Source organism: Spermophilus citellus (assembly GCF_964194105.1).
Source record: "Spermophilus citellus genome assembly, chromosome: 3".
NCBI classification, from domain to species: domain Eukaryota; kingdom Metazoa; phylum Chordata; class Mammalia; order Rodentia; family Sciuridae; genus Spermophilus; species Spermophilus citellus.
Genome location: NC_138184.1, coordinates 14,849,998 through 15,131,832, shown reverse-complemented (window position 1 = coordinate 15,131,832; position 281,835 = coordinate 14,849,998). Strand labels below are relative to the sequence as shown.

Sequence of the window (281,835 nt, the reverse complement as noted above, 5' to 3'; positions counted from 1 at the left end):
AAGACAGGTGATTGGGTATTTCTGCAATGTATCTCCTGCAGATAAAAGTTTATTACCCCCAGTTTGTTACTCACAGTCAACTGTGCTTCAAAAATACTAAATGGAAAATTCCAGAACTAAATATTCATAAGTTTCAAACTGTAACTTGATAAAATCTCACCTGGTCCCACTTGATCTCAACCAGGATGTGAATTATCTCTGCGGCCAGTGTTTCCACCCTATATAGGCTACTTGCCTGGAAAACTATTCTTTGGAAAATGAAGAGATTTAAACATCTTTCAGATTTACTTTTTTTTCACTTTCAATATATATTTTTTTGTCATTGTGAGATTCATACTACAAGTTCTGCACCCCCAGCTGTATCCAGCCTCCATGTTCTGCATCCCCAGCTGTATCCAGCCTCCATGTCACCTCACAAGGGGACCCCGTCCCCATCTGCAGTCCCTCCATCCTTCTGCCTACCCCTGGCAGCTGCAGAGTTGGTTCCTGTCCCTGTTCTGGGCCCCTCATATGATTGCGACTGGACGTGCCATGGCCTTTGGTGTCTGGAGTTTGTCACTAAGCATCATGTTTTCCCATTCATCCACATCACAGCCTGTTTCTGTGATTTGTTCCTTTTTGTGGCTGAGTAATATTCCACCATGTGGCTCCTTGTTTGTCACCTCTCGACAGGCCTTGGTCGTTGCTGCTTTTTTGATGGTCTCTTGTGACCCGGGCTGCCATGAACATCTGCGTGTAAGTGTCCGTCCGGGTCCCTGGGTGCAGTTCGTTGGAGTCTGTCCCTAGGGGTGGGATTGCGGGGGCGTGTGGCAGCTCTGGTCAGATGTGTCTCCAGGTCTCTGTGGGTGAGGGAGCCCCCGTCCACCAGCCCTTGCACTTCCTGCTCTGCCCAGCAGCGGGGCCCCTGGTCGGGAGGAGGCGCCTGGGTCAGCCGGGTGGGGGCAGCAGGAAGGTCGGGCCCTCGGCCTCTTCTGCCTCAGAATCCGCACACCCACTGGGCAAAGAGGGACCCGAGGCCCCGTGAGCTGGGCAGGCCGCGGGGACAGAGGCTCGTCAGGACAGGGCTGGCCTCTGGAGCTGCGAGTTGTGGTGGGGTCGGGGGACCGTCCAGCAGGTGGGCTCCGCCCCGAGTGCTTCTGTGGTTGACTTTGGGGAGAGGGAGGCCTCTGTCGCGGGGACTGTGACTTTGGGGAGGAGGTTTTGCCGACGTGACGGATGTTTAAATGGCAGATCTGGGGGCTGGGGGGAGCCAGCCCATCTTGGATTTAGGGAGGCCCCCAAGTCCGGTGACCGTTGTCCTTACAGGATAATGGGAAATGTCACCCAGAGGAGAAAGGTGGCCCTGGGAAGATGGAGGCAGAGGCTGGAGCGTCACGGCACAAGCCAGGGGGTGGCGGGTGGCAGGTGGCGGGGCCCAGAAGCAGGAGAAGGGCCCGGAGTGACCCCCACTCCCCTCTGAGCCTGGAGCCCCGCAGACGCCCAGAACCACAGAGGACACACCTCCGTCCTGCTCAGCCACTCGCTGTGGCCCTCTGTGGCCACAGGACACCCCGGGGCGGCTGGCTGGGGTGAGTGGGGCTCTGTGTCCCCAGGGCCGCAGGTGGCAGGGGACAGGGCAGGAGCCGGGGTGAGGCCAGCTGCTGCTTCCCCAGGCCCTGCGGGGAGTGGACCTGCCCACAGCAGCCGGGGGCCTGGGGACAGGACTGTCCCTGTCATGACCGTGGGCTCCCGGAGCTCCCTGCTCAGCCCACGGGTTCCACCCCGGCTCTGGGGCTCCCTCCACCCCGGGCCCAGGCCAGAAATGGGGCACTGCCTCACCCTGCGGGGTCCCCAATCCTGTCCTTCCTGGCCTCGAACAGTCACCAGGTCCAGCAGGGTCCCGTCAGAGTGACAGTTCAGGTAGACGAGGTTTTCTGGCTCCTTCTCCATGTTCTCCACATGGCAGCTCCCCGTCCCTCTCCCACCCCCACCTGCTGTCTCCCAGGCTGGCCTCCGACTCCTGCCTCAAGCCGTCCTCCTGCCTCGGCCTCCCCAGTGGCTGGGGGTGGCATAGCCCCTCCCCCTTCTCAGCTGGCAACTTTTTGCCTTTTTTTTTTTTTTTTTTTTTTGACAAAAAGGAGACAGAAGGTCTGTGGCTTTGCAAGTCAAGGAAAGACACAGAGGACTCCCGTCCCAGAGGCTGTGAGGCTGCCCATCCAGGGGGCCCTGGGGGGGGTTGGGAGACTCCGCGGTGGGTGTCGCTCAAGGGCCTGGATGGGGGAGAGAGGTGACCTGCTCCCCTGAGGCAGGGACAGGGCACAGGGAGGGGCAGGGGGAGAGGAAGGGAAGGGACGTGTCCAGAGCACCAAGTGGACACTGTCCATCCTCAGCCCGGGGCGGGGCTCCTTGACCGGCCAGGCCGCCCGCCCGGGAGAGCTGGGAAGGGGCTGCCCTCAGGTCACACCTGGGTGCCAGACAGTGGCTGAAGGCTCCGTCCCTGTCCCCAGTGCTGACCCCGTGACCAGGCGCGGTTTTGAGTAAGAGGAAACAGGTCGACTGCTGCACCCAGGAGGAGCCATCCGCACAGCCGGGGGCAGAGTCACCCCAGGGAGCTCCCGGCTGGCCTCCCCGCCTCCCTGGGGTCAGTGACATCTCCCGACCTCGGACACGGTTCACCCAGCTCCGTGCTGTGTGGGGACTTCCCCCAGCGTCCCCCTTTCTGTTCCAGGATCCTGGGCTACGTTCAGTCTCCAGGCCTCCTGGGTCACCCCCGGGTCACCCCTGGGTCACCTCTGCTCCTGACGGTTTCTCTGTCCTTTGCTTTTTCTCTTTGACACCGGGGATGGAACCCAGGGGCCTTGACCACTGACCCACGTCCCCGGCCCTTTCATTTTTTCATTTTGAGGCAGGTCTCACTGAGTTGCTTAGGGCCTTGATGATGAGGCTGGCCTTGAACTCACGGTCCTCCTGCCTCAGCCTCCCGAGTCGCTGGAGTTCCAGGCGTGTGCCACCTGCCCGACTCTTCCCCTGGTTTCCTGGTTTTTATGACATCGGCCTGAGGAATGCTGGTCAGGTGTCCCCCAGGAAACCCAGTGTCCCCTAAGCTGACATTTTCTTGTGATTCGACAGGGTTCAGGCCTTTTGGAGGGAAGACCACAGAGGGGTACCTCCTCGTCACATCATGCCAGGGTCACCTGATGTCCGCATATGGGTCCCCAGTGACATTCACCCTGAGCTCTACAGCCGGGGACACTGCACGACATTCTCCAAGTATCTTTAGAAGCACTCGTCTAGCTCGTGGGAGGCCCTGGGTCTGATCCTCAGCACCACATAGAAACAAATGAAGATTTTGTGCCCTCCCCCTCCCCTCCCTCCCCCTCCCCCTCCCCTCCCCCCTCCTTCCCCCTCCCATCCCCCCTCCTTCCCCCCTCCCCTCCCCTCCCTCTCCCCTCCCCCTCCCCTCCCTCCCCCTCCCCCCTCCTTCCCCCCTCCCATCCCCCCTCCTTCCCCCCTCCCCTCCCCTCCCTCTCCCCTCCCCCTCCCCTCCCCCTCCCCTATCCTCCCCCTCCCCCTCCCTTTCTTCCCTCACCTCCCCCTCTTCCCTCCCCCTCCCCCTCACCTTCCTGTCCTCCTCCTCCTCCTCCTCCTCCTCCCCCCCCAGGATTGAACCCAGGGGCACTTGACCACTGAGCCACATGCCAGCCCTTTTTATTTTGTATTTTGAGACATGACCTCCCTAAGTTGCTGAGGCTGGCTTTGAACTTGCAATCCTCCTGCCTCAGCCTCCCCAGTTGCTGGGGTTACCTGTGGGTGCCATAGTGTCCGCTAACAAACTTGGCTTTCTATTGCAAGAAGGAGGCCCTGTCCCCGAATGAGGGAGCTGACCGTCAGGGGGAGGCCTGGGGAGGGACCCTCAGCAGGGATTCTCCAGCCTCGCCTCATCAACTTTAGAGTCTGCTCGTTCCTTGGCGGGGGTCCTGAGGGCCTCCCGCAGCCCCTGAATAGCGGACCTGGGGGACCAGGCCGAACCACTGAAGCCCAGCAGCATAGCAGAGCTGTGACTCGCACATCCAGCCGTCGCTGAGCCCTGTGGTGGCCCCTCCCCAGCTCTGGGGAGGCCCTCCCTCGTCACTGGCCGGGCGTGGAGTACGTGGGACATTTGCAGTTTAGTAAGAAAGGCTGAGCTCCGGCCCAGGGGAGCCCGTGGCCCCGCCGTCTGCACTGTTTACCACAAACAATGACTGGACACTGCAGGGCGGGAGCCGCGGAGACTGACCAGGGAGCCCGGCCCAGGGCTGACTTGGCCTGTGGCACCTGCGCCTGGACGACCGCCCGGAGGGGACAGGGGCTCAGCGCGAGCAACTGAGCTCACCCCGAGGGAGGTGCCGCTCACGGTGGGAGGCTGCGTCAGGCCAGCATGGGGCGATGGCTGCAGGTGGCCCTGGAGGAGGAGCGTCCCCGGGGCCCAGGGTCCTGTGCATTTGGGGGGAGGTGGGTACTGGGAACTGAACTCAGAGGCACCAGACCACTGAGCCACGACCCAGCCCTTTTTGTGTTTTATTTAGAGACAGGGCCTCACTGAGTTGCTCAGGGCCTCGCTTTTGCTGAGGCTGGCTTGGAACTCCCGATCCTCCTGCCTCAGCCTCCCGAGCGGCTGGGATCATAAGCACCACCCTGCGGCCAGCGGGGTCTGACCTTTTGAGGAGCCCCCCAGCCTTTCCCCAGCGACTGCACCGGTTCCCATCCCCAGCGGCCCAGTGGACCGGTTCCGATTTCCTCACACTTTGCCAACATTTATTTGTTTATCTGTGGTCCTGGGGTGGCTGGGGCCTCCCGCACGCGGGGCAGGGGTCTGCTACCGGGCCTCACCCCAGCCTCCCTTTTTAAAGAGCCCCCTCACTCCTGGGCAGGAGCACATTTATTTTCAAGCACCCGCTGTGGGCAGGGTCTGTCACGGAGAGGCCGGGCTGGGTCTTGGCCTGGTGGGATCTGCCGCCCAGGAACACAGTCTGGTCTTCTCATGTCAGGAAGGGGGCACCCCCGGTGGACTTCCTGGAGGGGGCAGTGGGCAGGAGTGGGTCAGACCCACGGTCACAAGCCGCAGCCCTGCCCCGGGTGGAGGGCCGGGCCAGCCGTCTCTCTTCACTGCACACCTCCGCCCAGGCTCTCGGCCCCTGCAGATTCAGTGTCTGCTGAGGGCCACTTCCTGGCTTCCTCCAGAGCCTCCTGGATGGTCCTCGCCTGGGCAGGAGGGTCTGGGCATTTTCCCTAAACCTGAGTGTGTTTCAGAATTATCTAAGTCGGGGTTTTTTTGTTTGTTTTTAATTCATGCCAAAATACACATCACATTAAAGTTGCCGTCTGAACCTTTTCACAGTGTGAAACTCAGTGGGACCCAGATCCTCCACACGCTGTGTAGACGTCACCAGTGTTTCTAGGACTTCATCAGCCGAAACTGTCCCCGTTAAACACCAGCTCCTCTTCCCTTTCCTGGGTCTCTTCCTCTTTCTGTCTATGAATCTGCCTAGTCACACACCTCAGACAGGTGGAACCACACAGTGTGTGTCCGTTTGTGACAGCCCATTTTACTCACCATGATGTTCTCAAGGGACATCCATGTAATGGGTCAGAACTTCTTTTTCATGGCTGAGTAATATTCCTCTGGGTAGACATACAGACATCCCCTGATATCTGTGGGGAATTGCTGTCCCTCCCTCAAGGACATCAAAATTCAAAGGTGCTCATTATACACGATGGTGCTGTGTTTGCATAGAAGACTTTGTTTTTTTATGACTTTTGTGGTGCTGGGAGTGGAGCTCGAGGCTTAGCACATGCCAGACAAGTGCTCTATCCCTGAGACACACCCTCAGCCCGGACACCCTTCAGACTTGTCTCCAGATGACTTCTCACACCTGACGTAATCGGAACGGTATGCAGACAGATGTACTGTCGTGCTTTTAAATTTTGTCTTGTTATTTTTTTTTTTACTGTTTTTTCAAAAATCTTCCAGCCTCCGTTGGTTCATTTCATGAATTCTGAACCCCAGGGTATAAGGAGGAAGGCAACTACCACTTTTTGTGTATCTGTCCATCCTTTGATGGACACTTGGCTTGTTTCCACTGTCCAAGAAGCTTCTTTAAATTAAAAAAAAATAATGGGCTGGGGATGTGGCTCAAGCGGTAGCGCTCGCCTGGCATGCGTGTGGCCCGGGATCGATCCTCAGCACCACATACAAAGATGTTGTGTCGGCCGAGAACTAAAAAATAATAAAAATAATAATTAAAAAAATAATAATAAATTATGGTACAATAGACAACAGAAAAGTCACTATTAGACCCACTTTTAAAGCCCTCACCTGATTAGGTCAGGCCTACCTGAACAATCACCCGTTAGATGAACTCACAGTTAAATGGCCCTAAGGATCCTGCAAAGTCCCTTCCCTTTGCCTGGGACAGTAACTAATCGGGGAGTGAGGACTCCCACCTCATGGTCCACCCCCACTTCAGGGGGTAATGCTCCAGTGTGTACACCCTCAGGAACCCCGGAAGCCTCTTGGATCTTGGGGTTCAGCCTGCCCTGAGCCCCACCTGGCCCTGCCATTGTCCGGGAGGCTTGGGGCTGAGAGGAAAGGGCGGCCCAGTGGTCAGTGGGGAGGGCCAGACAGGAGGCGCCTTTTCCCGTCCTGTCTGCAGGGACACCAGCCGCCCCGTGGGGAAGGGGAGAGCCTGTGCCCGGCGGCGGGCGTCTCCGTGGGCAGAGGACGCTCCGGGGGAGCGGAGACCCCTATTGTTCAGGGTCCTGTCTCTGGGCAGAGGGTGTCCTCTCACCTCCGAGGACCTGCAGGGGACTGGCCATCAGCCACTGGGAAAGCTGTCCTCCGGGCAGGTGGGCCACGTGCCTGGACATCATACCGAGATCAGATCCGTGGCCACCAAGGGCCTGGTCCAGGCGGCCTGCTGGCTCTGTCCCTGACTCACCAGTGCCAGGCACGCAGAGGCCGTGGGCCCAGGGCAGGGCCATCCAGGGAGGCCACCTCGATGCTGGCCACTCCTGCCCACCTCGTCCCCAGGGCCACTGGGTCCCGGGAGCCGGCAGCTGCAGAGTCATCGCTGTCCTCGAGGCCTGCCCCTCGGTCCCCAGAGGTCCTCTAGCCTCTTGGTGACCCGTGGACGCTGGCCCTGGCTTGAGCACGTGGGCGACCCACGGGCCTGGGGTCCCACGTTGGGGGGGCCGGGGCTCTGGAAGCCGAGGGGAAGCAGCCGGCCCCGGGGCGCACACACGGATGGCAGCGGCCCTGGGCAGGGCGGGGCCCCGGGGTCGCCCATCGGGGACAGGGCCCTCCGCTGCTGCCCCAGGACCAGACGGAGCCGTCCTGGTCCCTCTCCTGGGAAGCCCTGTCCGCCCTGCGCCCCCGAGTCGGGCGGTGGCTTCTCCTGTGCAGGCGGAGCTCCCTGGGCGCCGGCGGTAGGGTCCCCGAGCCCTGGGGCAGAGTGCGGAGGCGCCAGGTCAGGTGGCCCTCCAGAGAGGTCTGCTTGGGCTTTTCAAATGAGGTGCAGCCGCAGGGTCCCCGCAGGTTACAGGGGACATGTGTCTGTTGACTGCGTCTCATCAGCTCGTGCGGGTTTTGCTCTAGTCATTTCCCCTGAGCAACAGCAGAAGACCGCAGACGGCGTCGACCCCGGGGTTCACGGTCATCTAGAGGTGACCAGGAGGTCGTGTGGCTCCGTGGTGGGGCCTGTGCTTACCATGCCCGAATGCCTGGAGTCCCCTCTCTATTGTGGCAGATCTGTCCCCAGGGATGACTTTTGTCTGCTGTTGACGTCCTCAGCATGGACTCCCTCGGTCCTCTTTCCTTTGTCAGTGTCGTGGTGCTTGTCTCCCGGCTCAGTGTGTAGCAGGCACTTGCTCTTTTCCACGGCTGTATAGTATTCCATGAAATGAATACGTAGTTCTCCCCATGAACACAGGCTGCCCAAGACGGCAGCAGTACCCAACCTGATATGCACAGTTTTCCCCATACCCAGACACCGAGGATAAAGTGTCATTTATAAATCAGTCACAGTAAGGGATCAACAACTTAATAATAGGCCATTGTAACAATGTCCTGTGATAGAAAACATCGATTATTGATTTCTGGGGGTGACTTGGTATTTCTGCACCAGGACCCACCGTGGAAAGCTGGTCCCTGGGAAAGCCGAACCTGGATGGCGGGACTACTGTTCCGGGTACCGCGGTTCATTCACGAGGACCTGGGATTGTTTTCTTGGGTCTTGACCATTGGGGACAAGGTGGCTCTGGACATTCCTGGGTGATCCTCTGGTGTGAACATGAGATTTAAGCCTTTGGGTATGTTCTTGGGAGCTGGTCGCTGGGTCACAGCTTGGACCTTCAAATACTTTCCCGGAGACGCGGTGCCAAGCCACTGACCCGTGTTCCTGGAGACCAGACAGCCCCTGCTTGGGTCAGCCCAGCTCCCTGATGACCAGAGTCGGCGCAGAGGGGACCTTGAACTTGAAGCCTAACTCACTCAGTTGCCTTGGGGACCCGAGTTGGGGACGAGGGCTGGTGGAGTGGGCGACCCCAGGAGCTTTAGGATCGGAGTCTGCGTCTGCCCGGCCACCGTGGTCACCTCGGCTCCTGATGGTAGTGGACGTGGGCAGGAGCTGCCTGGGCCCCTCCATCCCCGCTGGACTCTGGGCCCGGCCCCTCTCCTCTCCGCACCTGGGTCCTGTCTCCCGGGGACCGCGTCCCTGGTGGGTTCCATTCTTGTCGCCAAGGACGCAGCCCGCGGACAGTCGGTCATCAAGAAAAGAGGTTCATCTCAGCCGAGGGGCTTTGGTGACAGCCCCAGCCTTGGTCCCCACTAGTCCCTACCCACGTGGGTGCACAGAGCCTGATCCGCCCTTAGAGGTCCTGCCCAGGGCTGGAGGGGACCTCGTCTGGCGCCTGCGAGACCCTGGGGGGACACGCCGCATTCAGACCATGCAGTGGAGGGGGTTCCAGCCCGGGGACACCAGGGAGGATGAGGGGCCAGGGTGGAGGCCGTGACGGAGTACGCTCCCACCTGTTTGCCCGGCTCTGGGGCCGCGCGTGGCCACCCTCCCGGCCTGTCGCTGGGCGAGGAGCCAGGGCTTCCCGCCAGGTGGCCTCCCCCTCGGCCTCTCCCTTGGCCTCGCCCTCGGCCTCCCGGCTGCCAGCTCAGGTCTGGCTCCGGCGCAGGCAGGGGAGGCGCTGCGTTGCCCGGGGCTCCCAGGACCGAAGGCTGCGCCAGGGGGGTCGGGGCCAGCAGGGCCAGGGACTTAGGACCGACCAGTGGGGGGAGGGGCAGCTGGGGGGGGGGACTGGGGGTGGCCCGGCCGCAGGGAAAGGGATGCGATTTGAGGGAGGAAAAGAAGAGGGAAAATGAAACGGAAAACAACAGCCTGCGGAAGGAGGGGGGGGACTTTATTTTTGCTTAAAAAATACGTGCGCACGCGTATGCGTGTGTGTGCAAGGTGAGCAACACACACGCACGCACTGTGATTGTGCCTACGTGGGGTGCATTGCAACTTTTTTTGGGGGGGTACTGGGGATTGAACTCAGGGGCACTGACTACTGAGCCCCCTCCCCAGCCCTATTTGGCATTTTAATTAGGGACAGGGTCTCACTGAGTTGCTTAGGGCCTCGCTGTGGCTGAGGCTGGCCTTGAACTCGAGATCCTCCTGCCTCAGCCTCCGGAGCGCTGGGATGGCAGGCCTGCGCCCCTCCCCCCCCACTGCCTGGACATTTTAATGCATGGCCACGGCGTGATGATGGGATGGGGCCACTGGCCCCGCCTCCACCTCAGGTGACCATTCTTTCTGCTGGGGACAGGGGGTTTGAAATGCACCGTGGAAGGTGGTCACCCCAGCCTCCTGCAGAGCCTGCCATGGGAGGCGCCCCTTGGCTGACCCCCAGCCCCCTCCTGCGCCCCGCCTGGTGGGAGCGCCCAGCGCGTGGGGTGGTAGGATTTGTGACGCCTTGAGAAGGAATGTTCTGGAATATTTTAGGAGCCTCTGCTCCTGGCAGGCGGACAGCCGTGCCCCTCGCCCCGCCCACCACATGGCCTGTCCCTCGGGAGGGGGCTCAGCGGCCGAGGACAAACGGCCTCTCTTCTCAGGCTCAGGCGTGTGTCCCCAGGCACTTAAAAATAGTCACCGGTCATGGTGGCCCCAGCCCCTGAGGGGGGTCTGCACCCTGGAATCCCGGGAAGGTTCTTGGGTCACCGTGGGCAGCTCGTCGTGTGCCTGAGAGTCGGGGCCACTGGTCGGGGGAGGGGTGGGAGACCTACTGTGTGCAAGGCCCTGCTCGGGACCCTGTGTCCTGGGTCTCTGCCGCAGGAGTGTGCCCCCGGGTTTCAGTGGCCGGGAAACCCAGGCAGGCCCACCCCACGGAGCCCCAGGCCCCTGGTCCAGGTCCAGCCGTGACCCCCCGGGACTGCCCCCTCCCCCCACCCGGATCCCAAACCAAACTGCAAGTAGCTTCCATTATTCATCATAAAAATAACGGTCCCCTCCCCGCTGCCCAGGCTGGCCTGGCTCCTGGGCTCGGCCGTCCTCCTGCGTGAGCTTCCTGAGGGACGGGGACTGGGGGTGACCAGCTACAGTCCAGCATCCGGCATTTCCCTGAATTTAACAGAAACGCCGGCTCTTCCCCAGGCTCCTCAGGTGCCAGCTCTGGGTCACCTGCAGCTGAGGGACTCTGGGTCCTGGAGGAGGTGTCCCAGGGTGGACGCTGGGGACAGCTGTGGTGGCCTGGCTGGTGCCCTGAGCCAGGTCTGGGAAGAAGCCAAGTGGCCCTGAGGGGCGCATCCGGGCTCAGGGATCGGCTTGAATGTGAGGAAGCTGAATCAGCCTGGGCCAGGAGGCAGGGCCACCGGGAGGCAGGGCCACCGGGCAGTCTTTTCACGGGGCCTGGGCTTTTGGCCACCCCTGTGCTCACTGGCTTTCCGGTGGCCTGGGGTTGGGGACGAATTTAGATCGTTTGTCATCTGATCATATGAACCTTCAAAGATTTCCCAGGCTCTGATCAAACTCTTTGTCACCAGACCTTTCTGTCACCAGAACCCAGAGAGAGAACTGGAGACTTTTTTCTCTTTTTAAAATAGAATAATAAATGGTCATTAAGCCAAGCCTGGTGGAGCGCACCTGTAGCCCCAGCCACTCGGGAGGCTGAGGCAGGAGGATCAGTCAGCCCAGGAGTCAGAGACCAGCCTCAAAACAAAACATGTTTAAAATACTGACAGACCACGTCGTGTTCTTGTGGGCAAGCTCTGGGTCACCTGTTTTGATGGCCGTATTCGTGGTGTAATGGTCACGTCCAGCTAGCTGCCTTTCCTCAAATAGTCATTTTTGTGATGAGAATCTAAACTCCTCTGTTGGTATTTTTCAAGCATCAATATGTCACCTTTAACTAGAGTCACCCACGGGACGAGGGGTCTCTTGGGAGGGGTTGGTGTCTCACTGTAATCTTGTATCTTCTGATGAACAACTTCTCACCCACCTCCCTCTTCCTAGCTGACCGCCGTTCTCCTCCACCCACATTTTTTGGACCCGGAGGATGAGCAAGAACTTGCTGTGTGGCTTATTTCACTTAACACAATGTCCTCCAGGTTCGTCTACCCTGCAAATGCAGATTCCAACCTTCTTCACAGCTGGATACTATTCCAGGTGTGTAGGTGCCACGGTTCTGTACCCGTCCCTCCATCCGTGGACCCTAGGTGGGTTCCATGAATCGTGGCTCTTGTGACTAGGGCTGTCCTCAGCCTGGGAGTCTGGCTGTCCCCTGACACACTGATTTCACTTCCCTGGCTCTGTTCCCAGGAGTGGGGTTGCCAGGTTAGAGGGTAGTCATATTCTTAATTTTTTGAGGAACCTGGAAACATGGTCTTGGTGGATCACATCTCTGTGAGGGTTCTGCTGCAGCGGGCGGGGTCACTTGGGGCCTGGAATAACCGGAATGGCCTTTGATCTCTCCCTGGCTGTGCAGACCAGCAGTCCCAAAGCCAGTTGTCACATTTAACCCATATAGTGCAGCATTCCCAGTTGAATTTCAATTTCAGATAAACAAGAATAAATGTTTAGTGTCAGCATGTCCCAAGGAGAGCCTGAGGGGTGTGCCACCCCCAGCCCTCTTGGTTTGTATTTGGAGACAGGGTCTCGCTGAGTGGCTCAGGGCCTCACTCGGTTGCGGAGGCTGGCTTCGACTCGAGATCCTCCTGCCCCAGCCTCCCGGGCCCTGGGATGACCCACCCTTGGGTCAGTGAAGCTCAGAGAGCTCTGGGGGGCCTGGGTCTATTCGTGGGTTCGGATCAGTGTCCACAGAGGTCTGTGATGAAGGTTTGCCCCTGAGCTTGGTGCTGTTGGGATCCCACGATGGGGCCTCGTGGGACTGGGGCATGTCCTCAAAGGAGACAGTAAGGCTCCAGCCTCTCTGGCCTCCCTTGCCCTGAGATGAGCAGCTTCTCCTCAAGCTCCCTCCACGATGTCCCGCCTCACCACAGGCCCCCACCACGAGGCCCACCTGGTCGAGGACTGAAGTCTCCAAACGGGAGAGCCAGATGCACCTTTTCTCTTTATAAGTTAACTATCTCACCCATTTGTTATAGTAACAGAAAGCTGACAGTGTAGGGTCCAAAGAAACACTAAGAGTATGTGATTATCCAGACCCGCACCCAAAAAGTTCACAGCTGCCCAGTTCACACCCGCTAACAGGAGGAGGAAGCCCAGAGGCCCGTCCACACGTGGGAATATTACACACCCACTAAAAGGAACAAAGTGCTAACACAGGCTACAACGTGGTGGCACCTCAAAAACAGGGTGCTGAGTGACAGAGCCAGCTGCTGCAGGCCACATGGGGTACAGTTCCATCGATAGAAAAATATCAGAACGGATAACTACAGAGGCAGGAAGTAGATGGCCAGGGGCTGGGGCAGGGGTGTGGGCGGGCTGCTCAGGGGTCAGGTCTTCCTTTTGGGGTGACGGAATGTTCTGGAATCGGGCCCTGGTGTCCAGCCTGGTGAGCGTACTGACGCCGCGGGCCTGTCGGGGCCAAGACGGCAGAGCTTAGAGATAAGCCGGGCAGGGACTGGGAGGGGGCGCAGGCTGGCACTGGACTCCTGGGACAGCCCCTCGGGAGCGGGGACCCTCTTTGGGGAGGTGGTGGCTGCAGGAGGCGCTGGGTGTGTGTCCTGTGTCAGATCCACGTCTGGCCGTGAAGGACCGGCCGCTCGTGCCTCTTACAGAGGTGGGGACTGAGGCCCTCGAGGCCTGGACGCTTGGCCAGGGGCCAGCCGGGACCCCCGTGTGCTCCCCCCCACAGAGGCCCTTCTAGGGGACAGCCATCCACAGGCAGGGACGCTGGGGTGACAGGTGGGGGCTGCCCTGGAGAGTCACTTGCGACCCCTGCTGGGGGTCTCCATGCAGAGCCCCCGGCCAGCCTGCCCTGTCCACTGTCCCTGGGGGCCCAGGCAGCTCCCCAGAAGCCCAAGTGGGCAATGGCTGGGGTCGGGCCACCCAGGCGGGGACCCTGCACCAGGAGCCCGGCAGGGCCCTGGAAGGGAGTTCAAACAGCCTGAGGAGCCGGGTCCTGGGCCGCAGGGCCACCCTGCTGGGCTCCCTCTGTCCTCGGTGAGAAGGACGGGGCGGTCACCAGCAGGGGCAGCTCCTGTAGGTGGCTGGGGCCTGGTGGAGACCCGGGGGCTCGAGAGTCCAGGGACAGAAGCAGAGGTGGAGACGCAGAGAGGGCCCTCCACGCTGGCTCCTGGGCTGGGCCTCTGATACTGGATGGAGGAGGAAACGGAGGGCCAAGATGGACCCCTTCCACCTCCCTCCCCGTTGCCCAGGGCTCTGGACATGGCTCCAGGCAGAGCCCCCCGCCAGCCGGCCCTGTCCACTGTCCCTGTGTCCCCACGGCAGAGTCGGTGGGGACCTGGGAGCTTCCGAAGGGGCCTCAGAGCCCAGGCAGCCAGCGGCTGCAGGCGGGGCACAGAGGCCTCCTTCAGGAGCAGCCCCCGCAGGTCGGGTTTCTGCCTTCCATCTTCCGGCTCCCGTGGGGCCAGGCCTGGCGGCAGGACGCGGCCCCCTCGGAGGACAGCGAGACCCTGTCGGGGTCCCCGCTGCCCCCGGAGCGGCTCAGGGTGGCCATGGGCAGCCCCGGGTCAGAGGCCTCGGGGGCCACTCCACAAAGCGCCCGATCAGAGCTGGGGGTGCCCCAAAGGCTTCGGGGAAATTCACCAGGGACCCCACGGGGACGGGCGCTTCCTCTGAGGGACAGCGCTCAAGGTCCATGTCCCTTCCTCCTGGAGATGGCGGCCACCCCGGGGTCCGTTCCCTCGTGCCTGTTGGTGGCTCCAGGACGGCGTCCGTGTCATCGGGTCTTGGACCTGACCAGCCGCAGGGGCCTAGAGCCGGCCTCGCCTCCCTGGAGGTGCGGAGTCTGGCAGGTGACACCAGCGTCCCTCTCCAGGTTCTCATCGAATTGTCTTTTGTTCTCTGGGTCGATGGCTCAGCCCAGGACGAGAAGCCCCGGCCCCGGCCCCGACCTCAACGCAGGGTCCTGGCTGGTGGACCCCCCCCCCCCCCCCCGTGCTCTTGCTGTGTGGCCTCGGCCGGCCTCAAGCCCTGGGTGCAGCCGGTCCTCCCGCCTGGGCCTCCCAAGGAGCTGGATGACGGGCACCTGCCGCCACACCCCGTGTCTGCGCTTTCCCCATGTTGGGGTGGCCGACGGATGGCCAGGGAAGCCCTCCTGGGACATCGGCCATCTCCCTGCTCAGAGGATGGACCTCGGCCACCAGCCACACCTCCAGACCTCCACCGTCCCCCGGTCAGCGCGAGAGAAAGGGGGGCGCTTTGCAGACTGGGAGACCCTCCCCCGAATCTCGGGTGACTTGGATCCGGGGACAGGGCAGGGTGAAGTGTCCAGTGTGAGGTGACACTTAGAGCAGGTGGGCAAACCTCCCCGGGGCAACTTGGTCACTGGGTCACTGTGACAGCAGGTGACGCTGGGCCTCACTTGCCGCAGCCGTGAAGTGGGCTGTTTCTGGAGCCTGTTAAATGGGATGTTTTCCGATGCTCCTGGGTTTCACGGTGCCGTGTGTCCCCTAAACTCACTGTGCACTGTCGTCGGTCAGGCTGGACACGGTGGGTGCACCTGGGGAGGCTGAGGCAGGAGGATCCCTGGACCCACAGGTTCAAGGCCAGCCCGGACAACCCAGCCACACCTCGCCTCAGAAACGAGGAGAAAAACTCCACTGAATGTCTGTTGTCACCCACGGGTGCTGGGGGGCCTTGCCTGGGGAAGAAAGGCCCCAGGGTGAAGAGGGGCGACCGCTACTGCCCACAGGGTGGAGGTCACAGCCCCACCTGCATGGCCGGGTCCCCTGTCCCCAACAGCGGCCTCTTGGGTGGAGAAAAGTGATTTCAAACAGAAACAGCGGCCGGTGTCCCTGACTCCGGGCTCTGGACCAGAGGCGAGTCTGGGACCGTGAACTTGGCGGCCGCCCTGGCCCCCCGGAGGCCCGGGGCGGAGGCCGGGCCTTCCTCATGCCCAGCCACCTGCTCGGCCGGCGGGCAGCGGCCTGGAGTGAGGGAGCCGGCGGCCGTCCTTATATACCCGGGTTATTTTTAACCAGCGGCCGCTCCACGGCTTCCTCTCCCAGCGCAGGAAGCCCCGAGTGGCCCCTTTCCTGCCGCGGAGGCCGGAGGCCGAGAGCCGAGAACAACAGCCCGGACTGAGCGGCTCGGGCACAGCCGGGTCCCTCCAGCCCTGAAGGGGCCGGTCACAGCCGTGGCCCCGGGGCCCAGGACGCCCGCCCGTCTCCCAGGCTGGACCCGCACCAGGTCCGTCCCCAGGTGGAAGGAGAAGGGTCCCCTGCCCAAGGAGGACCAGGATGTGTCTGGATTGGGGGGAAAGAAAAGCCTCTTGGTTTTCCTGAGTGTGACCCAGGGCACCGTGAACCCAGGTCAGGTGACGCAGCCCAGTTCCACCCCAGGACGAGACCCTGGTCCTCCCCTCCCCCCGCCCTGGCAGTGGGAGGGGCCCCTCCTGCCAGCATGTCCCTCCAGGGTCCCCCTGGTGTCCCCCGAGGGCCAGGGCTCTCTCTCCCGACAGGGAACCCCCGGTCCCCTCCGCTCTGACGCCCTCGTGGTCCCCAGGACTGCGGAGGGACAACCGAGCTCTCTAACTCCACCCGAGGCCCAGCCGGGGACGTCACTGCCTCCTGGCGGGACGGCGTGGGGCCCACCAGGGAGCACCCTGCCCCTCCGCGGTGGGTGACGGGGCCTTGGGCAAGACTCCCCCCAGATAATGGAGGCCGCCAACCAACGTGGCCAGACGTCCCCTGGGGTGCGGGGCTGTCCCCAGGGGGCGTGCAGGCGGGCGTCTTTGGGGAGTGGACAAGATCCCCCCCCGAGGCCCAAAGGGGACTCGGAGATGGGTGACCCCAGGAGGGGCCACAGCAGCGATCGGAGACGGGGCCTTCGCGGGTCTGTGGCCCAAGAAGGGGACGTGAGGGTCCCCTGTCCTCGGCACAGAAGCGGGGCCCGGCTGGGTCTGTGCCCCGTCGTCTTGAACCGGGGGCTGGGGACAGGTCCTTCCCCCAGCCTCAGTTTCCCCATCTCCTACGGGGACAGGGCCCTGCCATCGGACGTGGGCAGCAGCCCCGGGGGTCTGCCCTTGGTGGCCCCAGGCTGGTCCGTGGGGAGCCATTGGGGACCCGTCCCGAGTTCCCAGGGTCCCCGCTGCTTCCCCGAGGGACACATCAGCGTCCATCCCCAGGGGAAGGGAAGAGGCTGGAGGGAGCCTCCACGGAGGCCAGCCTCCTCCTCCTCCTCCGCCAGGCACAGAAAATACCCACCGCTGTCCTGCCGGTCACACTTCCAGGGGGCAGGGGACGCTCACGGTGACGAAGATGACCTCTCCTTGGCTCGGGAGGTCGCGGGAGGAAGCACCGAGCACCTGTGGGTGGGCTTTCCAGCAGCTCCCAAGGGACAGTGTGACACCTTCGCCGTTTAAGCGCGCGGTGACGCTCGTCTGTCTGCCCTGCGCTCCCCGCTGCCACGGTGGGTTCTAGAACATTTTCATCACCCAAACAGAAAGCCCAGCCCAGCCACCACCCACCACGACGGTGGCGTTCACATTTTTAACAGTTGAAAGATATCAAAGGGAGAATGATCTTTGTCACGTGTGAAGTGTCCCTGAGATTCTGGTCTCAAGGAAGTTTGATCGACACGAGGCCGTTGGTGCGCTCTTGGCTACGGCTGCCCGAGGCTCTGGAGGCACCGTCGAGAGGCCGAGAGGCCGGAGGCTGCGGGGGACTCCTGGGGCGCACAGGCCGCTCCTCCTCACCGTCTGGTCCGAGTCCTGGTCCCGCTGAGCTGTGGGCCTGGCTGGGCTCCCTCCATCCTGCCCGGGGAGGCCGACCCCAGCCTCCACTTCAACTGTCCCCCCTTCTACCCCCAGACACGGCTCCAGCTTGGAGCTTGGGTGTCCCCCGAAGGCCCACGCGCTCGAGGCTGGGTCCCCAGCTGCTGGGAGGTGGAACCTTCAAGGGGTGGGACCCAGCCCCTCCCATCCTCTCTGCTTCCGTGACGTGGTGAGCTGTGGCTTCACGTCACCACCTGCTCCTGCTGCCTCGTCACTGCCCAACGCTACAGACCACAGGTTGGACCCTCAGACTGTGACGCACGAACCTCTCCTGGGTGTAAGCTCCCAGGGCTTTGCACGCGCCAGACCAGCGCTCTGCGCCCGAGCTACTCCCCGGCCCTTTCTATTCTCTATTGGAGACACGGTCTGGCCGAGTGCCCGAGGCTGGCCTCAGACTTGCGATCCTCCTGCCTCAGACTCCTGAGTCACTGGGATGACAGATGAGCGCCACCCACCCGGACAGAGCCACCCCGTTTTATAAAGCAGCTTGATGTCCACTGTCTGGACACCCGCCGCGTCCTGAGCTGCCCACGGCGGCTTCTGGTTTTGTCACGGTGGGGAATCACGCCGTTTAGATCGGCGCATGTGACGTTGGGTCTCACGTCACAAAGTCCCCAGCCCTGGGCTGGACGGTCCCCTGCCGGCTGGGGTGTCCCCTGCAGGAGAGGGGGTTGGGCAGCTTCCCTGGCCCCCACCCCCTCCCCCAGGGCCATGCACCCCCCCAGCACGACGACCAAAGTCTCCGGACCTGGTGGGCGGACAGAGCTCAGAGGTGGCCTGTCCCCTCGGGCCTGTGGTCGGTCCCGGGAGCGGTGACCGTGCACTTCAAAGAGGGGAAGCGGCCTGGTCCCCGAGGTGGGGGACACGCAGACCAGGCCTGGAACAGAAGCCGGGACCCCGGGCTGTCCCTGGCGCTTGGCGGAAGCCCCTGGAGACTGTCAGGGGGACCCTGGGTCGGGGACATCCCTGGGAGCGCTCACCTGCAGGACGAGGCGCAGGCCACTTCCTCCTGGAAGCTTCCAGAATGTGTCCTGTCTGCCCTGCCCGGTCCCCCCAGGGTCCTGGGGTCTGTTGGCTTCTCCTTCTGCTCAGGCGGATGGCGGGTCCAGGGAGCCCTGGGGGTCGGCTGAGAGGAGGGGGACATTGAAGGCAGGCACTCCCAGCTCTGCCTTCACATTTGGGTCCCTTAGGGACATTTTAAGACTCGTGGTGGGCTGGGGTGTAGCTCAGAGGCACGAGGGTGATGAAAGAGACCTGTGGTCACCCCACCTTAAGTGCAGTAGACAACCCCAGCAACTGGATGAACCTGTGTCAGGTGCTTCCCAACATGATGCGCAGGGGACACCTGGCCCTGCCCCTGAGGATCCTGCCCAAGAGTCACCACCTAAGTTTGGTCTCCAGGAGCCAGAGGGGCAGCCAGCGGGGACGTTCTGCAAAACAGCGACTTCACCATCTCCAAAAATGTCAGGGTCACAGAGGACCCAGGAGGGCGGGGGGGCGGGGGTCATTTCTAAGTAAGAGACAGTTAAAACAGTCAGCCAAGGCAGCCCCTGACCTGAGGGGTCTCAAAGGACAGAAGAGAAGGGGCCATAAGCCGGTCAGCTGGGGGGGACGTTGGTCGGTTGTGGGCTGGGGGCAGGGTCTTCTGAGACCTGGGCCCCGCCTCCCGGTTCCGCAGAAGGATGAGGAAATCGGGGCCGAGAGAGGGCAGCAGCCTGTCCAAGGCCACTGCCGGTCAGTGGCAGGCCAGGTAGAGTCCGCCCTGACCTCTGTCCCCACCGCACCCAGGGCACAAAACAAGAAAGAAAGCGAAATCGACGTCACAAAGTGGACCGTCTGGTGTGCTGGTCTCTGTGTGTGGAGCTGGGCCGGCTCCCGGGCCTCAGACACATCAGGAACCTCCACCCCGAGCTGCTGCGTCCCCAGTCCCAGAGTCACCATCTAGGAGTGAGCCTCAGTCGGGGACGGTGGCCCCCGCCTGTCATCCCAGCACTCGGGAGGCTGAGGCAGGAGGATCGCGAGTTCCAGGCCAGCCTCAGCAACAGCGAGGCCCTGAGCGGCTCAGGGAGACCCTGTCTCTAAGGAAAATGCCAGCACCCCCCCGCCCCGGGGCCTCCCCGACCCGGCGGTGACCGAGACCCACCCTGTGCATACAGTGGTGCTCAGAACGCCCTGCAGACAGCACACCTGCAGGTGCATGGGTGCAGAACCCACCCGCGTCCCCGTCCACTGGACCTGAATCCACTTTATTTCTGATCGGGTCCTCGCTACGCGGCCATCCTGAGCCCTGCCTCGTCTCCCGAGTGGCCGGGACCCAGGGGCCCGTCACCACGGCCACATGTGTACAGTCGGGGGACGATGACAGGAGACACTTCCCCCGGGTCGTCTTGACCTGTGGGTGGGCGGATCCTCAGGCCTGGCCGGTGGGCGGCCTGTCCCCCTCGGCATCCGACCTGGGGCACAAATGAAGCTCAGCAGGAGGTGACAGGAGTCACGCCCGGCCGTGTCACCCCCGTCACAGTCACCACAGACCTAGGGTTGGCTGGTTTCTGGAAGGTTCTGTTGGATACTTTCCGACCAGGTGACCTCAGGGAACTGGAATCATGAAACATGAAACCCACGCCCGGGGACGACCGGGCCGCAGGACGTTTTCGTCAGCCCCAAAGGACATCAGGTCACAGGGACCCCAGCCCCTGGGGACCTCTGCTGGGCTCTGTCTCCGTGGGTCGCCTGTTCTGGACTTTTCCCGTTGACAGGATCACACCCCGTGTGGCCTCTCCAGTGGCCTCTGTCACTCCACGTCTCCAGGGCCACCCACACAGAGTCAGGCTCTGCTGATAGCAAATGCTCAATCTGCCAAGCATCAGGCCACGCGGGACTTGTCCTCTGTGTCCCCACCACGAACTCGGGGCCCAGCCGCCAGACATGGCTCCCCCGCCACGCCTCCCTGCAACCCGGGGGCCTGGGGTGAGGGGGCCGGGGCTTCGGCAGCCTCGGTGGGCCCAGTGGGGACACATTTTAATTTAAAAGTGGAAAGTGGCGGGCTCGCCCTGGGGGCTCCAAGCGGCGGAGGCCGAGCCTCGGCAGGGCGCGGGCCCTGCCTGACAGTCCGGGTTGGCCTTCTTGGAGCCCCGGCAGCCGCAGAAGTCCCCAAGCGGAGCCAGGAATAGTTCTGCCTTTTATTTGGAAAAAAAAAATGACAGGGCGAGCCGCCCGGGCCCGCTGCTGGGAGCGTATTTCTGAACAGGACCTGACCGCACGCGGCTGGCCGGGGCCGCGGCTAAACGATGCCAGCTGCCTAAACACTCAGCCGGGACCTAAACACAGGTTCCTTTCTGCTCTGTTTGAAGATCTGTCCGGCTATTTCTGCACAAAAACAGATTGAAAGTCTCGCTCTCAGGAAGTCCCGCAGCCGCCCGCACCGCCCCCTCTTCTCTCCCTCCCCGCGTGGACCTCAGGCCCAAGGAAGAGGAGCTTGTTGTCACAGTGGTTGAGCCGAGATTTGAACCTGGGTCCTGGGTATTTGCAAGGCCCAGGGTTCGAAGGATGGAGCCACGGAGGGTGGGGATGTGGGGTGCAGCTGCTGGTGTTTGGCAACTCCTCGAGAAGTGAGGCCCGGAATTGCCGCAGGCACCATCCGGCCGCTGGAGGTGGGTTCCCCAGGGAACAGAGAACAGGTGTCCACAGGATCTGGAGATTGACAGGAGCAGAGTGCGCGACCCACCCGCGTCCATCGGGGAGGAGGGACACGACGTGCGCTCTGTTCGCACAACGGAAGGCAGTGGAAACCGCCCTTCAACCCTGGGACAGGCTGAGCGCCCATCATCCCAGGTGCTGGGGAGGCTGAGGCCGGAGGATGGTGAGTTCCAGGCCAGCCTCAGCAACAGCGAGGCCCTGAGCAGCTCAGGGAGACCCTGTCCCTAAAGAAAACACGAAAAGGGCTGGGGAGGGGGCTCAGGGGTCGGTGCCCCTGGGCTCTATCCCTGGCGCAGCTGGGATCTGTCCCTGGGGAGCGAGGTGGCTCTGGTCCACCTGCAGGTGCGGGTCAGACCGATCCCCAGAGATGGGAGCCGGCATGGGGAGGGGGGGGGGCTGCCCCGGGGGTCCCCTTTGGGGGACAGACGTCACACTGATGGACTCTGGTTCACTAACAGGCGGCACCGATGAAAAAGAGAACGGTCTTGTGATCTGTGAAGCTCCCCCCGCAGGAAAAGAAATCTCAGCCCTCCCTGGGGTTCGAGGGAAGGAAGTGTCCAGGGCAGGTGGGTGGCTGCGGGGTGGCGGCACCTGTGAGCAGAGCGCGGCTTCGGTTGGTCTGATATGACTCAGCACGTGGAGGGGGGCCGCGGGGTGAGTTTCTGCCACATCAACAGAGGTATGGGGTCCAGAGAGAGGGAGGAGATTTCTGTGTTTCTCAGCCTCGGTCAGACCACAAATGAGGGGCCGAATTCAACCCAGAGGGGGCACGAAGGCAGAGTGGGGGGTCTTGGAGGGGCCAGCGTGTCCGGAAAGTCATGAAAGCCCTTCCGTCCTAGGAGACTGAGCAGCGTGCAGCCCCAACCCTGTGTGGCCCTGGGCCAGACACTGGCCCTCTCTGAGCCTGGTTTTCTCACCCGTGAAACGGGGACGATAGCCCAGGACAGGTCTCCTGTGTCTGCCCTGCTTGGAACCAAAGTGGCTCCAACGGCAGGTCTTTCTGGATCGGGGACATGTGCGTGCTGGGGACAAGCTGTCTGGGGAGGTGACACAGGGGACACAGGAAGTCGGTATGCTTCTCTCCACTTTTGCAGTTGACACGACTCGGCAGCTGAATGGTCCTGTGGCTGAGGGACAGTTAGATCCGCCAGGTGGACGTTGTCCCCTGGTGAGGTCCCGCACGCGCCCAGACAGTCCTGGACGGGGAGCTTTGGGGTCTGGGTTTTGGGGTCAGTGACGCGCAGCCGTCCTGGGCCCACTGCGGGTTGAGACCTTCTGGAAAATTCCCCGGAGGCAGACCCGCCTCCAGGAGCCAGCGCCCAGGGACCCCAGGAACTCGGAGCTCGGACGAGGGAGCGACGGCCAGAGGAGGGCTCGGGCCGAGTTTGTCGGATGTCGGGGTCCCCGTGCGGAAGCCGATCGGGGGACGGAGGCGCGGGCGAAGCTGAGGACCTGGGAGTCCCCAGGCCGGGCTCGGCGTCCAGGGCAGCTGTGGGCAGTGAACAGGGCCGGAGTGTGGAGGCTGCCTCGGGCAGCCTGCTGTGTGACCTCAGGAGAGCATCTGACCTCTCTGTGCCTCGTGGCCTCTGTGGTGTGACCTCTGCTGGGTCCAGGTGGCTGACCGGGCCACCAGCTGGCGAGGTGCGGGTGTCCCCTGAGGACTGGGCAGGGAAGGCGCCCGTGTCCCTCAGCATCTGCCAGTCAGGCCCAGGGACGGGAAGGATCTCTACCGTCCGTGTGTCCTGCTTGGAGATCAAGCCCGGCGGCTCCCACGGTGGCTGGAGGAGGGGCAGGCCACGCGCTCCCTGCCCAGGAAGTCACCGCGGTCTCGGGGCAGCCACAGGACTTCACTCGCCAGTGCCTGTGGCGCAGCCTGGGCCTGTTTCACAGAAGAGGAGGCGGAGGCTCAGAGAGGCAGCGGCTGAGGAAAGGTCACACAGCAGGGGCGGCCGGGTGACGCGGAGCCCAGCCTCTGGAGGGTCCCAGGGTGATTCCCAGAGGACGTGCCCTCTTGGCGGCATGGAGTCTGCCTTTCCCCTCCGGGGCCACCCAGGTGACAGGCAGGTGAGCAGCCCCCATGGCCAGCTGTGGGGCTGGACCGTGGCACCGAGGCCGGGCTTGGGTCGGACCCCTGGTGCAGGCCGTGACCCTGGCCCTCGGTGGCCCAGGGACTCAGTGGCAGGAGTGGGGGGGGCCGGTTCCATCGCAGCCTTGGCCAGCACCAGGCTCCCCAGGGCCACCCTCCTCCTCCCCTGAAGCTCTCTGAGGGGCCTTCTGCGTGGGACGTCTCACTGTGACCACAGACGCGGGTCTTTGAGCCAAATTCTGGGAGGTGAGGCCCAGGCGGAGGGGCAGGGGGCCGCGAGTCTCTCTCTCTGATTGTCGTCATTATTATTGGTCGGTACCAGGGTCGAACCAGGGGCGCTGCACCACTGGGCCACACCCCAGCCCTTTCTGCATTTTATTTAGAGTCAGGGTCTCGCTGTGTTGCTTAGGGCCTCCATCAGTGGCTGAGGCTGGTCTTGAACTCACAATCCTCCTGCCTCAGCCTCCCGAGCCACTGGGATGACAGGCGTGCCCCATCGCACCCGGCTCTCTACCTTTTCCCTAACCGGCCAACACCCAGCATCAGATCCCAGTTCCTGACTCCAGACTCGAGAACCTCCCCCCCACACCCCCCATCCATCCCCCCCAAATAAACCAGCCCAGGCGGCCCCTGGGGCGCAGAGACGCTGCCTCCCAGCTGGGGCAGCCGGGGCCTCCTCTCCCGGCCTCCTCTCCCGGCCTCGCAGGCCCACCCCCGTCGTCCTTTCTGGCCGGGTTAGTGCCACCTTGAATGTCTGTGCCGTGCGTTGGCGCTGTCTGTATGCCACCCCCCAGTGCCCAGGGTCCTGGCTTTCCAAGGACCAGAGGTCAGGGACCCCGCGGCTGGAGGAGCCTCCAGGTAAAAGGCCCCTCAACAGAGAGGAGAGGGGATTGGCTCCTGATGGACCGCAAGGAGAGCCCGGGCCAGGCGCCTCCCCAGGGCAGCAACTCTGGAATCTGTGGCCGACACCCAGACTTGACCGCGTGTGTCTTATACCAAAAATGGACGTTGTATTTTTCTTATGTGCTCACTATTTCACGAACATCACACGCCTGCACCACACCCCCCGTCTCACACCTGATCATGGAGGTGAACACACTCAGACTGTGCACTCACCTGTGTCCATGTGCACGTCTTGCAGACGGACATTTCACAGTGTGATGAACCCCGAGGCCCTCAACTCACACGGGGTCACATACTAACACACCCACTGCAAGTTGAAAATACCAGAGTCAAAATGCATTTAAACCGGGTGTCCTGGCCCACGCCTGATCCCAGCAAATCAGGAGGCTGAGGCAGGAGGATCGGAAGTTGGAGGCCAGCCTCAGCAATGAGCCGGGGAGGTAGCTCGGTGGTGAAGTGTCCCTGGGTTCAATCCCTAGTAACCCCCCCAAAAAAATGCATTTAATAGCCCAACCCTGCCAACCCTCTGTACAGTGCAGTGGCTGCCCTGACAGGATCACCACATGTCACTAGCCTGGGAGGAAATTCAAATTCAGAATTCAAAGTGCGATTTCTACTAAAAGTCACCTTCACATCATTGTGAAACCAAACCTGGGGGCTGGGGATGTGGCTCAAGGGGTAGCGCTCACCTGGCATGCGTGAGGCACTGGGTTCAATCCTCATCACCACATAAAAAAAAAAATAAAATAAAGGTATTGTGTCCACCTAAAACTAAAAAATGAATATTAAGAAAATAGAAACATTATGCATTTTTAGGTGGATGTGTTGGAGTCCAGATCCATGTCTATGCAGCAGTGGCTTAAATGTCTCTGTCTCTTTAACCTGTGGTTTCTCCTCTGTCTTCTTGATTTCTTCTTGCTCTTTATTGGTGGAGGACCCCAGGTCCTTGTCAGTAGTTCCTGGGAGCCTGGGTTTTGCTGCTGGCCTCCCTGGGTGTGGCTCCCGGGGCTCTGCTCCGCCGCAGGGTTGATTCTCCAGCCCGTCCCCTCCAGCAACCCCTGCCACACAGGAGGTGATGCTCAGAAGCCATCGTCCCCTGCACCAGGGGCTGGGCAGTGGTCGCTCTTGGGACCAGACTTCCCACGATTTCAGGCACTGGGCTGGGGACAGTGCGCGCCTCCTGACTCAGACTCATTTTTGCTTAAAATTGAGACATCGGACTCCCCCCCGGGCACTGTGCACCGTCTCGCGCTGGCCTTGGAGGCCAGCCGCGGTGCTCTCTGCACACCTGTTTTGCAGGGGACATCGCTGGCTCTCTGAGACACCCCGTCCCCGCCCAGCCTGGCCTCTGAGCCCCCTCGGGGCTCCCCGCAGGCCGGAGCCGTGCTGGGCTGGGGAGACGGCACTGACCAGCCGCGAAGTCCGCTTTAAGTGCTTCCCCCTGGGACCTACTGTGGCCACCCACTGGCCAGGCAGGGAGCTGAGGCCGGATGACGGGCAGCAGGTCTGGCTTGCTCAAGCAGCCAACAGAGCTCAGCCCTCCACCCAGCTGTCGGCGGCGGCCAGGCCTCACTCTTGACCTGACCTCGATGCTGACCTCGGGGCCGTCCCCAGGCTGCCTCAGCAGGGCCTTGCTGAGCCGTGGCCCTGCGTCCTCCCTGGTCCAGAGTCACTCCCAGAGGTGCAGCCCACGAAGCCCGCAGCGTCCACGGCAGGTGACGGCGAGAGGTCGGGTGGCCTCGGGGTCCTGGGGGGTGGGGCTGCCCCAGCGGGAGCTCCTCTGAGATTCGGTTCATTTTGGAGACTCACCTGCGCGTCCCTGCCCCTCGGGGACGTTGGGGTCCGCGTTGCTGTCAGCCTCGTGCCGCCTCCTACCTGTGTCTGGCACCGTCCCCAGACTCAAGTCCCTGGTCACTTGGTCCCTGAGCCACACCTCACTCAGGGTGGCCAGGAGGAGGGAGGAAGTTTCTGGAAGGGTGTCCCCAGCGCCAAGGCTCCCCGCCTCATGGCGGTCCCTGAGCTTGGCCCAGGGGGACGGTCTCACTGTCCTGGGAGACCCTCCCTCAGGGGAGGTCCCCTCCTGGCTGACCCAGGACAGCTGGGCAGGACGGGCGGGAGGCTGGGCCGCCAGGTGCAGGCGCCGTGGCACCAGGAGGAGGAGGAGGATGTGGCTTTGAAGGTCGACAGGTCCCTCTGCGCGGAAACCCCAGCCGGCGCCGTGTCGTGGGCGCCGAGTCGTGGGCGGGCGGGGGCCCTGCCTGACGCCACATCTGAGGGGTGGCCCCGGCACCTGTCCCGCTGGGAGACGGGGAGGAGCAGGTGGCCGCGGAGTTCCCAGCTCACCTGGTCCTGGCCCGAGTGACAGAGCTCACGCCTCTCTCCTCCGGCTGTCCCCCATGTCTGTCACCAGGACTCGGTCCTGTCCCCGGCTCGGGGAGGGTTACTTCGTTTGCTTTGTTTTTAGTGACTGCAGTGACACGGAGGGCACCTGCCACTCAGCTTCACGTGCCCTTCTCAGAGCGGCTGACAGAGCCGGACCCGGGCCCACACCCAGAATCCCAGAGCTGGGGAGGCCCAGGCAGGAGGATCGCAGGCCGGAGGCCAGCCTCAGCACAGGAGGGAGTCGAAGGGCCGGGTGTGGCCCGCGGTAGAGCAGCCTGGGTTCATCCCAGGGTCCCTCCCGGTGGGTTCTAGAATAGTGACTCGTCCACCTTGGAGCATCCTCACCCCCCCAGGAGGCCCAGGTCCCCGTTCGTGATCCCCACCTGCCCCCATCTCATCTCAAGCCCCAAGCCACACTAACCCGCCCTCTGTCCCTAGAGAAAGGTGGTCCTGTCCTCTGCTCTTGACCAGGTCATCTGGCACCCTCTGGCCTCCTGCTGGGGCCTCTCCTCACTCCCGGTTCACAGAGGGGGAAACCGAGGCTTGAGAGCAGGAGCTGCGCAGCCAGGCTCGGGGGACGAGATCCGCACTCGGCCTCCTGTCCAGGCCTCCGTCCCGACCTTCCCATTTCCCGGCTTTGGCCACAGCTGCCTCGGCCTGGGATAAGCCCAGGAGGGACACAAATTTCCCAGGCCACTGTCCCCTGGCCTTGGCCAGCGCAGGTGCCCCAGACGCCGCCACCCCCTGGCCCGGCCTCCCCCAGACCTGACCCGGCTGCAGCTCGGAGGCCCTGCTGAGAACCTGGCCCTGTCAACAAGTCACCCGCGTGTCAAGGGCCCTAATCGCCGGGGATCGTGATGGGGCTGATAACGGCTGTTTTGCCAGCCACCTCCGATGACAGGGGCTGGCACTTCTCAGAAGCGCTGGGCCCCAAAGCCACCCTCTCCCTCCGCGAGGGCAGATAGCGGCGCCCGGGCTGTGGTTTCCAAAGACACCCGGCTCGCAGCGCCACGTGGGGACGGGGGGGGGGGGGACAAGCCCTTTCCGGCCATGCGTGTGCCACTTGGGGGGACGTGGGCCCCAGGGCCTGTGGCTTCCTAGCAGAGCTCACGGGAGACGGTGACGGGGACATCCAGGTGGCTTCTCAGACATCGGGAGCCGGGAAGCAGGCGGGGCTTCCACAGCGGGGGACACGGAGGCCCCGGAGACCTGGTGACCCTCCCACTTCCCGGCTCTGGCTTGGCCGAGTGGGCGTCCACTGAGGGACGGTCTCAGACACCCTCTGCTTCCTAGACAGGGTGGGGGTACAGGAGGGAGCCCCCAACAGGTTGGCATGGTGCAGAGGGAGGGTGAACAAAGTGGAGTCCTGAGGCAGGGGCAGCGTGTGGGGTTCAGGCTGCAGGGGGGGCAGGGCGGGGGCCCCATCCCTGAGGAGCCTGGCTCAGCTGGACACAAAGCCTCAAGTTCCAGAGCGCACGTGCTGTTCCATGCAGTTTCACACTGATCCAGCTTCCTCAGGGCAGCGCTCAGGGGCCTGGAATTCCTTGCGCCCAGAGGGGGAAGTCTGAGGCCCCGAGGCTCCAAGAGTGGGGCCGGCCTTGGGCACACGCGTCCTCTGTGGGCAGATATTTTTAAGCAACTGTAGAGTGCTGAGCCCTGTCCTGGTGTGGCCCCGTCACACTACGGGCCCCGGGGTCGCCCCCACCTCCAGCCCTCCCACCATCCCCCAGGCACAGACCTGCCCCAGGGCCTTGGCACCAGCTGTTGCGGCTGTGAAAAACGGTCCCCTCTCAACTCTTTCCTTTCCACGTGCTGCTCTTGGCTCGGGCGTCTCCGTCACCTCCCACCTCCGCAGAGACGCTGTCCTCAACCTTCCAGGCTCCGTCACCCCCTCGTCCCGCCCACCTACCTCTCCCGCCCCCTCCTGTGGGCACATCTGCGACTTCTCTTCTGCGCTGCCCACGGCTGCGCCTGGCTCCAGCCCAGTGGGCAGCTGTGGGGCCCGGGGCGTGGGGGGTGCGGACCCGGGATGTCACCGGGGGCGGAGGCTGGGACTCCTTGGCCCTGATTCTTGGCTCCTGCTCAGACCAGCTCCACGGTGGGGTGCTCTCGGTCTGTTTTGGTTGCTTTCCCCGTTTATCTCGAGCATCTGAGCTGGACAGTGGCCTTCCTCAGGGAATCACTCTGGTCTCCAGGGAAGTCGCGGATCCAGGCGGGAGCCTCCGTGGCCTCCCCCGGGGACGGGGACGTGTCCTGACATTTCCACGGTGCAGTTCAAATCCCACGAAGCCCTTGGTGCCCAAGGCCACCGTCACCGTCCCCCTCGTTGGAGTGCGCGGTTTTTCCACCGAGGTCCCTGATCTGTCCCAGGACCGTGTCCAGGGTCCCGCGTGGGGTCCACCCGCTCAGCTCTCCGAGTCGGGCTCTGGTGTTTGGAGAAGGCTCCGACGGGGTCCCCAAGGGGCAGCCCTGGGACGGGCAGGGGCCCGGGGGTGGGGGCCCTGGAGGAGGTGAGCACCCCCAGGGGCAGGCGGGGGTCCTGCTGGGCTCCTGGAGGAGGGTCCACTCTGGCCCCCAGCCCCTGTCCAGGGGGACCGTGGCCCGGGAGGGCTCTGGAGAGCCCCGCCCGCTGCACCGCGACCTGCTCCCGGCCCTCTGCCACCTGCTCCACAGAGCTGAGCCCTGCCAGCAAGTCCCCGTCTCTGAGCCTCCGTCCCCCCTCGGTCGCACAGGGCTCCCCAGTCCTTCCCACTCGGATGGCAGGATCCAAACTCAGAACGTCACAAGTGCCCGCGGGGACGTGGGGAAGCTGCCCGAGAGATGGCAAAATGGGCGGGGCCTGGTGGCGCACGTGGCGCAAGCCTGTCATCCCGGGGGCTGGGAAGGCTGAGGCAGGAGGATTGGGAGTTCAAGGCCAGCCTCAGCAACGGCGAGGCCCTGAGCCACCCCGTGAGACCCTGTCTCTAAAGAAAATAGAAAACCAGGCTGGAGGTGGCTCAGCGTCGAGGGCCCTGGGTTCAATCCCTGGTACCCCGCCCCCCCAAAAAAGTCTGCAGGTTTGTTCTGGAAACAGCTCAGTGGGCTCCAGTGAGGAGACTCGGCCAGGCCAGGCGCTGGGCCTGGGGCCGAGGTCCCCGCTCCTCAGAGGCTGAGGTGGGAGGGTCTCTGGGCCCCAGGAGCTCAAGGCCAGCCCAGGTGACACAAAGAGGCCCCGGCTCAAGAAAAGGAACCTGAGGGGCCAGGGCTGGGCTCAGGGCAGCGCTTGCCTGGCCCGTGGGAGGCCCGGGCTCCACCTCGGCACCACGTAGGTAGTGACCCCTAAACCCAGGGCCACCGGGGACAGCTGGGGACAGCGGGTGCGGGGCTGCGTGGGGCTCCCAGGCCACTGACGGATGTCTACAGACCAGGCTGGGTCACCCTCGGCCGCAGAAAGGGACGAAGCGCCGACCCCGGCTGCCACGTGGCTGAGTGTGACACTGAGTGACAGAGGCCCCATGTGGGAGGCCACCGTGGGCGAGCCCATGGACATAAAGTGTCCATCAGAGGCGCATCCATGGGGACAGGGAGAGGTCAGTGTCTGCAGGCTGGACAAGAGGGACGGGTGACCTCTGACCCGAGAGTGGTTCTGGATCAGCCAGTGTCACAGTCATTGTCCCAAAGACGCCTCTGAACTGTGCTCTTTGATGGTGGAAGTGGTCAGTCCTACAGTTTGTAATTTATTTATTTATTTAGTTTTGCTCCAGGGGCTGGACCCAGGCGCCTGCCCGCTGACCGCCTCTCGGCCCTTTTTATTTTTTATTTGGCTTCAGAGTCTCACTTAATTGCAGAGGCTGGCCTTGAACTCACGATCCTCCTGCCTCAGCCTCCCCAGCCCCCGGGATGGCAGGCCTGGGCCACCGCGCTTTTAAGAGACTCGTGGCCGGCTGTTTGGGCAGGTGCCACCTTGCGGCAGGGGACGTGGAGGCCATACAGGCCCCTGGACCAGGATGGATTTGGGCCCGGATGCTCAGAGCGGTTCTCTGCAGGATGGTGGCTGAGGGCCAGCCTGCTGGGGCAGCCCCGTGTCCAGCGGCCCTCCCGCCTGTGCCCCGGTGACAGCCACCCGGAGCAGAGTGGCAAAGGGGAAGTGGGCCCTTCGTGGTCCCCGGGCCCTGGATTTGCATCAACCACTTTTACATAAAGATCTTTCCAAGCTGCGCCCAGCAGGCCCTGAGGCCGGCCAGCCCCGGGGTCAGGGCACAGGGGACAGCTTTGCGGGTGGCTTCGCAACCCGGGTGCAGCCCTCCGGTTCCTGTTTTGGGGGAATGATATCACGGGACGGCTTCTTAGAAAGAGCCCACAGGGGGAGCGCCCGGTGCCCCTGGTCCCCTGAGGCCACCTTTGCCCTCTCCTGGCCATGAGGAGAGGGACCCCTCCCGCCAGCAGGGCCCCCGGCCCCAGGGAGACCATGGGCCACCCACCCACGGGGGCCCTGGGCTGGCTCTGGGGACCGGGCTGCAGTCGAGAGCCAGAAATAGCACCACTGGGGACAAGTCACCTGGGTCCTGCCCTGCTGGTGGCCAGGGGGACAGGCAGAGAGACAGACAGGGTGACTCCAGGGAGGCTGGTCCCGGTGACAAGGGCTCAGGGGTGGTGGACGGGAGGAGTGTGGGGGAGCCCGGGCCCTGGCCAGCAGAGGCCGCTGAGCCAGGGTGGAGGCCAGTGTCCCCGGCAGAGAGCTGTAGACGGGAGCATCTAGTGGCCGTGTGGGGCGGGAGGGCGGAGGAGGTGGCCGGTGGCTTGGTGTTGGGAAAGCAGGACTTCCTATGGGGCTCGGAGGAGCCGGCGGAGGCCCGGGTGGAGGCCCAGGTGGAGGCCGAGCCTCAGGGAGCGCAGCTGGAGGTGGGGCCGGGGTGACCGCGGGCCCCTGCCCTCCACGAGGCCCGTTCTCTCTGTCCCCGGCCTCAGCTGCCCCCTGAGTCACGTTCCTGGACAGTTATTTGTGAAACTCGCTCCCCCCCCATCTCCCTGAGCGGCGGCAGTCCTGGCTCCCGGCCCCACCAGGATCTCGAGGGAAGGTGGGGGACACCGGCAACCCAGCGCTCAGAGGCCGAGGCAGGAGGATCACACGTTCAAAGCCAGCAACTTAGTGAGGCCCTGAGCCACTGGGCAAGACCTTGTGCCCCCTAAAAAAAGCGTGGGGGTGCGGCTCAGAGGTTCAGCACCCCTGGGTTCAGTCCCCAGTTCAAAAGAGAGAGAGAGAGAGAGAGAGAGAGAGAGAGAGAGAGAGAGAGGGAGGTGTGTGGGCAGGTGACGGCCGTAGGAGACCTTTCTGAGGCTGGGGGACTGAGGTCCAGAGTAGGACAGTAACTTGCCAGCGGTCACTCAGCCTAACCTGGCTTTTCAGGCCCCGGGGCTGGGCTGAGCTTGGCCGGGGGTGGAGATCAGGTCGGGTTCTATCTGGCTGTTCCCTCCCGTTGGCTGCAGCTGCGGGGCGGGGCGCATGCATGCTCCACAGCCCCCTGGCGAGCGCCGGCAGGTGCTGGGGCCACTTTACATGGCCACGCTTGGCCTCCCCCACCGGCCTCGTCCTGCCCCCTCTCCTGTCCCCGAGGACGGCCGAGCCCTGAGCAGGGCTGGGGGCGGGTGAGCTTCTCTCACTTCTGCCTTTCACTTTTACTGGTCGCGGAGGAGGCGCCTGCGGGCCATGGGGACCAGCTCGCCCCAGCCCTGTCGCCGGCTGCCCTGGGACAGCGGGAGCCCCAGGCCGGCTCCCTTGGGCGCTGCCTCCGCCTGCTGTGTGGCCTCAGCGGAGTCCCTTCCCCTCTCTGGGCCTCAACTCCCGTCTCGTTAAGTGGAATAATGGCAGCCCCCTCCCAGGTTGTCAGTCCAACCCCACGAGGAGCGGGGGGTGGGGGGCAGCTGTCTGGGGGGGAGGCGGGTGGGGAGTCCTAGGGGGGCCTGGGGCGCGAGTGGCTGGACGATTTTGAACTTGAGAGATTCAAACTTGTGCCAAGACCTCACCAGGAGCCCGGTGGCCCGTGGGGACCTCAGGAGAGGCTCGGGCCCAGGGGGGTCCACCTGGGACAGGAGCAGAGGAGGGCGGTGGGGGCCTGAGGCCCAGAGAGGCGAGGCCACTGGCCTGGGGTCGCCCAGCAGCCGGAGGGGACCAGGGCGGTGGAGGTTTCTCCTGCTCCAGAGCCTCGCGGCCAGGGTCCCAAGGCCCAGGGAGGACATGGAGTCCCAGCCTCCTCCAGGAGCTGCCCGGGCCCAGCCGGGGCTTATATAGCGGCTCCCAAAATATCTGGCCGCGGATAGGCCGAGCCTGCGCGGGCCCCAGGCCACGGCTTCCTGTCCTGCCAAGATGCTTCCTGCCGATAGCGGCCCGGAGCCCTTATCTGTGACCCGGGGGACACCCAGGGGACAGGCTGTCCTGCAGGGGCTGCGGGGAACCAGCAGGGGTCAGGGCGCAGGTGGTGCGTCCTCCGGGCCTCCCCCACGTGCCCGCGGCTGGTGCGCGTCCAGGAAGGAGCACGTCCCTGGAGTCCGGGCTCCCACGGGGCAGGGGTCCCTCTGACAACTTTATCCCTCCATGTCCCCAGCCTGTCCCTCGAGGAGCCGCCATCTGGAGGAGATGCTGCCGGACACAGATGCCCCCAGCCCTCTGCCACCGGGAGGCCAGGGCTGGAGGCCAGGGCTGGAGGCCAGGGCAGCCGCCAGGGGGAGGGGCCTCTCGACTGGGACTCAGCAGATAATGTAGAAGCTCACCTGGGATGGCCAGGCTGGGGGACAGCGTGTGCAAAGCCAGGAGTCAGAGTGTCCCCGTCCTGGGCCCAGGATGCAGACGGACGGCAGAGCCTGTGGCCGAGGCCCGGGGTGAGTCCCCAGCACAGCACAGCCACAGAGCGTCCCTCTCCCACTTCACAGAAGGAAACCGAGGTTCCTAGAGGGGACACCATGGGGGCTGTGGAACCTGCCCTTGCCCTGCGCTTCGGGGGGAGGACACACCCAGGCCTCCAGGTGCCCTCGGATCGCCCAGGGGCTCGGCCACCGCACCTGTCACCCAGACAATGTGCGGCAAGTCAGAGGGGATGAGGTTCATCTGGGCACAGACGGGACACGTGTTCCTGCCTCCTGGGTTTTACAGTGTCCCCCCGCTGCCCCCCGGCCTTTAAAGTTGATGTGGTGGCCCGGCAGGTCACCCCCCTCGGCCCAGTGACCGGAGGCTGAGGCAGGAGGATAGCGAGTTCAAAGCCAGCCTCCGCAACTCAGCGAGGCCCTGTCTCCAGATAACAACGGGCTGGGGACCGGGCTCCACTCCCCAGAACTCGGGAGAAGGGGACCAGGACCTGCGGAGTCCAGCCGCGTCTGCTCCATGCGCTGATCCCAAGAACGGGTTCCCAGCCGTGGGGCCGGCGAGGTCTTCAGGACCCACCCGCCACCGGGGCCCGCCCGTCGTGTGTGGCTTCTCCGAGGTCCCTGTCCTCTGAGGGTCGCAGGCCTCCCAGGACTGGCCACCCCAGAGGGCCCCGCAGCCTCCCCGCCCGCCCAGCCCTCCCTCCTGGCTCTGGGGGCCTGGCAGAGGTGACGAGCCAGAAGGGAGGGGCCGCGGTCTGGGTCCCTCTTCGATGAGAGCAAAGAGCAGGACTGTGTTCAATCAGCTGCTGCCCCCGGGGCTGAGCCACCTGGGGATCCCGGGCATAGGACCCAAAAAGGGTGGCAGAAATGCTCAACTACCTGTGCCCTGTGGTCACAGCAGCACTAGTCACAACAGCCCCCAATGGAAGCCACCAAATGCCCACCCGTGGGTGACTGAGTGAACACCCTGTGGTCTGCCTGCAAGGTGGAATATTACTCACCTGTGAAGAGGAGTGGAGCCCTGGCCCAGGCCACAACACGGATGAATCTCAAAAGCATGACGCTGAGTGACAAGCCAGACACAAAAGGCCACACGGCGTGTGATGTCATTGACATGAAATGTCACAGGGACAGAAAGCAGATCAGGGGCTGCCAGGGGCTGGGAGCTGGTTGGGTGAGGAGTGACCACTAAGGGGACAGGGTGTCCTCTAGGGGGGATGACAGTATTTTAGAACCAGACGGAGGTGACGCTCATGAGATGTGAATGTACTAAATGCTGTGGAATTGCAGATCTAAAAATGGCTGATTTCACCTCGATTTCAGGAATGTCCTGGGTATGTGGCAGGGTCCGCGGGTGCCACGTGGACGCTCCTCTTCTGATGCTGTGGCTGTGGGCGCTTCCAGAGAGGCCCCAGATGGCAAATGGGGCTCACACCCTCCGTTACCAGCTGGCAAGTGGCTGAGCCCGGGGTGCCCTCAGGCCGGGATTGCCTTCAGGTCCGGCTGGCTCCAGCGCTGCACACGGGGCATCTCCCAGGTCCCTGTGGTGGCCTGGAACCGGCAGGGGCCTGGTGGGGGCTGCCATGTGCCCCGGCCTCCACACCCCCCTCCCGTGGCCGCTGGCTGGGCTGGGCACCCCACCAGGTGCCACCTGTTTCTCTTGGAAGTGGCGGAGCTGGGCGGGATGGAACCGCGACCTGCAGCCAGGCGGGTGGAGAGGGGCTCTGCAGGAACCATGGGGAGGGGACATTGTGGGCTGGGGGTCTTGTGCCTGTCCCACGATGTGACCTCAGATTTCTCTGCGACATGGGCCCCGGAAGACTCACTGCCTCTGGGTCGCGGGAATGACCTGGGGCTCAGCCAAGAGCGAGGCAGGGGCCGCGTGGGAGGGCCGATTCCCCCAGGGGGAGGGGACCTGGACACATAGAGTGACCATGTCAGGGGACAGAGAGGGGATGGTCAGTGCGTCCTGGGAAGGCGGGAACCAGGCAGCAGCTTCAACTGCAAATTTCAAAATTGCCACCAGAGGGGGTTTGGTGCTCCCAGCGCAGACGGTCAGTGCTGGGGGCATGGAGCCTGCGACGGCTCTGACCGCTGACTCTATGTCGCCCGCATGTGTGGGAGAGCCACACTGTGCCCAGAAGTGCGCCCAGTTGTCACGTGTCGACATTTACAGATTTAATTAAAAGGATCACCTTATGACCTAGCAAATTCTGCTTCATGGTTTGTACCCAAAGAACAGCCAGCAGAGTCCTGACCAGGGCAGCCAGGATCACAGCAGCCTGAAGCCACCCAGGCCTGCTGGTGGCCAGCGAGTGACTGAGCCAAGAGATCCTCCCATTCCGGAATAGTAATCAGCCAGGAAAAAGAATGAAGTCCGGTCCACGCTAGGATGCGATGAATCTCAAGAACTTTATACTGAGTGAAAGAGGCCAGTGACCAAAGGACAGACGCTGTGTGACTCTACTTAGGGTCCCTAGATTTGTGAAAACCTTGGAGACAGGAAAAAGAATGGTGGGCCCCGGGGGGCTGGAGGAGGGGCGGAATGAGTGCCAAAGGGGGAAGAGGCGCAGTTGGGCAAGAAGAGTTGTTCTGGAGACAGGTGGTGGCCACGGTGCTCAGCAACGTGACCCTACCTGATGCCGCTGCCCTGAATAATTGGAAACAGGTGACGGTCAATGTCATGTGACGCTTATTTTTTTTAACCACAATTATTTTTTTTAAAAGTAAATAAACGCCCTGACATCCCTTCTTGGGCCTCTGTGGGCTCAGGTGACACTAGTGGAAGGCTTGGGAGTGCGCCTCTGGCTGGAACCCCGCCCCCACGAGCTCCTGTTGGACCTACGAAGCCCGCTCTGACGCCCCTCCTGCAGGCGGCCCTCTCGGATCTCGAGGGGCCCAGCTGGCCACTGCTCCTCCCGGGGCTCCCTTGGCTCCTCAGGTCCCTTGGGTGGGGGTGGCCGAGGCCCCACTGGGAGGGGGAGCCGCGGGCCTGGAGAGTGGGGCACCTCTGGGAGGCTCCTGGGCGGCGCTGCCTCGTGTGCTCAGGACTCTACCCCCGGCCTCCCCGCACCCCCGCACCCCGTGTTGGGGACAGAGCAAGACAAACTCCCGTGGCCAGGGCTGGGCCGGGGGCAGGGCGAGGCCGGGTAGGGGGCGCCCGGGCTGTCCCTGTGCGCCCGGGTCAGTGAGCCCGGGGCTGTCGGCACCGGTCTTAAGGGTCGGAGGTGAGGCAACCGAGGGCCTCCATCCAGTCGGCTGAGTGGCACCTGGAGGCAGTGGGCGTGGCTGGAGGGGGCAGGGGCGTGGCTGGAGGGGCAGGGGCATGGTTGGAGGGACTGGGGGCGTGGCTGGAGGGGATTGGGGGCGTGGTTGGAGGGACTGGGGGCGTGGCTGGAGGGGATTGGGGGCGTGGTTGGAGGGACTGGGGGCGTGGCTGGAGGGGATTGGGGGCGTGGTTGGAGGGACTGGGGGCGTGGCTGGAGGGGATTGGGGGCGTGGTTGGAGGGACTGGGGGCGTGGCTGGAGGGGATTGGGGGCGTGGCTGGAGGGGGCAGGGGCGTGGCGGGAGGGACTGGGGGCGTGGCGGGAGGGACTGGGGGCGTGGCGGGAGGGACTGGGGGCGTGGCTGGAGGGCTGGGGGCGTGGCTTGGGTACATATTTTGGGTCTGGTTCGTGGAGCCTCCCTGCCTCCAGGTCACCACAAGTCACCTCACTCTGCCCTGATGTCCTGCCTCACCCCAGGACGGGGCGGCCTTCTGTGGACTGAGTCGGCCTCTGAAACCGTGAGCCCCTCCCAAACTTTCCCTCCTGTACAGTTGCTCTGGCGGGTCCCCATGTCACAGCAGAGGAAAAGCTGACTAAAGCAGCGGGGTTCTCCCAGCCCCCAAGCAGCCCCGCGTGCCACGTATCGCTCTTGATGTCATCTGTCCCCCCACCTCGCAGCTCCCCAGAGCTGCAGCTTTACCGTGAGGTGCAGTTGCATCCTGTACTGGGAACAGGGCCTGGCGCACAGCAGGCGCTCCATAAATGCCCCAGTGAATGAAGGAGAGGAGGCTGGGGAGGCCGAGACAGCGGCTGGTCGGGCACGCAGTGCGCTGGGCCTGGGGTCCGGAGGCTGCAGGCTGCGCCCGTGGCCGAAGCATCTCTTGGACGTGAGTGGGGCCAAGGGACCCTGGCCGAGAGGGGCTGCGGAGACCTGGATCCCTCGGGCACAGTGACGCTGATGGTGTGGGGCGGAGGGGAGGCCGGAGGGGCTGGAGGCCTTCAGGGCTAACGTGGGCCAGGTGAGCCTCCCTTCCTGTCCGCGCCGTGGTCCCTAAAGCAGGGGGAGCCTCCTGAACCCCTGGTTGGGAGGAGCAGGGGGTGGGGAAGCTGCCAAGGTCCAGGGACCCCCGGACCCTACACTTGCCAGGAATCGGGAGGTACCGGGAGGGTCAGGCTGAAGAATGAGCGGGGAGCGTCCAGCTGCCACAGTGGACATTAAGCCCACAGATGGGCCGGTGACAGGCCGAGGGAGATGTGGCCCGGGCCAGGGAAGAGGGTAGAGGCAGAGGTGGGCTGTGGGGAGCCATTCTGACACGTGATTGGGTGACTCCCGTTAAGGGCCTGAGGCGCTCTGGCTGTGTGGGAGTTATCCCGACCCTTTCCTGATGAGAGAGCCCATCCGTGTGGGGGTGTGCGTGACCACTGACCCTGGAGACCCAATCACTGACCCTGACCTTGGAGTACAGCCCCCCCTCAACCTTCATTGGATGGAATTCTCCCCTGAATCTCTTGTCCCCCCAAATAAAAGGCTACTCCCCGGCGTGTTCGCTCTCTCTCTCCTGCTAGCCCAGAGTAATCCTCGCTGCCCTGCTGAGAGGCTTGAGGAGGGAAACAAAGAGGCGAGCCGTCTTGGACCTAGCATTAAAATAAGGTACTGTCTGTGTGTTTTATTTTGATCTCTTCTAACTAACTGAATGCCAGAACCTCATTAATGAAACCACTGCGCAGGCCGCGTGGTAGAGTGGGCGTGGTCAGAGCCCCCCTGGCTTCCTAGTCCGGGAGGCTGCTGTGGCTCCGGGTCTGGATTGCAGAGGGGTTGGGTCGTGCCTGAGCCCAGCTCCACCAGCGAGACTGGAATTAAAAACTGATCTCAGAAAGTGTGGACAGGCACGTGGAGCCACCGGAACGCTCCCTCTCACCTGTGGGAAGTGAAAGGGTTGGAAAACTGTTGCAGCTGAGCTCAGACCGCCCCTCCCCGGCAAGCAGACATCTGCTCTGGGTATTTACCAGCACTTGCAACAAGACCTGGACAGGCATATCCTGAGCAGCTTTGCTCCTGATGGCCCTGGACACACCCAGATGCCCATCAATAGGAGAACCAAGCAAGCACTTTACATCATTGTATGCTGGAGTAGCATGCAGTGAAGAAAAAGCGGGATGGGGGACCCATGCACACAGTCACATAGAAGGATCATAAAAGTGCGATGTTGAGCAACAGAAGGCAGATCCAAACTGTTCTCTCTTGATTCTGCTTCTGTGAAGTTCAAAAACTGGCAGGTCTTGGGTGAAACTAACCAAGGGTATTAGCTGATGGGATTGTGGTTCCCCCGGGGGCGGCACCAGGGAGTCTGATGGGGGAGGGTGGAGGAGGTTATGTGTTGATCTGAGCATGCGCGGAGGGAAAACCGTGTCCAGCCACACACTAAGGTCGGAGTGTTCTGACTGGGGCGTGGCTCAGTGGTAGAGCCCTGGCCTCTCCTGGGCTGGCCCCGGTCCATCCCCAGCCCTTCAAACAAGCAAAAATCCCATTGTTCTGTGCTACATCTCAACACAAAGCCGATCTAGAGACAAAACGACCCAGGAGCACTTGGGTCACAAAACACCAGTGGCATTGGAACTGTGAGTGGGGACCCTGCTCTGGGCTTGGGGGGCAGGCAGGGCTGGCTGGGTCATGATGGGGGCGGGGTCCGGGAGGCTCCAGCAGGGACAGGCTGCTGCACAAGGATCACATCATACAGAAGGAAGGTGCTCACTGCAGAGAACTTGCTGGGAATTTCTAGGCACTATTTTCCTGGTTTGACCAGGAGCCAGAATTTCAGCTTTATTTTAAAAAATAGTGGAATTCCTCCGAGTTAAATATAGCTTTTCCTTGTGATTCTGCGATTCTACTCCTGGGTACACACTCAAAAGAATTGAAAGCAGGTGTTCAAACAAATATTTACACACTCAAGTTCATGGCAGCACTACTCACAATAGCCAGAAGGGGGAGACAGCCCAAATGGCCCAACAATAGATGGGTAAGCAAGGTGTGTCCTCCCACACTGTGGAGTATTACTCAGCCGTGAACAGGCACGGAGCACCAACAGACTACAGTGTGAGTGGACCTGGAAAACATGACACCAACTGAAGGAAGCCAGACATGAAAGGCCACATGTGTGTGACCCCGTTACAAGGATTGCCCAGAACAGGCAAGTCCACTGACAGAGCAGAGCCATAGGGACAGAAGTACAGCGAGTGACCCCTCATGGGGATGGAGTTTCCTTTGGGGCTGATGGGAATGTTCTGGAACTAGATAGAGATTGTATAATTGTGAATGTCCCGATGCCACAGCATCGGTCACTTTAAAGAGGTTAGGTATTTGTCCTGGACTCTCACTCCAACTGAACGGTTCTCACAGGGCCAACAACAACCTGGGACTTTTCTTCTTCTGGACTCTTGTGGCGAGTTGGCATGTAGAGCCCCATGTGGGCATGAAAAGGGGCCAGAGAGGGTAAGGAGCCTGTTCAAGGTTGCACAGCAAGGATGTTGAGCACAGCTTTGCACCGGGGCTCCCCTGCCCACTCCCAGGGCCAGGCCACTGGACATGTCACCTGTGTGAGGGGCTCTGTTATGAATTTGGGGCTCTCTGCTGAGTCTGCCCCAGGGATAGACCCGTCCTCCACCCGCTGGTAAGAGCTGAAGGCAGTGGGTGGGGGTAGCTGCCAGCTGTCCCCACACTGCCCCCCACCCCCAGGGGACAGCGCCTGTGTGTGGGGTCACCTGCTGAGTCCTGGTGCACGGAGGCCACTCTGCCAGCCTCTGGCCTCCGTTTCCCCAAGTTCACCCCGGGGGCTGGTGGCCGCCTGCTTTGAGCTGGGTTCCCGGAAGCAGGGCGTCGGTGGCCCTGACGGGCCCTGACCTGGGCTTCTTGGTCAGGAGATGTCCAGCCGGGCTCTAGGCTTCACCCGGCCACAGTCCCCGGCACCTCTGTGTAGCGTCCCTGTGGGCGGCAGGGACCACCTGTAGCTGGGCAGCAGGGGGCTTTTCCAAACTGACTTTTCTGAGCCTAGTGTCCCCATCTGTCACCATCAGGCTTCCGTGAGAATCCCCGGGAGAACGTCCAGCAGGGTCTGGGGACCCAGCCTCCTTCCTGCCCCCAGGCGCCCAGCAGCCATTTCTTACCTGTGAGCGCCCCCTGGTGGCCAGAACTGGAGGGGCCCTTTGGGTTGTCTGCAGGGCCCTGTCCCCAGCCCCATCCCAGCCCTGTCCCAGCCCACGCTCTGCAGTGAGGAGGGCAGGAGGGAGGTCACCTCAGGGAAACTTCTAGGAAGATGGGGACACAGGCAAAAGAGGACCAAGTGGCGGCTGTGCGGTGCGGTTGAGTGTGTGGGAGGGCGGTGACGCGAACTGAGCCCTAACACCAAGAGGACTCAGGGGAAGGAGGCTGAGGAGGGGGAGGAGACCTGGGGGGGGGGGCTCTGGGGACAAAGCTGTGCTTTAGAGCAGAGGAGGCACAGGACCTGGGCTGCCTTAGGGCGCCATAAAACACTGGTTTTGTGCCTTCCTGTATGGCCACAGGGGACAGCTAGTCTTGTTTCGTATCCTTTTGAGTTTCCTATATGTAATGGCGACAGTGTCTTTCTGTGATCTACTCTTTTTGTAAATTTAGACTCGTCATTTGTTTGCTTGGCGCTGGGGCCTGAACCCAGGGGCTCCTTCCTGAGGAGCAGCATCCTGACCCTTTTTGTTTTGTTGTTTGAGTTGGAGCCTTGCTCAGCTGCCCAGGCGGCCTTCAACTTGGCCTTGAACCTGCGATCCTCCTGCCTCGGCCTCCGTGGTGCTGGGGCTTTGGAGCCTTAGTGCTCGGAGCCTACGAGCAGGCCCCAGACGAGGGCTGAGCCGGCAGCCCCGGGTGTGCAGGCCGACTGCAGAGCTGCCTGTCATTCTGGAAGGTTCCCGGTGCCCCTCCCTGTCTGAGGCCCCACAGCAGCGGCCCTTCTGGCCTGGGGGGGGGATACCATGGGTGGCTGCTAGGCTGTTGGAAGGGCTTGAGCTTCTGTGGCCGGTGCTGTCCCTGCCTGGGCCCAGCCCCTGGTGGGCACCTTCCTGTCCAGGGACCCTGTGGACACAGGTGGCCCTGCAGGACGGGATGTGGGGTGCGGCAGACACCACTGGGCGCAGCTGGGCGTGGGGCACCGTGTCACTGACCGCCTCCCCACTGGCCAGCGCGGGTGTCTCCCAAGTGCAGCCCTCGTGGCACCGAGCGGTTTGAACCTGTCCTTCTGAGCTCGAGTCAAGGGTGGACGGGACCGAGGTGCCACTCGGGACAGGAGGGAAGGAAAGTGCACCCATCATCACGCCCACCGGCCTCTGCCTCCTGTCTGGCACCTCCTGGCTGGCCGGAGGGCACAGGGTCCTGGTGCCAGGACACCATCTGGCACTCGCCCCACCTGTCTGCACTCCTGGCGAGGGGGGCCGTTTGCCCTTCTGTTCCTCTGTCTTGTTTGAGGAGCTGAGGACGGAACCCTGGGCCTGGCACATCCTGGGCACTGGGAACCTTCCAGAATGATGGGCAGCCCTGCAGTTGGTCTGACACCTGAGGCTGCGGGCTCGGCCCTCATCTGGGGCCTGCCCTGCCACTGAGCCGCTCCCAATCCCCACATTCAATGCGTAAAGTTTGGGGGGTGACATCCCGCTGTAAGGCGCAGAGCATTAGGTTACAGGTCAGCCCACCGTGAAGCGACTGCCACAACTCGGTCAAGAAATAGAACTGGACCAGACTCCGTGGTTCAGCCTGTCTTCCCAGCAGCTCGAGAGGCCAAGGCAGGAGGATCGCAAGTTCAAGGCCAGCCTCAGCAACTCAGAAAGACCCTGTCTCAAAATAAAAAAGGGACTGGAGATTCCACAGAATCCTGACAACAGAGCCGTGGCCAGCCTCAGGGGGCAGCCCCTGTCTGCAGACGGTCACCTGAGGGCTTCTCTCCAGGTGGCAGGAGCTCCCCCCAGAGTGTCCCCCAGGAACACCGTCAAGAGCACACAGACCGCCCAGGCCACTCGGCCTGCGACCCGGTTCAGTTACTGAGCTGCTGCAGCCGGCCCTTCCCAGTCTGTGTCCACCCTCGACCCACAGCACCCGGCCTCGGGGCCAGCGGAAGGTGCCTGGGTACATAGGTCAGATTTCCCCGGATGACAAGGACAGGGAAGAAAGGCACAGTGCCGGTCAGTTCCCTCCAGATGTGCCCCACGTCAGTTATCTGTGTGTGAGGGAAGAAGTGGCCGAGAAGAGAAAGTGTGTGTGACAGAGGCCAGTAAACCCAGGACCAGGGCGGGGCTCAGTGGCAGAGCGCCCACCTGGCCCGTGTGAGGCCCTGGGTTCCATCCTCAGCACCACATAAAAATTAAGGGTATTGTGTCCATCTACAGCTAAAAAAACATTTTAAAAAACCTCATAATCTGTATTAAAGAAAAAAATGGACTGGAAGCTGGGGGTGCTGATACCACGTGCCTTTAATCCCAGCAACTCAGGAGGCCAAGGCAGGAGGCTCACAAGTTCGAAGCCAGCCTCAGCAACTCAGCGAGGCCCTAAGCAACTTAGTGAGACCCTGTCTCAAAAGAAAAAAAAAAGGGGGCTGGGATGCGGCTCGTGGTAGAGGTAGAGTACCCCTGTGTTTAACCTCCGGTACCCGAAGCCCCCATGCCACTTCCTGAATCCCCCGCCCGTTGACCCCGTTGGCTTTCACCTCCTTGGGGCTCCTCCTCAGAGCTTGCCTCCCACCGTGTGAGCACCTCTGGAGGACACAGCTGGGTTGAGCCTGCCTGGACTTCCCCGGCAGGGACATCCTGTGGCTGTCAACTGCGTGTCCGCTGCTCTGGACTAAGGGCATCCAAGTGGCCCCACGCTGTGCCCCCTCAGGACTCTTCATTATTCTGGCCTTGGACTTCCAGGTAGCTCTGAGAAGGACTGGTCAAGGTCCACAGAACGCCCTGGGAGGTGCTACATATGGATTTCCAGTTTTCCCGGCACCATTTGATGAAGAGGCTACCTTTTCTCCAATGTATGTTTTTGGCACCTTTGTCTACCATGAGATGACTGTATTCATGCAGGTTTGTCTCTGTGTCTTCTATTCTGTACCATATGTCTACATGTCTATTTTGGTGCCAATACCATGCTGATTTTGTTACTGCAGCTGTGTGTGTAATTTAAGGTCTGGTATTGTGATGCCTCCTGCTTTACTCTTCTTGATGAGGATTGCTTTCACTATCCCAATGAATTTCATGATTGAGAGAGAGGAGGGAGAGAGAGAGAGAGAATTTTAATATTTATTATATTTTTTTAGTTCTCGGCGGACACAACATCTTTGTTGGTATGTGGTGCTGAGGATCGAACCCGGGCCACACGCATGCCAGGCGAGCGCGCTACTGCTTGAGCCACATCCCCAGCCCCATGTTTTTTTTATTTCTATGAAGAATGTCATTAGGCTTTTAATAGGAATTGCATTAAATTTGTATAACGCTTTGGGTGGTATGGCCATTTTGACAATGCTAATTCTGCCTGTCCAGGAACATGGGAGACCTTACCATCTTCTAAGGTCGTCTTCTATAGTTTTCACTGTAGAGGTCTTTCATTTTTTTTGTTAGATTGATCCCGAATATTTTTTTTGAGGCTATTGTGAATGGGGTAGTTTTCGTAATTTCTCTTTCAGTGGATATATAGGAACACATTTGATTTATGGGTGTTAATTTTTTTATATCCTGCTACTTTGTGGAATTAATTTATTCTAGAATGTTTTGGAAAGATTCTTTTGAATCTTCTAAATATAGAATAATGTCATTGGCAATTTTTCCTATTTGTATCCCTCTAATTTCTTTCTTCTAATTGCTCTGGCTACAGTTTCAAGGATGATATCAAATAAAAATGGTGAAAGAGGGCATCCTTGCCTTGTTCCAGTTCTTAGAGGAAATGCTTTAGATTTTCCTCCATTTAGAATGATGCTGGGGGCTGGGATTGTGGCTCAGTGGTAGAGCACTCACCTAGCATGTGCGAGGCCCTGGGTTCGATCCTCAGCACCACATGAAAATAAATAAACAAAATAAAGGTATGTGTCCAACTACAGCTAAAAAAACAAATTAAAAAAAAGGGGGGGCTGGGCTTGTGGCTCAGTGGTAGCGTGCTCACCTGGCATGCGTGAGACACTGGGTTTGATCCTCAGCACCACATAAATGTAAAATAAAGATATTGTGCCCACCAAAAAAAAAAAAAAAACTAAAAATATTAAAAAAAAAAAAAAAAAAGAATGAGGCTGGGGACGTGGCTCAAGCGGTAGCGCGCTCGCCTGGCATGCGTGCGCCCCGGGTTCGATCCTCAGCACCACATACCAACAAAGATGTTGTGTCCGCCGAGAACTAAAAAATAAATATTAAAATTAAAAAAAAAAAAGAAAGAATGATGTTGGCCTTGGGCTTAGCACAGATCGCGTTTACAATGTTGAGGTATATTCCTACTATCCCTAGTTTTTCTCGTGTTTTGTCAAATGCTTTCTTTGAATCTATTGAGATAATCATATGATTCTGTTGATGTGATGGATAACATTTAGGTGATTTCCTTATGTTGGACCAACCCTGCATCCCTGGGATGAACCCCATTTGATCGTGGTGCACTATCTTTTTTAATGTTTTTTTATGTGATTTGCCAGAATTTTATTGAGAATTTTTGCATCTGTGTTCATCAGGGATATTGGTCTTAAGGTTTCTTTCCTTGATGTGTCCGTGTCTGGTTTTAGGGTCAGAGGGATACTAGCCTCATAGAATGAGTTTGGAAGGTTTCCTCTTTTTCTATTTCATGGTATAATTGTTCTTTGAAGATCTTTGACAGTCTTGATGTATGGTTCCCTTATGCACTATGAAATGTCCTTCTTTGTCCCTTCCGATTATCTTTGGCTTGAAGTCCACTCTATCTGCTTGTTTACACAGTCGATGTGAGTGACATATTTTTTCTCATCCTTTCACTTTCAGCCTGTGGATGTCTTTGCCTGTGAGATGAGTCTGTTGAGACAGCTATTGTTGGGTCTTGTGTTTTAATCCAGTCTGCCAGTCTATCTATGTCTTTTGATTGATGAGTTCAAGACATTAATATTCAAGGTTATTATTGAGATATGATTTGTGTTCCTGGTCGTTTTGGTTTATTTCTAGTTTTTTTTTTAAAGAGAGTGAGAGAAGGAGAGAAAGAATTTTAATATTTAGTTTTTAGTTTTCGGCGGACACAACATCTTTGTTTGTATGTGGTGCTGAGAATCGAACCCGGGCCGCACGCATGCCAGGCGAGCGCGCTACCGCTTGAGCCACATCCCCAGCCCTATTTCTAGTTTTTAATTAATTTTTGTTTTGTTTTGTTTTTTTAGTTGTAGATGGACACAATACCTGTATTTTATTTATTATTTTTACCTGGTGCTGAGGATTAAACCCAGTGCCTCACACGTCAAGCTGACTCTCTACCACTGAGCAACCGCTGCAGCCCCTTATTTCTAGTTTTAATTTGAATTAGTTTCTCCTCTGATCCATCCCTTGACTATCCCATTAGTGAAGTTACTCCCTTCACTGGTTTTTGCTTTTTTTTTCATTTAGTCTTCATGAATATTTTGTTGAATATTCTGAAATGCAGGCTTTCTGGTTGTGAATTCTTTTACCCCGGGACCTCCCAGCTTTGAGAATCTGGGCTGGGAAACCAGCTGGGATCTGTACTGGTCCCCACAGTACGTGATCTGATAATTTTCTCTTGCAGCCTTTAAATTCTATCCTTAATCATCAGGTTGGGCATTTCCATCATCATGTGACCGTGTGTGGGCTGTTGTAATTTTGCACATTTGGGGTCCTGTAAGCCTCTTGAATTTGATTTTCCATTTCATTCTTTAGATTTGGGAAATTTTCTGACATCATTTCACTGAAAAGATTGTGCATTCCTTTGGTCTGTATCTCTGCTCCTTCATCTATCCCAATAAATCTTAAATTTTCATGTTATCCCATAATTCTTGGAACTTCTGTTCATGTTTTTTTAACATCCCTCCATGGTAAACTCTGTTTTCAAGATGATGTATTTTGTCTTCATTGCCTGAGGTTCTATCTGCAAGTCATCTAGTCCATTGTGGTGCTTTCTGTTGAATTTTAAGTTTGGCTTATTGTTTCCTTCATTTCAAGGATTTCTGCTTGTTTTTTCTTTTCTTTTTCTTTCATAATCTCTGCTTCTTTACTACAGTGACCTTTCACCTCCCGTATTTCCTCTCTGATGTCACTCCTTACACCTCCTCCACTTCGCAGGTCAGTTTAACCGGCACGTTCTGAACTCCTTCTCTGACATACCTTCCACTGTGGCGCTGATGGATTCTGTTATTGGAGAATCTTGGTTTGCTGGGGGCGATTTTTCCCTTGCTCTTCGTGTTGTTTGGGTGTCTACCGGTCTGTGGGTGGGTATGGAGCGAAGGCAGTAGAGTCTTTGCCCCGTGGACTAGGGTCCCTGAAGGTTTCCAGGACCTCACTGTTTGCAGGGGACAAATAACAAGAACCAATGCAAAAGCATACAGCATTAAACCAGTAGTTCCCACCACGACGTTGACCATGTTGATTGTCACAGTAGACAGGAATGGATATGGCCAGATATTGCCTACAACAAAACCAGCAAGTTTCCAAAAGGGTTTCCAGAACGGGACGGTTATAGAATGTGATCATTATGAGGGACGAGGAGAGAAGACAGAATAAAAGATTAAAGGAAGAGTGAAAGAATAACAGAGGGGCTGGGGCCGTGGCTCAGAGGCAGAGCACTTGCCTTGGACGTGGGAGCACTGGGTTCGATCCTCGGCACCACATAAATAATACACAAATAAAATAACCCATCTACAACTACAAAATTTTTTTAAAAAAAAAGAACAATAGAGATTGGCTGTTAGAAGAAAAGAGAGAATCAAGGGAAACAGGAGAAAAATATATATAAAGCAATTTTTTAAATTAGAAATAAAAATAAAAGAATAAATCAAAAGTAAAATATACGAATCAAACATCCTAGTTTACAAAAAAAAAAACTAATCCATGTAAAATAACTGGCTTCAAACATGTAGAGATGAGAAGAAAAAATTAAAAAAGGAAACTAGAAATGTCCATGTACCATTAAGGTCACAAATAAAAGTGAAAAAGAAAGAAAAAAAACATGATAAAAGTTAAAGGATTCTTTCTGTTAGAGCTCAAAATTTTCTCAGCTTCTCTTCTCAGCAGTTTTAGGTGGAGCGCAATGCTCTTCCTCTGCTGGCTGCATGGAGGGGGAGAGGTGATCCTGGGGGAGTCCCTGGGGGCTCTGGAGCTATTTAAGCTGCGCCCTTCCTGCACCCATTGCTTGCTGGTCCTTGCAGGAAGACTCTCCCCAGGGACCTCCCCTGGCTTCCCTCATATGGTGGGGAGCCAATTCTTAGTCCCCTCCATCAGCTGCAGACCCCACGTTCCTGGCCTTGGGTTCAGTCTCCAAACAACCTCCTCCCCCCACACCCTTCTGAGTTCCTGGCCAGCTGCGTCTCTCCCAGCTGCCCCTGAGTCAGGCTGGAGGGGGCGGGTGGAGCCAGGTGGGTTCCTGTGACCAGGTGTCCCCTGGGCAAACCCCTGTCCACGTTTGGCTTTCCCTGGTCAGCCAAGCACACTCTGTCGTGCAGCGTGGTTCCTGGGCTTGGATTTGTGGCCAAACTCGGATTTGCCAGGAATCTGCTTCCTCAGCTGCCGGCCCCTGAGCTGCAGCTGAAAACTGTCCCTTCCTTTGTCCTCCACACGCCATTGGAGAGGTGGCAGCTTCTTTCCCCACACTCAGTACCTGGGCTTCCTGCAGCCCGGCCTTGAGCAATGCCCTTGGTCTCTAAATGCTCCTCCCCGACAGGCCTCGGGCCTCTCAAAAATGCACGTTCTGAACGTTCCTTTAATTCCCTTCCCTCCACTGTGCTCCCAGCCCCACGGGGGACTGCTCGGCTGGAGCCTCTGGCCGGGCTGCCGCAGTGGCTGTGTGGCTGGGGAGTTGTATTTTATCCGGCCTCCTGTCCCTGGTCTGCTTTGAATGTCCAGTTGTAGGTTCTAGGAAAGCCTCCCCTTTTTTGCTCACCACCTTGTGGAGAAGCTACCTGTCTGCTTTCTTGACTTCCTGCCCTGGGGCAGCCAGGACCGTCTCCTCCTCTACTCCGCCATCTTGGATCTCCTCCTCTTCCACTTTCAAGAACCAGATCCGACCACCCGGGGTGCTCAGAATCGTCTCCCTGCCCAGGTGTGGATCAGAGGCCAAGACTGTCTGCCCCCTTAATTCCCCTCTGCCACGTATCTTGACATGTACATAGGCTCTGGGCATCAGAAAGTGACATCTCTTCAATACTGAGACTTCGACTCCATGAACATGGTATATCTTTTTCTTCATTTAGGTCTTCCCCTGTGGCTCTCACTAAAGATTCTATGGAGGGCTTGAGTACTTTCTGTTTGATTTAATCCCAGGTACTTTATTTTTTTGGACACTATTGTAAATAATTATAGCTTATTAAGAGTTGTTTATTATTAGTAGTAGTTAGTAGTAGTAGTAGTAGTAGTAGTAGTAGTAGTAGTAGTACTAGGGATAGACCCAGGGTCTCATGCCTACTAAGCAAGTGCTCTACCACTGAGATACATCCACAGCTTTTTATTTTGAGATGGGAACTTGCTAAGTTACCCAAGTTTGGCTTGAACTTGTGATCCTCCTGCCTCAGCCTCTTAAATAACTGGATTGCAGGTGCAGGCCACTATGCAGGGCTCTTTTTCGTTCTTGGGTGTTTGGTAGAGTTTTACCAGCAGAGCCATCCAGACGCAGAATTTTGATTACATTTTGTTTTTGTAGTTATAGGGCTATTCCAATTTTAAATTTAATTTGATCAGTTTTTCCTTCTAGAAATCATACAGGTTAACTAAAAATTTCACATTTGCCAGTGTTAACTGTTTCATAATATCCTTTAATTTAGGTGTCCTCTATTGTATCAAGGGAATTAGAAAAAGACACCCTTCTCTAGAATGAAACTGGGATTGGCAAACAGTGAATGCCCCCCAACCCAGGCATCGTCCCTGCTTGGATCATTTTAATGGGGACAGAACCCAGGGCCTCTTGCATGCTAAACACACGCTCTACCCCTGAGTCACACCGCAGCCTTTTAATGTCTTTAAATCTATAGTGGTAGTGACCTTTTCTCAGATCTGAGTACATCCCCAGCCCTTTTTGAGTCTGGGTCTTGCTAAGTTGCTGATGCTGGCCTCACACTTGCAATCCCCCTGCCTCAGCAGCTGAGATCACTGCCACCTTCTTTCCGTTTTGAACACTCTCCCAAGAAGCTTTTCAATTTCATTCATTTTTCTAAATAAACAACTAACGATTTTGATGATTCTTATTGAAGATTAGTTTTCCATTCCCTTCATATTGGCTATTATTTTCTTCTTTTTGTGCTTTTAGGTTTGTTATATTTCTGTTTTTCTTGTATTTCTTTTTTTAATAATATTTTTTACCTTTTTAATTTATTTTTATGTGGTGCTGAGGATCAAACCCAAGTGCTCCACAGCTGAGCCACAGCCCCAGCCCTTAGTTCATCTTTTAAAAATATTTATTTATTTATTAGTTGTAGTTGGACACAATATCTTTATTTATTTTATTTTTATATGGTGCTGAGGATTGAACCCAGGGCCTCGGATGTACTAGGCAAGCGCTCTACCACTGAGCCACAACCCCAGCCCCCCTTAGTTCATTTTTTAAACCTTTCTATGTTATTCTTTTTGTGTCACCTTTTTTTTTTTTTTTTAATGTTATTTGTGACTTCTAAAAAGCAATCATTGGGGGCTGGGGCTGGGGCTCAGTGGAGCGCACTTGCCCAACGTGTGAGGCACTGAGTTCCATCCTCAGCACCACATAAAAACTAACAAAATAAAGATGTGGCTACCTACAATTAATAATATCAAAAGAACAGCAATCATGGTTTTCCTCTGAACCTTTGGAAGTCACAGTTCTGCTTTGATCATTTTAGTGACTCCCTTACAAGTTTAAATGCATACTTAGCCAATGGGTGGCACCGTCCTGTAACCTCAGCTGCGGGGCAGGCTGAGGCCGGGGATCACAAGTTTGAGGCAACTTGGGCAATTAGCAAGTCCCTGTCTCAAAATACAATAAAAAGGGCTGGGAGTGTAGCTCAGTGGTAAGCATCCCCGAGTTCAGCCCCTGGCCCCCACCCCGACTCACAAGTGCATACTGGAGTGTCGACCAGCTCTCATCCCTGTAACAAACACCCGAGAAGATAAACTTATAAAGAGGAAGAGCATGTTCTGGCTCCTGGCTTCAGTCCACGGTTGCTTGGACACTTCGCCGGGGCCTGCGTGGCCTCTGGTGGGAGTCCATGATGGAGGAGGCCACTCCCCTCACAGCCTCTAGGAAGGAAAGAGGGAGAGAGGGCCTGGTGCCCAAGTGACCACCCCCCCCACTGGGCTCCACTTCCTAAAGGTCCTTCCACCCCCCAGGAGCACCACAGCTGGTGACCAAGATTTCAGCAAGGGGCCTTGGGGACAGTTAAGATGCCAAGTGGGCACACTGACTGAACATAGGGATCTAGTCCTTTCCCTCCCGTCAGCGTTTGGCTGTGAGGCCCCGACAGCTCCTGCGAATGGGGGTACTCGGAGGTGGGGTGATCAGATCCTGAGCCGTGGCCCAGGGGGTCCATCCTGGGGTGAATGGCTGACGGGCGGTAACTGGGGGCAGGGTGTGCGGGGAGGAGGTGGCTCACTGGGAGGTGCCCTGGAGGGCAGTTCTTCCCTTGGGCCTCTCCCTCCTTTCTGCTTCCCGACCCTGCCACGAGGGGGCAGCTGTCCTCCGCTGTCCCTTCCGCCATGACGTCTGCCTCCCCCAGGGCCAGAGCATGGAGTGGCCCTCGGCGGAGGTGACTCTGGGACCATGAGCCCCAAGTAAACACTTTTTTTAGTATTTTTTAGTTGTAGGTGGTCACCATACCTGTATTTTGATTTTATCTTTACGTGGTGCCAGGGATGGAACCCAGGGCCTGGCACACGCCAGGCCACGCCCCACCCCTGAGCCACCCCGGCCCCCTGAACTTTCCCTCCTCTGAGTTTTCCTTGTCGGGTGTTTTGGTCACAGTGATGCAAAGGCCGCCTGGAAGCCCTCCTCCCAGACCAGCTGGGGCCTGGGTCAAGTCCACCCCCTGCTGGCCCTCTCTGGTGCAATCTGATCCCGTCACACTTCCTGGAAACACCCGTCATTTAGGCCCGTTTGCGGGGTCCACTCCTTTGCTTTTTCTTCTTCTGGCATCTTTTCCTTCCACTGGGGTCAGGACTGTCCCTGGTGGAGTCTGGCTGGCAGGCGTGCCTTCTGGGGCTTCTAGTGTAGGTGGCGGCTGCAGTCACTCAGCTGTCTCCTGGCTTCCTTTGAAGAGCCGGGTATGGCCCCACTTCTCCCCGGCTGCCTCAGAGGCCTCCTGCCCTCTAAGTATTTCCCCAGGGCGATACACGCCACCCGCAGTCTGACTGGGCTGCTGTGGCACCGCCATAGACTAGCGACTGGCACAGGACAGAAGTGTATTTTGCTCAGTCCTGGAAGCTAAGAAATGTAAGATCAAGGTGCGGCACCTGCTGCCACCGGGTCTCCCTGCTGTGTCTCACATGGCGGAAGACGGAGGGCAGAACTCCCTCCACCAGCCCTTTATGACCTGAACTCCTCAAGGCCCAACCTCCTTTTGTCTCCCCTCCCAGAACAGGGGATTGAACCCAGAGGCATTTACCATGGAGCCACATTCCCTCACCCCTTTTTGTTTTTTATTTTGGACTTGAATCTGCGATCCTCCGGCCTCGGCCTCTCGGGTAGCTGGGACCACAGGGGTGTGCCTGAGCCCAGCGTAGGGCACGACTTCTAAGGCTGTCACATGGCCATTAAGGCTCGACACCTGAATTTTGGAGGAGACACATGCAAACCCCAGCAGTTTTTCTAATTTTCACTATACTTTCCTCTTCATCACCTGGTAGTTTAGAAGTGTGCTTTTAAAATCTCTTATATTAGGAAATACTTTTTTTTCTTGGTTGAACTCATTTCTGTTGAGAATCCCCTAGAAAGTGTGGATTCTAATAGTTATTAGAAGGTGGGATTACACACCTGTAATCCCAGCAATCTGGGAGGCTGAGGCAGGAGGATTGAAGGTTCAAGGCCAGGCCAGGCACGGTGGTGCTCGCCTGTAATCCCAATGGCTCGGGACACTGACACAGGAGGATGGTGAGTTCAAAGTCAGCCTCAGCAACTGAGCAAGGCCGTAAGCAACTCAGTGAGACCCTGTCTCTAAATAAAATATAAAAAGGGCTGAGGATGTGGCTCAGTGGTTAAGCGCCCCTGGGTTCAACCTCTAGTACCAAAAAAATAAAAAAATAAAGTTCAAGGCCAGCCTCAGCAATTTAATGAGATCCTGTCTTAAAATATAAAAGAAGGCTGAGGGTTTAGCTCAGCAATAAAGCATCCCTGGGTACCTTTCCCCGTTACTGAAAAATAAATAACGCTTGGGGCTTTGTGGGACCTTTGGGGGGTCTGGGACATTGACTGCCCCCACGTAAGTCTATTCTGTCTGATATTCATGTAACTAAAGGCTTTTCTTTTGGTATCTTTTAACGTCTTTATGCTCTTCCTGTCAGTGCTTTCAGGGGTGTCTATAGACAATGCAGCTGGATTCTGAACTTTGTGGCATGAGCCCCTCCCTAGCAGCTCTGACCCTCCTACACTGTCCTCGTGAGTCTCCACACCTGGACTTATTTCTGTGATCTTATTCTGTGCTTCTAATGATGGGGGACAGGGTATCCCAAAGTATTAGCGTAGCTCTTGTTTTCTTGGGGTGCTGGGGACGAAGCCCCCGGCCTTACTGGTGCCGGGGAGCCTCCCCACCCCATTGCGTGGCGTCCCCACCCACTTGGTGCCGTCTGGGGACCACCTATTATTGTGAAAGTGTCATAACACCCCGTGTTTGTTCTCCCAGCACTGTCTGGGGGCTACAGTGAACACGCAGCCCCTTTACACTTTAAATCCCCCTCCTCCCAATCAGCCTTGGAAGGCGCTCAGCAGTCACCTGCCCCTTTCCGAGTGCCTCCACAGTCACTGGGGCCTGACGTCCCTGGGACAGCATCAGTCACTAACGGCTGCTATTCAGCGCTTGACGCGGTCTCACTGCTCCTTCTCTTTAAGGGTCTTTTATGGGGTGAACACTGGGCATGGAGTTCTAGGTTGTTTTTCTCTTGCCAGTTTGAGACGTCTCCTCCCACCTGTGCGCTGTCCTCTCCTGACTTGCGGCTCCTCTGGGGACGTCCGCTTTCTGCCTAAGGGGCAGCCCTGCTGGGGCCTGCTCTGTCTCTCTGCTCTCCGAGATGCAGATGTTCTGCATTTGGACAGTGACTTTTTTTTTCTTTTGGGCACAGTGCGGGGGCTGGCAGCCGGGGCTCTGCACGGGCCAGGCAAATGCTCTGCCGCTGAGCCACAGGGCGGCCCCCGTCCCCTCCCATCACCCATTTCTGCGTCTCTGCAGTGGGGGGGGTTTCAGGTCAATGGAGACTGGAGCCCCACCTGCCCGGCACCATTTCCTGGGCCATGGGGTTCTGCAGAGTGCGGCTGGCAAGAGCCCAAGCTGCAGTTCCGCCCCCCACGGTGGGTGAGAGCAGGGTCCTCTGCAGAGAGGCCCTAGGGTAGCTGCTGTGGGCCTGGGCCTGGGCCTGGGGGGACAGAAGACTCTGCCGCAGGCCCCTTTCCCACTACAAACCAGGCGTAATCCTCAGCCTGCAGTGCCCCTTGGCACCCCTGGCGCTTGGTGAGGTTCCTGGGCCCAGCCCCGGACTCTGCTCTGGCAGGCTGGTGGGCCCCGAGCCTGGTGTCCAGAGGGCGGTGGGGCTGCTGGCCGCTGGCACGAGGACTGCACTCCAAGGCGTCACCAAGGGCGGGGCAGCTTGTGGCCCCTGGAGGCTGAAGGCATCCCTTAAGGGGAGAGGAGAACAGCCTGAAGGCCTCCTGGTGGCCTCGGGCCCAGGGGCAGCCCAGTGTCCAGGGAAGGGGGTCGTCCCGACAGCCTGTTCCTGTTTCTCAGCCGGGGGCTGAGGGGAGGTGCTAGGGGACAGCAGGCCTCATGGGGCCACACAGAAGGTCAGTGACAGCCAGGCGGGCCCCACGCCTGCCGTGGTGGCCACGGAGCAGCGCCTACCCCGCTGCATCCTAGAGAAGGTGGGCAGTGGGTGCAGCGATGGCATTTAATGCAGCTGTGACAAGCATGGTGGGCGGGCAGGGCAGGGCCGGGCGGGGCTGGTGACCGCCCACCCTCTAGGCGTCCTAGAGCGTCCTCCCCTTTGGGGAAACACTGATCCGGCTGAGGGACGGCGCCTTGAGGTCTGGGTGACCCTGGGACGGTGCCACCAGGGAGGCTCTGAGCCCAGGCCAGGGGCCCCCGAGAGGCAGCCGCTGAGGGCAGCAGGCCATCGCCATCGTGGGAGGGGCAGTGGGCGGTGGCGAGGCCGCCCCGAGAGCTGCCCTGAGGAGGACGGCGGGCACAGGAGCAGCAAGAAACGCACGAAGCCGAGCTCCAGGAACAGAGATAAACAACGTCTTCAACAAAACGGCAACGAAACCATGTCCCTGCTGCCGGGCGAGGGCGAGGCGGGCGCTGCCCTGGGAGGCAGGGAGCTGGGCCGCGGGCAGCTGGGGCGGGACAGCACGGAGGCTGTCATGTACCTCTAGCGGGGCGACCTCACGTCCTTCCCTGGACTTCAGGGGACAAAGAGACAGGACTCCTGAGGGGCCAGACTCTTTGGGAAAAGGTCTTCCGAGGTGAGTGTCCATGGCAGAGCAGGTGGCCTGCAGAGGGAGGGAGGTCCCTGGGCAGAGGCCGGGCTGGTGGCCAGGGTCTGGGGGTGGCCCTCCTCATCTGGCGGGCTTGGCAGGTACGACCCGGTGCTCCCACCAGGAACCCCGAGGCCGGCAGGGCTGGGGTGTTGGCTGTGGTGGCCCCTCACTGGGTCCGGAGCTGGTAATCTAGGAGACAAGAGGGAGGCGTCCACCCTCGGCTCCATACCCAGGGCCCCCCCACCCGGGGCTGCCTGGCGACCCCTCGGCACCCCCAGGCAGGGCAGGCTCACCTCCATTCTGGGTGATGTAGCGGACCCAGGGCAGCGCCTGGTAGCCACTCTTCTCGATGATCTTCAGGTAGCGCACCTGGGACACGGGACCAGAGCTGAGTATATGCGTGGCCCTCTCCTCGCGCCCTGACCCTCCTCCCACTGGCGGGGAGGCCGTGAGGGGGGCAACACGGGCCCCAGGAGGCCGAGGTGAGCGTCGGAGCCCTGGGTGCAGGAGGCCCAGAGCCAGGCTGTGCGCCGGGCAGCTGCCTCCTGGACAAGAGGCCACCCAGACGCTCCGTGACCCTCAGCTGCCCGTGCGCTTTCTGAGGGGAGCCTGCCATGCTACGCGCTGCAGGGCGGGGTGCAGGCCTCTCCCTGGTGGGGCTGGGCCCGGGGAGCAGAGCCTCCTGTGCCCGCGGCAGGCTGAGCGGCAGCCCTCTCCCGCTGGTCGTGCCGAGTCCACTGCGTGTGGCCTGCGCTCGCTGACACCCAGTCCCCGCGGCCCCGCTGCGGCCCACGTACCTGGATGCCTGAGGTAGTGAAGTAGGGGATCTCGAACTTGACGCTGATGGGGGGCTTGCCCTCCTTGTCCTCGGCCTCCACGCTGGGCAGGCCGAAGTGGGCCCGCATCAGGTACTCCTTGCCGCCCTGGGCAGGGGGGACAGTCAGCCAGCGCCGTCACAGCAGCCCACGCTGCGCTGGCCCCAGGACCCCGCCTGTCTGCTCGGGTTGCCCAGCGCCCCACTTTCCCTGCCGGCCTGACGTCTGCCCCCACGGGCCCCAGTGGGCAGCCAGAGCCACTCTGAGGAAAGGCAGTGAGTTCTCAGAAGGAAAATGGCTTCAGAAGGTTCAGGAAGAGGAGACGAGTTGCCACGGAGGCCACCAAGACAGCGTGGCCTTGGGGGGAGCAGGGGACTGTGCAGAAGGCACTGGCAGGGGCTGGGGGACAGGCCACCTGCCAGCCTGAGGTCTAAGGGACAGCCACGTGCCCAACGTCAGGGCAGAATGGGAAAGGGACAAGTCAAGAAGCCTGTGGACAGGGAGAGGTGACGAGCAGGACCCCAGGGACAGTGCTGACCGAGGGCTGGCCCAGGTCCTACTCCCCAAGGGTCGGGGGGCAGCAGCCTCAGGCGCAGGAGTGAGCAGCCACTCCAGAGGGGGGCCGGCATGACCCTCTCCTTGCCCTGGCCACACTGGGACACCACAGTCTTGGGTCCCCAGAGGCCTGACCAAGGCTCAGCAGGGGTCGCTGCCTGTTCGGCCCCAGAGGGGGCGCGTCCTCAAGCCTCAGCTCCCTCCTAGACGTCTGCCCGTCCCCCCAGGCCAGGGAGACAGCGGCCCGAGTGCCGAGTGCGGCTAGGAAGCAGGAGGGCAGCTGGACAGCTGCAGCGGACAGCGGCTGCAGGAGAGGAGCCCACCTGTCGCCTGGATGCCACCCGCCCAACCAGACCCACACCCACACTGCGCCCTGGGACCAAAGGGAGCAGGCAGGAAAGGGGACACTGGGAAGGGGCCCCCAAAACGGCGGGTCCCCCACTTCATCCCCCCTCAGTGGGGAGGACTGCAGACTGACTCAAGCCAGAATGAGAAGCCACGAGAGGAAGAGGAGGCCACTGATGTCACAGCAGGGGACCTGGGCAAGAACGCTCCCTGCAGAGGGGGACAGGCCACCACTGCACGGCCCCAGGCCTGGACTCCCAGGGAAGACAAAGCAGTTCCTGCAAACCTAACGGCGAGGCAGCCACTTCCACAGAGCAGAGGGGACGAGACGGGCACCTGCCGCAGGGAGGCACCACCTGGGGCCCCGGCCCTCGTCCAGGTGGACGGCGCTGCGCTGAGGGCTGTGGACGGGGCCCTTTCCTCTTCCCCCAGTCCATAAAGGACAGCACAGGGCTCACTGTGGCGCACCTCCACCTACAGGGCGGGGACACAGGAAGAGAAGCCTCCCTCCGCCTGCGTCAGGAAGTTTAGAAGACAAAACAAAACCACCTCTATCTGAATACATTATTTTAGAAAGTAATGTAAAGTATTACAAGCCAGAATTACAGTGCAGACACCTGTATAAAAACAAGCTTTAAAACAAAAATAAGTGAATTGAACATGTGACTCAGACAAAAAAAGACTCGGGGCTGGGGATGGAGCTCAGTGGGAGAGTGTGGGCCATTCCTGGTACCCCCAGGAATGCAAAAAATGAGATAAAATAAAATTAATTTAAAGACTTAAAAAATAGGAAAGGAAAATAAACAACAAATAAAGTAAAAAACAAATCTGGAAAAAAAAATAAACAGACAAACCACTAGATAACCTTACCCCCACCCCAAAAAAAAGGTAGTCAAAAATACAGAAAACAAGAAATAAAGGAAGCCATGTGCGGTGGCTCACACCTGTAGTCCCAGCAGCTGGGAGGCTGAGGCAGGAGGATTGAGAGTTCAAAGCCAGCCTCAGCAAAATTGAGGCCCTAAGCTACTCAGTGACTCCCTGGCTCTAGATAAAATACAAAATAGGGCTGGGGATGTGGCTCAGTGGCCGAGCGCCCCTGAGTTCAATCCCTGGTATCAAAAACCAAACTAAAACAGGCCCACGTGGCTCGGGGACAGGACAGCTCGGCCTCATCGAGGCGTTACTCTTCCCCATTAACAGCAGCCTCGTGCAGACCCACGGGTTCCAATGCTTGGGAGGAAAAGGAAGCCTGTGAAGGCTGCCGGGAGGTCAGTGGAGGGAAGCGCCCAGGGCGTGGGGCCGTCAGGCGGGCAGTGCGCCAGATGTGAAAACAGAATGAAGCGCTGGTTCAGACAGCGCCTCCCTGCACGGATGGACAGACTAGAGGAAGTTCAGAAATAGACCGACTGCCACGTGAAAATCTGGACTTGGTGAACACGGCATCTCAAACCGTGGGAAGACAGACTCTTTAGTAAATGACTAAAGGAACCTGAATGGACCTCTGGACAGAGAGCGCGGGCTCTGTGTCTCCTCCCGTGTACCTGGCCGAGCTCCCAAGGGACCCAGACATGCCACCGACGGGCTCTGGAGGCAAACGTGGGTGAATTCCTCTGTGTTGGGAACGGGGAGGCTTCCAAAGCATGACTTAAAATCCAGACACAACACAAGGAAAAGACAGACATGTGACGACGTTAAACCACAATGTTAACAATGAAACAAGGACACAATCAGCAGAAGATGCCAGAAACCAAGTCCAAAGTGAACCATACACCACTTACACCAACGAAAAGGTCCCCATCCAGCCTATATGTAAAGAGCACTTGGAAACCAAGAAAAGGACCCAACCTGCCAAAAAAATTGAGCAAGAGACAGCTAGTTTCCAGAAAAAGAAATGCAAATGGCCCTTAGTCACAAGAAAAGCACTGCTGATAACAGGAGAAGAGCAAGTTACAGTGGCACAGCCACAGTCCCCTCTCTCTGCTTAGAAGTCTGAAAGCTTGACAGCAACTCTGCTGCTGCCCTCCCTGGGGAATCGCTGCAGGCTGCGACCCACCTTCCCTGAAGCCACACTCCCAGGACACAGGATGACACAGGCACAAGGTTAACCGCTGAAGTCTCTCTAAAGCCAAAGATTATAAACAACGCAGTGGCCTGCAGTGGGGGATGGTGACTGGTGACCCCAATAAGTAAGTGCAGATACAAAAACTGGGAGCTGAAGGGCAACACCATCTTGAGAGAGGAGGAGGGGCCAGGAGGTACCCTTCCTGTTTCCCGAACGCACTTCCAAGCTGTAGCTGGGCCCCTGGATCCAGAGAGGGGGAGCAGCAACGGACAAAGAGCTGGTGTCACCTAGGACCTTCAACAGCACCAGAGCCACCCTGGCCTTCCTGACCTCCTGGAGGAGGGGCAGGGTGGGCTGGGGGAGGGTACTCACTGGAAAGGACTTGATGGACCACACGATCTCGCTGTTCTCGGGGACCCACTTGACGCTGCCCACTGTGGTCTTGAACTTGGGTGAGTCGGCATCGTTGGGCACGGGGATGTGGATCTCCACGTTGTTGGCAGTGGACCGCCGCTTGAACTGGCTCTTGGCCTGCAGAGGGGGTTGACGTGGCTCAAGGTTTGGGAGGGTGAAGGTGAGATGGCCCAGTTCAGCCACCCAGGGCCACCAGGGCCACCAGGGCCCCAGCCCCTCAGCCTGGCCTGTAGATCTGCTCCCCAACGATGAGCCCTGGCATCTCCAGGCACTTCCCCGCCCTCCCCCACCCTCAACGCCCCCCTGAGCCTGGCTTCTGAAGTCGGGTGTCTCCTGCCTGTCCCCCAAGCCTCCGTGGCTTCCCAGATCTCCCCCTGGCCTGGCCTGGCCTTCTAGGACAATGTCGGTGGCCCCAGCCTGGCGTGGGCTGGAGTGTCATGGAGAGGTGAGTGTCCACCTGGCAGGCAGCCGCTCTGGGGAGCCTCCCTGTGCCTGGCCACAGGCCCCTCCAAGGAAGTGGCACCATCTGAGGGGAGCCCTGGGTGGCGTCTCTTTCCTGTGCCTGGCCACCCCCCCAGCTGAGCCCACACTGAGGCAGAACAGATGGCAGCCCCATGACATCCCGGCCCTCATGGAAGCCAATGCCCGAGGCCACGGATGGGCCAGGGCCACTGGAAGACCCTCAGTGGGTGGCACACCGCTGGCCCTGCCCGGCTCCCGGCTGACCTTGATCATGTACTCGATGCGGCTGTGGGAGTGCTTCTCGATCACAGACTCGATCCAGATCAAGGGCTTGACCTGGGGGGAGGGGACGCACTCGAGTGGGTCCTGTCTCATAAGTGCCTCGGGTGGGGGGGGAGGCCCAGGCCATCTCCAGGGAGGGGTCTCGGTGCCCAGGGCCCTGGGAGGAGTGTTCGGCAGCGCAGGCGCAAGCGGAGTGCTGACTGGAGAAGGGGGCTTCAGGGGCCACACATCTGGCCCGGGGAGGGGCTCCGTCCTGCCTCCTCAGGGAGCTCAGGCCCTAGGACTCGGTCTCCTTGGAGCCGGATGCTGCCCATGGAGTGGGGTGGGGCCAGACACCGTGGCTGTCCTGGGGCCACCTTGTGGAGTGAGACACCCCTGGGGACAGGGGCTGTCTTGCCCTGCTGGGAGGAGCAGGGGGCCTCCCTGGGCCTGCACAGGGCTGGTGGCCGGCACTCACGTGGGTGTTGAGGCGGTAGGACATGAGCTCGAACTCGCCGTCTGGCGGGATGAAGGAGATGGTGCGGTCGTTCTCGAAGCGCGAAAGGCGCACGCACTGGTGGAACTTCACGTCCTCCAGCTCCACAGATTTGCTCTTGCCCCCTGAGGGAGGGAGGGAGGGAAGGAGGTAGGGTGAGCCCTGGGCCCCCCGGCAGAGCAGGGCCCACCAACACCCCTGCTGACCCTCGCCTCCCTGGTGGCACCTGATGCCGAGTGCCTACTGTGGTCCTGGGGACAGGGCTGCGGGGCCTGGTTTATGCTGAGTCCCAGCAGCCAGGGCAGGGCTGGCAGCAGGCTTCTCCGGACACTTGCTAATGATCGGTGGCTCGGCTCCTCAAAGGGCCAGGCCCCACCGTGCCCTCCTGCTGGAACCTGTTTCCCACCTCACTAAGGGGACGGGGGTGGCCCTGCCCAGCCATCCTCCTGGGCTAATAATGCCCGGGAGAGACAATCCTGGGCCACCGTAGGAAGTGCTGCAGGTCACTTCCACTTCCCGTGACTGCCCACGGCCCAGAGGAGAGACCTGGCCTGACGGTGCAGGGGGGCTGAGGCTTCGCGCTGACATTTACAGTGCTCCCTGGGTGGCCTAGGACCTGACTCTGGGATTTCCACTCTGGCGTCTCCTGCGCCATCTTGTGAGCCCTGTGAGATGCCCCAGGCCACGTGCTCGAGCCGGCCTCTCTTCCACGGTGAGCAGCCCCGTGAAGCCTGCCCTGGGTGAGGCCCACAGTCTGCGGGCCCTGGCCGCTCTGGGCCACCGCCGCCCGCCCCCACTGGGCCTGGTACTCACGGCCCGTGTTGTCGAAGAGGACCTTGTCATTGAGGCCCAGGCGCAGCTCCGGCATTCCCGAGAGGAAGACCCGCATCTTGATGGAGCCCACGATCTCGCTGCGCAGGACGTTGCCGTTGGCACTGACCTGGAGACGGCGCTGTGTGAAGGGCCCTGCCTGCCAGTGTCCCCACCACGTGGCAGCCCCCTACGGCTTCCTTCTCGGCGCCCCTCTCGTCTCCACTCTCCCCCTCCTGAGCCCTGGCGGGGGCAAGCCCAGGTGCAGACCCCACTCCCAACCCACGCCGGGCTGAGAGCTTTGGGCTTGAGGGACTCTGTCCAGCCCCCTGCTAGGACCAGGGGGACACACACTGCAGGCCCCACCCACAGGTCTCGGGCCACACTGGGCCTGGTGACGCAGTGCCAGGAACTGACCTAGGGGCTCTCACATGGGAGCCCCTGAGTGACTCCTGAACAGACCGAGCAGCTGGTTCCTGTGAGGCCGCGTCCTCAGCTGACCCGGGGCAGGACCCTGCCAGCCCTGCTCACCTGGTGGCGGGGCGCGGCTCACTTTTCCCCAGGTCTCTATTCTCCACCTGGGCCTCCGGTCCCTCCTCCCCAGGGTGGTCAGAGGTGGAAAATCTGGGTCCTGGCCCTCCCTGTGTCCCAGGGCTGCCCTGAAGTCTGAGAGCCCTCAATCCAAAGTGACGATTAACGAAACACGTCCTGTCACAGCAGCCAGGGCCCCGGAGGACCGCAGCCTCTGTGCCAGGCCCCCTGACACACTCTCGGGGCACCTATGGGGCAAGGACTGTGACTGGAGGGGGCCACTACTCACGGCACTCATAACCCAGGACACACTTGAAAGTGCGGTTACATGCCACCAGGTGACAGCCTGCACCTGCCGCCTGTCCCGGGAGCCCCGTTAGGGAGGAGGACTTTGCAGCACAGAGGGAAGCCCTGGGCCGAGGAGGAGGAGGGAACCACAGCCCTGCCACAGCCCGCGTGGTCACTCTGCACGGGCAAGGCCACGCTGGCAAGCATGCTGAGGGCCGTCAGCTCAGACCCAGGGCCACACGCCAGGGCGCACCCGCCCACAGGGTGCAGGGAGGGCCCAAGGTGGGGTGTCTACAGAGGAGCAGGACATCGCCCCGTCTTTCACACAAACGTCTAAAAAGCACCAGGTGGACAAACGGAAGCCCACCAGGCTGCTGTCACTGAGAGGAGGGGAGAAACAGTGGGGCTAAGGGGACCACCACTCTGAGGAAGGCACAGGAAAGGACAAGGCCCTGCAGGCCGGCCTCCTGCCGCTGTCCCCCTTCCACTCCCACCCCACTGGCCTCCCGTCGCCTTTCCCCAGGCAGCACCCTGGTCTCTCCAGCGCCCCGCCGCCTGCCTACAGCACCCTCCAGTGAGGGAGGCCAGGCCGCTCCCTGCTTAGCCAGCACCAGGCAGGCACCTGGACCCCTGAGCTCCAGGACCCCCTGGGCCCATCCTCTGGGAGCTGCCCCCTTCACCTGAGCAGGTGCCCCGAACCCTGGCTGGCAAGCCCAGGCAGCGCAGCCAGAAGGCCTCCCAGCCCACGAGGCCGGTCTCCGCCTCAGGGCAGCTGTCGGGCCAAGTGCCTTAGCTGAGGCTGCCCAGCCACCCAAAGCCAGTGCCCTCCACAGGGCATGGGTCAGATAGATGTTTGCCAAGGGAGACTGGCTGCAAGGTCCCCTGCTCCATCCACATGACAGGAATCGAGATAAACGCTGACCCAGCAGTCAGACTTAGGAAGGTGACGCTCTCACATGGGCCCCTGTGGTGACCTTTGTGAAGGAATGGGATCCTGGGCAGAGCCACACGCAGCAGTGCACTATGGCTAGGTGCTGTCCCCCTTAGCTCTAAGCTGAACCCCTAGATTTGCTTTTCCACCCCAGAGGACCCCAGAGCCATGTTCTGGGTTCCAACAATTCAGACGAGGGCTCCCAGGCAGAAGGGGACGGTGGTTAACGAGGTCACCGTCTCGGCACACAGGGTCGCAGCGAGAGCTGTGGAACGATCTTCTAGAGGAGCCCCCTCTCGGGCAGCTCCAGGCCTGGAGACCCCACCCTCTGGAAGTCCCGACCCAGTGAGGGAGCTGTCCCAGCACACACCTGCAGATGAGCAAGCGTGGCCCATGCCCTGCTGTGACGGCCAGAGGGACACACTCTGGGCCCATGTGACAGATCAGCAGGCCAGGCCAGGCCAGGCTGGGGGTGCTGCAGGAGGGCGGCAGCTCCCATCAGCCCCGCCAGCCTCACTGCGCACTGACGGCCATGGCCAGCCCTGGACACGAGGCCCTGGAGGAAGTGAGCACTGTGGGCAGACAGCACTGGAGGGCCTCGGCTCACTCGGGGCTGGAAGGGGAACTGGGGAGCTCAGGGGGACAGTTCTGTTCTCTCATGTCCCGGGCCCAGGCCATCCCATGGACGCTGGCTGCTGCTCCAGGAGGATGGGCAACCTGTGCTCTTCCCTGTCCCCACCTGTGTGAGGCCTGCCGGTGAACACCACAGTGGCCAGCTGGAGCCCTGGGCTCGGTCGGGGGAAAGGGAACAGGCTGGATAGAGTGCAGAGAGGGACTCAGGAAAGACACCGGGAAGTCGTGTCTCCAGAGCACGCCGGAGTTTGCATGAGAGTGTGATCCTCGTGCCGTATGACTCGGCCCCCACTCAGAGCCAATCTGACCACCCGGGCCCCAGAATGACCACTGGGCAGTGCACGCTCAGCTAAAAGTGAATGGGCCCGAGGCTTGGGAAACTGAACTGAGACTCAGCTCACAGCACTGGGCTGGAATTTGTGGCCTGGACAAAACCAGATCAACTGTTGGATAAAACAAAAGCACCAACATTTTCCATATTATTTAAATAAGACCTAGAATCTCATCATGTAGTAATTTAGAGTTCAGGATATGATTTATAATTACGCAGCACATGAAGGCCATGACAATTTCAACCTGCGTGGTAAATATACCATCTATGGATGTTACTGCTGACACACAGATGTCAGGATTATCTGACAGGGACTTTAAACAGGCACCTTATAATCATGAACATGCTTGTGACCAATACTGAAATAGGAAGTCTCGGCAAAGAAAAAATGACACGTAGAAAAATTAAATGGTGAAATTTTAGAAGTAAAAACTACACTAACTAAAATAAAAATGAAAAGCAGAAAGGAGACAACACAGGAAAGGGTCAGTGAACTTGTAAACCGGAAGACAGATCAACAGAAATGATCCAGTGGGTACAATGGAGAGAAGATGGGAAGGACAGAGTTTGGGGGACCCACAGGACAGTAACAGAAGTCTGACATTCCCGTGGCACTGGAGTCCAGAAGGAAATGGAGTGAAATAAAAACATACCTGAGGACGTCGTGGCTGAAGACTTCCTGAGCTTGGTGAGAGACTAAACCTACGACTCAGGAGGTGAGTGAAGGGCTGGGCCGAGCGCAGTAGCGGAACACCGGCCGGCACGTGGGGAGGGCCTGGCTTCAGTACCCAGTACCGCGGGGGAAAGACAGGGGAATAAACTCCAAATAGGAATGCACAGACGTCCACACCTGATGTCTGAAGTCTAAATGCGGCAGGCCGCAGACGTGGCTCAACGGTACAGTGCTCGAACAGCATGCAAGAGGCCCTGGATCGCATCACCAGCAGCAGGAAAAGTAAAACCTAACTGTTGAAAACTCAAGTCAAAGAAAGACTGGGAGAGCAGCCAGAGCAAAATGACACATGACCCACAGAGGACAAGGACCTGAGCAACTTGGGACGCCTCACCAGGAACAGGAATGTCGGAGGGCAGCGGCCCAGTATGTTTAAAATGCTAAAAGAAAATTGTTGAGCCAGAGTTGTGTGTCCACTGAAAAGATCCTTCAGGAACAAAGGCAGAATGTGAAGACACTCCCAGATGAAGGAGAAACCAGGGACACTGGTGTCCCACAGACCTGAACTATAAAAATCGCTAAGAGAAACATCTTAGATGGAAGGAAAATGATGCCAGAGGACTGGTGAGCACCTGGGTAACTATGGGGACTGCTCTCCTCTTGGGGTAGCAGTGGGTCTCACAGTTGAGAAAGGAGTTCAGGTGTCTGGTGGGCTTCTCCACACACGCAGACGTAACAGACGGGACGACTCTACCATCCAGGGGTAGCAGTGTTCACACAGACCAAAGGAAGTGTAGGAGGTTGATTCCAAGTAACTCTGAAATCACAAGTACAGTCACACGTGTTTAATGACCAGGCTATGTTCTCATTAGGTGACTTTGTCACTGTGCCAACATCATAAGTACACTCATACGGACCTAGATGCATAGAGGTCACAAGTCAATCACTAGACACGGCCTCTCGGTGCAATCCAGAGACTGTGGTAACACAAGACGTACGAGGCTGCTGCTGCGATCACACAACACAGTTTTATGGCAAAAAAAAAAAAAAAAAAACTAAAAGGAGGACTCTTGGAAAAGGTGATAAATAGTGTGGCATGGTAAATACGTGCACCAATAACCCAGTCATTTATTATCACTAATAAGCATTACACACTGCACACAGCTGTATGTGCTGTACTTTTTTATATGACTGGTACCACAGTAGGTGTGTTTACACCAGCATCACCAATACGTGACATGACAGCTATGACATCACCTGGTCACAGGGAATATTCAGTTCCTTTAAAACCTTATCGGACCACCATCAATATGTAGTCCATCATTGACCAAGATGTCATTATGTGGTGAATGACTATTGTAAACAGAAGAACAGGAAAAAAATGACAAAATGGTAGCCCTCAGTCCAAATTCAGTCACAAAAAGTATGAATGGCCTAAACACATGCAATGAAAAGACACAGACTACAGCTGGGCACGGTGGCACAAGTCTGGAATCCTAACTACTCAGGAAGCTGAGGCAAGAAGATAAAATAAATTCAAGATACCCTGGCAACTAGTTATTTTTATCAAAAAAAAAAAAAAAGATCATCAGATCTTTAAAAATTAATGGTCATTTTGTGTATAAGGCTTAAAGTAAAAGGATGAGAGAAAAAGTAAAAAATGTACACTGTGAAAAAACTAATCACAAGAGCACCAGAGGGGCTGGGGCCTAACCACCTGCCCGGCCACGGGTTCCACTCCCAGCACCTCCAACCAAACAAAGCAAAACCCTGGGGTGACAGTGTTGATAGCAAGGTGGACTTCAGAGCAGAACACTTATCAGAAATGAAGAAGGACGTGGCATAATAATAAAGGGTTCAGTTCATCAAGAAGACATGAGAAGCCTAAATGCGTTGGTGCCCAAGAGCAGGGTGGCAAAGACACACAGCCACCGTAAAGGCAGGCACCCTACCCCCTCTGTCAGTAAAGGGTGACAAGCAGCAGAGCACTGCCAAAACTGCTGGAATAACTGAACAACACCATCGATCAGCTGGATCTAACGGGCCTTCACAGCACACGCCACCCAAGGACAGCAGAGGACACATGACACCCAGCAACAGCAGAGGACACACTCCTTGGCTACACACATGGAGCTCTCACCAGGAGAGAACATTCTTGGGTCCTTAAAACAGACTAACACATTTTAAATAACTGAAATTATTCAAGGAATGTCCTCAGACAACAATGGAGTTAAATATCAAAGACAAAGGATGACAAAAATCTGCAAACCTTCAGAAATTTAAACATAACCCATTGTTAAAAGGAAAGTCTCAAGGAAATTTGAAGGTATTTTCGAACAAAAATAAAACCCCAACATATTGACTGTGAGATGTTTTAAATAACAATGATTTGAAAATTGCAGCATTAAGGGTTTACTTCAGACAGGAAGAAAAGTTTCAAATTCCTATCTACAGCTTTACCTAAGTAACTAGAAAGAGAAACCTTTATCAAGGGGAAGGAAATAGTAGGGACGATGCAAAAATAAAATTGAAAAAAAAAAACAGAAAAATGGGGGGTGGGATCAATGAAATCAAAAGCTGATTCTTTGTAAAGATCAATAAAATAGGTAAACACCTCACAAAACTGATAAAGAAAAAGGAGAGAAAACACAAATGATCAGTACCGGGAATGAAGAGGAAATACCAGCATAGACTTTCAGACATTAAAGACCTAAAGGATTGCTATAAACACCACTCAACAAGTCATGTGACATGGACCAAGCTCTAAAATAGAAAAATAGTAATGAAATAAAAAGTTGAAATTTGTAGTTAAAAACATTCTGAAAAAAATCACTGCTTAGTTTCATAGTTTCACTGGTGAATTTTAACAAATGTTTAAATAATTAGCACCAATTCTATATAATCTCTTTCAGAAAAGAGGAGGAAATACTTCCCAGATCATTTTAAAAGGACATCACTACCTTGATACCAAACCAAACCAAAGTATTACAAAACGAGAAATACAAACCAGACTTTGTTATGAATACAGAGCCCTAATTCTCCATACAATATTAGGCAGATAAATAATAGCACACCAAGACCAACTGGATCTATTCCAGGAATGCAAGCCTGGTTCAATCATCAGAAAGCAGCTGGCAGAAATCACCATGTTAACATCTTGGGTGGGGTAAGGCTGGTGAGAGCCTGCCTAGCTCGGGAGGTCCTAGGCTCTGGCCCTACCATGGCAAAAACCAAGCAAACAAACATCAAACAAAAATCTAAAAAAGGAAACCCCCATGCTTGCAACAATTCACACAGAAAAAGCATTTAACAAACACAACACTTATTCATAATAAAGATCTTGCAGCAAATTAGCAATAAAAGGGAACTTCTAACATGAAAACAGGACATCTACGATAATCCTACAGCTGCCTTCCTAGTTAGCAGTGAAAGACTGAATACTTTCCTTTCAGGAACAGGGAAAGGTCTGCTCTCAACGCTCACAGTCAATACTGCCCTGAAAGTTTTAATGAGGTTAGGTCAAGAAAAGAGATAAAGGGCTGGGGATGTGGCTCAAGCGGTAGCGCGCTCGCCTGGCATGCGTGCGGCCCGGGTTCGATCCTCAGCACCATATACCAACAAAGATGTTGTGTCCGCCGAGAACTAAAAAAAAATAAATATTAAAAATTCTCTATCTCTCTCTCACTCTCTCTCCTCTCTCACTCTCTCTTTAAAAAAAAAAAGAAAAGAGATAAAAGGCATAAAGATTTAAAAGGAAGAAATAAAACTGTCCCTGTCTATGGCCAATACATCTATGTAGAAAGTCCCAAGGAATTCAAAAAGCACTTCAAGAATAAGTGAGTTTAGGGCACTGGGGTTGTGGCTTGTTGGTAAAGCGCTTGCCTCGCATGTGTGAGGCACTGGGTTCGATCCTCAGCACCACATAAATATAAATAAAAGTATTGTGTCCATCTACAACTTAAAAAAAAAAAGAATAAGTGGGTTTATCAAGGTTGCAGGACCTGGTTAGCAAACAAATGTCTCATTCCTAAACCCTGGTGATGTCCAGTTGGAAATTTAAATTAAAATGTATAACTTATAACAGCTTCAAAAGGTGAAATTCTTGCTGATACCTGACATCCTATTCTAATCCACAGATGAAGCTGGGTGCAGTGGCACACACCCATAATCCCAGCGGCAGGGAGGCTAAGGAAGGAGGATGGAGAGTCCAAAGCCAGCCTCCTCAAAAAGCAAGGAGCTAAGCAACTCAGTGAGGCCCTGTCTCTAAATAAAATACGAAATAGGGCTGGATGTGCTCAATGGTCGAGGGCCCTGAGTTCAATCCCTATTACCTACCCCCTCGAACAAAGAAACCAAGATGAATGAAAATAAGGGGACCATAAACTCTCGAGTGCCCGCCCCGCTAAGCCCACACTTGTGAGAGTTCAGGAATCAGGAAAAGTAACGTCCTTCTCACCTACAGAGGGCTTTTATCGTTCACAGTCAATAAATCACTTGAAAAAATGCAATGCTTAGGAATAACTCTAACAATGCAGTCACAGTAAAAACTACACAACATTGATGACAGAAATCCAATCTCTCTTCCTTTCTCACGTGCACACCCACACACTCTCTCTCTCCCTCTCTCCCTCTCTGTTCATGGATTGGGAGACTTAATTTAGTAAATATATCGAATCTCAACAAATTGACCTATAGAGTTAATAAAAGACCAGTCACAACCTCTGCAGAACTTTTGTAGAAATAGATAAGCTGACTGCAAAATTTTATATAAAGGAACTAGAATAAAACATTTTAAAATGAAGAATGTTGTCTCAAAATAAAAAAAATAAATAAAAAGGGCTGGGGATGTGGCTCAGTGGTTAAGCACCCTGGGTTGAATCCCCGGGACACACACACAAAATAATACTATTTTGAATAAATCATAAAATCATACTGATTTTCAGACTTCTTATAAAATTACAACAATCAAAACGGTGTGTTAGTGATGTAGGGATAGAAGGCCACACAGGCCAACGGAAGAGACAGGCACAGTACGGACAGTGGAATATGCAGACACAACAGCTACACAGACACTGGAAGAGAAGACAGGCCACAGAGTGAGGTTGATTTTGACAAAAGTGTGAAAGCAATTCAGTAGAGAAAGGGCACTCTTCTAAAAAAGAAAAACAGTGTTGGAACAACTGCAAAAAATTATTGTATATGCAAAAAGAAACCTGGATATAAAACCTCCCACCTTATATAAAATCCAACTCAAAATGGACTGTGGATCTGAATACAATCTATAGAGCCTTGAGAAGACATGCAGAAGAAGGCTGGCCTGAACTTGGGTTGGCAATGAGTCAGACTCGACACCCAAAGTGCAATAAAAAATGCTTTTGATACTTGGATTTCACCAACATTAAAAACTTTTGCCAAATACTGCTAAGAGAATAAAAAGGCAAGTTATAGACGAGAAGAAAATACTTGCTGATCCGATTACCTGACCAAGACTCGTATCTGGGATATAAAGAACCTGTAAACTCAACAGTAGGAAAACCAGCAATCCCATTGTAAAGTGCTCAGAGACACAGAGAGACATTGCTCCACAGAGGGTTCAGGGGTGAGAAGGAAACACAAAAAGGCATGTTGCGCGTCATGGAGCCCTGGGGAAACACAGACCAGCACTCTGCCAAGAGAACGCTCCCTACGCCCTAGAATGGGGGTGCGCAAAGTAAAAATGACCACGGGGGCGCAGCCACCAGAATCCCACCCATTGCTGGTGAGCGTGCAAAGGGGAGTTCGGTGGTTTATTATAAAGTTAAACGTACACTTACCGTGTGACCCAGCCATCCCACTCCTGGGTATTTACCCTAGAGAAATGAAAACTCATGTCCACACACGACCCCGAACACGACACACAGCAACACTACTCATTTATTGCCAAAAACTGGAAAATGACCCAAATGTCCTTCTATGAATGGAGAATCACACTGTGGTTCATTCAGAATGTAAAACAAAGAGAAGGGCACAGAGAGGAAACATCTGTGGACACACAGAACCTGGACCCCCGAGAGGCACTGCACTGACAACGCGACGTGTGACTCCTCACACCCCCTGACAGCTGCACTGCCGGACAATGCCATCCAGGTGACAATCTCAAAGACCATGCAACAGTAACTGAGCACAGATGGTGGCTGCCTGGGGTTGGGGACGAGGGGAGTGGGCTACAAGGGGGCAACACGAGGGATGGACATTTTGAGGGTCTCCACCCTGGCTGGGGGACGAGTGCACAGGTATGAATGGGGGCTGACATTCACAGGCACAACGAGCAACTTTACTCAATAGCTAAAAAGCAAATTAAAGGAACAAACCAGACGAGCTGGGGTGTGGCTCAGTGGCAGAGCATCAGCCCAGCATGCTCGAGGCCCTGGTCCCCCCAGCGCTGAAAACAAACAAAGCCAGGCACCAGACAGTGGACCAGAACCCAACCCAGACCCTCCAAACCAAGGCAGCACCTGGAGAACCACCCTGCACGCTCTCCACGCCCTGGAAAACAGCACCCTTTGGACATCCAACATGAGGTCCGAGGAGCGACAATGACAGTCCTTCAGGGAGGAGGTCATCCTGATGACAGGAACTTTAGCTTTTTACACTTTCTTTTAAACAACCTGCACGTACTGAGTGTCAGAACAAGCGCTCTCCAGCTAACACGGCCTGTTTCCTGAGCAGCAGACCCAACACTGCTGACTGCCGATTATTGCAACCTCCGTGTTTCTTAGGGCTTTGCCAATATTAAAATTAAAATTAGTTTTTTTCCTATAATGGAGCACTCAACAGCATTTTTTAAAAAGCAAGGAAGAAACCTGGGGTCGTGGCTCAGCGGTAGAGCGCTTGCCTAGCACATGCGAGGCCCTGGGTTCAAGCCTCAGCCCCACATAAAAATAAACACATAAAAATATTGCGTCCAACTAAAAAAAAAAATACTTTAAAAAAAAAAAAGCAAGGAAGAAGGAAGCCTACCAAGAGGTTCACAGACTCGATGACGTCCAAGAACACCTCATTCTTCCGGTACTTGATGCCTTCAGACCGCCAAGACACTGCGTTGGTGACGGTGGCTGGGGGCCGCGGGGCCCCTGTTTCCAGCTTGTGGCCTTCCTGAGTGATGTACCTGTGGGGCCAGAGTCAAGGAGGTGTCACCTGCACTGGCACTGAAGCTTCAGGTGGCCATCTGGGCAGGGCAGGGTGGAAGCAGGAGGTCCTGAGACACATGGAAGCCCCTCCCTGGCGTGGGCTCCAGGACAGGACCCCCTGAGTGCTGTCCAGCAGGCTGACAGAATCCAGAGACAAACAACCAATAGCACTTATTTCGGGGAGCCAAGGAGACAGTGTTTCGGGGATGTGTGTTCAAGTGCATGCATGTGTGACTGACTCAGGGCTGGGGGGCCCATGGCCTGGTGCACGCTGGGCGAGCTCGCTACCACTGAGTTAAGGCCCAGCCCTTTGTAAAAACTTTTTATTTTATTTTGAGACAGGGTCTCGCTAAGGGGCTGAGGCCAGCTTTGAACACACGATCCTTGCACCTCAGCCTCCCGAGTAGCTGGGGTTAGAGGCTTGCCACTGCACCCAGCAGAAGAAGAGCCTATGAGATGGGCACATGAGCAGAACTGAGCCCTGCGGGGGCACCCTGGTGACTGATCCCATCTGGAGAGCAACAGGTGCAGTGGTCGGGAACACAGGCTTCCTATGAAATGAAGACTGGTGCCCGGGACTGTGGACTGAGAGGATGGAAAGTGCTCTCCACAACATCTGGCCCAGTAAGTGCTGAACCCACACTGACTGGTTTTTTGATGGAAAAAACTCCAAAGAAGGAAGACTCTGTCACAGCCTGTTGTGCAAGTGAGACATAAGCCAGCGACTTCCCGAGAGCAAAGGATTCAGGGCATTTATGTGGCTACAACAGGAAATGATGGTCATGTTATGAGGGATGTTGTGGAGAAAGGACCCTAAGCCACCCAGAACAGCTCCATCTAAAACCCATGTCCACACTGGCCGCAGTGGTGCACGCCTGTCATCCCAGCGGCTTGGGAGGCTGAGGCAGGAGGATCCCGAGTTCAAAGCCAGCCTCAGCAAATTAGCGAGGCCCTAAGCAACTCAGTGAGACCCTGTCTCTGAATATAAAATGAAAAGTGCTGGGTATGAGGCTCAGTGTTAAGCACCCTGGGTTCAATCCCTAGTAACAAATAAATAAGGCTCAGGTCCAGCTGGAGATGGGAGGGTGAGGGGGACAGCAGGGATATACATCTGCTTCTCCCACTTGCAAACCTGAGGACAGCATGTCATGACATGGCCCCACCTGACCACGGGGCCCTCCCCACCCACTCACTCCTGCAAGATCTTGCTGTCCGTGGTCTGGGGGTAGCCAAAGTCCATGAGCTCATCCAGCAGCTCGTAGATAATGACGAAGTTGTCCCGGATGCTCTCCTCCTCCAGCTCCTTGAAGTACTCGGAGAACACCTGTGGTGTCGGGGAGGGGGCGGGAGGAGCGCTGGGAGGAGAGACGGGGTGAAGGGGCCACACACTCCTCCACCTCCAGGCAGAGCCAACAGCCCTGCGCACACGTCCCAGGCTTGGTGACGTGCTCTGCAGCACTCGGCCTGGAGAAGGCAGGCAGGACAGCGCTGGCTGTCTGTGAGGGGGACAAGCAGGGGTCGGGCAGACGCCCTCCAACATCTGACCAGAAGCCCTGGACCCCAACCCACAGTTCCATTCTCCTCCCTCCTAGATCCACATCCCCTGCTGGGCCTGTGGCCTCCCCAGAACCTCTCTTTAATTGTGCTGACACCTGGCATGTGTCAGCCACCCCCTCAAGGTGGGCCCCAAGCAACTGGGCCTTGAAGAGTCTAAGCAGAGCCTGGGTCAACCCACCTCCCCAACCTGACTTCCAGCTGGTCCTCCATCATTCCTCTGGGCTCAGGGCTCGCCCCTGCCCCAGCTTCACCTCCTCTGTCCACTTCCTGACCTCACCAGGGGGGAAAGTTACAAAGGCCAGAGAACCCCAAGTGCAAGAAGGCAGGGTGCCCCTTCCAACTTCCAGAGTTCTGGCTTCAGAACTCCCTAGGGATGGCCACAAACGGGGACGCGAGAGCAGAGTCACTCCTCAGCCCCTGAAGGACGCTCACCTGCACCACCTTGTAAAGAAAGGAGAACACCAGAGACACACATGCGTTCTTCTTAGAGGTGGCGACCACTGCATGGAGCCTGGTTAAGGATCCTTCCCAGCGACCCTGCCCACAGGCCCTGCCTCTCACGTCCCGTCACACCACCTGCCATCTACTTGTGGCAAGGGGAGTTAGCAGGCCCGGGGCTCCAGCCAGGCCTGGGACACAGCAGTTACCAGCCCCCAGGGAGCACTTGAGGACACAGAGAATCACAGAGATGACAAGTGGCCTGGGTGAAGTGGCCTGGGGTGGCCTCTTCCAAGAAGAGAAAGCAGGACAGGACTGACCAGTCCTGCTCCTCCAAAGATGGGTCTGGGTTCCCGGCCAGGACCCCTGGGACACGGCTGGGCTAACTCTGCCGCTAGCTCTTGCCGGCTTTGGCAATGGGCGTGGCCCCCCAGGCGGATCTTTTTAACCTCAACGTCCCTCCTGTTTAATGGGGGCCTGAGTGCAGACTTGCTGTGTAAGGTGCCTGGCCCAGATTCCCCTCTTGCAGGAACCAGCCCCTGCCTCCACAGGGCCAGCAGGTGCTGGGCACTTCCTGTTCCTCTTTCCTGAATGGGCCTGGAGCCACCAGGGAGGTTGGTCCCTCTAAGGCCTGCATGTGGCACCACAGAAATCCCTGTCTGTGACATGCCTGAGCTAGGTGGCTGGTGTGCCAAGCACGAGCTCTGGGATGGAGGGAGGGAGGGCAGGGGCCACGTCCCCCTCACTCCCACCCTCCCCGCACAGCACAGAAGTCAGGAAATGGGCGCTGGAGAGAGAGGAGGGCAGGCCCTTCCTGCAGCCCAGCAACAGGCCTCCCGGAGACACAGGGAGGGGGCAGTGGTGACTTTCCTGGCCTTCAGAGTTGGGTTCATTCTGGAAACTGTCACCAGACGATAAAGTTGGGGACCAGGCTAGGGTGGGAGGATGTCCACTCACCCAGAGGGGTGAGCCCTCACTGTCTCTTCCTTAGCTGACCCTGTGTGGAATGTGGGGATCCAGAGGGACACTGGTCTGATGGCTGCTGCTGAGCTCGCATCAGTGCCTGGCCCCTCCCCACACCTGGGTGTGTGTGGCCCAGACCCAGGTGGCTTCAGAGAACGGTCAACTCCCTAAGTTACAGACTGCCCAGAGACTCTCCAGAGCCGTCTTGGCCTGCTGGAGAAGGGCGAAGTCTAAGCAGAGGCCAGAGGAGGGCCACCCCCTCCCACAGCAGGCTGGCCTCCCAGCAGTGCAGAGTGGGAGAAGGCGGCAGGGAGGCCGGAGGCCACGGTCCCAAAGCTCTGGGTGTGCGGTGGCCCATGGAGCGCGCCTGCATGGCAAGTTCCCATGTCCCTGCAAACACAGCGGGAGCCGTATGTGCACCAGCTCACCTGCCCCCGGCCCGGCCCGCAGAGGGGGCTGCTGCTCCCTTGCACTGTGGGAGGAGGGGACGGCCTCTGCCACTTCAGCTGCTGTAGGGGCCCAGACGGGCTGGCTATGGCACAGCTGAGCCTTGCTGCAGCAGTGTGGGTACCAGAGGTGCTTGGAGACCTGGTCCAAGAAGCAGGAGGGCCAGCTGGGCCCCATGGGCAGTCTGGCTTGACCGGAGGGCAGGAAGGAGACTCCATGATCTGAGCAAATCTCTCCCCATCTCTGTCGCTGCTGCCCTCGGTGGTTCAGGCCAACTCCCCTCCCATGTGGACACTGGCCTGGCCTCTTCGACATCATCTCCCCGTGACCACTACTCTTCCCTAAAAGGGTGCACTCAGCAGCCAGAAATGCAGATGTGCCTGAAGCCCTCCCAGGAGTTCCCACCACATTTAGGTGACATTCTTCTAGACCCGACTGCAGAGCCGCTGACCACGCCGGCCTTGCTCCTGCTCTGCACCCCCAGCTCCAGCTGCAGGAGCTTCACCTGGCCCAGTGTTCCTTATGCCCCCTGCCCTGCAGGCTGGCCTTCCTACAGGTCTCTTCTAGGGTGTCACCTCCTTTCCTGGGCCCCCTCCTGCCCTCTCCTCCCCACCCATCACCTGTCATGCTGTGTTCTTAGCCTATCTCCTCGGGCAGCAGGGAGCTCTGGAAGGACAGGGCTGTGTACCCTGCTCGGTACTGGACCAGCCCTGGGGGCACGGTGTGTAGGCGACACACACACTCCCGTGTTCACACAGGAGGACTCCAGGAAAGGGATACGATACAGGTTGTTGTGTTTGATCCACATGAAGCGGACACCCCCGTGGGCCAGGATGGGGGACAGCATGCCCTCCTCCTCCTTCTCCATCAGGATGGGCATGAAGTGCTCCACCTCCGACATGTCCACGTCGCCACGGTAGTTCCGACAGATGAGCACCTGGGGTCGGGGAGGAAGAGGACAGACAGGAGCTTTCACCTGGGGTGCTGCAGTCTGGGCCCTGAGGCAGGGGCGACATGTGCCAGCTGTCCTGTCCTCCTGGGGACAGGAACTAGACCAGAGGCCACTTCCCCCTCCAGGTGAACATGAGGACGCCCCCACTAACGGTGGTTCTTGGCAAGGAGAGGGCTATGGAGGGAAGGCCCAGGTCTGAAGCGCTGGCTCAGAGACACCAGGCCAAGCAGCTCCCTGCATGGGCCCTCGCGGAGGCGTCCCCTGCTAACGCGACCTGCTCTCCTGCCCGTGTCGGGGTCCTGTTCGCTACTGAAGGTTCAGTTTACTAGATCACACCTGCAGCCCGACCAGGAGAGCCCCCTCCTCTCCCACCTGTGGATCAGGACCCTCTGCCCACATGTGGCGGAGCTGAAAAACGGAGCAAGCACGATGGGAAGTCTGACAGTGTCTCGAAAAGTCAAGCCACAGTTACCGCAGGAGCCGCCTTCCGTAGGTGTCCACCCCAGAGAAACGGAACTGTGGGTCGGAGAACACCTGCAGCAGCTCTGCACTAGACAGACCCGACCTGGAGGCTACGGCCACGGCCTTCAGCAGCGGAACAGAGAGAAGACTTGTGCCCATGCACACCACAGACAGCCAGCAGCAACAGAAAGGAACACACCAGTCACCCCCTGTGTCTGCCCCAGGACCTGCCCCACCAGCACACCAGAATCTGCTCCAGCCCCTGGTGTCAAGCGGCCCAGCACCCGCACGGAACCTCCACCCAAGAACCTCCACCCAGCTGCGGTAGACTCCGGCCCGTTTCCTGATGGTCACAACACCTGAGACAACACGCAGGCTACGTAAACGGTTGTCACACCATATAGTTTAGGGAATAATGACAAGAAAAAGTCTGAGAGGGCAGGAGACGGCAGGAGAGGGCGAGGGGTGCCTCTCTGGTCTCTCTTTTGTGGCTTCTGGGGAAAGGCCCTATGGGTGAGCTCATGGGCCCTGACCCGGCCGGGGGACTCCCACCTGTCCTCCTGGCCATCACCCTAAGGCAGGCCCGTGGTCGTCAGAGACGGACGGGATGCCCTTCAGGGTGAAGCTGCCTGCCTGAGGTCACACGGCGAGTGAGGCAGTCAGTGACCTCACCCCAGCCCCAGCGGGCTCCAGGGCCTCCTCTGCTGCTAAAAGCCACTTTCCTGGTTTCTCATGGTCCACTTTCTTCTCCAGGGATCCAGAGTCTGAGGGATGCTGGCCTGGACGAGGGCCTCTAGGTCCCCAGAGTGCTCAAAGGAAAGAGGGGGCACAGTTTGCTTCCCGCCCCCCAGGGCTGCCCAGGTGCTCACGCAGTCAGTAAGCACGTGCTGGCGGGCACCACGGCACACGCCTGTCATCCCAGCTACTTGGGAGGCTGCGGCAGGAGGACAGCAAGTTCGAAGCCAGCCCAGGCAACTTGGGGAGATCCTGCCTCAAACTAACAAAAAGGACTGGGCAGAGTGCCCCTGTTCAATCCCCAGTACCACAGCAAACAAAACCCAAAATTTAAAAAATGTATGCCTTCTGTGCCCCTGTAAGGTGGCACTGTGCTGGGCCTGGGAGCATGGTAGCAGCCAAGGCATGGGTATTTGCTTAGGGCGCACTGGGGGCCTTCCCGAGGGCATGACCTTCAAATCAAGGGCTGAGGGACAGGAGAGATGGGAACCAAGCGTGGCTGAAGTGTGGGGTGGGGGCAGCCCATGGGGGTCTGGGCAGAGTGGGCAGGCCGAGTGACGACTGCCTCGGAGCTGGGGCTGTGGGGCCAGAGGAGAGGTAAAGGCAGGAGGGAGCAACACTTAAGGTGACAGTCCCTCTCCTTGTTGTCACCCTTGTCCCCAACCCAGGTCCTTCCTCACAAAATGTGACAGGCCTCTCCTCAACAGAAGCAGGAGTGAGTCTCTCTTCCTGCTGAAACTGACACCTACCCCAGCCTCCCTGGTACTGAGAACAAAGCCTCCGTCCATCACCACGGGCCACGGTACCTGCGGGTCAGGCTCCTCGCAGCCCCTAACGCCCCACAGTCCCACCCCCGGCTCTCGGAGCGAGGCACATCGGCTCCTCCTCGGGGCCTGTGCACTTGCAGCCCCCTCTACTGAGAAAGGCCTGACCTCCTCTATTCTTAAGCCTCAGCTGGGACGGCATCTCCTCTATGGGTCCTGCCTGCCTGCCCTGGCTGACAGAGCGTGTCCCATCCTCTCCACCCTGGCCCCTCTGTCCTCAGTGCCCATCTTGCACATTGCATCGTATATTTATTTGCACCTTCCTTTAATGTCTGACATTCCCAGAGACCAGGAACCAGTCCTGTCTCCTTCACGGCTGTGTCTCAGCACCCAGGGTCCTGCGTATAGTAGATGCTCAGTAAACATGCATAGAGTCAACATGGGATGAGGAGGGGTCAGAACAATGCCTTTCTAGTGGGGACGACTGGAGGGATAGATGAACGGTTGTGCCGCTTAGTGAGGTGGACCCAGAGCAAATCTGGGAGGTGACAGGATGTTCACTTTGGGAAATGCCCAGTGTGCAGTGGCTGGGATTGCCACGGTGTCCTGGAGGCCAACAGGCCTCAGAGCCAACAGAGATGGACAGTGATGGTCAGAGAGGCAGAGGTGAGTGCAGGACTGCAGTACAACTGAGAGCCACTGGCACTGCCATAAATTAAAGCCCACTTGCCACGAGGGACAGCATGGGGAGCACACTGAGGCCTGAGAGCAGCCAGGGAGGAGCTGTGCAGGAGGGGCGGACAGCAAAAGGAACATCAAGAGTGTGACATCCTTAAAGTTGGGGGAGGTGCTGATGACTGGTGGCTAGTGGCGTCAGCTGCTGCTAAGAAGCAAGAGATGCAGAAGTGTCCAGGGAGGGCTTGCTACCAGCTGATGTGGCCACACTGGTCCCCTCAGGGATCCGAGGTTCTGCTTGGCAGGCAGACACGTGGTCCTGAGCTCCTGGATTATTTCTGATTCAGTGCGGTCTGCTCAGGAGGCCGACTTTTGGAACTGGAGGTCCCCAGGGAGTGGAATAAAGGGCGTCTTGGTTGCAGAGGGAGGGAAAGGGGCATCTTGGTTGCAGAGGGAGGGAGGGGAGCTTCCCAGGGGCAAGTCTGATCATGCTTCTCCTAGGCCACAATCTCCTCATTATGACTCCTTCCTCCTGGAATTGAAGGGGTCCCTTCAGTTCCCTTCTCCAATCGGGACATTCTCAACACCTGGTGCCATCCTCCAGGCTCTGGCATTAACCAAGACTTGTGATTTGCCAGCCCACGTGGGCTGCCCGTCACCTTCTGTACTCACTGGGACGCCTCTTCTCCACCTGACCACTAGTTGGTCACCTCAAAACCAGCTCCGGCGCTAACTTCTGCCAGGGAGCCTTTTGTAACTCCTCTGACAGCCAAATACCAGGTTGAGCAACTGCATCACCCGGGGCCTTGTTCCTGCCTGTAGCTGCCTGGATCCGACTGCTCAGTAACCTCTTTGCTTCCACACGCCTTCCCTGCTAGAGCCGAGGGCCTGTGGAGCCTAATGCAAACTGTGGACCACAGCAGGGCCAAGCTTCCCACATTTCCACACAATAACCCCATAAAGGCCTCTTCCAACCAGTGAGGAACTGAGGCCCAGAGAAGATAATGTATTTGTCAGAAGTCACACAGCTGCGACGCCGAGATGGGTTTTGCACTCAGCCTAGTTCCACAGAGTTGGCACAGGACTGGGTGCATGCCAGGCACTCAGGAAAGGTTTGCTGAAGAAACAAGCAAGCTGAGACAGGCCTTCTGCGGCATCTCTGGAGATGTGGTGGCCAGGATGGAAGAACATGTGCCCCCAGGACTAGGGAGCACTGTACCCACCCACTCGCTGGTGCACCCCTAAGAAGGGCATCCTCCCTGTTTCTGAGAAGGCTGGGGGAAGAAGCACTGGGACTCACCAGTTGTTGACTTTGGTGGCACCCAAGGCAGGCACTCACTCAAGGGACTTGAGGAAAGTTCTGGGAGTGGGGCAGGAAGGGGCAGCCACCTCACCTCTTCAGCCTCAACTTCTGAGCCAACTCCCGTCCACCTCGCCTAGGACCCAACACCCACGCTTCTGTCACCCATGAATTCGGGGCTTGTTTAACACTGCTGGGCCAGCTCCTGCTGCTCCCACATGCAAGAGGCCGGGTGTCCCTGTCTTCCACCTGGGGTGGGCTTGGAGGGCAACAGCCCACTTCTGAAGGCCTGAACATTTTTTTCTGTAAGAGGTTCTCTTGTCTGACAACCCTAGGGAAGATGCCTGTCCTACTTATGCCAACTCCCTCAGACTCAGTCCCCTTTGCAGTCTCCTTTGTCACTCCCCCAGGGATGCTCATTGCTCCCCCACTGTGATCGACATTTACTTGTGCTTATTTGTATTTGGAGATTGATGTCCATCTCCCCCACCAGACTGTCAGTTCATGGGACAGGGACTGACTGATTGTGCTCCCCCCAAAATAGCCCACCACTTAGAAGCATGCCTGGAGCTTAGTAGACTCTCTGCAAATATCACTGAATGACAGTTGACTCCAAGTGGAACTCGGAGACCTGCAACTTCTCTGTGACCGGTTTGACCTTGGGCAGGCTGCTTCACCTCTTTGTGCCTCAGTTTTTCCTTCTAAAATGCCGCTCCCCCCACTCACCTCCCTAACCCTCGTAATTAAATGTCACGATGAACAGAGAGAAACTGCTACAGGGAGAACACGAAGTTAAACAGAAGCTGCTGCGCCCACAGAAGGCGGGATTGGCCCGAGGGCACAGAGTCCCCGCCACGCCCAGTTACCTCGGTCAAGGGTCGCACCGCCCCTCGGCGCTAGGCCGGACTCTGAGGGCGGCTGCAGCCCGTCCTCCCCAAATTGGGGTTGGGGGTTCCCAAGGAGGCCAAAGCTCGGGACTCAGGACTGATCGGAAGGGGATGAGGCCACCGGTTACCTGGCAACGGCGGCGGTGGCAGCCCACCGCGTTACCTAGCAACAGACCAGTGATTGCGGAGTGAAGACCACCGCCCGGTTACCTAGCAACAGGGTGGGGCCCTTCAGGTGAGGCCTATCGACCTCCACGCTTAATGCCAGGGTGGGGCTCACTGGCCGGTTACCTAGCAACAGGGTGGGTCCCCCGAGGGACGAGGGCCCCACTGGTTGCCTGGCAACGGGGAGGGTGGGGAGCCTTCAGTACCTTGCCCTTCAAGTCCAGCACGTAGACGGCGCTGGCGGACATGGCTACTGCGGGAAGCCTCGGCAGCGCCGAGGACGGCTGCAACGGCAGAGACTGCCGGGCGTTGAGTCAGGCCAGACGCGCCCCGCGACAGTTCCTCTCCACTTCCGGTTCGGAGAGCCGCGCGCGGACCGTTATATCCGGTCGGGAGGAGGTACCAGGATGCGCAGGCGCGGGACAGAGTTTGCGCAGACGCAGTACATCCTATACGACCTTATTTCTCGCCCCCGTCTCAAACACGCCGGAAGCAAATGGCAGGGGGCGGGGCCAAGGAGGGCTGACTAAACCTGAGCCCTCGGGTAGCCCAGCTGCCGGGAACACCGGGCAGCTGGAAACCCCGTGCTGGGGTCCAAATTAGGCGACAGAGGCTAGTGATGGAACCAACGTGGGGCCAGCCTTAGAGAGCCTGCAGTCTGATCGGGAAGTCAGGGAAACAAATATAGTAATGGACTGCGATAAGCCCTAAGGGGAGGGGCGGTGATGACATGGAAGTCAAATAAACTCTCTGAATGGCAATTAAATATTACAGTTATTGCGTGTCACCTGTCAGTGTCAACCTTTATCAGTGAAGAAGCGTGCCAGTTTATTGCCTGGAATGCTCTCGTGAAAACCACGCCCCACTTAGCGTGGGCAAAAAGCAAGGTTGATTTTTGTAGTTGAGTCGTTGTGGATCATGCAAATTGTGGCTAATTATTCGATTGGATTATATGTAGTTAACTTTTTTTTTTCTGGCAGTGCTGGGATGGAACGAAGGTCTTAAGGCATGCTAGGCAAAAGCTCCACCACTGAGCCAAGTTTGCTTTTATGAACGCTTGGCCTGTGGAGAAATTCCTGCATTCTGTCCCATTGAACCATCACCACACTTAGGGCATCCCAAAAGGGCTATCACAGCATTTACTCAGTCTGCCTATCTCTCACATATCTCTATCTTGCCTCTTATCTGTTTAGCATTTGGAAAGAGGGTTTTGGCAACTCTGTGATTATATAACTTCTACTTAGGATAGAGATATAATTGCAGAATATAATTGAGAAATATGGGGCTGGGGATGTGGCTCAAGTGGTAGCGCGCTCGTGCGTGCAGCCCGGGTTCGATCCTCAGCACCACATACAAACAACGATGTTGTGTCCGCCGATAACTAAAAAAAAAAAAGTAAATATTAAAAATTCTCTCTCTCCCCCTCCCTCTATTACTCTCTCTTTAAAAAGAAAAAAAAGAGAAATATGGAATATTCGAAGGCTACTAAGTGAATCCTAGGTTGGAAGCTTTTTTGCGGTGCCCTGGAAGCATTCTTGCACAAAACACAGAGCAAGCAGCCAAGAAGGGCTTCTTTTATTTATTTATTTATTTTTTTGTACTGGGGATTGAACTCAGGGGCACTGGACCACTGAGCCACCTCCCCAGCCCTATTTTGTATTTTATTTAGAGACAGGGTCTCACTTAGTTGCTTAGCGCCTCCCTAAATTGCTGAGGCTGGCTTTGAACTCACCATCTTCCTGCCTCAGCCTCCCAAGCTGCTGGGATTACAGGCATGCGCCACCAAGGTCGGCCAAGAAGAGCTTTTGAAACCAATTGTCGGATGGACACACTCTAGATGGACTGTGATCACACATCAGGTTGGTGACTACTACTGAAGAAGAAATCCATCGTTCAGAAAGAAGTACCTGTGACTGATGCCATGTATAAGAAACCCTGTACATAGCTTCATACTATGTCCAAATTATTGCATTTAGAAAACATGTGTATTTTCAGATTACTTACTTACAGTTTTGACATGTTCACTTAAGAAAAAGAAATGTCAAAACTAAGTAAGGCAAGGGGGGCTGGGGATGGGGCTCAAGCGGTAGCGCGCTTGCCTGGCATGCGCGTGGTGCTGGGTTTGATCCTCGGCACCACATACAAATAAAGATGTATGTCTGCTGAAAACTAAAAAATAAATATTATAAAGTTCTCTCTCTCTTAAAAAAAAAAACTGTAAGGCAAGGGCTGGGGATGTGGCTCAAGCGGTAGCGTGCTCGCCTGGCATGCACAGGGCGCTGGGTTCAATCCTCAGCACCACATAAAAATAAAGATGTTGTGTCCACTGAAAACTAAAAAATATTTAAAAATTCCCTCTCTCTCTCTTAAAAAAAAAAAAAAAAAAAAAAACTAAGGCAAGAAGAAAACCAGCAAGGGAGGCGAGGTCTCACTCAATGGAACATTTCTGGCTCGCTGAAGGTATTCTGAGTTAAAAACACTGTTTTTACACATAAACTATTAGTAACCCTTTTCTCTACATGGGGGAATTCAGGTCACATCTGAATTTCAACCTTGGCTTTTACATTTATTATATATGCCAGATATGATCTCAGCAGTATCAGGAAAGACCATACCTATCCTGTAGACCAGTGTTTCTCAAACTTTGCTGCATATTGGGGTCACCCGGGGAGCTCTGAAAAATTCATGACCTAACCCCACCCCAGACCATGGCTTCTGACATTTGTGGTTCTTGATGCTCCCCAGGATGTCCATCACCACACTCAGGGCAACGCTAACGTGCAGAATTTGAGAACCACTGGGATGGACTGTGACAACAAACCAGACCTCCTGGTGCTCAGGTTCTCGGTGAGCTCCCTCCCAGACCCTGCATTTGGCTACAACTTGCTAATAGCTTGCATGGAGAAATACCCTGGAGGACGACAAGCCTTCCAGGACTTGCCGGCCCTCGGGCTAGCCAGTGCAGCCATACCAGTGAAATAAACCACAAGAACCATCCAACCGAGCTGTCCACCCACAGAACTGAGATCACGAATGTTTTAAGCCACTGTTTTGCAGGAGCTCAATGTGCGGATAATTACAAGATTCATCTTACCACCTCATGGACAAAGGTTTTCACAGCACACAACGGACCCAGGCTAACGGGCAAGGCCTGAGACTGACTCTTCTCCAGGCATTGTGAGTCACTGATGAAAGGAGCCAGTCAGTGCTAATGGGACTCCAGGCTGCACACCCTTAGTTCAGATGCTCTAAAATACAAAACTCTTGTCAGCTCTGACATCAAGTGGAAAATTCCACACCATGAAACTGTTTCATGCACAAAATTGTTAGAAATAGGGCTGGGGTTGCAGCTCAGTTGCAGAGCGCTTGCTTCACACATGAGGCACTATTGGATCGTCAGCACCACATAAAAAATGAAATATGTTGTGTCCATGTAAAACTAAAAAAAATTTTTTTAAATTGTTAGAAATATTTAAAATTACCCTTAGGCTACACGTATAGGGTGTATATGAAACAATGAATTGTATTAGATACTGCAAGATACTTTATTATGTTTATGCAAATATTCCCAAATCCCAAAAATTCTGGCCCCAGGCATTTGGGATAAGGGACACCCAACCTGCATGTCCTCTTTCTTAGATACAAACCACAGGTAGAAACCAATGTGTGTTCTACTTTTTTCCATTGAGAGAGAGTTTGCACCACGCACATCCTTCAGGTGCGGCGCTTCTGTGGTAACAGATCTATAATTGAGACCCTCAGACTTCCATTTTAATAGCGGTTCTGCTTTATTCTGTAGTTTACATGCTGCCATTTGATCCTCCTGTGGTGCCTGGAGCTCTTCAGCCTTCGGACCTGGGCCCTGCTGCTCCTCTGCACCTGTCTCTCTGGGCTGGGCTCTGCCCTGGTTGGATGAGGGTCCAAGGTCAGGAACCAGAGGCTCCATGTGACATGCCGCCTTTGAATACACACATGGAGCTCCGGGATGAGGGCTGTGTGCAAGACTGTGCCCGGATTCCATTAGAGAGAGCGCTGCAGCCAATCAGCAACGTCTGCCAAGGCAACACCATCAGATGTGTCCAGAAAGCATTCACTGGGGGGAGAGACTGAAAATAGGCCACCGGCTTAAAAGGGGGCAAGGCACACATTCATGTCCATCCCTGCCCTGGGTGGCTGCTCGCTACCGGGCTGCATGGCATCAGGTGGCTGGGGAGGCATCCTGAAGGCCACAAGGCTGCACAGGGCTCCTCAGTGCCTGGGCGGGAGAATGTAAGTCCCCAGTCAGAGCAGCCCAGGTGGGTCTGCAGGGTCTGCGTGGTGCGGGCCAGGCCAGGTCAGCTTCTCGTCCTCTGCAGTCCAGCTCATCCAGGCAAAGACAGCTGGCTGGCCTCAGAGTGTCAGATGCCACTCTCAAAACTTTAACACGACAATCATACAGTGAGTCTTAGGTTAGCATCTCCAGAACTTTCCAATTCAAACTAAAAAGGGTTACCGTCAATGTGCTACCAAAAAGACCAAAATTAAATAAAAGGGCAGTCTTACTTTAATCAAGTTCTAGATTGAGGGGACAGAGTTTTGAAAAGCACTGTGTCAGCAGAAGAGGCATGGGTATAAAAGAATGTTTCCGGAAAATACCAAAGCAACCAAACAATCCTGACTTTGTCTTCTGCTCTCCCTCGATGCTCCTCCACAGCCAGGGCCAGGATCTACTTGGTCCAGCTGACTTTGGGGATATCATAATGCTCTGTGAGGGTGTCCAGGTGCCTGTTGAAGTCCTAGGAAGCGAAGGAGAAGGTCTGCATCAGCACAGGCCCAGCCAGGGCACTAGGGACTCATGGCACTGCCCAGCCCCACCTCTCCCATGTCCTGTCTCTGCCCAGCAAGCCCCTCCTCACACCCACCCTGCAGGCCTTACACCCCTGAACACTGGGCTCTCTCTAAAGGAGCCATGGGAGGTGCCATTCTTGTTGAGTAAACCTCTCCCCCACCAGCATTCCAATAGCTCCCACAGACTCTGGGCCAAGCTGGGACCCTAAACGGCTCAGTCTCCCCACACCGGGCACCTGACTCACCTCCACTCTCTGCTTATGGGTTTTAGATGCTTTTTTCAGGATCCTCTCCATTTGCTGGAAGAGAAGAGACAGGGAGGTGACTCTGCCTGCCCAACACGGCCCAGCCAGCCTGGTTTCCCTTCTAGAACAGCCAGAGGCCTCAGGATGCACACCCTGTCCCTCCCCTCAATCCACTCAGGCTAGTCCAACAGAGAACCTGGCTCAGTCACCTTTGGTCCTAGCTTCCTGAGTGGGAGGAAATGAACCAGCACCAACTGAGCATGAGCAGATTCTGCTGAAAGCTGGACATGTGCTTCCTGCACCCTTGGGCAGTGGACAGCACTGCAGCTTGCAGAAGAGCAAGTCCCACATGGGGTTACAGGAAGGATGGGAGAGAGGAAGGTAAAGGGCCCATCCTGAGTTCCAGCTGGAGTGCCGAGGGCTACAGGATCTGGGTCACAGACACATACAACATGTCCTCACTCATCTGTGGAAGCTACAGGGGCGCCAGGTGATGTGCCAATGCTGGACATATATACCCGGGGCCCAGGACTGAGGGTTGTGAGGACCGTGCCAGCATTCATTATAAAGAATGCTAAAATCAATGAGCAATGTCTGCCATGGCGATGCCCATCAGATGTGTCTGGAAAAGCAGTTCTAAGAGGAAGGACGGCGTGCTTCTTGATGACAAATATCCGCCTTCCTTCTCCATTCTAAATGCCAACTAAGGGCTCTCAGTAGTCACCCGAGGGTTGCACTAGCCTCCCTTCCTGACTCCAGCCACAAAATCTCAGCCCTGCTTGCAACTACAACCACAGGTTACAGATTGGGGACAGACCTGCACTCACCAAAACCCTACACGGAAGACTTTAGCCCTATTTAAGTGGATGGACACTTGACTTTTTTAAGTTATAGATGGACACGATGCCTTTATTTTGTTTATATATTTTTATGCGGTGCTGAGGGTCAAATCCAGTGCCACACAAGTGCTAGGCAAGTGCTGTACCACTGAGCCACAACCCCAGCCTGCCACATATTTTTTGTATGGACCAAATTCTTTCCAAGGGTAATCAGTTAACTCTCACCAGTGTCACTGTTTAGGTTCACACAGACCATGGATAGGACTTCCCAGCCTCAGCACTAATTTGTTTTTCTTTTTGATACTACTGCCGACTGAACCCCGGGCCTCATGCATGCCAGGCAAGCACTCTACCACTGAGCCACATCCTTAGCCCTTTCCTATATTTTATTTTGGACAGGGCGTCTCAAAGTTGCCCAGGCTAGCCTTGAATTGGTGATCCTTCTGCTCAGTCTCCCGATTACACGCAGCACCCCTGAACCTGGCTCATACTCAGAACCATTGGCATTTGAGGACAAATCATTTCGCAGTGGGCAGGGGGCACCTTTCTGTGACTGTAGGAAGAGCGGTGGCCTCGCTGGTCCCCACCCACTGGATGTCCATAGCACTCCCTCGGCAGACCCGTGCTGGGGGAGAGAACCACTAGGAGCACTAACCCACACGGTTATTCCCTCTGCGGCATGATCCGCTAAGCCTGTCTGTCTTGCCTTGACCTCTCCTTTCCCTCGCCGCCCAGATTCACTCAGGGTTTAATACCAACAGAAACGACACACAGGGCCTTGTAATACAGAAAATCCGATTCTGCCCAACAAGGGCGTCATAGAAACGGGCCGTGGGGGCTCGGAGCTGAGCACAGCCAACAACCAACAGCTGACACCCAGTGAGCGCCCAGGGCCAGACCTAGTGCCAACGTCCCCGGGCCCTCAGGACAAAGTGCTGTGCTGACACCTACTGATGGGGCTGGGGCAGAGGCGCAAGGCAAGCGAGTCACAGTGTGGCAAAGCCCGGCCCACGCCCTGCCCGGGGCGAGGGGAACCGCCTCCCGGGCCCTGAGTCCCCTCCGACCCTCGCCCCGAGCAGCTTCCAGCCCCCGAACCGCCCGAGCACCCGCCCCGGGGGCCGCCGCCCAGCGCGGCGCCTCACCCGCTTCTCCTGCATCTTCTCGAAGGCCGCCTGGGCCGGCGTCCGCTTGTCCAGGCAGCGCCGCTTCTCCTCTTCGTTCTTCTTGCTTGTTCCCATGGCTTCCAGAAGTTTCGCCTTGTCCTTGTCCTTCTTTTTCTTCTTCCTGGGAGGGGAGACGGGAGGGAGACAGTGAGGACGGGGGCCCCGGGAATACTCTAGCGGAACAGAGGAACGGGTGCCACGGGCCTCACCGTTTGTTCACGCCGAGCTCTGCGACGCCTTTCAGCTTCAAGGGCCCCTTCTGGACCTGTTCGTAGGCCTCCATGGCTCCCGCTGGCAGTTCGGTGGGGAGACTGCCACACTTCCTGTTTGTAAATGTTATTTCCGTCCCAACGCCCGCCTCACTTCTTCTTGATTGGCTGACGCGGTAGGCTCGCGGGCGTCCTTGGCATGCAGACTGAGCCACATTTCCGGTCGCGGGCAAGGCGGAGAGTTAGGCGCGTGCCCGAGCCTCTCAGCTGCCACACTTCCGGTTTTGACGCCTACTTCCGCTTTCTCAGCCTGTAGCCCAGGTGTTCAAAACCCAATGCTTTGTCGTTTGCTTGACGTTTGGATGCGTTTTCGCTCCCTGCCGTGTGTGGAGCGTTTGAAAGACCCTGGACCTGATTTTGTAACCTGATCAGTTCTCATTCATTTCCAAGCGTTTGATAAATAAAATAATAAACGAATTTTGAGTCATCAATATGTACGTTTAAAAATGCCTTTAGAATCCTTCATTTATTCTTCAAGTGACAAAAAAATGCACATATTTATCGTGCACAACGTGATGTTTGGAAATTCACATACATTTGGAATGACTCAATCGAGTTCACTAATGTGCAATCTCATTATTTTGGGGGGAGAACACTTACAATCTACTCTGAGAAAATTCCAAGAACTAATTATATTGCTGTTAACAATGTTCAATATGTTACATGCCAGATCTCTTGAACTTATTCCTCCTAACTGAAATTTTTAATCTTTTGACCAACTTCACAACCTCTCCCTCCTCCCGTGGTAACCACCGGTTCTACTTTCTGCTTCTATAAGTTTATCTTTTCTTATTCTGAGATAAATGGGTGCACAAACTGATTAAGAAACAGTTATTTGGGCTGCTCAGAGTTGCAGCTCAGGAGACACAAATTTCAGACAGGCTGAAGCAAGGTTTAAAGGCAAAAGCCCCAGGTGGGGAGGGAAGTTACTTCTGCCATTTGTCAAGAATTCAGATGGGTGCAGGCAGGTAGCAAGCCTTGTAAGAAAGAGACTGGCTAATTTAATTTAAAGAATGTCCGTAAAGCAGTTTTCAGAAGGTGAAAAGGAGAAGGCAAGAATGAAAAAATAATGTAAGAAAGGGAGACCACCTGGTGGCTGTCTGTCGGACTAGAATGTTCCACTCCATTAGAATCAGCCATAGGTGTTCTTTTGAGCTGGGATTCTTGCGGCATGATGCGTTTTGAGATTCCTCTGCGGTTGGGCCGAACAATTGTCCATTCATTTTTATTGCTGAGGCTTCTCCCACTGTGCAAATATTTTCCATCTGTTTATCCACTCACCTGTTGATGGATTCCTGGGTTGTTTCCAGTTTGCAGCGATAATGAGAAGAACTGCTGGGAACATCAACGTGGGCCTTTGTATGGACATAAGCTTTGCAGCTCATGGGTTCATTCTTGAAGCAGAATTGCAGCAGGGTTTGGATTTCTCCAGAATAAGAGGTTTGATCTCAGCCACTCCGGCCCTGAGGCCTTAAGCATAGAAAAGAGTCACAGAGAATGCTAAAAAAAAAAAAAAAAAGAAAGAAAGAAAGAAAGAAAAATCTACGGTGCCATGACACTTGGGGACCCAGCAGTTGGTTTTTGTTTCCCAGTACCATGAGTCATTTGAGTAACAGAACTGCTATCATTACCCAGACACGATTCTATTTTCGTTTCCTTCCATCCTTTCAAGCCCTTTTTAAAACATGCGAGTCATCTTCTGGTCCTGGATAACATGCTATCAGGTCCCAAGACTCTGCTCTTATTTTGACGTTATGTTGAGCAGTGAATAGGCCCTTGAATAACTGGAGCGTCCAGAACTTGATGCAGAGAACAGCGACCTCTCCCTCTGCAGGACCTGCCGCACTAGGGAAAGGGACTGGGAAGCGCATGAGCTGCTCCTGTCCCCTCTCTCACTATTAGCTGCTGTTTGTGTCCCTGGGGGTGTTTGAGGAAGGTGGAGGAGGAAGAAGTAAAAGAGTAAGACAGTTCATGGTGTTGGGTGCAGAGCAGGCTGAACTGTGTTGTCTGCAGGGCAGGCTGAACAGATGTTGGCTGCAAGACAGCCCACGCACTCAAACCCCCCTCTATCTGGTCCTTTATCACCTGTTTGTGTCAAGTCCCGCTCAAGGCTGAGCACTCAACCCCACTTGGGCCAACAAGGCAGCTTGCAGACCCAGAGGCCCCATTAGATTTGGGCTATAAAAACTCCCTCCTGCCAGGCCCCTCTCTCTCTTGCTCTTTCTCTCTTGCTCTCTCTCTCTTGCTCTCTCTCTCTCTCTCTTGCTCCCTCTCTCTTGCTATCTCTCTTGCTTTCTCTGTCTCTCTCCTGCATGCGCTCCCCCCCCCCTCTCCCTCTCCCTCTCTCTCTCTCTTTCCTTCTTTCTTTTCTCTTTGTTGCACTGCTGCAATAAAGATCTTTTGGTTGCTCCGAGTGTTGTGGTCACTTTCCTTTCATCTGGGATTCCTTGGCTATAGGTAGCTGCCTCCTTCCCTGTGGGTGCTTTTCTACCTGCTTTCTAGCACTTTCCTTGTTTGCATCTTGAATGTCCCTCAAAGGTCTTTGTGTAAAGTCCTGGTACCTGGGGTGGCACAATTGATGGGTTGTGAAACCTTGGAGAGGTGGGGACTTGTGGGAGGTTTTAGGTCATTGGGAAAATGTCCCTGCAGGGGATTATGGGACCCCAGACTCTCTTGTTGCTTTCTAGCCGTGTGGTTTGGCTCTGCCATGTGCTCCCATGACGATGTGCTGCCTTGCTGCAGGCCCAAAATAATGGGTCAGTTGACCATAAACTGTATAACTCTAAAACTGAGCCCAAATCAACCTTTTCTCTTTATAAATTGACTCTCTCAGGCATTTTATCACAGTGACAGAAAACTGACTAACAAACTCCCTCTCCCCTGAAAACTTGACCCTGGAGTATGCATCTTAATTTGTAGTGGTCCCTGACAGCTTCTCCCTCAGCCTCTGGGCAGCCAGCAGGCTCCACCAGCTTTGTTCTCTTGAGGTTTCCTCACCTTGCTGGGCAGTCATGTTGAGTGGGATCCAAGATGATGTCACACCAGCTCTGTCTCACTCGACTCCCATCTGGTGCTTGGGAAATTCTCACACAGGCTGGTCCCAACATGCCTGCAGCCACCTGGCTCTGCCATCACACCCAGGTCCTGCCCTCCAGACAGCCCTTTCACCCTCTCAAGCGTGGCTCTGACTGGATTCTCCAAGAATCAGGCCGTCTCAAAGCCGTCTTTGCTGGGCTTGGTGGTGGAAGGTAGCATCCTGCCCCTTATGCCCCAAGAACAGGGAGGAACTTACAACATGGCCACTTCACCCTCCAAGTGTCCCCCGATCTCTCTACCAGAGCTTCTGTCCTGGTCTCTGACCTCCATTTGGAAGCTTGCTCTGGCCGAGGGAACAAGAGCTGGAGGTGAGCTCTGGGACTCACACCCTTTGTGAATCTGCATGGGAAGTCCCTCCTCCCGCCTTGAGATCCCGGGTGCCAGGGGCTGAACATGGTAGTTTCCTGCAAAGGTCCACATGTTCCAAACTTTGTCCCTGGGAGGCAGCACTGGGAGGAGCTACGGGCCTTTGGAGGTGGGACCTCATGGGAGGTTTTTAGGTCATTGGGAACATACCCTGGAAGGGGATCGTGGGTCCCTGGCCTCTCAGCTTCTCCCTGCTTCTGTCCCTTGCTTGAAATGTGAGCACTTTCCCTGACCTGTGCTCTCACCACGCTGTGCCACCTTCACCAGAGGCCCAAGCTAACAGGACCTGCTGGTCTTGGACTTGAACCTGTCTTTCCTGCATAAGTAGACTGTGTCGGGGGTGCTTTGTTATAGTGACGTGAAGCTGACTGATACACTGTGGGATGGGGGAGTCTCTTTCTAACATCTCACACTTGGCCTTCCTTCCATCTTTCCTTCCCATTACTTCTATTGTGCACATGAAATTCACATTGCAACCACTTTAAAGTGGTCCACTTTTAAGTAAGCCCACAGTGTCATGTCTTACTTTTTTTTTTTTTTTGTATCATTACAAAGGGTATACAAACATTTACTGTGGGATATATAATTGGAAAAATGCAGAGAAGCCCAAAAAGACAGAAAAAAATCATTCTCAACCAGAAATAATCTCTTTTGTTTTGTTTGCAGTGCTGGGGACCAAATCCAGGGCCTCACACATATTAGAGAGGCACCTGACCACGGAGCCATACCTTCAATCCTCTTATTTATTTATTTATTTTGGAACTGTGGACTGAACCCAGTCTCACTGGATTGCCCAGGCTGGCCTCGAACTTGCAATCCTCCTGCCTCAGCCTCCCAAGTCTCTGGAATTACAGGTGTGCGCCAGCTGTATCCTGCTGTTATTGTCTTGATTCCTCTATTTCTAGTCTCTCAACAAGAATAATTTAAAAAATGCAAGTGGGATCTCACTCTAGTACTTTCTTGGTCAATAGACTTTTCTCCTATCAGAATATTTTGTGACTGCTTTCATGTGTTAGGTTCTTTAAAAATCAATCACTGGATTTTTAATACAGAGGGAAAGAGGGAAGAAATTAAAATTCTCCCACGTGTTCTGCTGACCTTTAAACACGCTCCACACTCCCAGGTAAGGAAACCACTCATGGCAGAACTAAAAGAAGGACGAAGAAAGGGAGGGGAAACCACAGCAAGGGCAGAAAAAGTGGAGCCCTCCCTTCCCGCTGCACAACAGTCCCCATCCGTGATGCCCGCGCGCCCCCACATCTGGGCTGACTGGAGTGACCCGAGCCACAGCGGGAGCCCTGCTGGTCTAAGGCGCCTGCGTGGTGTGCCGCCTGCGGTCCTCGCTCGCGCTAGGCCACCAGCCCTGCGCATTTTACTTCTGACCGTGGTCAAAATCATGCCCTGGACAAGCGCTCGCCTGGCACGTGGGAGGCCCTGGGTTCCAGCCTCGGCCCCTCGTAAAAATAAACAAGATACTGTGTCCATGCACAGCTAAAAAATCCTGAAATATTATGCTCTGGAGGGTTTTTTTTTTTCTTTTTCGTGGGTGGGTGGGGGGGTGGAAGGAGCAGAGGTTGGAGGAGAGGGAAGCAGCAACTCTGTGTCCCCAAATCCGCACCAGGACAGAGGACCAGGAGGGCGCGGTGGCCGCCGTTCCCAGTCCCGCCTGCAGGGGGCAGCCGCCGCCCGACGCCGGCGCCGCGATGGGCGGCCTGGACCCCGGCGCTGCCCCCTCCCCCGAGGAGGCGCCCTCACGGGTGGCACCGTCTGTGACAGACTCCAACCCAGCAGCCCGGCCGTGGAGGCCTTGGAGCTGGCCCCTGGCCCGAAGCCACTGTCGCCGCGTTCAGCTTCCCGCCCTAAAGTGGACGGAAGGGAACTGGGCGCTCCCCTCCTCGCCCACCCGGCCCCGGGCTCAGGCGCCGCCTCCCCCCAGCCCCAGCCCCAGCCCCAGCCCCGCCCCGAACTGGAGCTCAGCGAGGTTTCCGCGACAGAATCCCGGCAGGGCTTGATTTTGCACTTGTGCCCCCGACCCCCACCCCGTGGTCTGTGACCATCTAAGACGCGCGTCGGGGGCTCAGGCCTCGGCTCTGGTGGGACTTGAAATTTCTTTATGGCTTTTTTGTTAATTCGGATATAATGAAATTGAAATTCGCTGCAGTGAAGAAAAAATATTGATGAAACCATAATGTTCAAAAGACAAGGGACTGTCCAGGAGGAGGGGGAGGAGGAGGGAGGGAGGGGGAGGGGGGAGGAGGGGGAGGAGGAAGAGGAGGGAAGGAGGAGGGGGAGGAGGGAGGAGGAGGGGAGGAGGAAGAGGAGGGAGGAGGAGGAAGAGGAGGGAGGGGGCGTAGGAGGGAGGAGGAGGGAGGGAGGGGGAGGAGGAAGAGGAGGGAAGGAGGAGGGGAAGGAGGAAGAGGAGGGAGGGAGGGGGAGGGGAGAGGGAGGAGGAGGAGGGAGGGAGGGGGAGGGGAGAGGGAGGAGGAGAAGGGAGAGGGAGGGAGGAGGAGGAGGAGGAGGGAGGGAGGAGGAGGGAGGAGGAGGAAGGGCTCCCATAGACTACCTTTTCTCCAAAGGGCAAAGCGGTTTCATTGAGAAATAAAGGCAAATGAATCGACTTTGGGCTTAGATTGACTAAGTCTCACGTTGATGAGTTAGTAAAGTTCACATCAAGGGAAATGAGTCACCAGAGGAAAAAAAGAAAACAGATGGAATGTGCCGGTGTCCTCCAGAGGTAGCATGTTGCAGAGTATCACAACCAGGACGCTGACTGCACTGGCCGCCAGGTACGGAAAGTCCATCACAGCCAGATCCCCCCCCCTGGGGCGGGTTGGCAACCAGCCTCCTGTCTCTTCTTGACGTGTCCGGTTTTAAGAATGTGAATGATTCACATGTAACCTTTGGGGATGGGCTTTTCTTACTCAGCATAACCCCCTGAGATTCACCCAAGCCTGTGGCTGTCTTTGTTTCTTTTTCTTTTCTTTCTCTTTTTCCCCCCTTTCCTTTTAAAGCACTGACGATTGAACCCAGGAGAAGTGAACGGCTGAGCCACATCCTCAGCCCTTTTTATTTTCAGACGACAGGGTCTCACTAAGTTGCTGAGGAGCACAAGGTCTTTGCCAGAAGGGGAGCAGATGCCAGCTCCATGCTCCAGAGCTGAAATAAACCTCTTTTTAAAGAATATAAATGATCCAGTCTCTGGTATTCTGTTATCACAACAGAAAATGGACTAAGACACCATCATTGGAGATAGGATGTCTTAGAAGCAGCCTCTGGTCATTGTGGACACTAGCTGAGTGCTCACAGAGCCTCTGGGAAGCAGGGGCTGCCTTCCTAGTCCTCAAGCTTGCCACAACCACAGGGCATTTGCACGAGCTGTGCCCACTGCCAGAAACTCTCTTCCCATGTAACCTGTCCCTTCACTTCCTTCAGGTCATTTACTCAAATGCCACCCATCAGAGGAATCTTCCCCTCCCAATCCATGTGGCCCACCTTCCTCTCCCTCCCAGCCTTGTTATTTCATTTTGGAATTTAGCACTCCTGACTAGTTATGTACTTACGACGCCCCAGAATGTGAGCTCCATGACAGCACATGTGTGGCTTTGCTCATGGATGTATCAGCAAGACCTGGAGGAAGAGGAGGGTACACAGAGAGTGCTCATACTAATTAATAATTAATTGTCAGTCGTGGGGGCACAGAACCAGATCACCAAGCGTCTGATGAGGCAAGGAATGTGGACTGCAATCACGAGGTGACAGGAGTAAGGAAGTCTTGTTTTGTTATTGTCTTCATTTAAAAATATTTATTTACATGCAAAAAAATCACCCCTTTTGGAGTAATTCTATGAGTTTTGTCAAAAGAATACAGGCAATGTATTCTTGTTCAATTAAATTTGGCCTAATGCAGCTTCTGAATCTTGAGTCCCTACCTAGCCAACTGCAACCTAACTTAGTATGTAAACAAACCACAACCTAAAAAAGAGTATGTTCTTGCAACAAAGAGCTGAGTCTCAACCAATCATAGCAGCCAAGCTTCCATCAATCACAAATTTCCAACCAATAAGCAAATGCCCAGCCATTACCCATCAAGCTGTTTCTGTGTATAAATACTGCCTGCCCAAGTGGCTGGGTGGAGCTCTCTGAACCTCTTTTGGTTCTGAGGGCTGATTCGCCCACCATTCTTTGCTCAGGTAATTGTGATGAAGTTAATTTGCCTAAACTTTTAACATATCCAACACTACAGTAAAGATAGAGAACAGTTCTATCACCTGCCCCCCCCAAAATTCCTTCATTCCCCTAACCCCATGAGAACAGAAAACAGATTCCGGACATTTCATATAAATGAAATCATTCAATATGTGGCCATTTGGGTCTGGATTCTTTTGCTGAGCATACATAATTTTTTTACTTGGGTTGTGCATGTCTTTTTATTGTTGATTTGTAGGAGTTCTTTATGTATTAGGAATACTAGTCCCTCATCAGATTTATGATTTGAAAATATTTTCTCCCATTCTGTGGGTATTACATGTTTTTGTGTGGACAGAATTTCCAAAATATTTGATTAGATTTTTAAAAAGAGCAATTTTAATTCATAGCAAGATTGAGTAGAATGTACGCAGATTTCCATTTCCCATATGTTCCCTGTTCCTACACCTACATAGACTCCCATTATCAACATCCCCTTTGCAAGAAAGTATTGTACATCTGTTATAATTGATGAACCTACATCGACATGTCATTGTCCCCCAAAGTCCGTAGTTTGCATTAAGTTTCACTCTTGGTTGATCATAGGTTTTCACGTTCCCTAGGTAACTACCCAGGAATGTGATTGCAGAGTCATGTGCAAATATGCTGAACTCTATTTAAAAAAAAAGAAAGAAAAAGAAAAGAATCAACCTGCCAGCCCATTTTCTAAAGCCTCCGCAGCCACAGTGTATGAGAGTTCCAGTTGCTCCACATCCTCATCAACGTTTGGTATTGTCAGTTTTTTGTTTTTATTTTTAAGGTGCCCTTGGAAGGTCTTTAAAGCTTGATCAGAGCCATAGTTGACACATGACTGTGCAGAGTTGGGTAGGAAAGAGCTGGTGAGGTTGGGGCAGGGAAGCCTGCTGGGAGGACTTGCAATGGTCCAGGGAAGACAGGGAGAGGGAAGACCCAAGAGTGTTCCCGGGGACTTGGAGTGTGGCACAGCCAAACACTGAGCAGGAGGGGGAAGTGGAAAGACAGGTGGTGCCCAGAGGGAGAAGGGGATGGAGGGCCCGCCAGGGACCTGAGACCCTCAGATTCTCTGCCCAGGAGGACCCCGCTCATGTATTTATTTTGCAGTGCTGGGATGGAAACCAGGGTTGTGCACCTGCCAGGCCAGGGCTGTGCCACTGAGCTCCACCCCAGCTCCTCCGGGGTCCCACTCAGGCCAGCAGCTGTTACACTGCATCTTCTCCCTGCAGGTGCATGGTGCCCATTAGAATGTCAAAGGCCCAGATAAATCCAACAACAGAGAACCCAATCTGGTGTGATTTAACCCTCTGCTTCTCAAGCTTTGACCTTGGATCACTTTCCTCAAGTCATAACACAACACTTAATCATCATCATCATCATCATCCTGGTGCACACCTCAGAACCTCATCTAGCTTGTTCACCATTATATTCCCAGTGCCTGGAACTGGCTGATACCCAGCCCTCAATCACCTATTTAAATCCACAGTGTGACCCAATGATGGAGGTACTAATATAATTTCTATTTCTGCCCAGAGAAGTCAGGTGACTTACCCAAGGCTACACAGCGAGTGAGCAAAAGCTGGGATTTGAGCTGGGTGTGCCCACAGCCTTCCTACCCCCTTGCCTGGTTCCCGATGGTGCCCTAAACCCCTGGCCACCCCCGGTGGTGGCGGGCATGGAGGGCTGCTCTGTGACCTCTTGCCCGAGGATGCATGGGTGGTTGCCCAGAGAGCTTGGCTGTAACTTGAGTCTCACAGGCTGGGGGTGATGGGGCGGGTGGGCAGGTGACAGCCAGGGCAGGAAGATTTGCCCGGACACCAGCCTGCAGCAGTCTGGTGACCCGCGTGGCCCCGGGGAGTCTGTCCTGGAGTCCGTCCTTCCGTCTCGCCATATGGGCAACAAACAGACCATCTTCACCCACGAGCAGCTGGAAGCCTACCAGGTGGGTGACCAGCGGGGGGCCTGGGGGCCATGGCTTGGGTTCCTGGCCTGGGGATGGCGCGGCTCCCCTTCATCTGGGCTGCAGTCAGCAAGGCTCCTCCAAAGCTCTGGATGGCATCGGCCATCGGTGTGGCTTTGGGGTGGCCCTAGGGGGCGGGGGAAGGAGGCCCCAGGGGCAGGGTCTGGTCAAGCCGACACCTCTCCCCGCAGGACTGCACCTTCTTCACCAGGAAGGAGATCATGAGGTCAGTGCTGCAGGAAGTGCCGGGAGACCGCCATCCCCTGCCGTCGGACGCCCTCGATCATCAGTGTGGCTGATGTGGGGGGAGGTTCAGTCAGGGTCGGAGGATGGAGGACCAGGCAGGAAGCTCAGGAGTCATATCCTGTCCTTTGTCACAGTCTCTATGCTAATGAGTTTAGGTTTTGTCCCAAAGGTGGCGGGGAGCCCTGGAGGGTGTGAGCAGGGAGGGGTGGGTCCCATGTGGAGTCATCTCCCCCGGGGCCAGTGTGTGGAGGCTGGGACTGGAGGCTGGAAGACCAGGGGCAGAATCCAGAGCCAGCTTTGGACTTGGTGGTAGCAAAGTGAGGGTGTGTGGAGGTGACCCGGAGCTATTGCAGGTCCCTGGCGTGAGCCCCACGCGATGGGCACAGATGAGTGGCCCACGTCATCACTCAGCCTGTGGGGCCATTGTCCGGGGGCCCCGGCCCATGAACTTGGAGCTGTGAAACCCAAGCTGGCTGGGGTTCAGCTGCAGAGCGATCATGGCCAACGCCCCAGCTGTGTGGGCACGGGGCATCCATTATTAATGGGCACACTCCTCACCAGTGAGCCCCATTGTCTGAGTGAGGACAGCTGGCGAGGTCACCTTGGCCATCACGATCAGGTTACTGCTGGGGAAACTGAGGTTCAGACAGGGCTGGGCTGATCTCAGGCCCCAAGGAGTTTGAAGGCCGCAGGGCTCTGTCCCAACCTTCTAAAGTGTCCCACGGAACAACGGAGGCTCAGAGTGGGAGGGGGACCAGAGACCCAAACTCAGGATGTTGCCTAAGGGCACCTGCCAGGGGCTGGCCTTGGGGACTGAAGTTCCAGGTGCCTGTGTCAAGTTTCTAGCCATCAGGCAGCCCAGGGGTTCCTGGCCTCCTCAGAGAAAGTCCCTAACAGCTTGGGGACCTCAGGGTCATCAAAGATGGTCTCTGCAAGGCTGCCTCTCACACGCACCAAGGAAGGTATAGTGTCACCAGGTGAGGGTGGCTGGCGGAGCAGAGAGCTGGCTTTATGGCCCGGGCAGTGGTGGTGGCATTCAGGGCTTTGCAAAATGCCTTTCATTTGTCCTTTCAAAAGATCGGAGTACTCTCTGTCGCCTCAGCCCTGCCCCATTATGGAGAGAGGGAAACTGTGAGAACCTGGGGAAGGGGTCAGTAGGCAGGGTCTTGCCAACAACGTAACCATGTCCAGAAACGCAGAGCTTAACCGAGGAGTCTCCGGAGGCTTGTTGTGAAATGATCAGCCATCAGCACCTCCCTTTTCCTAAATCTGTCTTCCTGGCAAACTCCTATGCATACTTCTAAGCCCCACACCAAAGGCCCCTCCTCCAGTAAGTCCTTCCTTCTCTCTAGCTTGCTTTCCTCTTTCTAGTCTTCCCCAGCCTTGGGTCTTCTCAGCATCTTGGCCTTGTCCACAGGTTGGGGGTCGAAGTGCCCGAGGCCAGCTCTGCGTGAGGGTCAGACTTAGGACTGAGGGATCCTCAGGACCCTTCTTCTGGGTCCCCCTCCCTTCTGGGTGGGGTGAACTGCTGCATGTGTAAGAGAAGAGGGACAGGTCACCCCTCCCTCCTGGCTCCAGTTTTTCCTGACTTTTCCTCCCCACCCCAGGCTCTTCTATCGCTACCAGGACCTGGCCCCCCAGCTCGTGCCCTTGGACTATACCAGCTGCCCAGATGTGAAGGTGCCCTATGAGCTCATTGGCAGCATGCCAGAGCTGAAGGTATGCCTGGGCCTTGGGCAGGAAGGGGAAACCGAGTAGCAGCATCTCCTGTTGCACACCTACCAGTGAAGCTACAAGCACCCCCATTTTACAGATAGAAAAACTGAGGCTTAGAGAGGTCAGAGAACTTGTTCGTGTCACACAGCTGCAACGTAAAAGCATCGGAGAGTTGTAGAGCAGGCGATGAGTGTCACAGTCCGGCTGCAGCAAAATAACCGGGGGGGGGGGGGGGGGGGGGGGTGACGAATCGATACAGCAGGAGTGGGAGCCCTTTATTGTAGGACAACAGTGGTATTTATACATTCCACACAGCTTATCTTAATTAACATAAACTAGATACATCAGTCAACCAATAAGAAATCTCCACACTTAATGGCTCGCTGGTGTTACTTCACAAGCCACTCCCTCTGGCAAAATGCCAGGCGCCATCCTGACTTGTTTACAGACTCTAACAGACGAGCTGACACAGGGGAAGGGCCAGTGAGAGCTGGGGGAGTGGAGGTTCCATAACAGAAGCTGCTAGGTCTTCTTGGCTGGTTGTTTGACACATGGGTTCTGCTTTTGAAGGGAACCTGAGAGAGCATGGCTGGCTGAGGGTAAGGACTGCAGCGCCCCCTTGGTATCCACAGGGAATTCTAGTTCCAGGCCACGCCCTGGGGAATCTCAATCTTCAGATGCTCAAATCCTTCAAAGTGGCACAGTTTTTGCATAGAACCCATTGTGGTGCCCTCTGTACCTCGGAATCCTCTCTAGATGACGGGACACCCATGAACTCAGTTGTACACTGTGCCACTTAGGAGGAAATGGCAGGAGAAAGAAAATTGGCACAGATTTGGTTCAGATACGTTTTCTGAACATTTTCAATCTGTGGACTCTGGGTATAGAAATGGCAGACAGGAGACTGTTTCACTGCAAGCAGGACAGACACCGCCTGTCGGAACAGAATGAAGTGGATCAGCAGAAAAAGGCTAGCATCAGGTCTGGCTAGAAGCAGGACCTCTGATGACAAGCTTGGGAACAACCCCTCCACCCCTCCTCCTCTCAGGAAGAGGCTCAATCCCAGGTGGCCTCTCCTCAAAGTAGCGGAAGGAACCCCCACCACCTGCTTTAGCTTCTGCAGCTCTGCCAGCAGCAGAAAGCAAGTCCCTCGCCCAATTTTTCAAAAAATATTCCAGGGCAGCCTCTGAATGGCTAGGTGGAGTCACATGCCCATGCCAGAGCCAATCACGGTTGTAGGACGAATAGAAGTCTCTGGCCTCTGATTGGCTAGGTTGAGTCACATGCCCATGCCAGAGCCAATCATGGTTGTAGGACGAATAGAAGTCTCTGGTTTCTGATTGGCTAGGTTGAGTCACATGCCCTTGCCAGAGCCAATCACGTTGTAGGAGGAATAGAAATCTCTGGCCTCTGATTGGCTAGGTGGAGTCACATGCTCATGCCGGAGCCAATCAAGGCTGTAGGAGGAACAGAAATCTCTGATTGGCCTTCCCCGGGCCTCGTGGCTTCCCCTGGAGCGGGAAGCGGGTCCACAGCACTGGGGCGGAGTGGACTTGCCTGAGGTGCTGTCCAGGGACACAGGAAGGGAGCAGAGGGCACAGGAGGCAGGTGCAGAGGGTTGGACCACGTGGACCCTCCGAGGTCCCGCTCAGGAGGTGGCCTCCGTGTCCTTCCTGTGCCAGGACAACCCCTTCCGCCAGAGGATCGCCCAGGTCTTCTCCGAGGCCGGGGATGGCCACATGACCTTGCACGACTTCCTGGACATGTTCTCCGTGATGAGCGAGATGGCTCCCCGCGACCTCAAGGCCTACTACGCTTTTAAAATCTACGGTGAGTGCGCGACCTCGGTGGGGCAGCCAACCCGATGGCGCCCGTCACCGCCGTGTCCCCAGGTCTTCAAGGCCTCCTGGCCCTGCCCGCGCCCGCCCAGAACCCCCAGCCCTTCCCCTTGCGCACTCTGAGCCAGCCACGCAGCCACCCAGCCTTGACCTCCACCTGCAACACCCTCCCCTGGCCCTTTCTTACCCTCCAGGTCCAGATGGGTGAAAAGCAGGCCCTGTCCCTGGCTCCCAGTTCCACGATCTTTTGTGTCACCCAACACCAGGCAACGCTGGCTCTCATTCATTCCTCTGTTTACTTCTTGTTTGCTCTCCAGGGATACCCAGGGGTGGTGACAATGTCTGTTTAAGGCACCATCTGTCTCCTATGCCTGGCACATACTAGCTGTTCAGTTCATATTTGTTGAAATGAATCACTCAGTGAAAGTAAAGCAGGTCCTCAGAACCCAACACCTAGTTGGCACTCAGTAAATGCTGGTGAGTGAATGAATGAAAAACAGTTATCCTAGTGCCCAACACGTAGTAGGTGTTCACTAAATACTGGTTGAGTGAATAAAATAAAAGTTATCACGGTGCCTGACATAGAGTAGGCCCTCAATATGTACTTTTGGGGTGAATCAATGAAAAAAATAACTATTTTTCATTGATTCAGATGTGCCTGGCACACAGTAGGCACTCAATTCTTGTTCAGTGAGTAAATAAAGGAGAATGTTATCATGGAGTCTGGCACACAGTGCACACGGTATTTGTTGAATGAATGAATGAACTCTCAGCAGCCCCAGCCCAACTCCAAAGCACGACCCAGATCCCAGCCTGAGGGTCCGGGTGGTCTCCCGGTGCCTGGGTTTCCTTCCTGTAACACCGGGACAGATGTGCTGACAGGTAGCCCAGCCTGCCTGTCCCCTGGGTCCCATCCCACACTCCCCACCTCTGCGCCACAGACTTTAACAACGATGACTACATCTGTGCCTGGGATCTGGAACAGACCGTGACCAAGCTGACGCGGGGGGAGCTGAGCGCGGAGGAGGTGAGCATGGTGTGCGAGAAGGTGCTGGATGAAGCTGACGGGGACCACGACGGGCGGCTGTCCCTGGAAGACTTCCAGAACATGATTCTGCGGGCTCCTGATTTCCTCAGGTGATGTCCCCAGCACCCCATTCTGCCCACTTCCATGCGCACAAGGGGCCCTTACGGAGACCGATCACGTACTCCGTTTTTCCAGATTCCTTTGTGGATTCATTTGTGACCTTGGGAAACTTTCTCAATTTCCCTAGTCTCAGTCCTTGCATCTGTACAATGGGGACCATTAGGAACCCCACGGGCACCTCTGGTGGGTGGATGTGGCTCTTTGGTCAAGTGCCACACAGCTGGACTTGGGTCTGCATTGCCTGAATAGTTTTGCAATGAACAGACTGTGCAACTGGACTTGGCAGCCTGTGGGGAGACTCAGAGCCCCAGCCACGGGGCTGACACGGAGGCTGAGTGAGTCCACACAGGGCTGACCAACGTCCACCCTGTTTGTGTACTTTCTGTGAGCTAAGGTTGTTTTTTTGTTGTTGTTGTTGTTTTTTGTTTGTTTTTTACATTTTCCAGTGATGACATTCCATGACAGGGAAAATGGTAGGAAATCCAGAATTCTGCGGCCACAAAGAAGGTTTTCTTGGCCCACGCCACGCCCATGCATGGACATATGGCCCATGAGTGCTTTTGTGCAGTTGATTTGCTGCACAAATATCAACTGTTTGTTCTTTGCAGAATAAGGCTGTGGGCCCTGTGTTAACATATAGGGAGGATTTAGGGTGGCGTCTGGCACACAGTAGGTGATCAGTAAGACCTGCTGTCCTGCTGTTCTTGCCGTTATTATCCATTATGTCCTTCAGTGCTCAAAAAGACCTCCTCTACCTGACCCAGCAGGACAGGTCTCCTGGCAAACAGAGATTAAAAAATGAAAACTGGGAGGACCCACTGGCCGGGCTCTGTGCCCCCACACCTCAGCCCGGTCACCCTCACTCTAGTCCCACTGAGGAACAGCCTTTGACCCCATTTTACAGAGGGCTACACTGAGTCCCTGGCAAGTCTAGGGTGGAGCTGGGATGTAAACCCTGGTCCAACAGCAGAGCACGGTGGTGCAGCCGGTGAACCCGGCAATTCTGGAGGCCAAGGCAGAAGGATCACAGTTTGGAGGCCAGCCTCAGCAACTTAGTGCGACCCTGTCTCAAAATAAAAATTAAAAAGACCAAATAAAAAAATAAATAGATAAAAAGGATCAAGGGCTGGGGTTGCAGCTCAGTGGCAAAGCACTTACCTAGCACATGTGAGGCCCTGGGTTCGACCCTCAGCACCACATAAAACAAATAAAATAAAGGCACCGTGTCCACCTACAACTACGAAAAAAGGACCCAGGGTGCAGCTCAGGGGTAAGGTGCCCCTGGGTGGCTCGATCCCAAGGACAAGAAAAAAAATTGCTTGAGAGGGTCCTTCAATTGCTTGAGAGGTCCTGCCCCCCGGACTCAGGGGCCGGGTGGCCTTGTCCTTGAGGCTGACTCCTTTTCTCTCTGCACACAGCACCTTCCATATCCGCATCTGAGAGCACCGCCCAGAAGGATCGGCCAAGGAGGGCAGGGGAGCCCCCACCCCACTGTGGACTCTGGCCTCCCCGGGCGGGCACTGGAAATAAACATGAGGCACTGAGTCACCCTTGCTGGGGGACACACTTTCCATCTTCAACCTGGCAGGGGAGAGGGACAGGCTTGGAATCTTGTCTCTACCCTTTGCTGGGTGATCTTGGGTGTGGCTCGCCCTCTCTGGGCCACACATCTCCTGTTGGTTCAAGGGATGAGCTGGCTTCTAGATCTCTCCACGGTGAAGGCCAGGAGGGCGTGTTGTGGGTCTCCACAGGCAAAACTGAGGCAGGGAGAGGAGGTGCACCCCGTCCTACCCGTGGTCCTTGAGCAGAATCCACCACAGACTGCTCAGTCATCTGTCCCTGTACCCCAGGTCCATCGAAGGGACTGAGACTCTGATGACTCATCAGCACTGCCGTGGGGACGCCTCTGAGGGGGAGGGATTAGGAGTGGCATTCACTAAGGTGGGCAAGGTACTTCACAGTTTGCATGTGGAGGAAGACCAAGGCACACAGTGAGTCATTTGCAGTGGCTGGCTCGTGCCCAGGAGCGCCTCACTCCACACCTCCTTATCTTGAGAACTCAGGGAGCATCATGCCACCCCACCTGGGGTTGCCCCAGGACCTTCTTCCACAGCCCCAGTCTATCCAAGGGGCTTGCCCCTAACGCCAGGTCAGGGACCATCCCGGACACCTCCACTGTGCCTCCTTTCTAGAGAGCTTACCCCGACCTTGACTCCTAAAGATCAAGCACCCCTGTGCCAATACTCCAGGTTTTGTCCACATCTTGCAGTTCCTCCTGAGGAGTGACGGCTCTTCTTCCCATTTTCCAGGCCCAGAGAGGTCTCGATTGCCAAAAGTCACACAGCTCATTGACCTAAGATTCCCTCCAGAGCCCATCCTCAACCACAAGCCCGGGCCACCTCCTCCTTTTCCTTTTTTGGTGGTCCTGGAGGTGGAACCCAGGGGCTTGTGGACACTACATCTGCGGTGCTTTTAAAATTTTATTTTGAGACAGGGACTCACTAAGTTGCTGAAGGCCTTGCTGAGTTGCTGAGGCTGGCCTCGAACTTGTGATCCTCCTGCCTCAGCCTCCCAAGTAACTAGGATTATGGGCGTGAGCCATTGTGCTCACCAGCTCATTCCTTTTTGAAAAGAAGGGCTCACATTGCATATCATGATGCTGCTGCAGATGAAGTCCTACTGTGCACCAAGCTCAGGAGGGAGGAGGGTGTGAGTAGCCGCGCTTGCCACCACCACTTGCATGAGAACATACTTGGAACTGAGTCGGCAAATCCCAGCTCTGTGGTGGCGGAGGTTCCTGCTGGGTGGTTTCAGGCGGTGCAAAATGGCTCAGCTTTCAATCCCGATGCTCACACCCTGCTGCCTCTTCTCTCTGAACCTCAGTCTCTTCTTCAGAATGTGGAGAGTGGCCCTACGGCATAGGCTTGCTCAGGAACATGTCCAGTGGTCTCCTGGTATCCTCAGAGATTGGTTCCAGGACCTCCCTTGCATACCCAAATCCACAGATGCTCAAGTCACTTATAGCAAATGACACCGTGTTTGCATATAACCTGTGCATGGACACACAGGACTTTAAACATCTCTAGATGATTTCTAATATATAATAAGGTGCAGACACTGTGGACATAGCTATTAAAACTGTATTTTTTAGGGAATAATGGCAAGAAAAGAAGTCCATACATGTCAGGATAGGTAGCATTTTGTCTTTAATATTTTTTATCTGTGATTGGTTGAACTGGAGGTATGGACCTCAGAGGAGGGTCTGGCACACAGTAGGCATCTCAAGCCACCCCATGACTATTATTATTACTGTTGCTGTTGGTCGTATCGGGACTGAACCGGGGGGCTGCTACCTCTGAGCTGCACCCCCAGACCTTTGTATATTTTTGAGCCAGGGCCTTGCTGGGTTGTTGAGGCTGGTTTTGAATTCACGTCCTCCTGCCTCAGCCTCCGGCCTGCTGGGATTCCAGGCATGCGCCCTGGCCCCGCTGCACCTGCGATTACTATTACTCGGCAGGCTGTCCTGATGGCAGTTGCAGGACTGGGTCCCCCAAGCTCCCGAGGACCAGCAGCGCAGGACGGTGGCAAAGGGAGGCCCCCCGGGAGCCGCGGCCCCTGGCCATGGTCCTGGAGCTGGAGAGCGCCCCTAGCAGTACCCGGGGGCGAAGGGCGGCGGTGGCAGGTACTCCTCAGGCAGCAGGTCCTCCACGGGCTCGGCCACGTCGTCGGGCCCCGGCGTGGCCTCCCGGGAAGACAGGGCCCTCGCCACCAATGGGTGCCAGCCCCTAGCCGCCGGGGTGGCCCCGCTCCAGCTCACGGGCCTGGCGGCCTTCCTGGCGGAGGCGTCCCTGTGTCTTGGGGCCTGGGGCTGCGAGGGGTCAGAGGGTGTGGCCACACACGGGTCCCCGGAGACACTGTCCTTCCAGGCCGCCTCGCCTGAGTGCTTCCTGCTGTCCGCCCGGGGCCTGGGGCCGGAGGTCCCCCGGGCCGGCCTGGCCTCCTGGAGCGATGACCTCAGGGCCGCCAGGGCGGAGCGGAACTGGGGCTGCGCCATGCGGCCCGACGCGGGCAGCGCCTTGAGGCTGCTCCAGAGCCTCTGCCCGGCCTCCCTGAAGGGCCTCGCGGGGCAGGAGGAAGCGGCTTCCCCGGGGGGCGCCCTGCCCGGCTCTGCAAAGGGCTTCCTCGCCGTCGTGGGGTGGGGTAGGGCTGGCCTCAAGGGGACCTGCAAAGGAGAGACGGCGACACCCGGGACAGGTCACCCACCAGAGCTCTGAATCGGGGCCTGCCCCCCCCCAGGAGGCTCAGAAACATCCGTGTGAACCCCAGCCCCTGCCCTCCCTGTCTCAGGACGTGGCTCCCCGTGTCCCAAGGGGCTGGGCCAGCTGAGCCGCTGTCCCCCAGCCCCACGTGCGCGGGTGTAGAGCAGTGACCGTGAGCACAGGGCCACCAGGTGTCCTACAGTGCCCGACGATGCCACTTCTTCCTCTGCTGGTGGTGTTCACTCCCAGGGCCTCCAGCGGGGCAGGTAGCACCACCCACTGTGTCCCAGGGGAGCTTTGCTTTTGGTGACAGGCAGCGCAGCAGGTGTGGCCGACGGTACTGCACACTAGCCACCCACCGGGCACCGGGTCACCGAGCCACAGGGAGTTTCATTTCCGTGATGATCTCAGGGGACCATCCCACCTGTGGCCCAGTGTCAGCCTACATGTCACAGGGCCGTCACAGGCCCATATTGAGGTCTGCCAAGCTGCAGGCACAGCCACGTGCTGAGCTCCTGCGGCTCCACAAAGCCTTGTTTAGGGACACGGGATCCAGGGGCCACCTGCCTATGAAATGCGACGTTTACTGGTCATTTCTTAAACAATTTAAAACCTTTTTTAAAAGCCATGCTTAGTTCCCGGGCGGACAGAAACAGAAGGGAATCGGATGTGGCTGAGGGACGTTTGCAAAGCCCTGGTCCACCCAGGGATCAGGATGCCATCTGTGCCAGCGGTGCCCGGCCCCCCTGCACACCTCCAGCCCCAAGCACTTCCAGCCCCAGCCCCGCTCCCACGCGGCTTCTCACCTGGGAGTCTCCAGGGGAAACGGAGCCCGAGGGTCTCCTAACGGCAGGTGGAGGACCAAAGCCCAGCTCCCTTCCCGGTGGGACAGCTGAGGCCCATCCCGGGCACCCTGGGCCCCACCAGCCACTAGAGTAACCTGCTGGGCCAGGTGCCCGCCATCCCCATCCCTCTCTCCTGCCACCCCCTAGCTTCCAGACTGTCAGCTCCCAAACAAGGAGAACCAAGGGACCTGCCCCACCACTGTGTCCCTCTCCCCCCACCCCTCCAGGCCAGCAGCAAGCTTCCTTCTAAAATGTCACCACTATTCACACTGTTCCTGCCCCAGGGCACCGGGCTGGGGCCTCACAGAGCCTCCACCCTGCTTCCCCACAGCTCCCTCTGGAGCCAGCAATGTCATCACGCTGGCGCTCTGCTGGGGCTTCCCCACACATCTGGAACAGAGGCCCCTGTCACCCTGTGCTCCACCTTCTGACAACTCCCCTCTCACTACCTGCACACCCATCCACAAACCGCACTTTTTATTGGTTTTGACACACTGAGCTCCAGGACCTTTGCATGTGCTGTCCCCTCTGCCTGGGTGCCAGCCCTGATCATTCCTCCTTGACCTCCACAGCCCAGCTGTACGCAGCCTCTTCCAGGAAGCCTTCCCGACTCCCTCGGCCTGCACCCCCGCTGATGTCCAGCACGCTAGCTGTCAGAATGGGCCTGGAGGGAGGTTAGGCCTCCACCTAGGGGCACCTGAAGGTCCACGCTGCCCCAGAAGCTGGGACACACGCGTTCATTTATTCATTCATTTGTCTCCTCTACAGATTCATCAGTTGAGCTCCTTCAATATGCCAGGACTTCTTTGGGGGGTGGGGTGAGAAAAGCAGTGGAGAACATGCTAGGAGGACTCCCCAGCCTCCCGGAGAAGCCCACAGGAAACAAACCCAGAAATAAACAAGGGCTTTTTAAGCCACAAGGAGTTCTTTGCAAGGAATGAAGAGGGTAATGGGTGGGTCTGCTGGAGGTCCACAGAGGGGATGGAGACACTTGAAGGAGAATTAAAAGAAGCCAGACATGGAAATCTGGGGGAGGAGAACAGAGCACGTGCCAAGGCCCTGAGGTGGGGCCAGTTCAGGGAAAGGCCCAGAGGAAGAACCAGCATGTGAAAGATCCCGAGGGTAGCTGGTGCATCAAACAACAAAAGGAATGCCAAGGGGCTGGAGCAGAGCTGAGGCTGCGTTTGGATTGTAATCTCAGAGCCTTCCCTTGGACAGCTTTTAGACACCTAGTTATAGGATCAAATCCTCTTTTTAGAGTCTCTCTGGCAGCCATTGGTCGTTCTCTACTCCTGCCTCTCCCACGGATCAAACGTGTCCTTTTCCCATCACATACCTTCTCAGGTGCAGCCACTGAGCGGGAGGAAGGTCTCTGATGTTCCCCGAGGCCAGGGACAGGCCTGGTGGCCTCCTCTGCCAGTGCACTGGAGTAAAGGAAGAGATCCTCATAATCCACGTTTGCTGGATCCTTCTGCAGGGCCAAGGGACCTATGTTTAGTTTCTTGGAAGGGGAAAGACTGAGGTCCTGGACACACCCTGGAAAGCGGGTCCCAGACTGTCCTTCTCTAGTAGTTTTAGGACATAGGCTACGCCCAGGTCCCACTAAGGAAACATGCCCCACCCACAGCTGCTACTCAGGCCCAGGGCGACGCCCACCGAGCCTTAGAAGGAGCTGCATCCTGCCCTCCCCAGAGCCTGGGCCCTGGGCCACGCCCACGAGCCTTAGAAGGAGCTGCATCCTGGCCTTGAAGGCAATGTCATCCCTACAGATCAGCCACGTGCACCCCCCCACACACAGGCGCTCCGGTGACCTCAGCGTGAAACCATATGCGCGAGGACAGGGACGGCGAGGGCAGCGGCGACAGGGGCGGCCCACTGCGGGAGTGGCAGCAGCAGAAGCAGGAGAGGGGACTGACCCCGAGGTCCTGACCCCGGAGGGCACCGTGGCCCTCGGGATCCCACCCTCACCTGCCCGCAGGGCTGGGTCAGCAGCTCCTCGTGGGGCCAGATCGGCTTCTGCTGGTGGAAGGTGACCAGGGCGTCCAGCGAGGCGTGTGCCGCCTTCTCCCCAGGGATCACGAGGCTCCCGTCGTCCAAGAGCTTCACCATGAAGTGGCGGCAGCAGTTCGGGGCCCTGCAGAGACGCTGCGGGGTGACGGCTCGTCCTTCCACTCACCCCCCTGAGCCGGCAGCCCCCCAGCCGCCGCCCACTTCCACTCCAAGCCCTTCCTAACCGGCCGTGCCTCAGTGTCCCCGTTTATGACAAGAGGTGACCAAGGCTGGCCTCAGGAATTCTCGCGAGAGTGAAACAAGCGTTACAGGCCAAAGCTGAACGCAGTACCTGGCTGGGGATAGAGAATGGCTAGAACCCGGAACAATGGAAATTTCAGGCTCCATCCAGTCCAAGGCTGTGTGCCTAGCACACAATAGGTGCTCAATAAATGCTCAGTTAATCAAATGAATTAGTATTCCTTTATTACAGACGATGATTTTGCAGGAGGCTCAGAGAGGCTGAGTAACATGTCCAAAGTCCTACACTTGTAATGGCAAGTACCTAACTCGGGCCTGAGTTTTTCCCATTGAAACTCTTTCATGGGACACTTCGATTTTTAACCTTTGACCTAGAATCCTTTGGATTTGCCTGTTGAAAAGTGGTTTCATGCTTCTGAATCCTCTGAGATGCCAATCAGGACTGAAGTCTTACGGAGTTGGGCTGCCCTAGGTTTCCTTAAGGAGGAGTCAGAGAATCACTAATTAGATGGTGAAGGTGGAGGGATGGCAGTAGCCACTTTCAGAATCCCCAGAAGCTCCTGGCCTCAAGTCACCACCATGCCTTGGATTCAGCTATGTCTGCTGGATACAGCTAGACCTGCAGCCATGACCTCCAGCCAAATTGGCTGGATCTGCACATTGTCTGCTCCCTAGGAAGCTGTGGTGTGCAGCACCCCTTGCCCTCTCAAAGAAGCCCAGGGCCCGCCTACCCCCCCCCCCTTCAGCCCAAGCCTTACCTGTAGGAAAGAGTGTAGCCCACGTGGCTGTGACTGACCCTGATGAGAAAGGACCCCAGTGGTTCTGATGCCAGCAGGTCCTCAGCAGCCCTGGAAATGTACACACAGGAGGGACATGGCCATGGCACAACTTCCCAGCACACTGTGGCCACACAGCCATGGTGGCCAGTTCTTCTGGTTTTCAAACTAAACCCAACTTTTCTCCCAGTTTTTTTTTTCTACTGGGAATTGAACCCAGGGGCACTTTACCACTGAGCTACATACCCATCCCTTTTTGAGACAGGGTCTTTTTTTTTTTTTTTTAGAGAGAGAGAGAGAGAATTTTAATATTTATTTTTTAGTTCTCGGCAGACACAACATCTTTGTTGGTATGTGGTGCTGAGGATCGAACCCAGGCCGCACGCATGCCAGGCGAGCGCGCTACCGCTTGAGCCACATCCCCAGCCCTCTCCCAGTTGTTTTAAATCTTGGGATAGTCAGGGACAGAGGCAAAGAGGCAGTCAACCTCTGGTGACAATGACCCCCGGGGCTGATCTCCCATCAAAGCACCTTTGGGTGAACTGAGAGCCCCAGGTAATGGAGCAGGAGCTGTGGCAGGTGCACTTCAAGTCCAAACTCAGCTCAGCCGCTCACTGGCTGTGTGACCTCAGGCAGGTGTCTTTCCCTTTCTGACCCTCAGCTAAGGGGAAAGTAAGCCTCGTTCCCAGGGCTGGTGTGAAGGACCTGCTCCCTCCCAGGTGCTGCCCACATGTTCACCGTGGCTGCTGCTTTCTCCCTTCTCCCCTCCTCTTGGCTTTCTGAATGTGCACAGGTTTTAGGCAATTGCTATGCCATTTGATAGAGGGACTTGGGCATCTAGGGATTTGGGTGTCCGAGGGAGGCCCTGGAACCCACCCCCGTGGACACAGAGGGACGGCTGCACATTGGCTGGATCCTGAAGGTTGAGGGCCACTGGTTGGGGACCGTGTTAAGAAGGATTCTGAGGCTGCATCCTGCTATCACTGGTTGGTGCCACCCACCTGGGTAAGGTGGCAGGTGCTGCCAGGTGCCTGGGGGAGCTGGCCTGGTGGCAGAGAAAAGGTGAGACCCAGAGAGGGGAAGTGACCTGCCAAGGTCACACACAGGCCCACGGAGGAAGCAGGACTCCAGCCTGAGGCCCCAGAGCCCCTTCACCCTGTGTCACGTTGAGCTGAGCGGAGCCAGGATTTTGCAGGGACATCTGCTGGGGGAGGAGGGTAGAAAGAGGCAGCGGGGGAGGGCAGGGTGTGTCCTCACTCTCGTGAGATGGCCCCGTGGAACCACTCGGGGACACTGCCTTGGGCCAGCTGGCCCATCTGTGTGTGCACAAACCAGTCCAGTCGCGGGGGCAGCGGCGGCGGCAGCCTCTCGGCCTCGGCCATGGCTCCCGGGGTCGGGCGGCCACCTGGGGGTGAGAGGGGGAGGGTCAGGGTGGTTCCTCCCCATCCCTGCTCCCTGCTCAGGAAGCCTCTGCTGGCCTCCGCTGGCCGGGGTCAGCCGGCTCCAGCCCTGGGCTTACCGAGACCCACCGGGTGCCATTCATTCATTGACTGCTCCCAAGTCTCCAAGGACCTTTCCTTTGACTTCAGTCTTATCAGGTCACTGCCAGGGGGACCTGGGAGTCCCCTTTATGAATAACTGCCTCCGGTGCAGTGCAGGGGCGCCGCTCAGGGGCAGCGTGGTCGCCCAGCGGGTGCGGCTCCCTCCGCAGCATCGGAAAATGGAACAAACCCAAGGCGCGCGCACAGAGCAGGTGGCTTTGCTTGGTTTCGTTTTTGCTTTTGCGGGGCTGGGGACGGAAGCCTGGGCCCCTTCCCCTGAGCCCTCCCCCAGCCCTCTTTATTTTTTATTTTGAGACAGAGCCTGGCTAAGTTGCTGAGGCTGGCCTCAAACGTGCGATCCTCCTGCCTCAGCCTCCTGAGTCACTGGGATCGCAGCTGTGCACCACCGCGCATGGCGGCATGTAAACATCAAGTCCGTGTCAACATCCCCAGAGGGCTGAGGAGGTGATGGAATGATGAGTGCTGAAGGAGATGGTGGCCAACAGCCCGTTGCCATGGTTTCACTGAACACCAGGGGCCATGTGGCCTGCAGTGGCTCCTGCCACCAGTGCTGCTGAAGGTGGCGGCCACGTCAGCGCCCCTGCCGCGTGCCAGCGACAACATTCCCACAACTTCAAGTTCAACTACTCTGGGTTGGAGAGTCCCTGACGGGAGGTGACGGGGACAGAGCACTGATTTGCCAGACTCCCTGCAGGAGTCCCCGGTGCCCCCGGGTTTCTGTCCCCAACCTGGAGCTCCGCCCATCGGGTTCTCAGGGTCAGGAAGGCTTGCAGCTGGGCTGTTCCCAAGGGAGGGCCCTGGACCCCAGCAGCCACTGTTGACTTTCTCAGGTGACAGGCACAGCCCTGGGGTGTGGCCCAGGGAACTCTGAGCAGGCGGAGGGTAAATAACTGTGTCCTGCAGTCAGTGCGAAGCCCGCCCTCCGCACCGCCCACCGCCCGCCATAGCCTCGGGCAGTTGGAAGGTTCTGGTCTGGCTCTGTCTCTGGGGGCTCCCAAGGACAGGGCCGGGTGACAAGCAGTAAGGAGCCTGGAATTCCCCAACAAGATCCTACAGAACAAGAAGCAAAGCCAAGGGTCAGCCACGGGGTGGAGTCCAACTAGAGCTTCTTGGAAGCAAAGGAAACAATCAAGAATGTGAAGGCAGCCCACAGGGAGGGAGGGTCCCCACCGTCCCTCAGTAGAGCTGGACTCCACAACTCAACACCCAGGAACAGCTGGAGCGGGCCAAGAAAGACACACGGTCAACAATATGTGGAAGAATGTTCACCGTCTCTGGCAGTCAGAGAGATGCAAACAGACTCACTGAGATTCCACCTCACTCCAGTCAAATGGCCATCATCAAGAGTACAAGCAACATTAAGTGTTGGCGAGGATGTGGGGAAAGGCACACTCAGACACTGCTGGTGGGACTGCAAATTGGTGCAACCACTCTGGAAAGCAGTATGGAGACTTCTCAGAAAACCTGGAATGGAACCACCATTTGATCCAGCTATCCTACTCCTCAGGCTATACCCAAAGGATTTAAAAACAGCAGACTACAGGGACACAGCCACATCAATGTTTATAGCAGCTCGATTCACAATAACTAACTGTGCTATATATACACAGTGGAATATTACTCAGCCAGAAAGAAGAATGAAATTAAGGCATTTGTCACTAAATGGATGGAACTGGACACTATCATGCTAAGTGAAACAAGCCAATCCCCAAAACCAAAGGCCAGATGTTCTGATATGTGGATACTCACACCCAATAAGTGGGGGTGGGGGAGAAGAATAGAAGTTCACTGGATTAGAGGAAGGGGATGAAGGGAGGGGAGGGGGATGGGAATTGGAGAAACAGTCGAATGAATGGGATGTGACTTTGCTGTGTTCATATAGGATCCGGGGCCAGAGCAGCCCTGCAGCATGAGCAATCTTGGGGTGGGAGGTCAGACTCCGTGTATGTGTGACAAGTCGGAGACACTGCACTGTCATGAGAATCAAAAGGAACAAATTAAACGAATAAATAAATAAATAAAAAGAGAACAGGGAGTCTGGAGTTGGAGGCCGATGATCTGAGTAGGGTTCTAGTTTAGCTCACCCCTCGGCCGCTGTGTGACAGGCCACCTGACCTCCCTGTGCCTGTATTTTCGGGGATATCTGGGCATAATATTCACCTGCTCAGGTGCCGCTGGGGCCGGGGGCATGTGCTGCGAGATGACGTGATTCCGGGGTGACAGGGCTGTGGGTCCCACGGATCACGGCAGCTGAGTAACTCCTGGGCCTGGGGCCCTCCCTGGGCCTTCTCTGTTCACCCTGTTTAGATCCCCGAGTCCCTGAGCTGGTGTCACCGTGGCCTGCGCAGGTGACAGAGCTGCTAAGTGACACCTCCTCTGGACGCAGCCCCCTGGTTAAGGAACACGCGACTCTGTCTGCATGAAGCAGCCCGGCTCAGCCCAGGACCTTTTTTTCCCCCTTGGAGGCCAGGGCGGCCTCCCTGCCTCCTCGGGCCTCCTCCCCGGGGCTCCTCCTCCCCTCTCCCTCGCTGCGCTCCCCCAGAAGCTGGGGCTGTTTCTGTCTCCACCTCCACTGACGGGGCTTCCTGACCACCAGGCCCACGGCTGCTGTGGCTGCTGTTCCGTCTGTCCCCTCGGACCCCGCATCGCCCGGCCCCAGCAGGGCACCGGGACATGTGCTCATGGGGAGCCGGGGCTGCTGAGGCTCCAGCGCACCCAGCCGCACCCCTGCGAGGGGCCCTCGTCCCAGACTCCCCACCCGCCGCCTTCTTGTGCACCCCCCCAGCCGGGGACTTGAACCCAGGGCCGAGCAGGCCAGGCAGGTGCTGCCTCTGAGCTGCTCCGGGTCTCCCGATTTCCACTGTGAGGGAGGGTGTCACTGCGCTGCCCAGGCTGGCCTTGGGGCTGGGTGACAGGAGGGCGGGAGCCCGGCTTCCTGCACTCCTTTGCTGGAGCCCCAGCCCCTGCCAGGACAGCGCCTCCCAGCTCCAGGGCCAGTCCTGGTGCCCCTTCCTCCAGGAAGCCCTCCTCCCAGCTCTGCAGAAAATCCTCCTGCCTCCGGGGACCTGGGGACCTGGCCCCCCTGTCCCTGCTGCTGGCCCAGCCCCCCCCATTCCCCGCCTGCAGGGACCCCTGCGGGGGCTGAGGGTGGGGACAGGTACCTGAGACCCCTGGGTGCCGGCCCAGCCTGGTTTCGCTCCGGGCGGTGCGTGGGCAGGGCGCACCGCCCTCGGTTCCTGCTTCCTCCAGCCGTGAGCCCCGGGGCGGGGCACCACCCAGCCAACCAAGGCCCAGGTGGAGGGAGGTGACTCCTACCCCAGGCCTGGCAAGCCTTCACTGAGTACCTACTGTGTGCCAGCCCCTGGGGGCCACAGGGAGGACCCAGGGCAGGGCAGACCCCACCCTCTGGTGACTGTATTCCACCAAGAATGAAGACGGCCCAAGTCTCTAAGGTCCTCACTGCCAGCTGGAAGCCAGTCAGGAAGGGCTGGTGGCCGTCCCAGAGGAGCCCAGGGGACCTGGAGCAAGGGGCACAGGACGGCCAGAGGAAGCCAACCCGACTGGGGGGGAGGGCAGAAAGGGGGCAGGAGGTGGCCCGCAGCACGTGCAAGGCCCGCAGCTGGACCCAGCCTGGACCTCGGCTGAGGTCTCACCCCTGGCACAGGGTCCCCTCAGACTGTCTCTGGGGAAATGCTCTTGACCTTGTGTCTCAGGATCGTGTTGGTGTCCAGGCCCAGGAGTCCAGGGCTGGATTCCCAGAGTCTGCTCACTCTCGGGTGTTCAGCTGTTTCTTCTGATTTTATTTTATTTATTTATTTATTTTTGAGAGAGAGAGAGAGAGAGAGAGATTTTTAATATTTATTTTTTAGTTCTCGGCGGACACAACATCTTTGTTTGTATGTGGTGCTGAGGATCGAACCCGGGCCGCACGCATGCCAGGCGAGCGCGCTGCCGCTTGAGCCACATCCCCAGCCCTCTTCTGATTTTAAAATAACCCAGAGCACATGAGGGCTCCGACTCGCTCCACACTGAGGGCCAGGGAGCAGGCCTGAGGGACAGCTGGGACCCGCTGTGTGTGGCTACCCGCCCTCAGCCCCCTGAGTGCACAGGCAAAACCACTTCCTCCTCGTGGGGCAGAAACGGCCAGTCCTCGTCCTCGTGGCTGGCCTATCAGCCTGGCCCAGCTGGCCTCCCAGACCCCACTGTGGGATCCAGCTGGCGCCTCCCCTCCAGCTCTCCCTCACTGAAGTGGGTTGGGGGAGGGTCTGGAGTCTGTGGGTCAACGACTCAAGCAAGAGACACCGGGGACCCCAGCTTTTCACTCACTGCTGTGTGGCCTTGCATGAGTCACTCAGCCTCTCTGGGCTTCGGTTTCTGCAGCTGTGAACTGAGCAGGATCACATCCTCTTAGTCACATAAAGATGAAGGAGGGAAGCCTCGAGCAGGGACATGGGCTCAGTTAGCAACGGCATCAGTTCTCTGTGTGGTGACTTGGTCCACTGTCTTTGGACTTGGCTGGGGTTGACGCAGGCTCCGGCTCCGGACCTCCCAGGCTGGGCCACCTTGGGCAACTCGCTCTACTTCTCTGATCCTCCACGCCCTCCCTAGCTCATGGGCTGGCTCCTTGAAGGTGTGGGGCAGACTGTTGGGAAGAGGATAGGAGGGGCCTGTGGGACTTTGTCACTTGGAAAGCCTGGCCACCGAGGGTCTCATTTGCATGGGGAGGGTCTCTGGGTTTCTTGACCCAGACCCTGAGACCCCACTCACTCCCCTGACCACTTAGGGACGTGGGCCTCCACACACTGGCGTCCTCAAGATGTCACCGCAGAGTCCCCCCCTCCATGTCTGCAGTCCACCCATGAACACGCAGCCCCCAGGGGAAGCGGGTGTCACCGCGGTGGGGACGGCCGGGCTGGGACTCCAGGGCCCTCCTCCTCTCAGCAGCCTTTCCAGGGGACGATCTGGAGGCCTCAGCGGGCGGTGGGACATTTGCAGCCCCCGTGGGTGGTCACCGGGCAGGCGGGCAGGGCACATAAAGGTACCAGCACAACACTGCCACACTGGGACCAATTTTGGGCACAGGAACCTTTTGAGGGATACACTCAAGCCATAGCCAAACCTTAGCACGACACAATGGAATATTACTGTGCCATGAAAAGGAATGGGACCCTCACCTGTGCCACAGCATGGATGAACCTTGAAAACACCATGCAGAGTGACAAATGCCTGGGGGTTCCTTTGAGAGGAAATGTCCCAAACAGGTGAATTCACAGAGCCGGGAAGCAGATGGGTGGTGGCTCGGAATAACCAGTGGGACAGGGTGACAAAGACGTCCTAAAACTCCTTGTGGGCGTGGCGGCACGGTTCTGTGAACACTAACAAGCCCCCGAATTGCAGGTCTTGGTGGGAGAGCTGTATGATGTGAGGACATCTCAATACAGCTGTTCCTCAAACAAAATTCCAGATGTGAGTTCTCAAGGGGACACTAGCAACGAAGCCACCCCCAGGCCTGCCCCATCATCTCAGTTCCTGGGAATAAGGCAAATCGACTCCTAAAAAGAAAAGAAAAAACCCTTTGTGCTGGGAGCAGTGGCACACGCCTGTCACCCCAGCAGCTCGGGAGGCTGAGGCAGGAGGATGGCGAGTTCAAAGCCAGCCTCAGCCACTCAGAGAGACCCTGTCTCAAAATACAATATAAAAAGGGCTGAGGCTGTGGCTCAGTGGTAAAGCACCCCTGGGTTCCATCTCTAGTACCGGAGGAGGAGGAGGAGGAGGAGGAGGAGGAGGAGGAGGAGGAGGAGGAGGAGAAAAGTAGAGCTCTGAAAGAAAGAAATCTATTGTCAATCTAGTGACATGCTGCATGAGTGGTCAGGTATAAGGGAGGACTGAGGGAGTCAAGGAATCCCATGACCTCACTGGGGGGGGGGGATTTGAGGCTGTGGGGGCAAACACAGAAGGTCCCTGACTCAGATGGTTCCAGTTTACCATTACGTGAAGGGTGACGCCAACAACCCTCTGCTCTTCCCGTTCAGCGTAGTATTTAATGAAGCGCTAGCGCAGTCCAGCTGCAGTGTGGGCCAGGCTCTGTGTTAGACGCTTGGCCACCCACCATAGGCTAAGGCAGGGTCCTGAGCACGCTCAAGGAGGGCGAGGCTGGGCCGGGGTGTTGGGTAGAGTGGCCGATTCTATGCATTTGCAATTTAGGATATTTTCCCAGGCTGGGTAGTGCACGCCTGTAATCCCAGCTACTTGGGAGGCTGAGGCAGGAGGATGGCAAGTTTGAAGCCAGCCTGGACAACTTAGTGAGATCCTGTCTCAAAAAAGAAAGAAAAAGGGTCAGGAGTGTGGCTCAGTGGTGGATGCCCTTCCCGGCTTTGCCCTCCAGGGCCGGGGGAAACCTCCCCAAACCTCCAGGTTGTTCCACTTGACACCAGGTTTGTGGACGCAGCCCCTGTTAGGCCCAGTGACAGCCAACAACAGCCAACAGCAGCTACTCCGCTGCTGGTTCCCTTGTTAGGTGGGAAGGGAAGCGGTTCTGCCTGGGGCACAGACGGCCATGGCACAGCTCAGTGTCTGATGTCCTGTGCGCCTGTCCCTGTCTGGGACCTGCCACCTCCCTGGCTGTCCACAGCCATCCTGAGGCGGGAACCGTGATCACCCCCATTTCAGAGATGGGGGCGCCGAGGCTGAGCTGGTGAGGCTGAGCACATGCCCGGGGCTGTGCCCAGGCTGTGCCCAGGTCTGGGCTGCGCTGGGATCTGAGCCCAGGCCACCCGATTTCCCACGGCCTCTAGAGGGCTCAGCAGGAAGGGCCGTCAAGCCAGTGCTGGGGACGCAGGGACAATAGCAACTCTTCTCCAGAAGAGTTGTGCAATATCAGGGCACCACCAGCCTAGGGTGAGGCAAGTGCCAAGGCCCTGGGGCAGCGACTACCAGGGGAGACTGCAGTCATGAGAGGAGTGAGGATCGTGTCCCTGAATGCCAGTGGGGACCGGGAGGCTTTTAAACAAGAGGCAGAGGGTGTCCACGTGATCAGCCCCAGAGAGCTTGGGCACCGAGTGTACCAAGCTTCTGTGATGAGCATGTTGCACACGCGTTGTCGGTCACACGTGTGACTCCATGGTGGGGGGATTCTGGAAGCTTCTGCCTGGTTTTCCCTGCACATATCCTTGATTTGCTGATGTTGCTCTTTAGCCCTTGGCTGTGAGCCGCCTTTGCCTTGAGCACAGGCCGTGGTTCGGATGTGATCTGTCCCCAGAGTTCGTGTTTGGAAACTTGTCCTCAGTGTGGCCCTGTTACGGGAGGGGCCTAGAGGGAGTCAACTGACCGTCAACGGGGCCCTGCCCTCCAAAGGGACTATAGGACCCTGGCTGTTGTCTGGCTTCCTGTCTTGCCATGTGACATCTTTCTCCAGCACACAATGCTGCCATCTGCCAGGGGCTGGACCAATGGGCGGCCTGACCTTGGACTTTCAGCCTCTCACAGGGTGAGCTACAGAAACCTCTTTTTTTAGTAAAGCAGGCTGCCTTGGGGGCTTCGTTACAGCAATGAAATCCACTAATGCCATACACCAGATGTTGAGCACTGGTGAGCAAGCACAGGAGTGACCCTGGGGACCCTCAAAGGGGCAGAAGGCCATGGAATCTGGATTAGAGGATGGGCTCTGGGAGGGGCCACCAGGGGATGTGGTGGTTGAGTGAACAGGCCGTGCAGAGCCAAGGTGAGGCGGCTCTCGGGAGGAGGGAGCTCGGGTGGGGAGGGTCTGGAGCCAGTGCTCAACCTGGCCATGTCACCAGGGATCAGGACGAGAGAGTCTTGGGGGCCGGCGGGAAGGCTGCGGTGTGCACACAGTGGAACTGTAGGGGGGGCGTCAGGGCCAGGTCATTGACAACAGTGTCACCTCCCTGGAAGTCCTTCAGCTGTAACTGAGGGGAGCCCCCTGCTCCCCCAACCTGGGCTCTTTATTACTTTTTCCTTCAGTGTTTTTGAGATGGGGTCTTGCTGTTTCCCCTCTGGTTTTGAACTCCAGGGCTCCCCCAGTCCTCCTCCCTCAGCCTCCCAAGGAGCGCAGACTCCAGGCCCCGGACATCAAGTTACACCCAGCTCCAAAATCTTTTTAAAAATTGCTTTGTGCAGTGGCGGGATGCAGCCCAGGTACTTCTCTTATTTGAACGCAACTGGAAACCAGTCAAAAAGGTTGGAGCCACAGAGTCCCGGGACTGGAATTCCAGGGGGGCTGCAGCTCGGTGGCAGAGGGTGCTTGGTGTGAGCGGGGCCTGGGTCCCAGCCCAGTGCCAGATACATGCACAGGAACTCTGGGTGGGGAAGACGCAGGTGACAGGGGACGGAAGCAGGGGGAGACCCAAGGATGGAGGGGAAAACACAAAAAAATACACAAGACACCGAGAGGGATGGAAACGTGACCCAGGAGTGGGCAGGGCCAGGTGGGGAGAGGACTCAGGACATCCCGGGCCCACTGCACCCCCCTGGCAGCCTCGCCTCTGGGCAGCACGTGAACATGAAGCCCGGGAACTTTAGAATGAGCTTTAATTGGTCTGTTTTCCTTAAGTGCATTTATGATGTAAACAGAGCAGGTTAGAGACCCCAGGGGAGAGCAGACATTGCTGGTATGTTCGTTTTAATTCAAAAAAGGAGAAAGGTGATGTCAATGACTTGGATTGATGGGGGAGGGGGGGGCGGGAGGAGAGTCAAAGAAACGGTGGGGGTGGGGCACCTTCCGCCTGGACATGTGGTCCCAAATCGCAGTCTCTCTGGGAGGACAAAGCTATCAAAACAGAACCGAATAATGACAGTAAAAAAGCCGACCCAGGCTGCCATGCGGCCAGCCTGTCCCTGGAATGCCTGTGCCCCGGCCGTGCCAGGGCCCCTGTGTGGACGGTGCTGCCGGGCCCCTGGCCACCTCTGGCCAGGGTGCTGCACGAGCTTCCCGTCACCTGGGTCTGCCCCTGGAAATCAAAGACGGGATCACTTCATGGCACTACAAATCTGGAAAAATAAAAAAATCTCAGCTAGAAAGAATGTCCGATTTGGAGATGGCGAGAGGACAGGGTGGGGGCCGTTTGGTACCGCTGAGGGGGGAGCCCCAGCCGTGAGGCCCTGATGCTGGGGTCACCTGTGCGGGCACAGCATCCCCCCTGCTCCAGTGGGGTGCTCAGAGGCCCGCTGGGCCACAGACCAAGACCTGGCTGCGGTCGGAGCGCCCCGTCCTCCTCCCTCCTGGCGCTCCGCGCAGGGCGTCTTGGATTTGTGCTTCCCTTTGGTTTAACAGTGAAAGAGACGGGAGGGAAATGGTTTTTGTCACTTGTCCAAAACTGAGAGGAGGCTGATGTGGGCGGCAGACCTGTCGGGTGAATGCGCCCAGCCCTGGCCATCGGTCACTTGCTCGGTGCAGAGCGGACGTGCCTGGCACCACCGGCGGCGGGACAGGCTTTCTGTGGGGCGCTGCGGTGACACCAGGATCAGAGGCCCTGAGACGGGGTCTGCCTGCGGCGGCTGCTTATCACCAGGACCCCATCTTTCTCTCTGGTAGATGGACAGGTGGGCCGTCCTGGTGGGCGTTAGAGGAAAATAGCGAATTCTTCTTCCATCTCCAAAGTTGAAAAAGAGCAGACAGTTACTAAAATAATTTCTCAATTATGTTCTGGTGGCCGAGGGCCCGGTGGCCGTGGCGGGCGAGGTGTTGGAGCAGGAGGGCCCCCGCGAGCCAGGCTCGCTGGGGACAGGCACAGTCAGCTGGGCCGGGCGCGCCCAGGTAAGGCGGCTCCTCACGCCAGCGCGCAGCGGAAGAAGCTGCTCCTCTTCTGCTGGTCCGGGGTGATCTTGACGCCTTGGCTGCTGCCCTGGGGGCTGTTGCCTTCCTGAGGTCACAAGGGGTTGTCTCGAGTTACTCCTGAGCAGGGCACTGCCTGGCCACCTGCCTCGCCCCGCCTCGCCCCACCCACACCCGCAGCCCGCCCTCCTGCTCCCACCCCCACTCCGTCCCCACCGCCCAAGGGGGTCAGTCTATGATGTCCATCCACCGACCCCTGACAAACCACTCACCCTTCCACCCCTACACCCGTTTCCAATCACCTGCCAGTTCTCTCCTGTGTGCCAGCCGGTCCCCCACAGTCCGCACCCCAGCTCCCCTCGCCGTCCCCCTCCCCCGGGGCCCCTCCCACCTGGCGCTCCTCCCTCCCTTCCTCTTCCCGGTCCCCTGCCCCTCCTCCCTCCTCTCCCCCACTCTGTACCGAGCACCAATCTGGGAGGCAGTGGAAGCGCAGAGCGACTGTCCCCGGGGATCTGGAGGCTGGGTTCAGGGTGCCCCGCCCTGTGCCGGGCTGCCCTCCCCACTGCCCGCTGACCTGCCTTCCACCTGCTGCCAGGGGCGGAAAAGCTGGACGCTGACCTTCTCAACCCCCTCTCCCCAGAGCACGTCAGTGCCCTCCCAGAGCGCCGGACATTCTGAGCCCTGTCACCTGGCCCACCAGCCCCAGGAACTCCTCAAACCCTGTTTTCCCCACCTCCCCGTTTGGGAGCCCCCCACCCTCTCCACCAACTCCTCCATCTCAGCTCTCAGGCAAAACCTGCCTCCCCTGCAGGAACCCAGCCGGGGTGCGCTGGGTGCGTGTCTGGGCACCCGGCATTGGCAGAGAGGGCAGAGGCCCTGCACAGGGAGCGCTTGCTGTGGGAGAGACCGAGACCTTGGGGAGACACAGAGTGAGGTTCCAACAGCGGAGGGGGGGGGGATGGGAATATGCATTTGGCCACGTCTAACCACGGACTTTCTGAAGGGGGTGGCTGGGTGGGGGCAACAAAGAGTGGCTCCTGCAGAAGTCCCCACCTAGCACCACACACTGACAACACTGTATGCTGGAAACTGTTGCAGCAGTACCCAGAGGGAGCAAAGTGCAGATGCACACAGCCATGGAGATGCTGTCAGGGCCGTATCAGGGCCACCAACGACAAACAGGGAAGGCAGAGGCAGCACACAGCTGCACCTCAAAATACACCACCAGCAGCAGGGGCGGGACTCAGCTCCTGACCCAAGTTCAGAGAAAGAAGCCACGTGTGGTGAGGCTCACCCGCAATCCCAGCGGCTTGGGAGGCTGAGGCAGGAGGATGGCGAGATCAAAGCCAGCCTCAGCAACTCAGGGACCCTAAGCAACTCAGGGAGACCCTGTCTCTAAATAAAATACAGAAAGGGCTGGGGAGGGGCTCAGCGGTCGATGTCCCAGAGTTTAATGGCTGGTACCAAAAAAAGAAGAAAAAGGAAGAGCGAGGGCCAGGCCCGTACCACACCCGCTCCATGCGCTGGGGCACTGGCTGGCTCTCCAGGTACCAACAGGCCGGCGCTCAAAGCACCAGGCTCCATGGGCAAAAGGGGTGAGAGGGGTTGGGAAGGTGTGAACTTTGACCTTTACAGTGAAGAAAAGAGGAATGGCGAGGAAATCCTGCCGCTGTGGGCAGCGTGCTGTCCCCAGGCTGCTCTGACCAGGCCTCGCCGTCACCCCAGCTCCCGGGACAGCGGGGCTGCTGCAGACCAGAGGGCACCACGCGAGGCCTGTTCCTGAGCACCCTGTGAGGCCAGGCTTCACCCAGAGGCTGCCCCCGCTCTCCGCTCAGACAGCACAAGTGCTCAGTCAAGAGGGGGCAGCGCTGGAACTAAGGCCCCTGTCCCGAGGGACAGCCTTGCCCACGCCGAGTGCTGTGGGCCACGAAATCGCAGAGAACAGAAGCAGGGGACACACAGAGGCCCCGAGAACCTGACACCCACTGAAGGTCACAGAGCTGTCACATGTGCAGAGCTTGGGGCTGCAAGAGGCTGTCACCCTGTTGCCTGCTGAGATGGCGAGCCAGCGCCTGCTGGACCCCTGCCCAGCCTCGCCCCAGGACCTGGGGGGACGCTCTTTCCATGCATATGATGTCATCTGTGAGACCCTTGTGCCACATCTGGGTGTGCCCCCCAGCACTCACGTGCTGGGAACTCAACCCCCAATCGCTCGTGGTATTTGGAACTGGAGCCTTGGGAGGTGATTCAGCCAGATGAGGGCAGAGGGGGGCCTCCAGGATGGCATGAGTTGGGCTTCAAAAGAGGAGGCAGGAAGCTCCGAGCAGACACGCCTGCCGTCTCACCACATCGTGCCCTCTGCCACCTGACGATCTAGCCAGAAGGGCCAGCAACCAGCACCAGACTCTCGGGCTTCCCAGCCTCCAGAACCCTGAGCTCTCAGTCTTAATCTTTATAACCCTTATTCTTTATAAGTCATCTAGTCTCAAGCATTTTGTCATAGCAACAGAAAACAGGCTAAGACCCCTTCTCAGGAGGGATGGAGGAGCTGTGTCCCGTGCTAGCCCAGGGCTGGGTGGGCAGAGCTGGCACTGATGTTCCAACTGCCCTTGCAAGCCCCTCCTCCTCTCCTGGCTAGGGGCTGCTGGCTCTGGCTGGGCCTGAGAAGCCGGGCCTGGCCTGGAAGGCTACAGGCCGCTGTGCCGAGGGTGGCCAGATCCAGTGAGGCCCGGGCAGGGAGCCAGCAAGGCACATACTCACCAATTTTTTGTCCATTTTTGCTTTGATGTCTCTGGCGAGGGTGAAAAATGCCTGTGGAAAGACCAAGTTGTCAGTGCCCCTCACATGACAGGTCTCCAAGTCCCAGGTCACTTGCATGGAGTGGGTGTGACAGGCCAGTAAACAGCGTCCCATGTGTGGTTTCCCTTCTGGCCCCAGCTCTGCCTGCCCACCGGGACCGTCCAACGTCACATCTACTTCTGCCTGAAGGCCCCAGCTGGCCCTTCTCCGTCACCTCTGAACGTCCTCCCAGCCCCCATCTGCTCTTCTGACAAACAGCCCCCCCCCACCGCCACACACACTCCCTGCCCTCGGAGGGCCCTAAGGGGGGCCGCACTAGTGCGGGGCCCGTGGGCCCTCGAGGGCTTTGGCAGGAGAGGCCAGACCTGGGCACAGGCCCCGTGACGTGGGAGGGCCTGCGTGGAGGGGGCTTGGTGAGGGGTGGGCAGGCTTCCTCGTGTGGACCAGAACCCCGAGGAGGCCTGGAAAGGGGGAGATGGGGTTCAGGGAGAGGAAGCACCAAAGGCTAAGAGTGCGGCCCAGGTGGCTGCGGGTGGAGGTGGTGGGTCAGGGCCAGGGAGGGAGGGGCCTGGCCTTTGCCCTTGTCACTGTAGGGAGTCTGGGGCAGTGTGATGTGGAGGTCCCTCTGGGAGCTGTCCCTAGGGTGGGGAGTGGAGAGGGTGACGGGGCGGGCTCCATCAGGGCTCCCTACTCTCTTGCCTTCAGCCGGTGGGACTCTGGGCCTGCTCCCCAGGTGCCCGAGAGCCAGTGAGAGGACACGAGCTGGCTACCTGGCGGGGCCTTTGCCCTCATGGCAGCCAGGGACTTCCACGGGCTGCTGGCCCCGCATGCTGAGGGGAGCGACGCAGGGAGAGCCCCCAGGAAGAGCCCCGAGAACAGCTGGCACTCTGCAGACGGGGCCGGTCCCTCCGGCAGCACCCCCTCAGCCCGCAGGGGCCAGTCCCAACAGGGCCCCAGACTCACGTTCTCCACATTGATGTTGGCCTTGGCGCTGGTCTCCATGAACTTGATTCCATAGTCAAGGGCCAGCTGTGAGGGAGACAGTGTGCCCACGTCAGCCCGACCCGGGGGGTGTGCCAGGCCCTGGGTGGGCAGTGCCGAGAGGTCCGGGCCGCAGGCTCGCCCTGTGCTAGTGGACTGAGGAGGCAGTGGGGGACCCCCGAGCTCTAGAGGGGAGCAGGCCACAGCACCCCTCAGTGGTGCTATGGATGCAGCCGAGACCAGGAGGGCAGACAGGGGCCTGGGTGAAGCCACAGCCCTACCCCGCGCTCTTTGTGGCCTTGGCAGCTGACAGGTCAGGATGAGTTCCCATGTGGCGCTGGACGGGGGTATGCAAAGCACCCCAGGAGGCCGAGCCTCCCTGTGTGGCCGTCACCAGGAGGCCCGGCTGGTGCGCTCTTCCTGCCATCCGGCCGAGGCATGTGCCCCGCTGGACGACCAACTCCCACTGGAGCCCCTCAAGCAAACCGGGATGGCAGGTCACTTTGTGCTCATAAAAACCATGAAGGGGACAGCCAGGCATGGTGGCACATGAGGCTGAGGCAGGAGGATAGCCAAGTTGGAGGCTAGCCTGGTAAAGCTCACGAGACCCTGTCTCACGAGTTCAGTGGTAGAGCAGCCCTAGACTCAGTCCCAGCATATCTCTCTCACACACACACACACACACACACACACACACACACACACGGAGGGCCGTAGCTGGGTGTGGTCAGTGGCAGAGACCTGCCCGGCATGCACAAGGCCTGGGCTTCACCCAGCACCGTAAAAAACAAGGATCGTGAAGGGTCCCCCCAAAGCCCCGACTCGATGTTGGTCAGCCCTCAGGGCGGCCCTCTGCGGCGAGAAGACCCTCTGCCCCTCGGTGCCCAGGTGGGCCATCATACCCACCTTCTCTCCCCGTTCCCTGGACACCTGTCTCTTGTCGTTCACATCACACTTGTTCCCAAGTATCATCTTCTCCACGTCTGCAGAGGCGTGCTGCAGGGAGGGGACAGGGGTCAGACTGGATTGTGGGCAGGTGCCTTGGCCTGCATGCGGCCCGTTCCTCAAAATCAGAGTGCTGAGGTCAGGTCCACGGGCACATTCTGGTGCAGACGACAAGCGGAGGCTCAGAGAGGCTGAGCAGCAGGCCTCACGTCGCCCAGACAGTGCCAGGGTGGCAGCTTCTGACTGATCCCAGGGCTGCAGCTGCCACTCAGGCGTACACTGTCTAAGACCCTCCTCGTTGCTGAGAACAGCTTCTCTTTGGGCTGTGTCAACCAGACCCGGGGTCTGGCGGGAGGCGGGGGGTGAGGCGTGCCCACCTTCTCCTCCTCCACGGGACACCCTGGCTGCTGTCTCGGACCCTCTCTCTCCTTCTCCGGGCCATGCTGAGTCACTGAGGCTCCCCACTGTCCCCAGCCATGCCTCGCTCCTGCGCGCTCTTTCACAAACCCTTGCTTAGGCCCTGAAGGGTGCCCTCATGGGGTCCACCGCAGGGTCAGCCTGGCTCCCACTCTGTCCCCACCTTTGGGGCTCTGTACTTCTAGCGCTCTCTGGGGACACCAGGAGGCGCCTTCTCCTCACCAGCTCCATTCTGAGTGTGACCGTGCTGCTCCCTGCCCTAACTTCCTGTTCACCTGCTGCCCACGGCCAGACCCGGAGGGCAGCCACATCAGCGTGGCCGCCTCCCCTCCCACCAAGATGCCCCCCCAGCCCGGGCGCCGGCTCCAGCAGGCGAGCTCCCGGGTGCTGAGCCAGGCGGTGCGACTGCTCATGAAGCGCCTGCTCCTGGCTGGCCCAGGGCTCCGGGACCCCGGGAGGATAGTGACCCTGCTTGTGCTGTGGCCTCTGGACAGGTGGAGCTCTCTGCTGGGGTCTCAGGCCCAAAGCCCCGGCGGGTCAGTCCTCAGGGCACCGCCCCCAGGGAGCTCTGGGGCAGGTCAATGTTCTGGGGACAGGAAGAGTCGAGGTGGGGCTGCCCTCCTCCGCCCTGTCCCTCCATGGTTCAGGGTCCCCTTTCACAGCCAGCTGCTGCCTGAACACAGGTGGCCTGCACCCACTCACGCCCTGCTCTACCGTAGCTCAAAGTGCAACGTGACATGCCATCTTACCACACCCTCCAACACAAGGGTCACACTGCTTCTAGGGCCTTCTCTATGGAAAGCACCAAATGCTGATGGTGACCCAGAGCCCAGACAGCTTGACTCGTGGCTGAGACTGGTCACACCCAACTGCCCAGCCCGAGCTCTCAGGCTGGTGTGTGGTCTCTGGGGTCCACCGCAGGGTCAGCCGGGCTCCCACTCTGTCCCCCACTCTGTCCCCACCTTCGGGGCTCTGTACTTCTAGCTCTCTCTGGGCCTTGTGCTCACCTCCTCAATGTTCCGAATCCAGTTCCGGATATTGTCGAAGGACTTCTCGTTGGTGATGTCGTAGACCAGCATGATACCCTGAGCAGGGGGGACAGGGACAGAGGCTCTCAACAAGCTGCAGGCCCTCTACACAGAGAGCCCCAGCGGGGTGGGGGCCACGTGTGCCTTTGTGGTGGTGACAATGTGACATGCTCCCTGTCAGCACAGAGAGCAGCGGCCCTCAGGTCAGGCTCAGGGGCAGGAAGCCAGCCCCTCTCTCCATCCCTGGGCTCCTTCTTTCCAAGGGACTCTAGCACCGGCTGCCCTGTTCTCCCAGGCCAGCCTTGGCCACCAAGGTGACCTTTCTGCCCCCAGGCCAAACCCTGCCACACCTTGCTCACAAGTCTTGCTGGCTCCAGTCAGCAGGCCAGGCTTGGGCCATGTGCCCAACAGCCGAGCGCCCTCGGCCTTCACCCTGCGAGCCCTGCTCCAGGGCCCTGCAGCCCGCCCTGCTCTCCTCAGGCCGACCCTCCGCTGCTACTGGCCTCCCCCCCACCCCACTCACCCTCCCTAGATCGCCTCCAAGGCTCAGCTGGGGCCTGTCTGGGGCCAAGGCAGTGGCATGGCAGTGGGTCTTGCTACAGCCACCTGTGCCCTGGCAGCAGGAAATCTGAGGTGGACTGTGCTCCAAGCCCGTCTAGTTTCATGGGAGGGAGGGAATGAATGCAGAGCTAGGTCCCCAGGGAAGCCTGACGCTGATGCCCAGGTGCCCTCTGTGAACGCTCAGAGCAGAGGCCAGCGCCAAACACTGGGCTGAGCGGCACCGCGGCCCTTCTGTTCCCCAGCCAATGCGCAGAGGCAGCTGGGAGCCAGGCCCCGGGTCCTGAGTGCGGAGCGGCCCCTCCACTGCTGTCTGCTACAGGGGACCGAGGCTCCGGGAGGGGCACCTCTAGGCTTCCATCCCCGGGGGGCCAGCTCTGACAGAGGTGATGACCCTGCTCCTGTTAGACCCCCTTCTCAGCACCAAAATAAAGCACGGGGCCCTTCACCAGACCTCGTGCTGCCCTGGGTGTCACCTGTGGAGGGCCAGCCTGCAAGGCCAGCACAGTCCCCTTTTGGGGCTGAGCACCGGGCTCTGGGGCAAATGGCCAGCTCATGCCCCGGCCTGACTCACTCCCTTACTCCAAGCCACTTGCTCCCCGGGATGAGCCCTGTGCCTGGGGCACCTCAGGGGGCACTGACCTCTGGTGCTGGCCAGGACATTTCTGAGGCCACCCAAGTTTGCAGAGAAAGAATGAGCTGGGCAGCCCCAGTCAGCAGCTGTGCCAGACAGAGCCTCTGCCCCGTCACTGCCGACCCCAAGACGCAGTGAGGGCTGAGGCTCCTCAAAGGTGCCACCCGGGACCCTCATTCAGGAGTCCCTAGGGGACACTTAACAAAGACTGCTACGGGCAGGCTGGGGAGGTGAGGGAGGCCTGATGCTGGCCATGCCCCAGCCCACAGCCAGGGCAGAAGACCTGCACGTGCTCTGCCCTCAGGGGCGAGACCCCGAGAAGCACAAAGCCCTCTTGGCCATTATCCAAGGACCGTCTCCTAGGAGGCCCAGGATTCCTGCTGCCACCAATAAGTTGGCGCCACTGTCCAAGACTCTAAGTTCCTGGATATTTACCTATCGTGTGGGGAGGAAGGGGATCATCTGGGGACAAAACACTGGGCTGTCACCTGTCCCAGGTTTTCTTGGAAACTCCCTTCAGTGGGTATTTCTGGTTCCCACACAGGGAACACCCTCTGTCTGGAGGCTTCCGATGGGACACCAGATACCCAGGGCTTGCCAAACCTGGGGTTTCTAGGGCCATGCTGAAGCACAGGCAGAGCCGCTGCAGGGATGGTGACTTTCTCTGCTGTCACTGGCCATACTCGGCTCAGGGCACCTGAAATGTGCTGGTTTGGAGGGGCTGGGTTTCAACTTCCACTGATTGAGGGTGGCTAGCGCCTGCTGTGGGCGGGACTGGCCAGGCGGGGAGGGCTGAGAGCCACCGGCGCCTCCTGCTGGCCCAGCACATGGGCCCCGGCCCGCCCCCTGTGTGACCAGCCCCGGCTCCTGGTTATCAAGCAGGGATAGCGATGCCACCTGCGCGTGGAGGATCCTGGCCAGGCTGCAGGGAGGTCACTCAAGCCAACATGGCGCTACTGTCTGAAGCACGGGTGGGCTCAGGGGACCACGCGGACTGGCTATTTTAGCCCAGAGACGAAAAGAACCTGCCTGAGCCCGCACAGCCCTCTTCAGGGGGCAGAAGGTCCCTGGGACCCCAGTGGCCAGGGGCCCCGCTCCACCACCCTCCACCAGAGCACAGCAAGGCGAGGGGAAAATAAGCGATTAATTTTGATGAACAACACTAAGGTTACGAGCCTCCGATTGAGTTTCCGTTGTTTCGACTCTGAGTGGGACGCTCTAAATACTTCATGCCTTCCTTCATCGCTACGCACGAACGCACGCACGCACGCCTCCCTGCGCTCCTCCTGCAGACCCACGGTTCCCAGACACTGAGCATGCGCGGTGTCTGAGGCGGGGCACTGCCCTCACCGAGCTTCTGGTCTAGTGGGGGAATCAGGAACCTATGCACCCAAATGTTGGGGTGCACATGGAGGGGGTGCTGGGAATGAAGGGACGGTCACTCATCCTCACAGCAGCCGGAGGCACACTCCTGCTCCCTGTTCCATTTTCCAAGTAGGAAACAGCTCAGAGGGTGGCCCCGATCCTAGGCAGGACCAGGGGGTCCGCTTCCTACTCCCACTGGGCCCTGGATCCCCTGCCTCGTCCACTCCTCCCGTGAGCAGGACCTGGCAGGCAGCACCGGCTCTTCCCCTCCCCTCTAGCTCTGAGCGGGCCCCGAGCAGGCGCTGGTGAATGAGGGAAGGTGAACAGCCTTCCTGCAGCTCAGCCTGCAGCAGGCCTGGGCGACGGGTGAAGCACCAGTTATTAGCCCCAAACAAGTCAGCGCCTGGAAGGTCTTCAAATGTGGGTAGCAAATTCCACAGGGGCTGATGTGGGCCATGTGACCCCTCTAGGTGTTGGGGCACGCCACTCTTAATTTCAGTGACCTCACCTGGAAGAACCTGGAAGCCGGTTCTTCCAGGGCTTCTAGGTCTTCCTTGAATGACTCTTCACTTTATGTAAACCCTGCATTGTCTCTGAAGCCAGGGGGCATGCGGGCACACGGGAGGGGAGGGGGCGGGAGGGGCGCACTGTCTCTTCCTGAAACTAACACAAGACGCACCCGCAGCCCAAGGAATCAGACACAGGCTGCACAGAACCACCAGGCTTTGGCGTGGGTGGCGCACGGATGCCCACTTGACTTCAAAAAAGACAAAACGAAAAATCCATACCATGGCTCCCCGGTAGTAGGCCGTCGTGATCGTCCGGAACCGTTCCTGGCCGGCTGTGTCCCTGACATGAGGAGGATCAGGCACATTAGCGATAACACAGGCAAGACTGTCCCCAACAGAGAGCAGCAAGCATTTACTGAGGACGCGGCTCTTGCCGGGGCCTCTGCTCTCCCTGGGACCACAGAAAAGGGAACTCTGGCTTGAGAAGTTGAAGACCTCGGGCGTCTTCTAGCTGGGGATGTGGCAGGGCCAGGATCTCTTCATTGGCCCCTGTCCCCTCTCTTCTGTGCAGCTGCTTCCAGTGAACTCTGCCTGGGGTTTCTACGTCACAGAAGAGCCAGACTGAACACTAGTGACTGACACCCAGGGCCACTCAAGGAGAAGGCTGGTGGTCCCGTGGGCCACAACCACAGCCCTGGCCGTTGGGGAGCGCAGCTGCAGCTCGTCCACTTGGTTTGGGGGGCGGGGAGCCCTCCTCACTTCTCTGTGATGGGGAGTGTTCCGATGGTCCAGGGAGGGGACGCCTGGGCCAGAGGCAGCCACGCCCAGCCCTGCTCTTGGCCAGGAGGATGGTGTTTGGTTTAAAGGTCGCCTAACTAACTGATGGGTGGCAGGGCCCGGACAGTAAGCAGCAGCCTGGGACGCCTTCTGTCCCTGGCCCGTTCCTCCTGCGGAGGCCCCACGTGTCTGGCCTGTAGAAACTGCTCACTCCGTGCCGGGTTCACTTTCTACCTTTTGTGGTGTTTCTGGGGTGCTGGGGTGGAACCAGGGCCACACCCAGACCTCCGAGCTGCACCCTGGCCCCAAAGCTACCAGTGCTTTTTTTTTAAGTGCGAGGGGGACGGTGGGCTGGTTAGGGCAGTCACTTTACTCCGGTCCTCTCAGAAGCGTTCCAGTTCACTCCTCCATCAAGGCTGCTAAGAGCAGAAGCAGGAGGAGAGGAGGGAGGGAAAGCGTGACTTCTGCTTGCTGCTACAGGGTCCCTCAGACTTGGGCACAAGGCTGCAGTGGGGCCACCGTGTGGGAGGTAGAGGACCTTTTTTTTTTATGGCTTGTAACTTACAAGGTGGCCAGAGACTGAATGGCTACCAAGCTCTGCGGGTTGACAAGGAATGACACCTCATCCAGTTTGGGGTCTGAAATCAGATTAAGGGACGAGCATCGCTGGAGTGGAGGACACCTCGAGGCTCTGAGCTCACTCAAGACAGAGTCAGGGAGGGCAGTGTCAGGGCCCATCTCAGGACCCCACCAGGACGACCCGCTGCCACCCAAAGGTGCCTGACTGGCGTGGGGGTGACCCACTCGGCAGCGTGACTCCTCCCTACGCGTGGTGAGGGTGCGGCGGGGCTGCCCTCTAGCCGACCACCTGGACCCGGCCGCCCAGCTGCACAGAGTCAGTGCCATGGTGGGGACTTGGCAGCTCGCAACTTCCCCAATTTAACGTGGCAAGGGAAGTCGCCCTTGGGTCTGAGGACAGGTCCCACCACTGGGCCTGGCCTCCTCTGAAGGCTTAATTCCAGTTTGGGGGTTTCGGTCCGCACGCCAGAAGGGAGGCCCGGGAGAGAAAAGAGGAAGTGATATCAGACCTTGACCCCCAGTGAGCTGACGGCTCAAAAGGAAACTCCCGGCCAGGCGACCTGCTGTCCTCGTGCCGTCCTCACTACCTCACCCACCCGCCAGGCACAGAGACTCCCAGCCCAAGGGCGAGCTGCCTGGACCTGGGCCTGGGCTGGCGGGTACTGGAGCACTGGAATGCTAAGCTAACGGACAGGGAGTTCTGCCCCACAGGCGCAGACACGAGGCTGAGCAACCAGCAGAACCCAGCTCCCTGGGCGGGTGTGAGCTCCAGGGGCTCTGAAAAGCGTAGTCAGGGCTGGATGGGAGAGGGCAGGGGTCACGGGGACGGCACCCGGGTGGGCACCCGGGGCTCTGGCCTGAGCGTGGCTGAGTAGAGGGCCCGACCAGCGACAACTCTCACCATATCTGCAGTTTGATTCTCTTGCCATCGAGCTCTATGGTCCTGATTTTAAAGTCAATTCCTGAAAGAAAAAAAGCAAAGGGATGTCATTGCCAGCCCCTTCCTAGCTGCGTGGGAGACAGGCGCGGCCACCGAGCAGGTCACAGCCATGACAGCATGTGGAGCGCCTGCCTGGCGCTGGGCCTGGGGATCTCAGAATCCACATCTAGTCTGGAAGCATCTGGAAATGCTTTTCCGTCTCCAGAAGGAACCTGGGGCTTTGGGGGCTGCTGGGAGCTCCCGGGGAGGAGCCAGGGCAGGGCTGAGGGCAGACCCTCAGGCCCAGGTCTCATGCCCTCAATGCCCGCTGAACACGCCCCTGCCCAGGGCAGCCTCCCACAGCTGGCCTCCAAGGGCCCTCCCCACCGCCCGGCACACCAGAGCTCCTGCTGCCGGCCTTTCTCTGCAGGTGGCCTATGCCCTGCCTGCCTATCCAAGACCTGCTCAAAGGTCACCAAGAAGCCTTCCTGACCCTACTCTCCTCCCTTCCCACCTGCTACTTTTAATTCCCTTTGCCCAGGCTAACCCCAAGCTCTCCAGGCTGCCAGGGCTCCCCCTTGGGCCCTCTCCAGCCTTCAAAAATACAACTATGTCAAAAGCTAATTTCTGCTCCAGACTTTCCAGTGTGGCCATAAACCAGATGTGGAATATTATTCAGCCTTGAAAAGGAACAAAGCACTGCCACAGCTACCATGTGGACAAAACTCAGAAACACAATGCTGAGTGACAGAAGCCAAATGCGAAAGGACACAGACTACGATTCCATCAATGTGAAATGTCCAGAAGAGGCCAATCCATACAGACAAGGAGTATACTCACAATTGCCGGTGGAGGAGAACGGGAAGATTAAGAGGGCTGGCTTAGGAGTCCAGGGGCTTCTTTATGGAGCAATGAAAATGTTCTAAAACTGATTGCTGAATGGATGCCCCATTGTGAACGTACTAAAAGCCACCAAATCACACATCCCAATGGGCAGATGTAGCATATGAGTTCCACCTCAAAAGAGTTGTTTAAAGAGTATCAACCCAGGCCTGGAGATGCAGCTTGGAGGCTTACCCAAGTAACCCAAGGGTCCTTACCCAGCACACTTGAGGCCCTGGGTTCGATGCCCAGCACCACAACAAGAACAACCAACGCAAATCATCAAGCCACATGCACACCTTCCGGAGGCTGTCCTCCTCCTCCCAGTCAAACTGAAAAAGCTGCCCCGGTGTCTCAAGGGCCTGCCTGACCGCGTCACCTCGTGGCACCCACTGGTCAAGACCCTCTTTCTGGCAACACTGACCCGGTGGCTCTTTCCGAAACCCCCCCAGCACGCGCCTGTCCCTGGCTTTCCCATCGCTCTTCCCTCTCTGGAACGCTGTCTCCCTCCACAGCCTCTGGGTCCCATTTGCTCAGGTCCATGTTCAAGTGGCCTCAGGGGAGCCTTCCAGCCCATCGTCACCTCCTCTCCCCTGGCCTGTCCTTTCCTCTTCACCAACTTTTACCAACATTGGATCCGGTCGTCCTTCGGTATCCGACCAGGACTGGTTGCACAACCCCCTGAAGATACCAAAATCTGAGGATGCTCTCGCCCCTTCTTTAAGATGCGGTGTTTCACTGGATCCCTCCACATCCTCCCAGACTCGAAATCGAGACTCAAATCGTCCCTAGGTGACCTCTAACACCGGATACAATGCAAATGTTTTGTAAACAGTTGTTACATTGTCTTGTTAAGGAAGAATGACAAGAAAAGTTTTGTACATGTTCAGTACTGATGTAACTTAAAGAAAGCCCAATTCACGGTTGAATCCATGGGTCAGACCCTGCGCACACTGAAAGTCAAACTGCTCAGGGGAGCCCTGGGTAAAACCTGCCCGTGAATGGACTCTGTGGAGAGAAGAGCCAGACCCAACCTTTGTCCCTCAGGCTGTTCTAAACTCTGCTGGAGAAGACGGGAGGCCTAGGTCTGGCCTGACCTCTCAGAACCCATGCTGGGGACATTAACTTGGTCCCTGCCAGCCTCCGAGTTGTCCTGGGGACCAATGGGAATACAAGTCTGCACCTGCACTTCACCCACTAGAACATAAGCCCCCTGAGGGCAAGGCTTGATGCGTCTTCCTGCTGTTACCTCCAGTGACTGAACACGGCGGGGCTGGCATGCGGATGTGCCAGACCTCAGTCCCCAGACACCTCGGCTTCAGGCCTCACTACATTTATGCTTCCCTTGGATTCACCTGAGTCCTTTCAGTGGCCCCAGCACCAAGGCTGACATCAGGCACTGCTTCAAGGTGGCCGAATGAAAAATTAGAAGCAGCCGGGTCAGCGTGGTGCTGTATGGCTTAGGAAGCACTTTCCGAATGTCATCCTTCTTGATGAAGCAATGAATGGGCCCCTGAGGAGCTGCGCTGGTGAGAACCAATTCCAGAGAGCCACAGGGCCAAGTTCATACCACAAGTCATCAATGGAGCTGAGGAGAATGGGCTCTGGCAAAATCATAAGAAGGGCAGAAATGAATAGCTCCTCAATCCCTGATCTATAAAGAAAACCCAGAGCTAAACTCAGTGCCAACAGACAGCTACCTCCGTGGATTCAGCGTATTCAGGGCAAGCAGTCCAGGGTCCTCGGATCCAAAAACACTCCCCACCTCTTGTCAGAGATGCTCAGAGATATACAAAATCAAGAAGCACTGTTCACCAGCCAAGCCCATCACTTTGTCTATGCTCCTCCTGGGTTTTATTAACACTCCAAATTTAATTAGGAAGTATAAACTTTACGAGGCCTAAGAATTATGAGGCCATAACTTCAAGGTCATGGCAAATTAAACCTTCCTAGAAGACAGGAGGCCCATAGGAAAGCTACAAATGTAGTGTGAAGAACACTAGAGGTGGGGCTGGGGATGTGGCTCAAGCAGTAGCACGCTCGCCTGGCATGCGTGCGGCCCGGGTTCGATCCTCAGCACCACATACAAACAAAGATGTTGTGTCCGCCAAATACTAAAAAAATAAATAATAAAATTCTCTCTCTCTCTCTCTCTCTCTCTCTCTCTCACACACACTCCCTAAGTGACCTCCACTTCCCTAAGTGACCTTGACCAAGTCACATCTTCATCTGCAAATGAGAAGGCCAGCCTTCTTGGAGCTCAGAAGTGCTAGAGAGGGTCCTGGTTAAGAATTAAAACCCAGCAAAACAACCCGAGTTGATCTCAACAGTGCTTGCACTGAGCAGGAAGTACCTGAGGCTGAGCACCTGAGCTATGGGATGAGAGTGAGCCACTGTCTTGACAGGAGTCAACACCACTTCCTGGCTGTTTGGGACTCAAGGGCTACCAAAGTTTGACCTTGAACGAGAGAGGGGGAGAGAGTTCAGAAACACCTGTGCCTCAAGGTGATGCTGTAGGAGCCGCTCTGTTTGCCCTGGACGGCCTCTGGCAATGGTAATAAGCCTTTATTCTTGGTCTACTTCTGAGCCTCAGCCACCCAGGGCACTGGCCAAGGCAGATGGCATCTGGAAATCGGGCATGATTTCCAATCCAATCCCTTCTGCATGTAATTGTTTTACAAAGTGCAGGTCCTGGAGCAGGGCAAGGATGGAGTTAGCACATCACGGTGGGATTCAGGGAGATAAAATGACTTGGTTGACGTTACACAGGGGTAAAGCAAAGCTCATCCCCTAGGTTTCTAGTTTGGGACAAAATTTCTGGGCTTGGTGACCATCTCCCCTCCTGAGCAGGACTAGGTAGCTCCCAGGCCACTCTGATCCAGAATGGTCAAACCTTTTCACTGTGGGCAATGACGGTTTTTGTGGCAAGGAGAAAAGTCAGCTCCACCTCTGTGGATGACAGAACTGAGATGCGACAAGCCAATTCTGTTCAACCACAATGCGGGCTGGCCCTGCAGGAAAAGCTGTACTGCAAAGTGAATCCTAGGCCCTGTGATAGGGAAGTCAAGGTTTTCTGTGGCAGTGGCTGATTTCAGTTTCTCACCGAGGCTTTATCTTGCATCTCCTTGGGGATGACGGGTCCCAGGGCAGGCAGCTGTCACTTGCCATTGCTGTCACCATTCCCTCTAGAAGAAAGTCACTCTTGGGAGTTGAGAGGAGAAATGGCTCAACTCCTGAATATTCCAGAGTAAAGAGTGGGCTCCCCTGCTCTTTATGGATTGGAGTCCTAGCTCCAAGGTGGATAAGCTATGCCTGTTCTAGGGGGTGCATGGTGGCATCATTCTGGGGTGGCTAAGCCTCAAGTTTCAGGGTCTGATCCACCCAAGTTCGAATCTTATTCTTGCTACAATAACCTTCGGTGAGTCCCAAGCCCTCCCTGAGCCTCCAAATTCTCATTTGTAAGATGAGCTTATACACAGTACCTAACATAGGATACCGAAGAGTGTGATAATGCACAGAAAAAAAAATGCTCAATAAGGTCAGGTGTCACTATCCCTTTTCCATGCCAACTCCCCATGTCTCAGTTTCCACCTCTGTAAGAAGGACCTCTAAAGAACCGTTTGGAGGGCTGCTTCGAGGACAGAAAGAGATGACAGGCGTGATGACCCCAGTTCAGGACATAAACTTCCTAACAGGCTGGGGATCAGAGAATCTGTGTCCCCTTCTGCACAACAATGGGCATTAGTCCCACCACCAGGACTCGGGAAACCCAGAATGGAGGTGGAGAGGGCTGCTCTTCTCCCATCAGATCCCCTCGACCCTCTCGGAGCCCTGGACCCGTCCAGCCGGGTCGACCCCTCTGCCCCAGCAGCTCCGGGGCGCGCCAGGCCCAGGCCTCCAGTGCCCCCGACCGCCCCCCGGCCCCGCTACCTATGGTGGAGATGAAAGTGGAGTTGAAGGCGTCCTCGGAGAAGCGGAACAGGACACAGGTCTTCCCCACCCCCGAGTCCCCGATCAGCAGCAGCTTGAACAGGTAATCGTAGGTCTTCGCCATATTACACTCTCTCCCGGACGGGAAGTGCGGACAGCGCCTCGCCACTGGCCGCAGGCCACGTCCATCAGTGCCGAACCCGCCCCCCATTGGCTCCCGGCCCGCCGCGCGTCACCGCGGCCGACGCCCGCCCCAGAGCCCCGCCCTTCGCGGGGGGACCCGGGGAAGGGGCGAACTGGGTCCGGAGCCGGAAGCAGCCCGAGTGCACCGCCCATTGGCCCGCTCTTGGAACAGGGCTGGCTGCGATTGGCCAACGGTGAAGAGTCAGGGGCTTCAAATGGGACCAGAGAGGGGGCCTGGCATTCCGAGTCCCCGCCTTATTCTCCCCAATCTGAGCGGCTCCGCCCCGCCTCCCGAAGGGAGGGGGAGAGCGGAGCACGCCTCCAACGGCTCCGCGCGCCCGCAGCTCGGGGGCGGGGCCTGGCGCATGTGCGCACGCGCACTGGGAAGACCGTTGGTCTCCAGCAGAGGGCGCAAGCGCGTGGAGGGAGCGCTAAGGCCCGACCCAAGGCGCGCAGCCGCAGTAGGTGTCGAGGCTAGCGCGGGAAGGATGGGTGATGGTGCTGGCACGGTCAACTGCAGGTTTATGTGCCAACCCCGGGAGGGCGCAGGTTGTACTCGTAAAGCAGCCCCTTGAGCCGTGCCCCCGGATCGTGGTGCTGTCCAGTGGGCCTACCTAGAAGACCTCCGCGGGCTGCGCCCTGGGGCGCGCTGGGACCCCGCAGGATCCGTCCTCCGACCTAATTAGGCCGTCCCGGCCCACCGGCCCCCAGGGCCTCCCCCGAGCCTCGTCTGGCCCGCGCCGGTCCAGCCCGCAGGCACGCCTGGCGGTCTCGCACCTGCTGGGGCAGTCAGGACAGTGACAATTCTAGGTAGCATTTAGGAGCGTTGGTTCTGCGCCTGAAGGTGCTCTGCACACTTGTAAAAGCAAAAAAATACTGAATCCCCACACCAGCCCAGCCAGGTAGGTATTACTTTCTAGTTTTATGGTGAGCAAAAACTGAGGTCAAAGGAGGTTAAGTGACTTTCCCAGGCTCCGAAGTGGGAAATTGCATTTGAACTCAGATCGTCACGCTTCACAGGCCAGTTTGGGCCCCAGAGCTTCCTGCTTGTCACACGTGTCCCAGTCTCTTGTGGATCACTCTGGGACTCACCTAAGGATATGCTGACAGCTGGCCACAGCCTGTCCTCCTGCCCCCTTCAGCTCATCTACCTAGGTTGGGGGAAAAGTTCCAACCAGAGCCATTGACCACTTTCTGGGCCTCCGTCTCCGTGGTGTTACTCTTGTTCTCTGGGATATTTTTTCTTGGTGCTCTCCCCATTTTGCCGGCTTCTACCACTCCCCCTTCTCTGGACACTGCTCATCAAGCCCACTACAGCCTTTTGGTCGGGGGGTGGAGGGGATTTCTGTTTATTCTCTAGGTGTTGTTCTTCATGGATCTGTTTTTACTCACCTTCTGGGTGATCTCGTTTGCTCCTGTGGCTTTTAATATCTCCACGCCAACAACTTTGTTGGTGACCCATAGCCAGCCAGCCCATGTTTATAGCAATCCCTCCATATTTAACTGCTTTCTGGTCATCTGCCTTTGGATTTGTTAAAGGTACTTCAAATGCAGTTATGTCCACCACTGAACTCATCTATCCAGAGTAGCTTGGCCTGAGTGAGACCTCAGTCATCTTTCTTTGATCTCTCACATCAAGGTTCTTAGGAAGGTTCAGAACAGCGTTTGAATCTTGCTCTCCCATTTCCACTGTCACAGGTCATCACATTTCTCCACTGGCCTCACTGGCCACTCCTCTAACCTAGATACACCCTGCAGTGTGCTCATTTTAAAACACTTATCTAATATCCATCTGTTGTCTCTCAGCTGGGTAAAACAAAAACAAAACAAAAAAAAAACCCTTCACCCTAGTGTATGCCGCCCTTCACAGGTCCTCAGCTCGCCTTGTATTCCACCCACTTGATGGCATTGGGAACTCCCCAAGAGCTGGGCCACGTCAGTTAAGGAACACTGGACCCTTAAATGCTGAGGTGCAAAGATGATTAAAACAGGATCCTGAAGTTAGATTACAACCCAACAGGGTGGGGAGGGAGAAAAGAGGTACTTAAAGGAGGAACTTCCATATAGTATCGGTGGGTGGTGGCTTAGAGGAGAGAAGTATACTGTATTCAACCTCCCCCACACCTGCCATCTACATTACATTTACATTTTAAAGGCTTTCATTTCTCTTTGATTCCTTACCTCCCCTCCCCAAGCCAAGATCTTGAGTAAACTAAGAGAGCAATTCAGGTAGTGAAACAGTAGTGACTTGACACTCTTTTCTAAATTCCCTGCCACCCACTTGGCTAAAGTTTAAATTACTTTCTTCTGATTACTTCTTCCCTCTTATTTCATGGAAGGCACTACTGTGGATTATTGATTTTCCCAACTTGGTTTTCCCTCGAGTCTGCTCCCCCGAGTCCTTCCTCATAATGCATGCAGAGTGGAATTCCCTCGTTTTGCTCTGATCTGCTTACTTCAGTCTTCAGTGCTTCTCCACTCCTAACCATACTAAGTTCAAGTTCTCATCAGTGTGGACCCAGCCTACCTTCCAACTGTACACGTGCTTCCCTTTAATTGTGAAGCATACAGAAACCTTACTCAGGCAGTAGAAACCACCTTCCATGTTCTCACATCTATTAAAATCCTACTTCGGGGCTGGGGATGTGGCTCAAGCGGTAGCGCGCTCGCCTGGCATGCGTGCGGCCCGGGTTCGATCCTCAGCACCACATACAAACAAAGATGTTGTGTCCGCCGATAACTAAAAAATAAAATATTAAAAATTCTAAAAAAATAAAATAAAATCCTGCTTATTCTTCACAACCTGGCTTAGGCAGGACTGAGGATCACAGGACAGGAGCTTCTGAGTAACTGAGGCTAAGCACACACTCTGCAATATGGAGATCATAATCTATCATTAAGTCATGGTATAACGAAAAAGTTCTTGGCACAATTACCTTCTCTTTCTACCCAATTTACATTTGTTAAACCAAAATGCTGTTATGTCCCCACCCATTTTGAAATTCACACAAATTGTCATTTATGTAAAAATTTATTTGACCAAAATGTAGAAAAAGTGATACTATTACATATGATACAGTCGCAAGAATCTAAAGAAAAGTGTGGATTTTATTCAGCTGCACAATTTGCTAGTGTATCTCCTGGGTAGTGTGATGCTTAATAAATAGGAGTGAGGGGCAGGGGATTTGGATAAGCTGGAAGCGGGGTGAATTTAGTCAGAATTGTAAACTCAAGTTGGTCCCCACACTGTTGGGGAAATGTGGAATGTTTCAGCTCTGAGATGTTAACCGAGAAAGCAAAAATACAACAAAGCCAAAATGTGCAGCCCCTGCCTCAAAGTTCTCCATATCCAGTTTCATCAGGAGTTTCTTGGTCTTTTATTAACTTGGTCCCAAAGAAGGAATTCAAATCTTGGATAATTTGCCATTCCTTGAAGGATGGAGATGACGTCAGGCCAATTACTTTTCTATATCTACTTTGCTGCCAGAGAGACCCCTTCTGCCCAACATGTTTCTTGACGGGAAAAAAACAAAACAAAACAACTCTTCTGTGTAATTTATGGATGGCTAGCAGTCTTTTTGATATGGCTGACCCTAACAGGACTGTACTGCACAGTATTCCTGCTCAGGTGTGGCCCTAAGAGCCAACAAGCTTGGGTCATTATTAGAATAAGACACATGCTCAATCAGAGGACAACTTTAGAATGAAAGAAAAATGTAGAACATAGCATCAAGGATTTTCCAGGCAATTCCTGGGTAAATATTATGACTATTTCCCAAGCACTGTCAAGCTGACTGCTCCAAGGATATGTATTCTGCACAGTGGAGTGTGGAGAAGGGCGGGACGACTAGGTTTATCTATGGTTCATGGTTTCCCACGCTGGCTCTTTTTTTTTTTTTTTTTTTTTTGCTCTGGATGGGAAATCCCCACCCATTTTATTGTGATGGTCCCTAGCCTCCTGTAACTTGGCCAACAGTGACACAGAACCGTTACACCCGTTAGCATCTTAAATCAACCCATGACTAGACATCGGAGCCTATTCTTGAAAGTGTGGGGTTGACTATATTCCCAGGAACCAAAAGCCCTCCATCTGAAGGGAGTGTGCTCAGTATGGAACGCCCTGCCTACCTTAGGAATAAATGCAACTTAAGGATAAAAGTAGAGCCGAGAAAGCTGGTGCCATTTGGAAATTAAAAAAAAAAAAAGGGGGGGGGAGGAATTAGATTTAACTGGTGCCCAAAGCTTCTTTGATACAAAATATTTGGTCACATAATCATAATTTGCTTGAAATCCCAGCAAAGCGAAGATGCAATAACAAAAGAAACTTCTTACAAAAGAAGAGAAAGACATGGAGCTCTAGGTTTTCTGTTGGAACAAGACTCTTCCGGTTCTGGTTATATACAGTTAAGTTCATTTAGTGTCTGATCCAGTGTCTGATGTAGGCCCACGTTCTCTTCTTTGGCCTGGGCAAGTTTTTCTGGTGGAATCAAGAGGGGAGGGAAAAATGAATTAACAAGCATCTTTGTTAAAGGGGAAACAAACAGAAGTCTCTAAACCTCAAACTACCAAAGGGCAAATCAGAGCAGAGAAAATACTCTTATTTTAATTAGAGCAGAATACCACAGAATAACAGGGACCGAGAACCCGATTTTGAAGTCAAGTTTGCAAGATAAAATACAAGGTGCAAAGTGTAAACTGAGTGTAAACTGAGTTTCATACAAAGAACAAATAATGAATCCCTAACATTGCATGAAATATACTGAGGCCAAAAATATTACTGCTTTGCCTGTCTGAAATTCAAATTTAACTCAGTGTCCTTATTTTTATTTGATAAGTCTGGCAACTCCAGAGTCAGAGCACCTGGACTTAAGCTCTGGTTGCACCACTGAGGCAAGCGAGTTAGCTCTCCAGGTCTGCTTCCCCGGATGTCAAACTGGGAAATGACCTCAGCGTGTGACATGGGGAATAAATGAGAGATCCTTCAGAACTTATGGAATGCTATACAAACTTAAGATATCAGTTCTAGGGCTGGGGATGTGGCTCAAGCGGTAGCGCGCTCGCCTGGCATGCGTGCGGCCCGGGTTCGATCCTCAGCACCACATACCAACAAAGATGTTGTGTCCGCCGAGAACTAAAAAATAAATATTAAAAATTCAAAAAAAAAAAAAAGATATCAGTTCTAGTTTTGGGTGCTTATAAGTTCCCCCCCTGATGCCAGTTAATGAGTGGCTGACTCAGGGTAGGAAAATGTGACCCTGTAACCCCTCTTTCCTGTGGAGCCTCTGGGAATGGCTGTCTAAATTCCAGGCATAATTATGTCATTGTGTCTGTGTACCCAGAGCAATGGAGCCAACCCCCTGGTAAATGCAACCCTCAGGTAAAGTCAAATTTCATAACTGAAATTTAAGCCAGACGACAGGAATGTTACTGAGTAATTGAACTGATACAGGGAAAAAAAATGGTGGGGCACATTCCAGTGGCTTGGGAGGCTGAGGCAGGAGGATCAGGAGTTCAAAGCCATCCTCAGCAAAAGTAAGGTGCTAAGCAACTCAGTGAGACCCTGTCTTTAAATAAAATACAAAACAGGGCTGGGGATGCGACTCAGTGGTTGGGTGCCCCTGAGTTCAGTCCCCAGTACCGCCCCACCCCACCCCCAAAAAAAAGAAAGGAAAAAAAATCCCACTAAGAATGACAGAGCTCGAGGACTGGTTTGCAATTGAACAATGGCTGATAAGGGACCAGGCTTGAGTCATTAAAATACTGAAGAAAAAGCAAAATACCTCCTAAAATGTGAGATGACCGACATGGAAATTTTCAGAAAGAAAAAAAAATAATGGGACTGCAAAAGAGGGCAGCTTTGCTACGGCACCTTTCCTTCCATAAGGGACTTAAGGGAAAGAAGTGACTGCGACCTGGGGTGACTCAGACAGGGCGACCTGGGCCTATCCAGTCTGGACTAAAGGATGTTGATTAAATGCCAACTCTGAGCCAGGGTCTCCATTGTCTCATTTAACCCTCACAGTAACTGAGCCAGCACCTTTATTCTGCAGAAAAGCTACGTGGCTTGTTCAAGAGTGCACAGCTGAAGTGACGGGCGAGGGTTCCAACACACATCTCACTGCAAACCCTGAAGCCACTTCACCCTGGCACCTGGATTCCCCGGCTTCTGTTTTTATTATATTAGGTATGAGATGAAATGGCCTTCCCTTCAAGTGTTAATTGTCCTTTAGAATTGTGACAAGGCTCACAGCCGATCAACTACCATAGCACTGATCTCTGGGAATGAAGCTCCACCCAGGTGCGGGTTGGTAGAGACTGGACAGGCAGGGTGGGTGGTTATTTCAAAGGGTGGAGGCTACCCATGTCTGGAGAAATCCCAGCAATGAATGGAGCAAACACAAACCACCCCCTGGCGTCTAATCTTTCAAGGGCACAGGTGAGGCGAGTGGCAGCTGATGGTTTGCGACTGGTTCAGGATAAAGGGAAGGAGGACAGAGGCTGGAGGGAAGGACATGGGCCACTGGGGGATGAGTACAAGGAATCAGGACAGAAGTTCCCATCTGACTTTAAAACCAGAGGATGAGGAACAAGCTATAGTGACCCCAAACTGATGCTCTAATTGGAGATTTTCATGCCATCTCCAGGTTCAAAGGACAGCCAGGGAGGTGTGGCCTGGACAAAGTGCCAGTGTTTCTGGGATACTCTGAGGTGGTATCAGGAGATGGTATGCAGGAGAGAACAACTATTTGAAATTTGAGCCTTGGGCAATCTGAGTTCTGGTCACTTTAAGCATGAACTTTTAATCCCACAGGCCATCTTCACAGCCTAACCAGAGTTAAGGTTAAGTAGAAAGGAAGGGACAGATCTTAGGATCTCGGGCACCTTGCCTGGAGTCAGGAGATGATAATCTCACTTGTATTCCTGTGTGTGTGTGTGCGCCCGCACGCGTGCACAGAGACCCTGGACCTAGGGCTTTGGGCATGCTCTGCCCTTCTTTTTGAGACAGGGCCTCACTGAATTGCTAAGGCTGGCCTTGAACTTTCACTCCTCCTTCCTCAGCCTCCCAAGTTGTCTGGATTACAGGCTTGAGCCACAGTACCTGGCTGACTCCCCAGCCCCCCCCCCTTTTTTTGAAATGGTCTCACTCAGTTGCCCAGGCTGACCTTGAATTTGTAATCCTCCTGCCTCAGCCCCCAAGTAGCCGGGATTAACTGGCTTGTGCCCCATCAACCCGTGGGATGTTCATTTTTTTGTGGGGGGCTGGGAACAGAACCTGGGGTCTCACACATGCTAAACCAGCGGCTCTACCCCTGCGCCACACTCCCGCCCCCCAGGGCGCTCTTCAGTCCCCCTGTGAGTCAGCTTTCTAAGGGCAGCGTGTAGAGGTGGACTTTGCTGGTGAACTTGCTCCCGAGGGCGAGAGCTGGATGAGTGTCCCGTGGACAGTGGAGACATGAGGAAGACCGGTCAAGAGTATAACAGACAGAACAAATGAGAAGAGGAGGGACCGGAGACAGGACGCCACTGCCGCTGTTTGAATGCGTAGCTCGCACCCCATCAAGGGTGGCCCCGTTTTGGTCACAGGCCTGCGTTTCCGCAGGTTCTGCCGACTCTGTTAAGATGCCCAAGAGGCTTGGAGAGAGGAGTCTCCATTCAAAACAATTTCTATTTAAGGCGAAATGACTGGCATTCAGATGCACTTGGCTCACGCCACATCGGAGGGCTCGGCCAGGCTGGCTTTTGTTTTCGCATCTTCAGAAAAGAATCACGTGGGCCTGATTTTCCCTCTTGTAATGAGCTCCTCCATGGTGAGTAAGAGCCCCCACCCACTGCCTGTCCCAGCAGGTCACAGGCACACAGCTACGACTCAAAGGTGGCAGAGAAAATGCAAAGGAGAGGGAGGAAGACGAGGGTGGCCTGTCTTTATTCACTCAGAGTCACAGACACGTCAGAAGAAGCCGTGAAAGATCAGACCAGGAGACAGGAGCCCCCGAAAGCGCAGGCCCCACAGAGGGAGGGCGGACTTCGGCATTGCTAGGGCTCAGAGAGAGGTCATGTCGTTGAGAGCATGGTCCAGCTCCTCGCTGATGGCCTTGTACTTGAGCTTCTGGGCATATAGCTCATCTAGAGGGCGAAGGTCCCCAGGGAGAGAGTCAGAAGGAGAGGTTCAGGGAACAGACGCGACGGTGGGAATGGAGGGCCACAGGTGAACAGCAAGAGGAAGGAAAGAAGTGAGAAAAGAGCATGAACAGGAGAAGCCAACCAGCGCGGGGATTCATGGGTGGTTTGAGGCTCTGCAGGGAACGAGCCTCAATGAACCTGAAGAGAAGGTGACTAGGAGTGGACAGAGCTGCCCCCACAGCTGCAGGCCCCAGGTCATGTCTGATTTCTAAGGATGTCACCCAGCCCACGGCTTACACTGGGAACCGCCATTCTCCCTTCCATGGAAATCTCGCTTCCCAAAGCAAACACAGGGACACACAGTCTGGAGAACGGCTCTGCCCCCTTGCTGGGGGAATGGCAGTCTGGGAGATTTTGTTTTAACCCCATTTCTGGAATTCCGGGCTATTTCATGAAGAACAGGGGACTGAACTTAACATTAGAACCCTTCAACAGGCAGGGTTACGTGGGGCACCAGCCAGACTGGCAGACCAGGGTCTGCTGACGGGGGTCCCTAGTCCTCTGAATTTCCTTTCTTTACATTGAGATACGCTTCAAGCTCTCTGGGAGAGAGTCCGTAAAAAATGCAAAGCATTTCCAAAAAATGCCAGGCATCTCTGTGAAATGAGCAAGTTGAGGAAATTCCAAAGACTCCCTCCCTCTGCACTTCACCGACACAAAGCCCAGCTCAGCCCCCGCGGAATCACCCCCGCTGTCCACCAACTGTCCCTGCATATGTCACGCAGGGGGAGCAGGACAAATACTCTTAGATGCCAGTTTCATACCTTCCAGGTCGTCGATCGTCTTTTCCAGTTTGGCCACTGTTCTCTCTGCAAATTCAGCGCGGGTCTCGGCCTGGAGGAGAGGAGAGTCAGACCAGGACCAGGGCTCGGGGGAGCCCAGGGGACAGAGCTGGGGGGCCGCACCACACTCACCTCCTTCAGCTTGTCAGACAGAAGTTTAATTTCTTCTTCATATTTATCCTCCTTTTCAGAGTACTGCGGGAGACACCAAAACATGGCTTTGTAAAAAAGAGGGGCACAGGCAGAGAGGAACGCAGGTCCCCCGTTCTTTGGAGAAGACTGAGTGCCTGACGCACGAGAGCATGCTCAGGAGCCAAGCCCAGGCCGCGTCTTTCAGGAGGAGGGAGGTGGCCCTGAGCCCCAGGGAGTGGGGTGCACGGGCCTCTGGGAGTGCATGCCCCTAAGTCTGTCCACCAGCTCCCCCAAGGCAGAGCCTGCAGAGTCGGTTCTGTGTACTCATCTCCCAGTGCTTGTCCCTGACTGTGTCCCCAGCTTGACATGCTCCTTTCCCCATGGCTACCTGTCAATCATCTCAGGTTAATATCACTAACATTTAAGAACTGCCTGCCATGCTCCTGCCACCGTCCATCACGGCTAGATATCCTCAGTCCCATTTTCCAGATGACGAAAGGGCCATGGAAAGGTAAGTATTTGTTTAGGGTCACATAGCTAGGAAGTGACAAAGCCAGGAGTTGAGACCAACTTTGGAATTTGTGTTTCTGGCCGGAATCACAGGGGTACCCTTGTTTTTCCCCTCTTCCATGCTGGGGATGGAACCCGGGGCCTCATTTACTCTAGGCAGGAGCTCCACCACTGAGCCACACCCCAGCCATGCCTTTTTTAATGTCACCTCAGTGACACTTTTCCTAAATTTCTAAGGTCTGTTGAATTTTCAAAGAACTAAAACTTTATTTATTTTTTTGGTACCGGAGGACTGAACTCAGGGGCACTTAACCACTGAGGCACATCCCCAGCCCGTTTTTTATTTTGAGACGGGGTCTTGCTAAGTTGCTGAGGCTGAACTCGCCATCCTCCTGGCTCAGCCTCCCAGGCCTCTGGGATTACAGGCGTGTGCCACCATGGTGTCAAGAACTACAACTTTATCAGTCTTTCACTTTACTACATTGTGAGCTCTTCCAGAGCAGAAACCATACATGTGATCACTGCGACAGCTCTGTCCCTGGCTAAGGCCACATCTGGCTTGCACACTGAACTGCATTTATTCACTACATATGCTGGGATCAAACATCCACCAGTCACATGCTGGTATGGGAGACCCTGCCCTAAAAAAGATAGATGTCGTCCCTTCTTAAAACTTAGAGCCCAGCAAGGAAAGCATACATCAATTGGGTCATTATAATAAATGTGACAGGGCTGGGGTGAGGCTCAGCAGTGGAGTGTTTGCTGAGCACACACAAGGCCCTGGGTTCCGTCCCCAGCACCGCAAATAAATGACTAAGTAAAATAAATGACTAAGTAAACGTGATAAGCCTAACACCAGGGATAGAAGCAGGTGGGGCTCCACAGCAGGGAACCCTGCTGAGAAATCAGGGAAAGCGTCTTTGAAGGGGCGAAGTGTAAGCAGAGATCTAAAGGATGAACGGGGTTATCAGGCAAAGGGGACAAGGAGGCCACCACAGGCTGCGGGAACAGCTGCTTCAAAGAACTGGAGGGGACGCAAGAACAAGGAATGTCCATGAAGCTGAGGTTCTGTGCATCTGGAAGGTGGCAGGAGGGAGCCTGCGGAAGAGATGAGGCTGGGAGCTCATCAGGCTGGGCCACCAAAAAGGGTGGACAACGCTCCTCATGGGGTCTGCTCTGCAGTGACTGCTCTGGGCACTTTCAACCTAAAAAGCCAATTCCACCTACATCATGGATACCTGGAGGACCCGGAGGACGCAGGCAAGAGCGAGGCCTGGTGCGGCTCTCCATTTATCTGGTTTTGCTCGGATCCTCCTAAGAGGATCCTTACCACGATATGGAAATCAAAGATGGTGCTAAGACCCCCACAGAAGAGGACCCAAGACCTGTCAGGAGAAATCCAGCCACTGGACAGCTCGTTCTGGAGAGGACCACCCTGGCTGCTGGACACCCAAGGTACTATTAACAAGTAAAGGTCAGATTCCTGACCCCCTGGCATGTTCCTGAAGAGACAAAGTTCACCCCTGTCACCCTCCAGCTCGAGCCAGCCACCAACCTTTTCAGATGCGGCCTCGAGCGATTTCAGATTATTAGTGACATTCTTGAGTTCTTCTTCCAGGTCCCCACATTTTCTACAATGAGACAAAGAACGTGTGGGTTTGATCTTCCCGAGCTGCCGGCAATTCCTTTAAAAGAAACTTTCAAAAGGAGCAATCCACGCTGCCCAGGGCCCCCAGAAGGAATGTGGGAAAAATGTGAATGGAATTTTCTAGATGTGATGCTGTGTACTTATCAAAACCCCATCATACCGGGCAGAGGCAAGGCGGGCCAGGAGCTCTTGGAGGTTTGTAAAGCACTCCTGGACTTCCGCCAAGGGCAAGGCAACAGGACTGTGAAACTGGTGATGACCGAGGCTGACTCCGGAAGGTGGAAGAATGAGATGGAGTGTGGGGGCTGGGGGGGCAGCGAGCAGAGCTTACACGGGGCACTCCAGGAAGCAAGCTTGGAGTGGGTTTGAGAAACCAGATCTCTCTCAGCTCTGCAGGACGCTCTCTGGAGCTGGATTCCTCATCCAAGGCCAAGGGAGGAAGTGTTTTGATTGTTGCAACTTGTGAGATTCTGGTCAAGCTTCTCACCTCCCCGCCAGGAACGTGTCAGGGGCCCAACACTGACGTCAGGAGCAGAGCCCTGAAGCGCTAACGCGCAGCCTGCTCTCTACACTCTCAGCCCCTGAGCTGGCCTCGCTGGGAAAACGGGACTTCTGCGCTACCACCCGTCTCACTGCTCTTCCCCAGTACCTTCCTGGGAAGAGAAGATGTGGGCAATGCTTCCGGGGCATTAAGACAAGACATTATGGATGCAAAAGGAGGGAGGAGGGCTGGGCTGTCGCTGAATTGGTGGAGCGCTTGCCTCATATGCACAAGGCCCTGGGTTCCACCCCCAGCACCACCAAAAGAAAAAAAAAAAGGAGGGATGAGCCAGGAGTCCAGGTGCCCGCCCACTGGCACAGAGGCCCAGCCAGTGTCAACGCCCAGCACAGCCACCTCCCTCGGGTTCCACCCAGGGAGCCAGCGGGCCACGCAGTCCCGTTCTGCCACTCACAGTTCAGACACCTCCGCCCGCTCCTCTGCCCTCTCCAGTTCGCCCTCCAGGATGACCAGCTTCCGAGCCACCTGCAGAGACAGGAGGGCCCCTCTGAGACCCATCCCCACCGCTCCGCTCCCCACCGTCCAGTCGGAAGCGCTCTCCCCAGTAGGTGGCCAGGCCACGCAGGCCATGCGCACCAAGGGGCCTTCTGCTGGCCCCCCTCACATCATGGTGGACCCGGAGGGAACCGCGACCCTCGCACAGGCCCCAGGGGTGAGGCAGACGAGGAGGGGGAGAGAGCTGGACCAGGGGGAGGAGAGAGGGACCGCAGGGACACAGCTGGGGCCACAATCTGCAGCTTTTGCCAAACTGTGCCAGAACATCGGACCCACGTGAGGGAGTCGATCCCTTGGCTTCTCCAGCCAAGTTGGACAAGTGACCTCAGGACTTCTTGGCGTCGTGCAAGATACAGTTTCCTAGCCAAGGGGCTGTCACTGCAAAAACAGATGTGCACCCAGAGGCCGGCGGTCCTAACCCGGGGCTTCCTCCGGCCCGCAGTCCTCGCTATCGGCAGCGCCATTTCCTCCCGCTTCCTGCCCCCGTGGGACCCGCTCACCTCCTCATACTTGCGGTCGGCCTCCTCGGCGATGTGCTTGGCCTCTTTGAGCTGCATCTCCTGAATCTCCATCTTCTCCTCGTCCTTCATGGCGCGGTTTTCTATCACCTTCATTCCCCTGCAAGGAGCGAGCTCAGGATGAGCTATGCGCTCTCCACCCTGCCCCGGGCTCTCCTGCTCTGCGGTCACCGGGCACCACCGGTCACGGAGCTGCAGAGATGAAGCCGGCCGCCGGCCGCCAAGCTCACGGCCACAGCCCCTCTGCTGACTGCCTTGACCTGTAACCGCCCCCGCGAAGTGGCTCCATCACCCCCATTTCACAGAGGTCACGTGACTCCATCACCCCAGGCCCAGAGGTCACGTGACTCGCAGAAGGTCACAGAGCCAGTCAGTGGCAAAGCTGGGACCGAACCCGGCTGTCTGTGCGCTCCTTCTAGACTCTTCTCAGGAACGTAAGGAGGCATGTGGTCACCACATGACAGCTGTCACTACGGCGCGACCAGAGGGCCCTGCCAGTGGCTGTGGGAAGCTGAGTAGGAGCCACGGACAGTGCTGTGGTCGGCCACAAAAGGCTTTCCAGGAGGGGACGTGGCTGTTGGGGTCAGAGCGTAGGTAAGAAGAGAGGCCACAGTGAACATGAGGGAAAGGGAGCCCGCGTGGGGGACTGTGCCAGAAGGCCCCGAGGATGGGCAATGTGGGAACCTGGCGGTCAGGGGGCTGCCTGAGTGACAAGCTGAGGTGTTTATGCAGAGGGGACATGGGACCGAGGGTTTCAAGACAGGATATAATAAAATGACAGCCGGACTGCCTGGGAAAGCCAGTGAGAGGCAGGCCCACGAGCCCCCGCTGGAAAAGCCCCAGTCCAGCGAGCTTCAGAGGCCAACAGGAGGCCACAAGTGGAGAATGCCGCCCTGAGCTCCTGGCCAAGGTCACAGTGCGGGGCACTGAAACACCGTCAAGTAACCTTCAGGCTGTGCGCCGGCTGTCACCCTAAGGTGGCTCGTCACTGTGTACACCCCATATCCCCAACCCGAAAAGTCTGAAATCCCAAACACCCTGGTCCCCTCATTTGGGACAAGGGACACTCAACCTGCACCAATCAGGTGAGGATGAAGGGGTCTGAATGACAGGGATGCACTTAGAAGGACGCATCCTGGGGACAGCTGATCCTTCCTGCGACTCGGCTGACCAGGAAGTCGGGGAGGAAGAGATAAGTGACAACTCCGGAGAGGAGGCCCACCAGGACTACGTGTCATTGATGTGTGTCATTCGTGCCACTCCCCTCCGTCCAGGAAGCACTTCTCTGGCCTTCGCCACAGTCTCAGCCATCAAAACGCCTGCGCGGGTACAGGGCCTGGCCCCGGCCCGTGGGGGGCTCGCTGGAATGTTTGTTGAGGGAAGACCCCTTGTGACCCTGAGATGGGAGTGACTTGCTCAAGGCCCTGTGGTAAGGGGCAGGGGAAGGACCTCCAGCTCCAAGAGTAGAATCCTTTTAACCAAAGCAGCAGCGTCCCCCAAGGGTGACACTCAAGGCCTCTCTGGTGACGTGCTGCAGACAAACAAGCGGCCTTCCCAGGCTCAGTGTGGCGTTCAGAGGCCCTCTGCGTAAGATGTCCAGCAGGTGTGACCATGAGCTCGTGCAGAGGCCAGTCCAGGCCCCGGGCACCACCGAAAGGGCCTCTCCATTAGATCCTGGTCACTCTGTGGCTGCCTGAGCCGCCACCCTGTCCACCTAAGGCATGGCGAGCAGGGGCTGCGGCGGCCTGTTCCCTCCCCTGGCTGTGCCACGGCCAGGGAAGAAGCGTCCGCCTGGGAAACCTGCAGTCAGCCTCCCGGGTCCCCAGATGGAACCTGCTGGTTCATGACCAGGAGCCCCATCAGAAACGAACCCTGCGGGGAGCTTACACTGGGAGGCCCTCTTGGTGGACAGGTCAAGTGAGGATTCTGGTGACTGTGTGGCAGAGACGCAGTGACCACTGGCCCGGCCCACACCACCGCCACACAAGGAGCCCATTTACCACCGCACAGAGGCCGCTGCCTCCCAGAGCCGCACAATCTGCCCTCAGTCCTCCGAGCCAAGGCGTGCCAGAGGACGGTCCTGCTCCCAGGACACAGCGCCCTGTGGAGGCCCGGATGCTGCAAATGCTATGGGGGCGGCCCCATCCGTTGTAAGGACATCAGTGGCGCTGGTCCCTGAGACACAGCTGGCACCGCCCCGTTAACATCTGCAGATGGCCTTTACAGTTCTCATTTCCCGTTTTCTTTTTGCACAGCATTAGGGGATGAAACCCAGAGCCTTGGACATGCTGGGCAAGTCTCTACCCTGAGCTAGGCCCAGCCCCTTTTATCTTTTTATTTTGAGACAGGGCCTTACTGAGTTGCTGAGGCTGGCCTCAAACTTGCCATCCTCCTGCCTCAGCCTCCTGAGTAGCTGGGATTACAGGTGTGAGCCACCACACCCAGTTCTCCCTCTTTTCACACTGCCCTGAAAACCCATGTCGCAGGAACACTGAAGAGAGGTACCATGGCTTTCTAAGGAAGTATCCCTCTGCAAACTGAACGCTGCTCTTTTTGCTTTTCTCTGGGAGGTCAGCAGTGTGATCCCCAGTTCACGGAGGCCACCAGCCCAGTGTCCTCACCTCTCGCTCTCATCCGCAGCCTTTTCTGCCTCCTCCAGCTTCTGCAGGGCAGTGGCCAGCCGTTCCTGGGCCCTGTCCAGCTCCTCCTCCACCAGCTGGATGCGTCGGTTGAGAGCTGCCACATCACCTTCGGCCTGGGGAGGTCACAGGTGCGGGCAGGTTAAGAAGCAGCCACCCGGCAAGAGCTCCCACCTCCCCTCCGCTGACCGAGTCCCAAAGGCCACCCCAAACCCCCCCAGAAGGAATCCATCCTCTCTTGTCCCGGAGAATGTAAAATGACACATCTTCCCTAAAAACATCAGGAGACAGCCACCCCTCAATCAGGGGACGGCCAGTCAATACCGAAGAGGGACGATAGGTGCGAGATCAGGCATCAATGAAAATAATAATGACAGGGACAATAAGAGGTGCACACCGGGGACCTGGGACCCCGGGTGGGCCTTTCAGGCAGCTCACAACAGAGCCACCATCAGGGTGTGGCTCTCCTCTGAAAAAGACACTGAGTGTGTCACCAGGGCCGACCACAGGACTCCCAGGAGGCAAGGCCCTCGGTGACCTGGTTTACCACGTCCCACCAAGCCCTGCCGCCACACACCCGAACGCAAGACTCGTGCATACACGGAAGGAAGCCCGACGTGCCAGCAAGGTGGTGGCAGTGGGCAGCACAGCTGGAAATGTCCTGGACGGTGTCTGGACGCTGCCACTGCCCGGCCTTCCAGGGTGTTTTCACCCGTCAAGGAGGAAGCTTGGCCAAGGGCATAAAAGCAGGAACTCTGGGTCAAAAAGCGCCAGGTCGTGCAGCCAGGTGGCCTAGGGCAGGTTGCGTCACCTCTCTGAGCCTCTCTCCCGCAGAGCCTGATGACCTCACAGGACTGCCATGAGGGCTGTCACTGCAGGGCATGGCCGGCTCAGCCCCGACACGTGGGAAGGGCCACGCAGCCCTTAGAGTCTCACAGCTCACCCATTTCACAGATGGGGGCACCGAGGGCCCTGCGAGGGGAAGTGGTTCTGTTCAGTGACTCAGAGCAGGTCAGGGATGGAGGCCCTGGAGCCCTGACCTTCCCAGCCCCACATCCCTTAGTCCTTTGGGGAGGGGGACTTCCGCCAGGCCAGTGGGGCGGGCATGGCCACCCTTGGAAAGGAATGCTGAGACAGTCAAGCACGGCCAACCAAGGGGCGAAGCACATACCTTCTTCCTATCTAGACAAGAAATCTCTCAAGTGGGAAAGACTATAAAAATGACTGGGAACCACGCCCTGCCCAGCCGAGTCTATACGTCAGAAAAGAGGAGTCACTGAACCAGGAAGGTCTGCGGCCAGATCCCCCCCCCCAGCAAGGACACACCCACGGGGGCTTCTGACGGATGCGCCCCTGAACCAGCAATGTGGAGAGCCGGTTAAGACCGCTGAGGGACATCTTTAGAAATACCACCTTTTGGGCTGGGGTGGTGGCTCAGCGGTAGAGCGCTTGCCTTGCATGTGCAAGGCCCTAGGTTCGATCCACAGCACCACATAAAAATAAATAAGTTATTCTGTACAACTACAAAAAAAATTAATTAAAAAAAAGGAAAGAAATACCACCCTTTGGGGTGGGGCTATCGCTCAGTTGGCAGAGCTGGCTTCGCATGCACAAGGCCCAGGGTCCAATCTCCAGCATTGCCACCAAAAACAAAAACAAAAACAAAATCATCTTTCAATGAGGAGGGGGTCTTTTTTTTTTTTTTTTTGGATGCTGGGGAGGGAACCCAGGGCCTCTCACATGCTAGGCAAACACTATCGCGGAGCCCCACGCCAAGCCCGGGCATCTCTCTTAACTGCACGACTCTTAAGTCTGCCCAGCACCATCGGCAACTCGGGGAGGTATCTGGGGTTTGTTTGTTTTCCTTCAGTGGTTTTCAGGTGTGCAATCAACACAGCTAATTCCAGAACTTTCCCTCCAAAAGAAACCTATCCTGAAGACACAGGAATTGATTTTTAGGATCACACAGAGGTACCTGATTCACAAATTGTCTAAAAAATTAACTAGTGAGCAGCCACGCTCTGAAATCAAGAGCCCTGAGCTGCGCACACGTAGGTGCTGCCTGCACAGGCGTATATATGGATTTTTGAAAAACTGCTAGTCACTGCTAGTCATCCTGGGCTCCACCCCTTCCTGCAATCAAAGCCTTCCACACTCTACAAAGGATTTTCCTTATAAGGTAAAAGAGGCTTGCTAGATACATGTGGCAAAGAAACAGGAAGATGTCGGTTAATCACACAAAAATCTAAATGAAACCAGCTGTTGGGAGGCAGGCCCAGAATCCTGCCACACGCCGGCTCCTGGCTTTCTCTACAAGAGACTCGGGGTTTTTTTTCCTTTTTCCTCTCTCTCCCAGTTCTTTTCCCTGAATCACCAATCACCTTCAGGCTTCCCCTCTCCAGACCTAGAGAAGCAGCTCTGTAGAGTGAACTTTAAAGAAGCCCCAAACTTTCCAAAAATATCCACCCTCCCCACCGGACTGTCTCACTCCTAAGTCTTGGCTCAGGGCTGAGGGCCATTTTGGAGCAGAAGTAATTGTCCTCCTGTGAGATGCCTTGGGGTGAGATCAGAGGAAGGGTTAGGACGCTTTGGTGTGTGAAAGAGGCCAGAGCAGCTACTGTTTGGGGGCTGACACGGTTTCCAATGTCTCTTCCAGCCAGAGAGCCCTTACAGGATTAGAGGCTGCAAGCCAGGCCAACACAGAAGGGCCTGGGAAGGGGACCAGCCCCAGCCTGGACTCGCCCCAGGACTGCCATGCAACCACCTGGCCAGGATCTTTCCTTTTCTGGGATCTCCACCCTGAGCCCCGAGTCCCAGTCCCCCAGCTCTGAGGTCCCGGGGCTTCCACTGCCCCTGCCCCACACACCCCTTGTCTAAGTCCCAACAAACTCTAGACCCAGCCTCCCAGCCTGGCCCGGCCCAGGAGCCCCCTGGAATGGTAACCACACTTCGGTTTGTTCCTCTAAAAGACCGTGAACTCTTCCAGGGCTGGAGGGAGGGGAGAAAAACGAGTTGAGCACCTACTATGGGCCAGAGCCACACACAGCTGGTAAGTACTTTGAGATGGGATTAAGATCCAGATCTGTCCCCAAGTCCCAAGTGTTGCCACCCTCTCTCCCCAGGGGCAGTCAGGGATGGAGAAGGGGTGCTGCGGCTCCCTTCTCTTTCAGACCTGTCCTCCCTCTAGCTCCCTCCCGCCAACGTGCAGCGGAGGCATACAGTAGGTGCTCAAAGGATCACAGGTGGAGGGCCCCTCGCGAACATTCCAAGGGCCTTCTGGAGGAAGGCGGGGTCCCGCGGCCCGGGCTGCCCCAGGGACCAGCTGGAGAGAAAGGCCGGCGGCTCAGGGCTGCACTTCCGCCCCCTGCCTGGAGCAGACACGTCGCCGCCGCGCCCCTGGGAACGGCTGGGAAAGTTCAGCGGGAGCCGGGAAGCCACCGGGGAAGCGAGAAAGCGCGCCGCCCCCGCCCCCCGCCCAAGTCCAGCCGGCCGGCCCAGCCCCAGACAATGGGAGCCGGCCTTGCCACCCCCGCGCCCCGCCGCCCGGTCCAGTAGCGGAGCCCCTCGGCCGGGGACTCCGCGCCTGTCCGGACCCGGAGCCCAGCGCCGCGCACCCCCTCCTCCACCTCCCCAGCGGGGGCTGCGCACCCCTCCGCCCCATCCCCCCATTTCCCGCCCGGCCGGCCTCGCCCGCCCCGGATGCAGCGCCCCCTCCGCGGCCCCAGCCCGGGAGGGAGGATGGCGGCGGAAGACAGGGGGATTCGGCGGGCGGCGGCCGGGGAGCTGACGCGGGGCCGCGATCGGCGAGCGGCAGGCCGGAGGGCGCCAAGGCGGGCTCCGGGCAGTGACGGCTGCAGCCGGGCGCGCGGGAGCTGGAGAGAAAGGAGAGCGCGCGGCTGGGGGTGCGGGCGCGGGGCGCGCGGGGCTCTCACTTTTTCGCGCCGCTCGCGCTCGCCGTCCAGCTCCCGCTGCAGGCCCTGAGCGCGGTCCTCCGCCTCGTCCGCCTGCTGCTGCAGGGCCTGGATCTTGCGTTTCACCGCCTCCAGGGAGTTGAGGCCAGCCATGGCGCGGAGGCGCGGGGGCGCACGCAGCGGGCGATCGGCTGGGCTCGGCTCGGCTCCGGAGAGAGCTACAGCAGCCTCGCCCCGGCCCCCCAGCCTTTGCCTGCGCCGGGCCGCCCCCGCCTCTCCCCGCCCCCCGGCCCCGCTGCCGTCGAGGCGATGAGGTCACCGGGGCCGGCCGCCGACGTCAGCACCGCTGGGGGAGGGCCTGACGTCGGCACCGCTGGCCGCAGCTGCAGGAAAGTGCCCCTTTTCGGGACTTATTTGGAGAAAGCGCCGGGAGGCACCGCCTTCTCCAACTGGTTCTCCTCCTCTTCCTCCAGCGCTGCCGGCTCGGCCAGCCCTGGGGCTCCTGCCGCGGGCACCCCCAGCACTGAGCACTTACGTCGGAGGCTTTCTTCTCCGTCAGCTCCAGCTTCTCCTGCGCGTCCTTCAGGTCCTCCGAGTATTTGTCCAGCTCATCCTCTGTCCCTTTCAGTTTCTTCTGGAGGTGCGTCAGCTCCTCCTCCACCTGGGGACAGATAGGGGGACGCATCAGCCTGGGGTGCCACCGTGCCCCTGCGGTACAGGGTTGGCCCCCATATCCACAAAAGTCCTCTGGCTCTCCTCCTCTCTGGGCATGGGTTTCCTCATCTGTAAAACAGGGATAACAATAGTACGCACCATTCAAGAAATGCGACCTGCCCAGGGGTTTCCGCATCCCTCCCTTGTCCTGGGGACTAAATGTTCTTAACCTCACTGGGGTCCCTAGTCCTGCTGGGGACTCGATCACAGCTTTGGGGTAATTGGTGTTCCCACAGGTTTTGCAGAAACACTGCTCATTCAGTTTTGCATGACTATTTCAGGCTTTTGCAAAACCCCCTAGTGATGTGGGTTAAGCAGGAAGGGGAACCTCATACTCTGGATCTGGACCCCTCCTCTTTCTCCTCAGTCTACCTTTCTCTAGGTCTGTACCCCTCATTGGCAGCCAGGGAAACTTTCCAAAGAGTATGGCTGCCCTTTCCCTGCCCAGAACCTTCCATGGCTCCCCATTGCCTGTTGCCCTTAGCCATGCCCAAGGCAGTGGATCTCAAGACTGTCTCCCAAAATTCTCCAAAGGGCTCCGACCCTGCACCCCAACTTCTAAACTTTGGGGACCTGGCTAGAAGAAACCAACCCATCAAAAATCATTATCTTTGAAGGCTCAGGTTAAATCTTTTCCAATGTTGCATATTTGGTGTATGTTTATCTTAATTAAAATGTCCAAATTTTTAGTCCTTTCTCTTTATCTTGAGAGTCTTCCCTGGCTCCTGGTTTGAGGAGCTCCTGAGTCTGGGGGATACAAACCACAGGCCCCATCACCTCCATCCCCATTATCTCCACCACGCCCTCAAATCAACTCGGACCCCAAACTGCACCACCCTCCAGACTGGGGTGGCCACATCCACCCCCTGGGCTGATCTGACCGCTGTCTCTGCTGGTCCAACCCCTGCTGTTGTCCATGCTCCTAGGGGGAGCAGGCAGCCCAAGACCCTGCTTCATTGTCCTCCTTCCAGGAGGAGGCCCAGAAAGGTGAGGTGGCTTTTCCTAGGTCACACAGTACAGAATTGGAACCCAGTTCCTCTGAACATAAGCCACTATGAACTATATACTTGTGTCCCCCCCACCCCAAACCTGTATTTTGGACCCCAATCTGGAAGGGATGGTATTTGGAGGTGGGCGCCTTTGGGATTGGATTAGGGTGAGGTGAGGTCTGGAGGGTAGAGTCCCCATCACGGGATCAGGGGCCTCAGAAGAAGAGGAAGGGACCAGTGTTCCCTCGTCCTCTCTATGTGAGGACACAGCAGGAAGGTGGCTGTCAAGGAGCCAGAAGAGCCTTCCCAACAGCACACCTGCACCTTGACCTTGGACTCCCAGCCTCCAGACTGGGAGGAAGCATGGCCTTGGCTCTGCTTAGAGCTCCCAGGGCGGAGGCCCAGCTGCTGTCCTGTCCCCCACGCCAGCCGGGCTGTCCTCTCTTCCTCCCCAACTGGCTCCTCTCCCGTCCCCCAAAGGATGGATCATAAAGGCTCCTGTGCTTGAGACTTCTGGAGCCGGCTGATCCCACTCTCCCCCAAGAGGTAAGGTGCCGTGTGGGTGTGAGCATGTGCGTGAGTGAGTGTGCGCACACTAGCATGAATGCTTATAAGGTCCAGACTCGCGGATCCTGAGTCCTGCTGCTGGGGCTTCAGCTCAGGTCACTGAAGTGCCCCGTGAGGGTCTCTAGCTGAGGTGCTGCCCAGAGCAGGGACGGATGGGTCTGCTTAAGTCACCAGGGACCCCCCGACTCCCGCAAAAAAATTCAGTCACAGGAAGGTGACAGGGCCCAACCCAGTGCCAGCAGCAACTCAGACCAAAGTCAGGGTCTGCAGGTTTTGGCCTTTAACTCCAGGTAAGGACTGACTCCAAGTCCCAGCTATGTGACCCCTGTCCCCTTTTCTGACCTCACTTTTCCTCTCTGACCTGGTGGCCTCTCACCACCCTGGCTTTTGAACTTCTGCCTTCATGGAGAAAACAAGACAATTTTCTTTTTAATCTTTTTAGTTGCACAGGGACACAGCACTTTTGTTTTGTGTATTTAAGGTTTTTTGTGTGGAGCTGAGGATCAAACCCAGTGTCTCCCGCGTGCCAGGCCAGCGCTCTGCCCCTGAGCCCGGGCCCAGCCCCAGTCCTAAGCCAGTTTCCTCTAAGACACTTCACAGGGGCTGGGGATGTGGCTCAAGCGGTAGCACGCTCGCCTGGTATGCCTGTGGCCTGGGTTCGATCCTCAGCACCACATACAAACAAAGATGTTGTGTCCGCCGAGAACTAAAAAATAAATATTAAAAAAAAATTCTCTCTCTCTCTCACTCTCTCTTAAAAAAAAAAAAAAAAAGAAAAAGAGTAAAAAAAAATTCTCTCTCTCTCTCTCTCTCTCCTCTCTCACTCTTTCTTTAAAAAAAAAAAAAAAAAGACACTTCACAGATCAGTCCTGACCCAGCAACCCCTGTCTCCCTTCTGGATCACAGCATTTACTGGGCACCGACTATGTGCCTGGCCGGTGTGGGGGAGGGGTTCAAACATGGGTTCAAACAAGGCACACTGGGTTCCTGGGGTGTGAAGATGGCTTGGCTCTGAGGACATTTGGACAAGAACTGGTGGGACTAGCCGAGGGTGGGTAGGAGGCTACTGAGCATCTCAGAGTGTCCCAGGCGTGTTACAAATGCCATCTCCCTCGAGTCCCCCTTCTAGAAGGACAAGTCGGGTCTGAAAGGGGAATGAGGGTGTCCAGCAGTGGGGGATGGGAGTCCCACTCTGTTAAGTAACTCGGGGGCTGGGGCCCAGGGGCAGGGCGCCTGCCTGGCATGTGTGAGGACCTGGGTTCGATTCTCACCTCCACATGCAAGTAATAAAATAAAGGTCCATTGACAACTAAAAAAAAATATTAAAAAACAACAGCAAAACTATCTGCTTGTTGGACTGCTGGCCGAGCTCTGCCCACGGCTCCCCACCTTCTGCCGGGGGGACTCCTGCCCTACCCCCCGTCCCCCAGCCTAGGGCTCCCTGGAACCACCTCCCCAGACCACTGTAGGAGAGTTGTTGAATGACCCAGTGAAAGGAACCAGCCCCCCAGGGGCGGGCGGTGGATAAGGAGACCCACGCTGTGGACGGGCCCTTCCTTCTGACCCAGTTCCACCCACGGAACACGTGCTGGGACGTGCAGTCCTGCCTGGCAAGTCGCTGACCTTCCCTGGGCCTCAGTTTTCCAGCCTGTGAAATGGCCCGGAGGGTCATGGAGCCACTTTAGTCCATGTAAATGGGCCTGAGGGCCAGGCTGAGGCAGGATGTGGGGTCAAAGGCCAATGGTGGCGGATGTCACTGCCCTGGGAGGGGAGTGGGCAGGAAGCAGGCAGGCTGGCCTTCCGTGTCCTGTTCCCACTGGACCAGCAGGGATGGGAATCGGGACTTTGCTCCTTGTCCCTGAGGGTTGGGTTGGCCCCAGGTCACTTTCTCTCTGGCTTCCTGGAGCAGAGGGCAGGCTAGGCAAGGTGACCCCTCGCCACCCCCTCGTGCCCAGGCAGGGTAGACCACCGGTCCTGTGGGGCTCTGGCTTCCGCCTTGGGGCTCTGGGACCTTGGATTCCATGCCTGGCCATCGGAAAACTCATCTGCCACCGGGAGAATCCCAGCGGCTCCAGAGGCTGAGGCAGGATCCCGAGTTCAAAGCCAGCCTCGGCAACTTAGCGAGGCCCTAAGCAACTCAGTGAGACCCTGTCTCAAAACAAAAGGAGGGCGGGGGATGTGGCTCAGTGGTCAAGCACCCCTGAGTTCAACCCCCTGTACAAAATACTACTACTACTATTACTACTAATAATAATAACAAAAGAAAGAATAAAATCCAGCCAGAGACTGGAGCACCGTGTCTACCTCCAGGGTCAGACAGCGGGCTAGAGGCTTAGAGGACCTTCCCTTCTAGCGGCTGCCTCTCTATCAATCACCCACACCTTAGTGAGAATTGGAGCCACAGGCTTTGCGCTGCTCCCTGGCTACGCCGCCCATGACGGGGCTAAAGGTTGATGGAGGGCAGCCGGCAGGCCAGGGCCCAGGCAGGACGGGTCTGTGTTTGCCAGGGAGGGGCCCCGGGAAGAGGGAAAGGAGTGTGGCCGGGAACCCTGGGGTGGAGTTGGCCCACATGGATGTGTCACTCAGGGCTGCCCTAGGAACTGGGGGATGGGAGGGCCAAAGAGGAAGCAGGGCGGGGCAGGAAATAATCCCATGTGCATCGAGCCCTTCCTCAGCTCCAGGCGCCCGGCCAAGGCCTCCACCTGCACAGTCACCTCTGATCCTCCCATGCAGCCAGGAAGGCCCCAGTGACGTCCCCACCTCACACAGGTGCCACCTAGGCACTGGGAGGTGAGGGCACCCAGTGACCAAACTGATGACATGAACCGGGCCTGGCTTGGGTCGGCCTGGGCACCTGGTGTGGCCGTCCTCGGGGGACTACGGGCGCTTATCCGAAGCCCTGCACCATCTCAAGGGCCCAGCAGGTGGCCCGGGATGGCGCAGCCCTGAGGAAGGGCATCCCGGGAGGGCACAAGCCCCTTCCTTCCTTCTGCCATTCCCGCTGTCCAGACGGGACCAGTGACTCTTGCTCCACCCCAAGCCCCAGCCCTGGCTCAACCCGGCCTGTCCACTGAACCTCCATGAGCTCCCCGTGACCCCCGTCCTGAGGGTCTCCTGGGGTCTCCTCCCTGGAGCTCCGGCTCTGCGTGGGCTCCTGGGCTGCTGGGGTGGGAAGCGGCCTCCCTCCTGCCTCGAGCCATCACCTCCTGTCCCTGGGACGCCAGGACACGCTGGGATACACAGCCAGGCGGGGCTCCTCAGCTCTCGGGCCCTGGCCCAGGGTCCCCATGTCACGCACTGCTCAGCCATCCCCTCCTCTCCACGCACACGCGCGCACACACGCACAGAGACATCTCAGGGGCTGGGTGGTGGCTCAGGGGCAGAGTGCCTGCCTGTCACAGAGAGGCACCGGGCCCATCCTCAGCACCACGTAAAAATGAATAAAAGAACAATAAAAAGACAAAGGAAAAGACACACATGTCGACACCTCATCCTCCCGAAAACCAGTCACCCAGACACATTCCGACAGAAGCTCAGTCAGCCCCCGCGTGTACACACACACACACACACACACACAGTCACCTCCACGCCCACACACCCTGCCTCCCACTGTCCACAGCCCCACACCACACACCACAGGCCACACACTGACCGGTCCTCACACACACCTCCACCTGCCCACAGTCCCCACGGGAACACACACACACCCCAAAATGCTCACATGCAAACACACAACAGAGAAACATACGTGAATACAGAAAAGTCCCCACGGGCACACACTAGCACACACACACAGAGATGCTCGCCCACGCACAAATATGCACAGGCACACAGAGGTGTTCGAGTGCACACACTCACACACACACTCACACACACACACACTCACACACACTCACTCACACACACACACTCACACACTCACACACTCACACACACACACTCACACACACACACACACTCACACACACACACTCACACACACACACTCACACTCACACACACACACACACACCCAGCCTCCCCCTGGGGCACACAGCCCCTGCCCTACAGCACCTTCCCTCTCCAGCTCCCTGGGCTCCCGCTGACCCTGTTGAGGCCATGTCTGGTCACTCCTGATTCCCAGCCCAGGGACACCCTCCCAGGGAAGACAGTGGTCCCCTCTGTCTCTGCTAGAGCATCAGCCCTGGCCCCACCCCGGCACTCAGGTACCAAAATTTCTGTGACCTCCACCCTCTGCCCCAGCACCTACCCCACTAGGACTGCAGAGTGGGCACAGAGAGGGCGCTGGGCAGCCCGGTGCAGCCCAGCCAGCCTAGGCCACTCACCTGCTTACACTTGTCCTCGGCGGCTTTCTTGTCCGCCTCGGCCTGCTCGGCCCTATCAATGGCATTCTCCTTGTCCAGCTTCAGCATCTGCATCTTCTTCTTGATGGCCTCCATGGTTGGGCTGCGGGGGCGCGGGCCCGGGAGCTGCGGCGGGCTGCGGTCTGGAGGGTGAGTGAGCAGCAGGGTGCAGGAGAGGGCCTTATAGGATCGGGGTGCGCCCGCCCTCCTGCAGGGCGAGTCTTGGAGGAGGCCCAAGCCCGGCCGGCCGGGCCAGCCGCCACTCGCTTGTCGGGAGGACTTGGCCAGCTCACCCGGCGCCCGCAGCCCTCGCCTTATTTGGGCCTAGGATTTTCTCAAAGGAGGGAGAAAGAAGAGGCCCGGGCAGTTTCCATTTTTAACCTGGTGACCCAGGTCCTGGTCCCGCATGGGCATGAGGGCACCGTGTGGGCCCAGAGGACCTGTGGCGGCAGGGCCTGGGGTGGGGGTGCACCGGGTGGCCCCAGTGTCCCTGGCTGTCCCTGGGAAAAGTGAGGCGGGTGTGTGGGTGGGTGCCCAGTCCTGGGCCCAGACGTGGGAGTCCTGTTTGTCCTTTCTGGGTCCCGTCTCTGGGTTTTAGGGTCAGGCCTCTGTCCCATTCCTAGCCACCACCCTGGGAAGCCCTCCCGCATTGCCCCCACCTCTCTGGTCCCTCTCTCTCATCACCTCCGCCTTTCAGTGACCCTCCATCTCTCTCCATCTCCCCTCCCTCTCCTCCTCCGTCTCTGTCTCTCTGTCTTCATCCCTCTTGCCCACGGTGTTCTACTGCACCCAGCTCACCAGGGGAGACCGCCAGCCAATCAGTTGATCAATCAGTTCTTGGAAACTCTTGGAGCCTGGGCAGGCTCCTTAGATCCCATGCCCTCTCTCCCCTGCTCAGAACCTGCTGTGGCTCCCCAGTGCCCATGGAACAGCAAATGGCCTTAGCTCCTGTACTTTCCACTTAAGTGCCTCTCACGTGCTGAACAATAACAGAGTAAGCTCAGAATGCAGGCCTGTGGCTGAGTCCTGTTCAAGGTCCCCTGAGGTCCCCAGAGGGTGGGAAAGTGCTTGTTAAATCAAGTGAGCAATTCCTCCTGCACGCGCGCGCACGCACACACACACACACACACACACACACCTCTGCCTATGAAACTCCTGTTCATCCATCAAGACCCCACGTAGACGACTCCTCCAGGAAGCTTTCCTGATACCCGAGCAGAGCCCTGGACTCCCGGCCTGGCATCAGGACTCTTTGTGGGGTGGATGCAGGTTGGGAGAATTTCCTGCCCTGAGCCTCAGAAGGAGCAGGATAAAGGGAGCGACTGGGAAGGGGCCGGCACTGCTGGGGAACATGGGAGTCATGGCAAGATATGGAATTCGCAGCTCTCCTCTGCTCATGCCTGGCAATGTCACTGTCCCTTAAGCCAGCTTCTTCCTCTTTGTCACGGTGAGGACTACACCCTTATTGGCATGGAGGTGCAGGAGGTGGGCAGTTAGCAAACAGAAGTTTCTGGAACCTCTTTCATGTCCTAAGCATGTTGGTTTCATCCCATGTTTGGGAGCTGAGGAGGCTCAGCCCAGAGCCCTCCCCAGCTCCGCCCTCGGGCTCCTCCCGGATCTCTCCCGGTCCCCTCGGTGCAGACTCGGTTTCCCTTTGTGGTAAAGCAGTCTTGACCTCATGTCCAAGGATGTCAACATGGCGAAAGACACAGGCAGATAAGGGCCTATCAAGAAGCCACACGCTGGGCGCACAGCCTCCCACTTGAGTCTGCAACCCCAGCAGCTGGAGACATCTTATTCTCGGACTGGAGATAGGAGGCCAGGCTCTCCCTCAAGGCCACGCAGCAGTGAGGTGGCTCCAGCTGAGGCTCCTTTGTCTCTAGAACCAACTCGAGAAATTGGTTGGGGGGTTGGGGACATGAGGCCCAAAGTGGCCCCCTATGGTCCCCCAGATTGTCGGTGACCCCCAGACGCTAGCCCAGAGCTGGTGCTATGTCCTGAGCCCCCCATTTCTTCCTGCCCACCCACCATTCATGTGCTGACTACCCCAGGCCGAGTCACCAGCGGTCATCTGGCTGCCTCCCTGCTGTCCCTGGAGACCCCTGGACCGGCCTGGTTGCAGGTGGTGTGGCTAATTCCAGGCCTGACTCCACCTGCTCTGGAAAGGGATCCCTCCCGCAGGACACGGCTGCCCGCTGCAGGGCCTTGTAGGGCAGACCCCTGTCCTTGGAACGCTGTCTTGCCCAGGGAGTTCCCAGAGGTGGAACCTGATGCCGGGAGGGCAGGAGGGGGCTAGGAATGGCCTCAGGGCCAAGCTGTGTCCTCCCCACCCCAATCGGGTCCTCTCCAGTCCCTGCCCTGCAGCCTCAGGGCTACACTTGCACCCTGTCTGTGTATCTGCCCCAGGAACACCTCAGGAGCCCTGGCCAAGAGTGGAGGGGTCATTTGGAGTTCCTGGACCCTGGGGACCCTGGCCCAGCTGTCCAGGCTGTGTGGCCTGGGACATGAGGTGGTTGAAAGTTGCCATTTATAGTTCAAGAGGAGTGAGCTCCCCCTCCCCCTCCTAAGCCTCCCACTGGGGCTTCTGAGGACAGGGAGGGGAGGCACATCCCTGTCACCATCCCAGACACGAGGTCACTTATGGAGCATCTACTTCCAGCCACTGCAGTTCCGCTCTGCAGGTTTTAGGGGCACGGTGGCGGGCACGGTGGCGGACACGCCTCACCCTGGCCGGGTAGAGGGACAATTACTGCAGACAATGGGGCCATTACCTTCAACAGGGCCGACAGCTGTCCCCGGAAGAATCTGAGAGCAAGTAGTTTATTTGGGAGTTGACCCAAGGAGACGGGAGGAGGGTGTGGGGATGCCAGACAGGGAGGCGTGACATCCCGGGGCGGTTACCGAGCCAGGGACCACCGCGGGCAGCCGGGCGCAGTCCCGCCGCCGACCTCCCGGGGGCAGCAGAGAGCAGCCTAAATTGACGGCCACGAAGCGGCGCCGCAGGGGAGCTCCCCGCCCGCGGGTGCCGGGGAAGGGGCGCCTGGTCGGGCGGACCCCGGGAGCCCGGGAGACGCGGACAGAGAGCGGGGGCTGAAAATGCTCAAGGATGGGTAAGGCGGGCACCTGATTCGCCTCCATGGACGTCAGGCAAGGCTTCCTGCCCGGAGGAGGCGGCCTCCGAGGTGGGGTTTGGGGGTGGGCGTGGAGCGTGACCAGAGGTGACAGGTGGGAGGGACGCACTGGGCAGGTGAACGTGTCCCCCTGAGTGCAGAGGTGGGGATGGCGCCTGAATAACCGAGGACACTGGGATACCCCTCCCCACCCTGGAATCAAGCTTGCAGAGAGACCTGAGGGGACAGAGTGGGTTCACTGAGGACCAACAGGGGACAGCGGGGATGTCTTCAGTCACGAGGCTTAATCACTGAATAATAAAATAACAAGGATCAGAGCAAAAATTGCCCCCATGGGGGTGACCCAGACGTGCCCGCAGCGGCCCTGCGCCCAGCAAGTTGCCTGAGGTGTGGGGGGCGTGGGGGGCTCCGGGCTTCACCCGGAACCCGGCCATGTCCTCGGGGCCACCCCCAGCAAAACCGCTCCCTCGGGGTCCCACAGTTGGCGTGTGGCCAAGCCAGGATTTGACCCTGAGGGGGTCTGATTCCTGGGGACTCTGGAACAGCACCACCCCCACGGTCTTGCTGACCGATCTGGGAAGGGGTGACCGGCTGCTGGAGGGGAGCACAGGCCTGAGCCCCACTCCCCAGTCTCTGGGACACACTCAGAGGGAACTGTGTGGGTTAAAGGGCCTGCCCACAAATGCCGCAAAACAGGCACCACCACAAGTTTGGCAGCATCGTCATGATAATTAGTGATAATGACAGTTGACAGACATGGCTGAGGGTGCCCGGGCGCTGTTCCGAGAGCCTTCTGTTCAGAAGCCCACTTTGCTTTCACAGAATCCCCTGAGATGGGAGCTGTGGCGGGTCCCATTTACAGAAGGGGAAACCGAGTCAGAGAGCGGAAAGGTCACTTGCTCGAGCAGAGGCAGGGTTGGCATTGGACCTGGGGACAGGTCCAGAGTCCACTGCTGACCTACTAAACTGTACCCTCGACAGCTTCTCCTGTTCCACTCCCCGTCCAAGTTGTGCCACAGAAGACAGCCACTGGGTGTCACTGATGCTAATGGGGGACAATTATCCATGGGTCTCTAATATCTGCACATCTCACAAGCAGGGTGTGGACGGCTTTGGCTCCAGCTGTCCTTTCAAGGATGTTTGTAGAGCAAACAGCACTGAAGGATAGACAGAGGTTCTTCCTGTGGAGCAGAGAGGTTTGTTTGCTCTCCGTAGAATCAAGGTGAGTCTCCCTCTCATAGGGGTAGGGCAGGTTGGTTTGGGTCCACTATAAAAATTGGGATTTCTAAGCTTGAAGCTTTTGGCTGTGGAACAAACCCGTTTGAGTCTTTGGAAGCACCAGTTTAAACACAAAACTCTCACTGCTTTCTGTGCCTCAGTTATAAAGTCCCTTTTTCTCTGACCCTGGTGTCCCCTGCTTTCTGCCAGCATGAAATTGTAGGGTTTAAACTGTCAGCTTACAAGTAGGGTAAAATCTCAAACTGTGGGGGTCCACTTCCACTACTATAACAAAACACCCAAGGCTGGGTAACTTTATGAGGAAAGAAGGTTTATTTAGCTCACAGTGCTGGAAGTAAAAGGCATTAGCTCAGCTCTAGTGAGGACTTACGGAGGATGATGTTACAAAGGCAGGGAGGGGCACACGCCAAGAATAAGAGGTCACACAGCCCCAGATGGAAAGCAGCCAGTGATTCAGGGCTCAGGCTCATTCTTAAGACAAACTTCTCTTGGGAGAACTGACTCTAGGTTCCAGAAGAAACACCCTAGGCCCCAGCAACCTGAAGTCCTCCCACTAAGGCCCAGCACCACGCTGGGGACTGGGGACGTGAGCCCCAGGGAGACAAACCACACCCCAATCACAGCATAGACCTTTCACAGTTCTGGGATGCCAGCTGCCACCAAGTTGTCACTACTGGGACAGTGGATTTGGTCTGTTTTGGTCCCATCTTTGCTGCTAAGCTACAGGTACGGAGTGGGGCAGCAAAGAGTTAGCAGTGCCTAGGTTGAAATATCAGCCTTAGCCGGGTGTGGTGGCACTTGCTTGTAATCCCAGCGGCTCGGGAGGCTGAGACAGGAGGATTGTGAGTTCCAAGCCAGCCTCAGTAAAAGCGAGGCCCTAAGCAACTCAGTGAGACCCTGTCTCTAAGTAAAATACAAAATAGGGCTGGGGTGTGGCTCAGTGGTTGAGTGCCCCTGAGTTCAATCCCTGGTACCCCCCTTAAAAATGATTAAAATGGTTAACTGTATAAAGTATAAATAAAATGTGTATATTTATGTATTTTATAATGTAAAAAAGTAGCAAAAATACAACTAAAAGCATTTGTTGAACATTCACTCTATGCTAGGCACCGAGTGTTTTAGAAGCACTGTCTCGGGGTTTACAAATGTTGGCTGTTCCCACATCACCTCCGACTTTTGTCCATGTCTTACTTTGGGTTTCCCCAAAACAAAGGAAGTGGTCCCAGAAAGAATGGTGAGGGCCTAGGGAAAGGGGGCGGGAGGGGAGACACATTCATGAAGGGAAACCGGCACTTGGCCTCCTGTGGAATCTTCTGAGCAACTGATGCAGGATTCCTCAAAGTCATCCCACTGAAGTGTTTAGGGGACTGGAAGGAATTGTCCACCAATTTTTTAAAATTAATTAATTTATTTTTAGTTTTCGGTGGACACATCTTTATTTTATTTGTATGTGGTGCTGAGGATTGAACCTAGCGTCCCGCGCATGCCAGGCGAGCACGCTACTGCTTGAGCCACATCCCCAGCCCTGCCCACAAATTCTTGGCCTTCAGTGGTTGACAGTTGTGCCTTAACCTATTTTCTGTTCCTGTAAGGATCTTACTGGATAATTAATAAAGGAAAGAGGCTTCCTTTGCCTTGTGGTCCCAAGGAGGGGAAGTCCAACAGGGTGCAGTCAGTTTTCCATCACTATAACAAAGTACCAGAGATAGCGAATTTTATAAAGAGAAAAGGTTATTTGGGCTAACAGTTTGGAGGTTCCAGTAATGATCCATTGATCCCATTGTTTGGGGCCTGTGGCAAGGCAGCACATCATGGTGGCAGCATGTGGCCGAGCAAAATCCCTCACCTCATCAGCCAGGAAGCCAAAAGGAGGAAGGAGAAGGGGCTGGGTCCCTCGGTTCCTCTTGAGGGACTGGCACTGCTTCGCTCATGGTGGAGCGTGGAAGGGCGCTGGCACGTGGTGTGCAGAAGAGACAACGCGAAGAGACAACGCGACAGGTGGCTCGCTTCCTAACAGCCCGATCCTGCAGTCCCTGATCCAGCCTGGCGCTCGAGGTCCCCAGCGGCCTGTGCTGAGGCTGTATCTGTCTGTCTGCCAAAGCTACCATCACTTACTCAATGTTTTTTTTTTCCCTTTAAATATATCATTTTTTAAAAAATGTAAAATAGGGCTGGGGTTGTAGCTCGGTGGCAGAGTGCCTGCCTGGCACTCCTAGCCTTGGGTTCCATCCCAGCCCTGCAAAAATAGACATGAACGTGTGACTCTGTAGCTACGTTATATTCTCCTTCAGTCTCCCTTGAGGTGAGACAGTGTTGGTGACTAAGTTTTCACCTGTGGAGGGTGAATGTGGGGGAGACTTAGCTCCTCCTGCTCCTATTTCCCCCTAAAGTTGACACCCTTGTCCTTGGGTGATACGGTCTAAGAAATCCCTGCTCCCGTGGATTCTGGAAGCCACCGATAGTACTGGGCCTTCTGTATCCTATGTTTTCCCTACACATACCTAATTATTATTTTTTTTAAAAAGAGAGAGTGAGAGAGGAGAGAGAGTGAGAGAGAGAGAGAGAATTTTTAATATTTATTTTTTAGTTCTCGGCGGACACAACATCTTTGTTGGTATGTGGTGCTGAGGATCGAACCCGGGCCGCACGCATGCCAGGCGAGCACGCTACCGCTTGAGCCACATCCCCAGCCCCACATACCTAATTATGATAAAGTTTAATTTATACATTAAGCATGAGAATAACAATAACTAATGATAAAATAGAATAATTATAACAATATCCTGTAGAAAAAGTTATATGAATGTGGCCTCTCTCAAAATATCCTGTTATGCTGTACTCACCCTTCTTGGGATGATGTGACAATGTGTACATGGTGATGTGAAATAAGGCAAATGACACAGGCATTATGACATGTGTTTGGGGAGGTGGGGCCTAATGAGAGGCAATTAGATCACAAAGGTGGAGCGAATAAGTGAATGCCGTTATTGCAGGAGTGGCTTTATCATTGTGAGAGTGGATTTATTACAAAGAGGAGTTCAGTTCCCTTTTATTCTCTCTCCCTTTTACCCTTTCTCCTCCACAGGATGAGGCATTGAGGGGGCCCTTGTCCTGGACTTCCCAGCCTCCAGAATGACAAGGATATACATTTTGTTATAGCAGCCCTGGCAAACTGATACGGCAAGAAGGCCATTCATTCTAACTGGTACAGAGGTTGGTACCAGAAGTGGGGTGTTTGCCTTATGAAAATGGTTGCATTAGCTTAGTGGCCAGGAGGCAAAGACAACAGCATTGCAGACTGTTGAGCTGGGGACCCTTGCCACACCAAAGAACATTTGGTAAGACCATCACCTGCGAATAGCTGTAGGGCTGGACATGTGTCCTCCTAGTCTGTGCTTCTAGAATGATTAGAAAGAAAAAGGGACGTCACTTTATATTGGCTGCTTTTTTCTGCTTTTGGAAAACCATGACAAGAAATAGAGAGTCTTAGCAAGAACTGGCCACCTCTCAGAGTCGTAAAATCACAGGATTGGATGAGCCAAAGGGTTTCTGCCTCCCAGGCAGTAACAGCGGGGCTCTTGCCATCTTCCCAAGGCTATTGATTCCGAGAACCTCAAGTAGCATCTGTCTCCTGAGAGTGACAAAGGAGTGGTAGTTCAAGGAATTAAACAGACTCAGGACTCAGCTGGCAAAGAGCAAAGAGCACCCGCTGTGTTCCCGGCAGTGGGTGGACCAGAAGCAGCGGGACCAGAGTTCTGCTCAGGTTTTTCAAGGATCTATGTTGCTATAGAAACAGAATCCAGAGCAGGACTTGAATCCTGGCCTCTCTGGTTTCCGGGTTCATTTAAAACCCCCTAGGGCTGGGGATGTGGCTCAAGCGGTAGCGCGCTCGCCTGGCATGCGTGCGGCCCCGGTTCGATCCTCAGCACCACATACCAACAAAGATGTTGTGCCCGCCGAGAACTAAAATAAATAAATAAATTCTCTCTCTCTCTCTCTCTCTCTCTCTCTCTCTCTCTCTCTCCCCCTCTCCTCTCTCTTTAAAAAAAAATAAATAAAAATAAATAAAACCCTGTGCGTTCTCCAGGCTGGAGTGTAGACTCCAGGGTCAGGGATTTGTTCATTTCTCCTGCATCCTCATCCCATGACAGAGCATCTAGAGCAGAATAGATGCTCTGTAAGCAGGTGTTGGAAGAATAAAAAATAATAATAATAGTAGAAAGCAATGGGAAGGCAACATTTAAGATTGGGAGGTTTAGGACAGGGGGCATCATATGTGGCTCCTGGACCTCCCAACCCTCCAGTCACTTAATAAAACCCGGCTTCCTGCTGATGAGGGCCCCCAAGGCTCTCTTCATGTCGCTGTTGCGCAGGCTGTAGATGAAGGGGTTCAGCATGGGGGTGACCACGGTGTACATCACTGCAGCGGCCGTGTCCTTCTGGGCCGTGTGGGAGGACATGGGGCTGAAGTAAACCCCAATGAGTGTCCCGTAGAACAGGGACACCACGGACAGATGCGAGCCACAGGTGGAGAAAGCCTTGCGTTTTCCGCCCGCCGACGGGATCCTCAGCACTGCCGCTGCGATGCGCGTGTAGGAGACCAGGATGCCCGCGAAGGGCACGATGATGGGCAGGGCGCCCACCGTGTCCACCAGCACCTTGTTGAGGAAGGTGTCGGAGCAGGCCAGCTTCAGCAGGGGGCTGAGGTCGCAGAAGAAATGGGGGACCTGGTTGTGGGTGCAGAAAGAGAGGCGGGTCAGGAGGACAGTGTGGGTCAGGGCGTTCCCGAAGGCGGCTGTCCAAGACATGGCCACCAGGAGGCCGCAGAGCCGGGGCGTGACGGTCGTGGCGTAATGCAGAGGGTGACAGATGGCCGCGTAGCGGTCATAGGCCATGACGGTCAGCAGGAAGCTGTCGATGCCGGCGAACCAGATGAAGAAGAACATCTGGGTCAGGCAGCCGGAGTAGGGGATCCCCCTGCGTCCTGACGCGTGGTTGGCCAGCATCTGGGGGACGGTGGTGGAGGTGAAGCAGACGTCCACGGAGGCCAGGTTGGCCAGGAAGAAGTACATGGGCGTGTGCAGCCGGGGGTCGGCGACGATGGCCAGGATGATGAGCAGGTTCCCCAGCCCCGTGACCAGGTACATGGACAGGAAGGCGATGAACAGGAGCCGCCGCTGCCTGGGGTCCTCCGAGAGGCCCAGGAGCAGGAACTCGGAGACCCGGGTGAGGTTGGCTCCTTCCATGATGCCCCTGGACGATCAGCAAGGGAGGGGAGCTGTCCGTGGTGCCGACCCGGGTCAGCCCCTTCCCCTCCCCCGGTGTCCCCCCCGCCCCAGGTCCCGTCCCTCTGGTGGGTGCAGATCCCTCCGCCACCCCCGCAGCAGATCCCCCTCCCCCGCCCGCCTGCTCCATCCTCGGCAGAAAACACCGGGGTGGACACTGTTCATCCCAGCGCCCGCTCACGGGATGTCGCCTACAGCTTGGGGGACAACTCCATGCAACTGACCATTTCTTACGGCCACCACCTCCCCCTCGGTGCTCAAGGCTCCATCTGGCCGCAGGGGCAGGCTGAGCCTGTGTCCACCCTAAAGTGGAAGTCCTGGGACCAGACACCCCCAGGAGTGTCGCTCCGCTGGTGAGGGACAGAGCTCAGGGTTGAATCCCGTTTCCTCATTTCTGAGGGTTCGCGGTAGAACCTGGGTCGCCGGCGGGATCACCCCCCTCTTGCCCCAGGGGAGCCTCCTGGGCCCCACCCACCGTGTCAGCCCGATTGCGGCTGCTGGAGGAGACACTTGAAGCTGTAATGAGGGGGAGGGGGTTATTAGCTCAAGGTGCCAGCACTGCTCGGCTCTGGGGGGGACCTCATGGGAGATGGCATCACATGGTGGGAGCACTGTGAGGGAGTCCCCAGTGGAGGGTGGCCGGCCAGGGCCCGGTGAGAACTCCCCTCCTCCCCTCCAAGGTCAGCACCCTAAGGTGACCTGAACGCCCCCCAGGAGGCCCCACCTCTAAAGGCTCCGCCCCTCCGACGTCTCCACACTGGGGGCCTGGCTGCCCCCCATGAACCTTTAGGGGACACTCAACCATATCCAAACCACAGCCCCCTTCCTCCCATTCTTCCCCTGGGTACTCACTGGGCCTTCTGGAAGTGTCCATGAAATGAACTACTCACCCTCCAACCCTGACTCCGAACCTGCCTTGGGAAGTGCTCCAGCTAGGGCACAGAGAGGTGAAACTCCCTGTCTTGGCGCTGGCAGCTACCCCTCCCTCTGCTGCCCGGGACCTCAACCCTCCTCAAACACATGGCCCATCAAGGGCCACCAGATAGCCTATTGCTGATCCAGGATTGATAGCGGGCCAGCGAGGACGGTCATCCTGTGGCTAAATCCAGAAGTCTTCATCACTGGCTGATAAATACCATCGTAGGACCTCAGAGGACAGGGAGAATCTCACAGTAAAAATCAAGAGGTAGACCCCTCATTCCAGGCTGCAGCTGTTGAGTGGTGCAGTGGTCTTGGCCAAGTGGGCACCTGGAAAGAGCCACCTTGGCCCGGGTCGGTGGCTGTGTTTGTGAAATCCTCTGCACACCAGGGAAGGGACCCCTTTATCATTATCCTTAAATTTCAAGGTCGGTTTTGGTGTTGAAAAGTTAAGATTTACTTTGGTTTTTGTTGTTTTGTTTTGCAATTTTTTTGTATAAGTCAAAAGTATGTGACTTTGGGCTGGGGATGTGGCTCAAGCGGTAGCGCGCTCGCCTGGCATGCGTGCGGCCCAGGTTCGATCCTCAGCACCACATACCAACAAAGATGTTGTGTCCGCCGAGAACTAAAAAATAAATATTAAAAATTCTCTCTCTCTCTCCCTCTCTCTCTCTCTCTCTCTCTCTCTCTCTCTCTCCTCTCTCACTCTCTCTTTAAAAAAAAAAAAAAGTATGTGACTTTTTTTTTTTTTTTGGTACTGGGGATTTAACCCAGGGGCATTTTACCACTGAGCTACATACATCCCCAGTCCTTATTTTTATTAGTTGTTGATGGACCTTTTTTTTATGTATTTACATGTGGTGCTGAGGATCAAACCCAGGGCCTCACACATGCTAGGCGAGCGCTCTACCGCTGAGCCCCAACCCAAGCTCCTGCTGGGATTAATCTTTAAAAATCTTTTAAGGGGCTGGGGTTGTGGTTCAGCGGTAGAGTGCTCACCTAGCATGTGTGAGGCCCTGGGTTTGATCCTCAGCACCACATAAAAATAAATAAAGGTATTGTGACCATCTACAGCTAAATTTTTAAAAAAATCTTTAAAAAATTTTTAAAAAACAGACAGGCATGATGGTGCATGCTAGTTATCCCAGCAGCTCAGGAAGCTGAGACAGGAGGATCGCAAGTTCAAAGCCAGCCTCAGCAACTTAGCAAGGCGCTAAGCAACTTAACAAGACCCTGTCTAAATAAATAAATAAATAAAAGACCCCTGTAATTGACACTTAATGATCGTTCATATTTCAGGGTCCAATGCGATCGATCAGTACATGAATACGATGCTTGATGGTTGGCTGTAAGAGCCGGTGACTCGAGCCTGGACTCCATCCCAGGGAACGTCAGCTCCATCCCTCTGGGTGGTTCACACCCCCAAATCTTGGAGTCACCGCCAACTGCCTTTCTCTGCACCCACCCCAGAGCCTTTGACAGAACCTGTCGGCTGCGCCCTCCACCCCCCACCCAGCACCTGAGCAGTCTCACACTCTCCCTCCCACTGCGTCACCACTGGGATCTGGGATTGTCATCTAACTGGTTTGTCCTCTTGCACTCCTGCCCCATGGTCTTGTGTCCACATGACCGTCAGGGAAATCCTTCTGGATCTGTTTCCTCAGCTGGTGGTCTAGAGCCACCATTGGAGAAAACCCACAGCCGCTCAGTTGCCTGAAGACCCTGTTGGCTGTGCCCGACCCGTCACCTCTGGGTGCCTCCTCTCCGTCCTGCTGGTTTGGGTGCCTTGGTGCTCCTTGGACCCGGGCACGCTCCTGCCTCAGGGCTTTGTGCCCCCCTTCTCTCTGCTTAGAATGATTCTCCCCCCGCTGAGCTCTTCTTTCTCTCCCTGGCCTCTACGATAAAATCCCCATCGAGCAGGTGGAAGAACTTTCACAGAAGTAAGTTAGATCTGGTCCTCCACAAATTCTGTCCCCATGCAGTTAGAACCTGCACCTTCCGCCCCCGGCTGACCTCCCCCATTTCAAGTCAGGCCCCTGCCCCCAGCCACAGGGGTCTCTTGGTCCAAGAATGGTCCTGCCTCAGGACCTTGACACCTGCTAGGGACAGCTCTTCCCTGAGGACTTCTCTCCAGTCTTTAAGGTCAACTCCAAGTGCCTCCTTTGCCTGTAGCTCAGCCATGGCTGCCCGGCCTTCCCTTGTCTTATGAGTTGTGGGTCTGGACTGGAGAGGGGTCTCCCTGGACCAGTCACCTGCTGCCATCTCCCTCCCCCCTTGGACAGGAAGTCTACACATCCTTGTTACTGTGTCCACTACTTAAGGAACATCTTCAGGGAACAGGAATTCTGAGACCATGGCCAAGACCCGGCTCCCCACCCCATCCCAGCAGCAGCAGCAGGAGATATGACCGAGCAGGTCACAGGAGAGGTGGCCCGTGCCTCTTACGGCCAAGCAGCAAATAAAACAGGCTCAACCTCGCCAGTAGCCGGGAACCAGAAGTCACACCCTGTCCACCTCGTCAAGAGCAAAGCCCCTGACATTGTCTAGCCTTGGCCTGGTCACAGGCAGAGGGACGCTCAGTCACGACAGGGAGCCCCACCAGGTGGTGGGACTACAGTGGAGAGGGACTGAGGAACATGAGGAAGTCGAAGCCGTGGTGCTCTGGGACCCAGCGCTTCCAGCAACAGCAGTCCTCCCGGGGGTAGAGGGTGTCAAGTGTGGCCCCCACTCAGGGCGCCTAGAGCCCCAGAAATGGGAACAGTTGCACCAAGCTGCACGAATGTCATAACATAACGCAGGGCAGGAAAAAATGTCCTAGAGGGACACACACAGAACGGTGTCACTTACAGGAAGCCTGAAAACCTACAGCACAACTCTCCATGGAGGCAGGTGGTGGAGGCCATGGAGGCTCAGCCCCTTCTAAGCTGCACCTGCCGCTTCTCCTGTTGCTTAAGTCCCCTCCACGGGGCTCATATGCCCACTCCAGTGTGAAAGCTACGCAAATACAACACTGTGTTGACCAGGAGACGAGGACGAGAGGAGGTCGGCACGTGTCCAGCACAGAGGCGATTTCTTTTTCTTTCTTTTTTTGTGGAGGGTACCAGGATGGAACCCAGGGGCGCTTAATCACTGAACCACGTCCCCAGCCCTTTTTTATATATTTTTTTTTATCTAGAGACAGGGCCTCGCTGAGTTGCTTAGTGTCTCGCTAAGTTGCCGAGGCTGGCTTTGAACTCACGATCCTCCTGCCTCAGCCTCCTGAGCTGCTGGGATTCCAGGTGTGCCCCACCGCGCCTGGCCAGGTGTAATTTTTTAAAATACTTTTGATCCATGGGTGACCGAATCCATGGACGTGGGACCCAGTGATGTGGAGGGCCGCTGTGGCATTCATGGGCACATTCTACAGTGTCAAGAAATAATGGAGACTAGATGATCCAGGATGTTGATTATGTCTGAAAGACACAGATGGAGATGGTAGATACAGAAAGATAAGTAGGTGATAGATCAGTGGATTAATAGGAAGACAGGTTATAGAAGATAGATAAAAAGACAGATGGTTAATCAGTGGATAGGCAGAAAGGTAGATAGAGACAGCAGAGATGGCCGACGAGGGGTGCAAAACTATCATCCCAGAAGCTGGGGAGGCCGAGGCAGGAGGATTGTGAGTTCAAAGCCAGCCTCAGCAACAGCGAGGCCCTAAGCAGCTCAGTGAGCCCCTGTCTCTAAATAAAATACAGAAAGGGCTGGGGATGGGGCTCAGTGGTCGAGTGCCCCTGAGTTCAATCCCCAGTAACGAACCCTCCCCAAAAAGGTACCAGAGAAGATAGATCTGCATAGGAGACAGAGGCTGGGCAGACAGGCGGCGAACAAGAGAGACGGTGGTGAGGGATAGATGGATGGACGGCAGCTAGAGGGATGGACGCTGGGTAGGGAGAGAGAAAGGGAGGGCGAGAACCACAGCGGAGGTTCATGGGGGGTGACAGTGGGTGGGGGCCTTCTTTCTACCCGAGACATTCCCCTTCCTAACGTGGTGATGACCGGAAGCCGGGCCCACCTGGGTTTTATGGTGTTCCTTTTAGCTGTGGGGGACAGACGCCTTCACTTTACCTGACGTGGCTCTGGGGATGGAGCCCAGGGCCTCCCGCGTTAGGCGGGCGCTCCCTCTGAGCCCAGCCCCGGCCCCCGGCTTGGACCTTCCGCTGTCCCTTTTCAATGCCCGAGGACACGCGGGTGCGCACACCGTGGTCCCCAACTTCAAGGGCGGTGGGTGGCGGTGGGTGACTTACTCTCCAGTCCACCCTCCCCAATGGCCGCCACCCAGGTAAAAGACCTGCCTCTCTTTTGCTTAAAATCTTGCACTGGCTCCGCGTGTCCCTGCTGTAGAGGGCTAAGGTTCATGATGCTCTTCTTGGACCCCAGGCACCGGGGCCAGGAATTCAACAAGCTCCACCGTACCAAACCCTCCCAGGTAGGGACTCTCACCTCCTCATATAGAATGAGGAAGTTCAAAGAGAATAATTAACCACTCAGGATTTTATAGTCTCATTCCAAAGCTCTTAAAATTGCCACGCAGAACTCAGAGGGGGAGCCTCTTAGCAGGACTTCCCGAGTCGTTCTACTCTCCCTACACAGACAAGTGAGCCCAGAGAGGCAAAGCCACTTCCCCAAGGTCACACAGTAGGCTTGGCTGCAGACTCCACTGCACGCTGCTTGCTGAGGCCCCTCTCCTTCCACTGCCTGGCCCTCTCTGTCCCCACTCACCTGTGGGAGGTGTCGCTCTGGCTTTGGAGATGTGTGGCAGGAGGGGAGCCAGCCCTGCCTGGAAGATGTCCTGAGCTGGGTGTGACATAGGAGGCAGACCTCGGCCCCAGCTGGGGAGCGCAGGACCTGGCAGAGCACATGGCCCCCTCCATCTCACCCCTGGGCTCAGTCCCTGGTGTCTCATTAGGACACCTGCTAATTGTCTGCTCTGTTCGCTGTCCCTGCTGGGCCGGCCTCTTAGGGAAGGAGGGCCTCCCTGGCCCATTCCGGACTTTTCCCTCCACACCTGCTGAGCAGGGCGGCGGGGTGCTGGGCCTCTTTGGGGGACCTCCCTGCAGAGCACAGGTTCTGAGTGTTCCCTCAGCGCCCCGGCACCTGGCCAAGCCCTGGGGCACATCTCTGGCTGTCCATAGCCGGAAGCAACAACTTCTTAACATTTATCTATTTGTTATTGATTTAAAATTTTTTTAAAATTATTTTATTAACTTATTTTTATTGGTGCTGAGAATGGAACCAGGGCCTCACACATGCCAGGCCAGCGCTCTGCCCCTGGGCCCCATCCCCAGCCCTGTTTTGTATTTAGAGACAGGGTCTCACTGAGTTGCTTAGCGCCTCACTGATGCTGAGGCTGGCTTTGAACTCGAGATTCTCCTGCCTCAACCTCCTGAGCTGCTGGGATCACAGGCATGCACCACCGCACCCAGCCTCTATAACTATTTCTTTTTCTTTCTTTTTTTTTTTAAAGAATTTTTAATATTTATTTTAATATTTATATATTTTATTTAATATTTATATATCTTTGTTGGTATGTGGTGCTGAGGATCGAACCCAGGCCGCACGCATGCCAGGCGAGCGCGCTACCGCTTGAGCCACATCCCCAGCCCCATATAACTATTTCTTATCCTTCATTCTATTCTAGAAAAAGCTTTCTCAAGCCTCAGGGCCTTTGCACATGTGGTCCGACCACTTAGAACACCCCTATCCCTCCTGACAGATGAGCCCAAGCCCGCCGCGGTGCATTCCTGCCACTGTTCTGCACCTGCAGGACCCCTGCTCTGGCCCATTCTGACATTCTGACTGTCACCCCCAGCCTGGGGTTTCTCAAGGGCAGGGCCTGAGGCTGAGCTTCCTCTGTGTCCCCCAAAGCCCCCCAGCAGGGCCCTGGAAGGCTCTTTTGGCAATGGGCTCTTGCCCACTCAGGTGGACGGTGCTGTGGCTTGGATGCGGTCTGTCTCCTCCGGACTCAGGTTGGAACGCGATGCCCTCAACAGGCGCTAAGAGGTGGCCCGGGGACTCTGAGAAGCCATTAGGGCTCTGCCTTCACGGATGCATCAACCCCTCTGTGACTGATGGGGTAGGGTCCTCTTGAAGGGGGGCTGCTGTAAAGGGCAGTCTGCGAGGTCTCTGGCTCTCCCTGTCCCCCCATGTGTGACGCCCTGAGCCACCAGATTTGGCCCTTTGACCGAGGACCAGCGCCATGAGCCCAGGGAAGCCTCTTTCCTTTGTAATTGACCCAGCGCGGGGCGGGGTGTTGTGTCATCAGCAACAGAAAACGGACTGAGATCGAGAAGTCCCCAGGAGGGCCACGCTGTTGTTCCCGTGTGGGTCCTGGGTTCACTCACGTGGACACCCACGTGCTCTGAGCCCCAGGAGTTCCTTACCCTGAATGCGGTTCCCAGTGAGAAAGAGAAATCGGGAGCCCCTCACCCACACGACTAGGCTGTGGTCACAATGTGACCAAGGCTGCCAGAGATCGGGAAGTGGGTCCCCTTAGGGTCAGGGAAGGCTCCTCCTGGAGGAGGTGACGTTGACCTGAGAAACGGTTGGTGAACAGAGGGGAGTTGGCCAAAGTGTGGGGGGAGGGTGATGGGCCTCCCTGAGGGAGGGCTGGAGGCCCAGCCTGGGCTCCCAGCCTGGTGGGGGTGGGCCCTGCTCCGCCTCCCAGCAAACACACTATCAGGACCTCGAGTGAAATGTATTTCTAACTTTGTTAAAAATAGAAGGTAGAAGCCAGGCGTGGTGTACATTCCTGTAATCCCAGCAACTGGGGAGGCCGAGGCAGGAGGATCTCAAGTTTGAGGCCAACCTGGGCAACTTAGCCAGCCCCTGTCTTGGGGGAAAAAAAACTGGGGTGGGGGACTGGAGATGGAGTTCAGTGGTAAAGTGCCCTTTGGGTTCAATCCCCCAGATCAGTCAATCAAAGTAGAAAGGATCGTTGTATTTTTGATTTCGAAATTATTTAGGTGTCATGAAAACTCGTTTACTTATTGCGCCTTTTACAGGACTTGCTGCAGAGACCAGCTGTCACTTTTCAGTGTCACAGCCTTGGGGCGATTTCTGTTAATTTAGTCAAGCTAATGAATAGTTGGTACCTTCCTCAGGCCGAGTAGACATTCCATTCCATTTATTGATCATGATCTTGGAGCTATGCTTTGATGCTTTGAAAACGTGTGGTTTAAAACTTTTCCCTGTGTGTCCTGAACGTTTTCTGGGACTTCTGAGAGCCCCCAGGAGCCACCCTGGGGCTCGGAGTGTGCTGTAGGCAGAGGGCGATTTTGCAGCCTGGAGAAATGAGCGTGCGGCTCACGGAGCACTGGCGCCCCCTAGCGCCTTTCCTGGGAAACGCACCCTGTGAGGGTTGAGGACCAACTTCGGTTTGGGGCTGCAGAAGTCCACCTATGTCGGCCGCCCAGCTCCAACTAGAAGGCGGTGTCCTTTACCCGTGACAACCTTCCCTTCCCACCTGCCTCCCCCTTGCCATTCCCTCTTCAATCTTTTATTTCTTTTCTTTTCCTATTTTGGGGGGGCTGCTGGGGATGGAACCCAGGGTCTTGCGCATGCTATGCAAGTTCTCTACCACAGAGCTACATTCCCCGGTCGCATTTAATTTATTTCTAGACCATCCTAAGGTTTGATGGATATACACTAAAAGCACATATTTAGCATGCACGTTTGATAGGTTTTGACATACTCTCAGAAAACACCTTGATGATGTCACTATCACTTTAATTTTTTTAAGTCATGAAATATTTCAAACTGGGAGAAGAGTTTCAAGGTACAAATAACTCCTCTCAGGCTCTTCAGTTGCCACCGCCCCCCATTTATTTTCTTGCTCCATCTCTATATACAATATATTTCTTTTTCCTGAGCCATTGGAGGGGAGGATGCAGGGTGATAGCTGGATGAGTCAGCTCAGGAGGCCTGTCTCAGTCCCCTTGTGCTGCTATAACAAAACACCAGAGACTGGGCAATTTATAAAGAAGAGAAATTTGTTTCTCACAGTTCTGGAGGCTGGGGAGTCCCAGTTCAGGGTGCCATCAGGTCAATGCCATCTGGCAGTGTCCTTACATGGCAAAAGAAAATTTTCTTTGAAACAGGTCTCCATGTTGCCCCAGGCTGGTCTCAAACTTGTGGACTCCAGTGATCCTCCTGCCTCCACCTCCTGCGCTGCTGGGAGGAGGAACACGAGTCATCACATAGCAGAGGAGCAGAAGAGTGTGCACCCATCATCACCAGCCCCTTTCATAACCGTCCTAATTCACTCATAAAGACAGCCCCCATGACTCAGTCACCTCCCCGCGGCCCACCTCTGAAGCCTCCCCAGAGCAAAGGTCAAGTCTCAACATGCACCACCCCATGGCGCTGCCATGACAAAACACCACGGACCAGGTGGCTTCAGCCACAGAAATGTATTGTCTTGGAATCTGGAGCCTCGGAGTCCAAAACCAAGGTGTGGGCAGGGCAGGCGTCTGGCAAGGGCTCCCTCTCGGGCTTGTGGGCGGCTGGCTGCCTTCTTGCTGGGTCCTCCCTTGGCCTTTCCCCAGTTTCTGTCTGTCCCTCTCTTCTGAGCACACCAGTCCTACTGGTTTGGGCTCCTCCTTCAAGACCCAATTTAAGTATCTCCATAAAGGTACTGTCTCTCAAGACAGTCACATCGGATCTTAAGGCCTCAATTTGTAAATTTTGCAGAAACACAAATGAGGCCATAGCAATGTCCCTTTGCCCCAAATACTCATTGCCTGGGTATTGAAGATGGGCATTTCTTATTTATTGATTTATTTATAGACACTGGGGATTGAACCCAGGGGCACTACCATTGAGCTACAACCCCATTTCTCCTTTTTTTCTGAGACAAGTTCTCACTAAGTTGCCCAGGCTGGCCTCAAACTCGAAATCCTCCTGCCTCAGCCTCCTGAATCCAAGGGCATTCTCTTATATAACTGCAGTAAATTTATCAAAGTCAAGAAGTTCAGCAGGACACTGTGTTATTGTCTAATATGGAGTACGGATCAAACATCTGTGAGTATTGAAAATGTCCATAATTCACAGCAGGCTTCCCTGCCTCTGGTCTAAGACCCACACCAGGATCAGGTCTATCTAATTGCCACGTCTCTTGTTCACCTGAACCAGTTCCTATGCTTTCCTTGGTCATCACATGGAATATTTTTAAATTAAATTAAATTTTTAAATTTGAAACTGATGGCACAATCCCTGGGAACATTTTTACAATGGACCCTACTGGCTTCCCCATCCAGGCTGAACCAGTGTTCAGGGTTGAACACCGACAGGGCTGAAGAATCCAGGCCAGCTGTGGAATGGGACGTCTCTCACTGTGGCTGACCATCAGACACTTCCTCATCCCAGATCGAATTGCCTCGTATTTCAGGAACCACAGAAGAGGCATCCTGTCCTCCTGGGCACTCATGTCAGGAGGCACACGACGATATCTCTCCCCGCCTCCCTGGACCTGGAGTCTCCTGCTCAGACATCTCTGGGGAGACCAAGGAATTTGGGGGGCAGGATGCATGAGGAAGAGCCGGTGAACATTGTTTGGGAAAGTGCTTTTGGGGGTAGAGGGCACTGGGACTAGAGAGAACTGCTTCTTTCTGGGGCCCGAGCAGGGACATTCTCATTCCGTTCTCACATCTCACTGTTTCTCTGAGTTAATGTCGTCTCAGCTGCCAGCTGATTTCCACTTCATCGCTGTCTCGGTGGGGGCCTGGGGGGGCAGGGTGACAGGCGGGAGGAAGCCTGTTGGGTGCAGCGCTGCTCACGAGAGCCACCGAGGGGTCTGTGGGTGGACGAATGGGTGAAGAACAGATGGCACGCGCACAGCGGAACACTAGTCAGCCAGAAAAATATGGAGGGCCTGTCCTTTGCAACAGCAGGATAGACCTGGAGGAACGTAGGTTAATAACCAAGCACATCAAGACAAGCACATGTCCCCGCTCAGGGTGAGGGCTGAGACAGTTGACCTCTAACTCTGGTAGAAGAGAGGGGACGAGGGAGTGAGGACAGATGACAGAGGTGCCCAAATACGGCTGGGCAGGAGGAGTGAGATCTAGGTCTCCACAGCAGAGGTGGGAGACTCAGTTTACAGCAAGGTGTCTATGTTTTAGGAAGAACTAGAGGGGAGGAGCTTGTGGGCTCTTGACACCAAGAAATGACCACCGCTTAGGAGATGGGAATGTCCCTCACCCTCGTCTGCTCCTAACACGTCGTATATGTGTCCACACATGGGTGCGATTCTTATGTGTCCGTTACAAAGAAAGAAGGGACGAAGGTAGAAGCAGGGACAGATGACTGTGATCGTGTCTGGTGGCATCTCCAGCAGGAGATAGGAGTGACTGTGTGGAGGTGGCTGAGGCTGTGACGGCCATGGTGGCAGTGACAGAGAAAAGCGGGGTCTTGCGGCAGTGTGAGGGCAGACAAGCGTGGGCAGAAGAGTCCAGGTCCTGCTCTTGGCACTCCTGACCAGCAGGGACTCAGGTGTCCCTATGGACTTGGCATGGGGGCCTGGGGACAGACTTCGGTGGTTTCTTGCTGAAGGAGCAAGAACAGCCATTATGTCGCCCCACGCTGTCTCTAAGCTCTGGGAAATTTTATCTCCTTCCTGCAAAGTCTCTCTACCCTGAGCAGTCCGACGCCTCGAGCTGGCCACTCTGCCAGGCCCAGGTGTGACAGTGGCCGCATCTTTGCTTGGCTGGGAAGGAATCAACCTCTGTGAAATATAAATCATTTAGACTTCTTTGCATCCATTCTCTTCGACAAATTTAAATCAAATGAGGATTTTTAGCTCGTGTGCTTTTCCATTAGAGCACAGGCTGCCCAGAAATCCTTATTTAAATAAGAAAGTGGAAACAATAGAGGACAATGGTGAATTATAGAGTTTTCTTCAAAAGAACAAATTATGGGAGGAGAGGTCACAGGAGAAACATAAGTGCTGGTTACTGTGCCATCCAGAGGCCTCCACCTTTGCCCAGGATGGAAGCCTAGAGCCCTCACTGCAGAAAGGCACACGAATGAGCCAGGCACAGTGGTGCCCGCCTGTAATACCATGGCTCGGGAGGCTGAGGCAGGAGGATCTCGAATTCAAGGCCAGCCTCAGCAAGAGCAAGGTGCTAAGCAACTCAGTGACACCCTGTCCCTAAATAAAATACAAAACAGGGCTGGGGATGTGGCTCAGGGGTCGAGTTCCCCAGAGTTCAATCCCTGGTATAAGAATGGGGTGTGTGGTGGACACTGACAGGTGGCTCCCTTAGTCCATTTTCTGTCCCTAATAGTACAGTACCACAGACTCATAAGTTAGAAGAGATTTATTTTGGCCCACAATCCGAGGCTCAAGGTCAAGGGGCCACATCTGGCGATGATGGCCTTCTTTCTGGCAGAGTTCCAAGGTGGCACAGGGCAGGCAGCACATGTGTGTGTGTGTCCTGTGTCTCTCCCTTTTCCTCCAGAGCCACCAGGATCCCATCAGGGGCTAATGACCTTATCTATCCTAACCAGTCCCGAGGGCCCCCCTGGAACACCATGGCTGGGGTGGGTGACCATTTTTGCTTCCTATGAACCCCCCCCACCCATACAACTGAAGTCTGAGAGGGGAAGGGGGCACGTCTTGACCCCGGGGCCTGCAAACAGAGGACAGGCCTCAGCTACAGGGAGGGTCCCTAGGAGAGCAGGGACCACGAGGTCATCTCCGTGACCTGGAGCCGCCCCTGCCCATGACCTTCACCAAGGCCAGGCGAACCTCCCTGTTCCTCAGGCTGTAGATGAGGGGGTTGAGGGTGGGGGTGACGAGGCTGCAGAAGAGGGACACCACGCTGTCCCGGCGGGGGCCGTACGTGAACACGGCTGCCCCGTGGAAGAGCCCCACCACGAGGACGTGCGAGGAGCCCGTGGCCAGGGCCGGCGGCGGGCCGCGGCGGAGCGCATGCGCAGGACGCCCCCAGCGCTGGCCGTAGAAGGCGCCGAGCGGCGCGAGGGGCAGCAGCAGGACCGGCGCCCGGGACCCGGACAGCGCCCGTTGGTGGCCTCGTGGCCCACGGCGCGCGAGGCGCAGCAGGGCAGGCGCAGGGCCACGCAGGTCTGGAGGGAGGACACCGGCACGCCCGAGAGCCAGGACGTCCCCGCCAGGAGCAGGCAGACCTGTCGCCTCCTGAGCACACAGCCACGTAGCGGTCATAGGACCTGAGGGACAGCAGCACGCCCTCAGAGACGCCCAGGAGCCTCAGGAAGAACATCTGAGCGGCGCACCCCGCGGAGGAGATGGAGCTGTCTCCCCGCAGGAAGCCAGCCACCATCGTGGGGACGGTGACCAGCGGAAATCCAATGTCCAGCAGAGCCAGCTGGCTGAGCAGGAAGTACCTGGGCACGTGGAGCCTGGAGTCCGCGTGGATCAGCCAGAGCCGGGTGGTGTTGCCCAGGAGGCCCAGGACGAACAGGGTGACCACGAGGGACAGGAGGACCAGGTGTGGCCCCGTGTGGCTGAAGAGTCCCACCAGAATGAAATCCGAGGTCACGGACTGATGGGATGCCCCCAGCCTCCAGGAGGCTTCATCCACCTGCAGAAAGAGCAGGGAGTTTGACAAAGGGTCTGGGGGGGGGGGAGGTAGGGGGCGGTTTTGTCTTTCAGGTCAACTGCGGTTGTTGGGTAGCTGCCTCCTGGAGGCTCATGGGAGAGGTATTGAGCAGAAGGAGAAGGGCTGCGCGGGGCTGGGGGCTGATCAAGGGGTACCGGCATTCCGTTGTGAGTAGGTCTGGAGTTTTAGTGCACAGCACGGGTGATGGTGGAGGGGTTGATCAAATTTACTGTGAAAATCATTACACAGTGTGTATGTGAGTCACAGCATGAAGCTGCACACCTAGAAGATCTGCAAGCCCTTCCTTCCTTCCTTCCTTCCTTCCTTCCTTCCTTCCAGACCCAGGGGTGCTTTACCACTGAGCCACGTTCCCAGCCCTTTTTATATTTTATTTAGAGACAGGGTCTTGCTAAGTTGCTTACGGCCTCACTAAGTTGCCCAGGCTGGCCTCAAACTTGCCATCCTCTTGCCTCACCCTCCTGGGTCTCTGGGATTACAGGTGTGTGCCCCTGCACCCAGCAAGCTTTTTCTTTTGCTCGCTAAATATATTTTTAAAAAAAAAAATAAAATCTAAAACGGCATGTGAGCTTCGTGATTGAAGCAATATCTGATTCATTCACTCTTTGAATGATGCAGGGACTGGAAATGTGAAGGCCCTCTAGCGCTGCCCTCAAGGACTCAGAGTTTGGTGGAGGTGCCGGTGGGTGAGCAAGTCACCTCAGGACAGTGAGCAGAGAGGCCAAGCGCAAGAGCGCTCTGCTTTGCCTGGTGGGGAGGGGCTCAGGAAAGCTCCGCGGGAGGGGAGATGAGGAAGAGGAGCAGAATCGGGCTGGGTTTCTCCTGCTGCACGCACAACGCAGGTCACTGTGGACACACACTGCGTGAACGGGGCAGCTGCGGACACCACTTGGGCATCGGCTCATCCACTTCTGCCCTGCTGCTCTCTATCTAGAGGCAGTGTCCTCTCTGACAAGCAGAGGGCTCCGTCCCCAAGACTGTCCCCTCCGCTTCCACGGCCAATCCCAAGCCCCAGTTTCCTCTGTGCTTCTGAGGGACATCAGGGTTCCCTGGATTTGCCAGAGCAGATCACAGAACCACGGGAACACCACGTTACCAGTTTCTTATAAGGGACATTTCAACGAACTCAAGTAAGCAGCCAGAGGAAGAGGGGGGTGCAGACGGTGAGGTCCCCAAAACAAGCGCTTCTCTCTGCATGGAGTGGGGGCGCCCTCGCCTGGCTCCGGTGTTCAGCCTTCTGGAAGCTCTGGGAACCCTGTGTTTGGGGTGTTTTAAGGAAACGTCATTGACAGGTGCCACTGAAGCACAGGCAGTCGTGCAGACATGATGGGGACGAAAAGGACAGATGGAAAGCCAACCCAGCAGGGGGGACCCCCGGGGCCAGCCGTCCAGATTCTCCTCGCCCCTCCAGGGCCGCCTCTTCCTCCCGGGTGTGGGGCAGGGCCCTTCTGAATCTCAGGACGTTCAATCCAAGGAAACCAGAGAATTCTTTAGGACCAGCTCCCAGACAGACAGGGAGGGGGACCGGAGCCCTCTGACCTGCCTCGGAGAAGAGAAATCTAGTGTCATGGCAGCCGTGGGAGGGAGCTGTAGGTCAGGAGCCATGGACGGAAGAAAGCCCAAATACACGTGGATAGTATAACGTCCAGGGAGAACCTGAGTGTGCGATCGGTTCTGGGAAGGTGTGTGCGGATTGTCACAGAGTTAGGGGACTACACCCAGAGCTCAGAGCGGGATCCCAGCACCACCTCAGCCACGTCCTGGCCTATGGCTGGGGCCAGTTCTCTGACCTTTGTGGGACTCAAGGTGGCTATCAGCCTGTGGGGAGAAATGACCTTCCTGACGGCAGCTGGGGATTAAGTGAACCCAGGAGTTTAGCTCTACAGCCGCCATGGAGCAGGGACTTGGTTGCGACTGTCATTCACATCGTGAAGGGGACTCAAGGGGACCAAGGCTGGGGTGCAGCTCACTGGCAGAGCACTTGCCTGGTGTGTGCAAGGCTCTGGGTTCCATCGCTAGCATCCCCCAGCACTGCAGAAAGGAGGAAAAGAAAGAGGAGGAAGAGGAGGAGGAGAAAAAGGAAGAGGAGGAGGAGGAGAGGAAGAGGAAGAGAAGGTTGAATAATTTTTAAATCCGTTCCTAGCCCATCGCACACTGTTGGGTGTGAAGAGCCGGGCGTGCTACTGGCACTGATTGATGGAGTGATTTCTTGTTGTCATGGCAACAGGTCACCCTGCTCAGCATCAGGGCACAGGACAGTCCCCATCACAAAGAATAAACTGATCCCAAAGTCCATAGTCCTTCTGCTGACCATCTCTGACCTCGGGTGGAGTCTCTGGGACCGTCAGGGGTCCAGAGTCGCAGCAGCCCAGCAGAGAGCTCACTGCTTCCCATCCTGCGCAAGCCTGGAGATTTTGCTGTGAAATTGCATTTTCAGCTCCATTTTATAGGAAATTTTAATAAACATCAGTTCCCGCTTACTCCCAGGAGAGTTCCGCTGTTTGCACATCTCTGCCTATAGAAGAGTCTTTAATCTTGTCCTTTGGGGCCAACTCATAGCCTAACCGTCCCCGAGGACCGTGTCAAAGGACATTCCAGTGGGTGACGTATCTGGTTCTGTCTTCACACACGGACCCTCCGCCCTGTCTAAAGGGCAGGGCAGGGCGCTGCGTCCTGCCGCACACCAGGTGCCAGCTAAGGCCAGCAGGGCTGACGACTGTCCCTTGAAACACGTCTTGACCCTCACACTGCTGACATCTGGGCTGGGTGATCCCGTGTATTTTACAGGCATTTTCCTGCTTAATTCCCGGGAGTAGGGGTTACTATCTGCATCGTCGGGGTGAGAGGACAGAGATTCCGAGAAGTACAGTCATCCATCCTGTATGTCCCCACCCCCATCAAATTTGTGTCCACTTGGCACCTCAAAATCTGACCTCAGGGCTGGGGGTGGAACTCAGTGGTAGAGCGTTAGCCTGGCCCGCATGAGGCCCTGGGTTCCATCCTCAGCACCAGTAAAAATAAATAAATAAAATAAGGGTATAGTGTCCATCTACAATTTTATATATATATATATATATATATATATATATTTTTTTTTTAATCTGACTTTGTTAGGAAACAGTCTTTGAGCTGTGATTAGCTGGGATCTCAAGATGAATTCATCCTGGATTCTGGGGGTACCCTAAATCCAGTGACTTGTGTCCTCACATGAAGAGGAGGGGACACAGAGAAAGAACAGGGACCTGTGTAAAGACAGAGTCAAAGATGGGGACAATATGTGTGGCCAGGAACCCTTCGAGCCACCAGCATCTGGGAGAGAAGGGAGCTGAGAGGCCCAGGAGGGAACCCACCAGCCGGTGCCGTGACTTAGGACTTCCGGCTTCCAGAACCGTGAGACAGGCCACTCCTGCTGTCCCAAGCCCCCGCCCCACTGTGGTGCTCTGCAGTGGCCCTGCCAGGACAATAACGCAGCAGCCAAGGTCACCTGGCAAGTGGTGGTGGAGTCCATCTCTAGACCACAGCCCACATGGCTCCTGCTTGTCCCTTCACGTCACCACTTTCTGCCACCAGGACCCAAGTGCGTCCTTGGCTCTCCTGCCGGTCACCTGTACTTCCTGTCCTGGGGCAGAAGCCACCTCCCCTGTCTGGGGTTCGCGGTGCCCTTGGCTGTCCCACCCTGGCACTCCCGAGCACTCACCTGGCTCTGGCATGGCGGGCCTTCGGGCTGCTGGCCACGCTGACCCATCCACACCCTCGGCCTCTGTCTGGAGGCGATGCCCAGCGGGTGAGGCCGGTCTCGTGCAGGAAGCCTGCCGGTGCCAGCTCAGCGCTCCTGCCTCCGGGCGCTGGCCTCCTGCCTTTGAAGACCGTCTGGGGTCTCCTCGGTGCCTTCTCAGTGACGGGTCCATTTCCTTCCCTCAAACACTCCATCTGTGTTCCCTGGATCTCATTTTTCCTTCCAGAGTTTTGGGGTGCTCCGTTTATTCATGATGGATCTATAAACCAGCACGTCGTTCCCCATGAGCTCTGGGACCTCCTGCCAGCGGCTTCCCCCACAGGATCCTGTCTCCTCCTGTTAGTTACGCCCACACATTTTTCCTTCAGGACATTTAGGGACAGGGACTCCCTCCCCAGCCAGCCAGGCAGGGCTGGACGGAGGCAGCTTTGGGTTCAGGCTGAACCCCATGGCTGACCTCCTTGTTCTAAATCAAATGGTTCCTTAGGATGAAGAGCAGCCGGGCTTCCTGAGGGGACTCTGACAGCCTACCCTTGTCATGTTTTCAGGCCCCTGGCCACCAAACACAGGGGACGCGGGCCCACAGAAGCATTTCCATTTCTTTCAAATCCAGATGAAAAAAGTTGAAGCCATCTATCCAAGTCGGAGTATAAATGTCTTTAAACAAATAGACATCCATAAAATGTCACTTTAAGTAGTTTTGCATTGGAGGACAAACAACAGTGAGACAGGTGACTCCTGTTGGGATCGACAGAGGCCAAAGTGCCCCCCACCCTGTGCATGCAAGTCACCCTGGAGCCTGGCCTCAGCCTTGTGGCTAGTTTTGTAATAAAAAGAGAGCTATTTGACCGTCACCCCCAGCCACACAACTCCAGATGAGTGACAAGCCCTCTGTAAGCATTTGCCAAATGAGTAAACTCTATGAGGGGACATGGCTAAGGTGACAAGGGACTGGCAGGAACTTCCCTGTGACTGAGTCCAAGTCCCCTATTCTGTGTCCCCTATTCTGTCAGTGCAACCGACTTTGGCTCCTTGGTCCTGTCTCTCCAAGGTTCACTGTTTTTATCTCTGAAAACTGCTTCAGAGTGTCATTATTTTACTGTCCCCCAAAGGGGAGATGAAGCGGTCCCTGGTCTAAGCTCCGGACAACTGTCAGGAGCTCTGGTGTCCCCACGTAGCAGCCTCTGGGAAAGTTCACCTTGAACTTCAGAAACTCAACCTCCCGAGGGCTGCGGTGGGCAGGCTCTCAGCAGGGACCAGGCAGCAGCTGGGGTCAAGAGGGCCCTAGGGGAGGAGGGTGGCGCCCCTTCCCTCTGCCTCCCAATGTGGGCCATAAACTCAGTCTGATCGCAAACGTGAACATAAAGCCGTCAGCTCCTTTCTGATCACACCTAGAGCCCGGCAGCAGGCCCTGGAATCCCTGGCCCTCGGCCCCCTTTTCAGGGTCCGAGAGAGACCCCGCTGCACCCCACGTGCACCTGGTCTCTCCACGTCCCAGGGTGTCTTCAGGCTGAACCTCCTTGGAAACCAGCCCCTCTGATAAATGAATCCTTGGCCCACGGAGTCACCGAAAAACCTCTCTGAGGACAGAGTCCCTGAGGAACAGGGTTTCATAAAATCTCGTGAAGCTGCTCATTATGTCCTTTTTTCTTTTGTCAGAGAGAAAATTAAAAGCCATGGGAGTTGGAGCCCCGAGGCTGGAATTATTCCTGGAAGATGGTGGAAAGCAATTTTCAACTTTCAGAAACATCAATTTCCTCGAGCTGGGGGTGAGGCTCGGTGGTACAGCCCTGGCTCGCTCGCACCTCCGGCACATGAATACAGGAAAAAAATATGCGATTTCTGGTCTTCAGAGAATCTCTTCAGAAGGAAATAATGGAGCATGATGTTGGAGATTCAGCCAGGAACTAGCCAGCTTCTCTGGTCTCCTCTCTTAGAGTCGTTCCCCTCTCTAGTCCATATTCTCTGTGGTGCTCTATGAACTCACAATCCCAAGAAAAAATAAATGCTGCAGGTACTGATGCTCATGAGGACCTTGGCAAAGTCACTGGGAAAATGGGAAAGGCAATAGTGGGCGTGTGGTAATGTGGCCAAAATCAGGTGACAAAATGGTATAGGCACCAGGGTATTGAACCAGGATGCAGAACTAACTGAGAGTCGTAAGTCATAAGAGTCATAACATGAGAGTCGTAAATCATTGGAGGCAAGACCAGTGACCCCAAATAAGTCAGATAGGAGAATGAATAGCTGATCATCCCTGCTAGAACCATTGCAAAAGATTTCCTGGTGAGTGGTGCACATACACAACGGAATATTACTCAGTCATAAAGAAGAATGAAATCATGGCATTTGCCAGTAAATGGATGGAACTGGAAGCCATCATGCTAAGTGAATAAGCTAATTCCAAAAAAAAAAAAAAAAAAAAAAAACAAAGGCCAACTGTTCTCTCTGATATGCAGATGCTGACTCACAATAGACAGGGGTGGGGTGTGGGGGTAGAGTGGAGGTTCACCAGATTGGGACGGGGAAATGAGGGGAAGGGAATGGGAAAGACAGTACAGTAGAATGAATTGGATATAACTTTCCTATGTTTCTATGTTCACATATGAATGCACGACCTTTGTAAATCCACATCAAGTACAACCGCAAGAATGGGAAGTTAGCCAGGTGCTGTGGCACATTCCTGTAATCCCAGCAGCTCAGGAGGCTAAGGCAGGAGGATGGAGAGTTCAAAGCTTCAGCAACTTAGTGAGGTCCTAAGCAATTCAGCAAGACCCTGTCTCTAAATAAAATATAAAAAAGGGCTGGGGGTGTGGCTCAGTGGTAAAGCACCTCTCGGTTCCATCCCCAGTTAGGAAGAAAGGGCTTGCAGATCTTCTGTCATGTACAACTAATAAGAGCAACAACAAAAGATTTCCTGGGCTGGGGCTCGGCGGCAGAGCACTTGCCTACCATGCGTGAGGCACTGGGTTCCATCCTCAGCACCACATATACATTAATAAAATAAAGGTCCACTGACAACTAAAAACAAAAAAACCAAAAAACGCCCTGTGTGTAAGTGACTGAACTGCTCCTTTCTGGATGACAGATGGCATTTGGTGGAGGTGAAGAGATGCCCACGAAGGAGACTTAGGAGAAGATGAAGCCTGAGGTCGGAGGTGGAGGCCAGAGATGAGGAGAAGCAGGCCTCGCCCTGAGAACCAAGTTGACTTCAAAGACAGGCGTAGGCAGGGATCCCAGGCTGGTTTTCTGGGAATCACAGAGGAATGATTCCCTCGTGACTGGTCCTGTGGCTTTGCTCTTGCCTCACCAGAGAGACTGCTGGGAGTCACATACCATGGTAGACCCTAACTGGCCTCTTCTTACTGTAAAGATAATCCAAATTGCAATTCCTGAAGTGTGACCTATGTTTATAGACAGCAAACCCTAGTGCTCAAGGGGAGGCTGGAGAATGTGGAGATGCTCCCCAAAGTCCAAGTGTGAACTAGAGAGTCTCTCTCCTTTGAGATACCAAACCTTGGCAAGGTTCAGACAGGTGGGAGAGGGGGCACCTTGACCGTTAAATGGATACCTGACTGGCAAACGGGAGAGAGATGAGATGATCCGTGAGCAACTGGTTTCCTTGTGCGATGGTGTCTGCACAGGAACAGGTGAGAAGCAGGGATTCTCTGACGGGGTAAGTGGACTGTAGAAGTTTGATGGAATATAAAAACAAATTTGCAAAAAGGCAATAGCATCCAACAAGTCCATATTTCAATACTTGAAAGTGTTAATAAGATGTATGTACCCCGGGCCAAACTGATGCATAAAAATGGAGACTGTTATGGTTTAGATGTGGTGTCCCCCAAAAGCTCATGCGTGAGGTAATACAAGAAGGTGCAGATGAGAAGCGATTAGGTTGTAAGACTCTTAACCCAATCTCTGAGCTTCCTATAAAAGTCCTGTACCACTGAGCTATTCCCTGTGTACTGTTTCTTTTTCTTTTTTAAATAATACTTGGAAAAGTAGTTCAAATTCTAATATTAAAATGTAAAGCTCTGTAAATGTTTGTTTTCCTCTAATGGGTTTATTTAGTATTTTAAAAATAAATAATATTTAATATTTTACAAAAGTGTTTTATATTTAATTACTTTTCCTATGAAACCTATGTTGGTATCTTTTTCTCTAAAGGGCTCATTATCCCAAAAGAATATTTTTTTTATGTGTCTTATGACTTTAAATACTAGTAGCTTCCCAATTAGCTAAATTTATTTACACAGTTGGGTTTATTTCTGGATTATTTTCGGTTCCATTTATTTCTGAGGTCATAAATAAGCACCAAGAAGTCTTTGTAATTATATTTGATAAAGTTGTTATTATATTTGATTAAAAATATATTTGATAAAGTTGGTCTTGTCTCATTGCTTTAATAATTTCTTCTTGAGTCTTTAAGTTTTGCACTTGAACTCCATGATCAGGTTGACTCGTTTGAAGAAATGCTCTTGAAATATTGTTAGTTCTTGAGGTGGGTCTCATTGTGTTGCCCGGGTTGGCCTCGAACTCTTGGGTTCAAGTGATCTTCCTGCCTCAGCCCAAAGTCCAAGTGTGAGCTGGTGAACTAGAGTCACCAACTCTAGTAGTACAGCTCTAGTAGTACAGCTGTAGCCCCAGCTGTTCATTACTACCGCACCTGGTAAACATGTTAATTCATTCATTTTCTTTTGAAACTCGGGTGACAAGGGTTGAGTTAACCATGCTCCTCAATTCCTGACTGATCCCATCATTTTTCCACACATTTACTTACTCATTCCCAATTCTCTTCTTCCAACTCTCCACCCATATGGCTCTAGAGAGCCTGATCCTTTAATTTGCAAAATTTGTTACTGGGGTGGATATATGTTAACAATCACAAATATGTTGCTGTTTCACAGTTCTCATGCTGATTCTTATCTTTTTCAAAAACCAGAGCCATGATTCGCTGTTAAGCCACGGTTTAAGGACATTCAGCCAGCTGCATTGAACCATCAAGCGGTATTTCCCTCTGCAATTCCCTAGTGCTGGATACCCGGGCTGCTCTAGGGCAGGGAGCATGTCTCCGTCTGCCTGTCTGAGGGTCTCTCCAGGATCTAGAGCTGGGAGCGTCTGCAGGGTTGTAAACCCACATCATCGTTCCTTGGCCACACACTGACAGCCCACACCCCACCCTCAGCAGAGATCCCTCCACCCCCCACACCTCAGCTGACCCTAAACACTCCTGGCCTTGTTGATTCTTGCCTGAGATAGATGTGAAGTGTCATCTCATTGTTAAAATTTTCCATTTCTCTAATAAACCATGACTTTGGGCATCTCTTCTTCAATCTCTTATGTTTATAAGTTTATTTAAATACATAAGATCCTCTGGGAAACCTCTGGGAATTCCTATGGTAACTCCCTTGTCTACTTGTCTCTTGGGTCGCCTGCCATTTCACTTGTTAATTCGCAGGAATTCCTTGGATAGTCAAAATATTGTTCTAGATCAATATGTTGATTGTAGACATTTTCACCGAATCATCTGAATGTGAATTTGGTCTATGATTGCGGGTTTTTTTGTCTTCCAGTTTATAATTTGGAGCTTTTACGAATTCCTGTTGCTAAGTCACAAAAATGCAATGTTATCTTCTTGGAACTTCATCAGGCTAGGAAGGGGTGAGGAGTAGAAAGAGTTGATAAGCAGGTACAAAGTCACAGTGAGAGGGAACAATCCAGTGTTCTCCTTCCACTACCAATTGCGGTTGACAATAGCAGGCTGTTTACTTCACAAGAGCTAGGAGAGAGGACTTTGAATAATTTCACTGCAAAGAAATGCTAAAGGTCAGCACCCATGGGTACGCTGATTAACTTTACAGTTTCACCTCTCACAGGGAGAGAGACTTGCTCTCTGCACGCAGTGGATAAGGATTTGGTTCTTTGGGTTCACATCACGGGGTCTGCGTAACCTCCTTCATCAGATGCTAAGTTTCACCTATTCTCGAGTCTGACTTGACACTCTGCTTAATGAGTCTGTTTTCCTATTCTTGCTGCAGTGCTGCAGTTTTAAAATTTCTCATTTCATTTCATTACTATGCTTTATATATATATATATATATATATATATATATATATATATATATATATAAAACTTTTTGTTTATTTATTTTTCAGTTTTCAGTGGACACAATATTTTTATTTTATTTTATGTGGTGCAGAGGATTGAACCCAGTGCCCTGCGCATGCCAGGCCAGCGCGTTACTGCTTGAGCCACATCCCAGCCCTCATTACTATGCTTTTGTAACAGGTTTTCCTATCTGCCACGTTGAGTTCTCCATTTTTATTCTTCTACACACACACACACACACACACACACACACACACATTTAAACTGAGGACTGAACCGAGGGGCACTTAACATTGAGCCATATTCCCAGCCCTTTTAGATTTTTATTTTGAGACAGGGTCTTGTTAAATTGCTTAGGGCTTAGGGCCTCTCTAAGTTGCTGAGACTGGACTCAAACTTAGGATCCTCCTTTTCTCTTGAGATCCTCAGCCTCCCAAGCAGCTGGGATTAAAAGCACGCACCACCATGCCCAGTAGTTACTTTTATATTAAATTAGTGCTTGACCAACTTGAACTCTTCCAATTAGAATTAGATTATCAATTCTTAAAAAAAAATTAGGGTAGATTTTTTATTGGATTGTATTGAATATATTGATTAATTTAGAAAAACATGATACTTTATAGTATTGTCATTCCACCCTAGAGTGTTGAGTGGATCTTATTTATTCAAATAAACTTATAAGCACTTATAAGCATAGGATTTTCAGCTTTTGTTAGCTCATTATACATGTTTTAAAATTTTTCATGTAAATGTATCAGCACTTCTACACCCTTTGAATGTTGTGTTTTGCTGATAAATGCTTCTAAATATACCAGATCAAGTTTTTGTGACTTTGATTTTCTAATGTTTAAATCTTTGATCTATCTGGGATTAGGACAGAGGGTCAGAGGGCAGCAGCAAGAGGGTCTCATGGGGCGGCAGTGAGGCTGGGGTAGTCTTTCTGTTTGCTCCCTGGATAACTGTTTGGGGGTGCAGTTCCTTAGGGACATCCCAGCCCAGTTGCCCTTCCTGACCACGAGCATCAAGAAGAGTCTTCAGGCTGGGGATGTAGTGTAGTGGCACCCCTCTGCCACAGAAAACCTTAACTAAGCTTCTCCAGAAATCTTCACCATAACTGATTTTAGGACTATCAGCAAAAGAATCTCTGCAAAAGAGTTCAATGTAGTTAAACTTTCTATTTGCCTGTTGCTCTATTTTACTTGGCCACTGGCCTGGGAGAGATCAGCCACTTCAGGTGCTGAACACCCCTTTATTGGTTTTTCACAAACATTTATCCAGTATAATAATATGTAGAAGTGTGTTTGCAAATGCAAAATGTGATTAAAATTTTTTTTAAAAAAAAGACTGATCCTTTAACAAGGCCCCTGGCCTTGACTGGGCTTCACAGAGATGTCTACATTCCTAAGATAGAGAAGTTACCAGTTGGGCTCCATGGTAACAGCTGGGAGGGGGAGGGAAGAAAGGGAAGAAGCTCTCCCCTCTCAGGTGTTGTCCTTGAAGGGTTAACTTGCCCAGAACAGTGAAAGGAAAAGCTGCTTTTCTGTGAATTTCTGCAGACTGTGAACTTCTGAGCCCCTCCCCTCACATGCTGGGAATAATGTTCTGAAACTGCCTGAATTTGGGGGTACAGGGGGATTGATTGATTACAGCGAAAGCTGTGCCCTCTGAACCTGGTATAGCTAAATAAACCTGATTCCTATTCCTATTTCTCGTCTTGCCTCTTTGTCCCCGGCAACAATAGCTCAGTTGGGAGCGTCCTTGCCTCCCATGCACAAAGCCCTGGGTTCCATCCCCAGCACCCCCCCCCCAAGAAAGGAGAGTCTGCGGTTGCACCCCCCAGTCACAATCATCTCCCGCTGCTGAACCCAGGATGTTGCCCTCCCCGACGGCCGGGTCATCCCCAAAGGTGCCCACAACAGCAGGGGGAGGAGGAGGCTCCTGGGCACAGTGGTGGTCTCATGGGGCAGCACGGACCTCATCCTGATTGTCCCCTCTTTCCCTACAGGGAACGTCTGTGCCATCAGCATCTTTGGGATCCATCACAATCCGTCGGTCTGGCCAGACCCTGAGGTGCTGCTCCTCCTCCCCATTCCTGGGGCCTGGTGATGGGGCGTGGACCCGACCTGGGACACCAGACTCTGTCCCTCTACTGCACCTGCACGACTTCCCCCGGGGTGGCTGGTGTGCCTGCCGAGAGACCCCTCCCAGCAGCCCTCTCTTGCCCTGTCCCCAGGTCTATGACCCCTCGCGCTTCGACCCAGAAAACCCCCAGAAGAGGTCGCCTCTGGCTTTTATTCCCTTCTCGGCGGGGCCCAGGTGAGGGCAGCGGGCATGGAGGCGGGATGGGTGAGGGTGTGCAGAGGGGCCTGGTCCGAACGCCCCATGCCTGATTGTGGGGCGCGTGCGTCACGGGCTCGAGGTTCGGAACGGGATCCCAGGAAAGGGGTGTGTGTGGCAGAGTCCCCCCCCCCCCCCCGCTGCTAGTGCGAGCTGGGGCAGGAGTCTGGGCCAGGCCCCGGGACATGGGGACGCCCACAGTGGTCCAGGCGCGTCAGCGCCCCTCGCTGCCCCTCAGCCCGATCAGGGTCGGAGGGGGGATCCCAGGTCAGGTTGCGTGGGGATGGCCCTGAATGGGGGTCCCCGACACAGTGAGAGTCCCCTCCCCGCCCGCAGGAACTGCACGGGGCAGACGTTCGCCCTGAGCGAGATGAAGGTGGGGCTGGCGCTGACGCTGCTGTGCATCCTTGTCCTGTCCGGGGACACCGGGGACACCGAGCCGCGCAGGAAGCCCGGGCTGATCTGCGCGCAGGGGACGGGCTCTGGCCGCAGGTGAAGCAGCTGAGCGCAGTGACCCGCCGGGGTCTGACCTGGGACCCACCTGGCCCCACCCTCCTACCTTTGCAGGTTCCCAGGAATAAACCATTGTCACTGGCGCTGGAGGCTCACCGAGCGCCAGCAGGGGGCGCGGGGCGGGGGACAGCGGGGACCAGGGGTTGCCTGTGAGTGGCGAGGCGGGGCTGGGGTCTTGGAAGCCGAGATGGTGGACTGTCCCAGAGCCCAGGCTGGAAGTTTATTCTGCGGCCATGGCTCATAGGGAGGGGGCTGAGCGGGAAAGGACCAGGGTTCAGGACGAATTTAAGGGGCAAGATTGAAGCTTTATGGAGCCCCTAAAAGTAGATCCCTTCCTCTGGGGTGCCCGGGCCCCCAATACAGAGGTCCTTGGCCAGCTTCTCTCTTTCGGGGGATGAATATTCGTGGGTGGTGGCGGATATTCACGGGATTCTCACAGGATTCGGGAAACGCACTCGGTTCCATTCGCTTGTGGTCACGCAGCTCAGGGCTGTGTGGGTGCAGATGGCAGCCCGCCTTAGTGAGCCAAAAAGCAACCCTGAGGGCAGAAGCGTCACACGGGTCGCAGGACACACGGCTACATCCGCAGGGACAGTGGCCCTGGGTAGGTGGAATGCCGTTTTATCCAGTCTGTAGCGGGACCTCTGTGTGAGGCAGAGCAGCTGCTTCCTGTCCCCTATCTCAGTCCCATCGCAACCCCCTCCTCTGCCTTCAGGAAGACCCCCTCTTCCTCTTCTGGGCTCCAGGCGCCCAGCCCTCACTGTGTGCAGGGTGCCCCCGCAGGAGGAGGGCTCATCCCTCTCCCCCTTTAACTCCAGGTTCCTCCTTCATTCCCATCCCAGACATTGGAAGTTCTTTTGTGACAAAAATCACCCCCAAGAGCATGGGACACAAAGCCAAACTGCTTGGGCTCAAGTCTGAGCTCTGCTGGGTGACTTGGGCAAGTTGATTCCCCTCTCTGTGCTTCAACCATGTAATGGGGGACAGCAACACCACCTGAGCTGCCCCAAGGAGTAAAAGAGCAAATGCTAGGGACCTAGAGAAGGCCTGGCACATAGTAAATGCTCAATAAACAGGGCCATTATTACTTCTTCCAGAAAGTTTGGCTCTGGCAAATCAAAAGCATGCCTTTCAAGACCTATGTCTGTGTCCTAAACCCAAACATTTTAATATTTGGGCTCCCCAAATCAGCTTTCCCCACTTTAATAGTTCTGCATACAGGAGGCAATTTTTTCTTAGTGCAAGGAAGTGAAAAAATGAGAGGACCCTCACTGGTTAATGTGCCAAAAGGACATCTGGCCACAGAATCCATCTCTCGCCCTAGGCCCTAGTCTGGGGGTCTCTACCTGCAGAGCCTCGCTGACCCCTCCTCTCCAGCCCACCTTCCTCCCCCATGCACTGGATTCTGATCTCTGGGGTTGTTCTTCTCCCACTCTTTGGTGAGGATTCAGGGATTGGCTGAGGTGTCACCTGGTCACAGAGGGTCTCCCTCTACTGTGTAGATGGACCTTAATTTGATTTGCTTATATGTGGTGCTGAGACTCAAACCCAGTGCCTCACAAGTGCTCTACCACGGAGCCCCAGCCCCAGCCCTTCTTCCCTACTGTTTAAATAGTTGTAGCCACAACTAGGGAGCGCCTCCCCTATCCTTTGGAGCATCAGTATTTCAATCTTTGCAAACTTGACTTCCCACTGCAGGTATCTCTACCAAAAGCTTCCGGTGGCTGCATCTCACCTGCCCTCAGAGGAAGCAGAAGTGTGGGAGGAGGACTGGGCGTAGGTGTGAACACTACCTGGCCACGCCCTCTGCGGGAACTCTCACATGCATTACCAACACTGTCCTCCAGGGGTCTCTTTCTCCTTTCTTTCTTTTTTTTTTTTTTTTTTTTTTTTAAAGAGAGAGTGAGAGAGGAGAGAGAGAGAATTTTTTTTTTTTAATATTTATTTTTTAGTTCTCGGCGGACACAACATCTTTGTTTGTATGTGGTGCTGAGGATCGAACCCGGGCCGCACGCATGCCAGGCGAGCGCGCTACCGCTTGAGCCACATCCCCAGCCCCTCTTTCTCCTTTCTATTGGGGATCATGGCCTCAAGATACTGGTATCTCGAGTATTCCACGGTGCATACCCACATTAAAAAAAAAAAAAATCCGTCCACTGATTGACAGATACTTATATCGATCCCACATCTTGTCCACGGTGAGCAATATTTCAGTAGACACCGGTGTGTCCTTATGTCTTGACACAATGATTTCAAGTCCTTTGGATTGGGATTGCTGGATCAGTTAATTACTTTTAGTTTTTAAAGAAATTCCATATTATTTTCCATGTGCCTATATTAATTTACGTCATCACCAACAACCTTTTGTGGTTCCATTTTCTCCACATTTTTTTAACACTTGCTTTCTTTTTTATAATAGCCATTTTCAAGTGTTAGGTGAAATCTCATTGTGGTTTTGATTTGTATTGCCTTGATGATGCAGAGCTTTTTGCCATATATTTGTTTGACATTTTTATTTCTCCATTTGAAAATGTTTATTCATGTCCTTTGACTATACTTTTTTCTTCCTTTCTTTTTATTGAGATATGTCTTGCTCTGTTGCTATGGTGTCAGAATCCTGTGCTTCCAACACCATAGAACACGGTGACTACAGTGAATAGCGAAGTCTTGCATACATACCCTGTAATCCCAGAGGTTTGGGAGGCTGAGCCAGGAGGATCACAAGTTCAAAGCCACCCTCAGCAACTTAGAGAGGCCCTAAATAATTTAGCAAGTTCCTGTCTCAAAATAAAAAATAAAAAGGCTGGGGATGTGGCTTGATGGTTACACATCCCTGGGTTCAATCTCCAAAGCCAAAAAATAAAATAAAATAAAATTCTAGATTCAAGTAATCTCGTGCCTTAGCCTCCTAAGTAGCTGGGACTATAGGCACGCACCAGTCTGTCCCGTTTAAGCAATTTAAAAATCAAGTTGTTTTCTTGGTATCAAGTTGTTTGAGTTCCTCATATATTTTGGGTATGAACCCTTGTCATGGATGGTTTGCCAATAGTTTCTTCTATTCCATAAGTTATTTGTTTCCTTTTCTTTCCAGAATCTTTTAATTTGATATAATCCCATCATTTTTTATTTCCTGAGATTTGGGGGTCAAACCCAAACAAGAAGGAGTGGGTGAGGGGCATGTGGCATACATGCACATGGAACACTGCACCATCTTTTTCCTAATGCTTGTTGTGGTTTAGATGGGAATAATCCCTTTATTTTATTTATGTGGTGCCGAGGATGGAACCTGGTGCCTCCCATGGGCTAGGCTGCGCTCTGCCACTGAGCCCCAGCCCCAGCCCTAGTCCACCTTTAAAAAGAAGGGAAGTCTGTCACTTTGCAACCATGTGGATGAACCTGGAGGACATTATGTTAGGAGATATAAATCAGCCACAGAAAGACTGCATGGTCTCACTTTTATGTGGAAACTCAACCACGGAGCGTGGACGAGCCGAGGGTAAAATGGTGGCTGAGGGGTGGGTTCTGGGGAGAGGTCCGTCGCAGGATACAAAGTTCCAGTTAGACAGGAGGAAGACGCTCAGGAGCCCCTTGTGCAACACCGTAGCTGTAGTTAGTAGCAATGTCCTGCATACAGCCTCCCTCTGGAGCTGTGGAGAGTTGGTTCCAGGGCCTCCTGAAGATGCCTAAATCTGAAGGTGCTCAAGTCCCTGGTGTAAAATGGCCTAGTGTTTGCAAAGGACCTACATGCCAAGCTACTCAGTGGGACCCTGTCTCTAATAAAACACAAAATAGGGCTGAGATGTGGCTCAGTGGTTGAGTACCCCTGAGTTCAATCCCCCATGTCCCCTTAAAATATTTTAAATATAATTAACAAATAATAATTGCATTCCTTCATGGGATACAATGTCACGTCTTGATATCTGCATTCATTGTGGAGTGAATGATTACATCAGGCTGATTATCGGCTCACCTCGCATATTATTTTGTGCTGAGAACATTTAGAATCTACTTTCAGGAATTTTGAAGTATACTAGATGTGCTCATTGACCATGGTCAGGATGGAGTGCCACAGGTCATTCCTCCGGCCCCAGTGAAACTTTGTACCCTCTGACCAACAGCTGCCCACCCCGGCCCTCCTCCTAGAGTCTGGCAACCTGGGTCCCGTCCTCTGCTTCTGAGTTGGACTTGGGAGAAGACATGGTGCCTTTCTGGGCCTGGCTTCTTTTCTCACCCTAATGTTACCACATGAGCTACCGCCCAGCACGGAGGAGCCCGTCCACCGCCCGCAGTCCACACAGTTGCTGTCACCCTGTGGTCAGTACCCACCCTGGCTCCCGGGTTCCTGCGGGTCAGCTGGGGGCAGCTCTGGTGGCATTTGGTCCCACCGTAACAAACTTATTTTGGCTGCTTCTCTGCCCAGTGCAGATCGTCAGCTCGCGACCTCTGCCTCGGGCCAGCAGCACTGTCCCCCACGCAGGGACACGCGCAGTTCCTCCCCAGGGCGCGCACAGCCGTCCCCGTGTTGGGGACACTCAGGAGCACTTAGCGCCGTCCCCGCTCTCAACAGAAGTCGCCAGCTGAAAGCACAGAGATGTGGAAAATGTGGCACAAAAAGGACCCTCACAGGTGGGCGGACGGCGAGGAGGTGGAGCGTCCCGCCCCCCCACACCGTGAGCCCACCCGGGGGACACCCCAGCGGGTGTCGGGGCCGCAGGTACCGTGTAACCACCGGGCGGATTCGCAGATGGGGAGCTGGGGGTGACCGGAGGGTGTCCCCGCGGGCAGAGGGACCCGGCGCCACTGCCCTGCACCCCTGGCCGCTCCCTGCCTGGTTCCCGCACAACCTCCGCGACCTTGAGGTCCCCTGCCCCTTTCGGAGCCCCATTTCTCAAACTTGGCACCGCGGGTCTAGGGGGCCGCTCATTCTAGGTAGGGGCATGGGGCGGGGAAAATGTCCCCAGATGTCCCCTGAGGGCAAAATCACCCCTGATTGAGAACCACTGCTCCCGAGTTTATTTAACCCAACTAGGAACGTCACGGACTTTGAGTCACGTGTCCCAACTTACTGGAGGGTGGCGGCAGTTCCCTCGGTGGCTCTGATGTGGTCCAGTCACAGGGAACACGGGCCGGTCTGGGTCGAAGAGTGAGTCCCTGTGGTCGGTGGAGTCAAGTGCAGGCCGTTGGGAATGTGATCAGGTGGTGGGTGACAATCCCACTCTGCTGGTGGCTCCATCCTGCAGGCCCCTGCCTGTCCTGCCTGCAGGAAGGAAGGCCTTTCCTGCCTCCTGCTTCAGCTTCTCCTCAGTGGCCTCACCTGGACCCAGGCCCCTGAGTCTTGTGCACAGAAGCAAGCTCACCTGGTCATCATCACAGCAGGGCACAGGTGGGGAAGGGGTGGTAGGGGACAGACAGGTAGGGCACGGAGGACAGCAGGAAACAGTTGTATGTGGCTGCAGCCAGGCTCAGAGGGGGCAGCTTTTGCTGTAATCAATCAATCCCCTGAACCCCAAGTTCAGGCAGTTTCAGAGTTTTATACCCAGCATGTCAGGGGAGGGGCTCAGAGGTTCACAGTCTGCAGAAGTTCACAGAAAAGCAGCTTTTTCTGTCACTGTTCTGGGCAAGTTAACTCTTCAAGGACAACACCTGAGAAGGGAGAGCTTCTTGTCCCCTTTCTCCTCCCCCTGCCAGCTGTTACCATGGAGCCCATTTGTTAACTTTTCTTATCTCGGAAATGTAGACATCTCTGTGAAGCCCAGCTCAGGGCCAGAGGCCTTGTTAAAGGATCTCTCTCTCCCTCTCTCTCTCTCTCTCTCTCTCTCTCTCTCTCTCTCTTAATCACATTTTGCATTTGCAAACACACTTCTACACAGTACTATAATGGATAAATGTTTGTGAAAAACTATTAAAGAGGCGTTCAGCACCTGGAGTGATGATTTCTGCCAGGCCAGTGGCCAAATAAAATAGAGCTACAGGCAAATAGGAAGTTTACCTATGTTGAACTCTCTTGTAGAGGCTCTTTTGCTGACAGTCCTAAAATCAGCTATGGTGAACATTTCTGGAGAAGCTTAGTTAATATTTTCTGTGGAGAAGCGGGTACAAGGGTGCTTAACCACTGAGTCACCCTTTTTATTTTGAGACAGGGTCTCACTAAGTTGCTTAGAACCTTGCTATGTTGCTGAGGCTGGCCTTGAACTTGTGATCCTCCTGTCTCAGCCTCCCAAGTCTCTTCTCTGGGATTACAGGCGAGCACCACCATGCCCTGCTAACAACTGTCATTTCAAATTAGGCCAAATGGAACTTGGTTTGGTCCCTGCTCTTGCCCTGAACTTGAGGGCTGAAACTGCGAAGATAAAGCTCTTGTCTGCTCTGCCCTCTGCAGAGAGGAGAAACAACAGGTTTCTGTCCCCCCCCCCCCCCCCCCCCCGCCCAGGATCATGGAGTTGAGTATCAGGAATTAGAAGTCACCTTTTGCTCTTGGTCCAGAAACTTTAGCTTCAGGCCAGTGCTATGGGCCAAATGTGTGCTTCCCCTACTGCCCACCTGTTCATGTACCGACCCCCTAGCTCCCAGGTACACTCAGCCCTCGATATCTGCAGGTTCTGCTTTCACTGATTCAACCAACTTTCGATAAAAAAGATTTTTAAAATTGCATCTGTCCTGAACACGAAGAGACTGTTTTCTTGCCGTGATTCCCCAGATGATACAGTAAATCAAGGCGTAGCAGGGTTTGCATTGCATTAGCTATTCTAAGTCATCTAGAGAGACTCACAGTCCACAGGAGGCTGGGTGTGGGTTCTCTGTGAATACTGTGCCATTTTACATAAGACACTTGAGCATCCAAGGATTTTGGTATCTGCGGGGGTCCTGGAACCAACCTCCAGTGGAAACTGAGGGACAACGACATTTGGAAATGGGGCTTTGGGGAGGTTATTAGGTTGAGATAAAGTCTTGCAGGTAGGGCCCTCAAGATGGCATTAGTGTGCTCACAAGAGGAGCCCTCAGTCAACCATGTGAGCTCACATGAGCAGGCAGGGGGCCGTCTGCAAGCCAGGAAGAGAGCCCTCACGAAGGACCCTCCCCAGCTGGCACCCTGATGGAGGCCAGTTTCTAAACTGTGACAAAGAAATGTGTGTTTTAAGTCACCCAGACTCTGGTGCTTTCTTATGGCAGCATAAGCTAAGAAGCTACAACTGGAAAACTCTAGGTCGACCAGCTGTCCTGCCATGATTTAGCAATGGAGGCCAAACCTATGCTTTCTCTGGATGTACTTTATGATCAGTTTATTCAGTAAATATTCACATGTACTGTGGCACGCCAGACACAGTGGTAAAGAGCCAAGGGGACTGTCACCTGCTGCCCTCCAGGGGCTTTGTAGTCTGCCAATGCGGGGCGGGGGGGGGGGGGGCTAACCAAACACTGGATATACAACAGTGGTGTTGGATCCTCATGGGAGACAGGGCCGGGCCCCAGAAAGTCTCTTAGTTACAGTCACTGTGACCGCCATCTGCTGCCATTTATTTATTGACTCTGATCCTAAATTTGGCCCAATAACCACAACCACAAATCCATCTTCTTAAAATTAATATTCTGTATACTGATTCATTAACTCATATTTTGAGTTTTCTCCCCATGAGAAGGTGAGTACCAAGAAGCCGAAGAACCTCATCTTATTGCCCTTGTGTTTGAATTCCTAGAGCCCAGAACACAGAAGGGTTTGATAAGTGTTTGATGAATGAATGGATGGATTGTAAAGGTGGGGGTAAAGTCGATGAAGCCATTATCTGGCTCAAGTCAACTATACCCAAACATCTACCGGACTCCACTGAAGGACGGCATGATACAGTCCAGCGTTTACCAGCTGTTGGCAAGTTTACAATCAGCGCTGTGATATGATTAGTTTCCCTGTTTGCAGACAGGCTCAGAGAGGTCAATTCACTTCATTAAGTTCTCACAGCCAGAAAATGACTGGCCAGGATTTGAATCCCAGTTGGTCTGAGGTGTGGCAGTGCCCCAAGACACAAAGGCATCCAGGCTACTGTGCAAGTCTCCCCTGCCTATTAATGTGTGTTGAGGATCAATTAATCTGTGTTTTTAACACAAAGAGAGATAAATTGCACCCCAAGTGGGTTTTGTTTTTTTAAAGAGAACAGGGCTGGTGGGGGGTAGCTCCGTGTGGGACCACTTGAGGCCCTGGGCTCTACCCTCAGCAAGAGAAAGGAAGAGGAGCAGAGCACAGGAGAGGGAGAGAGGACCGAGAGAAAAGAGAAAGGAAAACAAGACACGTGGGTCACCCGGGGTGGTGCCAGGGTTCTCTGTGCCAGGCAGTGGGTAAGGTTCACCTGCGCTGCCACCCCGGTTCCTTTCCACGGCTCTCGGTGCCCATCTTCAAGTCCCCTCAGCCTCCTTCCTGGAGGACATGGGAGCTGAACAACACTAAGAGCCCCGACTGCCATTAAAGGGCCTCCTGAGTCACCTGCAGGCACGACCCGCCAAACTGCCGCCCTAACAATCCCAGGAAGCCAATTCCGTTTTGATAGTGAACAGCCACAGGATTCCCGGTGACACCCGGGGCCTCATTAAAAGTCACATGATTTCAGTCCCTGCTTCATTTGTGCAAATGAAGTCCCGGAGGCACAGCCTCAGAGCGAGGCTGACACCCACCGCGCGGCCTGGGGACCCCTCTTAGATCTGATGAGGAGTTAGAGGTGGCTTCCCCGCCCGCCCGGGCACAGGATCCCTAGCTCTGGTCGGCGGAAGCTGCAGCAGGCACCACGGCCTTCAGCGGCACCCAAGCAAAGCGCTGGAGTCCAGCAGGGCCCCTCTGCCCGTCCAAGCTGTGCACACCAACAGCGTCCCCAGGGCAGCGGAGGCGTCCCCTGGCCTTGTGGTCTGCCCGGCTGCCCGGCCGGCTATCTGGTCAACATCTTCCCTCCTCCCTGAGAGGCAGGGTGCCGTGGAGGCGAGGGGCTGGGGCTCTTTCTGGTGAGGTCTGACCACCCTCTCTACCTGCAGCCCTGAGTGCAGGTTCTGTGCACAGCAAGGGCTGCTGTACCTATAGGGAGTGAGAAGACTTGAACTTAAGTTTATTGTTTATCCTCTGGGTCGGACCCAGTGCAGAGACCCAGAATATTCACGGGCAAACTGAGCATGCTGCACGGCTGTGGGTCAGAGAGATTTTGCTTATTCACCATTGTTTCTCCAGTGGTTGGACAAACAACTGCTTGGCATGTAGTAGATGCTCAAGAAATATTTGTGGGTGGGGCTCCCTTGATGTGGCTCAAGCGGTAGCGAGCTCGCCCGGCATGCGTGCGGCCGGGGTTCGATCCTCAGCACCACATACCAACAACGATGTTGTGTCCGCCGAGAACTAAAAAATAAATATTAAAATTCTCTCTCTTTCTTTAAAAAAAAAAAAGAAATATTTGTGGGATGAATGAAAGAACAGTGTCCACAATTAAAGAAAAATTTGAAATGGAATAGGAAAGGCTCTCACTCTACTTGAGTGTCTACTCTGTGCCAGGTTCCTTACAACTAATGTGTGGCATAAGAATAATTCAGTCCCATTATTTGTGCATGGTACTGGCCATTGAACTCAGGGCCTTGCCCATGCTAGTCAAGTGCTTTACCACTGAGCCACACACCCAGCTCTCCTTGAAATTTTTGAGACAGGGTCTACTAAGTTTCCCTGACTGACCTTGAACTTGCAAGCCTCCTATCAGCCTTCCCAATAGATGAGATTATAAGCATGTGCCACCCTACCAGCTCAGCCCAATTTTCCTTTATTCTTTCTTTTGAATTGAGGATTGAACCCAGGGGTCTCTGTCACTGGCTACACTCCCAGCTCTTTTTATTTTTTATTTTCAGACAGGATCTCACTAAGTTGCCAAGGACCACCTTGAATTTGTGATCCTCCTACCTCAGCTTCCCAAGCGTGTCATCAGCCAATTTTTTAAAGAGAAAATGAGGCTCAGAAAGGCCAATCCACTGGCCCCCAGCCACAGCACTCCACCAGGAAGGGCCAAGATGCAGCTGCACTGAGATCCCGGTCCCCCCACTCCACTCCTTGGCTGTCCTGTGTGACTCAGCCCTGTGTCCTCGTATCTCTGGGCTCATAGAAGCAGCAACAAAAACATCCTCTCCTAAATCCTGGCTCCATTTCTTGGCTGATTGTTCCTTTAACTTCCCTTCCTGGTGTGGACTGTTGAGAAGTGCCTCATAGGAGAATATCTGGGGCCCAGCCCAATCCCTCCAAATCCTTCTGGGTCTTCTGCTGTCCAGGGCTAGAGCTTAGAGGAAAGTGTTGGCGGGCACTGCCCCTGCCAGGTTGGGAGTCCAGCTGCTTCCGGTCCTCTTTTCCAGTGGGCCCTCTCTCCTTGCCCACGCAGCACCAGAGCAGGGTTCCCTGACTCCAGCCCTTCGCAGTCGGGTCTCCTAGTTTCCCCCAGCCTACTCCAGGGCTCCTGCGTGGCTCTGTCATGCTGGTTCCTCTGCTTGGGCTACTGTGTTAGTCGATTTTCCAGACAAAATGCCTGAGATAATTCACTGATAAAGAGAAAACATTTATTTTATTATTATTTTTTTTTATGGTACTAGGGATGAACCCAGGGCCTCATACATGCTAGACAAGTGCTCTGCCACGGAGCCACATCCCTATCCCTAACTGGAGCACAATTGGAGGTTCCAGCAAAGGCAGGGAGCACACAGAGTAGAAAACTACTCACCCCATGGTCAGGAAGCAAGACAGAAAAAGACTGGATGGACCAGGGTCCCCAAATCCTCTTGGGGACACATTCCAATGATCTGAGAACCTCCAACAAGGCCTTACCTCCTGGAGGCGCCACCATCTCCCATCCTGGCACTGTCCTGGGTCCGAGCCTTTACACCTGGGCCTGGAGGGGACACGTTCACACCTTAGAAGAGGCCCCAGGGCACCGTGCACTTCGGACCTCCTGCCGACCTTTCGAAGCTCATCAGAGCACCTCCTTCCCCTCTGCCCCTGACCAGGGGGGTCTCACAGCCTGCACACCCTCCCCCCCCATTATTTTCCAAACTGTTTGCTGAATATATACCATAGGTAAGGAAACTGTAGGTGCTGTGAACACAACAGGGACCCCAGGGGATGCTGAGAGATAAAGATCGTTACTCCATTCTTCAGGTGAGCAGGGAGCATCAAGGAGGGCAAGCAACCGTCCTGGGCCTTGCACTATGAGTGCTGGTGTTGAGAATTAAACAGTGTTCTGAGGTGAGATGTGAGTGATCCCCCAAAAGCTTATGTGTGAGACATGCAAGAATTTTCAGAGATGAGATGATCAGCTTATGAGAGGTGTAAACTGATCAGTGGATTAATCCACCAATGTGGATTCATTGTGTGGTAACTGTAGACAGGTAGGTATGGCTGAAGGTAGTAGGTCACTGGGGGTGTGCCTTTGGGTTTATATCCAGGGTGAGACCACGTGTGATTTCTCCCTTCAAACTCCAAAGAAAGTAGGAATGTCTTAAACTTTCTTATTGAAACACTGAGGTGAGAACAGACAAAGCTCATGTGTTTCAGTTAGATAGTAATTTAGTGGGAAAGGGGGTATATTCAGTAGTCACAAGATGGGGACTTTATTTTTTGGTTAATACTTTTTAATTACATGATTGTAATTGTACAATTTCCACTATTCAGTGTTTTGGACAAATCCAGTTACAATACACAGGATTTTGGAATGCAGTAATATGTATCCAATTACTTATGTGTGCAAAGCTTCTAGGCCATATGCAGCTCTGACCTAAAAATACCTTCAGGAAAATAAGTATTCAACCAGTTCTCCCAGCTTTAAAGAATATTAGAAATGTACATTCTAATAAAAAAAATCAACACAAAGATGGACTAAATATTGATTAATCAATTACATTTTGAAACATTTAATCATCTGTATGTGAATGCATGTCAGCTAAGTCTGCAAATTATTAGTATAAAGCTGCAGCGTGGCCTGGGGCTGTGGCTCAGTGGTTGAGCACTTGCCTCGCATGCGTGAGGCACTGGGTTTGATCCTTGGCACCACATAAATAAATAAATAAATAAATAAATAAAATAAAGATACTGTGTTCATCTACAACTAAAATATATATATATATATATATATATATATATATATATATATATATTTAAAAAAAGGCTGCAGCACTCTATCCCACAGCTCTGCTGGGTGATAGGAGTTAGTTTCCTACACAGTATAGGAAAGTCCTAGACACATCCGTGTAAGGGTGTGGGGAAATCCCAATGTCTTTTGGAAGCGCAGCTGGAAGACTGTTTCGGTGACCCACAAAGCCCCAAAGTCCATTTTGCTGTCCTCAAGTCTCACTTGTACATGCTCAGACTTCAGCACCTGTTAAGGTAGAGAGGAAATGTAGAGGTTTGTGTCTTAAGAACAAAGTGTGACAGTCAAGCCAACCAAGGTGACTCCATTTTGCTTAGTGACTCCATCCTGTAAAACAGCCATGCCAGGTAGACCATGACTGGGGCAAGATGTTCTTTCCTATTGCTATAGAAACCCTTAAGAACGCGGAACTGCCTAATGGGGCATTGTTTCTGTAACTAGGGTAACGGGCCTGTGTTTCTGGAACTGGGGTGACTGGGCTAACTGTGATTGGCTAAGCGTCCCTCCTCCTGACTACACTCTCCCGATTCTGTAACCTGGCTGGCTGGCATTGGCTGGACTCCAAATGTCCCTTTTGTGGTTTTCAGGCTTATAAGGAGCGCCCTGGCCATTGTTCGGGTCTGATCGGGGGAACAGCTTGATGTTCTGGTCAGCCACCACCCGCGTGCTTCAATAAGGGCTTGATTCGATTATACGTGAGTGGCCTGGAAGTCAGTTTATGAAACCCCGGGACGAAGCTTTAACTATGACAAAAGCAAATGTTTCGTCCGTGTCCTCGGGCATGAGCGATTCTCTTCACAGTGTAGGTGTGATTCCATGACTGTCAGCTTCTCTTTAATCATCCTTCACCTTCTCCCCAAAATTTCCTTCTAAAGAAAGTGAGGCACAGGGACCACAGGGCCTTCCTACACCCACACACTTCACAGTGATGGACTCTCTGTGTGATATGCAAATGTGTCACCAGTGTCCTTGGCATTGTAACAAGTACAAGTTAGTGTTTTCATGCAGTTTTAGAAAAGTGGCAGCCATTTGTCAGATTTTCATATCACACCATCAACTACTATTGGGAGCACTGAGGCAAGGATAGTATTCTTATAATTTAAGAAAATACCTCGTGGGAGACTGATGCAGGAGGATCTTGAGTTCAAAGCCAGCCTCAGCAATAACAAGCAACTCAGTGAGCCCCGTCTCTAAATAAAATATAAAATATGGCTGGGGATGGGGCTCAGTGGTTGAGGGCCCCCGAGTTTAATCCCTGGAACCAAAAAAAAAAAAAAAAAAAAAAGTCCTGATTTAGGATGATTCGACTTAATGGTTTTTTGATTTTATGTTGATGTGGAAAAGCGATAAACATTTAATAAAAACAATATTCTTAAATTTTTTTCCTCCTTCAAATTTTCAAACCCCCCCCCCCGCACCCTAAGTCACACACGCCAGTGTCTCCCACTCACATTGCCCGACCCACCTCTGACGGGTTACCTTGACCTTCTTTATTCCCAGCTCTAGTCTTGGCGCTGAAGGTCCCCTCCTCCTGGATGCTCTCTCCATGACCAGCTTCTTTGCCTTCTTAGCCCACAGCTCCAAGTCCCCAAGGTCCCCACCCTGAATCCCTCTGTAACACACCTCCTAGCCCCACCCATCAGTCTCCTTCATTGTCACACCTGTTCCTCTCTGAAGTTCTATTATGTGACTTGCTTATTAGTACTTTTTGTGTCCCTGGCTCACCAGCTTCCCCTCTGGAATGTCCACTCCCTGGTACCTGGACAATTCTTTTGTTCTTGGCCCCATCCCCATGCCCTGGCGCATACCTCCTGAATGGCTACTGGAGATTCCCAGGATGAGACCCTGGTGGGCTTCCTGGGAAGAGACCTGCAGAAGCCTCAGGCCCCAAGGAGATACTGGGGGGATCTTCAGTCTCTCAGCCCAGAGAGACGTCCCACTGGCAGGGTGGAGTACCAGAATGTTGAATTTGGGTCTTTTCCTGAATTATCATGCAGTATGACATTCTTCCCAGTCAGCATTGTGATCAGGAAATGGTGAATAACTGATGAGTCTGTGCTTACTATACTCAGTAAATTACATGACATTCTCAACACTTCTGTAGAAATCAGGCCTTGTTCGATCATTGTCCCCAGGTGAGGCTAATGGAAGTGCTCTGAGCACGTTCAATGCAGGGCTAAGCTGTGCTGTCCAGTAGATGAGGTGTGTTAAATGCATTTTTTTAAAAAAATTTTTAAATATTTATTTTTTAACATCTTTGTTTGTATGTGGTGCTGAGGATTGAACTCGGGCCGCACGCATGCCAGGCGAGCGCACTACCGCTTGAGCCACATCCCCAGCCCCATTAAATGCATTTTTAACATGATGATGGGTTTACAGGGGTGTGACCTGGTCCTACGGGAAGGAACTTCTGTCAACCTGTTACTCAGTCTTAATGACGTGGTGATCAGCACAGTGCCAATCTCAAGAGATTGTTTCATGAGTTCCACACAAAGTTTCTATAGAACAACCCCCAGAGTAGAGTGAATGATCAGTAAACAGTGGTGCTCTTGATGTCAGAGTGCAGCTCGGAGCGGGGGGTTGGGTTCTGTGTCTCAAGAATTAGAAGAATGAAATCCATGGACACAATGGTGTGCACAAAGTAACAGGATTTATTAGAGCAATAGAAAGCAACCAAGCAGAGCTCCCTAAGGCGGAGGGATCCCCCAGAGTGGCTGCTGTCTGGGGGCTTCCATGGATCTACAGGGTTAAGGAAGCCAGCCCCCGGCCCAACCCTGGGTAAGGCACTCAGTGTCCACAAGTTCTTTGGTCCAAAGAGGTTTACTGTGCCCCCTTTTGATGGGGGTCCACGGTACCAGACCACAGAAGTCTCACTGTCAGTTTCTCCCCTTACAGGAGCAGTCTGACCTTGATGAGGCCGGCTGGTGTCTGTCTCAGCTGCTGGACAGAAGCCTAACTTGAAGGAGCCCGAGTTTCCTGCCTGTCCACTTGAACTCTTTTTCCTGCTTCAGAAGGAAATTAAAAGTTCTTTTGAAACAAACAAAAATGGAGACACTACATAGCAAACCTCCAGGACACAGCAAAAACAGTACCAAGCGGGAGGTTTATACAGTGAAAGCCCAAATCAAAAATGGAGGGAGAACTCAGATGAACACCTATTACTGCACCTTGAGGAAGTGGAAAAACTGAAGAATACAAAAACTCACTGAAACAAAGAGATGGTTCTTCACCAAGGACTGACAGAAAAGACACACCTTTAGTCGGTTTAAAAAACTAAGAATAGGAGAAACGCCAATGAAACCAGAGATGAAAAGGGAAACATGACGATTGACACCACAGAAACACAGGACATTAGAGACGTTATAAAATACTACAAACCTGACGACCTAGAAAACACAGACAGATTCCTAGACACAACACCTTGCCCAGAATGAATCAGGAAGAACCAGGAAGAACTCAGAAAGAGCAAAAACAAGTAACGAGATTGACGGCGGGGTGCAGCTCAGTGGTAATGCATTAGCCTGACGTGAGCGAGGCCCTGCGTTCAGTCCCTGGCTGCGGGAAAACAACGCAAACAAGATCCAATCAACAACCAAAAGCCTGAACTCAACAGTCCAGGACCAGAGGGGCCGCACTGCTGGGCTCCACCAAATACGTGGGGGACTCTACCAAGTCTCCTAAGTTACTCCAAAAAATAAAATAGAATCCTTCCAAAGACTTTTTGTGAGGCCAACTTTATCCTGATTCCTAAACAAAAGAAGGAGAAGGACACAATGAAGAAAACAAAAAATCTACAGGCTGGTGTCCTTAAGAACACAAATGTAAAGATCCTCCACAAAACACCAGCACATTGAATCCGACTGCACACTCCTTCATCACAAAAAATGCTGAACAAATTAGGCAGAAAGTACATGTCTCAACATAATAAAAACCATTTCAAATAAACTGATAGCTAACATTATACTGAATGGTGAAAAGCTGAAAATTGCCTAAACTCTGAAACAGGTCAAGGATGCCCAGTTTCACTTTTATTCAACATACTGCAGGAAGTCCTAGCCAGAGTCCTTAGGGAAGACAAAGATAAAGTGCATCCAATTTAGAAAAAAAAAAAAAAAAAAAAAAAAAAAAACCACACCAAAATGTCACTTTGCAGATGACACATAGAAAACCCAAAAGTAGCTGTTCATGGTGATAAACACCTGTAATCCCAGTGATTCAGGAGGCTGAGGCAGAAGGATCACAAGTTCAAGCCCCACCTTACCAATTTAGCAAAGCTCTAAGCAATTTAGTGACACTCTGTCTCATTATATAAAATAAAAATGGATGCTCACAGTAAAGCATCTATAGGTATAAAAAAAGAAGAAACAAAAACCCCAAACCACATATACACAAAAGACTACAACTAATAAATGAATTGAGCAAACATGCAGGATTCAAGATCAATACACAAAAACCATTTGGATTTCTGTATACTAATAGTAAATTATCTGAAATAAAAATTAAGAAAGCCATTTTATTAACAATATCTACAAGAAAATAAAGAACATATATCTAGGAATAATTTTCCAAAATGAAAATTTTAAAACACTGATGAAAGAAATTGGGGAAGATACCAAAAAGTGAAAAGACATCTTGTGTCATCTTGAATCAGAAAAATCAATATTGTTTAAAAGTCCATGTTACTGGAAATGATTTACAAATTCAATGCTATTCAGATCAAAAGTCAATGGCATTTTTCACAGATCTAGAAAAAAACAATTTTATTATGTTTATGGTACCAGAAATAACATGAATAGCTAGGGACATTTTGAGCAAAAAGTACAAAGCAGGAAGAGTAATGCTACCTCACTTCAAAACATACTAGAAAGCTATAGTAATCAAAAGAGCACGGCAGTGGCGTACAGAGACACACAGACCAATGAAAATCAACAGCCAACTGATTTATGAGGAAGGTGCTGAGAATCTGTACTGGAAATAGGCTGTCTTTTCAGCGCAGGTTAGTGGGAAAATTTGGATTTTCAATTCAAAATGAAGCTAGACCCCTTTTTCTCACAGTTATAAACATCAACTCAAAATGGAGTAAAGACTTAAATGTTAAGAGCTGGATCTAAGGCGTGAAAATGGGCTGGGTCATATGTCTGTGATCCCAGTGGCTCAGGAGGCTGAGGCAGGAGGATCATGAGTTCAAAGCCAGCCTCAGCAATTTAGCGAGGCCCCAAGCAACTCAGTGAGGCCCTGTCTCTAAATAAAATCCAAAAAAGGGCTGAAGACATGGTTCTGTGGCTAAGTGCCCCTGAGTTCAATTCCCAGTACAAAAAAAGAAGGGGTGGCGTGGAGTGAAAATCCAAGGAAAAATGCTTCAGGACACTGGAGGGGGCAAACATTTTTTGGACAAAGAACCCAAAACACAGGAAATGAAGGTAAAAATAGAAAAATGGGATTGGTTAAAATTAAAAGCCTTTGTACAACAAATAAAACACTCAACATAGAGAATGTGAGAAAATACTGGTAATACACACACCTGGCAGGGAGATGAGATAAAGAATACCCAAGGAACTCCAAAACTCGATAGGCAAAAATAAACCCAATAAAAATGTGGTCAATACATCTAAGTAGCCATTTCTCAAAAGCTGACCCACACGTGGCCAAGGGTACATGAAAAAGTGTTCCATGTTACCAGTCGTCACAGAACTTCAGGTCCCCCTAGTAAGAATGGCTAATATAAAAAAGACAAGAGAGTAGGTGCTGGCAAGAATGTGGAGAACTGAGATCGTTCTAAACTTTTGGTAAGAAAGTAAATTGGCAAAGTCATTATGGGAAAAAGGGTGGAGGTGTTTCAAAAACTGAAAATAGAGAACTACCTATATACCAGCAACCCCACTACTGCCTCCATATCCAAATGAAATGAGAATTCAGAAGACATTTCTACTACCATATTCCTCACAGCACTAGTCACAACAGCAAAGATATAGAAACAACAGATGAGTGGTAAGGCACATGTGGTACATGTTTGCAATGGCAGACTATTCAGCCATTAAAGGAATGAAATCAGTGTTAGGGGATGCAGTTCAGTGATAAAGCACTTGCTTAGCATGCAGGAGGTGCTGGGGAAAGAAGGAAAGACAGGAGAGAGAAGGAAGATAGAAAAAGAGAAAGGAAGAAATTCATTCTGTCATTTCTAACAACATGGATTGAAATGGAGATTATGACACTGGGTGAAACAGGCAGGCACACTCAAGTGCTGCACAATGTTACTCATAAATGGATTCTAAAAAAGCTGATCTTGGGCTGGGGCTGGGGTTCAGGGGTAGAGCGCTTGCTTAGCATGTGTGAGGCACTGGATTTGATTCTCAGCACCACACGCAAATTAAAAAAAATAAAAATCCATTGACAACTAAACAATATTAAAAAAAAAAAGATGATCTCATAGAAGTTGACACGAAAGTGGAGGCCACCAAAGGTTGGGGATGTTAGTGGGCATGGGGAGAGACTGACCAACAGGCACTAAGGCAGAGATGAGCAAGAAGCCTTAGGGATGCTGTATGCACAGTATAGTAATTACTGAAAATGATCACACACTGTACATTTCAAAAATCTAGAAGTAAGGATACTGAAAGGTTTCACCACAAACATAAAAACCTGTAAGGGGAGAACATGTTTTAACCTGATTTTAATATGATACAGTGTGTACACATTGGGTGATTACATTCCCCCATTCATGTATATAATTTTTATGGTTTTGTGCACCCCACATAAAATTTAAAAAAGCAAAAGCAAAATACATTTGAAACAAGCCAAAAAAGAAAAAAATAAATTTTAAAAGATATCATCCTGAAGATGCTGAAGTCTCTTTGGCTTAGTGAAACCAATAGTGTAAGTCATCTTAACTGGCTTTTCATATATAAATAGGACTTTACATAGTTTAAAAAAGGTTTAACTCTCTTATGTTTGATTCTAATACTGTGGTCTTACTTGGAACTAAATAATTTTATTTTGGTATGCAATAACTAAATGTAAGTTCTTTAAAAAATATTAGTTGTAGATGGACACAAAATATATGTATGTTTAACAACTAAACAATATTTAAAAAAATTACTTTTATGTGGTGCTGAGGACTGAACCCAGTACCTCACACATGTGAGGCAAGTGCTTCACCACTTACAGCCCCAGCCACAGCTCTAAACATAGGTTCTCTCTTTTCATTTCTGCTAAATAATTATAATCAATCACCAAGCAAATGGACACCTTTGGTGCACCAACATGAAGGTCAAATAAAATGGAATTTGAAATTAAAAAAGCTATGTAAATCAGCAAAAAGTTACAAGTCTGATAGTCCTGGTCTTTGCTACTTGTTTTTTAACTCTTCCATGGCCTCACTAAAAGTCTCTTAGTCATCAAACTGTGGTCTGCAGGCCAAATCTAGACATCTGATTTTGCAAGGCTCTTGAAGAAATAATTTTTTTTTCCTGGTTACTGGGGATTGAACTCAGGGGCACTGGACCACTGAGCCACATCCCCAGCCCTATTTTGTATTTTATTTAGAGATAGGGTCTCACTGAGTTGCTTCGTGCCTGGCTTTTTGCTGAGGCTGGCTTTGAACTTGCAACCCTCCTGTCTCAGCCTCCAGAGCCACTGGGATTACAGGTGTGCACCTCCGTGCCTGGCAATATTTCTTTCTTTTCTTGATGGAGATGTGGATCAAACCCAAGGCCTCATACATGCTAGGAAAGTGCACTATCACTGAGCCACATCCCCAGCCCAAAGGTGATATTTTTCAATCTATAAGTTGTTTGAAACACTGAGGAAACTCTAAAAATCATGTATAGAAATCATGTCGAGGAAACTGGACATCAAAAAGTGAAAAATTTATAAGCTGGTGTGGAGGCAAACACTCAGCTGCTTGGGACACTTGAACCAGGAGGATCTCAAGTTCAAAGCCAGCCTCAGCAACTTATTGAGGCCCTAAGCAACTTGGTGAGACCCCGTCTCAAAATAAAAAGGTCTGGGTATGTGCCTCAATGGTTAAACATCCCTGGGGGTTCAGTTTTTGGTACCAAAAAAAAGTGAAAAATACAAAATTGATGTAAAAAGTCTTTTGTCCCCCCCAAACAAATGTGTATATATGTATATACATATATATTTGTGTGTGTGTGTGTGTGTGTGTGTGTGTATATATATATATATATATATATATATATATATGTAAAAACCTGTTACATGAGACCAATAGGAAAATCCCAACAATAAAAACTAATTTTTCATTGGTCTACTAACCATAGTTTTTTTAAAACTACATAGAATTTAAAATTCATCCATTATTACCTAAATAAAACTTGCATAAGTATGTCACCACAAACTTTATTTTCATGAATAAAAATTAGACAAACATAGTGTGGAGATCTACATTAAGAATGAGCTTGGGGCTGGGATTGTGGCTCAGCAGTAGAGCGCTTACCTAGCACGGGCGGGACCCGGGTTGGATCCTCAACACCATTGTGTTGTGTCCATCTACACCTAAAAAATAAATGTTAAAAAAAAAGAGAGCTATTGGTTGCAATGGCTCATGTCTGTAATCCCAACGATTTGGGAGGCCACGGCAGGAGGAGCACAAGTTCAAGGCTAGCCAGCCCAGCCTCAGCAACTTGGTGAAGCCCTAAGAAACTTAGCAACACCCTGTCTCAAAATAAGGGTTACGGGCTGGGGTTGTAGCTCACCGGTAGAGCTCTTGTCTACCATACGTGAGGCATTGGGTTCAATCCTTAGTACCACATAAAAATAAATAAAGATATTTTATCTATCTACAACAACAATAACAACAACAACAACAAGAACAACAAAAAACGGTTAAAAATGGCTGGGGATGGTAAAGCATCCCTGGACCCAATTTCCAGGAACACTACCCCTGCTACCACCAACCACAACAAAAAAGAAGAGTGAGCCTCCTTTTAGGCCACACTACCAGGGATGACCAGGGCCTTCTGTGGTCTTCACAATTTGCCTCAGGTTTCCAAAGCCTGGGGCAGAGCGGGCATTCTTCCAGAGGCCTGGGAGTCAGGAACTCCCTGGGAGTCAGGTCCTAGCTATGTGGTCAGGCCCTCGGACAGGAAACCACCTCCTGGCTTGGGATCCTGCTCCAAAGTCATGTGCTCACCTATGGAAGCCCGAGCACCAGCCACAGTGTGGTGAACTGCTGCCTGTGAAGTATCTGGGGTGCTGAACTCTGGAAGAAACCTTTCCTCAGTCATTCAGGACTCCCTACCCTTCAGGTGAGCTCAGCAGCTCCAATCACCATCTCTTCAAGACACAGAATGCTCTGCAATCAACCCACTTTGTTCACATCAGATCCCTGTGTGGGAGGACGCACAGCCCAGACGGAGGCAGAGGCCCTCAGGGGCACCTCTGCTTTCATCAGTGCATGAGCCAGGGAAGAAACTGCAGGGCCAGTTTATCAGGGCACCAGGACCCTTTTCTTCTTCTTCTTCTTCTTCTTTTTTTTAATTTTAATATTTATTTTTTAGTTCTCGGCGGACACAACATCTTTGTTGGTATGTGGTGCTGAGGATCGAACCCGGGCCGCACGCATGCCAGGCGAGCGCGCTACCACTTGAGCCACATCCCCAGCCCCCCCTTTTCTTCTTGAGGAGTGACGTGGCCACACAGGTTTCCCAGGGCCATGGGCACTATGCCAGTGTCTGTGTCAAATCTGAGTTTTTTGCAGCCTCCTGTTGCCACAGTGGCACAACAGAGTTCAGAGATGACAGCTATAACCTCCCCTAGAGCTTGGTCTCCTATGGCCATGCTAAGGGCAGCCCCACAGTCCACAAGGTAACGAGGATGAATAGACCTTCAAAATGTCCAGCAATGCCTCTAGCTGGGATATCAAGATCTCCTGGTGGACAATATGGATATTCTGGTTGCCTGACTCTCACCTGTCATATCCCCAAGACACACACACTAGACAAGAGTCACACCACCACAGCAGTGGCCACTCTAGGGAACTCAGCTGTGGCTCCCCCATGCCAGCACCACAATCCATGTCAGGGAGAAACACCACAATGAAGCTGCTCCCAGCAGACATGGGAACAGTGGAAAGGGCCGCTCAGCCTCTGGCTCTCACCATTCCAGAGGCAGCACCCTCTCTGCAGTGGAGAACAGCCAACTTCACCCAGGTCAGTGTCAGCCTAAGCTAGAGCCAAAGAAAGAGGGCGGGAGCATAGGGTCCTCACAGTTGGTTGGCCCTCATCACCTGGGCCCAAGGGAACCCTCAACCACCTGTAGTCACTGACACTCAGAATGTGGCCTCTTCTACCTTACCCTCAGTTGGTTCGTGGAGAAGTCCACACTCATTAAAGGAGACACAGTCTCCTGGTTAGCCAGAGTACAGTGTGTTGTGTGTTCTAACCCACAGTTGAAGCTCTTTGGTTAAAGGCTGAACGTCCATTTGGAGTCCACAAGTTGCACCGTCACCCCTTTTCCACTAAGAGCATTCCAACTCTGTATGGAACCACCGCCTCCTGATGGAAACAGAACAATATCAACTCCTCTCATTTTGCATCTAGCCTCACAACCCCCAGAGCTTTCTTATTCACCTTGTTGTTTAAGAGAGTTTGGTGGGACAAAGACTCACCTCTATTTCATGTGAGGCCAAAGGTAGTTAATAGACTCCTGGATGCTGCAGTCGGGAGAGACGACTCAGACCAGCGTCCCAGCGCCTGGTTCAGAGCTATACACTCTCATCCCTCCAGAGTGAGCAGGCTTTGGAACTGAGGTGGCCTTCACAGCTTACATTCAGTCGAGAAAATAAACCCTACCCTTATAAATCAGAAAGGCTGAGCACCTGATGAGCCCACATATTTATAATTAGCACATTTCCTTCAGTTAGTGCATTTTCTCAAGTATTCCAAACAAATTATTTTGCATCAAGATCTTTATATGAAATACTATATTAAATTCTATAGATTTCAGTAATAAGGACTTTTCAGAAGATTTTAAAAACATTTTTTATAAATGACAAATTTCTTATATTTTTCACATGCACAAGCTTTTGATTCAGTGCAAATACTTATACATGAGTCTACTGAAGGCTACTATACATCTTTTCTATTCCAGGTTTCTCTCCATTCCATGTTCATTTATATGTGCATACTGAACCAAGATGACCGAAGGCATTCCCATATGCTATCCTTTAATACAAGTTCTCTCCAGTGTCCACTCTCATGATTGACAGAAAGTTCACGTGCTAATGAAGTCTTTCTACATTCCTTAGTCAGGGTTACTTTCCAATGAATGTTTAACTGGAAGAAATAAAGGCTTTTTCATTTTTTTCTTTCTTTCTTCTTTTTTTTGGGGGTGCAGTGGGTCAAATCCAGGGGCACATTACCACTGAGCCACATTCCCAGCCCTTTTGATTTTTTCTTTTGAAATGGGGTCTTGCTAAGTTGCTTAGGGCCTTGCTAAATTGCTGAGGCTGGCTCTGAACTAGTGATCCTCCTGCCTCAGCCTCCCAAGTCACTGGAATTATAGGCATGCCTGACTTCATATTCCCTACACAGAGAGTGTTTCTTTCCAGTGTGAGTTCTTTGATGTCTGAGAACATGACTGGATTGACTGAAGGGTTCTCCATATTCATACATATATAGGGTTCTTTGATGATTTGAAGGGAAAAGGAAAAACTGAAGGCCTTCCCATGTTGCATAAAAACAGAGGGCTTCTCTCCAATGTGAGTTCCTCCATGGTTTCAAAAGGAACTTCAAACTAAAACTAAACACACTGCTTATAAATATAGGGTTTGTCTAGTGTGAGTGCTTGCATGGTATTAAAAGGAACTGGAACGACTAAAGGCTCTTCTGTACTGCATCCATTCATAGGGTTTCTCTGAGGTATGAATTCTTTCATGCTGTTGAAGGGAACTGAGACAAGTGCGTGTTTTCCCACCGTTCACAGTGTTTTTATCCAGTGTGAATTCTTTTATGAATTTTAAGGTAACTGAAGGTTCTGAATGCTTTGCCACAATATTCACATCCATATGGCCTCTCTCCAGTGTGAGTCCTTTTATGTCTGTGACAGGAACTAGAAGTAGCAAAAGCTTTCCCACAATCCTTACAGACATAGGGTTTCTCTCCACTATGAGTTCTTTTATGTCTGAGACAGGAACTAGGGTCACTGAAGGCTCTCCCACATTCCTTACATACATATGGTTTCTCTCCAGTGTGTGTTCTTTTATGTCTGCGACAGGAACTAGGGTCATTGAAGGATTTCCCACAATCCTTACATACATACGGCTTCTCTCCGGTGTGAGTTCTTTGATGTGTAAGAATATGATTGGATTGACGAAATTCTTTCCCACATTCCTTGCACACATAGGGCTTGTCTCCGTTGTATGCTCCTTCATGAACTTCAACGCAACAGGAAGAACTTAAGGCTTCTCCATACTCCTTGCCTACTGAGGGTTTCTCTCTAGTGTGAAATCTTTTATGATTTTGAAAGGAACTAGAAATATTAAAGGTTTTCCCACACTGTTTACACACATAAAGTTTCTGTCTACGGTGAGTTTGTTCATGTCTTCGCAAGTATTTTAAAGAAAAGAAGGCTTTTCCACATTGCTTACATACATAGGGTTTCTTTCCACTATGAGCTTGCTCATGTCTTTCAAAGCTCCTGAAACAACTGAAGCCTTTCCCACATTGCTTGCATCCAAAGCGTTTTCTGCCACCACGAATCCCTTCATGGTGTGGAGGGCTACTGTGATCAGTGAAAGATTTACCACATTGCATAGATGCATATTCTTTTTCTTCATTCTGGATTTTTTCACATATTCGAAGGGAACTAGAACGAGTTAAGATCCTCCCATGTTGCTTGTGTTCTACAATGTGGGACGTTCCATGCTTCTGATGATAACTGATGGCTTTGCCAGGATTCTGACACCTGTACTGTTTCTCTCCATGTTCCTGATACTCATATGGTTTGTGTCCAGCACGAGATCTGATTAGCACATTTTGTGATGAATCACCAATAAGGACTTCTCTACATTCATAGCTTTCACTTGGTTTTACTTTAGAAAGAGCTGCACTGTTCTCAATACAGTCTGGAGTTTGACTCAAGATTTCTTCATATCCACTACCTTCTTTACATTCACTAAGTCTCCTTAACACTTGACTTCTGGAAAAAAATGAGAAGCATATTATTAAGGTTTTAATCCTTTTTTTTAATATATTTTTTTAGGTGTAGATGGACACAACACAATGCCTTTATTTTTATGTGGTACTGAGGATCGAACCCGGGTCCTGCCCACGCTAGGCGAGCGCTCTACTTCTGAGCCACAATCCCAGCCCCAAGGTTTTAATTCTTAATGACTTACAAAGAGAAACACTGGTTTTTATGGCTTATACGAATTTTTGAACATGAAATGATTTTATGCTCTGCAGGATGGATCAAAGACAGATATTATCAAGACAGTGTTTCTGTGTTTGTTTTGCTTTGGATACTATGGATTGAACCCAGGAGCTCTTTATCACTGAGCTACATCCCCAGACTTTTTTATTTCTTATTTTGAGACACAGTCTAAGTTGCTGAGGGCTTCACTAAATTGCTGAGGCTGCCCTCAAACTTGTGATCATCCCATCTCATTCCCCCAAGTAGCTGGAATTATCACTATGCCTGGCAAAACAATGATACTATTATCAAAATATTAATATTGTTTCCAACTACACTATTTGACAAATACTGAATATAGTATTATATGTACAATGTGATATACAATAGTATATTCAATTTAAGTACAGTTGAATACTCCTATGTGAGAGGATAGGGATCAAAAGCATTTAGATTTTGAAATATTTTCATATATATAATGAGATAGCCTGGGTGTTAGTCTAAACACAAAACTCAATTTTATATCATAAACACCTTATTTCCAAACCCTAAATTTTTTAAATTACATTTTTGATAATTTTGTGCACTGAACAGTCTCTCTGTGTGTAGCTATCAGAAAAGTGCCACATAAGACATTATATTAGTGATCAAGATGTTTTCATTTTTGGAACACTTTGGATTTCTGATATTCTGATTAAGGTCGTTAATCTTTTCAAGTTTAGAGAAAATTTCCTTAGATCAGATTAACTTGAAGCTGGGTTTATTTGCATTGTTTGCTTGTTTTAAAAATTTCCTGTCGTCCCAAAATTCTTGAGTGACATGGCTTTCTCCTTTGAGTATAGATTACCTTAGATTTCTGCTTAGATTTTTGTACACACCTTCCTTGGTCTGGTTGTCACTTCCTTTTCCTAAAATGCAGACCCAGAAAATCAGTATGAATAATTAAACAATATAGAAAAATTACTGCATTCTAGCTAGGTTCCTGGTGTTTCGTGATCATGCTTGGTATAATCACCAAACATTCCCTTTCCATATTTCATGTATAGAGGAAACATTATGAGGAAGAAACTTTTTTTCTTGATTAAATAAATAAGGGAAATGATGTCATTCTTACCTAGAAAGGCCAGGCTCCTGAAGGTTTCCAACATCACTTCTTTGTAGAGCTTCTTCTGGGAAAGATCCAGCAAAGCCCACTCATCCAGGGTGAAGCTCACAGCCACATCCTCAAAGGTCACCGACTCCTAAATTATCCCACATATATTTCCAAGAGGAAGAGTAAGACTCAGTACCAGAGATGGGAAATCATTTCATTAAAAGCCAACACAATGCTGTGTGCCTCCACACTCACTCCATGTTTTGTCATCACCTTGAATGTCCCGTTCACACTCACATCCTCTTACTGCAGTTCTGATGCTAGTCTGGAACTGTTTACACAACAGCAGAACAGTAACATACATGGTGCTCCTGGGTCACACCAACATCTTGCTGTGCAGTAGGGTTTGTAATGCCTCTCAGAACAAAGTCTTAATATTGAGTACACCCAAGACAGTAAGTACCACCTGTTTTGAGACAAATCTAACTTACGCTGGTTCTCAGAACTGCTCCTGGATGAACCTCACCAGCCTAACTGGAGAGAGGGGCTTAGGGTTTCCAAAGATTGTGCTCTTAGTTCATAATGCTCTTAGTTCATTCTCCCTGAATGTTTACAATATTCTGAATGGTCATCAGCCCCCAAAATACACTCTGGATAATGAATCTCTAATGAGCTGCTCTGACAGACACAATTTAATATCACTTGTCACAACTTGTTTCTTTGGGAATGGAGCACATCCTCTCCTACTACATTAAGAGACAATATTTGCAAGCTTGCACTTTTTTTTCACAGACCAAACTTAAACAAATACTAAATAAAATTCATGAATAGGGAAAGAGCACAATGTCACCTCTCACACATATCAAATATACAACTAAAATGACAAGACAGAAAAGATGGGAAGCTTATACAAAAACCCAGAAAAACAAAAATGTTACAAATATGGTATTTATTCATCCAAATATTATCAAATCATTTTTAATGTAAATAATCTGCATACATCACTTGGAAGACTGTGTAGAGAAAAAAGGGAGACTTAACTTTGCGTTCTCTCCAAGAAAAACTATTACATAGATAAACATAGAGAGTGGGGAAATTGGGGGAAATATTGTTCAAGATTATAAAATTTAATTAAATAGGATAAATTATTTCACAACCTCTATTAAATAATGTAGTTATAGTAAGTAACATTGTATTATGCCAGCCTGTAAACCCAGTGGCTCAGGAGGCTGAGGCAGGTGGATATGAGTTCAAAGTCAGCCTCAGCAACTTATCAAGGCCCTAAGCAAATCAGTGAGATCCTGACCCTAAATAAAATACAAAAAAGGGCTGGGGATGTGGCTTAGTGGTTAAGTGTTCAGAGCTGCTGGGATTAAGGTGTGCCCCCACACCCAACTCACTGCTTTGTTCTGTTTTTGCAGGACTGGGGATTGAACCCGTGGCATGCTACCTTCAGCTATGTCCCCAGCCCCCCTCCCTTTTTTAAAATATTGAGACTGGCCTAGACTTGTGATCTTCTGGCTTCAGCCTCCTGAGTTGCTTGGGTTGCAGGCATGCACCAACACACCCAGCTCCAAAGCTATTTTGTAGAAACAAGAATCTACAAACGAAACAAAAGAGAAGCAGCTCAGGGAAGTAAACTGCTTCACCCACAGTTCCCAAGGAGATCTTTACTCAGAGGTCAAACACATCCCTAAGCTTACAGAACACTGTCACTTTTCAGATGCAGCCCAGGTGTTCACAGGCAGGAAGTGAGGAAGAGAAATCTGAATAGCCAGAAAACTAAATCCTGGGACCTCCACACACCTGACTTTCCACTCTTCCCACTATGGAAAGGATCCCTTGTGCACAGGCTCAATTCTACTGAGCACTTATCCAGAGTCATTTGAAGGTTGTGATCTGTAGTATCTTTTTCTGAAATTATCTGACACTAAATCTGTGGTGTTTGCTGAACACCACCCAATTTTTCAGTACCAACTGGGTGTCAAACAATTCTTATACCACCTAGACTTAGAGTCCCTGCACGTTCAGGCGTCAGTCCCAGCACACTGACTCCCCAGCAGATATGAATACAAAGCAGGTGTTTGCTTTGTGTGATCAACAGTCTCTATTTTGAACTGATAGAGTAGCCTGAGTCAACTCCTGGGCACAAATTCAAGTACTACCTAAAAGAGGTTGAGGATAAGCACCCAGAGATTCTCCTACTGCTCACGAAATTCCAAGGGTTTTAGGTTCTCTGTGCCAGAATTATGGACAAAGACCAATTTTTTAAAAAAATTTGACCATACATCCAAATAAACTGTGGAATTCATAAACCCTAAAACACATAAAACTTTTCTCCAGCAGGAAGAACTCAAAGATATCTTCCAGACCGCCTCTGTCAGAAATTATACTATGACAAGACCAACTATGTAGTTGCAAAGGTTCAATTTCATGTAATCCTAGAAATCAGTGGTGATTAACAAACTCCAGCAGCCTAGTGCAATCAACGTCCTACTCATTGCACTAACCTGATGCTCCCTTTAGGTTACCTATGACAAAGGTGACCACACAGATTCCAAATTCCCACTTTTTGCCTCAAAAATGATCAGCTCAAGTGATCAGTAAAAATCAGCAAACTTTCCCTAAAATTTCTCATTCCTCCAGGCCTGAAATCTTTGACCAACCATAAACCTGACCCAGCACAAAATCTCTCCTTTATAATCACCCAAAGAACAGGGGAACCTGAGGGGAAAAGGTTGCTTCTAGAAGCAACCCTCCACCCTCCCTTCCTCACCCACCTGGTTTCTACTCCCACAGGCTTCTCAAGGTTCTTTTCTTCCTAACCCTTAAGACTGCTTACCATCTTACAGTTGGTTTCCCCTACTGCAAACTCCTTTCAAATGAAGTCATGTCCCACTGTCACAAGCGGAGTAGTGTCAGGTGGATTCTGTGTCTCCCGAGTTCAAAGAATGAAATCCACGGACAATCGGAGAGTAGCAAGATTTATGTAAAGCAAAAAAGGCTGGCCTGTCTTCTAGGGGTTTTTATGGGCTTGATCTGTCCCTATAGGAATCCGGTGGGATGACATGTAAATATAGGATTTAGAAAGAGGGCAATCATTTCTATTTTGTCTTCTTTGGACAAAACTGGGGAGAGTAGTTTTCAAGCCTTTCTTTACGTAAGGAGGGCTGAGGTTTGTTGCCTCAGGTGCTTCAGAGATTGTGCGGCTGATGGCTAGGAGTAGTTAAGGCGCTGTCCATGAGGCCAGGACGAGCTGGGGTCAGCAGCTGGATTTCCCAGTCCCCTCCTCCTCCTCCCGTTCCCGGACCTGCCCAGCTGCCTGTGGACGGACTAACTTTTTGTCAACTTCAGTCAGCGTTTCCCTTTAAAAACGTCTGGAACCGTCTATAACAACGACACGGGGGAACTCCCTTCCTAGCCAGTCCGCGGGACACCCTCGCCACCGAGCTTAGAACGTGGGGAGTCCCAGGAGACGTGGGAGTCCCCGCCGGGTCCCCGACCCCCGCCGTCACCTCACAGCCTGGGGAGACGGGCCTGCGCCCCGCAGAGGGCTCAGGACCAGGTAAAGGTGCTGCGCAGGGCCGAGCGGACGCAGGTCCCCGCCCCGCGGGACAGAAGGGACCAGCGGACCGAGGGCCGGGCGCGGTTCCAGGCACCTACGGAGCAGAGCGGGTTTCGCTGGGCCCCCGTCAGAGCCAGGCCCTGTGCCCACGTCTGGGACGCCTGGGCCCCGCACACTCACCATCTCCCTGCTTCTGGGTGTCCTGCTGTCCACCTCACGGCCGCCGAAGTCAAAGGAGGTCACAAGGCCAAACAGGAAGAGCAACCTCGGGAGCCCACAGAGTCTCAAAGATGGCGGAGCCAGAACGGAAGGTCCCGCGGTTCGGAGCGGACCCGCCTCCCGCCGGCGCTCCTGATTGGCCCGCTCTGCAACTCCGTCCTGCCCCCGAAGTCGACTGTCAGTCAAAGACCCGCCCGGAGCGCGCCGCCTGAACCGAGCCGCGATCCCGTCCCCTCTCTGCCTGGAACGTCTGTGAGTTCCAACCAGAGCTCTCCCCAGGCCACCCTTCTCCCAGGCCGCGACCAGCAGCAGCCCCAAGACGGTGCACAGAAGCACAACTTGCTCCTGGCTTTCCACGGCGGCTCTGGCTGCTTCTTCAGTGGGCCCTTCTTGTTCCTCCTGGAAATAGGGCCACAGGTGTGCTCAGGGGATTCCAAACTCAGTGTCCCATGCAGACAACCCTGTTCTCAAGAAGGAGGGGTGCCTAGGACAGGCCAGGACAGGCCTCACTGGAACCGAAGGAAGGGCCTGTTGTCACACCAGAGGATCCTGGGATAAGACAACTGACTTCATGGTCAAGGCTTTCTCACTCCTATTTTCAGTCAAGAAAATAAGATGCCAATAAGAGAATAGCATCATTAAACGGGAGGGGGGCGGGTGAGGAGTGTCCTGGAACCATATGGCAGCAATATTCTACGAAGAAATCAAGATGAAAGTGAAGGAAACATTTGGAGTGCCTCAGGCAAGAACACTGCTTTGTCTGGGGTCACAAGGAGAACCTGAACTCATAAAGTTAAACATATCCCCATATTTCAGAGCCATAATGGAACACCACTTGGTGTTGAGGAAGGTACACCTAAGGATTAAACTCTGGGAATTTAATGCCCTGATATCTCCTATTGCCAGTATGGAAACCTTTGTACTTCAACACCTTGATATTCACCAGACAGGAGCTATCACCTGGTGCCAGCAAGATGTCAAATTCATAAACTCTGTCTCCGGGAGACTGCCTAAATGAGTCTTTCTCTAAGCCTGACTTGCACAGATTTTACTTATATGTAGAAATTACAGGTTGAGTACAGCAATCCTCTACAGCATCCCAAAACCAAAACATTCTTCATAAAACAGCTGCCTAACAACCAGACTTACCAACCTCTAAAAGGACAGTATCCCCAAATTCATCTGCATGTGGGTCTCCTGCTTTCCAGTGCTCTGCAGCTGCTCACTGTTGACACTAATTCTGCAGCTGTTCTAGTTATTGGGTGGTACTGAGAAACTGATGTGACTCCATTTTTGAGAAACCAGCCTCTACCTCAGAGCAAAGCCTGTCCAAGGAAGGGGGCGTGACCTTTGTCCTTGGAAAAATCCACAGAGCACTCCTAGGCATATACCCACCCTGTTGAGTTGTTTATCTACAAATAACAAGAGAGATCAGTGGCACCAGGTGTCCCTGACTCAGTCAGGCTAGGTAAGGACCCATAGCAACCCCCTAGCAACCACCAATCAGCATGAAACATGGAAAATACCTGGGATGCCAGATGACCCTCCCAGTAGTTTATGGTGGTTGACAACATGTTGGGAAACCATGCAGTTCAGCACGAACACCCCTCGTGGCTTAAACCAATCAGTTCAAAGGAATCCCCCTCTTGTACTAACCAATCACCCTTACCCAACTTGTTCCCGCCAGTGAATGTGCTAATCATGTTTTAGAGTTGTTTTATGATTTTCCCGCAGTGCGTGATGATTTGCTAAGAGATGCTATGCTATATGTGGGGTCCCTGCCCTCCCCAAAGAGTGTATAAAACTGCTGCAAACCCTGGGCTCAGGGGCCTCTCAGCATCACCAGTTGCTGTGTGCGCGGAGGACTGAGCTAGCTCGCAATAAACGTCTCTTTGCTGCTTACGTCGATCTTGGTCTCTGGTGGTCACCTGGGGGTCCTGAACTCGAGCATAACAGTACAAGATCCTACCTGGGAAGAAAAGAGGCTTGGACATAATGCTCTCTGTTCCAGAAAAATTCAGAGTCAAATTGGTATGAAAAGAGGTCTTATTCAAAGTCAGCTTTGAAGGAAAATGAAAGGCTCTTCATTGTTTTGAAAGTTTCATCTCCCAAAAGCTCTGAGGAGGAAAGCTTTTAAAAAGAGGAAGTGTGCATTAGGACAAAAGTTCACAGGTTTCCCTTCATAGTCATTAAAGTCCAAAAGAATTTCACGGGTTGTGACTCCTTTGTATCCAGGAACCATCCTTATCACATCAAAAGGAGCTGGCACTTCCTGGGGCTAGCATGTGTATCTCCCCTAACATGGAGAAGGGAAGGTGCTTCAAAATACAGTGTATTTCATACTGAGCACAAGGAGATTGGTCAGGAATAGTGGAAGGCAGCTACCCAGTGGCACTAAGGGGAACTTTACTGCTCTCCCTTGGCAGGCTAAAGTCTGACCTCAGCTTGGAATCCTTAGGAGGCAAGTAGAACACTAAGGTACTTCATACACAGTTATAAACTTTCTCTGAGAAAGCAAAGATGCCCGCCAACTTATTTTCATGTGAACAAACATGGAACCAATCAATCAAAGTGTATAGCCCCTTTTGCATCTATTCCAGCATTTCCCATGTACTCTCATTCCCTTGTGCAACCTGGTAATCAGTGCCTGGGGACTGACATGTGCTGTTTACAGTTTTGAAGCTGTCTCCAGACCCTATCCTCACTAAGCCATGCACTCCACTCCACAGCTACACCTTAAGCATGCCAGGAACACATTTCCCTTCAAGAGTTTTATCTGGCTCCAGGTTGCACCCTCCTAAGTCCCTCTCACACCTCTCCATTTAGTTATCCATTTTAAGACCTAAGGAAAGGGCCAAGGATGTGGTTCAGGGATAGAGCGCTTGCCTAGCATGAATGAGGCACTGGGTTTGATCCCTGGCACCACATAAAAATAAACAAATAAAATAAAGGTATTGTGTCCATCTACAACTAAAATAAATAAATAAAATAAATAGTTAAAAAAAGAGAGAGCTAAGGAAAATATTAAAGGTCTTCCCTGTCCGTTTGCCTGCCTGACCTCAGGCATCCTTAATTGAACATCTAAGGAATGCTGACTTCTCATGGGCTTGGCTCACTCACAAGAATTTAAGAGTCATTCACCTATCTCAAGTCTCCCACTTCCTTCCTTTGGAAATCTGGCCAGTCCTTGTGGGGGTTAAAGTGTCCTTGAGGGGATCACTAGGTCATGCAGGTTGTTAGAATGGAGGTTTCTTTGTTCTAACTTGCATTTAAGGAGTCCCACTGGGCATGAGACTTTGGAATCTCACCTGTGGAGAGGACACTCTGCCTGGGACTTCCCAGTTGGGACCCTGAAAGGCTGCCCCAGGACTCCCCACCTACATGACTGGGGAGTTACATGATATTGAAGCTGATACCAGTCTCAGAGATCAGGAACAGGTCCTTGTTCCCCGGTGTTGAAAAATAAATACCTGGGCTGGGGATGTGACACAAGTGGTAGCGCACTCACCTGGCATGCGCGGGGTTCAATCCTCAGCACCACATAAAAATAAAATAAAGATATTGTGTCCACCTAAAATTAAAAAATAAATATTAAAAAAAAGGAAATTAAATACTTGAGAAATGCCCAGGCAAGTGTAGAAAGCAAATTTTATTTAAGAAATAGCAACAAACTCCTCCAAAGAGAAGGGGCCCTGAGCTGGGAATGTGCAGGAGTGGGAGTGGGTATGCCTTGCTCTTTTATAGACCCCAGAATCATTCACCTTCTCTTTCTTCTCCACATGAGTGCCCAAGGGCAGGAAGGAGCAGGAGTATATTGTGCAGGAAGTGCAAACCCAAAACCATCCTGAAGGTTAGCTGTCAGCAACTCACTGCCTTCTGTTTGCTAACCAGTAATCATCCGCCATCATTCATTATCTCCACTGACTGCCAGACCTTTGCCCTCCGCCTCAGTTTGTTGAGGAATGTGACATATCCTGTCCTTGGACTGGGCAGGGCTGCAGGCAGATTGCTATTTGGCAAAGAAAGCATGTGGGGAGTCAGTATAGTGGGCTCATTTTATAGAATTAACCTTGTGTTCTCACCATCCTCACCTATTTGTCCCTTTATAGTGTTTTCCCCAATCTGGTGATGTATTTTCTTCTCTTTCTCTCCTGCCTATCACTTTGGCTTTTGCTTCCATATTTTTACTGAAATAAATGCTATCTAGTATTGTATAAAGAGTGTCTTTATTGTCTGTTGAACCCAACCTACCAAATCCAGCAGCCGCACACATGTAACACTTTAATGGTCTCACAGAATTAGATGGTGATATTTTGAGTGAGTACTAATGACATTTTGTGTCTTGTGATTTTTCATAACCTGCCCAGTCACCTTTTTATTGAAGGCATATGGAAAACTACATTCTTGGGGTAGTCTAGGGTATCTGACCCCAAAGCTTCTAAGACTCTTAGAATCTTTGAAATGAAAATACTTTCTTTTGCATGCGACAGAGAGGCCATGTGAATGACTCCAGGCTGTCTTCGTTCAGAGTCATCAAGGAACAGATTTTCTTAACAACAGCATGGAGAAATCGGGCTGGCTATTTATCCAATCATATCATTCTTTTGTGTCATCTGTTTTGAGCCTGTTGATGTCTGGAACATCTATCAGTGTGTTGCTAGGAAGAGGATCAATGTTTGTATTCTCACCAGATCAGTTTCAGAGACTGCTTAAAATTAATCCAGACTGGAAAACCCACAGACTTCTTGATTTAGGTGCTGGAGATGGAGAAGTCACAGAAATCATGAGCCCTCATTTTGAAGAAATCTATGCCACTGAACTCCCTGGAACTATGATATGGCAACTTCAGGAGAAGAAATACAGAGTGCTTGGAATCAATGAATCAATCAATCAATGAACAGGGGGTTTCAGTATGATGTCACCAGCTGCTGGAATTGCTGGACTGCTGTGATCAGCCCCTGACTTTGTTAGAAGGTATCAGAAGTGTCTTGGAGCCAACTAGAGGCAGAGTCATTCTTGCCCTTGTCCTTCCTTTTCATCCCTATGTGGAAAATGGTGGCAAGTGGGAGAAACCATCAAAAATTTTGGAAATCAAGGGACAGAATTGGAAAGAACAAGTGAATAGCCTGCCTGAGGTGTTCAGAAAAGCTGGTTTTGTTATCAAAGCTTTCACCAGACTGCCATACCTGTGCAAAGGTGACATGTATAACAACTACTATGTTCTGGATGACTACTTAGTTCTCAAACCAGTACAGACTGGTGGAGGCCAGAGTCTGCAGAATCTGCCCCAGGATCTATCCTTCAGAAGAGGGTTCACAGTTATGTGATGGGAGGACCTGTGGGGAAAGCCATTCTAAACAGTATGTAGGAATTTAAAAAGACAAAATACTAATTATTTCTTTGTAGTGTGTAAAACGGATGTTTTTAAACAACAAAAACCCAACTCTGGATTTTTATCAACTCTTTACTCAGTTAGAGCTGTTCTCCAATGCAGGTCACACTCCAGTTATGATGGAAGATATCTTTTATACTTAATTGCAGTTGGGACTCACTCCCAGACAAAGCAATAGTCATGACTTCATGGAGCCAATAAATGGATTGTTTTTAATAAAATGAAGACTGGTAATAAAGTTGTCCATTGAATTCCAAATATTACTTGTAAGGTATAGCCACTGATATTCTTTCATGTTTAGAAACTGTTATTCAAGAAAATGTTTTTAATTGCTGAGAGCCATAGCCAAGTAGGAATGACTCATGGCAATTTCCTTGTCAGCCTACCCAGCGCCCGCTCCTTGAGTTCCAGTTGAGTTCTCGTGGTATTCAGAGGGTTTTTGGTATGCAGAGCCCGGTGGAGGGTGTGGATTTTCCCAGAACGTGCGTAAAGAGTGCCGGTGAGAGAATAAAGAATTGCTGTTTGAATCTACAAGGCTGTGAGTGGCTCGTGATTTTGTGCCCAGCCAGACTGCGGCATTTAATCATGCTTATAAACTTTTTTTTTTTGGAGATAAAGAAAAAGAATATAAAGCACAAGATCGTGAAACTGACAAGGATCACAGAAGAAGTGGCATTTTCCCTAGACGATTTTGAAGGACAAAGAGATTCCCAGGCAGGTTTTCTTTTTTCTTCTTCTTTTTAGAACCCAGAGACACTTTACCATTGAGATTCTTTTTAGACAGAATCTCACTAAGTTACTTAGGGCCTTATAAGTTGCTGAGACTGACCCTGAACTTGGGATCCTACTGCCTCAGCATCCTGAGTTGCTGGGATTACAGGTGTGTACCACCACAACCACCCCAAGCAGTGTTAGAACAGCATTCTTGCAGAGGAAACAAAGGCACAGGATGTACTAAGCATGGAGAAAGGGAAATCTGGAAATTCGGCTCTTTATGTATTCATGTGCTATAGTTCCTCATATTTCACTGTCCTTGTACTTAAACCAACTTAGACTCTTTATCAAAATAAAATAAATGGAGCTGGGGATACAGCACAACAGTAGAGCACTTACCTAGAAAGTGTGAGGCTCCGGGTTCAATGCCCAGAACTGTAAAAGAAAGGAAAAGGTCTCTTTTTGAGTCCTGAACTAGTCTGCAGGCCTGACACAGCAATTTGATTTTCTTGGATTTAGCTGTAAGAAATGTTGTAGAGGGCTGGGGTCGTGGCTCAGCAGCAGAGTGCTCGCTTAGCACATTCGAGGCCCTGGGTTCCATACTCAGTACCACATAAAAACAAATAAATGAAATAGAGATATGTCTAAAATTAAAAAATAAATATAAAAAAAAGAAATGTGGGCTGGGATTGTGGCTCAGCGGTAGAGCATTCGCCTAGCACGGGCGGGACCTGGGTTCGATCCTCAGCACCACATAACAATAAAGGCATTGTGTTGTGTCTATCTACACCTAAAAAATAAATATTTTTAAAAAATGTTGTAGAGATGATAACTGTAATTAATTTGATAGGGAAGTCTAGCGTGAATTTCCAATTACAGAGAATCGCTATCCCACTGAAAAAGAATTTCATTCTTCTCAGTTGCTAATCTGTATTACAAAAACATGTACTCATCACAATATTTTCAGTGTTTCCAATAAAAATTTTTAAAAGAAAAAGCTAATGTGTTAATCTATAATTTGTTTGAAACATTTAACAAACACTAAAAATGTATGCACAGAAATCTGATTTGAAAATATACATCTACTGCCATATCATGGGCATGTACAAATATGTAAAAATGAATTTCACCATTATGTGTAATTATGATGCAGCAATAAGATGGAAAAATATGCCATCACACTGTGAAAAATATAAAATCCATGTAAAAATGTCATTTTTTCCCTGAAAAGAAACATACACATGTATACATGTACACGTATGTGTATGTATAGATATAAATAAAGGGGTACGCATAACCCATCATGTGAGGTCAGTAGGATGTTGGCAACAATGAACAAAGACTCATTCTTCAGTGGCCTGTTAGCCACAAATATTGAAAAACAACATACAAACTAAGACTAATTGCATATTGGAAATAAAACTCAATTTGCTTTTGATTCAACATGGTTCAAAGTGTTAGAGGGCTCACTACCTGATTTGATTAATACACTACCTAGGAAATTCAGATAGTACAGCCTAAACAAAACTTGCACAAGTGTTTCACCTCAATCTTTATTTTGAAGAATACAAATCAGAAACACACAATGCAGAGATCTACTTTAAAAATGAATACACACACACACACACACACACACACACACAGGGTTTCTCTCCAGTGTGCATTCTGTCATGTATTTTAAGGGTGGAGGAATAACTGGAGGCTTTCCCGAACTGCTCACATGCATGTTTTCATGTCACTGTGAATTCTTCGATGTTGTCTAAGGGTATGGGGATCACTGTAGGATTTGCCACATTGCTTGCACACGTAGGGTCTTTCTGCAGTGTGAATTACTTCATGTCTTCTGACTAAATAGGAGTGAATGAAAGCTTTCCCACAATGTTTGCAGGCATAGATTTTCTCTCCAGTATGAATTCGCTCATGTATTCTAACGGAGCTGGAAGAACTAAAGCCTTTTCCACATTGCTTACATATGTAAGGTTTGTCTCTAGTGTGAATTTTTTCATGTTTTCTCATTGCGTTGGAATGACTGAAAGCTTTCCCACATTGTTCACATGTATAAGGTTTCTCTCCACTGTGAATTCGCTCATGTATTCTAACAGAGCTGGAAGAACTAAAGGCTTTTCCACATTGTTCACAAGCATAGGGCTTCTCTCCACTGTGAATTCGTTCATGTATTCTAACGGAGCTGGAAGAACTAAAGCCTTTTCCACAGTGCTTACATACAAAGGGTTTTTCTCCAGTGTGAGTTTTTTCATGTCTTCTGATGGCATAGGAATGAGTGAAAGCTTTCCCACATTGTTCACAGGTATAGGGCTTCTCTCCACTGTGAATTAGTTCATGCATGTGAAGGGAACTGAGAAATGGAAAACCTTTCCCACACTGATTACACGTATAGGGTTTCTCTTCACTGTGATTTCGTTCATGTTTGATAACGGAGCTGGAAGAAAGAAAGCCTTTTCCACATTGCTTACATACATAGGGTTTCTGTCCATTGTGTGTTATCTCATGTATTTGAAGGGATCTATGTAAATGAAAAGCTTTCCCACATTGTTTACATGTATAGGGTTTCTCTCCACTGTGAATTAGTTCATGTCTTTTCATGTATCTAGAAGTACTAAAGCCTTTCCCACATTGCTTACACACATAGGATTTTTCTCTGTTGTGAATTTGTTCATGTACTTTCATGCGGCTAGAAGAACTAAAGCCTTTTCCGCATTGCTTACACACATAGGGTTTCTTTCCACTGTGATTTCGTTCATGAATTTGAAGGTCATAGTAAAAACGATAGGCTTTTCCACACTGTTTGCAATTGTATGGTTTCTCTCCACTGTGAATTCGTTCATGAATTTTAATGTAGCTGGAAGAACGAAAGGCTTTTCCACAGTGCTTACACACATGGGGTTTCTCACTTATGTGATTTCTTTCATGTCTTTTAAGAGATTTGAGACAACGCAAGGCTTTTCCACAGTGCTTACACACATTGGGATTCTCTCCTGTGTGAGTTCTTTCATGCTTCTGAAAATGCTGGGGATCATGCAAGGCTTTCCCATCTTCCTTATATTCATATGGCTTCTCTCCATGTTCCTGATACTCATGTTCTCTGTGTCCAGTGTGAGCTGTCAGGGGCACAACTAGGGATGGATCAGCAATGGTGACTTCTCCACACACACGATGTTCACTTGGTTTTACTCCAGAAGAACGTATCTTGTTTTCAAGAGGCTCTATGATGTGGCTGAGGACCTCTCCACATTGACCATCTTTTTTCTGTTCATAGAATCTCTCTAAAACTTGAATTCTGCAAAGAATGAAAATGACATTACTAAGGATTTATTTATTAATAATTTAGCAGAAGAATTGGCTTTGTGCTGTGTAAGCTTTACTACTGAGCTACATCTCAGTCCTTTGAAAAAAATTTTTTTTTAAAATATTTTTTTTGAGAGAGAGAGAGAGAGAGAGAGGAGAGAGAGTGAGAGAGAAAGAATTTTTAATATTTATTTTTTAGTTCTCGGCGGACACAACATCTTTGTTGGTATGTGGTGCTGAGGATCGAACCCTGGCCGCACGCATGCGAGGCGAGCGCGCTACCGCTTGAGCCACATCCCCAGCCCTGAAAAAAATTTTTTTTTGAGACAGCCTCTTAGTAAGTTGCTCAGAGCCTCACTAAAGTGCTGAGGGTAGCCTTCCACTTGTGATCCTTCTCCCTCAGCCTTCCAAGTTGTTGGGATTAGAGGTATGCACCACCACCAAGTTCAGGTTTCTAAATAATCCTGTCAAGTTAAGATTTTATTAACCCTGAAGATGTTTATCACTTGTGAATATAACTGATCACTACTTATGTGAAAAGCATGGGACAAAACTCAGATTGGATTTGTGATATTTGCATATACACAGTAAAATATTTTCAAAATGGGTCCTACCTGAAGGTAATTTCATACATTTCTAATAAATTGTGTATGGAAAACAGTCTGTGTACGATAAACTACCAGAAAGTGTCACTTATGACATCAAGTCTGTTCCAGATGCTGCCTGCACTGGAACATTTTGGATTTTTAACATTCCAATTATGCATGCTCAACCTATATGGACTGTTGTAAGAAAATGGAGATTAAATTAATTTGAACCTTGGCATGTATCATTTCCTTCTTTTTATGATTTTTTATAAGTTACTCCCAGATTTGTGAGGAACATTGCCTTCACTTGTGAGTTCAATTACCTTAGATTTCCCTTGGAACTGTAGTGATCATCGTTGGCCTGATTTTTCCATTGTTTTCCTAAAATGCAGACCCAGAAACATTATGACTTATTTCAACATTACAGAAAAAACTATCGGAGTCTTGCAGATCTGTTATGTAATGTCACCATGCCAGTATAGCATGTGGGTTTTCCATATTCCAGATCATGGAACGGAACTCATAAGCAAGTAATAACAGTTCTCTGATTGACAAAGTGAGGGGAAAAATGTCACCCTTACCTATAGTGGTCAGGTTCCAGAAGGTTTCCTGCATCACATCTCTGAAGAGCATCTTCTGGGAAGGATCCAGCAGAGCCCACTCCTCCAGGGTGAAGTTCACAGCCACATCCTCAAAGGTCACTGACTCCTAAAACATCCCAGATATTCCCAGGAGGAAGGTGAGACACACAGCACTGGAGACCTGCACTCACTGTGTGAGAATTTCACATGATATTATATCCTCCCAATACTCCATCACCTGGTGTCACTCTTACTCTCCAGCCAGGCTCACATAGCAATTCTGGTGCTGAATTGCACCTACCGGTAGAGAAACAGGGAGAACAGGAACACTGGCTGTGCTGCTGGGTCTCTCCAATTCTCTTTGTACCATGGTCTCCAGTACCTCTCACATCAAAGTCCAACATGTACTGCACATAATAACAGTAGCTGTCCTGAGACAGCATATTCTTAGAAATACTTGGGAACAAACTTTGATCTATGTTGCTCTCTGGGAACTACTGTTGGGATGGACTTCACCAGCTTAACTGCAAGAGGGGTTTGGGGTTCCCAAGCAGGTTGTCCCAACAAAATGCAGCCTGTAAGTCCTGTTGGTCCTCTACATGTTTTCAATATTCTGTATGCTTGACAGAGGTTGTCCATCTCATCAGTCCTCAAAACACAATCTGGATGATGAATCTCTAGTGGACTGGTATGTCAGATCGAATTTGAAACCTCTTTTTACAACTCATTATTTAGGGAATCCAGTACATCCTTGGGATTGTACAAAGGGACCACAACTGGAAGCCTGTACCTTAGGTTCTGTATGTCAATCAGAATTAAATAGTAAATAAGACTCATGAATTATAATTCAGTAGACTAATAGGTAATCATTAAAGGTTTGGTTGGAGAATGTCAGAGCAGAATAAAATAAGGGGAAAAGTGTACATGTTCTTAGAAAGATTTCACTGTCACCAAGATGTAACTGGTAAATGAATGTATAAAATTGCAAAATGTCAATAACAAGACTTTTACTAGGACAACCAAAAACAGTTCATGCCTGCTGCAGTGGCATACATGTATAATCCCAGCAACTTGGACTTACCAAGACCCTGTCTTAAATAATTAAAAATAAATGAAATGAATAGATTTTTTTTCAAAGGGTAAGGATATTGCTCAGTGCTTTAGGGCCTGTAGCAATCATTACCCAAACCAAAGGAAAAAAAAAAGTGGAAAGAAAACAGGAAAAAAACCAGCTTATCAAATCCTCTAGGTGTACTTAATGTCTAACAACATTTAAACTCATTAGAATAAGAAATTGATCATTTGGCTAATATACATAAAACATTTTGAAGCCACACAATTTGGAAGACTACACTATTAACAGAAAGATTACCTAACAGATCTTGAAAAAGAAAAGAACAGTCAGTCATCCCACATGTGGACAGAGAACTGATTCATGACACAGCAGGCGTTGCACAACAGTGGCAGACACCCCATTCTCTCTATAGTTGAGAGAGGGATAAAAAGTTATCTGGACAGGCATGTGTTCCCCTCTACTCCAAGGATGAAACACAGATTACACAGTAAAACCAGAAAAACAATACTGGAATAGTTTGAGAAGCCACAAGTATCTTTTAAACATAGAAAATAGTGTTTCCAAATTTAAAAAGTAATATTTCCTAAAAAATAAGTGGAACAATTTACATCTACGAAAATAGAGGAAGGTAAAAGACAACAACGTACAAAAATTTTTGCAATACATGGCATGAAAAAGGACAGCGTGCTCCAAGGCTTTGTGGCACACACCTGTAATCACAGCTACTTGGGAGGCTGAGGCAAGAGGAGCCCAAATTCCAGAGAAGCCTGGGCACATAGGGAGACCCTGTTTCAAAATTAATATGAAAGCGGGCAAGAACAGTCACACAAATCTGTAATCCCAGCGGCTTGGGAGGCTGAGGCAGGAGGATCGCTAGTTCAAAGCCAGCCTCAGCAACTCAGCGAGGCCCTAAGTAACTCAGTGAGACCCTGTCTCTAAATAAAATATAAAATAGGGCTGGGGATGTGGCTCAGTAGTTGACTGCCCCTGAGTTCAATCCCTGATATCCCCACCCCAAAAGAAAAAGGGCTGGAGACGTTATGTTAGGCCAGTGTGAGAGCAGTTGCCTAGCATGTGAAAAGCCTTGGGTTCAGTCCCCACTAACACCATGAACATAGACATAAGATTGATATGCAGAACAAAAATAAATGAATACATTTATTTTGTTTACATACAGTAAACATTTTAACTCAATATAAAACACCAAAAAGAGAGCTGTGTCCTTGTTTGAGGAAAAAGCCAAATACATATAAATATTGAAGATCATAGCAAAACAACCGAGGTTTATACATAAATGGAGGATAAATTGATGCATATCACTGACACTGTAATTTCAAGTTTCAAAGCCATACAATTTGGAAGACAAAGACATTCACTGGGCAAGTGGTGCACTCCTGTAATCCCACTGAGTCAGCAGACTAAGGCAAAAGGAACATAAATTCAAGGCCAGCCTTGGCAACTCAGCAACACTGAAACTCTAAACAAAACATGAAGAAGGGCTGGGGGTATAGCTCTATGATGAAGCTTCAATCCTCAGTCCCACCAAACAAAAAAGCAACCAACCAAACAAAAAAGACCATAGAGTAAATTGCAGGTTCCAATTAAAACAATTATATGAAACCATCATTATAGGTGTTCCATGGCATACTGGAGCAAAGAGAACAAAGAATCAGTTAAGATGAAGTTAAATGATTGAAATTATGCAGTCTGAAGAAGGAAAAGAACAAGAAAAAAATTTAGAGACTGTTTCACCAGTTTATCTCCTTGTCTACCTTTTGGAAAGAAGTTCTTTAGGGAGAAGCAAAAAGATGTAGGAACAGAGATGTAAAACGAACAGAAAGTAGTTTACAAATATGGTATATATTAATCCAACCATATCAATAATCACTTTAAATGTGAATGCTCTACAGACAGAATGGTAGAAAACAAGATCCACCCTTGTGCACTTTATGAAAAAAAAAGTTTTAACTATCAAGACATCAGGTCAAGAGTCAAAACTTTTCTTATATATGAGAAATAAATTCAAGAAATCTAGTACTGTGAGAAATCATTAGAGAAGTATGTTTACAGTTCCCTCATCCCCACCCCACAAAAAAAAAATGTATGTGAAGCAATGTATTTGGTAATTAGCTCAATTTAGCCATTGAACAATGGTTAAAGGCTGGGGATATAGGTCAGTTGCTGGAGTGCTTGCTTCACATGCACAAGGCCCCAGGTTCAATGCCTACCATCTCACACATGCACAAAAAAGGCTACATTGTGTGTGTGTGTGTGTGTTTGTGTGTGTGTGTGTTAGAGAGAGAGATGGAGGAAGGTGGGGAGGGAGAGAGAAAGAGAGGCTGGGGGAGAGGTGTTTACATGGGTTGAAACCAGGAACATTCAGTTGTAAGTTACATCCCCAAGCCATTTTTAAATTTTTATTCTGAGACAGGGTCTAAGGTGTATAGGTTGGTCTTGGATTTGCTATCTTCCTCCTAAGCCATTCAAGTGGATGGATTACAGGTATGCCCCATGACGTCTGATTGAAAGCACCATGTTCGAAATTACAAATAAATTCCATTTTTATCTATTAACAATATATAGATATTTTCAAAATAGATCAATATGAAAACATAGATGAATTAATTATAAAGTTATGCCCATTCTTGTATTGATCCAAAAATAACTTTAAAAGTTCTCTTAATGCTGTACTAATCAAGCTGTATCTCAAACAAAATAAGGAATAAAGGGATTAAATAATGATAGAACAGTTGATTCTCTAAGAAAACGTAACAATCCTTAATATATACACTCCTAAACAGAGCATCAAATCACATGAGGCAAAACATGGAACTGAAGGGAAAATCACAGATCACAATTATACCTTCAGATTTCAACTCATCTCTATCAGCAAGGGACAGATCAAGAAGTCAGAAAATCAGTACTGGAATAGTTGAAATCAACAGCATCAGGCATCAACTAGAGACATCTGCTCAGGTAGAACCACTATGGAGTGCACGTTCTTCTGCCTGTTCCTTTTGTAGTGTTGGAGATTGAATCCAAGGCTTTGCAAATACTAGCTATGTGTGTCTACCACCACGCCACATCCCAAGCCTCAGTACAAATTCTTGTCAAGATCACACTATAGCGGGAAATGAGGTTCAGGACACTGAGATCTGGAAGCAATACATTGTTCCTGTTGCCACAGCCCAGAGGGATAATTCCCAAAGTCTGAACCCTGAGCACAGCAGGGCTTTTGCTTTTTACATAAGTACATTTGGGGCACATTAAGGCAAGGGATTTGGTGCAATCCTACTGGAAGGTGCATTCTACATTTTTTATATGGATGCAAGCTTGTCAATATCCCAGGGACTCTCAGCTCTTACTGCTTAGGGACTTTTACTGCATTAAACCTAAAATAGGATTGTTCTGTCCCTGTTGCTTGGTTTACTGCTTCAGTTACTGCAGTTATGATTTACAGGTACCTGTTAGCCACCTCAAGCCTCTAGGTTTAAATGTCAGTAAGACAGTTTCTGTGTGTCCACAGGCAAAACCACAGCCTGTCAGCTCCTAAACTGCCAAAGTTCCCATTTTGCTCCACCACAATACAGAATCTTTACCAACATGGACCATGTTACAAGACATACCTTAACAAACCAAAGGAACACAAATTGTGGAGAATGGCCAAGCCCCGGTCATTTCTTATCCTGTGTGGTTGGCAAAAGCCAAGCCTGGGAAACATTCCTTGCCAAAACGCATGGATGTGAACAGCCTTGAAACTTGGCTCTGATGCTAACAGTTATCAAATGTTCCAGTACAGTGCGTTTTCTGGGCACAGCAGGATAGCTGCAAAGAGTTTCTAGCTTATAACTTTATAGTGCACAAAGAAGCCTCTTAATAACTCATAAGCCTTGAACAATTTACAGTGCCCTGATAGCTAAACTTCCTGATTAGAAAACCCTACATAATCAACTTGCCAAGCTACTTCTGGATCACTGTTCCACTATCAGAGGGCAGTGTCCAACCTGGCCCCAGCTGTGCTTAAAAATGTCTCTGTTCTCTTTGTCTCTGTGTTTTTCTCCATCTCCCATTGCCAACTTGAGATCCTTTGTTGATGCTGCATGGGTCTCAGCAAGAAATCAGTTGCTCACTTTCAGACCATACAAGAAACCAGCCAACAATAGCATAAAATAGCTAGAAAATGTCCAAAAATCACACAATACATAGCTGAATAGTACACACATCAAAGGAATTTAAGTATTTCAAAATATGTGAAAATGAACAAACATGTCTCTTGTGAGACACAGAAAAAGCAGTGCATAGGGAGAAATTTGCAACAATGCTTATATTAGAAAATAAAAAAGACCTCAACTAAACAGTCTGGTGTACTACATTGGATAACTGGCAGAACAAGAGCAAGATAATTTTAAATAAAGCATAGAAAAATAACTTGGAAGAAGTCAAACAATTTCTGGAAAGAAACAATCCAGAAAAACTCACATGAGAAAAGATAAACAATGTAAATAAGGCTCTATGCATTACACAAATTGAAACAATAGCAACTCAAAAACAGGGAGAATCAGGTCCACCTTGTCTTTTGGGCTTATTCTAACATTTAAGAACACCAATCATTACAATGTCTTCCAGGTAAGAGATGCAAAAGTACTACTTCATAATGTATGAGGTCCACAGTGCCAAGAAACAAAATGAGACAGACATTATAAGAAACAACAAAAATAAATGAATAAAGAAAAGGAGCATAGTTCAGTGAGAGTGCCCTGAGTTTCAATCCCAATACAGAGTAGGGGGAGAGAAGACAAACTGCTTCTAAGAATAAAGATGAAAGAATCTTCAAGCTCAGTGGTATAGCATCTTCTTAGCATGTGTGAGGCTCTGGCTTTGATCCCCAGCACTGCAAAAATAAATAAATAAATAAGAAAAAAGAAAAAATATTGAACAAATAATGGCAAATTACATCTATCCTTTAATAAACAGAATGATCCAATAAAACCAAGTAGGAATTATAAGTAGTTTTTAAAAAATATTTAGTTATTGGGCTAGGATTGTAGCTCACCTGGTAGAGTGCTTGCCTTGCATAAGGGCATGTGTTCAATCCCCGGAACCCCCCTCCAAAAAATAATTTAGTTGTTGACGGACCTTTATTTTATTTATTGAAAGGCAGTGGTGAGAATCAAACCCAGTGCTTCAAATATCCTAGGCAAGCATCTACATTTGATCCACAACCTATAAGTATTTAAAAACGACCAAACATTTAAAAGTCAACTCATGTAATTGATCACCTCAACCGGCTAAACAACAAAATCCTAAGATCAAATCAATGGGTACAGAGAAAGCATAAGAAATAATAATGATAGGCATTCAGACTGAGAAAAATGGTCTGAATGCCTATCATAAAAAACGACTCTTCATACATGCCATTATGGCCTACCTACAAAATCCCAAAGAACCAACAAAAACTCTGGGAATTAATACTGGAATGTAGCAACACACACATGAGCTTAATATGCAAAAATCCATTATTTTTCTATATATCAAGTATAAAAAAATCAATTTTAAATTTAAAACAATACTATTTATACAGAACAAGAAGTTGGACAAAGAGATAAACAGTTTCACAAAAATGAAGGACACTAAGAAAAAATGCTCGAGGCCAGAGTTAATTAATAAAAGCAAGATATATAGTAATGGCTCAAAAGGCTGAGGCAGGAGCATCTCAAGTTCAAAGCCAACCTCAGCAACTTAGTGAGAACCTGTCTCAAAATAAAAACAAAAGGGCTGGGGATGCAGCTCAGTGGTGAAGCACCCCTAGGTTCGTCCCCAATACAAAAAAAAAAGAAGAAGAAGGTTTGTTGCTGGGGATATGGCTCAGTGCTTCATGACGTTGCCAGTATCAAACAAGACAAACAAACAACAACAAGATAACAAAGAAGGCTGACAGAAGGGTGAACCATTCTCAGATGTATAATTAGGTTGCCACCCTCCATCCTCCCTTAATCTAGGGAAACAGGCCAGAGACCTCCCATCCAGGAAACCCTTACCATAATTAAGCAGAAACCCCCACCATATATACAACATATGATTCCTATTCTTCTCAGAAAGCCTTTCACACAGGATGTCAGCAAAAACAAACAACAACAACAAACAAACAAACCCACACAAAACAAACAAAAACAAAAAAACTTCTGCATAGAGGCATAGAGCAGCACTGTGGTGGTAGTTTCCTCTTTTTGGAAACTGTAGGTTTGCAAATTAAAAAAAAATTTTGTAAAACTTCTAGTCTCAAAAAATGGAACAAAAGAGCACTTGTCCTGTAAACCTTCAAACCCCTCCTCTCAGAGGGACAAAGTCAAGAACTCCAGACTCTGCCGCCCACAGAATGCTTTAGGCAACGGCCTCTCTGGGCCCCGCAGTCAATAAACCTTCTTCCCGAAAATTCCCACGGATTCCCGGGTGCCCAACCTCTCCCGTCCTCCATCACTAGCGCCTTCTTGGCACCCCACTTGCTCCCCTCTAGAAAGAAAAGTCCTTTCTGCCACCCACTGAGGGGTCTGCAGACCTCACAGCTGGGCTTCGCTGCTTTGCGGTTCTCCTAAATGCAGCTGCGCCTCCCTCAATCCGCATTTTCTAAATCAATGTCCAGCGGCGCTGATTTCCAGTCGGGGGGCCCTGGCAGAAGGGTCTACAGATCTGTCCGCCTCCTGCCCCCACAAGCCCCGGGCTGAGGGTCAGTCGCGGATTTGGGAACCGGCTTCCCCAGTTTTGCAGACTTCGGAGTAACCGGGGGACCCCGAGGAGCAGGGGGGCTGGGACGCGCACACCTCCCTCCCAGGCCCCGCCTCACCCGCGGCGGGAGTCTCCCCGCGACCCTCCCGCCGCCACCGCAGAGGGGGGGACGCGGGGCTGGGGGGCCGCGCTGCCCACAGACCGCTCCGGCCGGCAAAGCGCCGCGCGGGACCCGGGCCCGGCCGGACTCCGACCGCAGTCGCCGCAGCTGCCGCCGGAGTCCCGGGTCCGTCCACAGCGACTCATCCGTCCCCTTCACCGCGACCCGCTCCCCTTGCGGGAAGGGCGCCCTCCACACTCACCATTGCCCGCCTTCTGGGGTTCCCGGGGTCGCCTCAGCCTATAGAACCGAGATGTCACAGAGAGGAGGCTGAGCCACTTTAAAATTCTCTTCACAAGACCCGCTGGACACTCTACGGCGAACCCTACAAGAAGCTCCACAAAAGTGGAAGGTTCCCGCCCTCTTCCAGCTGCGGTGCTGATTGGACAGTTCCTGCGGCCCCACCCCATGTCTCTGATTGGCTAGTGATCCAGGACCCGCCCCTGAATCTTGAGTGACAGCAGGATAGAACCTCTACCTGGCTGAATGGAACCCAAGAGATGGTTTCCAGCTCTTCCCAGCCCCAGCAACTTCCCAGGGCCTGGACCTGACCTAACGTGAGGGATAAAATTGCATGTATACATTTAGATCCAACCTCTCAGGTCTGGGAACACCTGAATATGGTAAATGATATGTAATATAACTTTATAAAAGAGCATTTTAAATGTAACCATATAAGATATTAATAGTATTAAACAATATTAATTGTTATTTATAATTAAATTAAATTCATTGTAGAATTGAAAAATTGGGATTTAATTGTTTAAGCAAAATTCAATCCTGGACTTTCAAAACTGGTGTTGTCTTCTCACTGTATTATTGGGCTCTTCCTGTTTTTGCTCCTGTAATTGAGGGAACAAGTGTACTTAGGCAGTTCCAGAGGCAATGTCCATGAGATAAGACCCCACCTCAGAAAAGGACATCTTACCAGGAGCGGTGGCACACGCCTGAATCCCAGTAGCTCTGGAAGCTGAAGCAGGAGGATTGCAAGTTCAAGCCACCTTCATCAACTTAGCAAGAACCCGTCTCAAAATAAAAACAGAAAGAAAGGGCTGGGGATGTGGCTCAGTGGTTAAGCATCGCAGGGTTCAATCTCTGGAACCAAAAAAGAAAAGGTCATCTACTCAGATTGCCAGGACATAATGGAACAGAAGGGAGTGCCTCGTATTGTCAGAGGTCAGACATTTGGGATGAGATAGCTGGCTTCACAGCCAAGGCTTTCGTATGCCTTTGCTGTCTATCTACCCATTTTCACCTAAAAATATAAAAACATACCTAGAGGGAAGTACAATTATTCAATTCAGGGGGCAATGGAGCTATATGGAAGCAATGTTCTACAAAGGAATCAAGAGGGAATAGGAAGAAACATTTGAACTCAGAAACCAGCCTGCTCCACATGAGGCCATAAAAAAAGCCTAGATTCAGAAGATTAAAAATATTTCTGTAAAGAAAAAAAGAGACAGAAGCAAGGTGCAGGGGCAGAGTAAAAAGGCTGCTCGTCTGAGCTTCCAGCTTTACTTATATCCATAGGTTACATTAGGTCATTGGCATTATTAGAGCCTGTTGCTCAGTCTATAAAGTTACAGTTATTTGGGCAGGTTTAGGTGCAGTGACACATTGGTGTTGTCTAAGAGAGTTCCTTTATTCCCAAAGCTGAGTGTCTGAGATCAAGGCTGAAGCTAAGACTCTAGCATAGAGCCTCCTCATGAAGGACATTACCAGAGCAGCTAGACATTAAGTATGTATTAGTCAATTTACTAGTTCCAGGGAGAAACTGCAGAATAGTCCAAGTGTAGAAAAACAGGGCACCTGTTACCCTCTGGGAGTTTGCTTACCAGAGGAATGCTGCCTTGTACATTTTCACAGCTAGAATCCTTACATATACCCAAGCTTGAGGGCCAGAATGACAGCTTGCTGAATCCAAGTTTTTGGAGAGGGACACTCCTGGGTGCTGACACAGGATGCTTAAGGAGTTCACACCAGGAGTCACCATGCTGGGCTGCCCCCTCTTCATGGTGTGCAAACTCTCCATCCTTCAAAACCTGAATATTCACCATAGACACTCTCACCTTGACTCACTTTCATGACCTTCTCTCCAGGAGATCTTTCAATCTTTTTCTCTAATCTTGTTCCTCATACATTTCCTTCACATGGACAAGTTGTAGATTAACTCCAGGAAGCTACTCATCCCAAATCACTGTCTCCAAAACAGCCACAGTGAATCATGAGTCTCAACTTCAGAAAGGAAGCAGCCTCGAGTCCACCTACAAAGGGGGCTCCTGCTTCCCAGAGCTCTGCAGCTTCTCACTGTCACCTCGCCCTCTGGTGTTGTGCTCAGCAGCAGCAGGACACCTATAGGAAAGGGCTGCAGGAAGCAGCAAGGGGAATTCAGTGCCTTCTCTTTCCAGGCTAGACACAGTCCAGTGTGTAGGAAGAAAGGAAATGCTTTATCGCAAGGTGCAAAGTACATATTCCAAGCTGCGTGTGGGTTTATTCAAAAGCTGAGCAGTTCGACAGTTAGAAAGACTTTGGGTTATTGTAACACAGAGCATGGGTCTGGGTTGTCTCATGAATTCTAAGAATGAAATCTGTGGACACAATGGATCGAGAGCAAAGCAACAAGTTTATTGGGTAATAGAAAGAGAAAAGGCAGAGCTCCCAAAGAGGGAGGGAAGCCAATGGGTGGCTGTTGTCTAGGGTGTTATGAACTTGATCTGTCCCTATACGTGACTGGTTAGATGACATGAAAACAGGATTTAAAAGGGGGCTCATCAACTCTATTTGGTCTTTTTCAACAAACACAGAGACAATAGTTTTTAAGCCTTTCCTAGCATAAGGGTAGGGGTGAGGGTTTCCTGGCACTAGAGGAAGTGGCTTAGAGAAGGTATTATGTGATTTATGTCGTTAGGCATAGCGGGAGGAGGAACTCAAGACGAGCTGTTGCAGTTGAAGCTGTCAAGGGCGGCAATAATACATCCCCCAGGCTAGGATGGCATGGTCTCTTCCTCCCTTTTTCTCTGAGACACTTTTCCTGGCTGCTTATGTGTGGTCTATATTTCTCTCTCATTATGATATTTAGGGGAATTAATGTTCACAAGTAGGGGCTGATAATGGATGAAGTTCCTCAGAATAGGGATGTCCATTCATGGAACCCCACTAAGTACCCAAGCCTGGGTACAGGAGCAGCATCTATCTTATCTTAGGATCCTGTCAGGTGTGATTAGTCCATTTGCTTAAAGAACATTGTAAGGAGGACTTTAATACTCTTTGGCTAATGTTTACCCATTTTTCCCAATGGCGGCAAATCTCCCTTGTGGTTTTACAGCCAAGCAGGTGGAACACAGGTACACTCAGAAAATCCAATTGCATCACATGATGACGGCTGACAGGGTGTTTACGCAGTTTGACCAAGTACACTGATTGTGACAGCAGGAATCTACAACTTTACAGTAGGGAAAGAAGGTACCAGAGGTATTTATCACCATCAAATGAAGCCCAATTTCAAAGGTTCACATCTAGGGTTCTGGAAGTGGCTGAAATTGTGCTCAGCTACATTAGTTCATCTCGACAAAGCCAAAGGCTAAATTGAAGATGAGCTTTAATTCTTGGGTTTGGATGGGTGGCTTTAGCCATCAAAGGTAGATTTAGAATCACGTTAGTCTCGTTTGCCCAAATACCCTCAATATTGGCTTGGTGTCTCCTTCCAGAGTGAGCTGATGATGGCAAATCCAGCAGGAAGACAGTCCCCTCTCACTCTGTCTCCAGTCCACCTGTGAATAGAGGGGGAGAAACAAGAGGAGCGCAGTTAGGGGTGTGTGCTGCCATCTAGTGGTTACTCCTTGCATATGCGTTGCTTTACAGCAGCTCCCGCAGGCAGCCAGAGGGGAGGAGTAAGAGGACTGGAAAGGCCAAGGGAAAGCCAACCCTCAGCCAGGGGTGGGTTCCTCACCGAACAGAATAATCCCCACAGCCAAAAGGGCAAGTCCCACTAGAGCAGAAAGGAGCAAGATTCCTGGTAAGTGGTACATAGGGGAGCAGCTTAAACGGGACCCGGCTTCTTCTGAAAAGGACCCATCATCTCCCAGAAGCTCACAAGAACATGCATCCTTTTTCTCTTTTCCTGGTGGCAAGTGTCCTGGGCTGTAAAACCCCAGGAGGGGCAGGTTTTATCCTTGGAAAGTGGGCCCATCATGTCTGGCCCTGGAATCTGACAACCCTCGGGTGCTTACGACCTGGCAGGAGTCCTCCCATTTAGGGAGTAACAGGTTGGTGTGGGAGTCGCTTTTCCAAGTCTTTACAGAAGGCAGTCAGCCAGGTGTGGTGGCACACACCTGTAATCCCAGCCAATCAGGAGGCAGAAGCAGGAGGATCACAAGTTTGAGGCCAGCCTCGAAACTTAGCCAGACCCTGACTGAAGAGAACCAAAAGGGACTGAGGATGTAGCTCAGGGTTAAAACGCGCCTGGGTTCAAAACCCGGTGTCAAAAAATAACTAAAAATAAATTAAAAGCGCAAACAATAAGGTCGCCTGGGTGAATCCGTGGAGCAGCAGGGCTGGAGCCAGGAGCTGGGAGGACTTCACTTCTGAACTCCAAAGGGCCTTCCGCACCTGTTCCAAATCCATTATACATCTGACCACCGCTTGTCTCATGGTCAGTGACCAGGTCTGCGCTCACAAGTGGCCTCCCACACAATATTTCATAATAGTTCAGTTGGAGAGAAGCTTTGGGGCAATTCTGATTCTTCACAGTCCGGTAGGTCAAAGCTGTCACCAGCATTTGGGGGAGAGTGGCAGTTTTTCCAAGGTGATTTTAATCAGTTGGTTGTCCTTTTCCACTTTTTCTGATGATTGAGGGAGCCAGGGGGTGTAGAAAATAAATAAAATATAAAAAGGGCTGGGATGTGGTTCAGTTGTTAAGCACCCCTAGATCCAATCCCATTACCCCCCTCAAAAGTCTTATTTTGATAGACTTTAACACTATCTTATAACTGATAGAGTTTTAAAAAAATATATATTGCAAGTTAATATTCATAGATTTCTTCTCACCCTGATTTCTGTAAAATATTTCCAATTCACCTTTAAGCAAATAGATGCCTTTGGTCTAATGAGATCAGGTAAATAGAATGTAAAATAATGCAGCATATAAATGTATTTAAGAAAAAGGTAATTTATTGCCATTCTTTGTTTTCTTTTGTTTTTGAACTCTTCCCTGGTCCTAGTAAAATGTCTCTTAATAAGCAGGGCTGAGTGGCACAGTCCTAAAATCCCCATTTCCTAGGAGACTAAAGCAGGGAGTATAGCAAATTAGACATTAGCTCAGACAAATCAGACCTTTATCAAGTGAAAAGAAATGGGCTGGAGATACAGCTGAGTAGTAAAGCACTTACTTAGAAAGTGTGAAGCCCTAGGTTCAATGCCCAGAATGGCTAAATAAATAAATAAAAAGAAAAGAAAAAAAAGTCTCCTTGAGAGTCCTGAACTAGTCTGTAGGCCTGACACAGCAATTTGATTTTCCAATTAGAGAGAATTGGTATCCCACTGGGAAAAAAAAATTTCTTCTCAGTAGTTGATCTGTATTACAAAAACATGTACTTGAACAATATTTTCAATAATTCCAATAAAAATTTTTAAAAGAAAAAGCTAATATGTTAATCTGTAATTTGCTTGAAACCTTTAAGAAACTCTAAAAAAGTGTGCTAAGAAATGGGGTTTGAAGAAAATATACATCTACTGCCATATCATAGGCATGTACAAGTATGTAAAAATCAATCTCACCATTATGTGTAATTATGATGAAGCGATAAGACAGAAAAATATGCCAGACTGTGAAAAATATAAAATCCACGTAAAAAATGTCATTTTTCCCTGAAAAGAAACCCACACATGTATACATGTACACATATCTGTATTATATATAAATAAGAGGGTATGCATAACCCATCATGTGAGGTCAGTAGGATGTTGGCAACAATGAACAAACTCATTCTTCAGTGGCCCATTAGCCACAAATATTGAAAAACAACATACAGTCTAAGACTAGTCGCATATTAGAAATAAAATTCAATTTACTTTTGATCCAACATGGTTCAAAGTGTCAGAGGGCTCACTACCTGATTTGATTAAGAGTATACTACCTAGGAAATTCAGATAGCACAGCCTAAACAAAACTTGCACAAGTGTTTCATCTCAATCTTTATTTTCAAGAATACAAATCAGAGGGTAAGGGATATAGCTCAGTTGGTAGAGTGCTTGCCTCACATGCACAAGGCCCTGGGTTCAATCCCCAGCACCACACACATACACACAAATACACATCAGAAACACACAGTGCAGAGATCTACTTTAAGAATAAATTACTGGGCTGGGGTTGTGGCTCAGTGGTACAGCACTCGCCTTGCGTGTGTGAGGCCCTAGGTTCGATCCTCAGCACCACATAAATAAATAAATATATTGTGTCCATCTACAACATTTTATACACACACACACACACACACACACACACACACACATATATATATATATATATATATATATATATATATATATAGAGAGAGAGAGAGAGAGAGAGAGAGAGAATGAATTACTGATGAACACAATATAAGTTTGGGGACATTTCCTCCAGGTACTACATTTTCTGGAGACTTCTATTCAAATTTCTTTGCACCATGCTCTTCATATTAATTGCACGTATAGGATTCTACTACATGAGGAATTTTCACAGGCCCCTGAAACTGTTACAACTGACACCTCTCTTCGAAGAATTTTTCATGTTCACAGGTTTTTTTTAAAAAAATTAATTAGGTACACATGACAGCACAGTGAATTTTCATTCATTTATACACAAATGGAGCACAACTTTTCACTTCTCTGGTTATACATGATATAGATTCGCACCATATGAGCGGTCATACGTGTACCTAGGGTAATGATGTTCATCTCATCATCTTTCCTGCCTCCATCCCCCTACCCTTCCATTCTTCCCCTTTGACCAAAGATCCTCCATCCCCCCATCCTATTATGGATCACCATCCAATTATCAGAGAGAACATTCAGCCTTTGGTTTTTTTGGGGATTGGCTTCCTTCACTCAGTATAATTCTCCAACTCCATTCATTTACCTACAAATGCCATAATTTTATTCTTTTAATGCAGAGTAATATTCCACTGTGTATATATACCACAGTTTCTTTACCCATTCCTCTGTTAAAAGGCATCTAGTTTGGTTCCAAGTTTAGTTATTGTGAATTGAGCTGCTATGAACATTGATGTGGCTGTGTCACTATAGTATGCTGATTTTTAAGTCCTTTGGGTACAGATTGAGGAGTAGAATAGCTGGGTCAAATGGTGGTTTCATTCCAAGTTTTCTAAGGATTCTCCATACTGCTTTCCATAGTGGTTGCACCAATTTTAAGTGCCACCAACACTGTATGAGAGTATCTTTTTCTCCACATCCTTGACAACACTTATTATTGCTTGTATTCTTGACAATTGCCATTCTAACTGGAGTGAGATGAAATCTGTTTTGATTTGCATTTCTCTAATTATTAGAGAATCTGAACATTTTTTTCATATACTTGTTGATCTATTGTATATCTTCTTCTAAGAAGCATCTGTTCAGTTTCTTAGCCCATTTATTGATTGGGTTGTTTATTTGTTTGATGTTAAGTTTTTTTGAGTTCTTTATACATCCTGGAGATTAGCACTCTATCTGATGTGTGTGTAGTAAAGTAGTTCTCCCACTCTGTGGGCAATCTCTGCACATTATTGTTTCCTTTGCTGAGAAGAAGCTTTTTAGTTTAAATCTATCCCATTTATTAATTCTTGATTTTATTTATTAATAAATAAAAGGAAGTCAGAGCCTAATTGACATGATGAAGATTTGGGCCTATGTTTTCTTCTATTAGGTGCAGGGTCTCTGGTCTAATTCCTAGGTCTTGATCTACTTTTGAGTTTTATGCAGGGCAAGAGATGGTGGTTCAATTTCATTTTGCTGCATATGGATTTCCAGTTTTCCCAGCACCATTTTTTAAAGAAACTATCTTTTTGCCAATGTATGTTTTCAGCACTTTTGTCTAGTATGATATAACTGTTTAAGTGAGTTTGTCTCTGTCTTCCATTCTGTGCCATTGGTCTACATGTCTATTTTGGTGGCAATACCTCAGCATTTTTGTTACTATAGCTCTGTAGTACAGTTTAATATCTGGTATTGTGATGTCTCCTGTTTCACTCTTCTTGCTAAGGGTTGCATTGGCTAGTCTGGGTTTCTTATTTTCCCAAATAAATTTAATGATTGCTTTTTCTATTTCTTTTAGGAATGTTGTTTGGATTTTTGCATGGGCTCTCACTCGTCCAGCGAGGAGGCCCACGGAATAGGGTAGAGGAGAGTGTGGCTGCAGAGTCGCTCATCAAGACCTCTGGAGACCAAGCAGGTCTGAGTTTATTGCATAGTTACCATGTATATATACTCAGGCAGTAGCTAGGCAGATTACAGGCAGCCACCAATGTAATTTCTGCTAACTTGCAGCCACCAGTCTAGGAGTGGGCTGCAGAGCAAGTGCAGGAACTGCAACACATGGCCTCATGCCCAGGGCGGTGTGTATGGGGTAAGTGTCCTACCACTCAGACACCCTTAACATATGCCTTGTATGCAGTATGGTAGCTCCTTTATACACGAAGGGGTTAAAGTGGCGGGGTATGCCGTCATTTCCCTCTCATCCATCATTGAGGCAAAACCTCTCCCACCCAATACCACTAACCAACAAGCTGAACTCATAGCTGCCACAAGGGCATGCGAGCTAGCGGAGGGAAATCTCCCACGCAGCCATTGGGAAAGAAAGGGGGCTATTGACCACCAGAGGGATGGCAGTCATTAATTCCACACTTATTTCTTATGGAGTCCAATCTAGCTCCCTGAAGGAACGAGCAGACAAGGCTCACAGCAGACAAGTGTCACAGCTCTGCATATTTATAGAGCTGGGGGCGGTTTGACAGTTATGACAGTTTAATGATGTAACAGTTTGACAGTTGGCACAGGGCGCTTTCTGATTGGTGGGTAAGGATCATGTGAGTCAGCAGGGCTCACCATTGGGTGGCTCTTCCCATTCCCCAGAGGATGAGGAAGTTAGTCTTTGGAGCCCGGGCAACTCCTGACACTTGTCCCCACAGATTTTAATTGGAATTGCATTTAACCTGTATAAAGCTTTTGTCAGTATAGCCATTGACAATATTAATTCTTCCTGTCCAAGAACATGGGAGACCTTCCCATCTTCAAAGGTCTTCTTCAATGTCTTCCCGTGTTCTGTTGTTTTCATTGTCTAGGTCTTTCACCTCTTTTTATTTATTTATTGAGGCTATTGTGAATGGGATTGTTTTCCTAATTTCGCAGAGGGTTCATCACTGATGTATAGAAATATATTTGATTTCTGGGTGTTGATTTTGTATCCTGCTACTTTGCTGAATTCACTTATTAATTCTAGAAGTTTTCTGGTGGAGTTTTTTGGATCCTCTAAGCATAGAATCATGTTATCAGCAAACAGTGATGTTTTGAGTTCTTTTCCAACTCAAATACCTTTAGTTTATTTTGTCAAATTGCTGTGGCTAGAGTTTGAAGGACAATGTTAAATAGGAGTGATGAGAGAGAGCATCCCTGTCTTGTTTCAGTTCTTAAAGGGAATGTTTCCAATTGTTCTCCCTCTACAATAATGTTGGCCCTGGGCTTAGCATAGATAGCTTTTACAATGTTGAGGTATGTGCCTACTATTCCTAGTTTTTCTAGTGTTCTGAATATGAAAGGGTGTTGTATTTTATCAAATGCTTTTTCTGCATCTATTGAGATGATTTTTTTCTTTAAGCCTACGGATGTGATGAATTATGTTTATTGACTTCTGTATGTTGAACCAAATTTGCATCCCTGGAATGAAACTTGGTCACTGTGCATTATCGTTTTAATATGTTTTTGTATGTAATTTCCCAGAATTTTATTGAGAATTGTTGTATCTATGTCCCCACATCCTTTGCAAAAATACAAGTTACTGCAAGTGCATTCTCATGTGTCCCGTCCGGCAGGACACATCAACGTGGGCAGCGAACCTAGATGGGGAGGAATGAAGGGACAACAGACACGAAAGGTGACAGCAAGACAAAAGTTCCGATCAAGCTGCAAACTTTTATTGTTCACACAGGGGTATTCATATGCTGGGGATGGGGAAGGTCTCCAATCAGCAATTGCTGGATGTGGGTGGTAAAACTGCCAGCTGCAAGATGTCTGATGATCCTGATAACCGCAGGATGTTCCAGGGAGATAGGTAGCTGCAGGATGCCTTCCGGGCAGGATGTCTCCCAGGGGGCTGTCAGGCTAATCTTTGAAGGAGAATTTCCTTCTAGTTCCCGACACTCATGTTTGCTAACAAGTTCATGTGATAATAAAGACTTCCCATTTTTCTGTATTCACAGTTACTCTCCAGTGTGTTCTTTCATGTACGTGAAAGAATCTGAGAATAAAGAATTTCCCAAATTGCTGACATCATTAAGGTTCCTCCTCACTGTGAATTTTTTCTTAGTATCAAAGGAAACTGTAAACAATAAAGCTTTCTCACATGGCTTACACTCACGGAGTTTCTCTCAAGTGTGAGTTCCTTGAATTTTGAGAAGGTAACTGGATGGAGTGAAGGCTTCTCTGCTTTCTTTACACACACGCAGTGGTGAAGGCGTTCTTGCACCCACTGTTTGACCGGGCCACGGCGTGGGTGCTGCTGCGGCAGGGCCACATCATCTGGAAACCATGAGGAATGTTAAGTGTTTTGTTTATGATACTCATGATATGGGTAACAGGGCATATGTCAATCAATAATAGAAGTATGTATTGCCTGAAATTTCAGGAAAATTCCCAGAACGAGACTAAGGATACAATTAAGACATGCCCGAGGTGTATTTCAATATCTCTCAGGATACAAACAATAGTGTTATTCCTCAAGCCTAAGCAACAATCTACACTAAGCCCCCGTTCTAGAGCCACGACCTGTGCAACATACATTCCCCCCACTAACAGACCCTCCTTTGCCTTACACAGGAATTTATGATGAGAATGGGGAACTCATAGATAATATTAACTGCAAATGGGTTGAGGTGCAGAGCCTGTCCTTTAGTTAAAGAATACAAAGATGTCCAAGACTTGGTGTGCTTTGACTAAGGATCAGAGAACTTCTTTAAGAAAGAAGTTAAATAGGTCATATGAAAAAAGGAAATTACATTGGAAATTAAAAATAGAGTAATGTAAAATTAACAGATATATTTTAGAGTCACTTCAGAGTCGTAGGCTTTTAAGTAATAGACTTTCACTATTTTAAGTGTGTTTTATTGGGACTTTAGGTTAGAAGTAAGAAAGCTTACCAGTCATCATAGGTAGGCTTTAAAGTTAAAAGTTAATGGTAGGGCAGGAGACCTGTAGTCGAGTTGCATAGTCTAGCACCCAGTGATTGAGGTAAAAACATAAAAGCTTAATCATGATTGGCAAAGGTTTACAGGAAAATATTTTAAACAATGTACTCAATATCTTAGGTTGCCGCAGTCCGGCTGGGCAAAATAACTGGGAGGTGACAAGCAACTTGAAGGTTGAAGCGGGAACTGCTTATTGTGAAGCAACAGAGGTTTATATACCCAACTGATTACACACAGCTTGACTCAATTAGCATCATCCAGATACAGCAGTCAGCCAATAAGGAATCCCCACCAACTTAATGGCTCGGTGGCCTTGCCTCACAAACCACTCTTCCTGGCAAACTGCCAGGCACCATCTTGACTTGATTTGCAGTCCCGAACATTAGGTAATCAATGTCTGTCAGAAAAGATTGTAACTCTTGAAAATTATGTAAATCAAAGACATTTTGGGCTTTGAGGCTATTCATTAACTACCTGAGAAAACACCTGCAAAAAAGGAGTAAAAATAAAGGCCCCTCTAGGGGCAGCAGATCCTTCTGGAGGGTGCTCCTAACTTGAAACCTCTCTCTCCTTCTTTCGAAGACGCCACTCCTCCTTCAAGACCCCTGGATCCCCACTGGGGCTGGACCCGGCAACACAGGGTTTCTCTCCAGTGTGCATTCTTCCATGTACTTTAAGGGTGGAGAAATGACTGGAGGCTTCCCACACTTCTCACATACATGTTTTCATGTCACTGTGAATTCTCTGTTGTTGTCTGTGGGGGCTGGGGTCACCACAGGCTTTGCCACATTGCTTGCACACATAGTCTTTCTCCAGGGTGACTTATATCTTCTGACTAAATAGGAATGAATGAAAGCTTTCCCACCTTGTTTACATATATAGGGCTTCTCTTCACTCTGAATTTGTTCACATGGCTAGATGAACAAAAGCCTTTTCCACATTGTACACATAGATAGGATTTCTCTCCATTGTGCTTTATTTCATGTATTTGAAGGGATCTGGGGAAATGATAAGCTTTCCTACATTGTTAACATGTATAAGGTGTCTTGTTGAGAGCCACAGCCAAAGGGGCCCCAGCAAACTTCCAGCTGCCGGCTGATGATTGGCTCACAGCAGCCCCAGCAACATCTAGCTGATTGGCTCCTCTGCGGTGATGTTCATTGGGCTGTTTCCCTGCCCTTCAGACTGCCAGCTGATGATTGGCTCACAGCGGCCCCAGCAACATCTAGCTGATTGGCTCCTCCACGGAGCTGCTCATTGGGGGACTTCTTTGGCTCCGCCCACACGACCCAGCCAATCAGCCTCAAGAGCAGGAGGATTGTGGGAGGTGGTGAGGTTTGTGTGGGGATGAGAGGCTTGTGGGAAGCCGGTGGTGGCAGTTGGGCTCTGAGGGTTTTTTCCTGAGGAGTTGTTTTGTTTGGCGTTTGTAGTTCTAAAAATAAAGTTAGTTTCTTTTGACAAGTGGCTCCTGAATTGTGCCCAGCCAGACTGCGGCAGTGTCTCTTCACTGGGAATTCATTCATGTGTTTTAATATGGCTAAAAGAACTAAAGCCTTTTCCACATAGCTTACATTCATAGGGTTTTCCTCCAGTGTTGAGTTTTTTCACGTCTTCTGAATGCATTGAGATAACTGAAAGCTTTCCCACATAGTTCCACCTATAAGGTTTCTCTCCACTGTGCATTCGTTCATGTTTTCTAATGGAGCTGGAAGTAAAGCCTTTTCCACATTGCTTACACACATAGGGTTTCTTTCCACTGTGAATGTGTTCATGAATTTGAAGCGAATTAGGAAAACAAAAGGCTTTCCCACATTGTTTGCACTTATAAGGTTTCTCTCCACTGTGAATTCGTTCATGGATTTTAACATACGTGGAAGAACTAAAGGCTTTTCCACATTGTTTACAAATGCATGATTTCTGTCCACTGTGAATTCATTCATGTGTTTTCATGTAGCTAGAAAAACTAAATCCTTTTCCACATTGCTTACACACATAGGGTTTCTCTCCACTATGGATTTGTTTGTGTGCTTTAGCATTGCTGGGTGATCTAAAGGCTTTTCCACATTGCTTACATATATAGAGTTTCTTTCCACTGTTAATTTGTTCATGCCAGTGAAGAGAACTGAGAAATGTAAAGGCTTTCCCACATTGTTTGCAGTGATAAGGTTTCTCTCCACTGTGAGTTCGTTTGTGTACTTTAACGTTGCTGATGAACTAAAGGCTTTTCCACATTGCTTACACATGTAGGGTTTCTTTCCACTGTGAATTTGTTCATGAATTTGAAGAGAACTGAGAAATGTAAAGGTTTTCCCACATTGTTTGCATTTATAAGGTTTCTCTCCACTGTGAATTTGTTCATGTTTTTTAATGTAACCATAAGAACTAAAGGCTTTTCCACAGTGCTTACACACATAGGGCTTCTCTCCACTATGGCTCTGTTTGTGTGCTTTAGCGTTGCTGCGTGATCTAAAGGCTTTTCCACATTACTTACATATGTAAGGTTTCTTTCCACTGTGAACTCGTTCATGAATTTGAAGAGAACTGAGAAATGTAAAGGCTTTCCCACATTGTTTGCATTTATAAGGTTTCTCTCCACTGTGAATTCGTTCATGGATTTTAATGTAGCTGGAAGAACTGAAGGCTTTTCCACAGTGCTTACACACATGGGGTTTCTCTGTTGTGTGAGTTCTTTCATGCTTCTGGAAACCCCTGGGGATCATGCAAGGCTTTCCCATCTTCCTTATATTCATATGGCTTCTCTCCATGTTCCTGATACTCATGTGCTTTGTGTCCAGCATGAGATGTCAGGGGCACAACTAGGGATGGATCAGCAATGGTGACTTCTCCACACACATGGTGTTCACTTGGTTTTACTCCAGAAGAATTTCTCTTGTTTACAAAAGGATTTGTGATGTGGCTGATGATTTCTCCACATTGACTATCTTCTTTCTGTTCACAGAGTCTAACACTTGAATTCTGCAAAGTATGAAAAGCACATTACTGAGGATTTGTTTACTAATAATTTAGCAGAAGAATTGGCTTTATGCTGTGTAAGCTTTACTACTGAGCTACATCTCAGTCCTTTAAAGTTTTTTTTGTTTTTTTGAGACACCATCTTAGTTCAGGGCCTCACTAGAGTGCTGAGGCTTGCCTCTCACTGGAGCTCCTCTACCACAGCCTCCTAAATTGCAGGGATTAGAGGAAGGCACCACTGCCCAGTTCAGGTTTCTAAATAATCCTGCCAAATTAAGATTTTGTTAACCATGAAAATGTTAATTATTTGTAAATACAATTGAGTACTACTTGTGTAAAATGCATGGGACAAAACTCAGATTGGGATTTTGTGATATTTGTGTATACACAGTAAAATATCTTCAAAATGAGTCCCACTTGAAGATAATTTCATAATCTTCAATAATTTATACACAAAAAAACACTGTGTATAAAAAACTACCAGAAATTGTCACTTATGACATCAAGTCAGTATTCCAGATGCTGCCTACACTGGAACATTTTGGATTTTGAACTTTCCAATTATGCATGCTCAACCTGCATCGTTGTATGCATCGTTGGGAACAAATAGAGATAAATCAATTTGAACCTTGGCATGTGTCTTTTCCTTCTTTTCATGATTTTGTATAAGTTACTCCCAGATTTCTGAGGGATACTGCCTTCTCTAATGAGTTCAATTACCTTAGATTTCCCCTGGAATTGTAGTGATCATCGATGGCCTGATTTTTCCATTGTTTTCCTAAAATGCAGACCCAGAAACATCATTATGACTCATTTCAACATTACAGAAAAAACTATCAGAGTCTTGTAGATCTGTTGTATAATGTCACCATGCTAGTATAGTCACCAAAATGTGGGCTTTCCATATTCCAGATCATGGAACAGAACTGACAAGCAAGTAACCACAGTTCTCTGATCGACTAAGTGAGGAAAGTATGTCACCCTTACCTATAGTGGTCAGGTTCCAGAAGGTTTCCTGCATCACATCTCTGAAGAGCTTCTTCTGGGAAGGATCCAGCAGAGCCCACTCCTCCAGGGTGAAGTTCACAGCCACATCCTCAAAGGTCACTGGCTCCTGAAATATCCCACAGGTATTCCCAGGAGGAAGGTGAGACACACAGAGCACTGGAGATCTGCACTCACTGTGTGAGAATTTCACAGGATACCATGTCCTCCCAATACTCTGTCACCTGGGTGTCACACTCTTAATCTCCTACCAGGCTCACATCCTCTCCACAGCAATTCTGGTGCTGATTTGCACCTACTGGTAGAGTAACAGGGAGAACAGGAACACTGGCTCTGTTGCTGGGTCTCTAATTCTTTCTGCACGAGGGTCTCTGGCACTTCTCAGAAAAAAAGTCCAAATATTTACTGCACAAAATAACAGTAGCTGTCCTGAGACAGCATATTCTTAGAAATGCTTGTGAACAAACTTTGATCTTTGTTGCTCTCTGGGAACTACTGTTAAGATGGACCTCACCAGAATAACTGCAGGAGGGGCTTGGGGTTCCCAAGAGGGTTATCCCAACAAAATGCAGCCTAAGTCCTGTTAGTCCCCTAATATTTGCAATATTCTGACATGCTTGTCAGAGGTTTCCTATCTCATTAGCCCACAAATATTCTCTGGGTGATGAATCTCTTGGGAACTGATCTTTAGATCAGATTTAAAACTTCTTTTTACAACTCATTGTATAGGGAATTCAGTCCATTCTTTGGATTTGCACTAAGGGACCACAACTGGAAGCCTATATCTTAGTTCCTGTACATCAATCAGAATTAAATAGTAAATAAGACTCGTGAAGGATAATTCAGTAGACTAATAGGTAATCATTAAAGTTTTGGTAGGAGAATGTTAAAAAACAATAAAATGGCTAATCTGTGTCAGAGCTTTCCTGGCCCTTTCCCGATGAGAGAGCCGGTCTGTGTGGGGGTGTGACTGACCACTGACCCTGGGGGCCAATCACTGACCCTGACCTTGGAGTGCGGCCCCCCTCAACCTTCATTGGATGGAATTCTCCCCTGAATTTCTTGTTCCCCAATAAAAGGCTACTCCTTGGCATGCTCACTCTCTCTCTCTCCTGCTAGCCCTGAGTAATCCTTGCTGCCCTACCGGGTGGTTAGAGGTGGGAACCAGAGAGGGGAGCCGTCTCAGACCTGGTCATAGAAAAAGGTAACTGAGTCTGTGTGTTTTATTTCGATCTCACTAGCTAACTTTTATGCCAAGAACCTCATTAATGAAACCAGTGCGCTGGTCGCATGGTGGAGATACCCGCACCCAAAAAGAAAAAGGGCTGCAGTGTAGGCCAGTGTTAGAGCAGTTGCCTAGCATGTGCAAAGCCTTGAGTCCAATCCCCACTATCCCCACAATAAACATGATTAATGCACAGAACAAAAATAAGTGAATACATGATTAAAGACACTCTAAACACTTTAACTCAATATAAGACACCATAAAGAGAACTGTGTCCTTGTTTGAGGAACAAGCCAAATACATATAAATAGTGACGATCATAGCAAAACACACAGGCTTATATATAAATGGAGGATAAACTGATGCATAACCCTGACACTGTAATTTCAATTTTACCACAACCTTCACACCAGTGGCTGAAATCAAATTTAACCTCATCAAATATTTCTGCTCACACACTGAAAGAAGAGAATTTGATCCATATAGATACCCGTTAGACTCCTCAAATGTTCACATAGCAACTATAGCAAAAAAGAGAAATCAAGGTGCACTCCTGTAAGCCCAGCAATCTGGGAAGCTGAGGCAAGAGGGTGGCAAATTCACAACCAGCTTCAGCAACTTGGCGGGACTCTAAGCAACTGAGCAAGACCCTGTCACTAAATAAAATATAAAAAAAGGCTGGGGATATGGCTCAGTGGTTAAATACCCCTGGGCTCAATCTCTGTAATAATAATAATAGTAATAGTAATAAAGAAGAGGGGGAGAAGGCTCATTAATAGAAAAAAATAGAGAAAATCCATTTCAAGGAAACCTCAGAATTTGAACTCAGTCAACAAAGACATTCACTGGGCGAGTAGTGCACTCCTATAATCCCACTGAGTCAGTAGGCTAAGGCAGAAGGATCACAAAGCTGAAGGCCAGCCTTGGCAACTCAGCAACACTGTAATTCTTAAAAAAATAAATAATTAAAAAGGGCTAGGGATATGGCTCTGCGATAAAGCTGAAATCCTCAGTGCCAAACAAAAAAGCAACCTGCCAAACAAAAAAAGACCATAGAGTAATTTGCAGATTCCAATTATAACAACTTACATGAAGCTATAACCATAGGTGTTCCATGGCATACTGGAACAAGGGGAACAGAGAATCAACTAAGATGAAGTTAAATGATTGAAATTACGTGGTTGCAAGAACACAAAGAACAGAGAATAAGCTTCAGAGACTGTTTCAACAGTGTATCACCTTGGCATGCCTTTTGGAAAGAAGTTCTTGAAGAGTGAAGCAAAAAGATGTAGGAACAGGGATCACATAAAGTAAAACAAGTAGTTACAAATATGGTGTATATTAGCCCAACCATATCAATAATCACTTTAAATGTGAATGTTCTGTAGACAGACTGGTAGAAAACTAGATCCACCCTTGTGTACTTTATGAGACAAAAACAGGTTTGTTTTATTTTTAACTGTCAAGACATCAAGTCAGGAGTCAAAATTTATTTTATATATGAGAAATAAATTCAAGAAATCTAGTACTGGGGCGGGGTTGTGGCTCAGAGGTAGAGCGCTTGCCTAGTGCATGTAAGGCCCTGGGTTCGATCCTCAGCACCACATAAAAATAAGTATTGTGTCCAACTACAACTAAAAAAATAAATATTTAAAAATAAAAAAATAAAAAAAATAAAGAAATCTAGTACTGTGAGAAATCACTAGAGGATTATGTTTACAGTTCTCTCATCCCAAAAAATATATATGTGAAGTAATGTAGTTGGTAATAAGCTCAATTTAATAATTCAACAATGGCTAAATTGTACGTGCACATTTGTGTGATAAAGGGCACTGCAACCAGGAACATTGAGCTGTGAGTTGCAGCCAATACATTTTTAAATTTTTATTTTAGTACAGGGTCTAAGTGGCACAGGATTGGTCTTGGACTTACCACCTTCTTCCTAAGCCATTCAAATGGATGAGATTACAGGTAAGCCCATGACATCTGATTGAAAGCATCATATGTGAAATTACAAATTCGTTCAATTTTTATCAATATATATATATATTTTTAAAATACATCAATATGAAGACAAAAATGAATTAAATCTAAAGTTATGTCTACTCTTATTTTGACCCCAAAACAATTTTGGAAGATCTATTAATTTTGTACCAATCAAGTTGTACCTCAAACAAAATAATAAGGAATAAAGGGATTAAATAATGATAAAACAGTTGACTCTCAAGGAAAACATAAAAATCCTTAATATATAGTCTCTTAAACAGAGCATCAAATCACATGAGACAAAACATGGAACTGAAGGGAAAATCACAGATTCACAATTATATCTTCAGATTTCAACTCATCTCTATCAGCAAGGGATAGAATAAGTCAGAAAATCAGTACTAGAATAGTTGAAATTAATAACATCAGACATCAACTAGAGACATCTGCTCAGGTAGAAACCACTACAGCGTGCACGTTCTTCTGCCTTATCCTTTTGTAGTGTTGAGACTGAACCCAGGCTTTGCAAATACTAGCGAAGTGTGCCTACCACTAAGCCACATCCCAAGCCTCAGTACACATTCTTGTCAAGATCACAGTGTAGCAAGAAATGAGATTTAGGACAGTGAGATCTGGAAGCAATATGTTATTCCTGGCTCCACAGCCCAGAGGGATAATTCCCAAAGCCTGAGCCCTGAGCACAGCAGGGCTTTTACTTTTATACATAAGCACAGTTGGGGTACCTCAGGCAAGGGAGTTGGTGCAATTCTATTGGAAGGTGCATTCTACTTTTCTTATATGGGTGCAAGTTGTCAACAGTCCAGAGACTGTTAGCTCCTACTGCTTAGGGATTTTTACTGCACTAAGCCTAAACTGGGATTGTTCTGTCCCCATTGCTGGGTTTCCTGCTTCTGCCCTGCAGTTATCTTTTACAGGTACCTGTTAGCCACCCCAAGCCTCTATATTTACATGTCAGAGTTTCTGTGTCAGCGTGCAAAAACCATAGCCTGTCAGCTCTTAAAATGCCAATGTTCCCATTTTTGTTCTACCACAGTATAGATTCATTACCAACATGGACCATGTTCTGAACTACACGACACACCTTAACAAATCTAAAGGAATACAAATTGTGCAGAACAGTTAAACCCCCAACCATTGGCTGATGCTGTATGTTGGCAAAAGCCAAGCCTGGGAAACATTCTTTGCCAAAAGGTGAGGACATGAACAGCCTTGACACTCGGCTCTGACACTAACAGTTATAAAAGTTCCAGTAGAATGGGTTTTCTGGGCACAGCAGGATAGCTGTAAAAAGCTTCTTGTTCTGTAACTTTTTAGCATGCAAAGAAGCCTCTTAATAGCTCACAAGCCTTGAAGAATTTATAATGCCCTGATAGCTAAACTTCCTGATTAGAAGACTCTATATAATAAACATGCCAATTAGTTCTAGGTCACTGTTCCTCCATCAGAGGCCAGGGTTTCATCTGGCCCCAGCTGTGCTTAAAAATGCCTCAGTTCATTTGTCTCTGTTTTTCTCCCTTCCCCAGTACTCAAGATCCTTTGTTGATGCTGTGTGGGTCTCAGCAAGAAGCCATAGACACTTGCTCCCTTTCAGACCATACTGAAATTAAAGCAGACATCAGAAGCATAAACTTAACTGGCAAATGTCCAAGATACATGGCTGAATGGAAGAAAACAACAGCAGAGAAATTTAAGTATTTCAAAATATGTGAACATGAACAAACATCTTTTTAAAAAATTTTTAGTTGTAGATGGACACAATACCTTTATTTATTTTTTTTAAAGAGAGTGAGAGAGGAGAGAGAGTGAGAGAGAATTTTTAATATTTATTTTTTAGTTCTCGGCGGACACAACATCTTTGTTGGTATGTGGTGCTGAGGATCGAACCCGGGCCGCACCCATGCCAGGTGAGCGCGCTACCGCTTGAGCCACATCCCCAGCCCCAGACACAATACCTTTATTTGATTTATTTATTTTCATGTGGTGCTGAGGATCGAACCCAGTGCCTCACACATGCTAGGCAAGTGCTCTACCACTGAGCCACAACCCCAGCCCTGAACAAAATCTTACCATCACTTGTGGGATACAGAAAAAGCAGTGCATAGGGAGAAATTTACAACAATGAATGCATTTATTCGAAAAGACGAAAAACTTCAACTCAACAGTTTAATGTACCACATTGGATAACTGACAAAAGAAGAGCAAGATGTTACCGCTGTTGACCGGTGCCGATGTTGAAGAATAACACCAAAGAAGCACGCCGAGGCAAGGTCAGAGTAGAAAGTAGAAGTTTATTAAAGGACAGCAGAAAAGACTTCTCCCGGAGGAAGAAGGGGACCCAAGAGGTGGAATCCAGTTTGCGGGCAAATGTGTTCCCCTTTTTATAGGTTTGGTGATGAAATGTAGGTTGGAGAGCCCGAGGGGTGGGACACTTCTTTGTGATGGGCTATCTTTAAGTTTGCTGGGGGCTGTTCATTAACACTTCTTTGAGGTGGACTTTGGCCTAGGGCCTTTTCGGGACTTCGTCAACATTCCATGAATTGTCCTGTGTTTTCCCTGAGTCATTCCCAGCATGGCCTCCATTTTAGATTTCACTCGGTATTAGACCCGATTTACCTAACTACACTGACTACCTAACTTTAAATCTGGCTTCAAAGATACTCTTAAAGCACAGAAAAATAACTTGGAAGAAATCAACCAATTTCTGGAAAGAAACAATCCAGAAAAACTCACATGAGGAAAGATAAACAATGTAAATAAGGCTCTATGTATTACAGAAATTAAAACAATAGCAACTCAAACACAGAGAACCAGGCCCACCTTGTCTTTTGGGCTTGAAAGGGTAAAGTTTCTAAGCTGGAAACCTTGAATTGAAATGTAAAAGATTAGGTACTATTAAGTTCCTCTGTTACACCCAGATTCCTGAGATAGTTAAGACAACGCCCTACTGGCCATTCAGCCTAGGGCCCTGTGCAGTTTGTCACAGGGCCCGAACCAATCAGTTTGAATGTGTACCCAGTTTAGAAGTGACCAATCACCCCTGCCCAGCCTGTTCCCGCCAATGAATGTACTAATCATGTTTCAGAGTTGTTGTTCAATTTTCCCTGATGATGATTTGTTCTGATGTATGCAAAGCCCCCCACCCTCTCCAAAAAGTGTACTTAAGCTCTGCTTGACCTTTGCTCTGGGCTCTGGGCTGCTCTCCCTTCTTGAGTGAGCACGGAGCCCCAGCGCGCTGGAATGGATCCCCAATAAATCCCCCTTGCCATTGCATGGAGCTAGTCTCGTGTGGTCTCTCCTTCTCCGACGTTTCGCCGGACCCTTACAGGCTTATTCTTAACACTTAAGAACACCAATCATTACAATGTCTTCCAGGCAATAGATGCAAAAGTACTACTTCATAATGTATGAGGCTCATAGTGCCAAGATACAAAATTAGACAGACATTATAAGAAATAACAAAAATAAATGAATAAAGGTGAGGAGTGTAGCTCAGTGAGAGTGCCCTGAGTTTCAATCCCAGTACAGAGTAGGGGGAGAGAAGACAAACTGCTTCCAAGAATAAAGATGAAAGAATCTTTATAAGGGCATAGCTCAGTGGTATAGCACCTGCCTACCATGTGTGAGGTTCTGACTCTGATCCCTGGCACTGCCAAAATAAATAAATAAGAAAAAGAAAAAATCCTCAACAAATAATGGCAAAGTACATCTATCCTTATACGAACAGCATGATCCAACAAAACTACGTAGGAATTATTATAAGTAGTTTTAAAAATACTTAGTTGTAGATGGGACTTATTTATTTGGACAGTGCTCAGAATTGAATCCAGTGCCTCATACATGCTAGGTAACCATCTACCACTGAGCCACAACCACTGCTCCTACTATAAGTATTTAAGAATGACCAAACAGCTGGGTGCAGTGGTGCACACCTGTAATCCCAGTGGCTCGGGAGGCTGAGGCAAGAGGATCATGAGTTCAAAGGCAGCCTCAGCAAAAAGCAAGGTGCTAAGCAACTCAGTGAGACCCTGTCTCTAAATAAAATACAAAATAGGACTGGGGATGTGGCTCAGTGGTCAAGTGCCCCTGAGACCAATAGGCAGTACCAAGAAAAAAAAAAAAAAAGACCAAACATTTAAAAGTCAACTCATGTAACTGATCATCTCCAAAATCTAAATAACAAAATCTTAAGATCAAATCAATAGGAACAGAGAAAGCATAAAACAAAATAGTGATAGGCATTCACACTGAGAAAAAAAAAACAAATAAAAAAAGACTTCTCACATGTGCCATTATGACCTACCTACAAAAATCCCAAAGAACCAACAAAAACTCTGGGAATTAATACTGGAATGTAGCAAGGCTGTAAACACACACAAGCTTAATATGCAAAAATCCATCATTTTTCTAAATATCAAGTATAAATATCAATTTCAAATTAAAAACAACACTATTTACGCAGAAGAAAAAGTTGGACAAAGAGACAATTTTACAAAAAACCACTAGAGAAAATTGCTCAAGGCCAGAGGTAATCAATAAAGGCAAGATATATCTCAGTGGCTCAAGAGGCTGAGGCAGGAGGATCTCAAGTTCAAAGTCCACCTCAGCAATTTAGTGAAACTCTGTCTCAAAATAAAAATAAAAAGGGCTGGGTGTGGGAGGCCGTCCTTGCACTTGAATTACCTCCCCAGCTGGGCGAGAGGCGCTCAAACACACCTTTGAGTTCAGAGCTTTCCCCACCCTTGTTGGGTCCCAGGGCTTGTCCGTGTGGAGGCATACCTGATCACAGCCCCTGAAGACCCGATCTTCTCACTTGACCTTGGGACACTGTCCCCCCTTAATCTTCATTGGATGGGATTTTCCCCAGAATTTTTTGTTCCCCAATAAAAGTCTACTCCCTGGTGTTCTGTCTCTAGCTGGCCTCTTCAATAAACCTGGCTACTTGAATGGATAGCTTGAGGCTGGGGGTATGAGAAGCCATCCAGGAGCTGGTTTAAAGGTAATTTGAGTCTGTCTCTTTAATTCAAACTCCCTTTGGATTTCCCACGTGGCCCAACCTTCACCTATAAATTAGCCTGTGCTGGCAGGGCTAAAGCTGGGGATGCAGGTCAGTGGTGAAGCACCCTGGTTCAATCCCCAATACAAAGAAAAGAAAAAAAAAAAGAAGGTTTATTTTTGGGGATATGGCAGTGCTTAAAGACCCTAGGTTCAATGCCAGTATTAAAAACGAAACAAACAAATAAAACAATAACAACAAAGAAGCCTGAGTGAGGGTGGAGGTTCAGACGTAAGACGATGTTGCCACCTCTAGTCTCCCGTAATCTACTGAGGCAGAGCGCAGATCCTCCACCCAGAAGACCCGTATCATAAGAATGGTAGCGATTTCTGCTTAATAAGTTCCTCTTCTCAGAAAGTTTTTTACACAGGGTATCAGGAAAAAAAAAAAAAAACACGATAAACTTCTGCATACAGCACTGTGGTAGGCAGTTTCCTCTTTTTTGGAAAATGCTGTTTGTAAATGAAAAAAAAAAAACTTGTAAAACTTCTAGTCTCAAAAACTGAAAAAGCACTCGTCAGTAAACCTTCAAAACCCCTCCTCCCAGTAGGGACAAATAGAGAACTCCAGACTCTGCCGCCCACAGAATGCTTTAGGCAGCGGCCTCTCTGGGCCCCGCAGTCAATAAACCTGCTTCCCGAAAATTCCCACGGATTCCCGGGTGCCCAACCTCTCCCGTCCTCCATCACTAGCGCCTTCTTGGCACCCCACTTGCTCCCCTCTAGAAAGAAAAGTCCTTTCTGCCACCCACTGAGGGGTCTGCAGACCTCACAGCTGGGCTTCGCTGCTTTGCGGTTCTCTTAAATGCAGCTGCGCCTCCCTCAATCCGCATTTTCTAAATCAATGTCCAGCGGCGCTGATTTCCAGTCGGGGGGCCCTGGCAGAAGGGTCTACAGATCTGTCCGCCTCCTGCCCCCACAAGCCCCGGGCTGAGGGTCAGTCGCGGATTTGGGAACCGGCTTCCCCAGTTTTGCAGACTTCGGAGTAACCGGGGGACCCCGAGGAGCAGGGGGGCTGGGACGCGCACACCTCCCTCCCAGGCCCCGCCTCACCCGCGGCGGGAGTCTCCCCGCGACCCTCCCGCCGCCACCGCAGAGGGGGGGACGCGGGGCTGCGGGGCCGCGCTGCCCACAGACCGCTCCGGCCGGCAAAGCGCCACGCGGGACCCGGGCCCGGCCGGACTCCGACCGCAGTCGCCGCAGCTGCCGCGGGAGGCCCGGGTCCCTCCACAGCGACTCATCCGTCCCCTTCACCGCGACCCGCTCCCCTTGCGGGAAGGGCGCCCTCCACACTCACCACTGCCCGCCTTCTGGAGTTCCCGGGGAGATGTCACAGCGAGGAGGCTGGGCCACTTAGAAGTTCTCCTGGCAGGACCAGCAGGACACACTGAAGTTGTTCAAAAGTGGAGGGTTCTGTCCTCTTATAGCTGCGCTTCAGATTGGAGGATCCTGCAGCCCCACCCCATGTCTCTGATTGGCTAATGATCCAGGCCCCGCCCCTGAATCCGAGAAGCTGCAGAAAAGTACCTCCACCTGGCTGAATTAGAACCCTTCCCAATGCCGCAGTCTGGCTGGGCACAAATAACCAAGCCGTCACAAAGCCTTCTAGGTTCAAACAGCAACTCTTTATTCCCCCAACTCTCACGGGCACTGCACACACACTACTGGGGAACACACTCCTTCCACCAGGGTGGCGCCCAATCTCCCCAACCCCCACCGGAACTCCAAAGTAGCCTAGCCCCAGGCAGATTCCTGGAGCCACCTGAGCAGGGTTCATATACAACTCAATCAATCCAGCATCACAGCAATGATATACACCTTAACTCAAATCATCATCTCAATGGTTCGCTGGCGTCACCTTTCAACCATTTCCTCTGGCAATATGCCTGATGTCAAAGACTCGGTTGTGGCTCTCAACATCCCAGCAAAAGCTTCTTCCCAGGGACCTGAAGGATTATTGCACCTTTTCATTTAATTGCACCATCCCGATGTGGAATAGGGGCTGGGGTCATGGCTCAGCGGAGGACTTGCCTAGCAAGGCGCTGGGTTGGATCCTCAGCACTACATTAATAATAATAATAATAATAATAATAATAATAATAATAATAATGTGTCCAGATATGGAATACCTACCCAAAGTTAAGTATAGTGCTGGGGGTGTAGTTCAGTGGAAGAGGCACTGAGTTCAATCCTAAGTACCAAATAAATGTAGATACAGAATAATGTACAAGAAAAGAACCAAAAGATTGGTGGTTTTTGATGCTCAATGAAACATGGAATTCAGAGAAGTGTCTTCCTTTATACCTGGATTTGACCCTTGAATGTTTCTCATTATTATACAGCTTTTCATTTAGAACACATGTCTTATGAAAACAACTGTAAGGGACCGGCGAAACGTCGGAGGAAGAGACCACAAGAGACTGGCTTCATGCAATTGGCAGAAGGGGATTTATTGATTCAGCATGCTGAGGCTCCAGGCTCACTCAGGAAGATAGAGCAGCCCAGAGCCCTGGGCAAGGGTTGAGCAGTGCTTAAGTACACTTTTTGGGGAGGGCGGGGACTTTATACACATCATAGTCTCCTTTAACAAATCACCATACACCGCAGGAAAATCAAACAATAATTCTTAGACTTGATTAGTACATTCATTGTCAGGAACAGGCTGGGCAGGGGTGATTGGTCACTTCTAAGCGGGGTACACATTCAAACTGATTGGTTTGGGCCTTGAATGCCTAGTGCTGGGCTACACAGGGTCCTAAGTTATTAAACAACCAAATGGCCAGTAGGGCATTGTCTTAACTGCCTCAGGAATTTAACCCAGGCTTTGCAGTTTAGAAGCAGGTTTACAATGCCTGGTCCTTTACATTTTAACTCAGGCTTTGCAGCTTAGAAACTTTACCCTTTCACAACTATATACATATGATTTCATTTTCCAAATCAAATTGTGTTTAGGTATCAAAAATTTGTGTAAAGTTCTTGGTTAATTAAATGACTTAATTTAATTTTATTGTATTATGTGATCAGACACAAAATGAATTAAAATTGCTCCCCCCCAATCACACTTTTAATCAAAGGCTTGTTAAAAATGCAGGTTTCTAGAGTCCTGTAAAATTCTGATGAAATAAGTTCCTTGGAAACCACAATTATATGGGGTGGGGATGTGGCTCAAGCGTAGCGCGCTCGCCTGGCATGCGTGGGGCCCAGGTTCGGTCCTCAGCACCACATACCAACAAAGATGTTGTGTCCGCTGAAAACTAAAAAATAAATATTAAAAAAATGAAAGGATATTGATACCATTCATTGATGTCCAAGTCCTGTTTCCCCATGAGTGAAATAATGAACACCAGTATGGATTGCTTTCTCCCTTGGGAGGACTCTGTCTCTGTTCTATTCTAAGTTTTATTTAAAGGATAGAACAGAGACAGACTCCTCCCAAGGGAGAAAGCAATCCATACTGGTGTCCACCAAGGTGTGGAATCTTGTCCTTTAGATTTTCCAAGTTTCTAACTTCTCATGCCCCCTCCTCCTATCCTGCCAATGTGGGATAGAAGGGCATGATCCAGGGGAACCTCTCCCTATTTTCCATTGTCTGCCCAGAAAAGCAGGAAGAGCCACAGTGATTACTCATTAACAATTCCCTGGTGGGAGGAACGGACCCCCCCCCCCCAGGCGGTCTTAGCCACAACATTCCATTTCCTTTGAACCAGCTTCCATCTTCCCCACCTGACCTGAGGACGGGCTGTCTACACTAGCTCCCTGCCCTTTGTTCTTGCTTCACCCCCACGTCTAATTTTAGGGAGCCCTTGCTGCTGTGAGGGAAAAGTGCCCATGACAGCTCTGGCCTCTGAGCTGAGAGGGAATGATGTGGGGCAGCAGCTTGAGCTTCCCTTTCAGGAATGGGGTTGGTCGAGGGGTCCACAAGAAAAGTCTGGTTTGGAAGCAACAGGTTGTAAAGTCATTGAGAGGCGGGTGATCCACCAGAGAAACAAGAAGACGTGAGTACTGGCATAAGATCAGTGCAACAAAAAAATGTCGCAGCATGCGAACCCGAGTATGGTGAGGACGACAGAGCTTGAGAATGTCTTCCACCAGGGGACACCAGAGGACCAGAACGAAGAAGTTGTTCCCATGACAGGGCTGGTGGCCTCAGCCTGGGAACCTAGATCTTTAGGAAGTGACTTACATTGCCAGAGTTGTCAGAAGTGTCAACACAGCATCAGTTCAATCATGGCACAAGGGCCACCTTGGGCTGCAGTGAGGACTTCTAAAGCCATCTGCTTTTGTCAGATGGCTTTCCTCATGAGGGCTACTTCTGTATTAAGAAGAGAAATACTCAACCTGGTATAGGGCAGTGTGAGTATAGGGTTTCCAGGTGCCACAGTCCAACCTCTAAGCCAGTTTGTGGAGTAACCGTGAAGCTGAGGATCATAGCAACAAAAACCAGATCGGACCCACCCGCGTAGGAGACTGCAGAGGTTTGCTGGCTGTCCTGTACTTGGTGTCCATCTCCCTTGCCTCCAGGGGTACCCAATAGTCCATCTTCCTATCCATCCTGGGGGAAACCTGTGCTATAAATTTTTCCCACACATCCATTGTGTCCCTTTGGGTGCTGGCCACCTAATTTCAGGACTAGAGAACCAATGAATCCCAAAGCAATTGTTGGCCTGTAAAATCACTATGTGTTGACTCGGGGGTCCATCCTAATTCCCAGGTAGCATTAGGCCATTTGTCAGGTGTGGCTACATTGTTCTCAACAGATTGGGGCTTCTTGGTTTAGATGCCCTGTGGTGGGTTTAAGCTACAAATACCCATCCCAAATCTACAGTCACCATCCTTAGACCTTTGACATGTTTGCACTGATGTTGGAAAGCATGGAGTGGATGGGCTTAAATGTGATTTGACAGCTATAAATCTGAAGGTTGGCTTGTTGGAAAGTGAAAGTTTTTCCATGACCTGGTTGTGATAAAGTTTCATTTATAGGCTATAATTTAATATTGGCATGAGTTGCAGCTTGTTCTGTGTTTCTCTTTCTTCATTTCTAACAATTAAAGACTGTAATTCTGTCCAGTTACTTCCTTGTAAGGGAGATTCCCCCCAAGGTAGCCCAGAAGTGCTGGGATAGGGGAACAGTCCTCACGTCCAGCAGTCGTGCACCCTAGTGGCATGCTGTTGAGCCCAAACAAGAAAAGAGTTCATTTCAGTGGACCTGTGTAAAATAATAAAGAAGGACCAGGAAAAAAAGGTTCCTGATCACCTTTGTCTTTGTGGAAACCTAATCTGAACCTGGCTTGACTACCAACTGGGGGAAAAAAATGGTTAAAAAGCCCCAGGCATTGGGGTTGGGCTTGTGGCTCTGGTACAGCGCTTGCCTACATGAGTCACTGGGTTCGATCTCAGCACCACATAAAAATAAAGTAAGAGTATTGTGTCCACCTACAACTAAAAAAATCAATATATATATATTTTTTTAATATCAGGGTGTTTCACTTATTTCCACTTTAATCATCATACAATATGTGTATACTTGGGGGGAACAGTATTGATAGTTACATCCCCTGTCCTTTTTAATTGTATTGCATTTTTTTTTTAAAGAGTGAGTGAGAGAGGGGGGAGAGAGAGAGAGAGAATTTTTAATATTTATTTTTTAGTTCTCGGTGAACACAACATCTTTGTTGGTATGTGGTGCTGAGGATCGAACCCGGGCCGCACGCATGGCAGGCGAGCGCGCTACCGCTTGAGCCACATCCCCAGCCCAAAAATCAATATTTTTTAAAAAGCCCTAGGCTTGATACTTTTGCTCTAAACAGAAATTTCCCTTGGCCAGATATCCTGACTTCAGCACAGGGAGAAAAATTATTTCAGGGCTCTCTCTCTCTCTCTTTCCCTCCCTCCCTCCCTCTCATGCTGCTTTACTAAATAATTAAGAGCCATGTCATTTTTTTCTAGGATTCCTTTTTTGTAATGTGTATTTTTTGGAGCTCATGATTTGATCCTACAAGTCTAGGTTAATATATATTTACTGATTAGTCCTATTGTATCCAACTATAGAGGTTTTTCACACTCTGCTTTCTTCAGAGGCTTGTTTGCAAGGGTCAGCTCTCAATCTAATAGGTTTTTAAAAGCTACACGGCCTTTGTTTGTTTGTGTATGTGTACCAGTGTGTTGTCCTGTCTATGTGTGTGTATCAAACTTGAGCGCTCATAAATTAAAATTTAAAAATGTGGATCCGAGTGCCTTTGATTCACATAATTTGAAGTGTTCAGTTTACACTGGGCAGACAGATAAGAGTGAATGATGTCTTTACAGCTACGAACTCACTGGTTTTTTTTAAGTGTCAAAATGATAAAATGTAGATGTATAAATCCATTGTTCCTAAGGTCTTTGTTCAACATGAAAAAAAAATAAATGCTTTTTGATACACCTGTCTGATACATTGGTTCTTATAATTAATATATAAATTAGATTTAATATCAATGACATTAATCTTCATCAATGTGTTTATTAGAGGCATGTGATTAATTTACAAAGTTAAAATGCTAACTTTCAATACCCTTAACTTCATGAACTCCATGAGGTGATATACTTGAGCATTATTTGTGTTTTCACAAATTTGTAAATAATCAGATGTGATTCTATGTACAAGGGGTCCAAAAGTTTCAACTATGTTTCAACTAGAGTATAGTGAATAACATAAAGTGTTTTTTCTTCTTAAAATAGAGTAATTTGGGGGATGGGGTTATGGCTCAGTGGTAGAGCGCTAGCCCAGCATGTGTGACACACTGGGTTCAATTCTCAGCACCATGTATAAATAAATAAAATAAAGGTTTATCAACAACTAAAAAAAAATGGAGTAATTTGTCTAAATTTAGATATTTATTTTTTCTTTTTTAGGCACTCATTCATTCATTTTTAATTTTTTAATTTATGTTTTAATTAGTCATACATGACAGTAGAATGCATTTATGCACTTTGATAGAAGGGATATAATTTCTCATTTTTTAAAAGATTTTTAGGGGCTGGGGATGTGGCTCAAGCGGTAGCGCGCTCGCCTGGCATGCGTGCGGCCCGGGTTCGATCCTCAGCACCACATACAAACAAAGATGTTGTGTCCGCAGAAAACTAAAAAAATAAATAAATAAATTCAAAAGAAAAAAGAAAAAAAGATTTTTAGTTGTAGATGGACACATACATTTATTTTGTTTATTTATTTTTATGTGGTGCTAAGGATTGAACCCACTGCCTCTTAATCTGTTTGTCTATTGCACTTTGATATCTCATCTGTTCCCTTTTGATATTCTTGGCAGTGGGTTACTGCTACCTTTTTAGGTGTATAAAAAGCTTCTAACAGTTTTAAGATCTGTTCTTTTTTTTTTTCCAGGTGTCTGGAATACTCTCTTTCCAAATTGGTACATGTGCGTGCAGCATTAGGTAGGCATATTTAGAGTAGTGTAAATATTAACTCTCCATTATTTCTTAGCTTGAATGCTCTCTTTAGGGCAATTAATTCAGCAGGCTGTGCCATTGTGTCCAGGGACAAAGATTGTGCCACTAAAGTATTATGTAATGTCACCATGGCACAAACAGGCTTGCGTTCTCTTTGTTCCCCATAAAGGAACTCCCATCTCTTTACATGGTGAGATCTGGATTAGACAGTGGAAGGTGTTGAAGGTCTCCTCTAGCTGAGTACTTTACAGCTAGGACTTGTTAGCAGTCATGTTCAGGATTTCCCTCTAGTGTTTCTGGGAGGAAAATGGCTAGGTTTCAATTAGAGCAAGTCCTTTTTGAGTTACGGGTCCTTGTAGAAGGAAAGCCTGTTATT

The 281,835-nt window shown here is 52.6% G+C and overlaps 10 protein-coding genes and 1 pseudogene across 20 annotated transcripts; 2 read left to right on the top strand and 9 right to left on the bottom strand.

Annotated features, from left to right (window-relative positions):
* Positions 1-55,193: 55,193 nt before the first annotated feature.
* AP1M1 (adaptor related protein complex 1 subunit mu 1) lies at positions 55,194-81,939 on the bottom strand. Its single transcript, XM_081288054.1, has 12 exons — positions 81,782-81,939; positions 76,416-76,572; positions 74,220-74,287; positions 73,424-73,554; positions 72,061-72,208; positions 61,678-61,804; positions 60,847-60,989; positions 60,372-60,443; positions 59,604-59,762; positions 56,252-56,377; positions 55,748-55,823; positions 55,194-55,643 (listed from the first exon to the last, which is right to left on the bottom strand). Exons 1-12 carry the CDS (start codon positions 81,821-81,823, stop codon positions 55,621-55,623), a joined length of 1,272 nt encoding a protein of 423 aa, XP_081144180.1. The 5' UTR covers positions 81,824-81,939; the 3' UTR covers positions 55,194-55,620.
* Positions 81,940-85,214: 3,275 nt separating this feature from the next.
* Positions 85,215-89,008, bottom strand: FAM32A (family with sequence similarity 32 member A). Its single transcript, XM_081285951.1, has 4 exons — positions 88,859-89,008; positions 88,629-88,770; positions 86,648-86,701; positions 85,215-86,350 (listed from the first exon to the last, which is right to left on the bottom strand). The coding sequence occupies exons 1-4, from the start codon at positions 88,930-88,932 to the stop codon at positions 86,282-86,284; spliced, it is 339 nt and encodes a 112-aa protein (XP_081142077.1). The 5' UTR covers positions 88,933-89,008; the 3' UTR covers positions 85,215-86,281.
* A 9,407-nt stretch (positions 89,009-98,415) lies between these two features.
* On the top strand, positions 98,416-105,289 carry CIB3 (calcium and integrin binding family member 3; the record flags this gene model as incomplete). 2 transcript variants are annotated; one of them, XM_081284018.1, is made up of 6 exons in its annotated part: positions 98,416-98,540; positions 98,750-98,784; positions 100,412-100,523; positions 102,203-102,350; positions 103,300-103,495; positions 104,924-105,289. In XM_081284018.1, 6 exons carry the CDS (start codon positions 98,490-98,492, stop codon positions 104,943-104,945), a joined length of 564 nt encoding a protein of 187 aa, XP_081140144.1. In that variant the 3' UTR covers positions 104,946-105,289. The 2 variants fall into 2 exon arrangements, with proteins under 2 accessions (XP_081140144.1, XP_081140145.1); XM_081284019.1 differs by lacking the exons at positions 98,750-98,784; positions 100,412-100,523 and having other exon boundaries at positions 98,490-98,540; positions 104,924-105,050.
* Positions 105,290-106,535: 1,246 nt separating this feature from the next.
* Positions 106,536-126,815, bottom strand: HSH2D (hematopoietic SH2 domain containing). Of its 3 annotated transcripts, none has more exons than XM_081284013.1 (7): positions 126,750-126,815; positions 125,748-125,798; positions 112,893-113,040; positions 111,618-111,707; positions 110,578-110,743; positions 109,946-110,080; positions 106,536-107,727 (listed from the first exon to the last, which is right to left on the bottom strand). In XM_081284013.1, exons 3-7 carry the CDS (start codon positions 113,015-113,017, stop codon positions 107,152-107,154), a joined length of 1,092 nt encoding a protein of 363 aa, XP_081140139.1. In that variant the 5' UTR covers positions 113,018-113,040; positions 125,748-125,798; positions 126,750-126,815; the 3' UTR covers positions 106,536-107,151. The 3 variants fall into 3 exon arrangements, with proteins under 3 accessions (XP_081140139.1, XP_081140140.1, XP_081140141.1); XM_081284014.1 differs by lacking the exons at positions 125,748-125,798; positions 126,750-126,815 and adding exons at positions 115,358-115,537; positions 116,359-116,471; XM_081284015.1 differs by lacking the exons at positions 125,748-125,798; positions 126,750-126,815 and adding an exon at positions 116,359-116,424.
* RAB8A (RAB8A, member RAS oncogene family) lies at positions 121,748-139,529 on the bottom strand. 2 transcript variants are annotated; one of them, XM_081284017.1, is made up of 8 exons: positions 139,311-139,512; positions 134,481-134,541; positions 132,503-132,563; positions 129,137-129,214; positions 127,674-127,763; positions 126,750-126,815; positions 125,748-125,798; positions 121,748-123,075 (listed from the first exon to the last, which is right to left on the bottom strand). In XM_081284017.1, the coding sequence occupies exons 1-8, from the start codon at positions 139,432-139,434 to the stop codon at positions 122,983-122,985; spliced, it is 624 nt and encodes a 207-aa protein (XP_081140143.1). In that variant the 5' UTR covers positions 139,435-139,512; the 3' UTR covers positions 121,748-122,982. The 2 variants fall into 2 exon arrangements, with proteins under 2 accessions (XP_081140143.1, XP_081140142.1); XM_081284016.1 differs by lacking the exon at positions 121,748-123,075 and adding an exon at positions 125,445-125,581 and having other exon boundaries at positions 125,641-125,798; positions 139,311-139,529.
* Positions 139,530-142,505: 2,976 nt separating this feature from the next.
* On the bottom strand, positions 142,506-165,641 carry TPM4 (tropomyosin 4). 6 transcript variants are annotated; one of them, XM_081288258.1, is made up of 9 exons: positions 165,464-165,628; positions 159,404-159,529; positions 154,940-155,073; positions 152,301-152,418; positions 151,700-151,770; positions 150,654-150,729; positions 148,589-148,651; positions 148,439-148,508; positions 142,506-143,970 (listed from the first exon to the last, which is right to left on the bottom strand). In XM_081288258.1, the coding sequence occupies exons 1-9, from the start codon at positions 165,575-165,577 to the stop codon at positions 143,888-143,890; spliced, it is 855 nt and encodes a 284-aa protein (XP_081144384.1). In that variant the 5' UTR covers positions 165,578-165,628; the 3' UTR covers positions 142,506-143,887. The 6 variants fall into 6 exon arrangements, with proteins under 6 accessions (XP_081144384.1, XP_081144386.1, XP_081144387.1 ...); XM_081288261.1 differs by lacking the exon at positions 142,506-143,970 and adding an exon at positions 144,667-147,617 and having other exon boundaries at positions 165,464-165,638; XM_081288260.1 differs by lacking the exons at positions 159,404-159,529; positions 165,464-165,628 and adding an exon at positions 158,890-159,352.
* Positions 165,642-174,155: 8,514 nt separating this feature from the next.
* Positions 174,156-175,210, bottom strand: LOC308645187 (olfactory receptor 1f45-like; the record flags this gene model as incomplete). Its single annotated transcript, XM_081287266.1, has 1 exon — positions 174,156-175,210. Exon 1 carries the CDS (start codon positions 175,095-175,097, stop codon positions 174,156-174,158), a length of 942 nt encoding a protein of 313 aa, XP_081143392.1. The 5' UTR covers positions 175,098-175,210.
* A 12,575-nt stretch (positions 175,211-187,785) lies between these two features.
* LOC308643306 (olfactory receptor 2Z1-like) lies at positions 187,786-188,835 on the bottom strand (the record flags this gene model as incomplete). Its single annotated transcript, XM_081283206.1, has 3 exons — positions 187,786-188,180; positions 188,248-188,656; positions 188,830-188,835. 3 exons carry the CDS (start codon positions 188,833-188,835, stop codon positions 187,786-187,788), a joined length of 810 nt encoding a protein of 269 aa, XP_081139332.1.
* A 35,476-nt stretch (positions 188,836-224,311) lies between these two features.
* LOC308643305 (uncharacterized protein) lies at positions 224,312-234,023 on the bottom strand (the record flags this gene model as incomplete). Its single annotated transcript, XM_081283205.1, has 5 exons — positions 224,312-226,691; positions 227,752-227,812; positions 228,019-228,145; positions 231,743-232,180; positions 233,952-234,023. 5 exons carry the CDS (start codon positions 234,021-234,023, stop codon positions 225,482-225,484), a joined length of 1,908 nt encoding a protein of 635 aa, XP_081139331.1. The 3' UTR covers positions 224,312-225,481.
* Positions 234,024-236,388: 2,365 nt separating this feature from the next.
* LOC308643304 (protein-L-histidine N-pros-methyltransferase-like) lies at positions 236,389-237,108 on the top strand (annotated as a pseudogene). The gene has a single exon. The product of its transcript is annotated as a protein-L-histidine N-pros-methyltransferase-like (transcript).
* Positions 237,109-239,510: 2,402 nt separating this feature from the next.
* Positions 239,511-273,738, bottom strand: LOC308643303 (uncharacterized protein; the record flags this gene model as incomplete). Its single annotated transcript, XM_081283204.1, has 5 exons — positions 239,511-241,185; positions 265,448-265,505; positions 265,715-265,949; positions 267,354-267,415; positions 273,645-273,738. The coding sequence occupies 5 exons, from the start codon at positions 273,736-273,738 to the stop codon at positions 239,604-239,606; spliced, it is 2,031 nt and encodes a 676-aa protein (XP_081139330.1). The 3' UTR covers positions 239,511-239,603.
* Positions 273,739-281,835: the final 8,097 nt, after the last annotated feature.

Bases quoted from the DNA above. Each gene is read 5' to 3' on its own strand.
- HSH2D (XM_081284013.1), bottom strand. From the start codon at position 113,017: ATGGCCGAGGCCGAGAGGCTGCCGCCGCCGCTGCCCCCGCGACTGGAC. The intron at 110,744-111,617 runs GTAAGGCTTGGG...GCGTCTCTGCAG, and splicing joins GGCTACACTCTTTCCTACAG to GGCCCCGAACTGCTGCCGCC. The intron at 110,081-110,577 runs GTGAGGGTGGGA...TTGGCCCTGCAG, and splicing joins TGACCCAGCCCTGCGGGCAG to AAGGATCCAGCAAACGTGGA.
- FAM32A (XM_081285951.1), bottom strand. From the start codon at position 88,932: ATGGAGGCCTACGAACAGGTCCAGAAGGGGCCCTTGAAGCTGAAAGGC. The intron at 88,771-88,858 runs GTGAGGCCCGTG...CTCCCCTCCCAG, and splicing joins GAGCTCGGCGTGAACAAACG to GAAGAAGAAAAAGAAGGACA. The intron at 86,702-88,628 runs GTGAGGCGCCGC...CTTCTCTTCCAG, and splicing joins AGAAGATGCAGGAGAAGCGG to CAAATGGAGAGGATCCTGAA.
- TPM4 (XM_081288257.1), bottom strand. From the start codon at position 165,577: ATGGAGGCCATCAAGAAGAAGATGCAGATGCTGAAGCTGGACAAGGAG. The intron at 155,074-159,403 runs GTAAGTGCTCAG...TGACCTCCCCAG, and splicing joins CGGAGAAGAAAGCCTCCGAC to GCCGAAGGTGATGTGGCAGC. The intron at 152,419-154,939 runs GTGAGGACACTG...CGCTCCTTGCAG, and splicing joins GCTGCGGATGAGAGCGAGAG to GGGAATGAAGGTGATAGAAA.
- RAB8A (XM_081284016.1), bottom strand. From the start codon at position 139,521: ATGGGGGGCGGGTTCGGCACTGATGGACGTGGCCTGCGGCCAGTGGCG. The intron at 132,564-134,480 runs GTGAGAGTTGTC...TCCTCATGTCAG, and splicing joins AGAATCAAACTGCAGATATG to GGACACAGCCGGCCAGGAAC. The intron at 127,764-129,136 runs GTGAGCACAAGG...CCCTCCCTGCAG, and splicing joins GGATTCGGAACATTGAGGAG to CACGCCTCTGCAGACGTGGA.
- AP1M1 (XM_081288054.1), bottom strand. From the start codon at position 81,823: ATGTCCGCCAGCGCCGTCTACGTGCTGGACTTGAAGGGCAAG. The intron at 73,555-74,219 runs GTGAGCGTCCTT...CCGACACCACAG, and splicing joins TTCTTTACAAGGTGGTGCAG to GTGTTCTCCGAGTACTTCAA. The intron at 59,763-60,371 runs GTCAGCCGGGAG...CCCCCTCTGCAG, and splicing joins GCATCGAGTACATGATCAAG to GCCAAGAGCCAGTTCAAGCG.